Source organism: Colossoma macropomum, unplaced genomic scaffold (genome assembly GCF_904425465.1).
Source record: "Colossoma macropomum unplaced genomic scaffold, Colossoma_macropomum, whole genome shotgun sequence".
NCBI lineage: Eukaryota > Metazoa > Chordata > Actinopteri > Characiformes > Serrasalmidae > Colossoma > Colossoma macropomum.
The window spans coordinates 1,587,968-1,831,760 of NW_023494806.1; the positions used below are offsets into that span (position 1 = coordinate 1,587,968).

The 243,793-nt window shown below is 40.7% G+C and overlaps 4 protein-coding genes across 4 annotated transcripts; 2 read left to right on the forward strand and 2 right to left on the reverse strand.

Moving 5' to 3' along the window:
- The first annotated feature begins 12,622 nt into the window (after positions 1-12,622).
- On the forward strand, positions 12,623-39,228 carry chfr (checkpoint with forkhead and ring finger domains, E3 ubiquitin protein ligase). The gene is made up of 18 exons (XM_036598902.1): positions 12,623-12,733; positions 14,036-14,193; positions 18,486-18,585; positions 19,026-19,135; positions 20,688-20,747; positions 22,135-22,332; positions 24,056-24,208; positions 25,827-25,965; positions 26,675-26,829; positions 28,319-28,481; positions 28,715-28,857; positions 29,221-29,337; positions 30,888-30,971; positions 31,191-31,261; positions 33,379-33,466; positions 34,010-34,117; positions 35,950-36,022; positions 38,757-39,228. Exons 2-18 carry the CDS (start codon positions 14,076-14,078, stop codon positions 38,797-38,799), a joined length of 1,923 nt encoding a protein of 640 aa, XP_036454795.1. The 5' UTR covers positions 12,623-12,733; positions 14,036-14,075; the 3' UTR covers positions 38,800-39,228.
- Positions 39,229-60,514: 21,286 nt separating this feature from the next.
- Positions 60,515-117,048, reverse strand: si:dkey-112e17.1. Its single transcript, XM_036598625.1, has 8 exons — positions 116,926-117,048; positions 82,772-83,721; positions 76,924-76,975; positions 75,340-75,460; positions 70,490-70,635; positions 65,345-65,587; positions 63,302-63,650; positions 60,515-61,052 (listed from the first exon to the last, which is right to left on the reverse strand). Exons 1-8 carry the CDS (start codon positions 116,995-116,997, stop codon positions 60,748-60,750), a joined length of 2,238 nt encoding a protein of 745 aa, XP_036454518.1. The 5' UTR covers positions 116,998-117,048; the 3' UTR covers positions 60,515-60,747.
- A 9,223-nt stretch (positions 117,049-126,271) lies between these two features.
- zdhhc8b (zinc finger DHHC-type palmitoyltransferase 8b) lies at positions 126,272-218,142 on the reverse strand. Its single transcript, XM_036598738.1, has 11 exons — positions 217,900-218,142; positions 146,525-146,646; positions 145,041-145,198; positions 142,217-142,389; positions 140,426-140,528; positions 138,451-138,542; positions 133,748-133,880; positions 132,265-132,376; positions 130,902-131,026; positions 128,252-129,282; positions 126,272-126,875 (listed from the first exon to the last, which is right to left on the reverse strand). The coding sequence occupies exons 1-11, from the start codon at positions 218,001-218,003 to the stop codon at positions 126,716-126,718; spliced, it is 2,313 nt and encodes a 770-aa protein (XP_036454631.1). The 5' UTR covers positions 218,004-218,142; the 3' UTR covers positions 126,272-126,715.
- A 1,676-nt stretch (positions 218,143-219,818) lies between these two features.
- ascc2 (activating signal cointegrator 1 complex subunit 2) lies at positions 219,819-242,624 on the forward strand. The gene is made up of 19 exons (XM_036598689.1): positions 219,819-219,932; positions 220,753-220,839; positions 222,069-222,227; positions 223,592-223,765; positions 225,259-225,388; positions 225,675-225,742; positions 226,528-226,641; positions 228,499-228,611; positions 228,693-228,764; positions 230,285-230,389; positions 231,141-231,209; positions 231,798-231,872; positions 233,594-233,825; positions 234,204-234,400; positions 235,182-235,301; positions 235,592-235,828; positions 237,615-237,696; positions 238,675-238,769; positions 242,074-242,624. Exons 2-19 carry the CDS (start codon positions 220,759-220,761, stop codon positions 242,243-242,245), a joined length of 2,295 nt encoding a protein of 764 aa, XP_036454582.1. The 5' UTR covers positions 219,819-219,932; positions 220,753-220,758; the 3' UTR covers positions 242,246-242,624.
- Positions 242,625-243,793: the final 1,169 nt, after the last annotated feature.

Below are 243,793 nucleotides of genomic sequence, written 5' to 3' on the forward strand. Positions count from 1 at the left end.
ATAACTGCAGAAAATCAGATTGTGTCAGTAACTGGTTCAGTGTGTTCACATGTACTCAATAATCTGATAACTGCAGAAAATCAGATTGTGTCAGTAACTGGTTCAGTGTGTTCACACCTTATAATCCGATAACTGCAGAAAATCAGATTGTGTCAGTAACTGGTTCAGTGTGTTCACACTTAATAATCTGTTAACTGCAGAAAATCAGATTGCGTCTGTAACTGGTTCAGTGTGTTCACACCTTATAATCCGATAACTGCAGAAAATCAGATTGTGTCAGTAACTGGTTCAGTGTGTTCACACTTAATAATCTGATAACTGCAGAAAATCAGATTGTGTCTGTAACTGGTTCAGTGTGTTCACACTTAATAATCTGTTAACTGCAGAAAATCAGATTGCGTCTGTAACTGGTTCAGTGTGTTCACACTTAATAATCTGTTAACTGCAGAAAATCAGATTGCGTCTGTAACTGGTTCAGTGTGTTCACACTTTATAATCCGATAACTGCAGAAAATCGGATTGCGTCAGTACCTGATTCAGTGTGTTTACACTTAATAATCCGATAACTGTAGAAAATCGGATTGCGTCAGTACCTGATTCAGTGTGTTTACACTTAATAATCCGATAACTGCCGAAAATCAGATTGTGTCTGTAACTGGTTCAGTGTGTTCACACTTAATAATCTGTTAACTGCAGAAAATCAGATTGCGTCTGTAACTGGTTCAGTGTGTTCACACTTAATAATCTGTTAACTGCAGAAAATCAGATTGCGTCTGTAACTGGTTCAGTGTGTTCACACTTTATAATCCGATAACTGCAGAAAATCAGATTGCGTCAGTACCTGGTTCAGTGTGTTTACACTTAATAATCTGATAACTGTAGAAAATCGGATTGCGTCAGTACCTGATTCAGTGTGTTTACACTTAATAATCCGATAACTGCCGAAAATCAGATTGTGTCTGTAACTGGTTCAGTGTGTTCACACTTAATAATCTGTTAACTGCAGAAAATCAGATTGCGTCTGTAACTGGTTCAGTGTGTTCACACTTAATAATCTGTTAACTGCAGAAAATCAGATTGCGTCTGTAACTGGTTCAGTGTGTTCACACTTTATAATCCGATAACTGCAGAAAATCGGATTGCGTCAGTACCTGATTCAGTGTGTTTACACTTAATAATCCGATAACTGCAGAAAATCGGATTGTGTCAGTACCTGATTCAGTGTGTTTACACTTAATAATCCGATAACTGCAGAAAATCAGATTGCGTCAGTAACTGAAATTCTTCATTTCATCAAGCATGTATTTGGTTTCTCCAAAAGTGTTTTGCTGCGTCCCGTGGCAACGCTGCTCACTTATTTCCGGTACCGCCGTCTGTTTCCGCACATGCTCAGACAGAGAAATCCGAAAGAAATCAGAGTAAGAGTTTACACGCACTGAGAAATCTGATTACTGAGCTAAAATCCAGCCTCTTTATCAGATTTCTTAATCAGATTTCTAGACCTTAGTTTAATCTAAGAAATCAGAGTGTGCTGATTACACGCAGAAATCGATTAACTGCAGAAATCCGATTATGATCGGATTGTTGAGTGCACACTCAATGCCACCCTGTCAAAACTACCTGCCATCCCCGGTGAAATGTTCTACATCCGCCACCTGCTAACACCCAGCCGGCCCACCGCAATGTGATTTCTGATTAGTCACACAGTTAATTAACTGCGTTCTTTCACTTCTCTCCTTTTTTCCTCCCGTTTCTGCGGTTCTTCCACTCCCCCTCCACCCCTCCCTTCATCATTACGCTCCTTCCTGGTGAAACAGGCCTCATTCAAGCTGACTGCAATCACAACCTGCTCACTAAACTACATAATGTCCCTTTTTGTTGTCGCCGAATGTGTTTTTTTCCAAGTGAAAAGTATAAGAATGGCCTATAATTACCTCTCTGAGGGAATTACGAAGGCCAGCGTCACAATGAAAGTAATTTTATTTGCTTGTAATCTCGCCTCACCCGGCCTAATAGGCGCTTTCAGGAGGGCAGGCAGGCTGTGAATATTGAAGCATTTCTAAATGAAATGGCGCGGCGCTGCCTCCGCTCTCCCTCCCCCTCCCCCTCTCCCCCTCCACCCCCCCCTCCCCCCTCCAGCTCTGTTCTTTTTTTCCCTTCCTTTCTGTCTTTGATTTGGCGGCGCTGGAGCCTGTCAGCGAGGCCTGGGGGATTTGTTAGCCTGTGATCACGGAGAGTCTCTGACAAATGAGTGAATTTGGCAGAAACGGTGGAGGTAGGGCTGCGAGCGAGCGCTGATGAGAGACTCAAACCCAATAAAATGAACTCGGAGTCAAAGAGAACTCCCACACACGCACACTAGTGCGCAGTAGTGCACACACAATGAGGCGTGCAAAGGCTGGAATTTTCCACAGAAGTTCATTTTTATTCTTTATCGTTCTTTTCCGATTTCTCCTTCGTTCTTTCATCAGAATTGTTTTGTGTGCCAAGCACGAGATGTTCAAGGTGCAGGTGTCTCCTAATGCAGGTGTCCTACACTCTTAAAAAAGGTTCTTCAAGGGTTCTTTAGTAAAGAGAAGGCATGGTTCAGTGGTTCTCTGCATGGTGAAATTGTTCTTCAGATTGATGGAGAATGTGTCGTGTATGCACTTCACTCGTAACAATAGCAGAACCCATTTTGGTGCTATATAGAACCATACAACATATTCTCCATCAATCTGAAGATGTATCTTCACCATGCAAGGAACGCCTTCATCAAGCAAAGTGTTTTTAAATGTTAATAATTCTGTATAGAACCACTGAAGAACCATTGTTTTTAAAGGTGTAATATAAGCAATGGTTCTATTTAGAGCCATGAGCTCTGTAAAGAACCATTTGCATGCTTAAATGGATAGAGAATGTGTTATTTCTATACAGCACCAAAAATGGTTCGGCTATTGTCAAAAGCTTGACATCGTAACAATAGCAGAACCTTTTTTGGTGCTATATAGAGCCATACAACATGTTCTCCATCAATCTGAAGAACCACTTCATCATGCAAAGTGTTTTTAAATGTTCATAATTCTATATAGAACCATTTTCTTACTAAAGAACCCTTGAAGAACCATTGTTTTTAAGGGTATAATAAAGGCAATGGTTCTATGTTGAGCCATGAGCTCTACATAGAACCATTTGCATGCTTAAATAGTTTCCTTCATGCAAAGAAACCAAGCATACAAATGGTTCTTTGAGTGTTTATGGTTCTATATAGAACCATTGTCTTTACTAAAAAACCCTTGAAAGAACCATCATTTTTAAGAGTGTATAGTACACAGTTAATACCAGCAATGATAATAATAATAATATAATAATAATAATAATAGGGTGAATTGAGTTAAATGTGGTCAAATTATTCTAAAATCCATTAAAAATAACAGCACATAATGCACAACAGTGTTTTCTCATTCAGACGGTTCTCCTCTTTCATCCTGTGTTGAAAATATGTCATGAAAAAATTTGTTTGTGTCAGACATCCGCCTCCAACGCAGCACTGTAATCAGGTAAAACGAGCCAGTCTTTACTGCAAAATCAACATTTCCAACAAAGAAACATTCTTTATTTCATTTCAGTGTAAAAATCAAGAAAAAAATAAATCTGTGTGTTCAGGAATGAAGTGAATTTAGGTGTTAAGATCAAAACAGTCCAACAAATATACACACCGATCAGGCATAACATTCTGACCACCTCCTCGTTTCTACGCTCATTGTCCATTTTATCAGCTCCACTTACTATATAGGTGCACTTATAGGTGTAGTTCTACAGTTACAGACTGTAGTCCATCTGTTTCTCTGATACTTTGTTAGCCCCCTTTTACCCTGTTCTTCAGACCCCCATGGACCCTCACAGAGCAGGTACTATTTGGGTGGTGGGTCATTCTCAGCACTGCAGTAACACTGACGTGGTGGTGGTGTGTTAGTGTGTGTTGCACTGGTGTGAGTGGATCAGACACAGCAGTGCTGCTGGAGTTTTTAAACACTGTGTCCACTCACTGTCCACTCTATTAGACACTCCTACCTTGTCGGTCCACCTTGTAGATATAAAGTCAGAGACGATAGCTCATCTGCTGCTGCACAGTTTGTGTTGGTCATCCTCTAGACCTTCATCAGTGGTCACAGGACGCTGCCCACAGGACGCTGTTGGCTGGATATTTTTGGTTGGTGGACTATTCTCAGTCCAGCAGTGACACTGAGGTGTTTAAAAACTCCAGCAGCACTGCTGTGTCTGATCCACTCAGACCAGCACAACACACACTAACACACCACCACCACATCAGTGTTACTGCAGTGCTGAGAATGATCCCACCACCCAAATAGTACCTGCTCTGTGAGGGTCCATGGGGGTCCTGACCACTGAAGAACAGGGTAAAAGGGGGCTAACAAAGTATCAGAGAAACAGATGGACTACAGTCTGTAACTGTAGAACTACAAAGTGCACCTATATAGTAAGTGGAGCTGATAAAATGGACAATGAGCGTAGAAACAAGGAGGTGGTCATAATGTTATCCCTGATCGGTGTATATCGTCTGTACTGAACAGCAATATCACTGAACTGTTGAAATACAACAGTGATAACGTAATAAAACAAAACTAAACTCATTTCCTGAATGTGAATGTGCACAGTTATGGATACCCAGTATGAATATGACATATCCAGGCCTTTTCAATGATATTTGAATGTTTATCATCAATAAGAAACACACAAACACCTGCTTTCTTCCATAGAGAATGTAATAATTTCACCATTTTATAATAGAAGACAAAGTTATTGAATATGAAACACAATGTCTCGATGTTCATTTGTTTTTTTATTGATATAAAATCTTATTTTGTCAAAAATGTTCCACAGCTCATATTCATAAATGTTTACACACCCATCACTAGCTCCACAGCCCAGTGCTGGGAGGCTTTATACCCCTCTAGCCCACACTTGGCATTGGACACGTAGACCTTATGCTCATGTATAGCTCCTCCAGAGTGTCCCATTCTATTGGTCAGTGCCTTTCTGTGGAGATTATACAAGCTGTGTGAGTAATGAATGACCTTAAAGTAGCTGAACTCACTTAGAAGAGCTGTCCAGATACTTTTGGATAGATTGTGTACTGCCAACGTAATCTGATTTGTCCTTTCCCGCACAGTGTTAGAGGGTTTAGGGTTTATTTTTCTAAAGAACAACAGCTACCCCTAGTGGTCAGGATGGGATAATGCATTACTTACTTTCTGCATAGTTTGTGTTCTGATGACTGATGAGTGATTTTAGTGTACAATATAGTATAACAGTAAATAGTACTAACTTACTACTATGATAGATAGATAGATAGATAGATAGATAGATAGATAGATAGATAGGTTAAAAATCCAGACAGTTATTATACAGGATAAATGTTTTATAGATAACTAAAATACACACTAAAGATGGTTCTTCAAGGATTCTTTGGTAAAGAAAATGGTTCTATATAGAACCATGAACACTTTCCATGTGAGCCTTTGCATGACTAAGGAGTTCTTCAGATTGATGGAGAACGTGCTGTAGATGGTTCTATGGCACCAAAAAGGATTCTACTATTGTTACAAGCTTGACACCGTAACAAAAGCAGAAGCTTTTTAGCTCAATTATTTTAGTTAATTCAGTTAATTCAGTTAGCTTAGTTAGCTCAGATAGCTCAGTTCAGTTATTCAGTTAGCTCAGTTCAGTTAGCTCAGTTCAGTTAGTTCAGTTCAGTTATTCAGTTAGCTCAGTTAGCTCAGTTCAGTTATTCAGTTAGCTCAGTTCAGTTATTCAGTTAGCTCAGTTCAGTTAGTTCAGTTCAGTTATTCAGTTAGCTCAGTTCAGTTATTCAGTTAGCTCATTTCAGTTATTCAGTTAGCTCATTTAGCTCAGTTCAGCTATTCAGTTAGCTCAGTTCAGTTATTCAGTTAGCTCAGTTCAGTTATTCAGTTAGCTCAGTTCAGTTAGTTCAGTTCAGTTATTCAGTTAGCTCAGTTCAGTTAGCTCAGTTCAGTTATTCAGTTAGCTCATTTAGCTCAGTTCAGTTATTCAGTTAGTTCAGTTCAGTTATTCAGTTAGCTCAGTTCATTCAGTTAGCTCAGTTCATTCAGTTAGCTCAGTTCAGTCATTCAGTTAGCTCATTTAGCTCAGTTCAGTTATTCAGTTAGCTCAGTTCAGTTAGCTCAGTTCAGTTAGTTCAGTTCAGTTATTCAGTTAGCTTAGTTAGTTCAGTTCAGTTATTCAGTTAGCTCAGTTCAGTTATTCAGTTAGCTCAGTTAAGTTATTCAGTTAGCTCAGTTAGCTCAGTTAGCTCAGTTCAGTTATTCAGTTAGCTCATTTAGCTCAGTTCAGTTATTCAGTTAGCTTAGTTAGTTCAGTTATTCAGTTAGCTCATTTAGCTCAGTTCAGTTATTCAGTTAGCTCAGTTAGTTCAGTTCAGTTAGTTCAGTTCGGTTATTCAGTTAGATCAGTTCAGTTATTCAGTTAGCTCATTTAGCTCAGTTCAGTTATTCAGTTAGCTCATTTAGCTCAGTTCAGTTATTCAGTTAGCTCAGTTAGCTCAGTTCAGTTAGCTCAGTTCAGTTATTCAGTTAGCTCATTTAGCTCAGTTCAGTTATTCAGTTAGCTTAGTTAGTTCAGTTATTCAGTTAGCTCATTTAGCTCAGTTCAGTTATTCAGTTAGCTTAGTTAGTTCAGTTCAGTTAGTTCAGTTCAGTTATTCAGTTAGATCAGTTCAGTTATTCAGTTAGCTCATTTAGCTCAGTTCAGTTATTCAGTTAGCTCATTTAGCTCAGTTCAGTTATTCAGTTAGCTCAGTTAGCTCAGTTCAGTTAGCTCAGTTCAGTTAGTTCAGTTCAGTTATTCAGTTAGCTTAGTTAGTTCAGTTCAGTTATTCAGTTAGCTCATTTAGCTCAGTTCAGTTTTTCAGTTAGCTTAGTTAGCTCAGTTCATTTAGCTCAGTTCAGTTATTCAGTTAGCTCATTTAGCTCAGTTCAGTTATTCAGTTAGCTTAGTTAGTTCAGTTATTCAGTTAGCTCATTTAGCTCAGTTCAGTTATTCAGTTAGCTCAGTTAGCTCAGTTCAGTTAGTTCAGTTCAGTTATTCAGTTAGCTCAGTTCAGTTATTCAGTTAGCTTAGTTAGTTCAGTTCAGTTATTCAGTTAGCTCAGTTCAGTTATTCACTTAGCTCAGTTCAGTTATTCAGTTAGCTCAATTAGCTCAGTTCAGTTATTCAGTTAGCTCAGTTCAGTTATTCAGTTAGCTCAATTAGCTCAGTTCAGTTATTCAGTTAGCTCATTTAGCTCAGTTCAGTTAATTCACTTTACTCATTTAGTGCAGTTATTCTCTCCATAATGCACACCTGACTCAACATAATTATCTTGACTCGATTAAGTAGAACAGGATTGTATATTTTACAGAAATGACAGATGTGAAAGCAGCGTGATGTGATGTTTGAGACAGACCTCACCTTACACCAGTATCTAGAACCTATTATTGTAAGCAGCAGTACATTTTTTAGCTCCCGCTAGTATCTTTTAATTCTTACTCTATAGAAAGAAGGAAATAATTTTCTTAATTTCAATACACATTAATGTGACAAGATTTCAATAATTAATAATTAATAAATTAATTAATTAATTGATGAGCGAATATGCCTTGATGTGACACTAATAATATGTGTGTGATTTGCTCCATTCTTTGTGCTGCCGCTGTAACTGTGCGACTACCCTCAGGCTATCTGTCTGTCTGTCTGTCTGTCTGTAGTGGGCTGGGAATTGGTGCACCAGTTTTAGTCCCTGATGAGAGGATAGAAATAAAACGAACAGAACAGCCCACCTGCTGTGTGAGTGTCAGGCCCACCCGCAGTGCTGACATGGCAGAGCCTGCAGCGGAGATAGACAGACAGACAGACAGACAGACAGCCCTGTGGTTTTAAACTTCAGAGACAGATACTGACCCACTGCTGAGCCCAATCACTGCTCACACAGAAACTTTATTAACTCCAACGATAAATTGTGTAGATGTAAATGTATTGGGGGAAAAAAGAACTGTAAACATATTCAGTGCTGGAGTTCAAAACCTGAAATGTGGCTTCTAACAACCACCTGGAAGACCCGGCAGACACCAACACTGCCCCCATCAGATATTAAAGCAATAAGCCACAAGAGGCTGTGGGTTACTGTGATTTTATCACGGGGAAGGGTGTTGTTAGGCACGACACGAAGCGGAGTAAAACTCCCTCCCCGTGATAAAATCACTGTAACCCTCTGCCTCGAGTGGCTTATTGCTTTTATAAAACAGCCAACATAAAATATATTAAAATTCACAATGTTTTAGATTTTATTTAAGTTATTATTAATAATAATCGCCATAAACAAGTATTCCACCAAGAAATGTAGTTCCTTTAGAGTACAGTATCATTGCTAAGCAACCATGGACCGCTGAATGAGGAGAAGAACGTTCGGTCACTAATCACTGTAAACTGCAGACATTTCATGATTTTTAAAACTTTTTCTCATATAACAGTGAACATATGATAACTCAGCACTGTTTAATGCAGAAACTTTCAGTTTATAAGTACTTTTTGGTCCAAATCACAACCGCGAGTCTCTGCCAGTCTGACGACTCCACTTTTCTCACACTGGGGCTGAATCTCAAACGGCTCCCTGCTCCCTACATAGTGCACTACGTAGGAGTTTAAATACTGACTCCTGCAGCCAAACAGAGCAAAATATCACTAAAAATGGTCATTTGGGATTCATCCACATTCATACTGGACAGACAGTGCAGTATCTGACAGCAGAAGCTAGAATTTCTAAACTTAATGTTACACAGCTCAGTATTTATCTAGGGAGTACAGAGCCGTTTGGGACTCAGCCTGGGTTTGATGCTACTTCTGACTGAAACAGGAACATTTGAAGCGTGTGAGCCATTCAGGTGACGTTCTTTAGTCTTTTAAATTGCTGTTTAACAGTGAATCATTTTGTAAGTACTTTAATTCAAGCCTGTGATATTAATGATGGGGTTGTTTAGCATGTTTGTTATCTTTTAGTCTTACCAGCCCAGTTTTAGATAAGAAAATACGTTTTCAGCCCCTCAGTTTAATCAAAAACGGGTCCCAGATAGCACATTTGATACGGCCCAACCCTGGGACACATCTGGCATTTAGATGTTGCCCACCTACCACTCGAAATGATGGCACAGAAGATGTGGTTGCCAGAACCCAGCCTGTTTACTGTGATTACAAGGCCACATCTCAGCCACCTTTAAACCACCAGTGCCAGAACTAACCCACAACCCAAAAACCATTACTACAAAAACCAGGTCATTACAAAACCTGCCCTGTTGGGTGGGAATGCTGCACGGTGCCATGAGGCTCAGGGGGAGGTGGTGTTTAACACTCTTGGATAACCAGCTGCAGACGGCTGTGGTGTTGATCAGTGGTGGACGATGCACACAAACCATGTACTTGAGTTAAAGTAGAGATGCCCAATTCAAATATTACTCCAGTAAAAGTAGAAGTTCCTCCCTTTAGACCTCCACTTGAGTAAAAGTACAAAAGTATTTACCTTCAAATGTACTTAAGTATCAAAAGTAAAAGTACTAAAATATTAATTATTAGGCTCTGATGTCCTATTTTCATTTTTATAACAAGACTTGCTTCATTAACTCAGTTTAGGTGAAAATACTCCAGTGTCTCTCTTGGTAAACCAGTCTTTTAATAGAATGTCATTAATTAGTGACGCTGATCTATTAAAATTATCATAAGCACAAAACACTGAAGGCGAACAGTTTCCATCAGGCAGAACTGAGTGGCTCTGAAATCACTTTTTACAAACAAGCAAAGTTTCAGTTTAAGATTTATTTACAAGTTTAAGTTTAATAAAAACGTTAAACTCAGATTCACAAATGAGTTTCCTTTACTAAACTGCATCTGTAGGTCTCTGTTCATAAACATAAACTAGACAAAACTAATTTACTATAAAATGAAATGTGTTTGTATAAATTCAGAAAAAAGACACGTCAGTCTCAACTGCATATGAGTACATATTTCTATACTGTGGTCTGTTTACACAAAGTTAGGTTAGTTCATCATTTATGTTGAATAGACTCTCCCAAAGTTTTACGCTGCTGCACTGATGTTGAACCGTGTGCTGCACTGGGTCGGTATGACCAACAGGTCAAAACAAGCTCAAAACAAAGTGACCGCTGTGCCCTGATTGGTGTTCTTGCTTTGCTCTTCTTTAGTTTTGACATGTTACGTTTTTATACACACATAAACCAAAAGGAACAACAGATTTCTCATAATGTAGTGGAGTGAAAGTAAAAAGTCACCCAAAATGGAAACACTTCAGTAAAGTACAGATACACGAAAAAACTACTTAAGTACAGAAACGAATTACATTTACTGAGTTACTGTCCACCACTGCTGTTGGTAGGATTTGGTCTGATCCTCTCAGACCAGCGCAACACACACTAACACACCACCACCACGTCAGTGTTACTGCAGTGCTGAGAATGATCCACCACCCAAATAGTACCTGCTCTGTGGGGGTCCATGGGGGTCCTGACCACTGAAGAACAGGGTAAAAGGGGGCTAACAAAGTATCAGAGAAACAGATGGACTACAGTCTGTAACTGTAGAACTACAAAGTGCACCTATATAGTAAGTGGAGCTGATAAAATGGACAATGAGCGTAGAAACAAGGAGGTGGTCAGAATGTTAGGCCTGATTGGTGTATGTATGCAATTAAGAAAACTATAAAAATGTACATAATTTGTAGTGATATAGTAAACTTACAAAACACTGTGGGTAGGCCTGGCACAATTATTACTCATTAATTAATTCATTATTATATAAATCATTTGTTCGTCTTTAGCATTAAACATTGCAACATTGCATCATATATAACGAAAATTAATCTATATTTTTTGATATTTGGCCACATTATTGCTAAATAATGTTCAAGATTATTTACAGACTTTGTAACGCAAGCTTTGAAAATTCAAATATACCATTATTTGTTCTGAATTGAATTAATTTAAATTGAACTGACCTGAAATGAGAGAAATGTGGAGTATCGCATCACGTCGGACCAACAGTGCGACATTTCTGTTCTTCACCATTTTACCTTCTTAATATAACTTGTGATTATCTTATACAATGAGAATCATTCATAGTGTATTATCTTAAAGGGGAATTCCACCAATTTTATAAAATTTCTACATAGAAATTGCAATAAAAGTGCATTGAAACAGTATGGCCTATTATACCTGTACCAGCATTGCAACAATATAACTCAGCATTTTTTGTACTGAAAATGCATTAAAATGCCACAGTCTGCCTTTACTTTACTTGCACCAATATTGCATTAAAACAGTATAACTCACTGTTTCTTATCTTAATATTATATATATTAAGTTATTACACAAAATGGTTATAAATACTGATGTCTAAGACACTGTTTTACGATAGTTTTGTGATAATGTTTTAATCCATTCATGGTGGAGGGATACATGCAGGGCGCTGTGAGGCAAAATAGTCCCCAAAGAAAACTTATTATTTCAGATTTTCCACTATTTTCCATCATCAACATTCCATATAAACTCAGAAGACTCGTGTAGGTTCACTGGTGGTTCTGGATAGTAAATAAAATGGCTACATTCTGAAACTTTGAGAAATTGGTGGAATTCCCCTTTAAGACAGCCATGCCAATAAAGAAACTTGAATTTGAATAGAGAGAGAGAGAGAGAGAGAGAGAGAGAGAGAGAGAGAGAGAGAGAGAGAGAGAGAGAGAGAAAGAGAGAGACACTCTGGTTTAGTTAGAGAATGAGTGAGTGAGAGAGAAAGAGAGAGTCTGGCTGAGTGAGAGAGAGAGTGAGAGAGTGGCTGAGTGAGAGAGGGAGAGAGGGAGAGAGAGAAACTCTGGCTGAGTGAGTGAGAGAGAAAGAGAGAGTCTGGCTGAGTGAGAGAGAGAGTGAGAGAGTGGCTGAGTGAGTGAGAGAGAGAGGGAGAGAAACTCTGGCTGAGTGAGTGAGAGAGAAAGAGAGAGTCTGGCTGAGTGAGAGAGAGAGTGAGAGAGTGGCTGAGTGAGTGAGAGAGAGAGGGAGAGAGACTCTGGCTGAGTGAGAAACACACACACACGTGCGCAAGATATCTAAAACTGCCCTGTTTTTTATTATTTATTTTTCCTCTTAATTTTTCTTTACAACTCAATTCCAAAGCACTATTTTTGCTATTATTTTATGTGATTCTTATCATAATTATTCTTATATCAAATGAAATTAAGAGTTCTTATGCTCTTGTTCTAAAGCTCTATGTTCTAAATGTTAATTCTTCTGGTTCTTTTTGATGATGCTTTGGCAAAACTGTAAATGAATATGGTCATGCCAATAAAGCTTATTGAATTGAATTGAATTGAGAGAGAGACTGGCTGAGAGAGAGAGAGAGAGAGGAGAGAGAGACTCTGGCTGAGTGAGAAACAGAGAGAGAGAGAGAGAGAGAGAGAGAGAGAGAGACTCTGGCTGAGTGAGAAACAGAGAGAGAGAGAGAGAGAGAGAGAGAGAGAGAGAGAGAGAGACTGGCTGAGAGAGAGAGAGAGAGAGAGAGAGAGAGAGTATAAGTAAGTAAACAGGACTCTGCCTCTGCTTTGGCAGGAAGTGCTGAAGGAATGAAAACATTGGAGCAGCAGTGCGGATCAAACTGAGAGGTAAAAATGACTCGGATTGACTTCGTGCTTCGTTTTTTTCTGTCTGAATGCAGTTTTTCAGTTTGGTTTAATCGGAGAAGTTTGTTTTAAGGGTAAAGTGTGTGGTTAAGGTTGCTGAGCTAGCAGAGCTAACGCTGCTGTTTAAAGCGCTGTTCCTAGGCTAGCTACGCTAACTAAGCTAACTCCCTCTGAGCGCCGTTTTATTCGTTCACTGTAGTTTTAAACAAGCTTAATAAACTCTGACTGACAACACAAATCAGCTGCACTGACTGTTTGTCCAGCACACTGTTGTTTTACTGCTCCGGGGTTAGCGGGCTGGCTAACGCTGTTAGCCGGCTAACGCTGGATGTAGTTTTTGGCTGGAGCAGACTTTAAACCAAATTCAGCGGTTTTAGACTTGTTTGTTGTCTCACATCGTCACAAACAGATAAAGACCTAATTAACAATGCAGATTTAATGCAGTTCAGCTTCCTATTCTTATTCGCCAGCTTTGTTTTCACATCATCCCGTTCCAACTTAAATGGTGCAGCAAGTATATGTAACTGCTGCACCATTTAAGGTGGAACGGGGAAACAAGAAGCTGGCAAATAGGAAAACCAGCTCAGTAAAAAGACCAATATAATTAAAGCTTATTTCCCTATGTCAGTAAGATATTAAAGGAGCTCATTTAAAACTCTACCTTAAGATAATCAGCGAGAAAACTAGTTTATTTAGTTTATTTCAAACCTGTAAAATGAGTAGTTTAGGTTTAAAACCAGCCCGGTTTGTTTGAAACTGTAACAGTGATTTATTTGTGCTCCTAATAGTTGAAAATACTTTTAAGTAGTTGAAAATGTAAGGAAATATCAGTAAGAATGAGTCCATTGGTCAGTAGTGCTAGTCATTATTAATAGAAGCATTTGAAACTGCTGAACTCATCACTGTGTAGTTCCTCTTGAACACATGACCATAAATTCTTATGAATTTTGAGCACACTTTAAAAAAAAAAGATGGTTCTTCAAGGGTTCTTTAATAAAGGGGGTGCTTTGCATGGTGAAATAGTTCCTCAGATCGATGGAGAATCTTGGATATGGTTCTAGATGGCACTAGAAAGGGTCGTAAAAATAGAAGAGTCCTTTTTGTGCTGCTATATAGAACCATATACAGCACGTTCTCCATCAGTCTGAAGAGCTGTTTCACCATGCAAAGAGCCGTTTGAGCATGCACATGGTTCCATATAGAACTCATGGTTCTAAATAGAACCTACTAAAGAAGCCTTGAAGGATCATCTTTTTAAGAGTGCAGATGTTGTGCTCTGTTTAGATGTGTGTGACCTGAAGTCTGACCGGCTGAGACGAGGAAGATGGATCCGGAGAGCAGAGGGCGGCCGTGGGGGAAGCTAGTCAGGGTGGGAGCGTCTCCACAGACTGAACTAACACTACTGCTGACCAACCGAGAATGCACTATCGGCAGGAGGAAAGGTGGGTTGCGCTGTTTTACTGTGATATTGGCACAAATATTGGTAAAAATCATGGTAGACTGTACCATTTTAATACACTCTCAGATAAAAAAAACAGCGAGTTAAACTGCTTTAATGCAATATTAAGACAATAAACGAACAGTTATACTGTTTTAATCCAATATCAAGACAATAAACGGACAGGTATACTGTTTTAATCCAATATCAAGACAATAAACGGACAGGTATACTGTTTTAATCCAATATCAAGACAATAAACGAACAGTTATACTGTTTTAATCCAATATCAAGACAATAAACGGACAGGTATACTGTTTTAATCCAGTATCAAGACAATAAACGGATAGGTGTACTGTTTTAATCCAATATCAAGCCAATAAACGAACAGTTATACTGTTTTAATCCAATATCAAGACAATAAACGAACAGTTATACTGTTTTAATCCAATATCAAGACAATAAACGGAGAGTTATACTGATTTAATCCAATATCAAGACAATAAACGGTTAGTTATACTGCTTTAATGCAGTATTAAGACAATAAACGGCGAGTTATACTGTTTTAATCCAATATTAGGACAAGAAATTGTGGGTTATACTGCTTTAATGCAGTATTAAGACAATAAACGGCGAGTTATACTGTTTTAATCCAATATTAGGACAAGAAATTGTGGGTTATACTGCTTTAATGCAATATTAAGACAATAAACGGCGAGTAATACTGTTTTAATCCAATATTAGGACAAGAAATTGTGGGTTATACTGCTTTAATGCAGTATTAAGACAATAAACGGCGAGTTATACTGTTTTAATCCAATATTAGGACAAGAAATTGTGGGTTATACTGCTTTAATGCAATATTAAGACAATAAACGGTGAGTTATACTGTTTTAATGCAATACTGGTTAAACTGTTGGTAAAAGTAAAGGTAGTTTGTGCCATTTTATTGTGATTTCTGGGCAAGAAATGGTGGGCTATGCTGGTTTAGTGCAGTACATCAGGCCAAGGAAATGTGGGTTATATTGTTTTAGTGCAATATTGAAACAAGTAAATGTGACTTACACTGTTTTAATGCAACATTGGTGCAAGTATTGGTAATGTTAATGTAGACTGTGCTATTTTAATACATCTTCAGAGCAAGAAACAGTGGGTTTTACTGTTTTAATGCAATATCAAGACGAGAAACAAGTAAGGTAGACTATACGATTTAAACACTGAGTGTGTTTACATACACTTAATACCATCATAATCTGAATTCTGCAGTTATCTGATTATTAAGTGGCCGTTTAAACAGCACACAACGATTTCTTATCGATTAAGGTCTATAAATCTGATTAAGAAATCTGGTAAAGAGGCTGGATTTGAGCTCAGTTTTGGAGTTAAACTCTCACTCTGATTTCTTTCGTTTCTCTCAGCCTGAGCATGTTTGAAAATAGAGCGCTGTCCCAGAAACAGCGAGCAGCGTTTAACACAGCACAACACTTTTGGAGCGACGCTGAAACCAAATACATCCTTGACGAAATGAAGGATTTAAATGTTCTTCATCTTCTAGATGATGTATGTTCATATTTTTAGCTAAAAAAAAGGCACAGGCTGACATTTGAGTTTTACGTTAACATCACGTCTTCCTCTGTGAGTTTATTGGCTGCTTGTAAAGCAGAAATCCGATTACTGTCTGACTCATGTAAACCGGGATTTTCCCCATTATCTGTTTACCCAAGAGCATGAAAACACACTGAACCAGTTACTGACACGATCTGATTTTCTGCAGTTATCAGATTATTAAGTGTAAACACACTGAACCAGTTACTGACACAATCTGATTTTCTGCAGTTATCAGATTATTAAGTGTAAACACACTGAACCAGTTACTGACACAATCTGATTTTCTGCAGTTATCAGATTATTAAGTGTAAACACACTGAACCAGTTACTGACGCAGTCAGAGTTTCTGCAGTTATCGGATTATTAAGTGTAAACACACTGAACCGGTTACTGACACCATCTGATTTTCTGCAGTTATCAGATTAAGTGTAAACACGCAATCAGTTACAGACACAATCCGATTTTCTGCAGTTATCAGATTATTGAGTACATGTAAACACACTCTAAGTTTGTAGTTTATACTAATTTTAATATCAGTGGAAAAAATCTGATAATACTGTTTTTATGCAATATTGCTACAAGTACTTTACTGACTTAATGCACGACGATCTTTAAACATGGATTCTTAAATGGTTCTTGTGTCAGAAAAACGCTTAAATGCTGTAGAACATATACATTATTGCACATCTTGTTTATGCAAATAGTTCTTTAAAGAATTGCTTAGAAAGTGTATGTAAAGAAGCAACTGATACTTATACTGTAATGCTACAATAGGACAAAAAAAAACTGGGATTTACATTTTTTTTGCACTTTTCGAGCACGTAGAGGTGGGTTTTAATGCACAATTTGGGTAAATTAAGGTGGGTCATACTGTTTTAATTTAATATTAGGATAAGGGAAGGTGAGCTATACCATTTGAATGCATTATTTCTACAAGAAATGGTGAGTTATCCCACCTTAATGCAATATTGGGGCAATTAAAATTGGTTTATACTGTTAATTGTAATATTTGTATAAGAAAAGTTGAGTCACAATGTATTTTTATGCATGTTTAGACTGAGGAAAAGGTAGGGGATATTTTTTTAAAGCACTTTTGGGACAAATAAATGTGGTTAATGTTCTTTTAATGCAATATTGAGGCAATTAAAATTGGTTTGTACTACTTTATTGCGATGTCTCTATAAAAAAATTGAGTCACAATGGTTTTTATCCAGTTTTAAACCAAGGAAAGGTTGGGGGTGTTTTTCTTAATGCACTGTTGCAACAAATAATTGTGGTTTATACTGTTTTAATGCAGCATAGTGAGAAGGAAAGTTGGGTTATGTTGTGCGAATGCAATGTCAGGACACACAAACGTGGGCTGTAGTGTCTTAATGCAGTGTGTTTATGCAGATAAGTTTTAGAAAAAGAAAGGAATTTTGTAACTAAAGGAATTCTGACGCTTTCCAGGACACTTTTGGCATTTTTGACGAATGCTTGGAAATCAGCCTCTTTAGTTCCACTCTTTTCCAACCCTTTGTCAGAACTGTTCTGTGGGAGACGTTCTAGTCACCCTTCAGGAGTGTCTGGACTTTATTCAGTGAGTTCATGCCGTGCACAATACCCTCTTTAGTTCAGCAAACTCAGGCAACCCCCTCCCCACCAATAATAACAAAGGCGTCTATTGAGCCCATGCGTGCGGAATATTAAGTAGGTTTTTGTGTGGGACGGTTCTGTCTCCGTGACTCCGTCTACGTCTGTCTCGTTTTGTGCACTTTAATGTCTGCTTCCCAACTTAAAATGAAGTGATATAAATTCATACGTCTGGCTGAGCTGTGTTAACCCGACGCTGAGGTCTCACGTGTTTGGGTATCAGACGTAAGCGTACATTTTAGTGTTATTAAATCATTATTTCTCCAGATGGAAGGTGAACAGAAGGCACAATAAGGAAGTTTCACACCAAAATAAAGTGGGGGGGGGAGAGTGGAACCACTTTTGGATGCCTAATGAGTAACGATTAATCGTTTTTATATCGAAATCACAATTTTTAAATCTGCAATTTTAAAGCCTGCGTTATCAAAAGTTTTAAGTGTGGAAATTTAACCTAATAACACAGCTTGTGAACTGCCTGTGGATGATTTAGACCAATCAGAGGCAACCAAACTGAATGAACCCAACACCATTCGCCAAACTAAATGGGCTGTAAGATGCTTTACAGACTGGCTGGAACAAAACAACATTAATACTGATCTGGCAAAAACTGACAAAACTGAGCTGAACTTGATATTGCGGCAGTTTTATGGCTCAGTCTGATTTGGTCAGACTCTGAAGATCAGACTACACGTTTGGCGAATGGTGTTGGTTCATTTCTGGCTGATTCCAGGTTGGTTAGCTGTTCTTCTGTCACAGCTGCCGACTGAAAAGCTGCTCAGTGGTGATGACAGTTTGGGAATTTAGTGTAAGGAACTATACACTAACTATACACAACTATAACTTGGTGAAGGAACTGCGAACATTAAAACATATTAAACGCCGCGTTCACGGCCCAGTTTATTAATTTATTACTGTATTTATTTAACTGTTGTATTAAAGCAATAGAACACTCGAGGAGTGTGTTATCGCCAATTTCGCGATCACACACTCCCTCTCAGGTCCTACTGCTTAAATATGTTTTTAATTAATGTTTATAATTATGTGTTTGTTTTCCAGGTTGTGATCTTTCCTTTCCTGCTAATAAGCTGGTCTCAGGAGATCATTGCAAAATCACACAAGATCAGACCTCAGGGCAGGTGTGGCTCGAGGACATGAGGTGAGAGAGCACCTGCGTACCTGATTCAGGGTGGTTTGGTGTGAAATGGTTCAGATGTCTTTACAGTGGTGGTGATAGGAACCAGGGGTCGCCATGACTACAACACAAATATAGACATTTTATTTACTATCCAGACCCACCAGTGAACCTACACGAGTCTTCTGAGTTTATATGGAATGTTGATGATGGAAAATAGTGGAAAATCTGAAATAATAAGTTTTCTTTGGGGACTATTTTGCCTCACAGCGCCCTACGTATTATGTATCCCTCCACCATGAATGGATTTTAAGGCCAAAATCTTCTCAAAACTACCTTAAAACAAAGTGTCCGATATCAGGCAGTGAATTCATAACCGTCTCATGTAGTAGCTTTGTGTTTAAGTAGTGAACCAATACCGCTGTACTTATTTGGTAATTCGCTCTCCTGTTTGTTTCCTCCAGCACTAACGGCACAGTAATAAACATGTCCAAACTGGTGAAGAAACAGAGCCACCTGCTGCAGAACGGAGACGTCATCTACTTTGTGTACAGGAAGAGTGAACCAGAGCAGAGTACGACACGCACTGACCGGGTCTTTCTCTCTCTCTGTCTTTCTGTCTTTATTTCTCTTTTTCTCTCTCTCTCTTTCTTGCTTTCTTTTTTTTCTTTCTTTCTCTTTCTGTCTTTTTCTTTCTCTCTTTCTTCTCTCTCTCTCTCTTTCTCTTTTTCTTTCTCTGTCCTTTCTTTTTTCTCTGTCTGTCTGTCTGTCTGTCTTTTTCTTTCTTTCTTTTTCTTTACCTGTCTCTCTCTCCTTTTCTTTCTTTACCTGTCTCTATTTCTCTCTCATTTTCTTTCTCTTTCTTTCTTTGTTTCTTTCTCTCTTTCTCTTTCTTTCTTTCTGTCTTTCTTTTTCTTTACCTGTCTCTTTTTCTCTCTCCTTTTCTTTGTCTTTTTTTCTCTTTTTGTTTTTGTCTCTCTTTCTCTATTTCTCTTTTTCTTTCTCTCTTTCTTTCTTTACTTTTCTTTCTCTGTCCTTCTTTCTTTCTTTTTTCTGTCTGTCTGTCTTTCTTTTTCTTTCTTTCTTTTTTCTTTACCTGTCACTCTTTCTCTCACCTTTTCTTTCTCTCTTTGTTTGTTTTTCTTTCTCTCTGTCTTTCTTTCTTTACCTGTCTCTGTTTCTCTCTCCTTTTCTTTCTATTTCTTTCTCTCTTTTTTTCTTTGCCTGTCTCTCTCTCTCTCCTTTTCTTTCTCTTTTTTTCTCTTTCTTTCTTTCTGTCTCTCTTTCTCTATTTCTCCTTTTCTTTCTCTTTCTTTCTTTACCTGTCTCTCTTTCTCTCTTCTTTTCTTTCTCTCTTTCTTTCTCTTTTTCTTTTTTTCTTTCTTTCTTTCTTTCTTTCTTTGTCTGTCTTTCTTTCTTTGTCTTTTCTCTTTTTAAATAGGTGTTTTGCATGCTGTGCTATAAATACTAGGTTTTAACTCTGAGTTTGCTAAATGCTGATCTTGTTTAAGTTGAGTTAAAACAGTGCACATTAAAAAGATGGTCCTTCAAGGGTTCTTTACTAAAGGCAATGGTTCTATATAGAACCATGATATCTATATAGATCCATTTCTTGCTTAAATTGTTCTCTGCACAGTGGTTCTTCAGATTCATGATTCTGTATAATACCTTTTTGAAAATGGTTCTATATAGCACCAAGAAAAGTGTTCTGCTGTTGTTACAACGTCAAACTTGTAGCAGTAGAAGAACCCTAGTTTCTGAAAGGCCTAGTCCATACAAGCAACATTTTGTGAAAATCTCCACAGATATTAGTGTCAAGATATTAGTAATTAATAATCCTTCCAACCAGTTAAACACCGATCACTGTTGGATGAATGTCATTAATCTCTCATATACAGTCAGTCGCCATCTCTGTAGATTTGTTGATATTAAGCTATAAAAATGAACCTTTCTTCACTGCACAAACTCGGAAACGGATCATGTTTTTTTTTAACTGTATAATAATAATAATCGGTAAGGTAGCTAATTATTTTACTTGAAGCTGATTGTTCTGCATGCCCTGCTCTATAATGTTCAGTAGGTGCTGGTAGAGAATCTTAGTAAAAGCAGATGTTGTTGTTTTACAGATATTGCTTATGTGTATCAGGCCATCAGTCCCAAGCAGACGGACTCTCAGGATACTGAAGGTGAGTGAATTTATTTATCTGCTTCATTACATCTTATCATGGTTCTAACCTGATTACAGGATTCACTTCCTGCCAAAAGTTCACTTATTTTTAAATTTTCTGAGTAATGTTTGATTTATTTTTTTTCCTCTAAAGCAGGGTTGGGCGATAGTCTGTATTGCTTTTTGATTTTAGTGCTACACAATGAGCACTATAATGGGTGTGTGTGTGTATGTACATATTTATGTATGTATATACACTGTAAAAAGTGGCTCATCAGATCTACCTAAAAGATCCTTGTTTCTATGCTCATTGTCCATTTTATCAGCTCCACTTACTATATAGGTGCACTTTGTAGTTCTACAGTTACAGACTGTAGTCCATCTGTTTCTCTGATACTTTGTTAGCCCCCTTTTACCCTGTTCTTCAGTGGTCAGGACCCCCATGGACCCTCACAAAGCAGGTACTATTTGGGTGGTGGATCATTCTCAGCACTGCAGTAACACTGATGTGGTGGTGGTGTGTTAGTGTGTGTTGCGCTGGTCTGAGTGGATCAGACACAGCAGTGCTGTTGGAGTTTTTAAACACTGTGTCCACTCACTGTCCACTCTATTAGACACTCCTACCTTGTTGGTCCACCTTGTAGATGTAAAGTCAGAGACGATAGCTCATCTGCTGCTGCACAGTTTGTGTTGGTCATCCTCTAGTCCTTCATCAGAGGTCACAGGACGCTGCCCACAGGACACTGCTGGCTGGATATTTTTGGTTGGTGGACTATTCTCAGTCCAGCAGCGACACTGAGGTGTTTAAAAACTCCAGCAGCACTGCTGTGTCTGATCCACTCAGACCAGCGCAACACACACTAACACACCACCACCACATCAGTGTTACTGCAGTGCTGAGAATGATCCACCACCCAAATAGTACCTGCTCTGTGAGGGTCCATGGGGGTCCTGACCACTGAAGAACAGGGTAAAAGGGGGCTAACAAAGTAGGCAGAGCAACATCTTTCAGTAAGTACTTTAAAATCTGAAAGATCCAATTTGCATATGGTTCCATATGGTACATTTTAGAAAATGATTCTGTATAGCACCAAAATGGTTCTGCTACAGTTACAGTATTACGCTTGTAACAGTAGAAGAACCCTTTTTGGTGCTGTATAGAACCATATACAACACATTCTCCAATATGAAGAACCATTTCACCATGCAAAGAACCATTTAAGCATCAAATGGTTCTAATATAAAACTTGTGGTTCTAAATATGACCCTTGAAGAACCATCTTTTTTTTAGGTAGATTAGTTGATTACCGATATAATGGACAGTGGCCGCACTGGTTTAGACAGAATGTTGTTGGACTGTGTTTGGGTTCTCAGGACTGATTAAAGCTGTTGTGTTTGTGTTTTAGACGCTGTGAGGAACAGCTGCTCTGCTGTGATGGATCTCATTGATCCGGATGTGGATCCTGCTCCGGTGGAGCCCGTTACTCTCCCCAGTTTTCCTCTGGAGAAGCAGCTTCTTCCGGGATACGAGGACCAGCCAAGCACCTCCGGCTCCGGCGCCCATCTCTACCCAACGCTGTACACGCACACCGTCGCTGCCACAAGTAGGAGTTCACACTGTCAGTGAATGCTGACAAACCTCAGACACTAAGCATACACCATATAGACAAAAGTATTGGGACACCTCCAAATTACACCCACAGAAGCTTATATGAGTCCCATTCTAAATCCATAGGCACTAATATGGAGTTGGTCCCCCTTTTCAGCTATAACAGCTTCCACACTGATGTTGGACGAGAGGGCCTGGCTCACGGTCTCCATTCAGGTTCATCCCAAAGGTGTTCTGAAGGAGATTTTTAATAAATATACCCTTAATCAGTAATCAAATAGATTAGATATTGTAATCAATAATGAAATAGGTAGTATTGGCTAACAGAGAATATTAATTTTCTCACAAAGGGTCGACCTTAGACTGTCTGCATAGGAGATTCTAGACACTGGAAAGCAGCTGGGTTCACAGAGAGGCCTGTGTGTACCTACTGACCCAGTGAAGAGAGGGGCAAGTTGATCTTGAAAGGTAGAGCAGGCTGGTAAAAACCTGTTGAAGCCAGTTTTTAGGAGTGAGCTCAACATGTGGTGGCCAAATCGATGGATGAAGAGATGCACCTATTAGAGAATAAGCTAATTTCAAAATATGAGCAGTTAGGCGGGGGGATATCAAACTACCCCAGATAAGTAGTATATAAACTGTTGTTTGGAACACTGTATTTGCACAGTTGGGTCTCTTGAGACTCTGTGCCACTTGATGCTGAAATAAAGAAGAAGACTTTTCCCTCTTTCACAAACTCAGCATCTGAAGACTCTTTCATTTTTGACATCTTTTGAGAACCTACACTAATGACTGTTCTAAGTGTTAAGCCGGTATTAAAAGATTTCTTTTTGTTTATTCATAGTATTATGTTGGAGGCCTGGGGTTGAAGGGGACAGCCCTTGGTCCCAGTAGTTTGATGGGGTTGAGGTCAGGGCTCTGTGAGGGCCAGTCAAGTTCTTCCACGCCAAACTCACCCAGTCAGGCCTTTATGGAGCTGCTTTGTGCACTGGGGCTCAGTCATGCTGGAACAGAAAAGGTTCTTCCCCAGACTGTTCCCGCAAAGTTGGAAGCGTACAGCTGTCCAGAATGTCTTGGTGCTGAGGCATTAAGATTCCCTTCACTGGAACTGAGGGTTCTAGATCAACCCCTGAAAAACAGCCCCATATCATCATCCCTCCTCCACCAAACTCTACAGCTGCCACAGTGCAGTCAGGCAGGTAACGTTCTCCTGGCATTCGCCAAACCCAGACTCGTCCATCAGACTGACAGATAGAGAAGCTGATTCGTCACTCCAGAGAACACGTTTCCACTGCTCCAGAGTCCAGTGGCGGCGCTTTACTCCACTCCAGCCGACACTTGGCATTGCGCATTTTGATGGCTTGTGTGCAGCTGCTCAGCCATGGAAACCCATTTCGTGAAGCTCCTAACATGCAGTTCTTTTGCTGATGTTGCTTCCAGAGGCAGTTTGGAACTCTTTAATGAGTGATTCAGTAGCGGATAGACACTGTGCTCTTCAGTACTCCCCCCACTCTGAGAGTTTACGTGGTCTACAGCTACAGCACGACAGAAATTTCACAAACTGACTTGTGTATTCTGTCTAATTAAGTGAAAGAACTCTTTGTCAGTGAACATTTTCATCAGTGATAATGTTGATGTGGATGGTTAGCAAATTGTTTTTGTTTTTGTTTTGTTTTCCTGTAAATACGACTGTGATCTAAGGTCGGTGTGTTTTGCAGGTTACGGTGATGTGACTCTAACAGAGCCGTCAGCGATCCGGCAGAAAGTTCCAGAGTGCAGCACCGGAGTCTCCACCCCAAAAAGCCTCACGCTGAAGCAGACGAGAGAGATGGACGAGGGGGCGGGGCCAGACAAGAAGAGACAGAGAACAGGTGGGAGTTAAATCAGTGTCACCAGAACCTGAACCTGAATTCCTGATGCTTTTTCAGGTTAAGAAATTCAGATTGTAAAATTCAGGTCTGGAAATTCAGGTTGTAAAATTCAGGTCTGGAAATTCAGGTTGTAAAATTGAGGTCTGGAAATTCAGATTGTAAAATTTAGGTCTGGAAATTCAGGTTGTAAAATTCAGGTCTGGAAATTCAGGTTGTAAAATTCAGGTATGGAAATTCAGGTTGTGAAATTCAGGTCTGGAAATTCAGGTTGTAAAATTCAGGTATGGAAATTCAGGTTGTGAAATTTAGGTCTGGAAATTCAGGTTGTAAAATTCAGGTATGGAAATTCAGATTGTAAAATTCAGGTCTGGAAATTCAGGTTGTAAAATTTAGGTCTGGAAATTCAGGTTGTAAAATTTAGGTCTGGAAATTCAGATTGTAAAATTCAGGTCTGGACATTCAGGTTGTAAAATTCAGGTCTGGACATTCAGGTTGTAAAATTTAGGTCTGGACATTCAGGTTGTAAAATTCAGGTCTGGAAGTTCAGTTTGTAAAATTTAGGTCAGGAAATTCAGGTTGTAAAATTCAGGTTGTAAAATTTAGGTCTGGAAATTCAGATTGTAAAATTCAGGTCTGGAAATTCAGATTGTAAAATTCAGGTCTGGAAATTCAGGTTGTAAAATTTAGGTCTGGAAATTCAGATTGTAAAATGTAGGTCTGGAAATTCAGATTGTAAAATTCAGGTCTGGAAATTCAGGTTGTAAAAATTTTAGGTCTGGAAATTCATAGAAATAACACGTGGCGTTGTGTCAGAAAGCTCTGAATCTATAGTTTAAGGTGGAATTTGAAGTTTTTTAATATTGCTAATGATTGTAAAGTTGTTCAAGGTCAAACACAGTTTGTCCTAAACGTTTCACCGGTGCAATGTTGATCCTTAAAGGGTTAGTAAAGTTTAAAACACTGTTTTTCCAGCCCCTTTTCCTCTGTAATGGCACTTTTTTTTATCCTAATCTAACTTTTACTTTTTAATTTGATCTATCCTAGTTTTATTTTATTTTTAACTTTTTAATTCTTGACAATTTTACTAATTCATAACTTTTCATTTTAACTATCCTAATTTAATTTCTAGTTTGATTTTTAATTCAGTGATTTTCTCTTTCAAATCTATTGTTTTAATTATGTTTTTAATTTCTCTTCTCATTTATTTTTTAAACAACTCTATTTTCTGACTGTATTTTCTCATTCGTAAAGCACTTGGAATGACAGCAGTGTATGAAAAGGTGCTATATTAATAAACCTGCCTTGCCTTTAAGTTGGCACTAATTAAGCTTACAAGTAAGCACTAATGCAGTAACACATTAGTACTAATGCAGTCATCATTAATAAAGCTGGGTCTGCATTATTAAGGTAAATAACACAGCTGCTTTGTGTTAACAGCATCTTTGGAGTGATTTTTTTAAAATTTAGTTATTTTTTGAAAAGCAACGGTGAAAATCAAACATTGCTTATTATAGTGCCTGTTTATGATGGTGAAATAGACAAAAATAAATACTTTTTCTTTTTATAAATAACATTTTATAAATAATTTTCTTTCTCTTTCTATTTATCTCCTCCTCAGATGACCCACACGAGTTGGGCTCCTCCATCAGCGACTCTGCAGCTCCTGCTAAAACAGGGAAGGACGGAGAGAAAACTGACAAGATGGAGGAGTCACTCACCTGCATCATCTGCCAGGACCTGCTATACGACTGCGTCAGGTGAGGCAGCATGTTTAATGCACACATTTAATGCTTAGCTTTTTGGAGGTTCATACAGATATACTGAGGGATATCGTTAGAGTACACTAATAATAATATAACAAATACCAGCAACGTTATTACCAGAGGTCTCTATTAGGGTGAGCAGTATGTCAAATACAGTTGTGTGCAAAATATGCACACCTACTGTTTTATTTACTGAATTTGAGGCAGTGGGAAGAAAAATGAAACATAAAATGTTGTAAAATGACGACACATTTTATGGCATTATTTTGTTTTTTTACAATTTGTTAAACTCTTCAAAAACTAGAAATTGTGCTCTAAAATTAGGGTTTTAACCTCACAACATTTTAAGACATTTTCTCTATACACTACGCCTAACATTCTGACCACCTCCTTGTTTCTACACTCATTGTCCATTTTATCAGCTCCACTTACTATATAGGTGCACTTTGTAGTACTACAGTTACAGACTGTAGTCCATCTGTTTCTCTGATACTTTGTTAGCCCCCTTTCACCCTGTTCTTCAGTGGTCAGGACCCCCTTGGCCCCTTACAGAGCAGGTACTATTTGGGTGGTGGATCATTCTCAGCACTGCAGTAACACTGTGTTAGTGTGTGTTGTGCTGGTGCGAGTGGATCAGACACAGCAGTGCTGAGGTTCTTTTTAAAAGCGTTAGCAGTGCCGTTTTAAGTCTCTGTGTTTGTAGTCTGCAGCCCTGCATGCACACCTTCTGTGCAGCGTGTTATTCTGGCTGGATGGAGCGATCCTCTCTCTGCCCCACCTGTCGCTGTCCTGTGGAGAGAATCCGAAAAAACCACATCCTCAACAACCTGGTGGAGGCGTACCTGCAGCAGCACCCAGGTGAACACCACACTTGTTCTCTCAGCCTTTATGTACCACACCTCGGCTTTTCCCACACGTCCCTCGCCTTTATACACACCTGTCCTCAGCCTTTATACACACCTGTTCCCTCGGCCTTTATACACCACACCTGTTCCCTCGGCCTTTATATGCCACACCTGTTCCCTCGGCCTGTATACGCCACACCTGTTCCCTCGAACTTTATACACCACACCCATTTCCTTCTGTCTTTAAACCCTATGCCTGCACCCACGACCTGTAAACTCCACGACCTGTAAACTCCACGCCTGTTCCCTCAGCCTGTATACGCCACACCCGTTCCATCGGCCTTTGTACACCATGCCTGTTCCCTCGGCCTTTAAACACCACGCCTGTTCCCTCGGCCTTTGAAACACCACGCCTGTTCCCTCAGCCTGTATACGCCACAGCCCGTTCCCTCGGCCTTTAAACACCACGCCTGTTCCCTCGGCCTGTATACGCCACACCCTTTCCTTCGGCCTTTAAACACCACGCCTGTTCCCTCGGCCTTTAAACACCACGCCTGTTCCCTCAGCCTTTATACACCACACCTGTTCCCTCGGCCTTTATACACCACACCTGTTCCCTCGGCCTTTATACACCACACCTGTTCCCTCGGCCTGTATACGCCACACCTGTTCCCATCGAACTTTATACACCACACCCATTTCCTCTGTCTTTAAACCCTGCCTGCACCCACGCCTGTAAACTCACGACCTGTGAACTCCACGCCTGTTCCCTCAGCCTGTATACGCCACACCCGTTCCATCGGCCTTTATACACCACGCCTGTTCCCTCGGCCTTTAAACACCACGCCTGTTCCCTCAGCCTGTATACGCCACACCCGTTCCATCGGCCTTTATACACCACGCCTGTTCCCTCGGCCTTTGAACACCACGCCTGTTCCCTCAGCCTGTATACGCCACACCCGTTCCATCGGCCTTTATACACCACGCCTGTTCCCTCGGCCTTTAAACACCACACCCATTTCCTTCTGCCTTTAAACACCACGCCTGTTCCCTCGGCCTTTAAACACCACGCCTGTTCCCTCGGCCTTTAAACACCACGCCTGTTCCCTCAGCCTGTATACGCCACACCTGTTCCATCGGCCTTTATACACCATATCCATTTCCTTCTGCCTTTAAACACCACGCCTGTTCCCCCGGCCTTTAAACACCATGCCTGTTCCCCCGGCCTTTAAACACCACGCCTGTTCCCCCGGCCTTTAAACACCACGCCTGCTCCCCCGGCCTTTAAACACCACACCTGTTCCCTCAGCCTGTATACACCACACCTGTTCCCTCAGCCTATATACGCCACACCTGTTCCATCGGCCTTTATACACCATATCCATTTCCTTCTGCCTGTAAACACCACGCCTGCACCCGCGACCTGTAAACACCACACCTCAACTGCCCATGGCCTTGAATCTATCTATCTCACTCTCTCTCTCTCTCTCTCTCTCTAATAGAGAAGTGTCGTAGTGAGGAGGATCTGCGCGGTATGGACGCTCGTAATAAGATCACTCAGGACATGCTGCAGCCGAAGGTGGAGCGCTCCTTCTCTGATGAAGAAGGGAGCTCCGATTACCTGTTCGAACTTTCCGACAACGACAGTGACACGTCAGACATGAGGTCAGACACACTTTACGCACTTCTGCTTAGTTTATTTATGCCTTTTTTACTTTTAAACAGTAGCTAGAAAACTGATTGTGCAGCTGATTTGCTCATTTAAATTGTTAATAATTTTATTTTTGGGCTCTACTGGAATAGATTTACCTCCCGAAGAGCCCAGTGTGCTGGAAATGGTCAGCCGCCCACTCTGTTCTGATTGAAACTGTAAAAAATTTTTTCACTTTTATCCACAGCCAACCCTACATGACGTGTAGGCAGTGCCCAGGGTACCGAAAAGACTTTAGCCCTGCCCCCTGGATCTGTAGCTCCTCCCAGGAGGAGGGGTCAGTGAAAGCACCAGGAGACGGCCCCTCAACATCCACTGATACCTGCACAGGTAAGGCACATCTGCACATATTGAAATTCAACAGTGAAAAAAGAGTGATTTTGTCTTTGATGTATGTGCGCCTTTAATACCAATATATGTAAATGATCTCTGTTCTGATTGGCTGCCCTGTACTTTAATACCAATATATGTAAATGATCTCTGTTCTGATTGGCTGCCCTGTACTGTGCCTCATTCAAAAAGCATTTGGAGCTGAAACTCTGCTTAGAACTCAGTGTGAGTGGGCGGGGCTAAACGGCTGTAAGCTGAATAGGTATGTAAATGAGTTGGTTCTTCTTTTATTAATCTCTCTCTCTGTCTGTCTGTCTCTCTCTCTCTCTCTCTCTCTCTCTCTCTCTCTCTCTCTCTCTGCAGCCTCTCAGGAGTTTAGGTGTCCTCCTCAGGGTGGTCACCTGATCTGTACCTGCTGCCTGCAGCCCATGCCGGACCGCCGCTCCGAACATGTCGGCCCTCAGGGTTCCCCTCAGCACTGTGAGTGTCTGTCACACAACACACAACTCCCACCCACACCCACTTAAAATAATGGCTCTTTAAGGGTTCTTTAGTAAAATAATAGTTATATATAGAACCAGGAACACTCATAGAACCCTTTGCATGATTAAAGCGGTCCTTTACATCGTGAAAGCGTTCTTCAGATTGATGCTGATGGTGCTGTATATGGTTCTATATAGAACCTTTTTGAAAAGGGTTCGTCTGTTGTTACAAGCTTGACATCATAACTATAGAAGAAACCTTTTTGGTGCTACATAGAACCCTTTGCAAAAGGTTCTATATAGAACCATCTACAGCACAACCTGCATTAATCTGAAGAACCTTTTCACAGTGCAAAGAACACTTTAATCATGCAAACATATACGAAACAATTAACAGTAGCTGCTCTGCTGTGTGCTGTTGTAAGGGAATGGCTAGACTTCCTCTCTTCCTCTCCTGCACCGGATATAGCAACTGTTCAACGTTCAAGCTTTTTCTGCTGATACTGGTTTGAGGACCAGGAACCGTAATACAGAACCGTTCTATCATTCCTCCTAAGTTAAGATCTGACAAAGTCAAGATAAGATTTTTCACAGGTTTGTTTAACAGAAGCAAAGCTTAACTTAATTTAGGAATATCTTGTCTTATTGAATCATATCTAAAGTTAGGAAATCTTAAACTACTCTATCAAAGTCAATAATTCACTGTTATGTCTGTTGCCTAGCAACCGACCATACATACACAGCTGAAACGTAAACACGTCATCAAAATAATGTTAAAAATGTGAGTCACAGCTGCCTTTACTGATGTAAAAAAGGTCAAACTAAACAAAAGTGTGATAAACTGTAAGTCTTGAATGCTGTGAGAGCGCCCCCTGCTGTTTATCAGAGCGTCGCCGCTCCCCAGTTTCAGTCTCCATTTCCCAAACGCTTTAGCCGAGCGCGCTAACGTTACTCCTCCTCATAAACAGACACACGTTCAGCTCCGTCTCCTCATTATTCACCACCATCACTGTAATATTTCATCATCAACATTAACACACGAAGGTGATCAGAGGGGCGGTGGAGATCGAGTCTGCAGCGTCTGAGATCTTTAAAACGCAGAGTTAGAAAAGAAAATCATCTCACAGTGAAAGCAGCGTTTTACAGTAGGAATAAATGGAGCTCATTATGCTGGTAGTGAACTATGCTGCTGACACAGCTGCCTAAAAACCATAGAAACGGACCTTAAACAGAAGTGAGGACCCTGTTGGGGTTCATCCTAAAGTTAGGACAGGATTTAGGAGGTTTAGTCTAGTTAGGATGTTTGTGTGATGCTGTTTTCTTATCTGGAGTTCATGATGAGATTATGAAGGTAGGAACTGTTATTATGGAATAGATACTGTCCGAAATTCAGTCCGTACTGAAGTCGTCATGGAGACTAAACAGATAAGATTTCAGAGTTAGGATGTTTCTGTAATACAGCATCTTAATTTGATCAAAAATGGTTTATTTTTATCTTATTGCGTATGTAATTTTAAATTTATTTGTTTTTTGTCTCCTCTTTCTCAGGTATGGTGTGCCAGAGGCCGTTCTGTCACCTGTACTGGGGCTGCCAGCGAATCGGCTGTCAGGGTTGTCTGGCACGTTTCAGTGGTAAGTCCCTGATTGGTTGAAGTGTGGTGAAGTCCTAGAATGCTAATTTTGTAACTGGTTTTGTTTAGTTTTGTTGTTATACCCTGAGTGTTCACCTACCTTATAGCTGGAGTTGCTCCAGTAAGGAAATCCCCTTCCACCCCTCTGCTTACAATCATGGTTCTCCAGCATCCACAGCTCAGTTCGCCTGATTTAAAGCGTCTGCGTTTCTGTCCACAGATCTGAACCTCACGGCTAAATGTCTGGATGGAGTCCTCAACAACAATAACTATGAGTCTGAAATCCTGCAGGTAAGAATCCTTTAGTTAAACTTTAAATTTAGATGTTTTTAATTTATCATGCATTTAGTCTAAATTACAGAGCCCATGAGAGGACATGGGGATTTTTGTAACCTTCTGATAATTATCTCATTTTCACAGGATAATTATGTTGAGATTTATAGAGAAAACTCATGAGAGAATGGTGGATTTTTTTTAATAGTAATAACAATAATGATAATAACGTTAATAATGATAATGATAATGAATAATAATGATAATTTTAATAGCACCTTTCATACATTAAAAATGCAGTTCAAAGTGTTTCACAATACAAAGTAGAAACAACAGAGGAAGAAGAGAAAAAAGATAATCAAAAATAAAAACTAAAATACCATAAAAAAGAATATATAGCAGAAAAGGGATATATTAATAATTACAATTAAGAAGCACAATATAAGAAAAAGAAATATATATATAAATATATATATATATATATATATATTATATATATATATATATATATTATGCAACTAACAAAAACATAAGTTATAGTAATATTTCACTAGAAACAAAGGAAACAATAAACTGTTTAAAAGCTAAAGTACAGAAATATGTTTTGACTGTTTTTAAAAACATTTACAGGGTGGGTGACTTAAAAACATCAATATTTGATTTTAATTTATTTATTTATTTTTTTCTTTTTTACTTTGTTATTATTATCTCAAGATCATTTTCTTAGGATAATTAATTTAAGACACATAGAGAAAACTTGAGTATTACCCACTCTGCCCTCTAGATGGCATCAATGCGCCGTTCAGGCAGCATTGCTTTATCTCCCCAAGTCTGGTGTCCATTTTTCAGGGCTGCTTCCATTGGAAGCATTAGAACAGTTCCATTGGTGTCCATTGGAACTGTTCTAATGGAAATTAAGCACGACACACTTAAAAAAGATTCTTCTAGGGTTCTTTAGTAAAGAAAATGGTTCTACATAGAGCCATGGACCCCTTAAAGAACCCATTGCATGATTGAAGGGTTTCTTTGCATAGTCCAGTTGTGCTTCACATTGATGGAGAATGTGCTGTAGATGGTTCTATATTGGACCTTTTTAAAAAGGGTTCTATATAGCACAAAAAAAGGGTTCTTCTATTGTAACAAGCTTGACATCGTAACAATAGAAGAACCGTTTTTGGTGCTCAATAGAACCCTCTATATGGAACCATTTACAGCATGTTTTCCATCAGTCAGAACCCTTTTGCGATGCAAAGAACGCTTTAATCATGGAAGTTTTATTTGAGTGTATTATTAATCATAATAATAATAATATATTTTGTTACCTATTATAGAAAACTTGTTTATTTTTATTTTTATTTGTTTGTTTGTTTGTTTATTTTAAATCCTTGTCCTTTTGTGGGCTCCGTACTAATTTGATTTAATTTGTTTTTCATTATTACTTTTAATTTTAGGTCTTCATATAAACTACAGTGTTATAGTTTTCGAGTGTATTGCTTATTATGCTGTGTAAAACTCTGGAATATGATATTCAACTTTAAATTAAAAGTATTATATTTATGTCTGCATGTACAGTTGTATGCAAAAGTTTGGGCACCCCTGGTCAAGTTATGTTACATGTTTTGTTGAATTGTGAAAATAGCCGATCCTCTACAGAGACACACTTCTGCTCATTTTAACACACAATTACTGTTTATTTGCAGAATTTAACATAGAAAAACGCAGTCTGTGTAAACGTAATGACACGTTTTGCATTTTATGTTTTATTTTTTCCAGTATGTTAAACTCAGCGAATAGAAATTGCAGCTAGAATTTGCAGGAAAATGCCATATTTAAGTTCACTGTAGAGGATGTGTTCATTTACTTTCACTTAGAAAAACAACAAGTCAGTAATAGTAGTATGAGTACTAGAAGACGGAGTAACTGGATGGGGATAGTAGAAGTAGGAGTCGTAATTCAGTTAATGAAGCCCTCGTTATATTTCTTAATAATTGTTGTTAATTGTTTTGACTGCAGTTTTCTAGGATGTGACCGTAAAATGTAATTTGCCTAGATTTTGTTTATGATCTTTTATGTTTTGGTCTTTTTACTGTCATTGTGTGGTTTATAATTGCTCTTTTTTTTCCCCTGTGTGTCAGAACTATTTGACTTCCAGAGGAAAGACTTGGCGAGAGATGCTACAGGAAGCTCTTCAGGCCATACAGCAAGGCCTCTACCATCTCACTGGTAAAATACACAGTGATGGTGCTGCTGTAGGGATTTACAAAGAAAAAGAATTATTTGCTTTTATATTTTAATATCACCTTTCGGTTCAATTTGCAAAATCATTATGCTTAAATCATTATGCTTGAAATCTGTTAAAGAACTAATGTTTTCATTTTTAAATTACAACCCCATTGGGACGCTGTGCAGAATGTAAATAAAAATAGGATGCACTCATATGCAAATTATGTAAACCATATTTTTAAAGGAACATACTACAAAGACAACATATCAAAATACTTGTTATTGTATATCAAATACAAATTGTTAATATGAGAAGTGATTCCAAACTTTTGAGCTGAGTGTAGTAACAATGAGCTACAGGCTGCAGTTAATTTATGACTTGTATTTGAAACTCATGAACTTCTGTAAAGTCTGAATTTCCATAGGAATTTAGATTATACTCCAAATTGCGCTGTTTGAATTGTAATGGATTTTATCCCTGACCTTGTTACAGATCTCCTTTTAAAGCGTTCTTTGTGTGTGTTTTGTGTTTTTCTTTTTCAGATTATCGTATCAATGCCAGCTCCCTGCTGTGTTACTGCTGCGGGCTTCGTTTCTTTAAAGAACTCGCCTACAAATACAGAGAGAACATTCCTGCTTCTGAACTCCCAGGTAAAAACACAGTGACCTGATCTCCACTGCCTTTCAGTCCAGAGAAAAACAGCTGCATGCATTATGAGTGAGCCAACGTGGAAATTATGATTTTTGAAGAGTATGTGAAGCGGCCGCTCTCGCTCCCACTCCGCTCCCACTCCGCTCCGGGTTTTGCTTGCCCACTCACCACTCGCACATCAGAGAAAACCCGCTCCACATCCGCTCTGTAGTCTTCATTCTTAACTTTTATTACATTTAATTTTTCATAAATGTCTGGAGAAGACACTGAGTTCAACAGACCTACAGTGAGACGCTTCTGACTTTGTACACTCCTGCATTTTGTGCTTTCGTTTTTTTTTGTTTTTTTTTGAGAGAACCATAACGTGTTATACATCCCCAGATTCAGCACAACCACAGCTAATAAAATGTCATTCAACAAATATTTCTCCACACTGTATTTGTGAAATAGACCATAAAACCATTTAAACCAGCTTATTTTTTTACAGTTTTGTTGAAAAAAAATTTAAACCAAGATTTCAAAAGAAAATTTTTAACACAGAGAACTGGATAAAACTCTTTGACCTAAATTACAAGTTATTCAAAGCTTATTTACAAGTTTTCCACTTTGTTTTCATGTTCTGCCCTTTTTTTTTTAGCAGTGTCCCTCTGTGTTTATGGGGCACAGCTTGTTTATGAAAGTCCTCTGGGCAGTTTCTGTCCACAGTTACTGAAGAGCACTCAAACTTCACACTGCAAAAAATAGTATCTTGTCAAGTGAAATTATCTTTATTCTGTTTCGTATTTTGAGATCCTTGAGCACTGATTATAAGATGATTGAGCTTATTTTTAGGCATATTTTAGTTTTATTTTATTAAGTTTTATTAAGTAATGTTATCTCACTATACTGGAAGGTAATGTAGCTTATTTCAGCTCGTTTCTTAAAACAAGCAAAATTACCTGCCAATATAGTGAGAATTTTGCTTAATAAAATTACTTGGATCTAGTAAAAATGTTTGGAAATAAGTTAAATAATCTTTAAATAAGCTTACAACAATCTAAACAGGAGAAATATTGGATTTATTAACTAGATTTAAGATGAAGGAGGGCAGTTTTTATCATCTGCCTCGTGATGTTAGAGCTCCTGTGTCTTTAAGCCCTGCCTCCTGATGAGGCCAGTGCGCTCTGATTGGTCAACTCGCCCCCTCTGTTCTGATTGGTCGACCACCAGAGCGTTTCCGCCCCTTCACGTTCCGCCCCTGTCCTGCAGTCTGCAGACAGACCCTTCTCTCCTGAGCAGCTGTAACTCCACTGTGGCTGTTTTTCCAGCAGCGTCGGTTCTGTCGGTTCTCAGTTTGATCCAGAGTTAATCCTGAATGTCCGGTCAGCGTCTCTCCACACGCTACAGCACTGAACACTCTCTTCCTCTTCCAGTAGCCGCTGTGCGCTGTGTGAGGGGGCCGAGCTCGCCGGTAGGCGGGCAGTAAGGACTGTGTTCCGAGATGATGTCATCTTGTAACAAAGGAAAAGGCTGGAATTCCAATGAGACGTTTCAGGCAGCTGACAAAAGTGGGTTCTGTCGGGGAGAGTTTCTCCCTCTGGAGGGAACACTGAGCTTTGTGACTTTGCAGAACATTTACATGCACAAAAAGCTCCATAACTAAAGCAGAGAGAAAAACCTGAAAAGCTCAGTAGGTCCCCTTTAAACAGTAAGCGCTATGCAGGTATTCTCCTGTAGGGATGTAGATCCATTCATTGGCCAGAAATCTGCAGCAGGTGTACATGAGTGGCAGCATTCTTCATCTTGTCTGATGTTTGCATGCTTGAAGCTGAAAGTCTTTTTGTCTTCTCAGCTGCTGTGACCTCCAGACCGGACTGCTACTGGGGACGCAACTGCCGCACGCAGGTCAAAGCTCACCATGCAATGTAAGAGCCTCATAACTACTGACAGTGCATTCTCAGCATTAGGCCTGGAACCAATGATTAGTTCTACGTTGATTTCTGTATTTATATAGATTAATCGGCTTTTAATTTTATGGTGCAGTGAAACAGAAGCCATATCGCCCCATGCTGTGTTACAGACTGTCACATTACTGTTTCAACTCTGTTGTAGCACAGTTCACTTAAACATACAATATAATACACATACACTAAACAATATACAGTACAATCCACAATATCGCTGCCGTCGGATCAAAGCCTCGTATCTCCAAAATAGTAACTTTACAGGAGAAGGAAAAAACATACTTTACTTTTAACGCAAGTCAATGGAACCGGACTTTTTCCACGTCATTTTGGGCCGTTTCTTTTGGTCCGTTCGTCATGAAATTTACACACAACCTAAAAGACAAAAGGCACTGTGAATTATGTCAAAAACTGAAAAATGACAAAAATGGATATACAAGGTTTTTCTTCCGACAGGAACGATATACAAGATTTAATACACAAGAATCATGAATTGCACAATAATTTCATCTGTGTGCCCTCACAAGTCTGGAAATCTTAGTCGGACTCTGTTTACATTACTCAGAGTTTAGTAACCTTACAGCAGGAGGGAAAAAGCTGTTCTTGAAGCGGATTGTTTTAAGCCGGGGTTACACTACACGACTTTTACCCCCGATTCTCAGTCTGGCTGAGTCTGAGCTGGTCGGCTCTAGTCTGCAGATGTTTGGGTTAGTCGGAGTCGACAGTTGGAGAGAGAGTCGAGTCGTGTGTGAGGGACACAGATTTAGTTTTACAGCCTCCTGATCGCGTTTCAGACGAGTCAGAGTTTATCAAACGTTTGATATTTTTTTTTTAACCTGACTCTGATTGTAATCTAGTGTAAACTGGTCAACGACTCAATCTGACTGGATTCCACCAACAGTCAATGAAAACTGAGAGCGCGAAAGAAGAAAATACAGCTAAACAAAGAAAAATGGTGAAAAGTCTCTCACGTGTGGAGCGAAGCTTTTTAATGAGCTGAGTTTAAGGCACAATCGAGTTTATGTACGTTTAAAACTCTAAAAAACACCGAACTGATCACATTTTTTTAATCCATGATCCACTTAAACATGTTTACCTGCTTTACTGTTTCAGCACAAACAGCAGAGAAAACAGCAGCAGCAGCTCATGTTTGTTTATTTGCGTCACCTAGTAACGGGAGAACGCAAGAGTTTGTGAGAGTTCGCGTGAGTTCAGTGAGTTCCATTCAGTTCAGCAATAGCATAAAAGTTGAGTAGTATGTGATTCCTAATCGCTTAGTGTGGATCCCGAATATTTCAGTCACCCAAAAAAATCTGCAAAATTCGGTCAGATAGTGCGAGACACCCAGTCTGTTATAATCTGCTACGACTTCAAAATTTGTGTAGTGAACCCAAGGCTTTAGTTTTTATGGATCTGTAGCTCCTCCCAGAAAGAAGAGTTTGGAAAAGATGAGAAGAATCTTTAATTATTCTCTTTGCTCACTTCAGGTTGTGCTGAATGTAAACAGAATCAATGGAAGGAAGTGATATTCCAGTTGTCTTTGAAGCTTTACTCACCTTGCATTTTTAATAAGTACATTACAATACAATAGTACAATATACAGCAGAATCCAAAAGTCTGAGACCACATTGAAAACCAGATTTTTTTCATTTAAACCTTAAAATAAACAGCAGAACATTTTAGAATAAAAAAAAAGCAACAAAGAAAAGCTTTGAGAAGTCAATGAATGAAGAATAAGCGAGGGAGGGTGAATCCTCTCCGTCAAAGAAGAGGAAACATGAAGAGGCAAAACGAAATCAGACGCCGTAGGTTCTGCTACACGCTTGGAAAGGGAGGGGTGAGGGAGCGGAATTCAGCAGGTTGCAATCTGCAATCTCACCACTAGAGGCCACTGAATTTTACACATTGCACCTTTAAAGAGTAACTACACCCCACGATTTCCAGCTAACTCCACCCTTGGCTCAACATTGAAAAATGCTGAAAAAATGGGAGGGGCACTGCAGTGATCTAAGGGTTTAGAGGTGGGGCTGCGAGGGAAGCCGGGTGGGCTGGGCGGCTGGACTGCTGTGGTTTTAGAGCTAGCGTACGTTAGCTACCAGAAAATATGGAGAGTGACAGAATCAAACAGCACTTTACCAACTGAGGGGGCGCTGCAGAGGTGGAATTGACCACGATAAAAATGATCTTTCCAAACTGTAAAAATATGTGTTCACATTTTAAACAAGGCTGGTGTAATTTCTCATCGCAGAGCATTTCAGCTGTTAATGGGAGGAAAAAAAAGGTCTGGGTGGAGTTACTCTTTAAGAAGTCAGAATCTGCTTTTTACTCGGATTGTTATGTTGATAATACAGTTTGTAAGGAAACACTGTGTTAAATTAGAAAAGAGTGCAAAACAGAATAATTTCCACTAGTGGTCTCAGACCTTTGGGCCTCGCTGTACCTACACACTGTATAAAATTTTTACTTTATTGGATAATAAATAAATAATAAGCAACTTTTTAATAGTGAACATTTATTTTGACTTTGTCCACTAATCCTTGTAGTCGTTTGGTCGTGACATTTTGTGTAATTCATTCTTCTGCCAGCAGAGGGAGACTTTTCCACATGTTAAACATTTTCTCATTGTTTTCCTCTCAAGTCAGTTTGGAAGAGCCACACAAATATTATTAACATTTTGTTCTTTCTGTTTTTTTAGGAAATTCAACCACATATGTGAGCAGACCCGTTTTAAAAACTGAGGCAGCGGAGGATTCGTTGTGGATCCTGTTCACTTCCCAACAACACAGACTATCAAAGTTATATTCCTGGGTTTATTTCTTTACTCCTGTAGCTGGTAGTAATCTAGATGTTTTTTCATATGCAAAATCAATCACGTGGGTATTGAATGGCTCATATTTGGCCAGACGGACAGACGTCAGTACGTATGGATACGTTATCTGAAGCTGCACTTTCCTCATTCCATTGTTCGTTCAGGTCGTTGCTGGTAGAATCTCTAGTTTAAAGATTTCATAGTAAAATCGGATGAAACAGGCAATCAGAACAGACTTCTGTACTGTGAATACGTGGCTCGATGGAGCCCTGTGCATAATAAGTGACTCAGCAGTGCCGGTTAATATCCAGATGTGACTCAGCTAAACCTTGTGCCTAATAATAATAATCTAAAAACACAGTGAGTGAGTATGATATTGCTTAGCGTGAATCTAGTGCTTCCACCTGTAATCTCACCTGTACAGCGTAATCGTTCAAACTTAACACCTTTCCTGCTTGCCATGTACAAATCCTGAGGCTGTGACACAGAGTTTTATGGTCATATCTCTCCTATGCATAAGTAAACGTGAAAATTGATCTTAGTGAACCGTGGCAATGCACTAAGCTACTACTGCACATTATTGATGAAACTCAATCAGCTGCTGCTCTCACTTTTTAACTGCTTTTCTGAGAGAGAGAAACATTTTTTGCTGAATTCTATTGAATTCTATCTTGTTCTCCACTTATTTTCTCTCCACTATGGACAACAAGGGGGGTGTGTATAGACAAATGCACAGAACGGCTCTAAAGGGACAGAAATGTGGATTTAAAGGGGAATTCCACCCATTTTTCAGTGTGTCTGCATAATACATTGAAGTCACTGGGAGTGGTTTGGAGTGAAAGGGTTCAGATGTCTTTACAGTGGTGGTGATAGGAACCAGGGGTCGCCATGACTACAACACAAATATAGACATTTTATTTACTATCCAGAACCCACCAGTGAACCTACACGAGTCTTCTGAGTCTATATGGAATGTTGATGAGTCAATACAGAGAAAATAGAGGAAAATCTGAAATAGTACGTTTTCTTTGGGGACTGTTTTGCCTCACAGCACCCTGCATGTTATGTATCCCTCCACCATGAATAGATTCAAATCTTAAAATACACTTAAGAGCAAATCTTTATCATTAAACTATCATAAAACAGTGTCTCAGTCATCAGGCAGTGAATTCATAACCATTTCATGTAGGAACTTTCTGTGAGGGAGCTTTTAGAGGTGGACGTCTGGTTCCTATCACCACCACTGTGAACAGTTCTGACTCGGTAAGTTTCTGTAGAACAGAGCGTTTCACACCAAACCACTCTGAACCGCTCTGTTTACATCGTAACCATCTAATTATGCAGAGATTTTTAAAAATCGTCATCGTCCCCTTTTAAACAACAGCTGCATGTTGACTTGCCGAAGATAATCAACACAAATGATTTAAAATTGAGAATCACGTCTGCTCACTAAGTGCTTACATTTGGAATTAGCAGAGATAAAGGAATATTCCAGCCTATTTCAGTGTTTTACTGAGTATATATTAGCATATCATTGTTGTTGGAAGAAAACCTCCAAATGACCTTCTCCAAAATGGTAACTTTACAGGAGAAGGAAAAAAACCTACTTTACTTTTTAATGTAAGTCAATGGAACCAGACTTTTTTCCAAGTCATTTTGGGTCATTTCTCTTTGTCCATTCATCATGAAATTTACGCACAGTGTAAAGGACAACGGGTATTTTCGAATCATGTCAAAAACTGAAAAACGTCAAAAATGGAAATGGTTTTCTCCCAACAACAGCGATACGCTTTACATAGAAAAGAAGTACAAGGACAGAAAGCGGCTCAATGCACACTTATAATAGAAGCCACTGCCCTCTGTTATAAGTGAATTTAATGCAAAATGGTTTTCCAAGTTCAGGGAAATGTGTTGAAATTATTGTCTGTAGTTGTCAATTGTACACTGCAGATCCAGTGGATGGAGATCAGGCTAAAAGATGTTGAAATTGTTCATTTATTGGTGTAAAACCACCAATTTGTGGACGAGCCATACTGTTTACACATACTCAGCTGAGCTGGCTTGTCAAAATTTGACGATTCAGTCAGTATTGCTAATGTTGCTAACAATAGCTGTGTTTTCACCGACGTTCTGCGCAAGCAATAGAACAGCTCGTTTCCATCAAACTGCGTTTTAGCAAATGAAAATGCTTTTTTACGTGCATTTCCTGCCATAAAAAACTAAGTTTTGGCTTCTTGCTAAAAAAAGTTATATGTCTCCACTTGTGTACCTTCGGCGTACCCATAACGTACTGATTAAGCTGAATTTACACGTAAGTGCATTATTTTCCTTGAACATTTTAGATATTGATGAACAGTTTTTCTGCTGAAGTTGAATAGTAAACAGAAGCTAAAAGTTTGTTGTCATTAGAAAAATGTTACCAGCACTGTAATCAAGTTTCCATAGTCCCAGCACCCCTTTGAAACTGCTAAAACACTTGGTTTGGATGGAAACTAATGAATGAAGTCACTAATTTATTCAAACTCATGCTAAACAGTGACTACTAGCTTCCATTCATACGGCCTCATTCGCCGATATCTTCCTAAGTTTGTTCTTAAATGTATTCTTGAGAAAAGGTCTACGTCGGATTCATGACGTGTTCTTAAAGCGCAGAACTGTCCTCACCTTTGTGCTGTAGATTCTGTTTTTTTACCTAAGAACAAAAACAGAGCGGTTGGTGAACGAGGCCCATTGTTAGCAACATTATCATGTGTCCTTTAAATTGAGAGCCAGTCATTTCTCTGTATTGAGCTGTAGGCTCAAGTACTCCACGTTATATTATTATAAGTTTCTTTTTTAATTTTAATACGGACGGTGGGGGTGCCAGTAGTTTTATGTGGGCTCGTGGCAGTTTTGGATAGTTGGGTAGTCTAGCTCATGTCAGAGTAAGAGTATTTTGCTCTGATGGCCACTTTAAATGACCACATATGATGAACCTGACAAGAGAAATTGATAAACGACTGCCTCAGTATCACGATACAACCAGTCAGTGTGGAATTTGGGTTGAAGCCGTGATCCTGGTGTGGTCCTTTTCAGCCTTGTGCTTCGTTTTCTGCTGAAAATATTGTGCACTTCTGAAGCCGTGGCAGTTAAATCGGTCAGTATTATAGACTTTTGAGAGTAGAAAAAGTAGCCTGTAGCGTTAGCCTGTTTATATCAACAGTGGCGTAACTACAGGCAGTGCAGGTGGGGTAGTTGCATGGTGACTGGACTTAATTGCTTAATTAATGTCTTAATTGGACCCCTCGTATCACCACTACTGAGCTCATGATTAGCTATAGTAACGTAATAATACCATGTCAGGTATTAGTAAACAGTTGCTTACTCGCTATTGCTGTGTTAGTTAATTTTAGTTAGCGGAAGGTCGTCTTTGAATGAGGGGCATTAACTGCACTGGGCCCATTGGATGGTAGTTACGCCGCTGTATATTACCCTATATATCCTAGTGTATTTGTTTTATCATATGCAGAGATTTATTTTGATGCTGCCGTGGTTATGATAATTAAACACCCCCAGTTTTGTTCATTGTGCAAATGTATTGCTACGTACCGTGATTGCGATTATGCCTTGAAATATAATTAAAGCGCACTGATAAGTCAATAATTAAAAAAAAAGTAAAGGATGCTCACAGCACACTATACAACATATAGAGTTAGCATGGTGCTGACTGCACTCCTGAATCATCACGCTCGCCTCAAACTGTGTGGAGTTGTTCAGTAATTTGTAATAGACTGATATGGTATTTATGGAAGCCTATTCCTGCCAGATAGAGGAGAAAAGAATATCTACGCTGCTGTATGCCAAAATATTGACTTATTCGAAATACTAAGTCAATTTTTGAGAGATTAAGGCATCAAAAGAGTGCGTTTATTATTGCCTTCATTATTGAAACATTTTAGCAAGTTGTGAGTGAGAGATTTAACCCATTAGTACAAAGCATGTAGACGAGTTAGACCATTCAGATGCAATCAAACGCCCACGTGCTGTGACATCACAACCACAACTGTTGCAGCTTGGCACAGTACTTTAAAACTTCAGTGGGTGTTCTGGTCTTTGTGGGCAAAAAACAGGCCTCAATTTACATAAAAATGATCACGATTTAAATTCACATTTGCAATGTTGGTCAGAAAAATCACTGTTAAATATTTTCCCCAAATCATTCAGCCCTAATAAGTCAGTGTTATGAGACAGTGTTGTTATTTCAAGATAGCAAGACAGTATTTAGAAAAAAGGGACCATTTTGAGATACTAAGGCCCAATTTCATTTCTTGTTTCTACCCCTTGTTTTTGAGTGTCACCCCTTGGAGCTGAGTTACAGGGTAGTGGCTGAAATCTTCCCTCTGAAATGGGACCCTCAAATAAAAAGAGCATCACTTCATTAACAGCTACCAGCGCTGCTCTGTAGGCGACCCTGCCAGTCTGCAGTGACAGCAGAGGAGGGTAAAGTTCAGCTCCTCACTGCTGGGCTTTAGTTACATTTAGGGCATCATATGCCTTCAAAGAGGGGGGCAATTATTTACTATCGCCTACCCCTAATTCGTCAGTGATATGAAGCTGAAGTCAGATATTCACCAGATTCTTGTTTGAATTTTCCTGTTCCACCTTAAATAGAGCAGCAGTTCTGATGCCTGAGGCGCCAGAATGTAACTGCTGCACCATTTAAGGTGGAACTGGAAATTTAGTGCAAAACGGGGGTATGGCTGAGTGGTAGGGGCGAGGGGTGAAATGGGATTGGGCTAAAGTGAACATTTTGATAGACTGAAAGGAGAAACCTGGCCACAGTGGGCTTCAGACGCTGTAATGCACAGTTTGAGGCAGTGATTCAGCCAAGCAGCTGTCACCGAGCTAACTGGGGGGGCTTCCTTTACTTGTTAGCTACGTAGCTCAAGTGTAAAAGTAAATAAGCAAACGTCAGACACCAAACACGTCTCTGTGCACGACTGTATTTGGGACCAGGGGGACTTTAAATTTGATATTTTGCTGATTGGCTTTAGTGTGTAGAGTTTTAATAGCTGTGATTGCTGCAGATTATTGATAATTATTGATACTGAACTAATTTCTGTGGACTTGTGCTGAGGCTGGCGTGGCATAGGACTCTCAGCCCGTTTCACTGAACCTGTGTTGTGTGTGTGTGTGTGTGTGTGTGTGTGTGTGTGTGTGTGTGTGTGTGTGTGTCCGTTCTTGGTTAGTTGTCTAACACACTGCTGCATTCCTCTGAGGCTCAGATTAGACTCCAACTGCAACCCCCCCCCCCCCCCCCGCTCTCTCCCTTTTTTTTACCCTCTCTCTTTTCTGTCTTTCTCCTTTTTTATTACTCCACTGTTTTCTTTCCTTTTTCTTTCCCTCTCTTTCCTCTCTCCCCTCTTTTCCTCTTTTTCTCTCCCTTTCTCTCTTCAGCATGCTCTCTCTACCCCTCCCATTGCACTGTAATTACAGTCAGCAGGAGCACCAGCCTTATTAACCCAGCATTATCCAGCACAGGCCAACAGTCACCCACTTTTATACATCCAAAATGATCAAACCATCTATTGATCTGTTCAGGCTCCGCCTACTAGTGTATTCATAGCTACTGTTGTGAGGCTGGACAAACTTTAAAAAAAAATGCTCATAGAAATCCCATTAAATCTAATGAGAAACTGTAGAACAGACTCAGTTTATATCACAATACCTACATTTAGAGTCGGTTATTCATTCAGCCTAATGAGAAACTGTAGAACAGACTCGGTTTATATCACAATACCTACATTTAGAGTCAGTTATTCATTCAGCCTAATGAGAAACTGTAGAACAGACTCAGTTTATATCACAATACCTACATTTAGAGTCAGTTATTCATTCAGCCTAATGAGAAACTTAAGTGATGTTTGAGTCGCTGCGTAACTTTCCAGTTTAAAATGCTACTCTTCCAGGCTGGGCTGTGGTAGCCAAAAATTTACCACCATGTTTTTTTGTCATGTAATCAAGCTAAACCCACCTGATCTGTCCTAACAGTGTGACTTTTCACACATATACAGAATATCATTAGACATTCTGCTAGGATGATGTGCTGAGAGCATCCTGACCGGTCAGCCTCAGACGAGTTCCTGTGAAGTTATTGAAAGTATTCTCATCATTAATGTAAGTAATCAAAGGGGAATTCCACCAGTTTTTCAAAGTTTCTGCATAATCCAGTGTGTGAGATGTAATCAGAGTGATTCAGAGTGGTTTGGTGTGAAATGGTTCAGATGTCTTTACAGTGGTGGTGATAGGAACCAGGGGTCGCCATGACTACAACACAAATATAGACATTTTATTTACTATCCAGAACCACCAGTGAACCAACACGAGTCTTCTGAGTTTATATGGAATGTTGATGATGGAAAATAGTGGAAAATCTGGAATAATAAGTTTTCTTTGGGGACTATTTTGCCTCACAACACCCTGCATATTACGTATCCCTCCACCATGAATGGATTTTAAGGCCAAAATCTTCTCAAAACTATCATAAAACAGTGTCTCAGTCATCAGGCAGTGAATTCATAACCATTTACTGTAGTAACTTTCTGTGAGGGAGCTTTTAGAGGTGGACGTCTGGTTCCTATCACCACCACTGTGAACAAACCACTCTGAGTGACACTGTTTACATCTCAACTGTTTAATTATGCAGAATTTTTGAAAAATGAGTGGAGTTCTCCTTTAAGTAATCATTGATTACTCAGTAAAGTGTTGCTAGCATATCACAAGGCATACTGCAATCACAATATGTACCAGTATAATCACAGTAATGGTGTTTTATCCAGCCCTAATTATGACGCATTCATGTTACATAGGTGGCCCCCATACAGCGTCGACTTTTAATCCTTTGCCCCTGTGTGGTCAAACGACTGCGGTGGTCAGACGTCAGCCACTCAGTCCTAAATATAATGACCTCTAATGAGTTGTGTGTGGGTCAGGCTGTGACCTCGGGGTTGTTTTGGGGTCAGTCAGCAGTCAGAGGGCAGCGTGGAGTTAAAGCTGTACTCATTTACACCATCACTAAAACAGCACGTCAGCAGATCTGCAGTGGGGGGGCTGTGGGAAGGAGTGGGGGAGTTTATTGGGAGTTATTGGGAGATTAAGCAGGATTGTGGAGGCTGCTTTGCATCTTCTGACAGGGAATATTTACATTTGGCTGCTGTCGGAACTAAACCTGTCTCCAAAATGGTAACTTTACAGGAGAAGCAAAAACCATACTTTACTTTTAATGTAAGTCAATGGAACCAGACGTCTTTCCAAGTCGTTTCGGGTCGTTTCTTTTGGTCCATTCATCATGAAATTTACACACAATGTAAAGAGCAACAGGCGTTTTCAAGTTGTCAAAAACTGAAAATGACAAAAATGGTAATGTTTTGTTCCGACAGCAGCGATTTACTTTGAGTAGGGGAGGAACGAAACTGAGATGGATTTTTGTTTCTCTTTCTTCATCTATTTTCCAGTTCTTTATATCACTCTTTCTGCATCTTTCTGTCTCTCAGCTGTCTGTAATTGTCTTCCACCTGTGTTGCTTTCTCTTCTTCTACACTTTCTTCCTCTCTGTCCTCTTTTGCTTTATCCTTCTGCTCTTCGCTGCTGTCAGAAGAAAACCTTGTATCTCCAAAATGGTAACTTTACAGGAGAAGGAAAAAACCTGCTTTACTTTTAATGTAAGTCAATGGAACCAGACGTTTATCCAAGTCATTCTGGGCCGTTTATTTTGGTCCAATCATCATGAAATTTACGTACAATGTAAAGAGCAACAGGGGTTTTGAAACTATTTCAGAAACGCTAAATATGGAGATTTAATTTTTCCTCCTGTCTCGATGTTGCTCTCTCTCTCCCCCAACTTTTTCTCTTCTCTTTCTCTTCAACATCTCTCATGCTTTTCCTCCCCCTTGTCTCCCCCAGCTTTCTTTTTCTACCCCTTTTTCTCTCTTCTCCTTTTCTCATTTGCTTTCTCTTTACGCTCTTGCTTCTCCCTCGCTCGTCTCCCCAACTTTCTTTTCTCCCACCTGTCTCGCTGTTGCTGTCTTCACCAGCTTTCTTTTTCCCTCCTTTCTTTCTCTTCCTCTGCAGTACTTGTGCTTTCCCTCTTTAACTTTCTTCTTTCACTCTGTCTGCATCTTTCTTTCTTTCTCTCACCGTCTGTAATTGTCTTCCACCTGTGTTGCTTTTTTTATCTCCCTGAACTTTCTCTTCTACACTTTCTTTCTCTCTGCCCTCTTTTGCTTTCTCCTTATGCTCTTGCCTCTCTCTCTCTCTCGCTCGTCTCCCTTTTTTCCTCCTCCATCAGTCTCACTTCGTATCTCTCACCCTCATCTTCTCTCCTCTCTTTCTCCCCCACCTCTCGTGCTCTTTCTGTTCTCCCCATTTCTTCCTTTCATCTGTCCCTTTTCATCTCTCTCTCTGGGCCTGTCTGGTTCTACCTCATCAAAGCTCCATGCAGGGGGTTCTAAGAGAGACGGGTTCTGTAGGGTTTAAGGGGAGGTGTGTAGATGAGCACTGTTTGAGTCTGAATGCCTTTAGAGCTTGTAGTGCCTCTCCTTGTTAGCAGTGCGGAAAGAAAACTAATGTTCTGTAGAAAATGAATAATAATAATAGTTTACTGCACTAATAAAGCATCGAATGAACAACAGATGGGTGTTTTTAGACTTTGTGAAAAGGTGCATTCTTAGATAGTTCTTCAGGGTTTTTTTTTTAAGTAAAGACAAAGGTTCTATATAGATCCATAAACACTCAAAGAACCATTTGCATGATTAAAGTGTTTTATATAGCACCAAACAGGGTTCTTCTATTGTAGACATCATAATTACCCTTTTTGGTGCTTGCACATTCTCCATCAACCTGAAGAACCACGTCACCATGCAGAGGACCATTTAAGCATGCGAATGGTTCTTTGAGTGTTCACGGTTCTACACAGAACCACTGTCTTTACTAAAGAACCATCTTTAAGCGTGTACAGTGTAATGAATAAAGATCTGGATTGACAACACTGTTGAAAGGTAAACATTTGAAGGGATAATGTTCTGCATAATTCAGTGATGTAATCAGAGTAGTGGTTTGGTGTGAACTGGTTCAGATGTCTTTACAGTGGTGGTGATGGGAACCAGGGGTCGCCATGACTACAACACAAATATAGACATTTTATTTACTATCCAGAACCACCAGTGAACCTACACGAGTCTTTTGAGTTTATATGGAATGTTGATGATGGAAAACAGTGGAAAATCTGAAATAATACGTTTTCTTTGGGGACTATTTTGCCTCACAACACCCTGCGTATTACGTATCCCTCCACCGAGAATGGAGTTTAAGGCCAAAATCTTCTCTAAACTATCATAAAACAGTGTCTCAGTCATCAGGCAGTGAATTCATAACCATTTCATGTAGGAACTTTCTGTGAGGGAGCTTTTAGAGGTGGACGTCTGGTTCTTATCACCACCACTGTGAACAGTTCTGACTTGGTAAGTTTATCTAGAACAGAACGTTTCACACCAAACCACTCTGAACCGCTCTGTTTACATCTTAATTGTTTAAATAGGTGGAATTTTAAGGCAGTGTGCTAAAAAAAAAATGAATTTACTAACAATACAGAAACACACACATTTACCACTGACAGTGGTAAACTTTATTTGAATTGACTTGTTAGTTACTGCATTTTATTTGTAACACATTTATATACAGAAAATAGTTCCCTTTATAAACCAGCATCAGCAGGATTACACACAGTCATCTCAACTCACACAGTCAAACGAACAGACAAGTCACCGTTACTGAAGTGTCTACGAAAACATTGCATATGTAATAAACACGACTGTGTAACACTATATAACACTTTCCACAGCCAGACATGAATGATGTAGCAGCAGTAATCATCGCCACAAGGCACAGAAACGTCCAAAAGGTCAAAGGAGGTCAGGCCAGTCCAAAAACAAGGCTAAGCCTCTGCTTCAAAACAGCTCTGATAGGACGATGTACTCTTTTTTTAATCGAATAGTTTGGCCAAAAACGACATGTTTGGATTCGGTAGCTTTAGCACTGGAGCTACGAGGCTAATGTAGTTAACAAGATTTCGAAACTCATGTATAAGAACAACAACTACGTTTCACTGGTTGTTATTACCGTTTAATAGGACAGTCACCAGTTTAAAAGTGTTCATGAATGGTTTAAATTTATTAATGGTTATTAATCGTTATTACTTAGGTCATAAACACTGCAAATATCATTAATAAACAGTTATACCTATACAAAGGGCTAAAGTGAGCTGTGATATGTGATAAATGAAAACGTGATGAAGCTAGCAGGTTTAAATCTGGTCAGCAAGCATCAAAATCCGAACTGTAACAGTGTAAAAGATGATAAACTTTTATATGATCAACATTTTAAAGCATTCATCAGTGCTTTATAAGGGTAGCCTTAATATGTTTATTCAAATAAAAAATAAAGATGTGCAACGATTAAAATATTTTTAATTAAAACTGCATATACTTAAGAAGATGCTGATGAAGGTAAGCGCCTGAAGTCTTAGATGTTTTGCCAGTTATGGGTCAGAAGTGGAGGATTATTTTTGTGATTCATTCAGAAGATAAAATGTACAGACTGTGCCGAGACGTTTTCCAATGAACTCAAATACATTAAAGCTGCATTTTCAGAAAGATCAGACTGTAACTGACCCTTTCAGTGAACCAACAAAACAGCATTTTGGGAGGTTTTCTGATGTTTTTTGATGAAAATGAAGCTGTATTTTATAAAACGGTAAGTTTTTGACCTTCAGCGATGACGGGTCTGGTGTAGTTATGAAATGTTATTTTGAAGAAAAATTACAAAAAATTAGACATAATCCTTCATATGGAGACATTTTCCAACTAATTTAAGTCATTATTAATGAAAATTAAGTGAATTTAAGAACGGTCCAAAAACACTGATGAAGCTAAGACTATAGTCTTATATGTTTCGGTAATTTTAGGGTAAAAATTGAAGATGATATTTATGTTTAATTTGGAAGCTCAGAGCTTCTCCAGACTGTTCTGGGATGTTTTCTGATGTTTTTTTGATGAAAATGAAGCTGTATTTTATAAAAAGCTAAGTTTTTGACCTTCAGCGATGACGGGTCTGGTGTAGTTATGAAATGTTATTTTGAAGAATAAATGAAAAATTAGACATAATCCTTCATATGGAGACATTTTCCAACTGATTTAAGTCATTTTTCATGAAAATCATGAGAATTTAAGAACGGTCCAAAACACTGATGAAGCTAAGACTATAGTCTTATATGTTTTCGGTAATTTTAGGGTAAAAATTGAAGATGATATTTATGTTTAATTTGGAAGCTCAGAGCTTCTCCAGACGGTTCTGGGACGTTTTCTGATGTTTTTTTGATGAAAATGAAGCTGTATTTTATAAAACGGTAAGTTTTTGACCTTCAGCGATGACGGGTCTGGAGTAGTTATGAAATGTTATTTTGAAGAAAAATTACAAAAATTAGACATAATCCTTCATATGGAGACATTTTCCAACTAATTTAAGTCATTATTAATGAAAATTAAGTGAATTTAAGAACGGTCCAAAAACACTGATGAAGCTAAGACTATAGTCTTATATGTTTCGGTAATTTTAGGGTAAAAATTGAAGATGATATTTATGTTTAATTTGGAAGCTCAGAGCTTCTCCAGACTGTTCTGGGACGTTTTCTGATGTTTTTTTGATGAAAATGAAGCTGTATTTTATAAAACGGTAAGTTTTTGACATTCAGCGATGACGGGTCTGGAGTAGTTATGAAATGTTATTTTGAAGAAAAATTACAAAAAATTAGACATAATCCTTCATATGGAGACATTTTCCAACTAATTTAAGTCATTATTAATGAAAATTAATGAATTTAAGAACGGTCCAAAAACACTGATGAAGCTAAGACTATAGTCTTATATGTTTCGGTAATTTTAGGGTAAAAATTGAAGATGATATTTGTGTTTAATTTGGAAGCTCAGAGCTTCTCCAGACGGTTCTGGGACGTTTTCTGATGATTGTTGATGAAAATGAAGCTGTATTTTATAAAAACGGTAAGTTTTTGACCTTCAGCGATGACGGGTCTGGTGTAGTTATGAAATGTTATTTTGAAGAAAAATTACAAAAAATTAGACATAATCCTTCATATGGAGACATTTTCCAACTGATTTAAGTCATTATTAATGAAAATTAAGTGAATTTAAGAACGGTCCAAAAACACTGATGAAGCTAAGACTATAGTCTTATATGTTTCGGTAATTTTAGGGTAAAAATTGAAGATGATATTTGTGTTTAATTTGGAAGCTCAGAGCTTCTCCAGACGGTTCTGGGACGTTTTCTGATGTTTGTTGATGAAAATGAAGCTGTATTTTATAAAACGGTAAGTTTTGAACCTTCAGCGATGACGGGTCTGGTGTAGTTCTGAAATGTTAATTTGAAGAAAAATTACAAAAAATTTGACATAATCCTTCATATGGAGACATTTTCCAACTGATTTAAGTCATTTTTCATGAAAATCATGAGAATTTAAGAACGGTCCAAAAACACTGATGAAGCTAAGACTATAGTCTTATATGTTTTGGTACTTTTAGGGTAAAAATTGAAGATGATATTTATGTTTAATTTGGAAGCTCAGAGCTTCTCCAGACTGTTCTGGGATGTTTTCTGATGTTTTTTTGATGAAAATGAAGCTGTATTTTATAAAACGGTAAGTTTTTGACATTCAGCGATGACGGGTCTGGAGTAGTTATGAAATGTTATTTTGAAGAAAAATTACAAAAAATTAGACATAATCCTTCATATGGAGACATTTTCCAACTAATTTAAGTCATTATTAATGAAAATTAAATGAATTTAAGAACGGTCCAAAAACACTGATGAAGCTAAGACTATAGTCTTATATGTTTTGGTAATTTTAGGGTTAAAAATTGAAGATGATATTTATGTTTAATTTGGAAGCTCAGAGCTTCTCCAGATGGTTCTGGGACGTTTTCTGATGACTATTGATGAAAATGAAGCTGTATTTTATAAAACGGTAAGTTTTGAACCTTCAGCGATGACGGGTCTGGTGAAGTTATGAAATGTTATTTTGAAGAATAAATAAAAAATTAGACATAATCCTTCATATGGAGACATTTTCCAACTGATTTAAGTCATTTTTCATGAAAATCATGAGAATTTAAGAACGGTCCAAAAACACTGATGAAGCTAAGACTATAGTCTTATATGTTTCGGTAATTTTAGGGTAAAAATTGAAGATGATATTTATGTTTAATTTGGAAGCTCAGAGCTTCTCCAGACTGTTCTGGGACGTTTTCTGATGTTTGTTGATGAAAATGAAGCTGTATTTTATAAAAAGCTAAGTTTTGAACCTTCAGCGATGACGGGTCTGGTGTAGTTATGAAATGTTATTTTGAAGAATAAATAAAAAATTAGACATAATCCTTCATATGGAGACATTTTCCAACTGATTTAAGTCATTATTAATGAAAATTAAGTGAATTTAAGAACGGTCCAAAAACACTGATGAAGCTAAGACTATAGTCTTATATGTTTTGGTAATTTTAGGGTAAAAATTGAAGATGATATTTGTGTTTAATTTGGAAGCTCAGAGCTTCTCCAGACTGTTCTGGGACGTTTTCTGATGATTGTTGATGAAAATGAAGCTGTATTTTATAAAAAGCTAAGTTTTTGACCTTCAGCGATGACGGGTCTGGTGTAGTTATGAAATGTTATTTTGAAGAAAAATTACAAAAAATTAGACATAATCCTTCACATGGAGACATTTTCCAACTAATTTAAGTCATTATTAATGAAAATTAAGTGAATTTAAGAACGGTCCAAAAACACTGATGAAGCTAAGACTATAGTCTTATATGTTTCGGTAATTTTAGGGTAAAAATTGAAGATGATATTTATGTTTAATTTGGAAGCTCAGAGCTTCTCCAGACTGTTCTGGGATGTTTTCTGATGTTTGTTGATGAAAATGAAGCTGTATTTTATAAAAAGCTAAGTTTTGACCTTCAGCGATGACGGGTCTGGAGTAGTTATGAAATGTTATTTTGAAGAAAAATTACAAAAAATTAGACATAATCCTTCACATGGAGACATTTTCCAACTGATTTAAGTCATTTTTCATGAAAATCATGAGAATTTAAGAACGGTCCAAAAACACTGATGAAGCTAAGACTATAGTCTTATATGTTTCGGTAATTTTAGGGTAAAAATTGAAGATGATATTTATGTTTAATTTGGAAGCTCAGAGCTTCTCCAGACTGTTCTGGGATGTTTTCTGATGTTTTTTTGATGAAAATGAAGCTGTATTTTATAAAAAGCTAAGTTTTGACCTTCAGCGATGACGGGTCTGGTGAAGTTATGAAATGTTATTTTGAAGAATAAATAAAAAATTAGACATAATCCTTCATATGGAGACATTTTCCAACTGATTTAAGTCATTATTAATGAAAATTAAGTGAATTTAAGAACGGTCCAAAAACACTGATGAAGCTAAGACTATAGTCTTATATGTTTTGGTAATTTTAGGGTAAAAATTGAAGATGATATTTATGTTTAATTTGGAAGCTCAGAGCTTCTCCAGACTGTTCTGGGACGTTTTCTGATGATTTTTTGATGAAAATGAAGCTGTATTTTATAAAAAGCTAAGTTTTTGACCTTCAGCGATGACGGGTCTGGTGTAGTTATGAAATGTTATTTTGAAGAATAAATAAAAAATTAGACATAATCCTTCATATGGAGACATTTTCCAACTGATTTAAGTCATTATTAATGAAAATTAAGTGAATTTAAGAACGGTCCAAAAACACTGATGAAGCTAAGACTATAGTCTTATATGTTTCGGTAATTTTAGGGTAAAAATTGAAGATGATATTTGTGTTTAATTTGGAAGCTCAGAGCTTCTCCAGACTGTTCTGGGACGTTTTCTGATGATTGTTGATGAAAATGAAGCTGTATTTTATAAAAAGCTAAGTTTTTGACCTTCAGCGATGACGGGTCTGGAGTAGTTATGAAATGTTATTTTGAAGAAAAATTACAAAAAATTAGACATAATCCTTCACATGGAGACATTTTCCAACTAATTTAAGTCATTATTAATGAAAATTAAGTGAATTTAAGAACGGTCCAAAAACACTGATGAAGCTAAGACTATAGTCTTATATGTTTCGGTAATTTTAGGGTAAAAATTGAAGATGATATTTATGTTTAATTTGGAAGCTCAGAGCTTCTCCAGACGGTTCTGGGATGTTTTCTGATGTTTGTTGATGAAAATGAAGCTGTATTTTATAAAACGGTAAGTTTTGAACCTTCAGCGATGACGGGTCTGGTGTAGTTATGAAATGTTATTTTGAAGAAAAATACAAAAAATTAGACATAATCCTTCATATGGAGACATTTTCCAACTGATTTAAGTCATTATTAATGAAAATTAATGAATTTAAGAACGGTCCAAAAACACTGATGAAGCTAAGACTATAGTCTTATATGTTTTGGTAATTTTAGGGTAAAAATTGAAGATGATATTTATGTTTAATTTGGAAGCTCAGAGCTTCTCCAGACTGTTCTGGGATGTTTTCTGATGTTTTTTTGATGAAAATGAAGCTGTATTTTATAAAAAGCTAAGTTTTGAACCTTCAGCGATGACGGGTCTGGAGTAGTTATGAAATGTTATTTTGAAGAATAAATGAAAAATTAGACATAATCCTTCATATGGAGACATTTTCCAACTGATTTAAGTCATTATTAATGAAAATTAAGTGAATTTAAGAACGGTCCAAAAACACTGATGAAGCTAAGACTATATAGTCTTATATGTTTTGGTAATTTTAGGGTAAAAATTGAAGATGATATTTGTGTTTAATTTGGAAGCTCAGAGCTTCTCCAGACTGTTCTGGGACGTTTTCTGATGATTGTTGATGAAAATGAAGCTGTATTTTATAAAAACGCTAAGTTTTTGACCTTCAGCGATGACGGGTCTGGTGTAGTTATGAAATGTTATTTTGAAGAAAAATTACAAAAAATTAGACATAATCCTTCACATGGAGACATTTTCCAACTAATTTAAGTCATTATTAATGAAAATCATGAGAATTTAAGAACGGTCCAAAAACACTGATGAAGCTAAGACTATAGTCTTATATGTTTCGGTAATTTTAGGGTAAAAATTGAAGATGATATTTATGTTTAATTTGGAAGCTCAGAGCTTCTCCAGACGGTTCTGGGACGTTTTCTGATGTTTGTTGATGAAAATGAAGCTGTATTTTATAAAACGGTAAGTTTTGAACCTTCAGCGATGACGGGTCTGGTGTAGTTATGAAATGTTAATTTGAAGAAAAATTACAAAAAATTAGACATAATCCTTCATATGGAGACATTTTCCAACTGATTTAAGTCATTTTTCATGAAAATCATGAGAATTTAAGAACGGTCCAAAAACACTGATGAAGCTAAGACTATAGTCTTATATGTTTTGGTAATTTTAGGGTAAAAATTGAAGATGATATTTGTGTTTAATTTGGAAGCTCAGAGCTTCTCCAGACTGTTCTGGGACGTTTTCTGATGATTGTTGATGAAAATGAAGCTGTATTTTATAAAAAGCTAAGTTTTTGACCTTCAGCGATGACGGGTCTGGTGTAGTTATGAAATGTTATTTTGAAGAATAAATGAAAAATTAGACATAATCCTTCACATGGAGACATTTTCCAACTAATTTAAGTCATTATTAATGAAAATCATGAGAATTTAAGAACGGTCCAAAAACACTGATGAAGCTAAGACTATAGTCTTATATGTTTCGGTAATTTTAGGGTAAAAATTGAAGATGATATTTATGTTTAATTTGGAAGCTCAGAGCTTCTCCAGACGGTTCTGGGACGTTTTCTGATGTTTGTTGATGAAAATGAAGCTGTATTTTATAAAACGGTAAGTTTTGAACCTTCAGCGATGACGGGTCTGGTGTAGTTATGAAATGTTATTTTGAAGAAAAATTACAAAAAATTAGACATAATCCTTCATATGGAGACATTTTCCAACTGATTTAAGTCATTATTAATGAAAATCATGAGAATTTAAGAACGGTCCAAAAACACTGATGAAGCTAAGACTATAGTCTTATATGTTTTGGTAATTTTAGGGTAAAAATTGAAGATGATATTTATGTTTAATTTGGAAGCTCAGAGCTTCTCCAGACTGTTCTGGGATGTTTTCTGATGTTTTTTTGATGAAAATGAAGCTGTATTTTATAAAAAGCTAAGTTTTGAACCTTCAGCGATGACGGGTCTGGAGTAGTTATGAAATGTTATTTTGAAGAATAAATGAAAAATTAGACATAATCCTTCATATGGAGACATTTTCCAACTGATTTAAGTCATTTTTCATGAAAATCATGAGAATTTAAGAACGGTCCAAAAACACTGATGAAGCTAAGACTACATAGTCTTATATGTTTTGGTAATTTTAGGGTAAAAATTGAAGATGATATTTATGTTTAATTTGGAAGCTCAGAGCTTCTCCAGACTGTTCTGGGACGTTTTCTGATGTTTGTTGATGAAAATGAAGCTGTATTTTATAAAAAGCTAAGTTTTGAACCTTCAGCGATGACGGGTCTGGTGTAGTTATGAAATGTTATTTGAAGAAAAATTACAAAAAATTAGACATAATCCTTCATATGGAGACATTTTCCAACTGATTTAAGTCATTATTAATGAAAATCATGAGAATTTAAGAACGGTCCAAAAACACTGATGAAGCTAAGACTATAGTCTTATATGTTTCGGTAATTTTAGGGTAAAAATTGAAGATGATATTTGTGTTTAATTTGGAAGCTCAGAGCTTCTCCAGACTGTTCTGGGACGTTTTCTGATGTTTTTTTGATGAAAATGAAGCTGTATTTTATAAAAAGCTAAGTTTTGACCTTCAGCAATGACGGGTCTGGTGTAGTTATGAAATGTTACTTTGAAGAAAAATTTACAATAAGTTATAAGATATTATCCTTCACATGGAGATATTTCAAATTTGATTCAAGTGCTTTTTTAATAAAAAAATTGAGGAATTTAAGAATAGACCAAAAATCCTGCTGAAAGTGAGACTATAATCTTACATACTTTCCAGTTTTGGGTTAAAATGGAAAGTGACGTATGTTTCATTTGGAAGCTGAGTGCTGTACCGACTGAGCCGCAATATTTTCTAATGATTAAAATGAAGCTATATTTTCTGGAAGGCTTTAACGTCACACTGAGATCATGTTGGTTTATCAATAAAATTTGTTTCCAAGAAGAATTCAAAAACGATCCGATATAATCCACCATGCACTTAACTGATCAGGCATAACATTCTGACCACCTCCTTGTTTCTACGCTCATTGTCCATTTTATCAGCTCCACTTACTATATAGGTGCACTTTGTAGTTCTACAGTTACAGACTGTAGTCCATCTGTTTCTCTGATACTTTGCACTGCTGTGTCTGATCCACTCAGACCAGTGCAACACACACTAACACACCACCACCACGTCAGTGTTACTGCAGTGCTGAGAATGATCCACCACCCAAATAGTACCTGCTCTGTGAGGGTCCATGGGGGTCCTGACCACTGAAGAACAGGGTAAAAGGGGGCTAACAAAGTATCAGAGAAACAGATGGACTACAGTCTGTAACTGTAGAACTACAAACTGCACCTATATAGTAAGGGAGCTGATAAAATGGTGGTCATAACGTTATGCCGGATTGGTGTACATCCACTATTCCATAAGGTTTGAGATCAGTGATTATTTATTAATCATGCTGATTACCTTATAAGCTTCCAGCTAATTAGCCTCAAAGCTCCAGCACTAAACTGGAAAACCAGAAACGTTTTACAAATCGACTGCGTTTCTATTGAGGGCGTTAACCGTGTACATTTGATTTTTGTCAAACTATCACTTAAAGGCCTGCTGACCCTCTGATGGCGTTCATAAATTATCAGAAGAAAAGAGGCACGTTGGGCCCCAAATGAAGGAACACATGGAAGGCAAGCAGCCCACTAACTGGTCTTATAGGTCATGCGGACAGATTAGACGCAAGCTGTTTTAAAAAAATAAGTGCAGATATTTGGAATTTCATTATGAAAAAAATGTCAACCTGTCAATCTCTTGAGTCGTACACGCACACACTAATAAACGGAGTACTGATTAAGTGTTCTCGTTAAGGTTTACCATATATAAATGTGAGTAGTATCAAAACCATTACAAAAAAAACAAAGTTAAACATTAATACTCTGACTGCAGATGGATAAGGTTACAAAATGACAGCAAACATTCAAATATTTTCAGATATTAATACAGACATTTCATCAAAAGAGAAACATTTTTGTTCCACCAGAAATTCCTTAAAAATAAATGCACAGAACATTAAAATATCGCTGTTGTCGGAACAAAACCTTGTATCTCCAAAAAGGAAACTTCACAGGAGAAGGAAAAAACCTACTTTACTTTTAATGTAAATCAAAGGAACCAGAGTTTTTTCCAAGTCATTCTGGGTCGTTTCTTTTGGTCCATTCTTTATGAAATTTACACACAATGTAAAGAGCAACAGGCCTTTTCAAATTATGTCAAAAACTGAAAAACGATAACAATGGAGATACGAGATTTTCTTCCAACAACATTGATGTATACAGTCACACGCAGAAATCTGGTCGTTACGTTTTGTTGTTTTTTGAGAAAATAAGGCACCAGCCTCTACACAGAGCGTAAATATGCAGAATTCCTGCATATTTTAGTGCAGAGCCTCCATTTATTTTTTGAATGTTTCATTTTTTACCCCCAATGTGTTCAGTTTAGTGAATAAACCGTCATTGTGTATGAAAATGTGCAGTAGTGTGTCTCTGTAGAGGATGTGGTCACTTACATTCACTCAGAACATCAGCAACCTGGAATTTGACAGGGGCTTCCAAACTTTTGCACACTGTATACGACTGCTGGTTAGTGTTTCGTCTCATTTCTTGTATGGTTTAATTAACATGCATATCACTTATTGACAAAAATATTAATCTGCAGTATCGAAGGAAATAATATTTTGTTAGGTATTTATTTTTTATTTACTATATATTTACATGCATGTTTTAAATACAGTGTGCTTATTTTATTAAATTATCAATGGGACCAAAAAAGATTCACTGTAAAAAACTGATCTCAGCAAGTGAAATCATAAACATAGACAATGTCTAATATTTATTTTGAGAACATTATAAGATTATTCAGCCTATTTCCAGATATGTATTTACTTCACTCTAAAAAAAAAAGCTGGTTCTTCAAGGGTTCTTCAGTAAAGAAAGGGGTTCTGTATAGAACCACAAACACTTAAAGAACCCTTTGCATCATTAAAGGGTTCTTTGCATGGTGAAATTGTTCTTCACATTGATGGAGAATGTGTTGACATCATTACAATAGCAGAACGCTTTTGGTGCTACACTGAAACCTTTTCAAAAAGGTTCAATAAAGAACCATTTACACACATTCTCCATCAATCTGAAGAACCATTTCACCATGCAAGGAACCCTTATTATGCAAAGAGTTCTTTAAGTGTTTGTGGTGCTATACAGAACCAGTCTTTACTAAAGAACCCTTGAAGAACCAGCTTTTTTAAGAGTGTTGTTTTACTTTGTGTTACTTGTTCAATTATGCAGTAACATTTTCTGATTTCATTATTTTATCAGTTTCACTACCTTAAATGACAAATCAAGTAAAAATGTCTAGAACTTGATAATTATGTCTATGAATTCTTATAAACACATTAATAAGTAATGTTAGATATACAGTCTGCAAAATTTTAACCCCCCCCCACCAAATTCCATGTTTTGTAGATTTTCAAAGTGAAAATAAATTAACACATGCTTTTATTTATTTGCTGAGTTTAAAACAGTGGAAAAACATAAAATATAAAATATGCCATAACTTTTGCACGGGCCACATTTTATATTTTATTTTTTTTGCCCAGTTTGTTAAATTCAGAAAATAAACAGTAATTGTGTATTACAATGTGCAGAAGTGTGTCTCTGTAGAGAATGTGTGGACTTAGAAAACGTAGAACTTGACCCAAGGTGCCCAAACTTTCACACAAACCAAACTGTCTTGAATTAAGTGGAATTCCACCACATTTTCAAATTATCTGTATAATTAAACAGATGTAAACAGAGTCATTCAGAGTGGTTTGGTATGAAACGGTCCATTCTAGAGAAACTTACCGAGTCAGAACTGTTCACAGTGGTGGTGATAGGAACCAGACGTCCCCCTCTAAAAGCTCCCTCACAGAAAGTTCCTACAAGAAATGGTTATGAATTCACTGCCTGATGACTGAGACACTGTTTTATGATAGTTTTGAGAACTTAAACTCCATTCATGGTGGAGGGATACATGCAGGGCGCTGTGAGGCAAAATAGTCCCCAAAGAAAACTTATTATTCCAGATTTTCCACTATTTTCCATCATCAACATTCCATATAAACTCAGAAGACTCGTGTAGGTTCACTGGTGGTTCTGGATAGTAAATAAAATGTCTATATTTGTGTTGTAGTCATGGCGACCCCTGGTTCCTATCACCACCACTGTAAAGACATCTGAACCATTTCACACCAAACCTCTCTGAATCTCTCTGTTTATCTCACACACTGAGTTATGGAGGAATTTTGAAAAGTTGGTGGAATTTCATCTTTAAGATGATTTCACTCTCCAAGGTACTTTGCAGTGCTCTACTGATGGAAATCAATGTGCATCGTTTTTCCCGCCTCCCCATCAAAATTACCTATAGAGGCCCAAGCGTGTGCTTTAAGTCACTTCATATATCACCGTCTTGGTCACATGTCCTTCCCCATCAAGCTGCACTGGACGGTCGCCTGGCTGAGGGAGGGAAGCTGAATATTGCTGTTTTTCAAAACGGCCAGCTTCGACTCCTCCATCGTCAGGGGCGTGGCAGAGTGGGCAGAGCCGAACGGCCTTTTGGGACTTTCGTAGCCCCGCCCGTTCACCATGGATGGCCGCGCTAAGTCCTCCGCTAACACCAGGGGCTGCCGGTCATCCTCCTCGGAGATGGCAAACACTGGCACTGACACATGATCATTCTCGGAAGGGTGACTTCTGACACTGTATGACATACTGCTGTCTGTGAAAGAGGACAAAAGCGTGGAGTAAATTCAGGCTACGAGACGGCCGCTTCTGTTTTAATGATGTTTATACAACTTTTTTTTTCCAAAAAAGTAGGGATGCTGTGAAAAGTGTAAATAAAAACAAAATGCAATGATGTGCAAATCATTTAAACCTATATTCAATTTAAAATAATACAAAGACAACATATGAAATGTTGAAACTGAGAAATTTTATTGTTTTTTGAAAAATATTTGCCTGTTTTGAAATTGATGCCAACAACACGTTCCAAAGAAGTTGGGACGGGGGAACAAAAGACTGGTAAAGTTGTGTGATGCTTGATTGGCAACGGGTCAGTAACATGATTGGGTATAAAAGAGCCTCTCAGAAGTAAAGATGAGGAGGGGTTCACCACTCTGTGAAAGACTGCACCATCAAATAGTGCAACAATTCAAGAATAACGTTTAACAACGTAAAATAGCAAAGAACTTTTGCTTCCATCATCTACGGTACATAATGTCATTAAAGGACTCTGGAATCTGGAGAAATCTCTGTATGTAAGGGACAAGGCCAAAAACCAGTATTTGCGGGCCGTGATCTTTGGGCCCTCAGACAGCACTGCATTAAAAACAGACATGATTCTGTAGTGGAAATCACTGCATGGGCTCAGAAACACTTCTGAAAACCACTGTCTGTGAAAACAGTTCATCACTGCATCCACAAATGCAAGTTAAAACTCAAAGAAGAAACCAAGTATAAACAGGATCCAGAAACACTGCCACCTTCTCTGGGCCTGAGCTCATTTAAAATGGACTGAGGGAAGCGGAAAAGTGTTCTGTGGTCCTACTGACCAACATTTGAAATTCTTTTTGGAAATCATGGACACTGTGTCCTCCAGGCTAAAGACCACTCAGCTTGTTATCAGTGCACAGTTCAAAAGCCAGTATTCATGATGGTATAGGGGGGCATTAGTGCACATGGCATGGGTGACCTGCACATCTTTGAAGCGAACAAATCTTTTGGAAATGGGGTTGTAGACAGAAGTGTGTCATATAGTGCCAAAAATGACAATCAAGTGTACTACAGATACTGAACAACACCACAGTGGTAGAGGTTTGTGTGTAATGATTTGGGCATGATTAGGACAAGATAAGACAATCCTTTATTAGTCGCACAGGAAATTCACAGTGCAGCAGCAGCAAAGGGAGAGCAGAGCACTCAAGCAAAGAAGTAAACAACCTTAATTATTATTATTACCTTATAAATTACTTAACAAGGTTACAGTTTGTTACTTATAAGTGTATAAACAATATACATAATACTAAAGATAAACCAGCAGTGCTGGTTGTGCGGCCTAACAGCAGCAGGAAGGAAGGACCTTATTTGTGAGTATATACAGTTGTATGCAAAAGTTTGCTCTCTGCAGAGGACGTGTTTACTTATTCACACTTAGAAAATCAACAAAACTGTTGATTTACTGTACAAAAATGTAGTTTGACCAGGGGTGTTCAAACTTCGGTCACATTACACTGTAAAAATTGCTGTAAATTTACAGTATTGTTACAGTAAAATACTGGTCTGTTATTTTACAGGATCATACTGTATTGGGCAAATATTAAATGTGCCATAATTTGTGCTGTTTTTCCCCCAAAAAGGTGTTAAATTTAAAAAAAAATTAAAAAACAGTAATTAAATAGTGCCGAAGTGTGTCTCTGTAGAACATCAAAAAGGGTTGTTCTACTGTAACAAACCGGACATTGTAACAACAGAAGAACCCTTTTCGGTGCTATACAGAACCCTTTTTCAAAAAGGTTCTATATAAAACCATCTACAGCACATTCTCCATCAATGTGAAGAATGCTTTCACAATGCTGAGAACGCTGTAATCATGCAAAGGTTTCTTTGAGTGTTCATGGTTCTATTTAGAACCATTTTCTTTACTAAAGAACCCTTGAAGAGCCATAATTTTTAAGTGTGATCTGTGCTAAGTTTGGTAAATCAGATTGATCACCGAACTATTCCTTTAATCTTGGTCAAAAAACCAAGTTTGCCTCTTATTTTCCACACGACTATTATGAGAACAGGCTACTCAAAACTATGCATTTGAGTTTACTTATCAGCTTTAAGATCATTTAGCAGTATGCAGTTAGCACTATGCTAATTGGTGGGATATAAGTTTCCATTACTTCTTAGCTACATTAGCTTTATAGCTCCAGGGCTAAATCTACATAAGCAGATTCTGGACACCAAACGCGACGTGGCTCTTACCTCCTGCTGTTTCTCCCAGCTTCTGCTGCTGCTGTTGGCCAGAGGGGGCGCCACCGGGGTCTGGAAGCTGGTGAGATGCGGCAGCGCTCCCGTTAGCACCCCCTTGTGGTTTGGAGGACTCGGGGGATGCGGAGAGCAGGCCGAAGCAGGGGGCGTTAAAGCGGGCACGGCGCAGGTTGCTGGTAGAGTTGAGGCGGCGCTGTCTGTGGGCCGAATGCGACAGCGGGTAGGAGGCCGTGCTCATGGACGATTCGGACTTACAGCTGGTGCCTCGGTGCTGGAGATGACCATCGGATAAAACCTTCGTCCTCACGTCATCACGACCATCTGACGGAGAGCTGGGAGAACCCTTGAGGATGAAAGAGTGAATCACTTTAACCCCTTAAACATCCAGGAAACCTAAAACTGTGTTTTCTTTCTAATTAGGTTAATCTTGTTGTTACAGGCAAAAAGTAAACGTACTAAGTTCATGTTGATTAATGTTCCAATGACCAATAAATGACCAATAATATTTCACCAGATTTCTCTCCTCTCAATGTAAACTGGGAGGTCCTAATCTTGGGTGACACTTCTGTAATCATTCTCCTGACCAATCACAAGGCTGCATCTCTGGTCCCGCCCACACAGAACAGTTTCAGAGTCAGAGAAGCTTAGCGAGCTAAAGCTAACCCAGTATAACTAAAAGCTACCAAGCTAGACCACCTGTCTGTAGCTGCCTGTCGCCCGTTCACTCGTTTATCCAACACCAACATCTTTAGTTCGTCTTGACCAGCATTTTAAAGCCGTGTTTTATCATATTTATATCTTAGATTTTTTCATTTATGTTTTGCTGGATGTTTAATATAACACAAATTTAGTGTCACCAAATTTTCTCTCGAATCTCCAGCAACATGAATTAGCACTAAAAAAAAAATGTCTTTTATTTCTTTTAAAAATATGTAGCTTTTAGACTTAAAGTAAGTAAAAAGCTAAAAATGCAAAACACAAATTATTCCTCTGTTAATATTACAAATTTTACAAGCTGCATATATATATATATATTTTTTTTTACAGTGTAGCTATCACCACCGTGCACTGATACACACTCTGGCAACCCAAAACCAAATCATTGTATGTTCATGCTTAATTCAGCCAATTGGCACTGGGGGGCTTCACTCAGCAGGAACTGAACATCTTTTGTACTTTTGTTATGTTTATATTAATTCCTGATATCAAAACAAATGGGAAAGTGTCAGAAGCGCAGACTCTAATCAGTTAATACAGAATATGAACAATGAATGCAGAATATATATTCAATGCAAACAGGGCGATATGGCCTCTTTTGTACAAGAGGCCATAAAGAGCTCTATAATGTTCATATGATTCACACACGAGTCACTCTGACAGACTGTAATACACTACAGGAAGTGTAGGGGGCGATATGGCTTCTACTGTTTCATTTAAAAAGCTCTATAATATTCATATGATCCACACAGTCATTCTGACAGACTGTAATACACTATAGGAGGCGTAGGGGGCGATATGGCTTCTACTGTTTCATTTAAAAACCCTCTATAATGTTCATATGATCCACACAGTCATTCTGACAGACTGTAATACACTACAGGAGGCGTAGGGGGCGATATGGCTTCTACTGTTTCATTTAAAAAGCCTCTATAATGTTCATATGATCCACACAGTCATTCTGACAGACTGTAATACACTACAGGAAGTGTAGGGGGCGATATGGCTTCTACTGTTTCATTTAAAAAGCCTCTATAATGTTCATATGATCCACACAGTCATTCTGACAGACTGTAATACACTACAGGAAGTGTAGGGGGCGATATGGCTTCTACTGTTTCATTTAAAAAGCTCTATAATGTTCATATGATCCACACAGTCATTCTGACAGACTGTAATACACTATAGGAGGCGTAGGGGGCGATATGGCTTCTACTGTTTCATTTAAAAACCCTCTATAATGTTCATATGATCCACACAGTCATTCTGACAGACTGTAATACACTACAGGAAGTGTAGGGGGCGATATATTATACTCACACTGTCCACCAGTTTGGTGAAGGGGCTGGTTGAGTTCCAGCTGCACCATTTCTTGTGCAGTTGAGGGAGAGGCGGCAGGAAGTCGTGGAAGGTTCGGACGCTCCAGGCCCGAGGACGCGCGCTGACCACCGATCCAACATGCCCACCTCTGCTGGACGTGGACAGGGCTGAAGAGTCCGGAGTTGGCCAATCAGAGGGCTGGGCGGGTCCCGTGTCACTGTGTCGCAGAAACCTTTCACGTTGCTGTGCAAACAAACAAAAATCACCGCATCATCATTCGACTCAGACAGACAGCCAGTATATTTAAGTACACAGAGAAAATCTACACACTCAATAAGAACTTTAATGACCTCTTTTTCTTTTGACTGACTGAAGACAAATTATCCACGACGGACTCGAGACTCACACCTCAGAGACTCGACTCAGACTCGCACCTCAGAGACTCGACTCAGACTCGCACCTCAGAGACTCAACTCAGGGAATCAAGACTCAACTCTGACTCAGACCTCAAAGACTCGAGACTCGACTCAACTTGCACGTCAGAGACTCGGGACTCGACTCAGACTCTCACCTCAGAGACTTAAGACTCAGACTCGCACCTCAGAGACTGAGACTCCCTCACCTCAGAGACTTGAGACTCAGACTCGCACCTCAAAGACTTGAGACTCAGACTCGCACCTCAGAGACTCGACTCAGACTCGCATCTCAGAGACTGAGACTCTCTCACCTCAGAGACTCGACCTCACCTCAGAGACTCGACTCAGACTCGCACCTCAGAGACTTGAGACTCTCCCACCTCAGAGACTTAAGACTCTCACCTCAGAGACTTGAGACTCAGACTCGCACCTCAGAGACTTGAGACTCAGACTCGCACCTCAGAGACTTGAGACTCAGACTCGCACCTCAGAGACTGAGACTCAGACTCGCACCTCAGAGACTTGAGACTCTCTCACCTCAGAGACTCGACTCAGACTCGCACCTCAGAGACTGAGACTCAGACTCGCACCTCAGAGACTTGAGACTCTCTCACCTCAGAGACTCGACTCAGACTCGCACCTCAGAGACTTGAGACTCTCTCACCTCAGACACTCGACTCTGACTCGCACCTCAGAGACTTGAGACTCTCTCACCTCAGAGACTCTGACACGCACCTCAGAGACTCGAGACTCTGACACGCACCTCAGACTTGAGATTCTGACATGCACCTCAGACTTGAGGCTCTGACATGCACCTCAGAGACTCGAGACTGGACTCAGACTCGCACCTCAGAGACTTGACTCAGACTCGCACCTCAGACTTGACTCAGACTCGCACCTCAGAGACTCAAGACTGGACTCAGACTCGCACCTCAGAGACTCAAGACTGGACTCAGACTCGCACCTCAGAGACTCGAGACTGGACTCGACTTCCACGTCAGAGACTCCAGACTGGACTCAGACTCGCACCTCAGAGACTTGAGACTCTCTCGCCTCAGAGACTCTGACACGCACCTCAGAGACTCAAGACTCTGACATGCACCTCAGACTTAAGGCTCTGACATGCACCTCAGAGACTCGAGACTCGACTCAGACCCGCACCTCAGAGACTTGACTCAGACTCGCACCTCAGAGACTTAAGACTGGACTCAGACCCGCACATCAGAGACTCGAGACTGACACGCACCTCAGAGACTCGACTCAGACTCGCACTTCAGAGACTCGATGCTCAACTCTGACTCACACCTCCGTGACTCAGAGACTCTAGACTTGACTTGGATTTGCACAAAGCGACTTGCAGAGAGTCTAGAACTGATTTTTTAAGCTTCTTTATTAATGTCTTCGTGGTTTAGACCTTTAGATCGCTGGGGTCAATGTGCTGGTCACCCCAGCAGAAACCATTAATTAGAACTTCTTCATTTCGTGCTGTTTGTTTATGTGAACATGCAAGTTAACATATGTATTAGTTCTGTTCTTTACATAAATCAGGTGATGAACTGTGACGCGAAGATCATTATTAAAAACACAGTCCAACTGGAGACGAATTTGGGGAGAAAATTGGGTAAAAAAAAAACAGTCCCAGATTCAAAAGCTTTCAACTAAATTATTGGAGGAATATCTGAAATAAATAAATAAATAAATAAATAAATAAGGAAGGGTGTTTGGCTGAGGCACAGCAGCCAGAACATGAACGTGCTGGGATACGTGAGTAAAGAGATTACCGTGTACAATTTTAATGGATTAGCGGGACGGCGTCCAGCTAGCGCGCTAATACATCTGCGCCATGAAGTGGCTTATTAGGTTCTCAGTCAATACGACACACTGGACTCATTCAGAAACCCAGCCGCAGTCGGCACCAGCGCGCTCAGCCATGCCGGCTTTATATAACGCTGCAGAAGAGTTTGTACAGGGGCTAGAAATAACGATTAAAATGAATATATCTGTACAAATCTAATAAATCCATATTCATTATTAACGGCTTTTTATAGTACAGTTCAGTGACGGGGTGCATAAGTGCAGGATGACAAACATTCCAACTAATTACGGGCTGAATTACACAGTTAAGCAGGAGATGTCGTGCAAAAGTTTTAACGCCCCTAGTCAGATGGCATGTTTTGTTGATTTGAGTTAGTGAGTGAACACGTCCTCCAGAGGGAACGCATTTTACAAATGTTAGCATAACTTCTGTGCCATAACTTTTGCACAGTCCACGTTTTTTTTGTTTTATTTGTCCAGTATGCTATATTCAGCAAATAAACAGTACAGTTGTGCATCAAAAGTGTGCTCTCTGTAGAGGACGTGCTAAATTATTTTCACTTAGAAAACCAAAGCATGGAATGGACTCGACCAGGGGTGCCCAAACTTTTGCACACGACTGTGTTTGTACATACCAGACTGTGTTGGTACATACCAGATATATATACACACACGCATCTGTATGTACCAACATACAATATATATATGTATATAAATGGATAGTTCCCGTCCCAAAATCTGATTGGCTGAGTCGCGTTCGAAGCTGTTCCACGATATACGCACACCTCTGACCATCTCACAGCAACTGAACTCTGTATCACTGCACTACGTCAGGGAAAACCCTTCTGCTGTTAATGAATAATCTTTGACTCTAATGCTGCTCACATGGAGAACCGAGTGTACTGATGAAGTAAGAACCCATTTTTTGTTTAAACTGAGGGGCTGATAACTTATGTTCTTAACTAGAACTGGGCTGGTCAGCTAGCTAACAGGCTAAAAGATAGCAAACATGCTAAACAACTCCATCATTAAAATCACAGTACTTACAGTCTGATTAACTGAAAAACTGCAGTATAAAAGTCTAAAAATGTCACTTGAATGTTTTACACACTTCAAATGTCCGTGATTCAGTCAGAAGTCGTGTCAAACCCAGACTGAATCCCAAACGGCTCTGTACTCCCTAAATAGTGTTCTAGCTATAAAGGTTTAGAAATTCTAGCCTCTACAGTCAAACAGTGCCTCATTTATCGAGTGTGGATGTGTCTGAGTCCCAAATGACTGTTTCTTAGCTGTATTTTGCTCTGTTGGGCTGCAGGATCCAGTATTTAAACTCCTATTTAGTGCACTATGTAGGGAGCAGGGAGCCGTTTGAGATTCAGCCCCAGCGTGAGAAGAGGGCGCCGCTGGATTGGTGCTAAATAAGACTCACACACTGTAGTGACTGTAGTGAACAGCGATGGGCAACTGAACATTTTCATTCAGTGGGTGGTTGCTTGGCAACGATACCACACATCATACAAAGGAACTACATTTCTTGGCGGAATACTTGTCTATTATTATTTTTATCCGATTATTCAAATGGTCATGTAAATACCATACTCCGATCTAGAAATCTGATTAAGAAATCTGATAAAGAGGCTGGATTTTAGCTCAGTAATCAGATTTCTCAGTGCATGTAAACTCTTACTCTGATTTCTTTCGGATTTCTCAGTCTGCGCATGCGCGAGATCAGACGGTGGATGTCACGAGACGCAGCAAAACCCTGTTGGAGCGGTGATTACTGTCTGAATCTGATTACTGTCTGACTCATGTAGACCCGGAGTTTCCCGTTATCTGATTACTAAAGTGCATGTGTTGATCGGGACAAAATCTGATTTTCTGCAAATATCGGATTATTGAGTGCATGTAAACACACTCAGTGGGAATAAAACATCTTTAAATTAACTTAAATAAAAAGTTAAGACTGTTTTTGCTTCTCCTGTAAAGGGAGCATTTTAGGAATACTTGGTTTTTATAGACAGTGATTACACACACACACACACACACACACACAGACACACACACACACACACACACACACACACACAGATGATCCCATGTCCTAATAAGGTATGAAAGCAAGCGTGTGTGTGTGTGTGTGTGTGTGTGTGTCTGTGTGTGTGTGTGTGTGTGTGTCTGTGTGTGTGTGTGTGTGTGTGTGTGTGTAATCGTTGTCTATAAAAACCAAGTATTCCTAAAATGCTCCCTTTACAGGGGTTGAAGGGGTTTTCTCTTTAGTAAGAGTCTGATAATCCTCCACTCAGGATCTTTAGCGGTTCTCCTCGTCTAGACGCGTCTTAATCAGGCTTTAAACCAGGATAAAAGCTTAACGAAGCCCAAAGAGCTCCGGAGACACAATACTCAATACACAATACAGGAGTGAAATCCTCAGAAAGCACAGGAAATACTCAAATACGCAAACCAAAAAACAATAAAATAAGGAATGAGATGCAGATTCCTGATTGTTCTACAAAAGCTTTAGCTGGACAAACAGAGTTAGGTACGTTTTTAATACCACACTCGAGCGCCGGACACAAACATACAGCCAGAGGAGAACCGGCTGCAGGAACAAGCCTTCACTACTCACTACTCACTGGGCCAAACTGTCAAATGCCTAAACGAAAAATCAGTCGTCTATTTTAATAACATGAATCTAATTAAGTGCTCCATGTAACGTAAGAGACGAGCGGCGATCACAGTGAGAGGAGTACGATGAACTACGCTGTGATGTGGTTCAGGTGAAGCAGCAGCGCTCAAACACAGAGCGAGAGCTCGAAAACACAGTCGTAATAAATCAGACACAATAATTATTTATTAATTTATTACTGATTAAATCTGCTGATTCTGACTGAACGTGATGGCGTGTGTGCCGTACTGTGTGAGGCGAGAAGGGCGGTCCGGCTGCGTTTGGCCCGGAGGAAATCACAAACACCTCATCCGTCCCCAACTCCAACTCGGTCAGTCCATCAGAACACTGCAGCTCGGCATTCTGGGAAATGTCACACCCACCGCTCACTGAGCCTGGACCCACAAGAGAGAGAGAGAGAGAGAGAGAGAGAGAGAGAGAGAGAGAGAGAAAGACTGTCACGATATGTTCACATTATAATAACTACTATTGATGATGATTACAATAATAATAATTGATAACACTGATAATAAAAAGTACTGACCATTGTGGTAAGTTGGGTGTAGTTATAGACCTTAATACTGACCCCAATACTGGTCCCCCTCACCCTAATCCTAACCTTAGCATAGATCCCAACACCGACTCTGAACCTGCTGACTGTAACACCGACTGTGACCCAGCTGACCGTAACACAGACTCTGACCCATCCGACTGTAACACTGACCGTAACACTGACTCTGACTCTGCTGACCGTAACACTGACTCTGCTGACCGTAACACCGACTCTGACCCTGCTGACTGTAACACCGACTGTGACCCAGCTGACCGTAACACAGACTCTGACCCTGCTGACCGTAACACCGACTGTGACCCAGCTAACCGTAACACAGACTCTGACCCTGCTGACCGTAACACCGACTGTGACCCAGCTGACCGTAACAGACTCTGACTCTGCTGACCGTAACACCGACTGTGGCCCAGCTGACTGTAACACCGACTGTGACCCAGCTGACCGTAACACAGACTCTGACCCTTCCGACTGTAACACTGACCGTAACACTGACTCTGACTCTACTGACTGTAACACTGACTGTGACCCTGCTGACCGTAACACCAACTGTGACCCTGCTGACTGTAACACCGACTGTGACCCTGCTGACCGTAACACCAACTCTGACCCTGCTGACCGTAACACCGACTGTGACCCTGCTGACCGTAACACCAATTCTGACCCTGCTGACCGTAACACCAACTCTCACCCTGCTGACTGTAACAGTGACCGTAACACTTACCATAGCACTGATTCTGGCCCTAACACTGACCATAACACTGCTTCCAAACTCTGTCCTCATAACAGACTCTGACCCTGCTGACAAACACCGACTCTGAATCAGCTGACCATAACACCGACTCTGACTCTGCTGACTGTAACACTGACTCTGACTCTGCTGACCATATCACTCTGACCCTGCTGACTGTAACACTGACCGTAACACTTACCATAGCACTGATTCTGGCCCCAACACCGACCATAAAACTGCTCCCAAACTCTGACCATATAACACCGACTCTAACCAACGGTAACACTGACCATAACACTTACCATAGCACTGATTATGGCCCTAAAACTGACCATACTCTGACCGTGTAACCCCGACTCTGACTCTGCTGACTGTAACACTGACTCTGACCCTGCTGACTGTAACACTGACTCTGACCCTGCTGACTGTAACACTGACTCTAACCCTGCTGACTGCAACACTGACTCTAACCCTGCTGACTGCAACACTGACTCTAACCCTGCTGACTGCAACACTGACTCTGACTCTGCTGACTGCAACACTGACTCTGACTCTGCTGACTGCAACACTGACTCTGACTCTGCTGACTGCAACACTGACTCTGCTAACTGTTATGCTGACAGTAACACTGACTCAGACCATGACACATAACCTAACACACAACCTAACCTTGCTGACCCCAACTCTGGCCGTCATTTAACCTAAGCAGCTGAACAGCCGGTCCAGGGTGAGTGTGAGGTGAAGCTGGTGCTCAGCCAGAGAAAGTTTAGAGGACTTTAGACTTTACAAATGAATTCCAAAGCCTCAACCACCCCCTCATTCAGAAAAACAGCCTGGCTACTACAACCTCCGGTCAGTGAAATTACAGAGTGAGATCTGACAAATTTGATTTTATTTGAAATTATCTGACAGAGCTCATCGAGAGCTTCAACTGTGACAAAGTCAGAAGTGCAGACTCAAACCCGTCCACACAGAATATAAACATTTACAGGACCGAGTCATTATTACACAATCACATTTAAACAGTGCAGCAAAGCGCTAATAACTGTAGAGGGTTTATGGGTTAAGTGTGACTCGGCCTCGCTGCAGAAGTGAATTTGTCCTGCTCTCCATAATTTGGTCCAAAACCAGGACAACACAGCCGTTTCTGCGTAAATAGCTGCGACAACGCCAGCACTAAACGCTGGAATGACAGAAAGTGGATTGTTGAGGACAGAACATAATGTTTCTATTCATAATAGATTACATAAGAGCCAGTCCAACTATTCCAAGCAGTTTATCAATAATCAAGAAATCACACATCCTGCTGTGGTCTGCACAGCGGAGCAGAGCCGACTGCTGCCCGCTCCCAGCGTGGGACAAAACCTGCTGTTCATTTTAACCATAGAGGTTTTAATAAGAGCCTTAAAAGGAGATTTTCTGTAGTTCTTTGTTGTTTTCTGTTCCCGATCAGTACAGACTCATTAACACGAACGTATAGGTTCAGTTTAGGGACAAACAAAGTCATTAACAACTCAACTGGAAACGAAGCAGAGACCCTTCAATTACAGAGAGGGAGAGAGAGGGAGAGAGAGGGAGAGAGAGAGAGAGAAAGAGAGAGAGAGAGAGAGGGGGAGAGAGAGAGAGAGAGAGGGGGAGAGGGGAAGAGAGAGAGAGAGAGAGAGAGAGAGAGAGAGAGAGAGAGAGAGAGAGAGAGAGGGTGTGAAGAGAGAGAGTAGAGAGAGAGAGAGAGAGAGAGGGGAGAGAGAGAGAGAGAGAGAGAGAGAGGAGGGAGAGAGAAGAGAGAGAGAGGGGGAGAGGGGAAGAGAGAGAGAGAGAGGGGGAGAGGGGAAGATAGAGAGAGAGAGGGGGTGGGTGAGAGAGAGAGAGGGGGGAGAGAGAGAGAGGGAGGGGTGGGGGAGGGAGAAAGACAGAAAAAGAGGGAGAGAGAGAGAGGGAGAGAGAGGTGGGGTGGAGGGAGAGAGAAAGAGAGAGAGAAGAGAGAGAGAGAGAGAGAGAGAGAGAGAGAGAGAGAGAGAGAGAGAGAGAGAGAGAGAGAGAGAGAGAAGGACCAAGACAGAGAGAGCAAGAGAAAGAAAGGGGAACAGAAAAAAGAAATAAAGTCAGTGGCAGAGAGAGAGAAAAAAGAACAAGAAAAAGGGGGAAAGGGAGGGAGAGAGAGAGAGAGAGAGAGAGAGAGAGAGAGAGAGAGAGAGAGAGAGAGAGAGAATAAGAAAAGGAGAGAAAGAGAGGGAGAGGAAGAAGAGGAGGAGAGAAAGGGAGCAAGCAAGAGAGAACAAGCGAAAGAAAGGGGGACAGAAAAAAGAAATAAAGTCAGCGGCAGAGAAATAGAAGAGAGAGAGAGAGCAAGAAAAAGGGGGCAAGGAAGAAGGAGAGAACAAGGGAAAAGTAATAGAGGAAAATGAGGATGAGAGAAGGGAAAGGAACAAAGAGAAAGAGAAAAAAAGAAAAAAGCGAGGGAAGGAAAGACAAAAAAGAAAAATGAGATGTCGGAAAAAGAAAAAGGAGAGATAGATAGATAGAGAGAGAGAGAGAGAGAGGAGAGAGAGAGAGAGAGAGAGAGAGAGACAGACAGAGAGAGGGGGGTGGGGGTGGGGGAGGGAGAAAGAGAGAGATTTTGATCTGATCTGATTTCATTCCGACTGTTTAGGAAACGTTTCAGGGCATCAGGTGAATCTCAAATCTGACCCCAATTCAGAGACTGTTTACATAACACAGACAAGAATCACAGTCTAATCTTCTGATGACGGGACGAAAGCTCAGACAGCGACATGCTTCATCAGCTGACCTGCAGAACGACAACTCACACAACTGTACACTGTAAAATTTACTAGGCTGACATGTTCAGCTCTGATTAGACGCAACCATTTGGCCTAGCATGAGATGCAACATCACACAAAGAACCACTTAACAGTGCAAACTGTTTTTGAGTCTTCATGGTTCTATATAGAACCACTGTCTTTAATAAAGAACCCCTGAAGCAGCACTTTAAGAGTGTACACTAAGATTTGGGGATTTGGAGACCTCTCTGGTGGAAACATGTAACTGCATGCAGCGTGCAGAAGAACACTATAGCTGTGTCCCAATTCAGGGGCTGCATCTGAAGGCCGACTATGTCACCGTGGTGTGACTAGGCTGTCCCATTTCAACGGTTCCTTCATATGCGGCCGAGAAATGAGTCCTTCTTTTCCATGGCAACGAAGGATCCGACGGGTGGATCCTTCTCCAGCCAACATATCCCGAGGTTCACTGTGTGTCGGCGAGGATTCGAGAACATGACGGCATTAGCAGAGGAGCGAACGGCGGCTGAGGAGACACTTTAAATGTGAGTATTGGGTCGATTGGCTGAAGATACAGATGTTTAAAAAGCCAAATATGGTCTGAAGCACAACTTATGCTCACGTGCAGGCGTTGGCGGTGAAACGTCTCCAGCTCTAATAAATAATAATAACGTGACAGGAGTGGCGTTTCGTGATGCACCGATAAGCAAGGAAATCCGCCGTAGAGCAGACCGTCTCATTTCGGTTCAGCCTTCACGGGTCTACACAGCCTTCGAAGGACACGCCTTCATAGACCACGTCCTTCGAAGGATGCAGCGCCTGAATTGGGACACAGCTTTAGTAACGTGGGTTGAGCTCAGTATAACGTTGATTCTGAGATGATCTGAGGCTGAAAATCTAATTTAAGACTCTAAGACCATATTTTAGCCTGTTTTTATAACTCTATAATACTAAAACAAACATCTTACATAGTGCAGCTTTAAACTTATAAAAATATTAGATGCAGTTATATCAGTACCTGTGTGAGGCAGACTGACGCTGTTGTCTTTTTCAGGAACAAGTTGTGGCTCAGCGTGATTTGCAGCCACTAGCTGCAGTTCACTGCCATCAGCGCCTGAGTTTGGCGCCCCCTCTGGAACCTGGAACACATTACAACATCAAAAAAAAACACAGTCAGATTTACATAGACGTCCCGGTGTCTGATGTTTGCTTCTTTAGTTGCAGCACTGGAGCTAAAAGGCTAATGTAGCTAATGGAAGCTTAAGCACACTAATTAGCATGGCGCTAACAGCATGCAGAAATCATCATGCTTGTTCAGCATCTCTGATAGACTTGATTATGTGGTTACGCTGTTCCGACTCACTGATATCCACACAGACTAACATGCGGATGAAGCTTCTATACGGCTGCTGCTACTGTTTTAGCTATGCTGACATGCTTTAGTCCATCTCTAAGCATATTTATATTCCCTCCACTCTTTATGATATTTTATATATATATATATATAAACCTATAAAAGGACTCCTACAGTTATGGTTAGGATCATAGGTCAACAAAGGAAATGCACTGGACAGGAAGCAGAGAATTTCTGTGAAAGGACGCACTCAGTCAGAGCACAGCATACATTAACTTTGGGAACTACTGCGCTGCGTGAGTAGTGAGTGAGTGAGTGACAGGCAGAAAGACACCTGGACAGGCAGACAGATACAAAGAGAGACAGATATCTAGATACCCAGAAAGACAGACAGATAGATACCTAGACAGACAGACATATCGACAGACAGATAGATATACAGACAGAGTAAGAAAGAGAGATAGACACAGATAGAGAGAGACAGAAATAGGCAGAAAGACACACATTCAGACAGAGAGACATGCAGATAGATGAAGACAGACAGAGAGACAGAAAAACACATACACCGGCAGAGAGACAGAGAGACACATACACAGAGAGAGAGACAGAAAGACACATACACAGACAGAGAGACAGGAAAAAACACATACACCGGCAGAGAGACACATACAGAGAGAGAGAGAGAGACAGAAAGACACATACACCGGCAGAGAGACAGGAAAAAACACATACACCGGCAGAGAGACAGACAGAAAGAGACAGAAAGACACATACAGAGAGAGAGAGAGAGACAGAAAAAAACATACACAGACACACAGAGAGAGAAAGGCACACAGACAGACAGACAGACACAGAGACAGACAGACATAAAGACAAGCAGACAGATAGAGAGACAGAAAGACACAGACAGAGAGACAGGAAAAACCACATACACCGGCAGAGAGACAGAGACAGAAAGAGACAGAAAGACACACAGAGAGAGAGAGACAGAAAGACACATACAGAGAGAGAGAGAGACAGAAAGACACATACAGAGACAGAAAGGCACACAGAAAGACAGACAAAGACAAGCAGACAGATAGAGAGACAGACAGAAACACAGAGAGACAGAGACACACAGGGAAAGAAACACAGAGAGACAGAGACACACAGACAGTCAGTCAGACAGACGAGTAAAGTAGGCCTGTCTTGTGTTGTCTGCTCTGTAAAGCTCAGTAGCGTCTGTCTCTAATCTAGATGATAATTTACCTCAGAGTTGATGGACGACGTGCTGTTGGATCCTTTAGCACATAGTTTCGGTCTGTGGAGAGAAATAAGAACAGCGCTCGGTTTTGCTCATTTTCATTAGTTCACCGAGTTCATGTCCCTTATTGCCATGTCGACCGCGGTTGCTAGGACTCCGGCGCTCCTTTAAACGCTGCATTACTTCCAGCCAAATCACTTCCCCAAGTCAGGTGGGCACACAGAACCAGACCAGCCTCATTAGGAGTGGGTTTTTACTAGGGGCACAGTAAAGCGGGCAGGACGACTGCAGGACGGAGCGGATATTTCACAGAACACCCCGGTGAAAATCAGACATAACTGCATGACCTCGTGCCTGTGGGTCTCTGCCTGCAAAGGAGCATTATTTCATTTTCAAACTCGACCCTGAACGAGCCTTTATTGACACTGGCACTCTGCTCAGAACATCCAATGACGTCAAAAGGCACACAGCCCTCATAAACATCTCATTTTAAAAGGTAATGATTGGGTTTTTGTCTCTGCAGTTCTGACTCGGTGATGGAGAAGTCAGCGTCTCGGAGGTACAGTTAAACCCCGCAAACTGGGTCTGACTCGCAGCAACATGCCGGCTCCCTGCGGAGCTTAACGTCCGCGCTGTTCCCAGTAATTGGGCCTCAGTTTTAGGGAAAAGGTCTGTTTCAGATTGTACTCCAGTGAAAAAGTAAACAGCACAGAAAGTCTCTTTGGCAACGGCCATGAAATAAGACCAAAATGTTCCTTATAAAAACAACAAGTAAATCAGAGAAATAAATTCTGTTGTGGTTCAAGCTTGAATGTGACTCTTACATTTTAACCCCTAAAACTGACCCGAAATTACAAAGAGAGACAGTAAATACAAAGTTATACATATTTTGCATCTACACTCGCTGTCCATTTTATTAGCTCCACTGACCATATAGTTTCACTGCATAATTTGTTGCCCCGTTCTTCAGTGGTCAGGACCCCCATGGACCCTCACAGAGCAGGTACTATTTGGGTGGTGGATCATTCTCAGCACTGCAGTAACACTGACGTGGTGGTGGTGTGTTAGTGTGTGTTGTGCTGGTGCGAGTGGATCAGACACAGCAGTGCTGCTGGAGTTTTTAAACACCGCAGCGTCCTTGTGGGCAGCGTCCTGTGACCACTGATGAAGGACTAGAGGATGACCAACACAAACTGTGCAGCAGCAGATGAGCTATCGTCTCTGACTTTACATCTACAAGGTGGACTGACAAGGTAGGAGTGTCTAATAGAGTGGACAGTGAGTGGACACAGTGTTTAAAACTCCAGCAGCACTGCTGTGTCTGATCCACTCGCACCAGCGCAACACACACTAACACACCACCACCACCACGTCAGTGTTACTGCTGAGAATGACCCACCACCCAAATAATACCTGCTCTGTGAGGGTCCATGGGGGTCCTGACCACTGAAGAACAGGGTAACAAAGAATGCAGAGAAACAGATGGACTACAGTCTGTAACTGTAGAACTACAGAGTGAAATTATATGGTCAGTAACAAAAGTTCATGCTTCTGAAATATTTGAGGATTATAGGTTTTAGGAGGATGTAAATTACTGTAATTTAATTCAGGGTAATTTTGGACCGTTTCTATTGGTCCAGTCATCACAGCTGCTCACGCAACGCAACTTTTCACCATTCATTTTTTACATCATTTGAAAAAAAAACAGCCACATTCAAATGTGTAAAAAATAAAAATAATAACACCTGTAAAAAAGTGAATTCACAAGATTTTGGCATGAAAGTGACGACACAGAGGTAAAATTCAAAGTGAGTGTGAAACTGATTGGGAAATGAACGCAACACTGAACCTCAACAAAGGAAATGTAACGGATATCTCTTATCTGGGGCTTAACAGCAGCGAAAGATTCGATTACAATCCGATTACAGCTCCTACAAGCCTGACAAAGAAAAATCTTGTGAATCCGGCTCTTTGAATTGCTGTGTTTGATCCATTTAAACAGGTCCATCCACAGACCCCCTCTTTTCCTCCTACCAGTCCTCTCGCTTTGCGTCTCTCTATTATGTACCTGCTTTTCCTCTTTTGTGGCCTACAGTTACTGCCACAGGCGGCGTCATGAACAAGTCCAGGTATGAATAGCGGGTTCTGACATCAAAGCAGCGCCGCCAAGGGAGAAGAAAGATGATCTAATTTGCCTACAACACAAGACAAAGAGTCCAGCTGAACAAACACGAACTGAAGAGACAAACGGAGTTTTGGTTATAATGTTGGGTTGCAATGAGGTGGTGATGTCACCTGATGTCCCTCTAGGTCAGGGGTCGCAACCCAAATATTAAGAAGAGCCATTGTTTCATTTCAACAAAAGGCAAACCGCCTTGGGAGCCACAACATTTAATGTCAATTTATTCAAGTACTGTTTTATCGTCTTGGCTGTATGTCTCAGTATGTGCTGATGTACTAATACAGGCTAAAAAATGTAATATAAATGAAAACACAGACAGCTTTAATCTTTAGCTCAGCTACAGCTGCTTTTCTCACATCTCCGGCAGGAAACTTTTCCTCAAAAGTAGAACAGCTTCTTGTAAAATGTCTCTCAACGTTTAATTTTTTGCGAGGCTGAAGTCGCTTCTCATTCGCCGGCTTCTTGTTCAGATTTTCCTGTTCCGACTTAAATGCTGCCTGAGGTGCCAGAAATGCAACTGCTGCACCATTTAAGGTGGAACGGGATAATTCGAACAAGAAGCCGGCGAATGAGAAACTGACTACAGCTTTGCGACTTTTTCAGTGTTTGTCAGTTCCTCACTGCAGATTAAACGTATCAGGAAACCAGCTGGAGTGATTATAAACACAAATAAGTCCATTCGTCTCCAAATTATCGTTGATCATCTTAAATCTCTCTCTTTGCCGTTTCGTTAGGTACTAGCTAGGCGAGATTGTCGTCTGTGTTGCTATGGTGACCAGCAGTCTGTGCTGATCTTCAGGGTTAAAGGGTGAATCAGCAGTTCTACATAAACTCCAGAGTTTAAGACCATTTATTGTTAAACTGTGTTGAACGATCAGCAGAGCTTTATTTTACTGTAAAGGAGGATTATTTTATTTTTACCTACTAATCTAATTCAGCTGTGGAGCCACAACAGGGCAGTAAAAGAGCCGCATGTTGCCGACCCCTGCTCTAGGTCTTCAGGGAAGGCCTAATGATTTCCTGGGAATTAAACATACATGTCTATAACTTTAAGCATTTTTATTCAATAGAATGACTCTGCAAGTGCTGTAATAATATGCTTGAAACTCCCAACTAGCCAATCAGGATTGTTTTCTCTGTGGCATCTAGGCAGATTCGGCTAAGTGAGTTCTCCCATTGGGTCGGACTTCAGGAGCTGGACTGAAGGCCTTACATGTTAGATTAACTACCAACACAATTAGGAAGTGACAGAGGAACCAACCAATCATGATTTGATTTACAATGGAACCAACTTAGAGAGAGAAAATATCACTCAAGGCCTTCTGGAAGTTCTAGATACATCACTGACTGTAAATATGAGCCGTAGTCTAAGCAGTGCTCCGGTTAGTTGTTAGGAATGGAAAACAGAGGTGGCAGCTCTTTGCCAGAACTCTTTACTGAGTCACTGTAAAACTGTAAAAACACACGTTACAAGTTTCAGAAAAAACATAACGTATTTAATCTAGAAGGCCCAAAAAGGTTCAAGTGTCTGTTACCTTAGTGCTAACACACTTTAATAAATCAGCATCATCAAAGAAGCAGTTTTTTCTTTTTTTTTTTAAACACGTTTTGATATTTATGGCCTGAATTGAAGGCCTATACTCTTAAAAAAAAAGATGGTTCTTCAAGGGTTCTTTAGTAAAGAAAATGGTTCTATAGAGATCCATGAACACTAAAGGGAGCACTTTGCATGATTAAAGGGTTCTTTGCATTATGACAACATTTTTCAGATTGATGAAGAATCTGTTGTACGTTTCGAAATAGAGCATTCTTGAAAAAGGTTCTATATAGCACTAAAAAGGGTTCTTGTATTGTCACAATGTCTAGCTTTAGAACCCTTTTGGTGCTAAAGAGAACCCTTCATCAATCTATAGAACCATTTCATGATGCAAAGAACCCTTCAATCATGCAAAGGGCTCTTTTAGTGTACATGGTTCTCTGTAGAACCATTTTCATTACTAAAGAACCCTTGAAGAACCATCTTTTTTAAGTGTGCACCAATAGTGATGGTTTGTCCCTGAAAATGATCTTTTTAAAAGGTCCGGGTGACGACACAATTACCACAATCAGCGAAATCAAAAATCTGATATTTTCAATAAAATAATTTTGCCGTTCTGTTCTTCAAGCCCATTTTAGCAATACAGGCTTGAACTTTGAACAGCTGCCACTTCAGTTCACTAGATGGCACTGTGTACCTTTTACTCTCTAGATGGGAAGGGAGAAGTCTAGCCGTTTACTCACAACAGCACAAATTAGGTATTGTCATATATATTCTATTACACACAAGACTACATTACATTCTAATATTTAAACGACAGAACTCGAAAGAGAGTGTATTATCATGGGTAACATCATGGCTGTGATTTGGTTGAGTACAGAGGATCATCACAGTCGCGATGTAAATCAGGAAAAGACACAACCTTAAGTGTCCGAATGCTTTTATACAATAGTTCTGCAAAAAAAGAAAGAAAGAAAAGAAAGAAAGCGAAGTAGCCCTGAACACAGTATTGAAAGTGCTTGAATATTGGCTTGAATCCGGGCAGAGTTACAGTTTCTAGGCTATGAAGGACCAACTGGGTGAACCAGTCTGCTACAGCGCCACCCTGAGGCAGAGCAGTGCTGCAGCTCTAGTTAGCTAAGAACACCAGAGACAGAAGCTGACTGTGAGTGAAGCAGATAAACAGTGAGCTTCACTGAATCTGGATATGAGCGTTCTTAGCATAACCGCATAATAAATTTATTTTCAGTGACCCTTCCCCTCCAATTTTTATCGAGACATTCAGGGCGCTCCAAGAGGTTAATTAGGGTGTCCCAGAGCCCTCAGGACCTCCCTGTATTTCACACAGTGCAAAAATCTATGTGAATATCAGGTTGAGCTCAGCTTTTTCAAATGTTTTCTGACGCTGACCACGGTTTAATTCACACAGTCTGTAAAACGTTACACAACTCATCTTGTTTGCTGTGTTGTATTCTGTTGGTTTCTGGCTGATTCAAGTTTGTTTGGTTGCTCTATCGCAGCTACCAACCAAAAAGCTTGCTAAGGAACAAGAAGAGGTTCTGAATTCGATGCTGCCCTGCTGTCCCACTCTTCAGAAGCTGACCAAATTGGTAGGCGGCTGAAAAATTATCTTATAGATGTACATTAATTTTTTGCTTTAAAGTAGAAAATTAGTGATGCTCAACTGCAGCCTAAAGCAATCTATTACTTATCGAACGGAGCTCAGCGGATACAATTACTGTAAATAACGCTTCTCAACCAATACGACTGTGCCATTGGAGTGAACAGTTGTATCGCTGCTGTCGGAACAAAACCTTGTTTCTCCAAAATGATAACTTTACAGCAGCTTTTAATGTAAGTCAATGGAATCAGACGTTTTTGCAAGTAATTTTGGGCCATTTCTTCTTTTCCATTCATTGTGAAATGTACACACAACATAAAGGGCGACTGGCATTTTCAAATTATGTTAAAAACATAATTTACATGTAATAATGTCAAAAAATTGAGATAAGTTTTTGTTCTGACAGCAGTGATATGTATATAAACATATCAATATCAGATGCTAAATAAATGATGGTAATACTTTGACCTTTTATCTGTGCTTGGTGACAACATTTCCAACGTTCACTCCTACCTCAATATCATGCAGAGAACGCTGGCAAGGGCCATGACGAAGAAAGCAGCTCCGCTAATGACAGCTAGCAGCACATCCACCGTGCCACTAGAGGGTGCTAACGACCTTTGTCCTCCAGTTGTGGCCACCTGGGTGTGGTTGTGGTAGCGGAAGAGCAGGGCGAACCCCCGGCCCCAATGGGTGGTGGTGATTAGCTCCATGATCACTTCCACCATCTCTACATCTGACCCGAAAACGAGCTGATTGCTGGACGGACGGTTGGAGCCGCAGAAGCGTGAGGAGAAGGAGATCAGGTCTGAAATATAGAGGACATCATGGGGGCAAGCATCCATTATCGGCTGCTGGGTCTCTGGACTCGTGGCTTCGTCAGTGCCGATGGCTGTGGGAGTCGTAAGAAGCAAACCGGCCATTTTATCTTTGGGTTCACTGGCGGATCTTGACGATTGAGGGGATACCGAGTTCTGGGCTTTATTTCCAGGTGGTTGAGGGCCAGAGAGCAGCTGAGAAGGTGGAGGATCCGGAGGTGCGGCAGAAGGGGACTCATTAGAACGCTTGGCTGAGTTGGAGACTTTCGCCATCTCCATTTTATTGGACTCCACTTGGACGACTACCTGCTTGACCTCCTCGTTCTGCATGGACCGCTGATTTTCCTTCGCCACGTTCTGATTATTGGCTAGGTTAGTTTTGGAAAGCAATACGCCGACAGAAGAGCTGAGACTTTCCTCTTCCTCCTCCAGAGTTGACGCAGACGTGGTTGGACTTCTTGCTGGACTGCCGTTATTCTCGAAAACATCAAAATCGAACATCTCCATGGTGAGCTGGTGGCCGACAGGCACAAAGAACTGCCAGACGCAGTGGGTGCCGGAGGAATAATTGTAGGGAAAACCAGGAGACAGAACGAGGCCCTGGACATCCACAACGTCCACCTTGGCTCCACATTCAAAGTACACCTAAAAAATGAAAACACAAAAGAATAAGGTTGTGGTCAGCCCTCAGAAGTCTCAAGCCCATTTCACACCAGACATGGTAACCACGCCACGTGATGTGCCACGCAGTGCCACGCCTATATTAATCAGTGTAGCCTTCCACATCAGCCGCTCACGTCACAGCGGCGGTAATGTGAGTCAGCTTTGGGTCTATTTCTGATGCGTGCTGTGGTTTAGCCAGCAGGTTCTATACAGAAACAGTAAAGAAATGCAACGTCTATGCTATAATATACAATCTAGACTAATAAACAACAACAGATCCACTTTAAACTCCTTGACAGGTTACACCAATTGATGACAAAGCCAGCAACAGTGAGGCTGTGAATCAATCACAGTTATATTTCATGATATAAAATGTGTGACAGCAGAAATGGTTTCTATCATTCTATTTAACTCTACAACATTCCTAAAAGTGATAACGACAGAACCGGGAAAAGATCCATGTTTTTTAATAGTATTAAAAAACAAACCTAAGAACACTTTTGGTGCTATACAGAACCATTTTCAAAACAATTCTCTATAGAACCATATACAACACATTCTCCATCAATCTGAAGGACCATTTAATCATGCAAAGGGTTCTTTGAGTATTCATGGTTATGAACAGAACCATTTTCTTTACTAAAGAACCTGTGAAGAACCATCATTTTAAGAGTGTAAGTACACTTCGCTGTACTTCTATGTAATCGTTTTGTGTTAAAAATTCTCTGACGAAAATCTTCAGTGGCTGAAATTTCGACGCATCCTTTGTTTTATATTAATGGAGAAATTGTGTGAAAAGCACAGATTGTTTGAATTTGATGAAAAGGTATTGTTGTGCGTTAGACTCTGAAAAACAAAATGCAGACTGTAAACGTGATTCACTACTCAAATAACTTCACATTTCAAAAGATAAACTGATCCAAACACTAAGAACTCGTTTTACAGTAAAAATGAGGCCTCCAGTTTTTAAATACTGCATGTGTAAATGAACAATGTAGATCTACAACTCAAGCTGGACAGTAACGGCTCGTCACTAAACGTGTTTAGGGTTCAGAAAGAGCTGTGTGTTGGAATAACTCACCACAGCTCAGCTCCGCTTTTCTAAGGATGGCGTTTTTTTTTTTTTTGCAAATGAAATACATTGCATATATTGTCATATCAGTATGACCTGACCATTTTATATCGCCCCCTACACTTCCTGTAGTGTATTGCAGTCTGTCAGAGTGACTGTGTGGATCATATGAACATTATAGAGGCTTTTCAAATGAAACAGTAGAAGCCATATCGCCCCCTACACTTCCTGTAGTGTATTACAGTCTGTCAGAATGACTGTGTGGATCATATGAACATTATAGAGCTTTTTAAATGAAACAGTAGAAGCCATATCGCCCCCTACACTTCCTGTAGTGTATTACAGTCTGTCAGAGTGACTGTGTGGATCATATGAACATTATAGAGCCTTTTTAAATGAAACAGTAGAAGCCATATCGCCCCCTACACGTCTTGTAGTGAATTACAGCCCTTTATACTGCTGCTGTAGTTAACATGACATTACATTAACTACAATAAACAGTCTGGCAGCCGTTTCTGGGTTTACTGTAAATTCATGTAAGCAAGAAAACTGCATGAAATTGACATCAATTTGCCCAAAATGACAGCAGACAGCGTTAAGGCGACTTGAACAACCTTACAGGCCAAACATTTCTGTTATTTGGAGAATCATCTTCAGTTTACCGCTCCCAAACCTGAACTATTCAACCCTCCTGCTTCGGCCGCCGCGTATCAAAGCCGTTCGCTCCGTCTGCCTCGCTAACCGCAGGGAGGTATTTCTTCAAACACATGGCTAGTAATATTTCCCAGGTGTGCAGGATGGAGGGGACGTCGAGATAATTGGAGGCAGATGGGAATTGGGAGAGGAACGCTCTGATCCAGACCTTCGCAGGGGCCTGCTTGTTTATTGGGTTTCCTTTTAGCCGCAGTTCTGGACATAAAAAAAAAAAGACGATGCGAGACCCACACGCTGCTAGACAGGTAACAAGCCTCGCCCCAGGCAACTCCATCAATCTGGAATGAAATTATAAATCTACTGAGACGGGAGAGCAAAAAAACCCGAAGAAATGCTCTCTGGTTCGAGGAAAAACTGGAGAAGCTCTACTCTCCTCCATCTGTGTCCCATCATCAAAGGCATTCCGCAGACAATACATTTTAAGTGGCAAAAATCAAGACGTCCTTGTTATTCACGGCTGTATGAAAGGCAGGGGATAATGCAGCTCTCCCAAAACAAAGAGCTGCGTTGCTGTTTCAGCTGGCTGAGAAATGCAGTTACTGAGAGCGAGAGGCAGAAACTGCAGCCCAAACTATATGAAAACTCTAACCCGATACCTACAGGTGGGCAATATGACGATATGTTATCACTATTGTGATAAAATGACAGATTTAAACTAATATCAGTGGTGAGACAACTAGAACAGAAATGCTGTTGTCTAGCGCACCTATGGGACTACTAATAGTATGTTAGCGCTAAGCTTTGGTCATTCTAGAATAAAATAAGACATTCTGAGGGTTCCCCACTGACGTACTGGCACCCTGAAAACAACATCAGCCGGGGTATATTAACTTGTTCACAAATTTAAATAAAAACTAAATATCGTGACACATCGTGTACCACAAAAGTGTCATTTTTTGGCAAATCTACCACCAATTTCTGTTAATTAGCTCTTATTTTTCATCAGGTTTGGATGCATATCACGTTATTTTAAATCATTTTTTTTTATTCATTTACCAGTTTGGCCTGTTTTGCTGTAATAAAGGTCGGCAACTGAAGACTGTTAGCTTTGCATTCCCTGGCCAGCGTTAATGCATGGAACCGTTACTATCCTCAAAAATCAGCCAGTCCTCACATTAGACGTTCATTATAATATAAAATAAATCTAAACCTTAATATTACATAATATTTTATTAGCCAACTGATATACACTATATGGACAAAAGTATTGGGACACCATCTCATCACACCTACAGGAGCTTTTATGACTCCCATTCTAAACCCTTAGGCATTAATATGGAGTTGGTCCCTCTTTGCAGCTCTAACAGCTTCCACTCTTCTGGGAATCTTTCTACAAGATGTTGGAGAGTCTGTGGGAATTTGTGTCCATTTATCCAGAAGAGCGTTTGTGAGGTCAGACACTGATGTTGGACGAGAGGGTCTGGCTCACAATCTCTGTTCTAGTTCATCCCAAAGGCGTTGGATGGGGTTGAGGTCAGGACTCTGTGAGGGCCAGTCAAGTTCTTCCACACCAAACTCACCCAGTCAGGCCTTTATGGAGCTGCTTTGTGCACTGGGGCTCAGTCATGCTGGAACAGGAAAGGTTCTTCCCCAAACTGTTCCCACAAAGTTGGAAGCTACACCTGTCCAAAATGTCTTGGTGCTGAAGCATTAAGATTTCCCTTCACTGGAACTGAGGGTTCTAGACCAACCCCTGAAAAACAGCCCCAGATCATCATCCCTCCTCCACCAAACTTTACAGCTGGCACAATTTTTTTTAGGGTAAGTTCTCTGCATTTGCATATGTTTAGAAGAACACAATGCTTATGAATCACATTCATGCCTGCAGCACACTGGTGCTGGGGTTCGTACATCAGGTTGGAAACTTGCATTAAATTTTACATCAAATTCACATACTTTAACTTGAATTTCCACCTTTTTTTAGACTATTTAAAGATCAGATCTGTGTGGGTAAAATGATTATAAATTAGGCCTCCGAATTATTGTACATACTTTTATCTTTTTTTTTAGAGAACTGCATGCAGCCATGCTTCTATGACTCAGCCAAATTAGCCTTGTAGCTCCAACACTAAAACTACTAAAAAGACACTAATATCTTGGTTGACCAACAACATTTAGGAGGGTAAATTTCAGTCTTTTAAAGCCAAAAAATGAAGACTGTCCAGCAGGAATTCAAATCTCCGGCTTGACTTGTTGCTCAAGTTGTTGAGCTAACTGAGCAGAACCACCCTGTGAAACATGTCCCAGGTGGTACAAGGCACGTTTACCGTGAGTTCATGTGATACGGCAGCAGTAATCGCGGGAACGACACATGAGCCGGCCGAACGGCGCGAGAGCGAGTAAAGCTGATTTCAGGTCTGCACGAGAGCTGTTGAGCAATCCACTACAGCGGGAGAGAGCCTCAGCAACACCACGGCTCAAGAGGCGAGAAAAGGGTTTAAATACACAGTGCGGCTCAAAACACGAGGTTTACAGAGGAGCCTTCCTTACTTTACTACACTGAACACACTCCTACTGCACTCAACACACTCCTACTGCACTCAACACACTCCTACTGCGCTGAACACACTCCTACTGGACTCAACACACTCCTACTGCACTCAACACACTCCTACTGCACTCAACACACTCCTACTACACTCCTACTACGCTGAACACACTCCTACTACGCTCAACACACTCCTACTGCACTGAACACACTCCTACTACACTCCTACTGCACTGAACACACTCCTACTACACTCCTACTGCACTGAACACACTCCTACTACACTCCTACCGCGCTGAACACACTCCTACTGCGCTCAACACACTCCTACTGCACTGAACACACTCCTACTACACTCCTACTGCGCTCAACACACTCCTACTACACTCCTACTGCACTGAACACACTCCTACTGCGCTGAACACACTCCTACTGCACTTAACACACTCCTACTGCACTTAACACACTCCTACTGCACTCCTACTGCGCTCAACACACTCCTACTGCACTGAACACACTCCTACTACACTCCTACTGCACTGAACACACTCCTACTGCACTGAACACACTCCTACTGCACTGAACACACTCCTACTACACTCCACACACTCCTACTGCACTCAACACACTCCTACTGCACTCAACACACTCCTACTACACTCAACACACTCCTACTACACTCCTACTGCACTGAACACACTCCTACTGCGCTCAACACACTCCTACTGCGCTCAACACACTCCTACTACACTCCTACTGCGCTCAACACACTCCTACTACACTCCTACTGCGCTCAACACACTCCTACTACACTCCTACTGCGCTGAACTCACTCCTACTACACTCCTACTGCGCTCAACACACTCCTACTACACTCCTACTGCGCTCAACACACTCCTACTACACTCCTACTGCGCTCAACACACTCCTACTACGCTGAACACACTCCTATTACGCTGAACACACTCCTACTACGCTGAACACACTCCTACTACGCTGAACACACTCCTACTACGCTGCATGTCCAGAACTCCGTAAACTCCAGAGTTTCCTCTGAAATGAAGGTGTTAATAGTGAGTCTGTGCTGCAGTAACAGCCTCGACTCTTCTGGGAAGGCTTTACACTAGATGTTGAACATTGCTGTGAGGATTTGATTGAGCATTAGTGAGGTCAGGTACTGATGTTGGATGGTCAGTTCTGGATCACTAACTCATCCCAAAGGTACTGGATGGAGCTCCATCACTCCAGAGAACCCAGTTCCACTGCTCCACAGCCCAATGCTGGGGGCTCAATAGCAAAGTTGGATGTGTTTGGGGATCAATAAGGTCTAATTCTGGTCACTTCCTGTCTGTCCAGTTCCATCATGAGGAGTGTTGTGAATTAGTGATGTACACTCTTAAAAAAAGATGGTTCTTCAAGGGTTCTTTAGTAAAGAAAAGGGTTCTATATAGAACCATGAACACTCAAAGAACCTTTTGCATGATTTAAGGGTTCTTTGAATCATGAAATTGTTCTTCAAATTGATGGAGAATGTGCTGTAGCAGGTTCTATATAAAACTTTTTGAAAAGGGTTCTATGTAGCGCCAAAAAGGGTTCTGTTACTGTTACGATGTCAAGCCTGTAACAAAAGATGAACCCTTTTTTAGTGCTACATAGAGCCCTTTTAAAAAAGCCTCTATATAGGCCCCTTTTCAAAAAGGTTCTAAATAGAACCACTGGCTTTACTAAAGAACCAGTGAAGAACCACCTTTAAGTGTGTATTTTTGCTATTTATTTTTAATCATGTCATAACTTCTCGTTTTTCCCAAAATATTCTAAATTGTGAATAAGCTACTTTGGGAATAACGTGAAGTTACGACGTGAACAAAAATAGCAAATGTTATTAAATACACACTTACAAAAGATGGTTCTTTAAGGGTTCTTTACTAAAGACCATGCATTCTACATAGAACCATGAACACTCAAAGAACCGTTCGCATGCTTAAATGGTTCCTTGCATCATAAATGGTTCTTCAGATTGATGAAGTTGTATATGGTTCTACACAGCACCAAAAAGGTTCTGCTATTGTTACGATGTCAAGCTGGTAAAAATAGATGAACCCTTTTTTTAATGCTACATAGAACCCTTTTCAAAAAGGATCTGTATTGAACCATATACAGCACATTCTCCTTCAATCTGAAGAATGATTTCAACATTTAATCATGCAAAAGGTTCTCTGAGTGTTTAGGGTCCTATATAGGACCATTTTCTTTACTAAAGAACCCTTGAAGAACCTTCTTTTTTAAGCGTGTATTTAATAACATTCGTTATTTATTTTTAATCTTGTCACAATTTCTCATTTACATTTTGGTGATTCGCCAACACTCTTAAAAAGATGCTTCTTCAAAGGTTCTTTAGTAAAGACAGTGGTTCTACCTAGAACCATGAACACTTAAAGAACCACTTGCGTGTTTAAATGGTTATCTGCGTGGTGAAATGTTTTTTTATAATGATGGAGAATGTGTTGGTTCTATACAGAACCAAAAAGGGTTCCGCTATTGTTTCAAGGCTGACGTCGTAACTATAGCAGAACCAGTTTTCCAAAGGTTTCCACATAGAACAACATACAACACATTCCCCATCAATCTGAAGAACAATTTCACCATGCAAAGAACCCCCGGTTCTTTGAGTGTTCATGGGTCCATAGAGACCCACCGTCTTTGCTAAAGAACCCTTGAAGAACCATCTTTTGCAAGAGTCTGTAACATTTCAATCTTCACTGTTTAAGTTTATTAATGTGACAAGTGACTCTGAACTTTCGAACAGTAGTGTTAAAGTGAAGATGGTTGTGACATCACAACCATCACGAATTTAAAGCAGCCTGTTTTTGCAGCTTAGTAAAGACAGAGTGCTGAAACAAAGTTTACGTAATACATTCATCTTTATTATTTAAAATCAAGGACAATTGTTTTCCTGATGGTGTGCAAAAGTTATGGCACCCCGATCATATTTTGCAGTGAATAAGTTAAACGCAACACAGTCCTGCACACTTTTATGCACAACTATTGTTCATTTGCTGAGTTTCACCTTTTTTCCAAAACACACTTCATCATATTCTTCACTTCATAACTTTCATATTTCATAAGCTACATTCTAAAGGTGGGGGTCGTATGAGAGCTGTAACTGTCTTCTTTCCAGTCAAATAGATGGGTGATGTCATTTTAAACCCTTATAATAAAAGAAGCTGAACTCAATTTTTTTTCTACTGAAAGTCGACCCATTTTTCCACAAATCTGGGCTATAAACTATAAACAGATGGCGTCTCTTCAGTGATCTGCTCTGTAAACATTACTTTTATAAAATAATACAAAGAGCGTCTAAGATTTTTGGCTTTCAGCAGTAAATTGTAAGCATACAGCAATATGTGTATCATAAAACACATGCTCTGTTAATTTAAGTGGAACTTCTACCAATTACATTTATTTCATGCAGTTACTGAATAATTTACCTTATGATTTGGGCATGTAAATTCCAAAACATAAAAAAACCAAAATACACCCCAAAGAATAAATAAATAAATAAAATGTGGTTTGTGCAAAAATAATGGCACATTTTATATTCATCCAAAACATTAAACTCAGCAAATAAACAGAAATCGTGCACTAAAATTTGCAGAAAAGCATATTACAGCGTGTTCTCAGTCGAGGACGTTCCTATTTTCACAATAAAGCAACTCATTTGTTCAACTTTTGCACACAACTGCATACGTCCTTCAAAAAACAGCACTATTCTATATCTTTAGGAATAAATGTGCCGAGTTCACCAGCACCCCCCCCTCCAAACGGGCAGAACTGGGTCATTACGGTGGCTCTGCCATAGGAGCGGCCGATCTGGTTGGCACGGTGTAATGTGCATGGTAGACTTCACATGAATGCCGGCCCGAGTGCCACTGTGCAGGGTAGGAAATGGGGGCATTCTTACAACGCCAAACATCCAGGCTGCGTTACATCACCGCCCCGCGCTGGCACACACTAATGACTAAAGATGCCTCGTCTCTCTCTCTCAGGGAAACAAAGGCAGGCTGTGGCGTTTGGTGAAATAGCGCTTTAATGAAGAGCGGAGCTGGAGCAGTTTATATAAGGACCCGCTGGCCATCGCGCCCCAGTTGGAGCTAAAGGCTGGACGATATGGGGAAATTACATCACGATACTTAGACACATTTCCACAGCAGTGCTGCTGGAGTTTTTAAACACCTCAGTGTCACTGCTGGACTGAGAATAGTCCACCAACCAAAAATATCCAGCCAACAGCGTCCTGTGGGCAGCGTCCTGTGACCACTGATGAAGGACTAGAGGATGACCAACACAAACTGTGCAGCAGCAGATGAGCTATCGTCTCTGACTTTACATCTACAAGGTGGACCGACAAGGTAGGAGTGTCTAATAGAGTGGACAGTGAGTGGACACAGTGTTTAAAACTCCAGCAGCACTGCTGTGTCTGATCCACTCGTACCAGCACAACACACACTAACACACCACCACCACCACCACGTCAGTGTTACTGCAGTGCGGAGAATGACCCACCACCCAAATAGTACCTGCTCTGTGAGGGTCCATGGGGGTCCTGACCACTTAAGAACAGGGTAAAAGGGGGCTAACAAAGTATCAGAGAAACAGATGGACTACAGTCTGTAACTGTAGAACTACAAAGTGCACCTATATAGTAAGTGGAGCTAAAAAAAAGGACAATGAGTGTAGAAACAAGGAGGTGGTCAGAATGTTATGCCTGACCGGTGTATGAACCATTAAAATAGTAAACAAAATAAACAGTAAAAAATATTTACATTGATTGTTTTAAACTCAAGGCATCGCAACTGCATTTCTTTTAAAGTTGAAAGATTTACAAGAAGAACCATAAACAACACATTCTCCATCAATCTGAAGAACCATGTCACCATGCAAAGAACCATTTAAGTACGCAAACGGTTATATATACACATTTTAAAAAGATGGTTCTTCAAGAGTTCTTTAGTAAAGAAACTGGTTCTATATAGAGCCATGAACGCTCAAAGAATCCCTTGCATGATTAAACGGTTCTTTGCATGGTGAAGATTGATGGAGAAAAGGGTTCTTCTATTGTAACAAGCCTGACATCATAACAACAGAAGAACCTTTTTTGGTGCTATATTGAACCCTTTTCAAAAAGGTTCCACATAGAATCATCCACAGCACATTCTCCATCAGTCTGAAGAACAACTTCACCATGCAAAGAACCATTTAATCACGCAAAGCGTTCTTTGTGCGCTAATGGTTCTATATAGAACCAGGTTTTCACTAAAGAACCCATTTCAATCATATTTGTTTACGTTTATGAACTTTTTTGTTGAATACTGAATTTTTTAACACTGTTTTTAATGAATACTTTCTTTTTTTGAAGAAAAGTGTCTCTCATATCTGTTATGGCAGCCTGAAAACGAGCAGCTGCAGAACCGAGCGGAAGAACAAGAGCGAGTGAGCTAATGTCCCGTTAAGGCAGGCTGAGTCAGTCAGAGAGTTTCAGGAAATAAGGCCAGACGGACACACAGCTGCTGCTGAGAGCAAAGACCAACACACAAGAGCAGAAACAGCAGACAAATACAGCTCTGTGTCCTGCAGGTTACGCATGTATGACCCATAAGTACAGGGTAGCACAGGGCACTGCGGTCAGCAGCCCAGTCTACAACTTCACTCTTCATGTCTGAGTGCCTTTTTAGTCCAAAGATAACCTGAAAAACCAGAGAAGAACACAGCAAATATACACAAAGTGCTTTTTACACAAAGTCAGCATTTCATTCTGAAACCGAAAGCACAAACCCGTTTACGTCTGGCTCCTGGGGGTTTAGGATTAGGCTTAGAAAGCTCTGATTACATATACATACTTACACACACCGATCACTCTACTGAACTGGTTCAGAGTCAGAGCTGAAACACATTTTAACTGAACTTGGGCTTTAGACTAAAATCCTTTTGAGTGACTCTAAAGCTTAATTATGTTTACTTTATTAAAACTAATGATTGATCATTCCATTCTGTCTCTATCAAAACAATCATAACTCTACCAAACTGTACCAAATGTGTCAGTAGTGACAATTTTAGCTCATTCTGAGCTCAGAAACTCAGCAAACACAGCTTTGAACAGCTGTTCACACAGAAAATGATCATATTTTACATTAAAACACTAAAAAGTGCTGAACTGCAGAAAATATGACGATTCTTAATGTTCCACACTGATTTTCAGACTTTGGGACTCATTTACTTCAAAACAATGGGATCTAACTGCTCACCATGTGGCCATGAGGGACAGGGATGCAGCCTCACTTCCTGCTCTAAAATGCAGGGGTGGGGCTAAAATTTGGCTCTGCCCACAGACTAAAACTGACAAGAAAATATGGGACAGCATTTTTAATTTTTTAAATTTTTTTCTTCTTTAAATAAATTCTGATAAATGTAAATCTTTCAATAAATAGTTTTTTTTTAATAAAAAGAAAATTGACAAAAAAATACACAGATTTTCAAAAGTATAAATTTAGGGGTTAGGGTTTGGGACAGAACCCTATAAATGATGATTTTGCACATACTTAGCTTATTACTATGTCTATTATTGAAATGCCTTGGGTTTAAATAGATAACAATCAATGTAAATATTTTTACCGCTACTATTTTAAGGGTTCATACACCGGTCAGACATAACATCATGACCATGATATGTATATGATATGTTTCTACGCTCATTGTCCATTTTATCAGCTCCACTTACTATATAGGTGCACTTTGTAGTTCTACAGTTACAGACTGTAGTCCATCTGTTTCTCTGATACTTTGTTAGCCCCCTTTTACCCTGTTCTTCAGTGGTCAGGACCCCCATGGACCCTCACAGAGCAGGTACTATTTGGGTGGTGGATCATTCTCAGCACTGCAGTAACACTGACGTGGTGGTGGTGTGTTAGTGTGTGTTGCGCTGGTACGAGTGGATCAGACACAGCAGTGCTGCTGGAGTTTTTAAACACCTCAGTGTCACTGCTGGACTGAGAATAGTCCACCAACCAAAAATATCACAGCCAACAGTGTCCTGTGGGCAGCGTCCTGTGACCACTGATGAAGGACTAGAAGATGACCAACACAAACTGTGCAGCAGCAGATGAGCTATCGTCTCTGACTTTACATCTACAAGGTGGAAAGACAATGTAGGAGTGTCTAATAGAGTGGACAGTGAGTGGACACAGTGATTAAAAACCCCAGCAATAGTAGGTGGTCATGATGTTATGCCTGATCGGTGTATTTATTTTATTACATATTTTTTTAGAGGTACTTATATACATATAGATAAAGTACTGATACATAACCCTACATCCTGACACGGTATAGAAACAAGTATGAGAGAGAGAGAGAGAGAGAGAGAGATAGATAGATATCTGGATTGCTGATCCAACACCACCTGCTCAGGAAGGTTTTTAATGACAATTCCTGGCAACCCTGATTAAATGAGAAAACAGGTTAGGAACGCTTCCCTGTAGATTTAGCCTCTCTTTCTCTCTCTCTCTCTCTCTCTCTCTTCCTCTCTTCTCTGTCTCTCTCTCTCCCTCTCCTGTCTTATTTTTCCTCTCTTGTGGCCACCGTGACTTTTTCACAACAACAGGTTCAGAGATGTTATATGAGCTGATGACACCACTTGGAGGCAGCGTTCCAGCCTGCGAGGCATTACTCATTCTCACACCCACCCCTGCGAGTCCCCCATAAACAGGCTCTGGGCCCCTGTAAGGGGGCAGCGGTGCAGGCTGTTTATTGGAGGTGGAAAGTGAGCCTGCTCCGCTCCGCTCTGCTCTCAGCACTGCGGGATCTGAAACTAATCCCAGCCTGCGATGATCCTCTACAGAAGCAGCGGCCGACTCACTGCTGAGCGTTTCACAACACAAACAAACGAGGAAATCTCATTTACGCAGTTATCCCGCCTTAACCTCAAATGTAGTCAATCACACAGCACTGTGCAGAGGTCAGAGACCACCCCTCCGTTATTTAACCCTAAATTAGTTCAGGGGGCATTTCTCTTAGCAAGCTCGGAGCTGCAGAAATCGAGCTCTGATCAGAGCAGAGCATGGAGACCGTCAGGAGAGGCGACTGCAGAAGCACAGACTTTCACTTCTCACTGGTTATGCTGTGAAGTACAGTGCGTGCATCCAGGGTTGCCAGGTCTGCAGTTTTCCCTTCAAACTGAACTAGCTGAGCAATGTGATCGAGACTGAACATTATTAAAGTTTCAGCACCTGTTAAGCAAACTTCGGACTGGGGAATTTTGCTGAACCTGGCAACCCTGCCTGTCAGAGAGTGCGAAACATACAGCAGGATCTGTGGATTCAAGATAATCAGCATCAGCCATATAGTCTCTACACTCACTGTCCACTTTACCAGCTCCACTGACCATACAGTCTCACTCTGCAGTTGTACAGTTACAGACTGTAGTCCATCTGTTTCTCTGCATACTTTGTCACCCTGTTCTTCAATGGTCAGGACCCCCAGCTGAACCCACCAACCACCCCGAAATCTTCAGATCCATATGGGGAATCAGGCTGCATGTAATCAATATCAGCTTTTTTCCAGCTGTTTTATGCACACGTTTTTGTAAAGTGGTGCCACTTCTTGACTTCTGACTACTCCTTTCACTTGAACTGACAAACATAAAAAGAGGATTTTAAAACACCTTTAAAAGATATAAACACAAAAAGCCAACAGCAGCCATGTTTGTTTACCCCTGTAGTGAATCACTGCACTCTGAATATGATCGCAGAAACGTTCTACTAACATTACGCCTCTTTAAATATATAATTCCTAATGAGGCAGCATTAAAATATTCATCAATATATTCACTATGAGGCCGAAGACTCATTAATGCTCAACGTTAAACATGGATACGGATACGGACGGAGCCTTCTGTCCGCACTCTGCGTTCATTTTATCTGTATTTGTTCCCGTCCTCTGGAAGCTGACTGACACGGATAAAACGGAGCAGTACCACCAGGAGCTACGGGGGGCGCTGTAGCCAACAGTTCACGCCAAACACAATGTCAGTTTCTCTCATTGGTACGGAAGTCCAGAGAGGCCATGAGGTAGATATAATTTTTTGGATTGTTATTTTGAGATAACGAGTTAATTATCTTGTTATCTCAAGATGACAAAATTGTTATCTTGAAATAACAAGTTACTTACCTTGTTATCTTGAGATAAAAGTTGCTATCTTGAGATAATGAGATAATTAATTATCTTGTTATCTCAAAATAACAAAACTTATCTTGAGACAGTAACTTATTTATCTTGCTATCTCAAGATAAAATTGTTATTTTGAAATAATGAGCTACTTACCTTGTTATCTTGAGAGAACAAAAGTTGCTATCTTCAGATAACGAGTTACTTATCTTGTGATCAAGATAAAGTTATTATCTTGAGATAATGAGTTATTTATTTTGCTATCTCAAGATAAAACTTATCTTAAACTAACGAGTTATCTTCTCAAGATAAAATTATCTTGAAATAATGTGTTATCTTGAGATAATGAGTTACTTATCTTGTGGTCTCAAGATAACAGTTGTAACAGTAATAACTCATTATCGCAAGATAACAATTTTTATCTTGAAATAACGCGTTACTTATCTTGTTATCCCAGGATAACAATCCAGAAAATTACAGCAACAGCTCATGGCCTCTCCGGACTTCTTACATTGGCAATATAAGTGATAAGAATTCTCCACACGTCACAAAGTATTTAAAACCCCCACAGACACCATCGTCTTCCACGCCGCCTCTTTCGACTCTTTCGTAGTTGGTACGTTATTTTCACCCTCATCCTCCATCACGTTTGTTGCTGTCAAACTTTAGACTCTCCACTGCCCTTCATAGCCTTTCATATCGTGTCTGATTCTGACGGACTGCAACGCCGCGTGAACGTTTTAATTTTCTGTGCTGTATGGCTGACCAATCAGAGCTCCACTGCCATGGCTGCAGCCCAAACAAAAGAGCACCAAGCTTAGGGTTAAAGGATCAATCACAATTTGAAAGTGTGCAATTTTCAAATCGCAGGACCCGCTAGTTTGATCAGGGCTGTCTTAACAAGTTTTAAATGGAGAGAATTTAATCTAATAACACAGAGCCTGTGAACTGCCTGTAGATGAGTTGGACCAATCAGAAGCAACAAAACACCCACGTTCTGTGTTTGTGACATCACAACCATCACAACTAACAGGCAGCCTGACGCACTCAGCGCTCAAGATTCATCCTGGAAAAAGGGGATATTCTGGTCCTCTTGGCCAAAAATCAGGCTTGGAAATAAATTTATAGAAGAGAATTGCATTTGAACTGCAAACAGCAATACTGGTCAGAAAAATCACCAAAATCACCAAATCATTCCACCCTAATCAAGATGGTGGCAGATCAGATCAGCAGAGTGCAAAAGTTCATACAACAAGCGACATGCTAACTATAAAAAGCTGAAAGACTGGGAATGATGATGAGAACATTACAGCGACGGTACACAGGTTTTTTTGTTTATCTAGTTCAGTCACAACCCAAATGTTAAGAAGAGCCATTCTGTGCTTTCAACAAAAATCAAACCACTTTGGGAGCCACAACATTTTATGTCCATTTTACTATCTTGGCTACAAATATGTCTCAGTATGTGCTGATGTAATATTATAGGCTAAAAGGTTTAACGTAAACAAAAACACAGACTCACTTTGCTCTGCTTTAATCTTTAGCTCAGCTACAGCTGCTTTTCTCGCATCTCCAGCAGGAAACTTTTCCTCAAAAGTAGAACAGTTTCTTGTAAAATGTCTCTCAACGTTCGACTTTTTACGAGGCTGAAGTCGCTTCTCATTCGTCAGCTTCTTGTTCTAATTGTCCTGTTCCGCCTTAAATGTTGCCTGAGGCGCCAGAATGTAACTGCTGCACCATTTAAGGTGGTTTGGGCTAATTCGAATAAGAAACTGACTTCAGCTTTGCGACTCTTTATTGTTTGTTTCTCGTTGCAGATTAAATGTATCAGGAAACCAGCTGGAGTGATTATAAACACAAATAAGTCTGCGTTGCTATGGTAACCAGCGGTCTGCGCTGATCTTCAGGGTTAAAGGGTGAATTAGCAGTTCTACATTAACTCCAGAGTTTAAGAGTTTTAGTTGTAGCACCTTTTCATACCAGTGGCAGCTCAGAGTGCTTTACAGCCAGCTGACAAAGTTAAACAGTTAAATAAGGAACTCTGAGTATTTATTTAAACTCATTTAAGTCAATAACACAGATCAGATTATAGACAAACACCAAAGAGTCGTAGAGTTTAATGACGCGCTGAGTTAAAGAGCTGCGTTTTCAGATGCTTATTAAAAGTGAGCTCTGGACTCCCGAGTGGCGCAACCGTCTAAGCGTTGGCCCTGTAATCAGGAGATCGCGAGTTCGATCCCTGGTGATGCTACAGCTGACCGTGGCTGGGCCTCGCTCTCTCTGGGTGGGTGGGATGGCCCCCCCTTCTCCCCCCATCACTTAATGCGATGTTAGTCAGCGCAGGCGTCTGTTAGCTGACGTAACCAATCTGGCGGTTGCCGCTTTCCTCCGAGCACGTTCAGCTGTCCAATGACGTTGCGTAAGAGGCAGCTCTAAAAGAAGCGGTGGATCTTCACAGGTCTCGGAGGAAGCCTGTGTTAGTCTTCACCCTCCTAGCGTTGATGGTATCGTGTGATTGGGGGAGTCCTAACTAGCGGGTGGAACTGGCAACGTCTAAATTGGGGAGATAATTGGGTTAAAAAAAAAAGTGAGCTCTGAGCTCGACTGTCTAATAAAAGCTGAACTGAGCTCCACAGTTTAGAAGCAGAATAACAGAAAGAGTCTCTCCACGTCAGAATCTGCAGTACGTATTCTTGTTTCTATTATAGTCAGGTTAGTGTTGTAGTGATCCGTTGTTCTGCTGTTATTTTGATGTATGTTTATCCCCAAAGTCATCCAGATTCCAGTTTAGCCGCCTGCAACTGAGACTTTTAAGATAATCTAAATAAACCAGAGTTGTTTTGTGGTTTAAGCAGTGTCCGGTGTTTGGTCTGGCAGCTGGTCTGGGGAGAGAGCCCACTCTCATTTTCTGTTGCGGCGTGACCCTAGACCGGGTCATAACACTATCATCAGCTACAGTTTCACGATCGTGACGGCCGTATATTTGAGATTAACAACTCCACACAGTTTGAGGCCAGCATGCAGTTAGCACCAAGTGTCAATTACCTGCCAGCTACATTAGACTCGTAGCTCTAGTGCTAAAAGTAAAGGAGCTTTAGACACTGGACATGTCTTGGCTACTACCACTACCACTTTAAGGGCAAAGCACAGTGATGTGATGAGTTTACTCCTGGGGGTTGCAGTATCTTTCACAATGCCATCCCATAATAGGCTGCATTCATAACGCAGTACAGCGGTGGGTGAAATTGAGTCTGACCCAGTTATTATTGCATAATAATACTGTTACTTCCTGCAGCTTTAGGGCCGTGAGAACCACAAGCTTTTGACTCACCAAGTACGAGACAAAGAGGGAATTTCTCTTGGTGCAGGTGTCAACATATAAACAAAAATTAATATTTATAAAACAAAATGCCCCTCCCTTCAGTGTTCCCCCCAAAGCTCCACCCCAAACAAATACAGACCCTCCCTTCAGTGTTCCCCCCAAAGCTCCACCCCCAAACAAATACAGCCCCTCCCTTCAGTGTTCCCCCCAAAGCTCCACCCCAAACAAATATAGACCCTCCCTTCAGTGTTCCCCCCAAAGCTCCACCCCCAAACAAATACAGCCCCTCCCTTCAGTGTTCCCCCAAAGCTCCACCCCCAAACAAATACAGACCCTCCCTTCAATGTTCCCCCCAAAGCTCCACCCGAAACAAATACAGACCCTCCCTTCAGTGTTCCCCCCAAAAGCTCCACTCCCAAACAAATACAGCCCCTCCCTTCAGTGTTCCCTCCAAAGCTCCACCCCCAAACAAATACAGCCCCTCCCTTCAATGCTCCCTCCAAAGCTCCACCCCAAACAAATACAGCCCCTCCCTTCAATGTTCCCTCCAAAGCTCCACCCCCAAACAAATACAGCCCCTCCCTTCAGTGTTCCCCCCAAAGCTCCACCCCCAAACAAATACAGCCCCTCCCTTCAGTGTTCCCCCAAAGCTCCACCCCCAAACAAATACAGCCCCTCCCTTCAATGTTCCCCCCAAAGCTCCCCCCCAAACAAATACAGCCCCTCCCTTCAATGTTCCCTCCAAAGCTCCACCCCAAACAAATACAGCCCCTCCCTTCAATGTTCCCCCCAAAGCTCCACCCCAAACAAATACAGCCCCTCCCTTCAGTGTTCCCCCAAAAGCTCCACCCCAAATACAGCCCCTCCCTTCAGTGTTCCCCCAAAAGCTCCACCCCAAATACAGCCCCTCCCTTCAGTGTTCCCTCCAAAGCTCTACCCGAAACAAATACAGCCCCTCCCTTCAGTGTTCCCTCCAAAGCTCCACCCCCCAAAAATACAGCCCCTCCCTTCAGTGTTCCCCCCAAAGCTCCACCCCAAATACAGCCCCTCCCTTCAGTGTTCCCTCCAAAGCTCTACCCGAAACAAATACAGCCCCTCCCTTCAGTGTTCCCTCCAAAGCTCCACCCCCCAAAAATACAGCCCCTCCCTTCAGTGTTCCCTCCAAAGCTCCACCCCCCAAAAATACAGCCCCTCCCTTCAGTGTTCCCTCCAAAGCTCCACCCCAAACAAATACAGCCCCTCCCCTCAGTGTTCCCTCCAAAGCTCCACCCCAAATACAGCCCCTCCCTTCAGTGTTCACCAAAAGACCCACCCCAAACAAATGCAGCCCCTACAGTAGGGAGTCCTGATTCTTGTTGAGATAGAGGGGGAGGGTGAAGTGTTGGGGCTACATGACCCTCCAAACGGAGGTTTTTCAGAGACTCCAAACAGAGAGTTATGGGAAAAAAAGAAAACAGTCAAGAAACACACAAATGTGAGAATGAGCTTAGTTTAATGCTGTTTCAGTGTATTATGGTCCTTTTCTTCATAACAAGCATAAAACAAATCTCTAGTAGAAGCAGCCAACGTCTCGGTAGCTAGCCAAGTTTCGATCCAGAAGCTGGTGAATATCTGACTTCAGCCTCATATCACTGAAGAATTAGGGGTGGGTGATAAATAATTGCCCCCCTCTTTAAAGATCATATGATGCCCTAAATGTAACTAAAGCCCAGCAGTGAGGAGCTGAACTTTACCCTCCTCTGCTGTCACTGCAGACTGGCAGGGTCGCCTACAGAGCAGCGCTGGTAGCTGTTAATGAAGTGATGCTCTTTTTATTTGAGGGTCCCATTTCAGAGGGAGGATTTCAACCACTACCCTGTAACTCAGGTCTAAGGGACAAGGAGACACTCGAAAACAGGGGGTAGGGGTAGAAACAAGAAATGGGACTGGGCCTTAGAGTCCAGATTTGACCAACTGCAGCATTTCTTAAGAAGAAGAATATATACAAAAACCTATTTACAGGCACACGCAACTAAAAATATACAAAAAACATCCACAGATCTATCCTGAGATGGAAAAGGCAGCGATAATGAATCTACAAGGAGGCGCAGGTAACAGCATATAATGACAATACAGGTCTTCTATTGTTACGATGTCAAGCCTATAACAAAAGAACAACCTTTTTTGGTGCTATATAGAACCCTTTTCAAGAAACGTTCTATATAGAACCATGAACATTCACAGAAGCCTTTGCAAGATTAAATGGTTCTTTGTATCGTTAAACAGTTCTTCATACGGCTGGAGAATGTGCTGTACACGGCTCTATACAGCACCAATAAGACTTCTTTTGCAGTGACGACGTCAAGCCTGTAACGGAAGAACCCTTTCTTGGAGTTATACAGAACCCTTTTCAAAAAGGTTCTATATAATCAAACAAAACAAGTTCTCCATCAATCTGAGGTACTCTGAGGATGGAAGGAAGCCTTTAGTGTTCATGGTTCCATACAGAACCAGTTTCTTTACTAAAGAAGGCCCTTTTTTAGGTGTGTACACCTGGAATGTACATTGCAAAGGGTGCACTAAACCGCGAGATCACAGCAGAGGACGGAGGGAGCAGCGGCAGCCGCAGAGGGAAAAGAGGTGATGGCTCTTTAAGAGAAATGGAGAAGTGGAGCGGAGGAAGCCTTGAACCTCATCCACACAGCTGCAAAACGCTCCAGTACACGCCACCTCCACTTATCACATATCTTCTCTGTGATGTCAAATACACACTCACTCCTTCCTTCCTCTCTCTCTCTCTCTCTCTGTCTCTCTCTCTCTCTCTCTGTCTCTGTCTCGCTCTCTCAGTCTCTCTCTCTCTCACTCACTCCTCTCTCTCTCTCTCTCACTCCTCTCTCTCTCTCCAGACAAAGAATGACTTCAGAAACAATTCAACGGCTGCGTATGAATTTTCCGGCTGGACACCTCCACACTGCTCCGCAGAGTCCAAGGTGGAAAACTCAAAACGTGGTGATATGCAAATATTTACCGCATAAAGTTCATATTTACCCTGCATTAGAAGGAGGGGGGCGCTGTGCTCCACTTTTCTGAGGTTATAATACACCGATCATAACATTCTGACCACCTCCTTGTTTCTACACTCATTGTCCATTTTATCAGCTCCACTTACTATATAGGTGCACTTTGTAGTTCTACAGTTACAGACTGTAGTCCATCTGTTTCTCTGATACTTTGTTAGCCCCCTTTTACCCTGTTCTTCAGTGGTCAGGACCCCCATGGACCCTCACAGAGCAGGTACTATTTGGGTGGTGGATCATTCTCAGCACTGCAGTAACACTGATGGTGTGTTAGCGTGTGTTGTGCTGGTCTGAGTTGATCAGACACAGCAGTGCTGCTGGAGTTTTAAACACTGTGTCCACTCACTGTCCACTCTATTAGACACTCCTACCTTGTAGATGTAAAGTCAGAGACGATAGCTCATCTGCTGCTGCGCAGTTTGTGTTGGTCATCCTCTAGTCCTTCATCAGTGGTCACAGGACGCTGCCCACAGGACGCTGTTGGCTGGATATTTTTGGTTGGTGGACTATTCTCAGTCCAGCAGCGACACTGAGGTGTTTAAAAACTCCAGCAGCACTGCTGTGTCTGATCCACTCAGACCAGCACAACACACACTAACACTCCAGCCGAGCGCGCTAACGTTACTCCTCCTAATAAACAGACGAACGTTCAGCTCCGTCTCCTCATTATTCACCACCTTCACTGTAATATTTCATCATCAACATTAACACACGAAGGTGATCAGAGGGGCGGTGGAGATCGAGTCTGCAGCGTCTGAGGAGGTTTAGTCTAGTTAGGATGTTTGTGTGATGCTGTTTTCTTATCTGGAGTTGATGATGAGATTATGAAGTTAGGAACTGTTATTCTGGAATAGATACTGTCCGAAATTCAGTCCGCACTGAAGTCGTCATGGAGACGCATCAGATAGGGCTGAAAGATTAATAGGTTTTATATAACAATCGCAATTTGAAGGAGTGCATTTTCAAATCGCAGGAGCTACAATTTTTATTAGCCTTACAGTCGATTATCAACAACAACGCTGACCTAATGCAAGTCTAAGTAGGGAAATTTTACCTAATAACATGGAGCTTGTGAACTGCTGTGATATCACAGCCACGAATAACTGTGTGTGCGCTGTGTTAACACTTCAAGTCTCAAACCAGAAAATATACACGCTGGTCTTCTTAGCCAAAAATAAAGGCCCATACCTCAATTCATACCTCAAATATAAACCACCATAATCGCAACATTAGTCAGAAAAATCGCATTATTAAAAAAATCAGCCCTATTTCAGAGTTTAAAAGTTTCTGTAATACGGCCTCAGAACTCTACACTTCAGAAAGCTGTATGGGACATCAGAGCAAACAGATATCGGAGCGGATATCCTAAATCGGAATAGAACACGTCCATGTAAACACCTCAATCGGAATAGGCTAGTCTGATTGAGCCCATTCTGAATACAGCGTCTATCCGACTGATCGAGGTGGGTAATCCTGTAAATAATCAGTTAAACAGAAGAATAATATCCGTGTAAACGCCTGTATCTGATTACATTCCCTATCGGAAAGTTTAAGTCCGTTCTGATCATGTTCGTCGCGTCACAGTGAAAGTTTACACCGTTCAACATGGCGGAGCAGAAACTGGTCTGCAGAGGAGACGAAGTTTATGCTCTGGTCTTTAAAAGACGGCGGTGGGACGGACGTCCAGCTTATGTGTCTCAGAACGCGACGTCTTCCTCTCGGCCTTCTTTAATAAGGACATGTGAAGGACGTTTTCCTGAGTCTGACATCATTTTAAAGCAATTAAAAACACAAGCACTGCTCACTGCTGCTCATCTCACTCTGACTGGACTCACGCGATGCTGGTTGTCATGGTAACGTCTACACTAAGCAGTTTTCTACGCATGCATGTAATTTTGGATCAGACTACTTGTAGTGAGCATGTAAACGGAGATTTTCATCAGATTGTTGAGCAGAGTGAGAATAAACACCTCAGTTTATTAAGAATGCGTTCAACCTCGTTAGCAAAAATCTTTGCTTGTAAAACACAGCCAGTTAAAAAAAGCTCACTTTAAACTTTAAACTCATGAACGCAGGAATTTATTAACCAGTTCATTTTAAACTTTGTTTGATTTATACCTTTGGGATGAGTTAGTGATCCAGAACCGACCATCCAACATCAGTACTGACCTCACTAATGCTCAATCAAATCCTCACAGCAAATGTTCAACATCTAGTGTAAAGCCTTCCTAGAAGAGTAGAGGCTGTTACTGCAGCACAAATGGAGATACAGAGCCTAAAATATTGCACACTGTCTACTGAGATGGTGAGTCAATAATATTTTTTTTAAGAGTTCAAAAAATGATTAAGAGCTACAGAGAAAACAGGGCTCCTAACAACCACCCGCAAGACCTGGCAGACACCAAACCTGCCCCCATCTTTGATTCTGTGTTAAGTATGTTTAAATATGTTTAAATATGTTTTTTGCTTGTTTCCTTTTGATAACTTGAACTTATTAACCATTATGACTAGAATAAAATAAAATAAATGAAGGCTGTGCTCAGCACAGTCCGAACACAACTATTTTCAAACGTAATAAGTTTACAGGAGAACAAAAATACACATTCTTAACCTAAAATGTGAGCTAATATAGGAATATGTTCTTCCACCAATTTTAGACCATTTCTGATGGCCCATTCTTAAAAAAAAGGACCTTGATCTTTCAAAATAGCAGTTATTTCTAAAATTTAATTCTTCCCTCCAGACCTCAATGCTGTTTAGAAAGAGTTATTTGTTTAATTAGAGTGTTTGTCTCAGATATGTGATGTTAAAACGCGATGTGAACCATCACATTCCCAAACGTACTCAAAAATGTGTCTCACTGGCCAGTACAGTTTTGAGGTCCACACTGGTGGTTTTGCACCAATTAACATAGTTCAGAGTGCAATTTCCCCCACATGCGTGTGAACGCCCGGACTGTGGACTGAAGCGTGTGTGTGAGTGTGAGAACGCTATCAATGGTCGGTTACTGACTCATTTACAGAAATTATTCACAGATTTGGTATGTGATTCAACCAGTAGAGCCAACACAATTAAACCTCACACAGGCAAGAAACAAAGCACGGGAAGAACACAGTGGTTAGAATGGCACACAGGAATCTCAAACCCACACAGTTCTCTCCACACTAATTCAGTAGTGAGTGCCAAAACATCATCAACCGTGCCATGCAGTCTGAAACCACACACGCACACTACGGGTGGTAGGCCTGGGCGATTAATCAAAAAGTAATCAAAACTGACATTCAGAACCTCTAACTGACGTAAACTTGCCCACGTCGGTTATTTAGATTTTTAAAAAATTCTGTTAATCCTTTCCTGACTCTGTCCAGTCCGCGACGTGGAAGCTAAGGCTGCGTTCACACAGCAGGTAAAAGTGGCCCAAATCTGATTTTCTCACCAAATCTGATTTTTTTTGTTTGGCTGTTCGGATTATCTTTTAAATGTGATCTGTATGCTGCATCAGTCTGAACAGATCAGCTCCTAAACTGACCAAAAGAACAGAGCGTCACGCTGCTTCACGGCTCATCCAGAGGTAAACAATCACGACCGCCAACGAACGCCAGTCGCTCCCGGAGGATCAGCTTCATCTTCACCAGCATCACAGGAGCCATCATGAAGCTTCACTGACTGACCGCTGGGCTCATCACCCAGAATGTGTTCGAGCCGTAAAAAGGGCGTGGTCACTTCTTTGGTTCGCGTCCTCGGATTCTTTAAACTTCGCTTTCAGTCTTTTAACTGTTCTTTGACGCCGCAGCCTCGTTCTCCTGCGGCCGCGTTCGGACATTTAGTTCGAAATCTCTTTAAACATGGAGAGTTTTGGATGAGTCTCTTCTAATTTTTGTATAGAAATATCAGCCCCAAATGTTTTTGAGGTCTCAGCAGCGCGAAATTATGATGAATGACGAGTTGGATTGACTTAAAAGTCGCGGGAATTCCGATCTGGCTGTTGAGACGATTTACATTTACATAGATATGCAGAGCATATTTACAGTACAAACCTTTTCAGTGAACTATGAGGGCAAAAAAACAAAAACAAACAAAAAAACCAAAACAAAAAAATAGTCGTTCATTAATCGTAATCGAGGTACAACATTAACAGGTGGGCGATATGATGATATATTCTCGTTATCAGGGGTAGGGTTGGGTGGTGTAACGGTAATAAGGCATAACGACGGCATTTCAAGATTATGGCCCATCAAATTTCTGTTCCACATCTAAACAGCTAAATATTCACGTTCTGTTCATTTACACTCACTGAGCACTTTATTAGGAACTACACTAATACTGGGTCCCTTCGCTCTCAAATCAGCCTCAGGTCTTCGCAGCATGGATTCCACAAGACGTTGGAAACATTCCTTTGAGATTCTGCTCCATATTGACATGACTGCATCATGCCATTCCTTCACACACTCACGCTCCTGTTCTACCACATCCCAAAATCGTTCTATTGGAGGCAGATCTGGTGGCTGAGCCACTAAAGAACACTGACCTCACTGTCATGTTCAGGAAACCAGTTTGAGACTTTTGCTTTGTGACATGGTGCATTATCATGCTGGAAGTAGCCATTAAATTGTGGTCATGAAGGGATGAACATGGTCAGCAACAAGACTCAAACAGACTGTGGCATTTAAGTGATGATTGATTGGTATTAATGAGCCTAAAGTGTGCCAAGAAGACATTCCCCACCACATTACACCACCTCCACCAGCCTGGACTGCTGACACAAGGCAGGTTGGGTCCATGAATTCATGCTGTGGGCAACAAATTCTGACCCTACCACCTGTGTGTCTCAGCAGAACTTGAGATTCATCAGATCAGGCTACATTTTTCCACCTTCAGCTGTCCACTTTTGGTGCCCACTGCAGTCTCAGCTTTCTGTTCTTGGCTGACAGAAGCAGAACCCGATGTGGTCTTCTGCTGTTGTAGCCCATCCACCTCAAGGTTGGACGTGTTGTGGATTCTGAGATGCTTTTCTGCTCAGCACAATTGTAGAGAGAGGTTATCTGAGTTACTGTGGCCTTTCTGTCAGCCTGAACAAGTCTGGCCATTCTCCACTGACTTCTCTCATCAACAAGGCATTTCCATCCACAGAACTGCTGCTTATTGGATGTTTTTTCTTTATTTCTACATTCTGAGTAACTCTAGAGACGCTGTTTGTGAAAATCCCAGGAGATCAGCAGTTATAGAAACACTCAAACCAGCTTGTCTGACACCAACAATCATGTCACGCTCAAAATCACTGAGATCACGTTCCCCCCCCCCTTTCTGGTGGTTGATGTGAACATTACCTGAACCTGCTGCTTATATCTACATGCTTTTATACACTGCACTACTGCCACACGATTGGCTGATAATCGTATAAACGAGTAGAGGTGGTCATAATACAGTGCTTGGTGAACATATATTTTAGAGGGGTCACTGATTGGTGTGGGAGCTCACTGATAGGTGGCGCTGATAGAAAGAGAGGAAAATCAGAAGCAGGCAAAACCTGAGAAAAATGAAGCATGACAGCGGCTCAGAGTTACACTCACCACAGAACACACTTCAGCTTTCACTCCAACTCCAGTCACTCGACTCTACGCTCTCTGATAGCCTCTAAACAGTCATCACTTTAGCTTCAGTTAGTTAGAACCAAGCCTGTGCTGTGCAGTGCGGCATGTTTGGCCCAAACACCACAGAACTGGTTCGATTTTGGCTTTCTATCACTTCACCTCTGCTCTCTCAGATATTAGTTTTGTCATCCACGTTTGTTCCAGCAGAGCACAGGGATGCACGACTCTGGGTTTTTTTGGACTCCGACTCTCAAGAGGCAGCGAAAATAAGAGCATCCTAAATGTAGTTCACCCATATATATGCCAATGAGTTAAAAAAAGGTTAAAAGCTTGGCTGACAGGCTAATGTTACTGTGCATTCACAAACTTATTCCGCTTCGGAATTGCTTTGGATTAGGCATAAAAGATTTGGGCAAAACACGAAATTGCAATTTTTCAGGCTAATATCGCGACTGCAATTTAAATTGCGATTTTTTTTTTTTTTAATAAATTGAGATTCAGGCCTGATTTATTTTGGCCAAGAAGACCAGAATATCCACCGTTTTTAACTTGAGGCTTGATCACTGAACGTACTGTGCCAAACTGCCAGTAAGTTATAGGTGTGATGTCACAACTCATGGATGTTTTGTTGCCTCTGATTGGTCTAACTCATCTACAGGCATTTCACAAACTCTGACTAGGTTTAATTTCCCCTCTTAAAACTTAAAACAACGTTTTTGCAAATGTACACCCTTAAAAAAAAGATGGTTCTTCAAGAGTTTTTTAGTAAAGACAAAGGTTCTATATAGAACCATGAACGCTCAACGGCTCCTTTGCATGCTTAAAAAGTTCTCTGCATGGTGAAATGGTTCTTCGGATTGCTTGAGAAGGATCCTATACAGAACCAAAATGTTCTTCTACTGTTACAAGCTGGACATCGTAATAATAGCAGAACCCATTCTGGTGCTACAAAACCATACACAACACATTCTCTATCAATATGAAGAACAATTCCACCATGCAAGGAACCATTTAAGCATGCAGATGGGTCTTTGAGTGTTCAAGGTTCTATGCAGAATGATTGTCTTTACTAAAGAACCATCTTTTTTTTAAGAGTGCAGGCTATAATTTAAAATAAAATGGCATCTTTTTGCTTCTTAAACTGTGATTTCAATATAAAAATAGTTCATCTTTCAGTCTAGCCAACATCATAATGACACTCCCTGGGTAGCAGACAGTTTTGGGCCGATTCTGGCTTTCGTACATGAGTGCTGGTAGACTACCGGGCAGCTGTTAGGTATGCAGGCCAAAATTGGCCCAGATGGCGTATAGCTTCACATGGTATTGCCTCATGTTTATATCTGTGGGCCAATTCTGGTATGAATGTAGTTGGGCCAAATTTGGGCCACATCCATTAGTTCTACTCACTTCACAGTGTGTGGGCTAGATCTGGGCCAAGGACCCAGTCGTATACTGGGCCAGAACGAATCTATGTATGTGGCCCACAAGTGGGCCAGACAATTTTTGCTAACCGGGTCACAGAGCGGCCATGCAGAAGGAAGACAGCAGTGGAGAGCAACTGGGGCAAATGCACTGAGAATGCACTAATGTAGACATAGTTTTCTGAAAATTAACCAGAATAAAATACAGTCATTTACCAGCTAAACACGTTTAACGCTTTCATTCCAGAATTTTTTTTTTGAAGTTTTCTACAGGGTTCTATGAAAAATAGTTTTTGGTCCGTTTCTATTCACTGCTTAATGCAGCTCTAATATGAAGAGTATCCGTAAAGAGCTTAGTTTTCCGTACCATGAGCTGCGTATGCATATGCTTAAGGTGAACTGCAGATATCGAACACATTTTGTGACCAGAGTTTGCATTTACAGCAGCTGGTAAGCACTGTTAGCATGGAATAGGCAGAAAAACTCGGTTATTCTAGCAGGGTTGTGTTCGCCAAGCTTGAAAACTAAGCAAAGAAATGCTAAGCACATCCAATCAGTTTACTGCGTGCAACATGCCGTCAAAACGGTCAGGCTTCGCTGGTAAACTAAACGCTTTGGGAATACGGTTTTCTCCCTTAAGCCGACCACAACATGATTTTTAAATTAACATGGAGTCGATTCATTGGCCAAGAGCCGACCCTAACTCCCAGACCCGTCTTAGTCAAAGAACACTTTTGGAGTCGACTCCCCATCACTACAGAGCAGCGGCTGGTCGGACTCAGAGCTGTACTGGGGTGTGTGGCTCCGTTTGGGTCCGCAGCCTCTTTGCTAAGATGAGGCTGAGTCAGCTGAACAGATCCAAACACCACGGAACATGTTTAACTTCTCAGTTCTGTCCCTTCAGTGCCAGCTGCTCTGAGAACAGTCCGACTGCAGAACCGCAGAGCTGCAGATTTACATTCGCAGTTTTACTGCAGCGGTTTCAGGCCAGTGGAGCTCATGCGCAGCAGGACAGCACGACTGTGTCATGTAAACAAAGTCCTTATAGGAAAGTAAAGCGTTACGAGCGTACTGATTTTTTTTCAGCAAGGATACGTTCAAAAACTAAAGTTTGTTTTAGCCTAAAACTTCATATTATACTCAGTTTAAGGTAAAGTTTTATTCCTGTACATGTGAGTGTAAGTGTTCACATAAAGCCCTGTATTAAGGGTAAGTTAATCGAGCTTTATGTCTACATAATCCAGTAGTTTACCCAGAGCCACATCAGAAGTAGTTCATGTAATATTAAGCTGGTGAATCTGTGTATGTGTTCAAACCAGAGTGTGTTTTAGCCTAAAGCTTAAAATATAACATTAGCTCAAAGCAAATTAATCACAGATTTGACTGCAATGTTGATCAGCCTAAAACTCATAGAGGAAAACCAAAACAAGTGTTGGCGCATGTGCTGAACGGCGCTGGCGTGAACCTGCGGCTCTGCGGCTCTGCAGACAGATATTATTGGCTGCTTCAATTAGCCAGAATCCAGCATGTTCTGTGGTGAGCAGAGCTGTTAGCATGCTAACTAAGCTAATGCTAACCAGCTCTCTCCTAGGCTACGTTCACATTACAAGCCTTGTTGCTCAAATCCGATCTTTTGCTCAAATCCGATCTTTCTGACAGGATGGTTCACACTCGTTTAGGTAAGTGATTCAAATCTGTCATTAATGTGACGAACCAGTGTCCTGAAATGACCCTCATGAACTCATCCTACTCAGTAACGTCACGTGAATGAATCACGTTCATCATCAGCACAAACTAACGAGCAGAACGAGCTTCGCTGAGAAGATCATTAACTCTGATCAGCTCACAGCTTCATTATTAGAGCGAGACGAAGGAGAAAAAGGTGAGATGAGCTGCTTTTCCACCGTTTACAGGCTTTAACGTCTGTTCGGCGCTGTTGCCATGGTAATGCTCAATGAGGGCGCACGAGCAGAGGGAAAATGCACATGAATTCTGCTCTGAGAGTCACGTTAAGGTCACACGGCCGCGAATCGGATACACAGAGTAAGAGTTCACATGCACTGAGAAATCTGATTACTGAGCTAAAATCCAGGAGTATGGTGTTTACATGACCATTTGAATAATCAGATAACCGCAGAAATCTGATTATGATCGGATTATTGAGTGCATGTAAACACACTCAGTTTTATCTCTCAGGAGCCGAATTTCAGAAACAGGAGAAAGTGGCTTAAATCTCACTCTGATTTCAAACTGTGTCGAGGAGAAGAACCTGAGATTCAGAGTATCTCTTTCCCCTGGGTTCTTCTGTCCAAAGACAAGCTGGTTTGTTTTTTCATTTCTCTATATTCAATGTTTTAGTTAATATAATTAGTTAGTATATTAGTTGTAAAATCTTATTCTCTGTTCATTTTGCTCGTGTTATTATCCGGTGTGGACCAGAGGACCTTCTGAGTCTTGGTTCCTCTCAGTGGTTCTTCCTCTTTGCTCTTAGGGAGTTTTTCCTTGCCACTGTCTCCACTGGCGACGCTCATGGGGGCTCGGACCCGGATTTTTCTGTAAAGCTGCTTTGTGACAACACCTGTTGTAAAAAGCGCTAAATAAATAAACGTGAATTTGACTTAGTTTCCCAGTGTTAGGTAGATTTTCTCACAGTTTCATGTAGCTGTGCAATGATTTAGGCACACAGTTAGCACCATGCTAATTGGTTTACATCAACTTCCATTACTTGTTAGCTACATCAGCCTTGTAGCTCCAATGCTAAAACTAAAGAAGCAAACTTCAGACACCAAACACGTCTTGACTGGTTGACTACATTTAGGGGGGAAAAGGGAAATTTGGGTATATTTGGTCACCGTTTTCAATAACAAGGTGCTCCATATGTTCATATTACTGCCAAGTTTCATATTATTCACTGTACCAAAGATCTAAATAACACCGTATACAGCCTGACTACAACCTCTGAACAAACAACGCTGACACTTGCAGCCGATTTGGTTGTTAAATGTTGTGTTTTGAAGCAATCCATTTTATTTTAAACACAGAATTAACATTAAATCAATTGCTGATTCGGCATTTTATCCAAGGTTTGTCCAGGAAGTTAACAAAGTAAACAGGGTAAGGGTCAGCTCAGGTAAACTCAAATTCTGACCGCATGGCCAGAGCTGGCAGCCGAACAAGCCGGACCATTAAAAGCACCTTCTTGGGAATCGGCTAATCACCTTTCAAACATGCTAATCCCTTCCTCAACAACAAATGATCAAACCTCCAGTGTTACCACACATGGGCGGAATTAAGCCACGCCAAACCACAACCCACCAGCATCTCTGTTCCTGACTGGACGATGAGACTGACTGTAACACGTCCATTTCACACTTACAGAGGCAGAACTGTTCACAGTGGTGCTGATAGGAACCAGACGTCCACCTCTAAAAGCTCCCTCACAGAAAGTTCCTACATGAAATGGTTATGAATTCACTGCCTGATGACTGAGACACTGTTTTATGATAGTTTTGAGAACTTAAACTCCATTCATGGTGGAGGGATACATGCAGGGCGCTGTGAGGCAAAATAGTCCCCAAAGAAAACTTATTATTCCAGATTTTCCATCATCAACATTCCATATAAACTCAGAAGACTCGTGTAGGTTCACTGGTGGTTCTGGATAGTAAATAAAATGTCTATTTGTGTTGTCGTCATGGCGACGCCTGGTTCCTATCACCACCACCACTGTAAAGACATCTGAACCATTTCACACCAAACCACTCTGAATCTCTCTGCTTACATCTCGTTCTGAGGAATTCCCCTTAAGTATAGGTATTGATTTCCCATAGACAGGAAATATATTCAACAGAAAATCCTCCAACACTAAATATTAATTCGATTTTTATTTAATTTGTCCATTTTTACTTTTGTGCACCTTAAGACCACTTTAACTTTACCATCCTTCCAATATTAAACCAGTTCAAAGAATGATTAAAAACTACATTCTTACAAAACATGGTTCTTCACAGGTTCTTCAGTAAAGAAAATGGTTAGAACCATGAACACCCCAAGAACTCTTTGTTTAAAGGGTTCTTTGCATCATGAAAGGGTTCTTCAGATTGATGGAGAATGTGCATGAATGTGCTACAGGTGGTTCTATATAGAATCTTTGGTAAAGGGTTCTTCTATTGTGACAAACTTGACATCAAAACAACAGAAGAACCATTGTGGGGGCTATACAGATCCATTTTTTAAAAAGGTTCTATATAGAACTGTCTACAGCACATTCTCCATCCATCTGAAGAACGCTTTCACAACGCAATGCAATTCTGCCTGAACTCGACCCACAACAGGTTTTGAGCGTGAAACTGACCCAAGCCCGACAAAATTCTGCCTGAACTCGACCCACAAGGGCGAATCTGACCCGAGCCTGACAAAATTCTGCCTGAACCTCAACCCACATCATGTTCTGAGGGCAAACCTGACCCAAGCTGGAAAAAATTCTGCCCAAACCCGATTCAAATCATCATGTTTTGAGTGTGAAACTGACCCAAACCTGATGAAATTATGCCCAAACCCAAATCACATCCTGTCCTGAGTGCAAAACTGACCTGAGCCTGACAAAATACTGATAGAACCCAACCCAAACTACATCCTCATGTTTTGGGTCTGAAACTGACCCGAGCTGGCCAAAATTCCTGAATCTGACCTAAAACACTTCATGTTTCGAGTCTGAAACTGACATGAGCCCAACAAAACTCTGCCTGAACCCGACCCAAACCTTATCATCATGTTCTGAGTCTGAAACTGACCCAAACCAGAAAAAAACTCCAAAAACCCAACCCAAACTACAAAATCATGTCTTCAGTCCGAAACTGACCAGAATACAACAAAATTCTGCCTGAGCCTGACCCGAACCACATGACCCAAAGTGCTGAATAAACTGCAGGACAGTGCTGGTTACCCTGAAGTGACAATAACAGCCGTCATTACATCACAGATAAAAATAATAATACACTGTTAGAAATAAAGGTTCTGTTACATTTTTCGTTCATCGATGTACAAACAGTGTAAATGTTCCCTCAAAGCTCCAACAGTGGTTCTAAGGTCTGATTGTGAACCTTAAATAAGTTTTTCCAGGTGAAAAGTTCGTATTTGTTCCTTTTCATAACCGAATGTTTTAAACAGAACAGTAAAATAAAAGTCCTGGAGACGAGACGGGGTGTGTGGAGTCAGTACAGCTTAGAACATATCATTTCAGTGGATTATGGTTCAGTTATGTTCCCTGACTAAAGGTACTGAGATGGACCCTTGAGGGTTCCACCCCAGTGACAGGAGGGGAACTGACCCAGTGACAGTTTAGTACCTTTATTTCTGAGAGCGTCTGTTCTCACGCTGTGCACTGCTGATATAACATTCTTTTGGCTGCACTCAGCACTGCTGTGTCTGATCCACTCGCACCAGCACAACACACACTAACACACCACCACCACGTCAGTGTCACTGCAGTGCTGAGAATGATCCACCACCCAAATAATACTTGCTCTGTGGGGGTCCTGACCATTGAAGAACAGGGTAAAAGAGTATGCAGAGAAGCAGATGGACCACAGTCTGTAACTGTAGAACTAGAGTGAAGCTATATGGTCAGTGGAGCTAAGAAATGGACAGTGAGCATGTCCAGTAGGGAACTGTGCACGTGGCTGAATCCCAAATAGCTATTTGTTGCTGTTTAGATGCAACAAGCATTATTTTAAGAAGTGTAGTGCACTATTTAGGGAGCAGGGAGCTCTCTGAGGTCCAGCCAGAGCTCGTGAACTGCATATCGATAATATAGACCAATCAGAGGCAACCAAACAGCCATGTGGTGTGACATCACAACCACTCACTAACTGGCAGCCTGGAGTTCAAGCCTCCAGTGGTCATGTAGGTTTTGCTGGCACGGAAAAACACAGGCCTGGAGCTTAATTAACAGAAAATAATTGCAATTATTGGCCAATTAAATTTGATATTTCCCACCAAATTGTTCTGCCCCAGTTTTACAGCCTCCACTGCACGAGCTCCTTCGTACCATCAACAGAGGAGCGTTTGAGAACATTCACAAACACACACTCACGAGAAGACCACACACACTCTCACACACTCCCGAACAGTGCCTCTTGCCGCGCACGCGCAGAGAGTGCAGCAGGTCCAAAAGCAACACTCAGCTCAATAATAATGCCTTTACACGCGCGCGAGGCTGAAGGCACCAAAAAAGTAGCTCGAGCGGACACAACTTTGCTAGAACAGCAAAACAAAACTCGCGCGAGCGCGCGCGCTGTTACTCACTCGTTTAGCTCCGCACGCGCTGAGCCGCAGCAGCAGCAGCAAACAAGCGGCCACGAGCTTCACCTTCATCATCCTGCAGCCGCGCGACAACTCACTCGCGCGCGCACACACTCACTTTCATACACACACCCACTTCTCTCTCTCTCTCTCTCTCTCTCTCTCTCTCACCTGGGGCAGCGGGGGCGCGCACGTACTGCGTTACTGCGGGCGGCCACGCGCTCTACGCCCACAGCGAGGCGCGTTTACGCGCGCGCATGCACTCCATTTCTCACGCATTGTTTTGTAGTGTTTGTTTGCGTTCATTTACTTTCATGCATTTTTCTGTGCATGTAATTTTATTTTATTCCTTTTATGTTCTATATGCATTTATTTTCTTAATTTTTTATGCTTTATTTGCATGCATTTATTTATTTTATTTTCTGGACACCCACACAATCAGTCCACTATACCATCTCACTTTATTCGTTTAACTTTACCACTTGTTTGATTTTTCCTTCTGTTTCTTCTTAAATAGTTTATTATTTCTTTTATAAAAGTTTCCAGTTCTTCAGATTGATGGAGAATGTGTTGTTCTATATAGAACCTTTTTGAAAAGGGTTCTATAGAGCACCAAAAGGGTTCTGCTAGTGTTTCAATGTCGAGCTTGTGACAATAGAAGCTTTTCGGTGCTATACAGAACTCTATATAGAACCATATACAGCACATTCTCCATCAATCTGAAGAACACTTTCATGATGCAAAGAACCCTTTAATAATGCAAAGGGTTCTTTAAGTGTCCATGATTCTACATAGAACCATTTTCATTACTAAAGAACCCTTGAAGAACCATCTTTTTAAGTGTGCACAGCAACAACCAGTATTCAGTAATTAAACAAGTTCTAAATTAAGTTCTAGTGGGAATTATGTTCTCTCCTCCTTCATGTGGTTCTTGTACTACTGCAGTTGTGGTTCCATTAGGTTGGGGTCCTAAAGCAGAGAGAAGCTTTTTGAACATTCCAAAAACCAAAACAAATGTGTGTAAAATTTTGATATTTCTTATGTTTTATGCAGCTAAAACAGCCAAACTGACCCCAAAGAACCCTGGTGATGCATACAAAATGTGAACAGGACACTGAAAACACACTATCATGATACTTTTGTGTTTATCCAGTTGTTAGAATTAGGAAAAGTAATTCAATATGAAGTCAATCGTTAACTTAGACACATTAAACACTGAATAGAGTAAAGATAATAGGAGGAATTAACAGTGACTGAAGTTTTTAATGGAGTTACTTCCACAGGAACAGTGTGTAGTTCTGACTGATTACTCTTGATTCTCATAGCAGCTGTCAGCCAATTGAATGTGGTAAACAAGTTGTTAGGGGGCCCTCTGGTGGCCGTGGGCCCCTAAGCAACCGCTTATGTGGCTTAATAGGCAGAGCCGGCCTTGCTCAGATGGGAGAAGCGTCCGAAAGTATCCGGACAGTCCAATGTAGCGGTTCAGCAGTGCAGCTCTGGATTAGACATATAAACTCATTTTAAACTTTAGATTAAAGCCTGACTAACTCCATTTAAACTGCAGCTGAGCGTGAAGGTCTGGCTGTTAGCATTAAAGAGCCCATATCATACAGGGTTTTGTTACTGTGCCTTTAAGTCTGCTGTTAGATAGATAGATAGATAGATAGATAGACAAACAGACCGATACACAGATAGATAGACAGAGAGGTAGACAGATAGGTAGATAGATAGATAGATAGATAGATAGACAGACAGATAAATACATAGATAGATAGATAGATAGACAGACAGACAGACAGACAGATAGATAGATAGATAGATAGATAGATAGATAGATAGATAGACAACAGACAGATACACAGATAGACAGAGAGGTAGACAGATAGGTAGATAGACAGACAGATAAATACATAGATAGATAGACAGACAGACAGACAGATAGATAGATAGATAGATAGACAGACAGACAGACAGATAGATAGACGGACAGATAGACAGACAGATAGATAGATAGATAGATTGATAGATAGATAGACAGACAGACAGATAGATAGACAGACAGATAGAGCGACCGACAGACAGACTGTCTGTAGTGTACTGTCTGTCTGTCGCTCTATCTATCTGTCTGCCATGGAAATGAGTGTAGCAAAACCAAGGGAATAGTTATCAACAATGGAAATGGGTGTAGCGTAACCGTGGAAACAGTTGTGGGGTAACCATGGAAATGGATGTACTGTAACCATGGAAACAGTTGTATGTCAACCATGGAAATGTGTGTTGCATAACCATGGGAATGTTTGTAGGTCAACCATTGAAATGGGTGTAACGTAGTCATAGGAACAGTTCTAGGTTAACCATTGAAATTAGTGTAGTGTAACCATGGAAACAGTTGTAGGTTAACCATTGAAATGGGTGTGGTGTAACCATGGAAATGGAAGTTGCGTAACCATGGAAACAGTCGTCAACCATGGAAATGGGTGTTGTGCAGTGGTCACCAGCCCTGGTCGTTGAGATCTACTTTCCTGCAGAGTTTAGTTTGAACCTGTATCCAATAAGCTGCCCCGCCCCTTATTTAACTCTAATACATCTGATCCAGCCAATCAGGGACTTGGGAAGAGGTTGATTGGCTGGAGCAGATGTGGCAAATTGTGACTGGAACTGCTCTGCAGGAAGGTAGGTCTCAGCACCAGGGTTGGAGACCACTGGTGTAGCGTAACCATGGGAACAGTTGTTAACCATGGAAATGGGTGTAGCATAACCAAGGCAACAGGCGTAGGGTAGCCATGGTAATAGGTGTTCTTGAGAGTTTCAGCATTTCATTTTAGACCAAAAGAAGCCAAAAAGAGAAGAGCAGTAGAGCCTGACTAACATGGTGTCTGGAATAACCATGTAAACGAGTGTAGCGTAACCATGGGAACGGATGTAGTGTAACCATGGAAACAGGTGTGGCATAAATAGAGGAGTGTAGTTTAAATATATAAATGTGTGTAGCTCAGTCATGAGAACACTGATTGGCTGATCTGTATTGTGCCTCTTTCAGAGCAGTCTGCATTGAAACACTATTCATTGTGAGTGGGCGGGGCTAAACTGCTGTGGGCTGAATAGGACAATATATGCAAATATGCTAGTTTTTGTGACATCACAGGCTGTTTTGAAGAGGGACAAAATGAGGAACTTTAAACTCAGTGGGGACACGTCCACATCACCCCCATCCCATAAACCATATGCATGAATGGGTTCCCTGTGGAACTGCAGTGGAACGTCCTAGTACATCCAACATCTATCAGAACACCTGTTCTCATGACTGAGCTACACACATTTATATATTTAAACTACACTCCTCTATTTATGCCACACCTGTTTCCATGGTTACACTACACTCGTTTACACTCATTTATTTTTATTTCTATTTTTTATTTTCTGCACAATTTATGTAAGTTTGAATCAATAAAGTTCTTTCTATCTATCTATCTATCTATCTATCTATCTATCTATCTATCTGTCTATCTATCTATCTATCTGTCTATCTATTTGTCTGTCTGTCTGTCTGACCATCTATCTGTCTATCTATCTATCTATCTGTCTGTCTATCTATTTGTCTGTCTGACCATCTATCTGTCTATCTATCTATCTATCTAAGTGAAGTGAAGTGAAGTGAAGTGAGGTGAAGTGAAGTGAGGTGAAGTGAAGTGAAGTGAGTGGTAGATGAGCAAACGCAGTTAGTTTGCATCACCAACACAATCATAACAGAAAGAAAGGCACAGAAACACACAGTAACTTTCAAGCTATATTTATTCCGATATTTTTTTTTTCTTGGATGAACAAAAAAATAATAGATGTACCTTGATATCAAACTATAATATTTTCTTTTCTTTAGAACACAATTCTTTATTTAAACTGAAAAGAGTCCCATAGTTACTCTGCTTGTTATCTATAATTGTACACACTTCATTTTCTTTTCTTTTCCTCCAGAATGGCTTGCTGTGCCAGACAGCGAGGGAGAAAAAGCCAGACCACGAGTTTACTTTATCCTCAAAAAGGGCAAAAACTGACCTCATATGACACGATGACATCAAACAGACATGTTCAGATTTGTGGAGCTTTCTGAACTGAGGAGTCATATAAAAGTTTCATATATATATATATATATACACATATATATATATATATATATATATATTATATATATATATATATATATATATATATACACACACACACAAATCTGGCATAACATTCTGACCACCTCCTTGTTTCTACGCTCATTGTCCATTTTATCAGCTCCACTTACTATATAGGTGCACTTTGTAGTTCTACAGTTACAGACTGTAGTCCATCTGTTTCTCTGATACTTTGTTAGCCCCCTTTTACCCTGTTCTTCAGTGGTCAGGACCCCCATGGACCCTCACAGAGCAGGTACTATTTGGGTGGTGGATCATTCTCAGCACTGCAGTAACACTGACGTGGTGGTGGTGTGTTAGTGTGTGTTGTGCTGGTCTGAGTGGATCAGACACAGCAGTGCTGCTGGTGTTTTTAAACACTGTGTCCACTCACTGTCCACTCTATTAGACACTCCTACCTTGTCGGTCCACCTTGTAGATGTGAAGTCAGAGACGATAGCTCATCTGCTGCTGCACAGTTTGTGTTGGTCATCCTCTAGTCCTTCATCAGTGGTCACAGGACGCTGCCCACAGGACGCTGTTGGCTGGATATTTTGGTTGGTGGACTATTCTCAGTCCAGCAGTGACACTGAGGTGTTTAAAAACTCCAGCAGCACTGCTGTGTCTGATCCACTCAGACCAGCACAACACACACTAACACACCACCACCACGTCAGTGTTACTGCAGTGCTGAGAATGATCCACCACCCAAATAGTACCTGCTCTGTGAGGGTCCATGGGGGTCCTGACCACTGAAGAACAGGGTAAAAGGGGGCTAACAAAGTATCAGAGAAACAGATGGACTACAGTCTGTAACTGTAGAACTACAAAGTGCACCTATATAGTAAGTGGAGCTGATAAAATGGACAATGAGCATAGAAACAAGGAGGTGGTCAGTATGTTATGACTGATCGGTGTATATATATATATATGTGAAAGTATTATTAAATAAATGTTATACAAGATCAAATATGACCTAAGCCCCCTGATGGTTTTCGTAAGTAACTACAGTAAAGCACAGTAACTTAAACGCTGAGTTTTATCTATTATATATAAAAAGTTTGCACCAAAATGCATGAAACAATAAGCAGAAAAACAAACAATAAGAAAGGCTGATGTGCTCCAATTTGACAGCAGATTAATTCCTCTGTACAAATCCAGCATTACACTAAACAAGGCAGTTTTCATTCACTCTGATGGCTCCTCTTAAAGGGCAATTCCACCTATATTTTTCAAAATTTCCTTACAATTCAGTGTAAACAGAGTGATTCAAAGTGGTTTGGTGTGAAATGGTTCAGATCTTTACAGTGGTGGTGATAGGAACCAGCGGTCGCCATGACTACAACACAAATATAGACATTTTACTTACTATCCAAAACCACCAGTGAACCTACACGAGTCTTCAGAGTTTATATGGAATGTTGATGATGGAAAATAGCGGAAATTATGAAATAAGAAGTGACTATTTTGCCTCACAGCGCCCTGCATATTATGTATCCCTCCACCATGAATGAATAAAAAAGTCCATCTTCTCAAAACTATTATCTCAGGCAGCATATTCATAACCATTTCATGGGAGGGAGCTTTCAGAGGAGGACATCTGGTTCCTATCACCATCCCTATAAACAGTTCTGACTAAGTTTTTCTAGAATGGAGCGTTTCACACCAAACCACTCTGAACGACTTTGTTTACATCTAAACCGTTTAATTATGCAGAAATTTTTCAAATTTGGTGAAACTGTCCTTTAAAGCAAGGCTTGCGAAAAACATTCTTCTTCCCACATTCTGTCCTCATGCTGAAATAACCAGATGCAAACTACAAAAGACAAAAAAATGGCAACGAATGCTAATTAATTTAGATGTATAAATTATAAATTATGACAAAATCCACTCAAAATACAAACATCCACCCCAGATTTGAATACCTGTATAAAAAAGTGAAATGTATCAAACAACTCAAATATTGGGTATAAAAAAGGAGTCAAAGATAAGAAAAAAAAGATAACGATTCGTTTATGTGGTGAAGCCGTGAACCGCCTGTCCGAGCTTGTTTGTGGGCGGAGCCTAGACAGGCCAAATATACAGTAGATGTGTCAGTTTCACTGTGATAAATAGAAAAAAAAACAACAAGCAGAAACCTGGATGTTTCTGAGAGTTGGCTGCAATCATTCTGACTGTGAGGTGGAGACCCGGCACCTGCTGATACAGGTGCGCTTCACCTGCCACAGGTGCTTCAGCCTGCACCACATATCGTTTATATATAGCTATCACATAATTAGCTTCTGCAATACTAATATCAGTTATGCAAATGAGCACTCCTGACCAATCACAGATGTGTAGGTAATCCAATATGAGGAAATTATCTTGGTCAAAATAAAGCTGACTCAATTCATTATTATCATTATTATTATTATTATTATATTTTTAATATATTGTAAGGCATATTACATTTGCAATATGCAGCAATATATTCACAATACTGATATTTCTGTCCGTATCACGCAGCCCTGCACTTATTGGTCATAACGGCTTTATCTGGATAAACTGTTTGATCTGGATACAGTAAACTTTGTAGCTGCTGCTGAAGTAAATCTCACTTAATCAGACTCAGAAAACTACTGCAACCTTAGAATTGCTGGAATTTTAATATTCATATTAATTGTAGTAATAATAATAATAATAGTAAGAAGAGGAGGACGAATTACTCAATAAATATATAACAAATACGTATAAAATATTAATATTTGTTATATATTTACAATCGAGGCTGCAGTCAAACTATAATTGATGTTTATTATTATTATTATTATTATTACTACTATTATTAAGATTACAATCATAACAGTACAGCCTTAATTTTTAATAATGACAATAATACTACTAATAATATGAAGAAGTAATGTATAACAAATTTTAATGTTAGTATTAGTTATAAATTCATGGTAATTGTGGCTATAGTCATATTTTGTTGAAGTTTATTATAATTATGGTTAATATTAGTTAATAGTGTGCAGTCAATTCTCAATTTAATTGAGAGTAATAATAATAATAATAATAGTAAAAATAATAACAATAATAATAATTGTAAATAATAAATGTGTATCAAATATTAAATATTTGGAATTATTTTAGTGAAACAAAATTCCAGCCATTTTTAAGTCATTTTGTTAGACTTTAGATTTACAGCAGCACCACCTACAGGCTAAAAAACAGAAGTGCAGAAAGAAGAAGGACTGTGACAGTTGTTGACGGTTATGTTGATACTGGAAGGTAGTTTTTACACATTCATGATGGCAGAGAAATCAGTTACACACAGAGCATAACTGAGCACCTTTTCAGTGGATTAGAGATATTAATACACTGACACTAGGAATATTCAGCCCTTTTCATTTAAACTTGATGCTTTATAGTTTTTTTTAACCCATAATGTTGTGTTATGATATCTGAATAAAGGGACACAGTAAGGCCAGCTGGCAATCCTCTTCTGACCGACACATAAAGGACAACGTCACAGTTTTTCAACCTGATCTCTGTCTGCTGCATCTCTACCACAGGCTTGATCACCACAGACGATGATCTCCAAACGTTTCCCTGAACTTAGAACAGAACAGAAAACCCGACTCTGAACTCACTTATAAGAGACCTCAATGGGCAGATGCTGAATTCTGTTAGTGACTGGTTTGTAAATGAAGCTGTAAATCGGTATAACTGGTTCTTTCAGTGGTGGAACTGGTTTTCCAGAGGGAAGAATTTCTCCAGCGCTGTGTTGTGAGCAGAATTACCACAGGTTCTCCATGATCGACACGGATACCAGAACTACGACGGCGGTTTAGGGCCACTGTGAATAAAACTAAAAATAGCAGATTTCGAGAATAAAGACGAAATATTTCCAGAAAAAAGTCGTAATATTTAGAGAATAAATTCGTAATATTTCAAGAAAAGAGTCGTAATATTTCGCAAATAAACTCGTAATATTTTGAGGAAAAAAGATGTAATATTTAGTGAAAAAAGTCACAATATTTCGAGAAAAAAAGTTTCACAGACAGTGAGAATGATGATCTAAATGATCCACAGAGAGACAGGAGTGAGTGGAACTCCGGTGCCAGTACAGCAACCGAGACCCCAACGCGTTATGGCAGCCCCCTACAGTACAGCAACCGAGACCCCAACGCGTTATGGCAGCCCCCCTACAGTACAGCAACCGAGACCCCAATGCGTTATGGCAGCCCCCCTACAGTTAGCCCCCCTACAGTTAGCCCACTTTATCCTCCAAATATTACGACTTACTATAAGTAATAATTGTTACAGTTCACCACTGGTTTGTGAAGAATTAAATAAATACAAAAATGATGTTTAAAGTTTTATTCCATTAAATTTATACAAGTAAAACTGTACTTGATCGTGATGTTTATCGCTGCTCTCACTGAGACAAAGTGGTGTTCAGATGACGCTTCATTATTGGTCTCCAGGGAGCAATGCTTTTTTTGTGTTAAAAAAGGTCCTGTCCAATCAGAATTGATATCTCTGTGGTTTCTAGGTAAATACAGCCAAGCTGATCTCCTATTGGTCAGCACTAAGAGATGGACTAAAGGCCTTACATGTTAGATTAACTACCAGCACCATTAGGAAGCAGAGTAATCAACCAATCACACTTTGGGACCTATTTCAAGAGGAAATGTGAAGGTTCTAGATACGTCACTGACTGTGAATGCGAAACATAGTCTAACAAGATTTAGTCCGTTGTTGAAATGGAAAGATAAAACATACAATGTTTGTAAGCTTTACATCAAACGTCTGTGTTAAATCTAGAACGGCCAAAAGAATTACTGTAAATTACTGTTAGCGTTAACATAGAACTAGAACTCCCATAGGGGAGCCAGCAGAACTTATTATTGTTTTTGACCAGGTTTTGACATTTATGGTCCAAACTAAAACTGTAATTATTAATTATTAGAGATCGACACTGGTTTGTGAAGAGTTACCAAATGTGATAGTCATAAATGAAGTTTAAATCATGTTTTATTTCAATAAATTCATGCAAGTAAAACTGTACTTGATCTAGATGTGCATCGTTGCTCTCACTGAGACGCATTTGTACTGTATCTGCCAGCTGTACTGTAGAGGAGAATGACTGGAGTCATTGAGTCACACATTTCAAACGTTTACTCACATAATTCAGAGCTGCCCTTTGACTTCTACTGTCACCGAGTTTCAACTCAGTGTTTTTTCTTTTCGTTTATGAATTCAGGGAAATGTATTAAGATTATTATTGACTAATCGTCCATCCGCTTACAGACGAAGCAGACAGAGATCAGGTCGGAAAGCGATTAAGTTTCCCTTTAAAACTCCTGATCATAAACATTTGACACACAAACACACACAAACATACACGCAGTAACGTTTCCACCCATCCCTTCAGTCACCAAAAGGGCAGAGACAGGCACAGTGAAAAAACCTTCTCTGATTGGACCAGCAGTCCCGCGTGAGAAAGGCTGTGATTGGTCGGTTACAGTGTTCTTTAACATCAGCGTAAAAAGAGAAGTTTTCACTTTTTGCACAGACATTGTTGTTGTTGCTGTCGCTGTCGTCGGTCGCCATGGCAGTGCTTCTTCACACAGGGATTGGTTACTCCATCACACTGAAATCTCATAGGTAGTCCCGCCCACTCCCGTCACCTTTTTGACGTTGGTATGTCTGCTGGGGCTGAGCGCAGTTCCGGAGGGCGCCCCGAGGTGGCAGTCTCGCGTCTGGCCTTTGGGCTGCCCGTTGACTTTACCGTGACTCAGGTCCTCTCTACAAAACAGGAAACAAATGACGGAGAAATGTGAAAGGTTATTGTTCATATGATGATAAGTAATATCAAGATTAATATCTACTCTGACTCGAACCTCAGAGACTCGAGATTCGACTCAGATTCACATCTCAGAGACTCGAGACACGACACAGACTCACAACACAGACTTGAGGCTTGCCTGAGACTCGCACCTCAAAGACTCGGTGCTCGATACTCGCCTCAGGCTCGCACCACAGAGACTTGAGACACAGACTTGAACTCGCACCTCAGAGACTTGAGATTTGGCTCTGACTCAAATCTCAGAGACTTCAGGCTCAACTCAGACTCGCACCTGAGAGATTTGAGATGTGACTCACAACGCACAGACTCAAGACTTGACTCTGACTCACACCTCAGAGACTCAAATCAGGTTTGCGCCTCAGAGACTCGAGACATGACTCGGACTCACCTCAGAAATTTGAGACTAGACTCAGAATCACACCTCAGAGACTTGAGACCCGACCCAGACTTGTAACTCAGAGACTTCAGACTTGACTCAAACTCACACTTAAGAGACTTGACTCAGACTCGCACCTCAGAGACTCGATACTCGACTCAGGCTCACACTTCAGACACTTGAGACTCGACTCAGACTTGCACATCAAAGACTCAATAATTGACTTAGACTCGCTACTCAGAGACTTGAGACTCAACTCAGACTTGTACCTCAGAGACTTGAGACTCGACTCAGACTTGTACCTCAGAGACTCGAGATTCGACTCAGACTTGCAACCCAGAGACTCGATACTCGACTCAGACTCGCAACTCAGGGACTTGAGATTTGACTCGGACTCAAATCTTAGAGACTAGAGACTCAACTCAGACTCTGACCTGAGACACTTGAGACTTGACTCAGACTTGCACCTCAGAGACTCAATATTTGACTCAGACTCGCAACTCAGAGACTTGAGACTCGCCTCGGACTCACACCTCAGAGAGTCTAGACTCAACTTGGACTCACACCTCAGAGACTCGAATCACACCTCAGACATTTTGATACTCGACTCACACTCACAATCAAGAGACTCAAGATTTGACTCTGACTCACACCGCAGAGACTCGAGACTCGATTTGGATTCGCACCTCAGAGACCAGGTCAGTATCAGTGCTGTGCTGAACTGACCACCACCCAAATAATATCTGGTCAGCAGTGGTTCTCTGGTGGTCTCTGTTCACTGATGCTAGATGGGGCTGATACAGTAACAGATGGCCTACAGTCTATAGCTGTAAACAAACTGCACCTATACTGGGTGTTTCTGATAAAATGGCCAGTGCATATACATATAAGGTAGGTACATATGAGTTACTCAGACACTGAGGCTTCTGTCTTTCGTACCTCGTTCCTAAGTGTGGAGACTCGGCTCTTTCCCGGGAGCTGATGAAGGAGACCTTCTGGTGGGAGTAGGATGGAGATCTGGGTACAGCCGTTGGAGAATGGTGGGGTTGGTGGGCCGGAGAGCGATACTGGTGGTTCCCCCCTCCCCCTGCGTCCGTGTGGAGGGAGGTAGTGGAAGTCCTGGGGGCTCGGACTAATGAGGACGCTGAGGAACGCAGCACGGGGGTCCGGGGGGTGTACCCCACCAATCCGGCCCCTATTAGGTTGTCACGGGAGCCGTACCCTCTGGACCCGGGCCCCCTTTGCCCGTCAGGGTAACATGGTCCAGGTGGGACTCGGCTACACCCGTCGAAAACGCCCGAATCGTTAGCGTAGTTAGCCTGGGCGTGGCGGCTTATGAGCTTTTCTCTTGCTTCCAATTCCTTCCTCTCTTGGATGGACGCCATGATGGTTTTGGAGAGATTGTCGTAGCGGACGGGTGACGGATCTCTCTCTCTCTCTCTCTCTTGCTCTCTTTCTCTCAGGTGAGGCGAATGGCGCCCGTATATTAGCCCGGTGCGAACGGGGCTATAAGGGGACACTATGGATTGGCCTTGCAGTTCAGGCCCACGCACATGGCACATTTTCGTGGGCAAAAAAGGTGAATGGAAACCCATGGTTGGCACACCTGGATGTGCCGTGCACTCGCCAGCAGAGGGCGCTATACTGGGAGTCAGCAGGCTGTCATAGGATAAGCTCCCATTGCGGTTTGAAAGAGTCCCAGGTGAAAACACGCCCCTGTGTGGCGTGGAGATGACCGGGTCGGGTTTGCTGCCCCCTAGTGGCGAGTGCTCAGGTCTACGGCCGCCCTGTTTGAGGCTGAGGGAGCGCGGGGTGGTGCTGATCGAATCCAGCTGGAACGGAGATGACTGGAAGGTGCGGTGAAGCGGAGCGGCGCCGTAATCCGGCAGGTCCAGGTTGGGCTCAGAGCGGTAGTCGTGACCTCTTTCCTCCAAGATCGCAGACGATTTGGAGTTGTCTGACATCATAATCTGAGGAGGAGCAACGAGAAAAGAGACGAGAAGATTCACAATCAGATTCACTTTACAGGTAAATGTGACTGCATGTATTAATAATTTGTCTGAAATTGGAAGAGAAGAGAAGAGAAGAGAAGAGAAGAGAAGAGAAGAGAAGAGAAGAGGAGAAGGGGACAGCTAAGAAGAGACAAGAAAAAGAGAGAAAAAGGGAAGAGAAGAGAAGAGAGAAGACAAGAAGAGAAAAGATGATAGAAAAGAAGAAAAAGAAGGAGAGAGAGAATGACTGAAGAGAAGGGAAGAGTGTAATGGAAGAGAAGAGAAGAGAAGAGAAGAGAGTTAGGGAGGAAAAGAGAAGTGAAGACAAGCGGAGACAAGGGAGAAGAAAGAGAAGAGAAGAGAGGTGAAGAGAAAAGAAGAGGAGAAAAGAAGAAGAGAGAAAGGACGATCAAAAAGAAGGGAGGACAGCAAGGGAGGAAAAGAGAAGTGAAGACAAGAGGAGATGAGAGAGAAGATGATTGAAAAGAAGAGAAGAGATCACCGACAAGAAAAGAAGAGAAGAGATTACCAACAAAAAGAGAAGAGAAGAGATCACCGATGAGAAAGGAAGAGAAAAGAAGAGAAGAGAAGAGAGGAGAAGAGAGGAGAAGAGAAGAGATCACCAACGAGAAGAGAAGAGAAGAGAGGAGAAGAGAGGAGAGGAGAAGAGAAGAGAAGAGAAGAGAGGAGAAGAGAGGAGAAGAGAAGAGATCACCAACGAGAAGAGAAGAGAAGAGAAGAGAGGAGAAGAGAGGAGAAGAGAAGAGATCACCAACGAGAAGAGAAGAGAAGAGAAGAGAAGAGAGGAGAAGAGAGGAGAGGAGAAGAGATCACCAACGAGAAGAGAGGAGAAGAGAAGAGAGGAGAAGAGAGGAGAAGAGAAGAGATCACCAACGAGAAGAGAGGAGAAGAGAAGAGAGGAGAAGAGAGGAGAAGAGAGGAGAAGAGAAGAGAGGAGAAGAGAGGAGAAGAGAAGAGAGGAGAAGAGAGGAGAAGAGAAGAGAAGAGAAGAGAAGAGAAGAGAAGAGAGTAAGGGAGGAGAGGAGAAGTGAAGAGCGAAAGGAGGAGAAGAGAATAAAAAGCAGAGTGAACAGGATAGAAGACAAGAAGAGAAAAAGGAGGAGAAGAGAACTGAGACAAGAACTTTTTGTACCTGATATATTAATATAAACATATTAAATTAATATTTATGGGACAATGCTCATAATTTTCATAAACCATTCAAAATAAACAAAATATTAGCAGTTCACATACATAAAAACAAACATGATGGACAATATATATGATAAAATTAGTAAACAAGTACAACATATGGACAACATGCATCAGATATCGCTTATAAAGTAAAGACACTTCAGAATATTGTTATTGTTTCATACCAAAAGCTTGTATGCATATATACACATTCATAGATATAATGAAAAACAATATTAACAAATTCAGTGCATATTATTGTAACAACACACAGCACTTTATTCATATTAATACTGGACGGTTTCTATTGGTCCATCTGTGATGAAACGTAAAGGTAACTGGTTCTAAAAAGAAGGAGCTGTTTTTAAACGTGAGCAACCTGAGCCGCATTCAGGGTTAATTACAGCGCCGCTCTCACCTTCTCTCCCTGTCGCGTGGTAATGCACTTTCGGTATGGTGCCGAAGGAGGGTCTGTATCTGTACATGGCCGGGGTGGGGGGGTTGGTGGGCTTGCTGGAGAGAGAACTCTCTGGAAAGCGTGAAAAGGACATGAATCAGGTTGAATAGTGAAAGGATGCTGCATCATAACTCACCACCAGAGGGCAGCAGCAGAACGGATTTAAAAGAGGAATAACAATATGACTCATGATTCTGCAGTGAAACGAAGGAAAGTCACAATCTAACGGCGAATCATGAGCAATATGGGTTTTACTACATATTCAGATCAGACTGCATGATAATAATAATAATAATAATAATAATAATAATAATAACAGCAACACACGAAAGATGAGCTGCATAACAACAAACAATCTTTGACGTTGCGACTGCTGCTCAACATCTCAGCGCTCCTCCAGCGTTTCCTCTGAAATGAAGGTGTTAATAGTGAGTCAGTGCCTCAGTAACAGCCTCTACTCTTCTGGGAAGGCTCTAGATATTGGAACATTGCTGTAAGGATTTGATTGAGCATTAGTGAGGTCAGGTACTGATGTTGTGGACCACTAACTCATCCCAAAGGTATTGGATGGAGCTCCATCACTCCAGAGAACCCAGTTCCACTGCTCCACAGCCCAATGCTGGGGGCTCAATAATTAAGTTGGATGTCTTTTGGGGATCAATAAGGTCTAATTCTGGTCACTTCCTGTCTGTCCAGTTCCATCATGAGGAGCTCTGTGAATCAGGTGATTCACACTCTTAAAGGGTTCCATTAACACTCAAAGAAGCTTTGGCATGATTAAAAGGTTCTTTGTATCATGAAACGGTTCTCCAGACTGATGGAGAGTGTGTCGTAGATGGTTCTATATAAAACCTTTTTAAAAAGGGTTCTATATAGTACCATAAGGGTTCTGCTATTGCTACGACGTCAAGCTCGTAACAACAGATGAACCCTTTTTAGTGCTTCATAGAACCCATTTCAAAAAGGCTCTATATAGAATCATTTTCTTTACTAAAGAACCCGTGAAGAACCATCTTTAGGTGTGTATTTGAGTCAGATCATGACCGTAGGCCGAAGTAGGTGGGAACAGCGCCCCCTTTTACCTTGGCTACGCTGTTACAGGTACAAATGGGGAGGCAGTTAAAAGGTTAACTGATAAAAGGGTTTCAGAACCGTTATGGACGACTATGTTTACGGTTGTTGTTCTGACCAAAGAACTCTCCAGGGCCAGTTTGAGTGGAGCTCTGAGTGTAACGCTATGATGTCTGCATGTGTTATTTTTGTGTGACGTTAATAATAACGGTAACTGAGGCCGTGTTGGAGCTGCTTGCCTTCGCTGGATGTGAGCTGGCTCTGAAGCTGGTTATGGCGCTCAGCTTTGGGAGGAAGAGGCGGCTGGGTGTCCGTATTCTTCTCCCCGAGGCCGTCCAGACTGATCTTAGACTGAAAGAGAAACACAGTCACTGCGTTCACATTCAATCAATCGCTTTTATTACATCACTACAACTAAACTACACTGAAACAAAAAACTACACACACTGCAGATTCATACTGGATTAAAATCACTCCACAATTATTACTGTCAGACTGTAAAAACTACACACACTGCAGATTCATACTGGATTAAAATCACTCCACAATTATTACTGTCAGACTGTAAAACTACACACACTGCAGATTCATACTGGATTAAAATCGCTCCACAATTATTACTGTAAAACTACACACACTGCAGATTCATACTGGATTAAAATCACTCCACAATTATTACTGTCAGACTGTAAAAACTACACACTGCAGATTCATACTGGATTAAAATCACTCCACAATTATTACTGTCAGACTGTAAAAACTACACACTGCAGATTCATACTGGATTAAAATCACTCCACAATTATTACTGTAAAACTACACACACTGCAGATTCATACTGGATTAAAATCGCTCCACAATTATTACAGTCAGACTGTAAAAACTACACACACTGCAGATTCATACTGGATTAAAATCACTCCACAATTATTACTGTCAGACTGTAAAAACTACACACTGCAGATTCATACTGGATTAAAATCACTCCACAATTATTACTGTAAAACTACACACACTGCAGATTCATACTGGATTAAAATCGCTCCACAATTATTACAGTCAGACTGTAAAAACTACACACACTGCAGATTCATACTGGATTAAAATCGCTCCACAATTATTACTGTCAGACTGTAAAACTACACACACTGCAGATTCATACTGGATTAAAATCGCTCCACAATTATTACTGTCAGGCTGTAAAACTACACACACTGCAGATTCATACTGGATTAAAATCACTCCACAATTATTACTGTCAGACTGTAAAAACTACACACACTGCAGATTCATACTGGATTAAAATCACTCCACAATTATTACAGTCAGACTGTAAAAACTACACACACTGCAGATTCATACTGGATTAAAATCGCTCCACAATTATTACCGTCAGACTGTAAAACTACACACACTGCAGATCCATACTGGATTAAAATCGCTCCACAATTATTACTGTCAGACTGTAAAACTACACACTGCAGATTCATACTGGATTAAAATCGCTCCACAATTATTACTGTAAAACTACACACACTGCAGATTCATACTGGATTAAAATCGCTCCACAATTATTACTGTAAAACTACACACACTGCAGATTCATACTGGATTAAAATCACTCCACAATTATTACTGTCAGACTGTAAAAACTACACACTGCAGATTCATACTGGATTAAAATCGCTCCACAATTATTACCGTCAGACTGTAAATACTCACTTTTGTTCTTAGGATGCTGCCGTGGACTCCGTTGTCACTGAGTTTGACGGTGACGTTCCGGTCGGACAGTGCAGGTCGGAGGAATGGAGGTTTGATGGGAATAGCTGGTTTCTTCCTGGGGTCGACCATATACCTACAAAAACACAGCAGGGCATTAGAGCTACGTACACGTCTACTAACTTCTGATTAAAATTAATTTTATTTTATTTTATACGTGCTTCACAAACGAACACCCGAAATACGCTCATTTTGACAACATTCACAACAGGCACTGAAGAGAAGCTCAACATTTAAAGAGCCCATAGAGCACATTTTTCATGCATTTTGATATTTTCCTTCCTCTTTTGAAGCTTTTGTAGTTTTATGCACCCAAAACAACAGTCAGAGTTTATTTTAACATGATCATTTGAACAGGCTGATTTTATCACTGTGCCTTTAAGAAGTGGGGCTAAACTGCTGTAGCTGAATGGTGGAGCTAAACTGCTGTAGCTGAATGGTGGAGCTAAACTGCTGTAGCTGAATGGTGGGGCTAAACTGCTGTAGCTGAATGGTGGAGCTAAACTGCTGTAGCTGAATGGTGGAGCTAAACTGCTGTAGACTGAATGGGTGGAGCTAAACTGCTGTAGCTGAATGGTGGAGCTAAACTGCTGTAGACTGAATGGTGGGGCTAAACTGCTGTAGACTGAATGGTGGGGCTAAACTGCTGTAGACTGAATGGTGGAGCTAAACTGCTGTAGACTGAATGGGTGGGGCTAAACTGCTGTAGACTGAATGGTGGAGCTAAACTGCTGTAGACTGAATGGTGGAGCTAAACTGCTGTAGCTGAATGGTGGGGCTAAACTGCTGTAGACTGAATGGTGGGGCTAAACTGCTGTAGCTGAATGGTGGAGCTAAACTGCTGTAGACTGAATGGTGGGAGCTAAACTGCTGTAGACTGAATGGTGGGGCTAAACTGCTGTAGACTGAATGGTGGAGCTAAACTGCTGTAGCTGAATGGTGGGGCTAAACTGCTGTAGCTGAATGGTGGAGCTAAACTGCTGTAGCTGAATGGTGGGGCTAAACTGCTGTAGCTGAATGGTGGAGCTAAACTGCTGTAGCTGAATGGTGGAGCTAAACTGCTGTAGACTGAATGGTGGGGCTAAACTGCTGTAGACTGAATGGTGGAGCTAAACTGCTGTAGACTGAATGGTGGGGCTAAACTGCTGTAGCTGAATGGTGGAGCTAAACTGCTGTAGACTGAATGGTGGAGCTAAACTGCTGTAGCTGAATGGTGGAGCTAAACTGCTGTAGCTGAATGGTGGAGCTAAACTGCTGTAGCTGAATGGTGGGGCTAAACTGCTGTAGCTGAATGGTGGGGCTAAACTGCTGTAGCTGAATGGTGGAGCTAAACTGCTGTAGACTGAGTGGGTGGGGCTAAACTAGTGTAGGCTGAATGGGTGGGGCTAAACTAGTGTAGGCTGAATGGGTGGGGCTAAACTAGTGTAGGCTGAGTGGGTGGGGCTAAACTGCTACATTAGCCTCAAAGCTGCAGTGCTAAAATTAAGGAAGCAAACTTCAGACACCAAACATGTCTCTGCTGATCGACTACATTTGGTTTAAGGGGGGAAACTGAGTATATGAGATTTTTGACTGAACTGTCGCTTTAAAAGAGCCCATTCTGCTTTTACACGGTGCTAAAAGGAAACCCTCACAGCTCCGAGTGCATTTAGAGCATAATTTCTCTCTCTCTCTCTCTCTCCCTCTCTGTCTGTCTCTCTGTCTCTCTCCCCCTCCATTGTTCTACCCGACAATTAAAACCCTTCAACACATCTGTTTTCCATTCTAGAGGGCGTGTGTGTGAAAGGGAGAGTGTTCTCAGGTTGAGGCCGGGCAAAACAGGACACGCAAACAGTCCCAACAGACGTCCATTGTTTTCCTAAATCCTCCCATTAGGAGCCTCTACAGACCAAACAGGGCTTTTCATCTGCCATTCATACTCAAAATACATACGACCCCTTAAAGGGCCCTTATCACGGAACAACCTGGAACGCTCCTCTTTCCTCGGAATAAGAGAGTTTGATACAGTATGTAAACATCGTTAAAGGGCCCATATCAAGGAAAACTGCCTGCTTTTTCAAACTGTACATTCACTCTCCAGTCCACACAGTTCATACATGGAATATAAGCCTGTTCTGCTTTTATGATGTCACGAATATTAACACATTTACATATGTCCACCTATTCAGACCACAGCGGTTTAGACCCACCCACTCACAGCTGAAGTTATAAGGAGTGTTTTGGTCTGGACTGCTTTTTGAATGAGTCAGCCAACCTCATTTACATATATCAGTCTTAAAGGCACAGTAGCACAAACAGCCTGTTTAGTTCTAAGGCAGGGGTCGACAAGATGTGGCTCCCGAGCCGCATGCGGCTCTTTTACTGCCCTGTTGTGGCTCCACAGCTGAATCAGATTAGTAGGTAAAAATAAAATAATCCTCCTTTACAGTAAAATAAAGCTCTGCTGATCGTTCAACACAGTTTAACAATAAATGGTCTTAAACTCTGGAGTTAATGTAGAACTGCTGATTCACCCTTTAACCCTGAAGATCAGCGCAGACTGCTGGTCACCATAGCAACACAGACGACAATCTCGCCTAGCTAGTAGCTAACGAAATGGCAAAGAGAGAGATTTAAGATGATCATCGATAATTTAGAGACTAATGGACTTATTTGTGTTTATAATCACTCCAGCTGGTTTCCTGATACGTTTAATCTGCAGTGAGAAACTGAAACACTAAAAAGCTGTGAAGCTGAAATCAGTCTCTTGTTTGAATTGTCCCATCCCACCTTAAATGGGAAAATTTGAACAAGAAGCTGGCGAATGAGAAGCGGCTTCAGCCTCATAAAAAGTCGAACGGTAAGGGGCCTTTTTTCAAAGAACCTGTTTTACTTTTGGAAAAGTTTCCTGCTGGAGATGTGAGAAAAGCAGCTATGGCTGAGCTAAAGCTTAAAGCAGAGCGAAGTAAGTCTGCGTTTTCGTTTATATTCCATTTTTTTAATCGTATACTGGAACATCAGCACATACTGAGACATATTTACAGTCAAGAAGGTAAATGTACATAAAACATTTTGTGGCTCCCAAGGTGATTTGATTTTTGCCGACCCCTGACCTAAGGGATAAGGAGAGGTTGGGAAACAAGCCTGCAGAAATGTATTGTGATGTTTTAGGTGCATAAAATCACATACATTATAAGTGGGAGGATCTGAAGAGGAAGAAAAAGCTATGGGCTCCTTAAAGTTTCAAAATATCCCGTTCGCTCATCAGGTCCATTTGGTTTATACCGGAAAAATTAAGCTCTTTTAAATTCTCAGGTACCGAAATATATACGCCCACCCCCCTTTTCAGTCTACAGGTTTCAGCCCAGATTGCTTAAAAAATCAACAATACAGATTTCAGCTGGTGTTTGTGGTCATATGTGTATATATTTATTATTTATTTATTTATTAACATGGGTCAGCCAATCAGATTTCAGCCCTACTAACCAATGACATTCAAATAAACTCTACATTTCACCACATACTAGTTAGATAACATTACACACATCTGAAAACACAGTGTAGAAATGTACAGTAATGTACAGTAAAATATAGAAATGAATAGTAATATAATGTGCACGCTTAAAAAAGGCAGTTATTTGAGTTCTCTTTAGTAAAGGCAATGGTTCTAAATAGAACCCTGACTGGTCCTATATAGCACCAAAAAGGCTCTTCTACCGTTATGATATCAAGCCTGTACCCAACAGCAGAACCCTTTTTGGTGCTATATGAAACCATTTTCAAAAAAGGTTCTATATAGAACCATACACAACACCACCTTCGTCAATCTTAAGGACCATTTCACCATACAGAGAACCACTTTAAGCATCTTTGAGTATTCATGGTTCTATAGAGAACCCCTGTCCTTAGCACAGAACCCTAGAAGAACCATCTTTTTTTTTAAGAGTGTACATTTCTGTTGTGCTCAGTACTTTTTATGTACCAAAAACAGTCATAATTTATTTTTACGTGACATTTTTTCTCTTTATTCTTCTATATAGAAATTATGATTACACATAGGATTATTAAAGGACCCTTGAAGAACGGTCTTTTTTGTATATTTGTATATTTTAATATAGTATGTATGGTATGCAGCTATGTATGGTAATGCACAGTAATGCACAGTAATGCACAGGAATGCACAGGAATGTAATGTATAATAATACATGTAAAGTATGAATAATAATGCACCGTAACATACAGTAAGGGTTAATAATGTATAGTAAAGCAAGGTAATGTGTAGGAATGTATAGTTATGTACAGTGTATAATGCATGTCTAGTAACAGTACAGTAAACTGCAGTAATGTATAATAATGTATGGTGGTTTATTCAGTTAAAGTGTAAAAGACAGAAAATAAAGGCAGCTGTCTGCGGTAGAATGACTCATAGAAGGTGTGGTCAGAGAGAGAGAGAGAGAGAGAGAGAGAGAGAGCGAGAGAGAGAGAGAGAGAGAGAGAGAGAGAGAGATAGAGAGAGAGAGAGAGAGAGAGAGAGATAGAGAGATCGAGAGAGAGAGAGAGAGAGAGAGAGAGAGAGAGAGCGAGAGAGAGTGTGTGTGAGTGAGTGAGTGAGTGAGTGAGTGAGTGTGTGTGTGTGTGTGTGTGTGTGTGTGTGTGTGTGTCTCTACCTCGGAGCTAAAGGACTGCAGAGAACGTGCTTCACGTTGCCACAGCAACCTCGAGTGAAAGGGTTCACTCCCCCACGGAACTTCCCCGTCACCTGAGAGAGAGAGAGAGTAGAGAGAAAGGATGACAGAGTGAGTGAGAGACACAGAGAGAGTGAGAGAGATAAAAGAGACGTGAGAGAGAGAGGAGAGAGAGATGAGTGAGAGGGAGAGAATGAGGAAGAAGAGATGTCACAATTTCACACCACACAGATATTAACCAGCTGCAGGAATTAGATTTACATTCAGATTCTTATTTGAATTCCGATTCAGATTTCAATTCTGATTCTGATTCTGATTTGGTTTGAACTGCTGTAGTTCACCAAAGCAAGCAGTGATGGTTTAATATTAATAGAGAATCATGTTAGAGAAACCGAAAACAACATTGTATAAAAATGGGTTTAAATTATGAAGTGAAAGTGAGGAGTTTATCAGAGTTGCTCCAGAGTTGGTTTTGGGGTGTTTGACTGATGTTAAAAGGGCCACTTAAAAAAAACTCCTATATTTTTAGTTCATTTTTAAATAAATATAATCCAAACTGGCCGTTATTTTATTCAAAATCCATCAAAGTTTCAACAGCACAGGCACTTGTAGTAGACCTTGACATATTACGAGTACTTAAAACATTAAAATTATATATATATATATATATATATCTATATATATATATATATATATTATACACACACACACACATAAACTTTTTAATATTTCAGGTATTCCTGTAATATTTCAAGGTCTACAACTTCATACCTATATGCCTATATATATATATATAAAACAATAGGTACAAAAAATTTGTTAAAACTCTTTAAATGTCCCCAGGAGAATGTAGGTCTTTTAAACTGACCTGTGTGTTTGATCTGGACACCTGCTATCTGCTGCAAGTTCATTCATTCTTTGGTTCGGTTTCTGAACCGCTGAGTTTTTGTGTTTACAGTGTTTATGCTGGTTGAACTGCAGCTGAAACACAGCCAGTGTGTTTGGTGATGTGACTGGTGTGGAACTGTGTAGAACTGAGGTGTAGCCGCTGTCCCATAGATTGTTGTTGGGGGTGTGGGAGCACACATTACGTTGCAGTGCATGCTGGGGAGTGTAGTGCAGTGCACTGTGAAACGTGCTAATCATAAGAAAATCAAAACCGTTTTGCGGGCCGGACAGGACTGTACTGGGGGCCTGATCACATCCAGCCTTATGTCTGATAGAATGGACATAGTATTCAATTATTGTTTATGTTTTAAGAATGTCCACGTCCGTCCATACAGTCCATATATGGAAACTAAACCGAAAACACAACCTGTTCAAAGGTCATTGTTTTTGTGATGTCACAGATTTACATATATCCAGCAACTCAGCCTACAGCAGTTTAGCCCCGCCCACTCATGCCGAAGTTATAAGGAGTGTTTCATCCCGAACTGCTTTCTTTAATGAGACTCAACACAGGACAGCCAATCAGACCAGAACTCATTTGCATATATGAGTCTTAAAGGCACAGCCTATTTAATTCTAAGGTATAAAGGCAGGTTGAAAAATGATCAGGTAAACGTGAATCATGACTTTTGGCACGTAAAATCACACCTGGACCTCAGGGGAAAGAAAAAATATTAATAAATGTAAGAAAATGTAGGATATGAGCCCTTTAATCATTATATTTGCTTGTTCTGATCATCTTTTTTGTTTTAAAATTGTATTTTAATCACATTCTTATTCATTTTACTTTGTTAAACTGTTATTATAACAGATTAAACCAGAATAAACCAGCTTTTCATTTTGTTCTCGCTGGTTTATGAACGCTATGTTGGGATCAGAACACAAGAACGGAGGGGTCAGAGTATCGGTTCTGCTCAGAGTAACTGATTGGTTGTTTATTCGGTTTCTGAGCCCTGGTGTGTTAATGATTGCCGAGGATGTGAGGGGGTAACTCACATCGGGTTCTCACCTGTTCATTAGTAGTGCGCCCTCTGGCCACCAGCACCATGTGGAACCCCGTGAGACCCATAACGGGGATGAAGAACAGACCGGCTATACACATCACCACCAGTCTGGAGAGAGAGAGTTAAAGAACACAGGCAGACTCCACCGCCTCTCTCAACACAAATCTGCTGTACTTCATTCCTGCCTCATAACATTTATTCTGGTTTGATTTTCTGAAAAACCTTCATGTCCAAAGGTTTGTGTGTCTATCTGTTCATCTGTCTACCTATCTGTCTGTCTGTCTGTCTGTCTATTACTCTATTTGTCTGGCTGTCTATCTATCTGTCTGTCTATTACTATATATATATATATATATATATATATCTGGCTATCTATCTATCTATCTATCTATCTATCTATCTGTCTGTCTGTCTGTCTGTCTGTCTATTGATTTATCTCTGTCTGTCTGTCTGCCTATCTGTCTATCTACCTATTCATCTGTCTACCTATCTATTTGTCTGTCTGTCTATTACTCTATTTATCTAGCTGTCTATCTATCTATCAGTCTGTCTGTCATGGTGAAATATATCAGTCACTTATTGGTCACTGTAACAAAATTAGTACATGTTTACTGTTTGTCTGCGAGAACAAGCTGAACCTCATTAGAAGGAAAACAGACTTAGGTTCTCTGAGTCTTTAAGACGGCAGAATGACCTGATTATTTTCCTAAAATAACATATTTGAACACTGTATTATTACTCTGTATGACACTAGCTGCGTTCTGTAGTGTTTATTTTGTGGGTGGAATCAGTAGTATACAGTACAATCAAAACCCCTCCCAGTACAACCGAAACCCCTCCCAATACAAATAAAACTCCTCCCAGTACAACCAAAACCCATCCCAATACAGACAAAACTCCTCCAGTATAACTGAAACCCCTCCCACTACAACCAAAACCCCTCCCAATACAAACAAAACTCCTCACAGCACAACCAAAACCCCTCCCAACACAAATAAAACTCCTCCCACTACAACCAAAACCCATCCCAACACAAATAAAACTCCTCCCACTACAACCAAAACCCATCCCAATACAAACAAAACCCCTCCCAGTACAACCGACCCCCCCAATACAAACAAATCTCCTCACAGCACAACCAAAACCCCTCCCAATACAGCCGAAACCCCTCCTGGTTCAGCAGAAACTCCTCCAAGTACAACCAAAGCCCCTCCCAATACAAATGAAACTCCCCCCAGTATAAATGAAACCCCTCCCAGTACAACCGAAACCCCTTCCACTACAACCGAAACCCCTCCTAATACAAACAAAACCCCTCCGAGTACAACCAAAACCCCTCCCAATACACACAAACCTCCTCCCAGTACAACCGAAACCCCTCCCAGTACAACCGAAACCCCGTCCCCATGCAGTGCGTCACTGGGCTCATGATCCGTGTTTGAGAGGAAGATAATCACGGAGGATGCTGGTCATTGGTTGCCTCGTGATGAGTAAATTTGCATATTCCGTCCCACACAGCAATCAGATTTCAGTCCGACTAACTGAAGACGCATTTGACCACCAAGTGTAAATGCATGTGGCTAAAATCTTATCAGGATACAATCCAGATACCAGACACAGGAAGTGACCAGGTGCAAACAGAGAGTATGAGTGTAAATGTGAACATGTGCACTGGAAGTTTATTAAATAACAAAAACAAGTGTCTGAATATTCCTTTCCTCTCACTGTATCTATCTACTGTTTTGTTTGTATGTATGTGTGAGGGACTACTTTCGCGCTCAGCAGTGGAAGGATACGTGACGGTGGTGTGCAGAGCGCTGAGTGTTTCCAGGTGGTGTAAAACGAAGAGCAGGCCGAAGGAGAACACCCCGACCATGTGGACGCTCAGAGACAGCAGGAACAGGAAGAAGTAGCGGTAGTTTCTGCGGCCGATACAGTTATTCACCCACGGACAGTGATGGTCAAAATCCTGCAAAGAGAAAGAACATATAAAAGAGTGAAACAGGTGTAGGAGGTATAATAACATTGTATTAACATACAAATAAATATTAGAGTGTTTAGGAAAAGCAAACAAAAACAACAACTAAACACAAACAGGGTTTTTCACAGAACGTAAATTGAGCGTCATCTTTTTCAGTGGTTCCATGCAGAACGTGAAGAGCTAACCTTCACCACATTCACCTTCCAAATCTTGTTCATTAAAAACAAACTGGATGTGTCTAAGATGTACAATAATAATATGTATGACAACAATCAGGGATGGTGGAAGACAGAAGAAACCTCGTATCTCCAAAACGGTAACTTTACAGGAGAAGGAAAAAACATACCTTACTTTTAATGTAAGTCAGTGGAACCAGACGTCTTTCCAAGTAATTTTGGGTCGTTTCTTTTAGTCCATTCTTTATGAAATTTACACACAATGTAAAGAGCAACAGGTATTTTCAGATTATGTCAAAAACTGAAAAACAAAAAAATGGAGATACGAGGTTTTCTTCCGACAACAGCGTCATACTTAAGTCACAGAGCTGCCCTGAGGTGAGTGTTGAAAAGCTTAATGGTTTGCATATTATTTGGCACTTAAAAAAAACATGGGCACCTGATTTTTTTCTTTCACTGAGCCACTGGTTCATTAAGCTTTTCAACATTATTTTTATTTGTGGGTCTACGCAGATACAGGATTACAGACACTTGTATATGTTCCACATTTTACATCATAACCAGAACTAAAACAATATTAGAGAAGGAAAAAAACAAACTTAAATATATATTCACATAGTAATGATTAGGTCAGTAAGTATTTGTACCTTATACATAATTTGACTATTAAATTAGGAAGAAACCAAACATAAACAAAATACAAATAGGGTCATATCACTGTACATGCAGATATTGGGACTGTAGATTGTTTTAAGCTAAAGAGTAATCTTTAAATAGTAGGGGGGGGGGGATGCTAGTTAGTGGGGAGACATTTAAGCTTCTCGAAATACACAATCATGGGATCCCAAGTTCTATGGAATTTTACAGAAGCCTTTCTAGATAAAAACTTAATCTTTTCTAATTTAAGGAAAAGCATAAGAGCGCAGAGCCACTGTGAGGTCTCCGGCGGACACTGGATTTCCAATTAATCAATATCCTCCTCCTTGCCAGACGGGAAGCGAAGGCCAAGGCCTCCTTAAGGTTTAATTTTTAAGAATCTATAATACAAATTCTTGAAATTAAACCTTTATTTATCTGGGGTACTTAAAGAATATCTTCTAGGGGAGTTTTTGGTGTCAGGGAAGGAAAATAAAGGCACTGATTACGCATAAAATTCTCAATTTGAAGGTATCTGTAAAACAAAGAAGGTGATAATTGAAACTTGACTGAAAGATCAGAAAAAGAAGCAAAGACTCCATCAATGTATAGATCTGCAAATCTACCGATGCTCTTTTCATGCCAATCATTAAAGACCCGATCCATAGCAGAAGCTAATTTTTTGTCTGGAAAACTGTTGTGGCAGTCTAAAAAACAAAATAACAACATCATGAATACTGGCTTTTGAACTGTGTACTGATAACAAGCTGAATGGTCTTTATCCCGGAGGACATAGTGTCCATGATTTCCAAAAGGAATTTCAGATTTTGATTCTCTGGTCCACAGTACACTTTTACACTTCCCCTCAGTCCAACTTAAATGAGCTCGGGCCCAGAGAAGGCGGCAGCGTTTCTGGATCCTGTTTATATGTGGTTTCTTCTTTGCGTTTTAGAGTTTTAACTTGCATTTGTGGATGCAGTGATGAACTGTGTTCACAGACTGTGGTTTTCAGAATGGTTTCTGAGCCCATGCAGTGTTTAATGCTGCCTTAGGGCCTGAAAATCACCACCAGCCAGTACTGGTTTTTGGCCTTGTCCTTTGCATACAGAGATTTCTCTGAATTCTCTGAATCTTTTAATCATATTATGCACCGTAGATGATGAAAATGTCTATTTTATGTTGAGAAACGTTATTCTTGCGTTGATGTATTTGCCCGTGCAGTCACAGAGTGGTGAACCCCTCCACAACTTTACTTCTGAAAGACTCCGCCTCTCTGGGAATCTCTTTTTATACCCAATCATGTTACTGACCTGTTGCCAATTAACCTAATTAGTTGTGACATATCATTGCATCAGATCTGCTGCTCCATTTAAGGTGTAACAGGAAAAAAAGAACAAGAATCTGGTGAATATCTGACTTCAGCTCATATCACTGAAGAATTAGGGGTGGGTGATAATAAATAATTCCCCCCCCCCGTTCTGTGCTCAGGATATCAATGAATTCTTTTACATTAAAAATGTTTAAACATTTATAAACTATGATTTCGGACTGCTCGGGAGCGCCCTCTAGCGTTTGAGAAACCCGGAAGGCATTACAGAGCGGACATTCTCCTCTCTACAAGCTCTCTGGCACAGCATGTTGCTCACTGGTCAACGGCTTACAGCTTAAGGTCTCCGGGTGGAACTCGTGCTTTTGAAATATGGTTCCGCATTACGTTCACTGATCGTCGCACGGAGGCCACAGGTATTCTCCGCACGACTGCATGCAGATGAAGAACATGAAGATCATGTGATTTCCACTGATGTGAGAAACCAGCGAGCGTCTCACCTCGACACAGTTGTCACACACGCTGCAGTGGGAGCAGCGCGGTGGTCTGTAGAAGTGACAGGTGGAGCACCACTTCATCCGCACCTGGACCCCCTTCACCTCCACGTTCTTATAGAGAGGAGCTCTGAAATCATCATCCTTATCTTCATCCTCACTCGCTGAGAGAGAGAGAGAGAGAGAGAGAGAGAGAGTGAGACAGAGAGAGAGAAAGAAAAGAGAATGTGAGACAAAGAGGGGGAAGAGAGAGAGGGAGAGAGAGGAGAGAAAGTGTGAGAATGAGAGTGACAGAGACAGAAAGAAAATTTGACAATTTGAGAATGAAAAAGTGCAAGATAGAGAGAACGAGAAAGCAAGAGAGAAGAGAAAGAGAGAGAAAAGAGCAAGTGAGAGAAAGAGAGAGTGCGAGACAGAGACAGAGAGAGAGAGAGAAAGAGAGAGAGAAAGAGAGCGAGAGACAGAGAGAAAGAGAAAGAGAGCGAGAGAAGCGAGAGACAGAGAGAGAGAAAGAGAGAGTGCGAGAAAGAGAGAGTGCGAGACAGAGACAGAGAGAGAGAAAGAGAGCGAGAGAAGCGAGAGACAGAGAGAGAGAAAGAGCGAGAGACAGAGAGAGAGAAAGAAAGAGTGAGAGACAGAGACAGAGAGACAGAGAGAGAAAGAATTAGGGGTGGGTGAGACAGAGACAGAGAGAGAGAGAAAGAGTGAGAGAAAGAGAGAGTGCGAGACAGAGACAGAGAGAGAAAGAGAGCGAGAGACAGAGAGAGAAAGAGAGAGAGACAGAGACAGAGAGAGAAAGAAAGAGAGAGAGAAAGAGAGTGAGACAGAGAGAGAAAGAGAGAGCGAGAGAAGCGAGAGACAGAGAGAGAAAGAGAGTGAGAGACAAAGACAGAGAGAGAGAGAGAAAGAGAAAGTGAGAGACAGAGACAGAGAGAGAGAGAAAGAAAGAGAGTGAGAGAAAGAGAGTGTGCGAGACAGAGACAGAGAGAGAGAGAGAGAGAAAGAGAGCGAGAGACAGAGAGAAAGAGAGAGAGAGACAGAGACAGAGAAAGAGAGCGAGAGACAGAGAGAAAGACAGAGAAAGAAAGAGCGAGAGAAAGAGAGAGTGAGAGACAGAGACAGAGAGAGTGAGAGACAGAGACAGAGAGAGAGTGAGAGACAGAGACAGAGAGAGAGAGAGAAAGAAAGAGAGAGAGAGAGTCAGAGACAGAGAGCGAGAGAGAGAGAGAAAGAAAGAGAGATAGAGAGAGAGAGACAGAGACAGAGAGAGACAGAGAGAGAGAGAGAGAAAGAGAGAGAGTGAGAGACAGAGACAGGAGAGAGAGAGAGAAAGAAAGAGAGAAAGAGAGTCAGGGACAGAGAGAGAGAGAGAGAGAGAGAGAAAGAAAGAGAGAGAGAGAGAGAGAGAGAGATAAGGAAGATGCAGGAAATGTGGACCCTTTACATGTAAAGCCGAAGGAAGATTTGAACTGTAGGGAAAAGTGACTGACCTCTGGGGAAAACTCCGGGGTCCATGAAGGTGGCCATGCTGAAGTTGGCCAGAACGAAGAGGAAAACCACGCCATGATAGAGAGGAACAGCAGGAGAGATAGCATTAGATAACCACGGACACCTGGAGAGAGAGAGAGAGAGAGAGAGAGAGAGAGAGAGAGAGAGAGAGAGAGAGAGAGAGAGAGAGGCCAATGTTAATAAAAGTAATCTGTCACTTTATATTAACCATTTCTGACTCATACACTCTTAAAAAAGATGGTTCTTCAAGGGTTCTATTGTACAGAAAATGGTTCTATATACCATAAGCATTCAAAGAACCCTTTGCATGATTACAGGTTCTTTGCATCATGAAAGAGTTCTTTAGACTGATGAAAAATGTGCTGTAGATGGTTCTACATCAAACCTTTTTCAAAAGGGTTCTATATAGCATCCCGAACGGCTCTTCTACTGTTACAGTGTCTGTGGTAATTCCAATTTCTGCTACACACTCAAAAAAGATGGTTCTTCAAGGGTTCTTTAGTAAAAAAAAAATGGTTCTATATAGACCCATGAACACTCAATGATTAAAGGGTTCTTTGCATCACAAGAGTTGGACACTGGCCCTTTAATAGACCAACTCATGAGACGACTCCAGCGTCCAGCATCACTCTGATTAGCTCCAGTGTTAGCTTTAGCATTAGCATTTAGCATTTAGCTTATCTGAAGGGGCAGCTTTTGCTGCTAAAATCTCTTCCTTATTAGACGTCAAAACCTGCCGCTTCAACATCCGGTGACTGAATCAACTCCCTGCACACTTAAAAAGACGGTTCTTTAACGGTTCTTCAGTAACGACATTGGTTCTGTTTAGAACCATAAGCTCATTTCATGCTCAAATGGTTCTTTCCATGGTGAAATGGCCCTTAGATTGTTAGAGAATGTGTTATATATGGTTCCACACAGAACCTATTTTGAATTTGAGTTCAATCTAGCACCCAAAAGGGTTCTGCTATTGTTACGATGTCATGCTTGTAACAGCAGAACCCTTTTTGGTGCTATATAGAACCATATACAAACCATTCTCCATCAATCAGAAAAACCATTTTGCCATTAAGCTTGCAAATGGTTCTATATAGAACCATTGCCTTTACTAAAGAACACTTGAAGAACCATCTTTTTGTTGCTGCACTCGTCAGACTTTCAGTTCAGGCTGCCTGGAAACATCTGTGATGCTTTTACTAACAGACTAAAAGCTCAGTAGCACAAAGGAACATAGAGCACCAAAAAGGGTTCTGCTATAGTTACAATGTCAAGCTTGTATGAAATAGAGGAACCCTTTTTGGTGCTATAAAGAACAGTTTTCAAAAAAGTTCTACATACAGCATCTGAAGAACAATTTTACCATGCAAAGAGCCATTTAAGCATGCAAATGGTTCTTTGAGTGTTCATGGTTCTATATAGAACCATTGCCTTTATTTAAGAACACGACTTATTCAAAGCACAAAAGTAGCCAAGCAGACCATAAACACTGCATTAATCCAATAACGACAAACAGTCCAACTCTGAGTATGTATGAAGTATAAAGCGCTCTTAGCCAGTGCTGTGGATGTGAGTTATGAGGCTAAGCCACAATTAGCTCTCCTTCCCCAGCTTCATCTATAATAATAACACCACCAGTGCAGGTCAGGAGCTATTTAGGCTGGGCTTAAATGGAGCTGCTATAACTGAGGCTGAGACAGGCCTGAATTACAGTGTATTATATTACCTACAGGTCATATTCTGACCAGCAGCGCGTCCGAGGGTGACACAGTGCTGCATAATATATCATTTGTTTACTGTTATGAATTTCGATATTGGCCTTCACAACACTGCAATATGCAAATGAGCCTCTACCAGCCCAACCAATCACAGGTCCAAATGAGTTTCTGTGGGTACTGTGATGAATCGAGGTGACCAACAGTAGTGTAACCATGGAAATGGGCTTAGTGCAATCTTGGAAATGGGTGTAGTGCAACTATGAAAACAGGTGTAGTGTCACTATGAAAATGGGTGTAGTGTGACTATGGTAATGTGTGTAGCATAACTAGGAAATGAGTGTAGTATAGCTATGGAAACAGGAGTAGTGTAGCTATGGAAACAGGTGTAGTGTAACTATGGAAACAGATGTGTAACTAGGGAAATGGGTGTAGTATAACTATAGAAATCGGTGTAGTGTAACAGTGGAAATGGGTGTAGTGTAACTATGTAAACGTGTGTTGTGTAACTATGGAAACAGGTGTAGTGTAAGTGTAAACAGTTTAGAGGGGAATGCTGCGTGTTGTGTTTATCAAGTACATTTGCCTCAAACCTCAGGTCAAAAGATCAGATCTCTCTGCTTTTCTCTCCATTATAGCTTCTATTTGGTTTACAGCAAAGTGGATTTGACCCCCTCTAGTGCAATTATAGAGATGTGTAGCGTAACTATGGAAATGAGTGTTGTGTAACTATTGAAAAGGGGTGTAGAGTAATTATGGAAACGTGTAGTGTAACGATGCAAATGGGTGTAGTGTAACTGTAAATGGGTGTAGTGTAACTGTAAATGGGTGTAGTGTAACTGTGTAAATGGGTGTAGTGTAACTGTGTAAATGGGTGTAGTGTAACTGTAGATATAGGTGTAGTGTACCTGTGTAAATGGGTGTAGTGTAACTGTAGATATAGGTGTAGTGTAACTGTAAATGGGTGTAGTGTAACTGTAAATGGGTGTAGTGTAACTGTGTAAATGGGTGTAGTGTAACTGTGTAAGTGAGTGTAGTGTAACTGTAGATATAGGTGTAGTGTAACTGTGTAAATGGGTGTAGTGTAACTGTAAATGGGTGTAGTGTAACTGTGTAAATGGGTGTAGTGTAACTGTAGATATAGGTGTAGTGTACCTGTGTAAATGGGTGTAATGTAACTGTATATGGGTGAAATCCACTCTGCTGTAAACCAAATAGAAGCTATAATGGAGAGAAAAGCAGAGAGATCTGATCTTTTGACCTGAGGTTTGAGGCAAATGTACTTGATAAACACAACACGCAGCATTCCCCTCTAAACTCCTGTTGCCATGGTAATAATCAGCAGCGGATAGGCAGGAGACGGATACGTTCTCTGTCAAAGATGGGAACGATGTTCAGATACGGGAACATGATTCATTACCAACACAATACGGCACAGAACCCAGAACACAGAACACAGACCACAGCGCAGACTCACTGATTCACTGTCACTCTTTCACAGTGAAGACCGGAAATAATCAGGCTGTAGCCGTATATTGATGTTTCTGACTCATAGTTCCCTGAAACGAGTGGACAAACTGTGCAGATTCTAAACTTTCAATCCGTCACATCTGAGGAGGAGAGGAGATTTTATTATGATATGAATTTGATGAGTTATTGCTGTGCCCAGTGTAGTTTTGCAGAAAGAAAAAACATTATATTTGTCATCGAAACAAACATAAAAAGGTCAGAATCAAACATTGCAATTATGTAAAAGCAGCAAAAGTAATTATGTCATTTGAACTGAAAAACAGGTAATAACTGCTGAGTTCTAAGGCCGAATCTTTCCTTCTATTTCTATATTTCAAAGAGAGAGAAAAAGGTTGTGGGTTGAATAATTCAGCTCGCAGGCAGTAGGTCAGGATGAAACATCCCCTGTCAAGTGGGGGGGGGGGCACTAACGCACCCACACACTCCTCCAGACTAACACACACTGACCACACCAATCATACACTCAGTGTTCACTTTATTTTGTCCACCTACCTTGTGACTACACTCAGTGGCCACTTTATCAGAAACACCCACCATAAAGGTGCGCTGTTTACAGTTTCAGACTATACCTCATCAGTTACTGTACAGTTTTTAGCCCCCCCCCACACTATCAATAAAAAGAGACCACCACTGACCACACATTGTTAACTCCAGCAACACTGATACACACACAACCATGTCAGCTTAATGGTTCCCACTACCTGCTAGGTTGCTAGGTGGTTGCTAAGGTATCCAAGGTGGTTGCTAAGGTGTTGCTAAGGTAGAATAGGTGGTTGCTATGGTGGTGCTAGGAGTTTGGCATTGTATCCCAGGTGGTTGCTACAGTGTTGCTAGGCGGTTGCTATGGTATCCTAGGTGGTTTCGAGGGGACTGCTAGGTGGTATTTATGGTATCCCAGATGGTTGCTAAGGTGTTTCTAGGCAGTTGCCGTGGTGTCTGGGGTGTTTACTTAGTTGCTTATAGGGTGTTGTCAAGTTTTAGCTGCATGTTAGTGAAAATCAATGAGAGTGTAGTGAGGGAGTTGTTGTTGCTGCATTTGTCAGACTTTCAGTTCAGGCTGTCTGGAAGCATCTGTGACTCTTTTACTAACAGACTAAATACTCAGCAGCACAAAGGAACACAGAGCACCGAAAAGGGTTCTACTACAGATACAATGTCATATTTGTATACAATAAAAGAACACCTTTTTGGTGCTATATAGAACCATTTTCTAATAGGTTCTATACAGAATCATATACGACCCATTTTCCATCAATCTGAAGAATGATTTCACCATGCAAATGGTCCTTGGAGTGTTCATGGTTCTCTACAGAACCACTGACTTGACCTGAGCACCTTTGAAGAACCATCTCTCTTTAAACTCCAACTTTTTCCTTCCAAAAAAAACTAAATATGCAATCTGAAATGATTCTCTAGGTCAGGTGCACAATCTGTTGGTTTGAGATGAGAACATGAACTAATGGTTCTATATAGAAGCATTGCCTTTACTAAAGAACCCTCGAAGAACCATCTTCTAAGAGTGTAGTTGTTGTTGCTGCATTTGTCAGACTTTTAGTTCAGGCTGTCTGGAAGCATCTGTGACTCTTTTACTAACAGACTAAAAGTTCAGTAGCACAAAGAAACACAGAGCACCAAAAAGGGTTCTGCTATAGTTACAGTGTTAATCTTGTATACAATAAAAGAACACCTTTTTGGTGCTATATAGAACCATTTTCTAACAGGTTCTATGTAGAATCATATACAACACATTCTCCATCAATCTGAAGAACGATCTCACCATGCAAATGGTTCTTTGAGTGTTCGTGGTTCTATACAGAAGCACTGTCTTTACTAAAGAACCCTTGAAGAACCATCTTTTTTAACAGCGTATGGCAAGGAGAGCACAAAAATCAATCCACACAGCAGTGGAAAACAAAAAACAATACAGTGTTTTATTGTCCACCTGAACACGGCCGGGGGAGGGGGGTAAACAAACAAACAAACAAACAAACAAACATGGGAGAGACAACAAAACAACGATGCTGCTCCAGCACTCAGCTGTAAACATCTCACTGCACTGAAGTGTGAAGAACCCTAAACCTGCAGGAACTCGATCCAACGAGAAACACTAAGGTCTCCATGTCCAACGCCCAGCGTGGGCTAGAGGGGTATAAAGCCCCCCAGCATTGGGCTGTGGAGCAGTGGAACTGGGTTCTCTGGAGTGATGGAGCTCCACCCAGTTCCTTTGGGATGAGTTAGTGATCCAGAACTGACCATCCAACATCAGTACCTGACCTCAATAATGCTCAATCAAATCCTCACAGCAATGTTCAACATCTAGTGTAAAGCCTTCCCAGAAGAGCAGAGGCTGTTACTGCAGCACAAAGGGAGAGAGAGAGAGAGAGAGAGAGAGAGAGAGAGAGAGAGAGAGACAAATATATATAGAGAGAAAGAGATAAAGAGGGAGATAAGAAAAAGATAAAGAGAGAGATAAGAGAAAGGGAAAACAAGAAGACAGATCATTATCTGAGAGAGAGAAAGAGAGATAAAGACAGAGAAAGACAAAGAGATAAAGAGAAAGAAAAGATAAACATGTGGTGAGAAAGAGATAGAGAGACATAGAGAGAGAAAGAAGAGAGATAAAGATAGAGAGAGAGATAAAGAGAGATATAAGAAAGGGAGAACGAGAAGGGATAGAGAATGAGAGAAAGAAAGATAAAGAGGGATAAGAGAAGACAAATATAGAGCGAGAGAGTTAAAGAAAGAGGAAAGAAAGATAAACAGAGAAAAAGAACAGAGATAAAGAGAGAAAGAGAAGACAGATTAAGATTGAGAGAGAGAAAGAACAACATAAAGAAAGAGAATGACAAAAAAGTGTGAGAGAGACAGAGATAGAGAAATAAAGAGATGAAAGAGAAAGGGGGAGAAGATAGATAGAGAACAAGAGAGAGTGGAGATAGAAATAGAGAGAGAGGAAGAGTGAGAGAGAGGGAGACAGAGAGAAGAAAAAGGAGAGAGAGAGGACGAGTGAGAGAGAGGGAGACAGAGAAAAAGGAGAGAGAGAGGGTGAGTGAGAGAGAGGGAGACAGAGAGAAGAAAAAGGAGAGAGAGAGGGTGAGTGAGAGAGAGTGAGAGAGAGGGAGACAGAAGAAAAAGGAGAGAGAGAGGGTGAGTGAGAGAGAGTGAGAGAGAGGGAGACAGAAGAAAAGGAGAGAGAGAGGGTGAGTGAGAGAGAGTGAGAGAGAGGGAGACAGAAGAAAAAGGAGAGAGAGAGGGTGAGTGAGAGAGAGTGAGAGAGAGGGAGACAGAAGAAAAAGGAGAGAGAGAGGGTGAGTGAGAGAGAGAGATATTTAAACTGAAGGTTGAAGCGCTCAATTAGTGTTACAGAGAGCAATACATAATAAAAGTCCCATCAATGGGGTAAATATTAATAAACAAACAAATAAATAAATAAAAACAGAAATTCTTTAATGTAAGAAAATATGACTGATACTGAATATGATTGACAGCTGAAAGGTCTGAATGCTGACATCACAACAAGATAAATTAGAGTCTGGATTCCTCCCCACAGTAAACGGGCTCATTAGTGCTGAAAAGCTCCGTGCTCAGTCTTTTGATGTTCAGCAGTTTTAATCACATTCCCGAACACCTGAGCCCATTTACCTGCACAGACGACTGCAGCCGAACACAAACACACATCCAAAGCCCTGCTGCTCTTATCTGAGGATGATTCCGCACCGGAAAAACAGCTACAAGGCCAAGACAGAAATACCATCAAAAACACGCCACGGGAACGACAGAGTGTGCGTAAGTAACACGCTTTTATCTGAAACGAAAGCAGGCAAGAGACCGGGACTGTGCTGCGTTCTGCTCTTTTCTGCCATGATGATACTGTCACAGACAAAAATCACAAATCATGAATCAGACTAAGACATTTTGGACCTTATAACAACAATAATAACAGTAATGATAAAGCAAAAATGTAGATTCAGTTTAAAAATCCACCAATAAGAAAACAGAATGGCTAAAATCTTCCAATAAGAGAACAGAATGGCTAAAAGCTCACCAATAAGAGAACAGAATGGCTAAAAATGCACTAAAAGGATAATGGAATGGTTAAAGATCCACCAATAAGGAAACGGAATGGCTAAAAGCTCACCAATAAGAAAACAGAATGGCTAAAAGCTCACCAATAAGAGAACAGAATGGCTAAAGGCTCACCAATAAGAGAACAGAATGGCTAAAGGCTCACCAATAAGAAAACAGAATGGCTAAAATCCACCAATAAAAGAACAGAATGACTAAAACTCCACCAATAAGTGAACCAAATGGCTAAAAATCCACCAATGAGAAAATGGGATGGCTAAAAATCCACCAATACGAAAACAGAATGGCTAAAATCCACGAATAAAAGAACAGAATGACTAAAAATCCACCAATAAGAGAACCAAATGGCTAAAAATCCACCAATAAGAGAACTGAATGGCTAAAAATGCACTAAAAGGATAATGGAATGGTTAAAGATCCACCAATAAGGAAACGGAACACCTAAAAATCTACCAATAAGAGAACAGAATTGCTGCGGCTGAGTTTGAAGTGCACTGCAAAATGCTTTACATTATGAAACTCCAATGCGGTTTAGTTTCATGTAGGTTTCAAGCAACTTGTATGAAAGTTTCAGCGTGTAAAGCCTAAGAGCGCCGATTCTGCACAGTTAGCAGTGGGATTTAGTGTATCCTCCTCATTATTATCCTGAGTGAGACACACGCAGAGGTGCAGAGGTGCAGATGTGCTGGGAGTGCAGTAAGAGCCGTATGATGGCAGAGATGTAGATCAGTCATTAATCACTGTGGCAGGAATTCAGCATCAGGCAGCAGCGTTTGATCTTAATGAGGCTAAAAGCTCAGGGGAAACAGGCTGGATCATCATTAGGAGGCTATTTACAGCCTGTACACCGCAATAAAGAAAACATACCACACAATTCCTTACATCACAGTTTTATTAGAATAAATTAATGCTACTGTTTATGCTGACCTACTTTAGTCCATGTTTATAGATGACAGTGTGTCTCACAGTGTCAGAAACCACAGAATCAAGTCTGGGGGATCAGCATGTAGGTGACAGTAATATTTCACATATATATTTATATAAAATTGCTGCTGTCCGAAGAAAACCTCGTATCCCCAAAATGGTAACTTTACAGGAAAAGGAAAAAACATACTTTACTTTTAATGTAAGTCAATGGAACCAGACATTTTGGGCTGTTTCTGTTGGTCTATTCATCATGAAATTTACATACAATGTAAAGGACAACAAACACTTTTAAGTCAACATAAAAACTAAAAAACGACAAAAATGGAGATACAAGGTTTTAATGAATCTTTTAGCCAACTGTGTCTGAACACATCGGAATTAGACCTCCGCATTTAACACATCCGTGCAGTGAAACACCACATACACACTAGTGAACACACACACTAGGGGGCAGTGAGCACACTTGCCCGGAGCGGTGGGCAGCCCTATCCACGGCGCCCGGGGAGCAGTTTGGGGGTTAGGTGCCTTGCACTTCAGTCACTTCAGTCACGTACTGTCAGCCGAGGGGGATCGAACCAGCGACCTTCCGGTCACAAGGCTGGTTCCCTAACCTCCAGCCCACGACTGTCCCCCAACAGCAACGAAAGAGTGGACACACAGCAGCCCACTGTGTGTCCAATCTTTCCCTTCATTCCAGCTTCCATTCTTTTCAGGAGACTCACTTTCAGCTCCTCAAAGAATCTGCAGACACACCTCCAAAGTCCAGTCTTCGAAGCTGGTTGATCATTTTCTGAAGTAATCAAACACATTCAGTGGTGTTGAGGTCTGGACTCTGGGGTGGTCAGTCCATTGCTCAGCTTCTTTGTTTGATGTGTCCGTCTCCTTTTCTCAGTGAGGTTCTTCTTGATCAGCTACACATCCTTTCAGACCCACAGCGCTGAGTCGTCTTCTCACAGTGGAAGGATGGACAGAAACACCTGTGGATGTTTTCAGATCTGAAGTAGCTTGATTTTCTCCTCTCTCTCAGAGATGAAAGCTTTAAGTGCTGTTTATCTGATGGGGGCAGTTTTGGGGTCGACCAGGCACATTTGAACCTGTGTTTTTTCCACTTATTTTATTTTGCCTTTCCTTTTGCAAGTGGATTGTCTTTTATCTAATCTCCTCGCAAAAAAATTCACTTCAACTTTCACTTAACAGGCTTTTTTTGATTGTGTGCTGAGCTGCTGGAAATGTATGTTATGTACGCATGCACACATGTGTACACACCCCTACATTAATGTACAGCGTTCCTGGCAGCGGCAGAGTTGGTCCTGCCCTCCGCTGCATTCCTGACTCTTATTTTAGGAGAAGGCTGCAGCTGCTCCGGCTGTGGTGGTGGGGGAAATATATCAGATGGCCAGAAACGTTCAGAACGTCCACCATAAGGAACACTCTGGTCCAGAGCGCTTCTGGAAGAACTAAACATGTCCAGCAGCCTTTTTCACGGTTGAGACGTAAACAGAGTGATTCAGAGTGGTTTGGTGTGAAATGGTTCAGATGTCTTTACAGTGGTGGTGATGGGAACCAGGGGTCGCCATGACTACAACACAAATATAGACATTTTTATTTACTATCCAGAACCACCAGTGAACCTACACGAGTCTTCTGAGTTTATATGGAATGTTGATGATGGAAAATAGTGGAAAATCTGGAATAATAAGTTTTCTTTGGGGACTATTTTGCCTCACAGCGCCCTCCATGTATCCCTCCACCATGAATGGAGTTTAAGTTCTCTAAACTATCATAAAACAGTGTCTCAGTCATCAGGCAGTGAATTCATAACCATTTCATGTAGGAACTTTCTGTGAGGGAGCTTTTAGAGGTGGACGTCTGGTTCCTATCACCACCACTGTGAACAGTTCTGACTCTGTAAGTTTCTCTAGAACAGAGCGTTTCACACCAAACCACTCTGAACCACTCTGTTTACATCTTAACCAGTTAATTATGCAGAAATTTAGAAAAATCATTGGTTCAATTAGAGATAAATCTCAAACAGACTTGATTATGTGGATTCTGACACTTATCTATAAACATGTATTTTTAGTCCTTTGTTTTGGTTTGGATTTTTTAGTATTAGTAATTTATTTTGGTTAAAATAACGTAGGCCAATCTTCGACCCTTAATTGTGTCACATTGTTCATTCACTACCACATTATATGGACAAAAGTATTGGGACACCTACACATCACACCTACAGGAGCTTTTATGAATCCCATTCTAAATCCACAGGCATTAATATGGAGCTGGTCCCCCTTTGCAGCTCTAACAGCTTCCACTCTTCTGGGAATCTTCTACAAGATGTTGGAGAGAGTCTGTGGGAATTTCTGCCCATTCATCCAGAAGAGCATTTGTGAGGTCAGACACTGATGTTGGACGAGAGGGCCTGGCTCACAATCTCCGTTCTAGTTCATCCCAAAGGTGTTGGATGGGGTTGAGGTCAGGGCTCTGTGAGGGCCAGTCAAGTTCTTCCACACCAAACTCCCCCAGTCAGGCCTTTATGGAGCTGCTTTGGTCACTGGGGCTCAGTCATGCTGGAACAGGAAAGGTTCTTCCCCAAACTGTTCCTACAAAGTTGGAAGCTACAGTTGTCCAAAATGTCTTGGTGCTGAAGCATTAAGATTTCCCTTCACTGGAACTAAGGGTTCTAGACCAACCCCTGAAAAACAGCCCTATATCATCATCCCTCCTCCACCAAACTCTACAGCTGGCACAGTGCAGTCAGGCAGGTAACGTTCTCCTGGCATTCGCCAAACCCAGACTCGTCCATCAGACTGACCGATAGAGAAACGTGCTTTACATCACTCCCCTCCTCTACAAACTGAGGTCCAGCTCTGCTTTTTTTGCCCAAGATGAGCAGCATATCCACTTTCTCTAGCTTCAGACTCCAGCACTGAACATAATGTGTTAGTTTGCAGGTTGGTTTTGTTGTTTGTGTTGTCAAGTAGGCACCACACGGGTGTTTGGCTGCTTCTGATTGGTCTAACTCATCTACAAGCAGTTCACAAGCTCTGTGTTATTAGGTTAAAAATTTTTCACTTAAAACTTGTAAGCTATAGTTAAAATTGCAGCTCTTGTAAATTTAAAAATGCGCTCATTGATATCGCAATTCTGATATAAAAATGATGACTGTCTCACCCGTTTCACGCAGTCTAACACACACACACACCCTGCATGAACACACACACAAGAATGTCAGGACTTTTATCTCGGAGTGGCATCTGTGCACCATTCCGAGATTTTATACCGGGGTTACAGCCATTTTCCAGCCACTTCCTGTCCGGAAGTCCAGCCGAAGTGTGGCTCAGAGAAGGAAAATAAAAAAAAGAACATTCTCCACTCAGAGTCATTTCCTTCACTACATCACACAAAACACCCCCAAACACACGATGAACTGATTTATGTGTTTAAATGAGGAAGAACAGAGCCACGAGTGTTCATTTAGACCAGCTTTTAAAGGGGAACTCCATCATTTTTTCAAATTTCCCTGCATAATTAAGTGGTTAAGATGTAAACAGAGTCGTTCAGAGTGGTTTGGTGTGAAACGCTCTGTTCTAGATAAACGTACTGAGTCAGAATGATTCACAGTGGTGGTGATAGGAACCAGACGTCCACCTCTAAAAGCTCCCTCACAGAAAGTTACTACAGTAAATGGTTATGAATTCACTGCCTGATGACTGAGACACTGTTTTACCATCATTAACATTCCATACAGAAACTTGGAATAATGTTCTACATTATTGTTCTATATTCTATATTATTATTGTGTATTATATAATACTATTATCTAATATTATTGTCATTTTTTTGTTATTATTGTATGTAACCTTCTAATTTTTTATATCATTATTATCTATCATTAATATATAGGCAAAATAGTCCCCAAAGAAAACGTATTATTCCAGATTTTCCACTATTTTCCATCATCAACATTCCATATAAACTCAGAAGACTCGTGTAGGTTCACTGGTGGTTCTGGATAGTAAATAAAATGTCTATATTTGTGTTGTAGTCATGGCGACCCCTGGTTCCTATCACCACCACTGTAAAGACATCTGAACCGTTTCACACCAAACCACTCCGAATCTCTTCTCAGAAATTGGTGGAATTCTTCCTTTTGATGTCTTGGATGACCAAAAGTCCTCAGAGGTCAGTCTGTTCTAATAAAAACGCCTGGCCTTGACGTACATCTGCGCCACATACACGCACACACAAGGTGCTAAAACAATCAACATGGAGAAGAATGCAGAGTGACACAGTGTGAAGTGTGACATCATCCGTCAGGGCCGGTCAGCGAGTGTCCGTGTGGAGTGCTAAAGGGGGGCTGGGCTGCAGGACAATGGGTCCTTTCAGTCAGTGAAGCTCCAGAATGGTGGGAAAAACCAGCAGCGCTGTGAAAACGGTTAGAGGAGGTAATATACAGTCTATACGGTAAAACCGGCGTGATCACTGACGTGTCAGAGACGTGTTTGGCTGTTATATGATAAACAGTAAGATATAGTGGCGCTGTACAAGTACAATGAGATGCCGTTTGAAGCAGTTTCATGCCTATAGATGCATAATTAAACGTAAAACTAAAGTTTAAAAGTATAAACACAAAAATATAGAATAAATAAAATGTAAACGAAGCAAATATATGCACAGCATAAAATAATAAAGTGTAGGGCTGTAAGATTAATGATATTTAGATGTGGTGGAGCTTCACAGGTCTCGGAGCGATGGTAGTATCATGTGATTGGGGGAGTCCTAACTAGCAGGTGGAACTGGAAACGACTGAATTTGGGAGAAAATAATAAAAAATTTTGTTTAAGCCCAGCTTAAAATGAACCACCCTTCAGATTCATGGTGTCCCCCTATTATATAACAAATAAACACTGTTTACCACTCTGTACCTTTAGGTTCACTACAAATAGCTATTTTAACTACCCCACACCTTTTAGATTGCAACTAAATGTATAATGAACATTAATAGAAAATGAAGTCAGCATACTTGACATTAGAGACGTCACAGAGTACTAAATAAAACACATCCAGGGTTACATCTGAGGCACACAGCGTCAGTGTTTATCCTACTGCACCATCCACACATCTGTCCATCATATCCATAGATGCCTCAATCAAATCCAACCATAGATCACTCCATCATATCCATAAATCCCGTCATCATATCCATAAATCCTGTCATTATATCCATCATATCCATAAATCCCATCATTATATCCATCCATCACACAATCATATGCATCGATCCCTCCATTATATCCATCCATCCTTCCATCATATCCATCCATTGATCATATCCTCCCACCCAGCTATTCAACATACCCATCCATTCATCTACCCATTGATCATCCATCTCTCTGTCATACCATCCATTAAAGACCACACCCATCCATCCATCCATCCTTTCATCCACCCCGTTTTTTGTTGGACGAATTACAAATTCCTGAGCATGAGAGCTAAAATAAACCCTCACACTCAGATCAGCACGACATGATTTCTATTCAGGAGCTTCAGATGAGCAGCAGACCTCACACACACACACACACACACACACACAGTATGCTCGAGATGCCTTTTAGCACCCTGCCGTTAGCATCATGTCAGCGTGCTGTTCAGCGTGACTTGGCCTGCAGGTTCAGGCTCCGGACGCCAAAAACAACCAAAACAACCAAAACAGTAAACACAGTAAACACGGTTACGGCAGTGAGAACCAATGACGCTCAAAGAAATCAGCATCGCTTCATACAGGCAGGTACTTTCACTGTTAGCTGCTCTAACTTTATTACGGAATATAAAATCAGCCACAAACATCTGCACCCATGTTTAGGGCCATGTTGCCATGTTCTGAGCGTTTCTGCACATTTTGGAGATCTTCCCAAGTTTTTGCACAATGTTCGCACATTTTTGGTGATTCTGACTCGTTTTGTTCAACAGACTCTCGCTGTTCTTGTTTCGGCTGTTTGTTCACAGGTTTTCAGTGGCGAGGACACATTTTGGACATGTTTTCTGATTCTGATTCTGTTTTGGTTGATAATCTGTGTTTTGGGCGATCTGGCTACATTTTGTGTGAGTTTTGTTCCACATTTTTGTGCAATCTCGCCCTGTTTTGGTTGATTTTCTTACATTTTTTCTGCAATCCAGCCATGTGTTGCTGGATTTTTTTCTAGATTTTTAGCAATCCAGCCATGTTTTCGTGGATTGTCCCATGTTTTTGCACAATCCTGCCACATTTTGGATGATTTTCCTAAGATTTTAGAAATCCTACCATGTTTTAGTTGATTTTCTTACATTTTTGTGCAATCCTGCAACATTTTGATTGATTTCCCAACATTTTTGTTAAATCCCGCCACACTGTGGTTAAACCGTGGTTAAACCGTGCGTTTAAATTCCATACATAACGTGCGGGCAGAGCGTGTCCTACTGGCGTCTGGTACCGTCCGGTACCGTCCCGGAGGGGCTCACGCACAACTGCTCTCTAATCAAAACCTTTGACCAAAGTCAACAAAGTTCAACAAAGACACTCAGTCAGTCCTGGAGCTGTTATTCCTCCTTCACCACAGAGCCGCTCGTCATTATGACCAGCAGCTGGGACGGATCTTTCTGACCCAACTGCAGCTCAAAGTTCTGACCCTTTAATCTTTTGTAACTGAGTTGTAACCGAGCCGAATGCTGAATTCTGAGCTATTTTCCAGGTGACCTCTCGATTACAGCTCTGCTGTTTGACTGCATATTTCACTGCTGTGATTGAGCTGAGCTATTTACAGGCACATTTCTCACGGTGGTTAGTGCTGCTTTAGATGCTGTTCCACCACTAAAATTTACAATCCTTGTTTTTCCACTCATCTCAGCTTTTCTTTGTTTATTTTCCTTTTCAGGAAAACGGCATTCAGCCATTCTTCGGAGGCAGATAAGACTCACTAATGGAGGTAGGTGGAAACTTCAGGTCCAGCGGTGGGCAGTCAGGAAATGGCAGAAAATAACCAAAAACATGATTTTTGGCCAAAAGAGTAAAAGTGCAGAACATTCTGAAAGAAAAAGTTGCACTGGTTTTACGGTTTAATGTTTAATAGGCCTAAAATGTATTCTTTGCTCTTCTGCACTGATTTCTAAAACAAAACAAACAAAAAGATATCATTTATGCAATAAGAGTACAGTCTGAATGTGGATCCTGAGAAAGCAAATTTAGGCATATTTACACAATATTCCTGTTTCTACAGTAATCCTGGTGTGTCTGGATGATTCTACTGAACTGGTTCAGAGTCAGAGCTGAAACACATCAGGGACTTTTAACTGATCTTGGACTTTCAGACTAAAGTCCTTTTGCTCTGAGTGACTCTAAACCTTAATTATGATTATTTAATCAAACTAATGACTGATCATTCCATTCTGTCTCTACCAAAACAATCATAACTACCCAAACTGTACCAAATGTTTTAGCAGTGACTGTTTCAGTGACAATTTTAGCTCATTTTGAGCTCAGAAACTCAGCAAACACAGCTTTGAACAGCTGTTCACACAGAAAATCATCATATTTTACATTAAAACACTAAAAAGTGCTGAACTGCAGAAAATATGACGATTCTTAATGTTCCACATATGTATTTTTATGTTTAACCGACTCTAAATGTAGGTATTGTGATATAAACTGAGTCTGTTCTACAGTTTCTCATTAGGCTGAATGAATAACCGACTCTAAATGTAGGTATTGTGATATAAACTGAGTCTGTTCTACAGTTTCTCATTAGCTGATGATAACCGACTCTAAATGTAGGTATTGTGATATAAACTGAGTCTGTTCTACAGTTTCCATTAGGCTGAATGAATAACCGACTCTAAATGTAGGTATTGTGATATAAACTGAGTCTGTTCTACAGTTTCTCATTAGGCTGAATGAATAACCGACTCTAAATGTAGGTATTGTGATATAAACTGAGTCTGTTCTACAGTTTCTCATTAGGCTGAATGAACAGTGGAGGTAAATAGTAATAGTGTCATCTCTCTCTCTTCTGTTCTCTCTTTGTTCTATTCTCTCTCTTTCTCTCTATGTCTCTCTCACTCTCGCTGCCTCTATTTCTTTTTTCATTCACTCTTATTTCTCTCTCTCTTTTCTCTCTCCCGCTCTTTTTTTCTGTTCCCACTGTTTCTGTCTCCCTCTCTTTCTCTCTTCTGTTTCCTTTCTTGCTCTCCCTCTTTTTCCCCTTTTTCTCCAGTCTCTCTCTCTCTCTGTTCAGTCACTCAGCCAAACTTCCCGCCGTGAGTGGCACAATGTTCCTACACAAGGACAGAACACACATACACACACACACACACACACACACACACACACACACACACACACACACGAGAGAGAGAGAGGGCAGCAGAAATAAACTCGTCCACTTCCTGCTAATCCCCCCTGAACAGGTGCTGCTATTTACAGCAATAAATCCAACCAATCAGAGAGAGAGAGAGAGAGAGAGAGAGAGAGAGAGAGAGAGAGAGAAAAGAGAAAAGAGAAACAGTGAAAGGAGAGAGACAGAGAGGAGATAGTGAGAGAGAGAGAACGAGGGAGAAAGAAAGAGAGAGAGAGAAAAGAAAAACAATGAGAGGATAGAGAAGTAGAAGAAGGAGCGGTAGAGAGGAGGAGGAGAGAGAGGGGAGAGATAGGAAAGAGAAACAGCCAGAGAGAGAGAGAGGAGAGAGAGAGTGAAAGTGAGTGAGTGAGTGAGAGTGAGAGGAGAGAGAGAGAGAGAGAGAGAGAGAGAGAGAGAGAGGAGGAGAGAATAAGAGTTTGCTATTACAGTTATTTTACTGCACTATTTAAATGTAAATAATTGTTCAGCATAATTAATTAGCGAATCGTCTCACTTTCGACATTATTCAGTTTGTTTTAACATAAAACACGAAATAAAGACGAAGTTATGAATCAGACTGATCAATAACAGGTAGATCAATTCATTACTAATAGACCTTTCACTGACAGCCCTGCTGCCCCACAGCTCCTTAAGCGTTACTCTAATTAGCTGTCTAACTGGCACTCACAGTACAACATCTGCAGCAGCTGTTAAGCTCAATAAACAGCCGCCATACTCGTGAACAGGGTGTCAAACTCCAGACTCCAGACGGGACTTGAGGGAATTTTAGTTTTCACCGACTGTCACTTTAAAGTTTAGTACTGACATTTCTGCAGGAGCTGGAGAGAAAATGAAGGATTGGTTTTTATCTGAAAGATGACTCACAGCCCTCAGAGAGAGAGAGAGAGAGAGAGAAGAGAGAGAGAGAGAGAGAGAGAGAGGAAAGAAAGAAACAGTGAGAGGTAGAGAGAAGAAGGAGCAGTAGAGAGGAGGAGGAGAGAGTGGGGGGATAAGAAAGAGAGAGGAAAAAGAAACAGCTAGAGAGAGAGAAAGAGGAGAGAAACAGTAAAAGGAGACAGAGATGAGGGGAGAGCGAGAGAGATAGAAGGAGGAGAAAGAGAGAGGAGAGACAGAGAGAGAGAGGTAGAAGGAGGAGAGAGACAGAAAGAGATGAGGAGAGAGTATGACAGGGAGAGAGGAGAGAGAGAGAGAAAGAGGAGAGAGAGAGGGGGAGAGAGAGAGGAGAGAGAGAGAGGAGAGAGAGAGGGAAACAGTGAAAGGAGAGAGAGAAAGAGGAGAGAGAGAGGGGGAGAGAGAGAGGAGAGAGAGAGGGAAACAGTGAAAGGAGAGAGAGAAAGAGGAGAGAGAGAGGAGAGAGAGAGGGAAACAGTGAAAGGAGAGAGAGAGAAAGAGGAGAGAGAGAGAGGAGAGAGAGAGAGGGAAACAGTAAAAGGAGAGAGAGAGAGAGAAAGAGGAGAGAGAGAGGGGGAGAGAGAAAGAGAGAGAGGGGGAGAGAAAGAGAGATAGAGGGAGAGAAACAGAGAGAAGTCGTCGTCTGGAGCTGAGAGAGGAGACGATGTGACAGTAAAGACATCAAGCGCTCAGAAACAGAGCCTCAAACTCTAAAGAGCAGAAATAGGTCACAACAATCTGCACGACTCCTTCATTCCACCACGTTCACTTTCTCAAAGCACTGAGAGACTGAGTGACACCGCAGTGACACCGCAGTGACACCGCAGTGACACCACACTGCCTTACGGTTTCAGACAGTATGGCCCGATCCCATTCCACCCCTCGCCCCTACCACTCAGCCCTACCCCTCTGTTTGTGTGTTCTCGTGTAGGGGAAGGGTGAGAACTGGGAGAAAGCTGAGAACTGGGATCACATTATGTCAGGATCACAATATAGCCGAGGAGACCTGAGCAACCAAGCAGAATTACTGAGTACATTGTGCGTATTTTTCAAATGTACGACTTGTTTCTGAGGACAATAATAACATTAATAAACCCTGTTTATGTATCAGTATTCATGTCGCTGTTGTTGGAACAAAACCTCGTAACTTTACAGGAGAAGAAAAAAACCTACTTCACTTCTAATGTCGGTCAATGGAACCAGAATTTTTACAGAGTGATTTTGGGCCGTTTGTTTTGGTCCATTCATCATGAACTTCACCCATAATGTAAAGAACAACAGGTATTTTCAGATTTTGTCAAAACCTGAAAACCGACAAAAACGGAGATACGAGGTTTTGTTATCGATATATTGACATTCTATATTGAAGTGCTTTACATAGAAATGTAAGGGGACGACAGAAAGTTGAGGAAAAATTGAGCAAAAAGAAGCAAGAATAAAAAAGTCGATTCTAAAAAAAAATCAAAAAAATGCAGATAAATAATTCACATAAAAAATGAAATAGGAGATAAAATAGATGTTTAAATAAATAAATAAATGAAAATAAATACCATAATAGGACTAATAAAACAATATAAACCCACACACTTCTTCTTCAGTTCACCAAATCTCTTTGAACGACTCTCAATTATTTAATTTGGCAGAAATTTTGAAAAACTGGTGGAATTCCCCTTCGAAGACATTTAAGTTTTGAAGTGTAAACGGTAGTTTGTGTTTGTCACATAACCCCCTGTAATACAGCAGAAGCAGTGACCTTTCGACCTCCCCCTCCTGCAGACGCCGCAGCAGCGCCACACGCCTCTACGCGCTATAACGGGCTCTTTCATCAGAGGCTGAACGTCTGCAGTCGGGCTGAAGGGCTGGGATGAGTAAGCTCTTCTGAGCGCGCTCCGTGGGACTGAAGGGTCGGAGAACCGGACTGATTCAGGAGAAAATCAAACAATTCACCCAGAACATCCACACGGACATCTTAGCACCTGCCAAAGGAACGTGTGGGCACATGTTGATGGTCCGTTATACCAAAGAGCTAAACCACACGGTTCTTCAAGGTTCTTTAGTAAAGAAAATGGTTGTATATAACCCAAAAAGGGTTCTGCTATGGTTGTCAAGCTTCTCACGACGTCAAGCTTCTAACAACAGAAGAACCATTTTTGGTGCTATGTAGAACCATCTACGGCACATTCTCCATCAATCTGAAGAGCCATTTCACAATGCTAAGAACCCTTTAATCATGCAAAGCGTTCTTTGAGTGTTTCTCTACTAAAGAACCCTTGAAGAACCATCTTTTTCCAGTGTGTTCAGCACAGCGCAAAAGTTTTAGGCACCTAAAAAGTAACTGAAAAGTACAAATCTGTAATTTTTAGTTCATTTTAATTCATTTTTAACAGAATCTTTGCTTTTTGTATTTATTTTCTGAAAAATTGTAATAGTTCTCTTATTTCTTATTACGTTTTGATTGGAAACAAAAGGGTTAAATTCTTGAAACGCCCAACAGAAAATTGTCCAATCAGGATTGTTTTCCCTGTGATATGTAGGTAGGTACAGCCAAGCTGCTCTCCCATTGGTTAGGACTTCAGAAGCTGGACTGAAGGACTTACACGGTAGATTAGCTACCAACATAGTCAGGAAGTGACAGAGGAACCAACCAATTGATTATAAATGAACATCTGGAAGTTCTAGATACGTCACCGACTGTGAGTACATCGTAGTCTAAGGAGGTTTTGGTCAGAAAAAAGCGGCCTTTTGCATCGCAAAATGGTTCTTCAGATTTATGGAGAACGTGCTGTAGATGGTTTGATATAGAACCTTTTTGAAAAGAGTTCTGTATAGCACAAAAAAGAAATAGTTCTTTAGTTTTCGTAACTAAAGAACCCTTGAAGAACCATCTTTAAAGCGTCTAGCAGAAATGAACATACACACATAAAAATAATGGTTCTTCAAAGGTTTTTCAATAAATAAAATGGCTCTATATAGAACCATGAACATGGAGAACATGAAAAAAATGCTGCAGATGGTTCTATACAGAACCTATTTGAAGGAACACTCTTTGAGTGTTCATGGTTCTATATAGAACCATTTTCTTTCCTAAAGAACCCTTGAAGAACCATCTTTTTTAAGTGTGTAGCAGAAAATAGCATTACCATACACACTTAAAAATTATGGTTCTTCAAGGGTTCTTCAGTAAAGAAAATGGTTCTAAATAGAACCCTTTGAGTTCTTCTATTGTTACAATGTCAATATAATATTACAATAGAACCAACCTTTTTGGTGCTATATAAAACCATTTTTAAAAAGGGTTCTTTGCATCATGAAAAGGTTCTTTAGATTGATGGAGAATGTGCATGAACGTGCTGTAGATGGTTCTATATAGAACCTTTTTGGAAAGCGTTCTATACAGCACCCAAAGGGTTCTTCTACTGTTAAAAGCTTGACATCATAACAATAGAATAACTCTTTTGGGTACTATATAGAACCCTTTCCAAAAAGGTTCTATAAAAAGGTTCTACATAGAACCATCTATATTCTCCAGCAATCTGAAGAACCCTTTCACTATGCAAAGACCCTTTTAATCATGCAAAGGGTTCTTAAGGGGTTAGAAGCATTCTCCTTACTAAAGAACCCTTAAAGAACCATCATTTTTAAAGTGTAGAGGTGGTTTTTTCATCTTCTGACTGAAGGTTGAGATTTGTGAGCTGTGAGTTCTATCAGTCGTGGTTCTTGGTACGTGACCGAGTGTCATTCAGCGTCAGAAACCACTGAATGAGCTGCAGTGCTTCAGTAAATAAAATGACTCTATATAGAACCACGAACACTGAGAGAACCCGTTGCATGAATAAAGCGTTCTTTGCATTGTGAAAGGGACCTTCACATTGACTGAAAATGTGCTGTAGATAGTTCTATCTAGAACCTAGTGGAAGGAACACTTTGATGTGATCGGAGGAATGTACATTTCATCGAGTCTTTCTGCTCGCCGGATTTGGAATTTCTCATCGTGTTTTGCCGGCCGGCGTGGCTGCCCCGTGAGATAATGGGACTCTGTCTGGCCGCGGTGTACATCCCCCCGCAGGCGGACTCGGACCTCGCGCTCGGGAAGCTACACGAGGCTATCAGCATGCAGATGACCGCGCGCCCGGAGGCTGCACTTATTGTTGCGGGGGACTTTAATCGGAATAACCTGCGAACCTACTGTCCGACATTATTCCAGCACGTAACATGTTTCACTCGGAAAGACAGGATTTTAGACCATGTTTACTCCAGCATCCGGAACTGTTACAAATCCCTCCCCCGACCCCCGTTCGGCAAATCAGATCACTCCTCCATCCTGCTCCTGCCCACCTATAGGCAGAAGCTGAAACGGGGGCCGGTCACTACCAGGGAGGTGCGCCGCTGGTCTGACCATTCAGATGCTATGCTGCAGGATTGTTTTGATCATGTGGACTGGGAAATGTTCCGTGATTCGTCGGGCAGCGTGGACGAGTACGCAGACACAGTCACCGCCTTCATACGCAAGTGTGTGGATGACGTAGTGCCCTGCAGACAAGTCCGCGTTTACCCCAATCAGAAGCCCTGGCTGAACTGTAAGGTTCGCTCCGCCCTCAGCGCACGCAGCGCTGCATTCAGAGCGGGAAATACGGAGGAGTACAAGCAATCCAACTACGCTCTCCGTAAATCCATCAGAGCAGCTAAACGTGCGTACAGAATGAAAGTGGAAGCACAGTTCAACACAGCCAACACACGAAGCTTATGGCAGGGGTTAAATACAATCTCTGACTATAAAACTGCCTCTCGCACTCTGCCCAGTACCAGCGCTGATCTGCCGGACGAGCTTAATAACTTCTACGCTCGCTTCGACGGAATTCCCGCAGCACCACTGGAGAGCGCCCCGCCCACCGCTGATCCCAACCCCCCCTCCGTCTCCGTAGCTGATGTGTGCAAAGCCTTCAAGAGGGTGAACCCACGCAAGTCAGCAGGACCAGATGGCATTCCCGGGAGAGTGCTTAAAGCCTGCTACAGGGAACTAGCAGGAGTTTTTGCAGACATCTATAACACCTCACTGTCTCTCTCGGTCGTGCCAGCTAGTTTCAAACTAGCCACCGTTGTGCCAGTTCCAAAGACAGCTAGTATTACCTGTCTGAACGACTGGCGACCTGTTGCCCTGACCTCCATCGTAAGCAAATGCTTTGAGAGGCTGGTCAGGGATATCATCTGTTCCTCACTGCCTGCCACCCTGGACCCACTGCAATTTGCATATAGGCGGAATAGATCCACCGCCGATGCAATCGCCCTGACCCTGCACACTGCCCTCTCCCACCTGGAAAAGAAGGACACGTATGTGAGAATGCTGTTTGTAGACTACAGTTCAGCATTCAACACAATCGTTCCTTCGAGGCTCGACTGCAAGCTCCGGGATCTGGGTCTGAACAGCACACTGTGCAGCTGGATCCTGAACTTCCTGACGGACCGACGGCAGGTGGTAAGGATGGGAAGTATCACATCCTCCTCTTTGACCCTCAACATCGGAGCCCCCCAGGGTTGTGTGCTCAGCCCGCTCCTGTACTCCCTGTACACCCATGACTGCACTGCTAGACACAGCTCCAACGTCATCATAAAGTTTGCTGACGACACAACAGTTGTGGGCCTGATCTCCAACAGCGATGAATCGGCCTACAGAGAGGAGGTTAAAATCCTGGAAAACTGGTGCCAGGAGAATAACCTCTCTCTAAACGTCAGTAAGACCAAGGAGCTGATCGTGGACTTCAGGAAGCAGGAGAGAGTACACCCATCGATTTCCATCAATGGGACTGCGGTAGAGAGGGTCAGCAGCTTTAAGTTTCTCGGTGTTCACATCAGCGAGGACCTGACATGGGCAGTGCACACCTCACAGGTGGTGAAGAAGGCCCACCAGCGCCTCTACTTCCTCAGAAGGCTGAGGAGGTTTGGCCTGAACCCCAGCATCCTTAAGACCTTCTACACCTGCACTGTGGAAAGCATCCTGACGGGCAGCATCACCACCTGGTACGGGAACTGTACTGTTCGTGAGAGGAAATCTCTGCAGAGGGTGGTGCGGACAGCACAGTCCATCACCGGGGTTCAGCTCCCTAACCTATTGGATTTATACACCAGTCGTTGCCTGAGGAAATCCAGAAGGATTATGAAGGACCCCTCCCATCCTAGTCACTGTCTGTTCTCTCAGCTGCCGAGTGGTAGGAGGCTCAGAAGCTTAAAAGCCAGAACCAGTCGGCTCAAAGACAGCTTCTTCCCCCATGCAACCAGGCTATTGAACAGCCAGTAATCACTGCTCTGCCCAGCCCAACCCTTCCCATTACACGTACGTGCACCCACTGTACTCCCGCACTTTACTTGCATAGCTGGACTTTGAATACCTATCCAAAGACAATACTCTCCCCCTGCGCTTCCACTTAACTTCCTGTACCTTGCACTTTACTAAATACTCTGCCACCTACTGTACCATCTTCTACCTCCACACCTAGTGTGATTATTTGCACATCCACATAGCATTGTAATATCCATTACTATATATAGTATATAGTTCATTACACCCACCCTACATTCCCAGTGCAATATTATATGTCTCGGTGCAATATTATTATTTTTAAGTTATTGTGTAAGATTATATGTATATATTTTAGTTAAATTGGTTTTATCTATTCTTCTATCCTATCTATAGTTTTGTTTATCTATGTGTAAATACTGTTCTCTGCATAATTTGTGGAACTCGCACTCAAGTTTTTCACTCACCTGTGTCCCTGTACTCTTGTGATGTGACAATAAATCTGATTTGATTTGATTTGATTTGAGTGTTCAGGGTTCTATATAGAACCATTTTCTTTACTAAAAACCCTTGAAGAACCATCAGACTTAAAAATTCTTTAGTAAAAAAATGGTTCTACATAGAACCCTTTGAGTTCTTCTATCATTACAATGTCAATATAATATTACAATAGAACCAACCTTTTTGGTGCTATATAGAACCATTTTTAAAAAAGGTGATTGCATGATTAAAGGGTTTTTGCATCATGAAAAGGTTCTTCAGATTGATGAAGAACGCGCATGAACGTGCTGTAGACCGTTCTATCTAGAACCTTTTTGGAAAGGGTTCTATACAGCACCCAAAAGGTTCTTCCATTGTTAAAAAGCTTGACAACATTGCAATAGAAGAACTCTTTTTATTGCTTGCTTTATAGAACCCTTTCCAGAAAAGGTTCTAGATAGAACCATCTACAACATATTCTCCAGTAATCTGAAGAACGCTTTCACTATGCAAAGACTCCTTTGATCATGCAAAAGGTTCTTTGAATGTTTAAGGTTCTATACAGAATCGTTTTCTTTCCTAAAGAACCCTTGAAGAACCATCATTTGTTCTTCATTCTTGATACGTGACCTTGTGGCATACAGTGTCAGAAACCACATGATCACTGAACGAGCTGGAGATGTAAACGTTCCTCGTTACGTATTAATTTAGCATTTTCATAATTACGTTTTAATGACAGTAATAACTCCAGACGTCTCGCTCTCTGAGCCGAGGCCGCCTGTTGCTGGTGTGACACACTGTGTTTCATGATTCGGAGGGTGGATCAGGCGTTTGGGATCAGCATTAATTACCGTCCCGCGGGTTCCGGAGCAGAAGAGCAGTGTAAATGTTCCTCAGCGTGGGCGGATGAAGCTCTGCTCACTGCTATTATCTCACTGCTCCCTCGGAGAAACACTGTTTAACTGTGTTACGGATGAGAATCGACTGTCGGAGGGAGATTCAGAGCATTTTTAGTGCCGCCAGAACGAGACACACCTTAATGAGAACAAAACTGCTCCCTGCAGCTTATTAACGACGTTCTAGACTCGTTCTGCCTTTCAACGAACGGGAAAAATGTTCAGTAATCATAGCAGACACACACTAATTAGGGAGGAACCGAAAACGTTCCGATTTTAAACTGTATTTGTCGCACGAAAATTTTTGATGATCCAGTCATAGAGTGTGTTTACATTCAATCAATAATCCGATCGTAATCTGATTTCTGCAGTTATCTGATTATTCAAATGGTCGTGTGAACAGCACACTCTGATATCTTAGATAGGAGTAAGGTTTAGAAATCTGATAAAGAGGATTAATCTGATAAAGAGGCTGGATTTTAGCTCAGTAATCAGATTTCTCAGTGCTGTAAACTCTTACTCGGATTTCTTTCAGCTTTCTCAGTCTGAGCATGTGTGAAAACAGACGGCGGTACCGGAAATAAGCGAGCAGCGTTGCCACGAGACGCAGCAAAACACTTTTGGAGCGACGCTGAAACCAAATACGTGCTTGATAAAATGAAGGATTTAAATATTCTTCATCTTCTAGACGATGTTTGTTCATATTTTCAGGTAAAGTGGTGAGATGTTTTTTAACAAAAGTCATAGAGTGAAGTTTGAGTTTTACACTGCGTTTACGCCGCGTCTTCTCCTGTAATTTTATTGGCTGGTTGTAAAGCAGAAATCTGATTACTGTGTGACTCATGTAGACCCGGAGTTTCCCCTTTATCTGATTACTCAAGTGCGTGTAAACATGTTGATTAGATCGCTGAAAAAATCTGATTTTCTGCAGGTACTGGATTATGATGTACATGTAAACGCACTCATATATGGACTGTTGTTTGCTATCTGGTGTCGACCAGAGGAGGATGGGTTCCCCTTTAGACTCTTGTCTAATCTTTTTGATTTATTATAAAGTGAAGCTGATTTAGATTCATGAGCTTAATTAACTGTCCCGTGTTCTCATGTCAGTTTTAGTCTGTAGGAGCCTAATTTTAGCCACGCCCCTGCGTTTTAGAGCAGGTAGTGAGGCTGCATCCCTGTCCCTCATGGCCACATGGTGAGCAGTTAGATCCTATTGTTTTGAAGTAAATGTGTCCCAAAGTCTGAAAATCAGTGTGGAACATTAAGAATCATCATATTTTCTGCAGTTCAGCACTTTTTAGTGTTTTAATGTAAAATATGATGATTTTCTGTGTGAACAGCTGTTCAAAGCTGTGTTTGCTGAGTTTCTGAGCTCAAAATGAGCTAAAATTGTCACTGAAACAGTCACTACTGACACATTTGGTACAGTTTGGTGGAGTTATGATTGTTTTGGTAGAGACAGAATGGAATGATCAATCATTAGTTTAATTAAATAATCATAATTAAGGTCTAGAGTCACTTTAGTCTAAAGTCCGAAACCAGGTAAAAGTCCCAGATGTGTTTCAGCTCTGACTCTGAACCAGTTCAGTAGATTCATCCATATCTACCTGTTTTTCTCCACTTAATCACCCCATCAGCCTCATCGTCCCTGACCACTGGAGTCCGAGCTTGACCCAGTGTGAGTCATAGCCCAGCGGGGCCATGCGACCAGCCAAAGTGACCCCTCTGTACCCACCGAGGCAAAAAGCCCAGTGACCAGGGTCGTATTACAGAACCATCCTAACTCTGAAATCTGATCTGTTTGGTCTCCATGACGACTGAATTTCGGACAGTATCTATTCCAGAATAACAGCTCCTAACTTCATAATCTCATCATCAACTCCAGACAAGAAAACAGCATCACACAAACATCCTAACTGGACTCTTAAAAAGATGGTTCTTCAAGGGTTCTTTAGTAAAGTAAAAGGCTCTATATAGAACCATGATAACTCAAAGAACCCTTTGCATGATTAAAGGGTTCTTTGCATCATGAAAAGGTTCTTCAGATTGACGGAAAATGTGCATGAACGTGCTGTAGATGGTTCTATATGGAACCTGTTTGGAAAGGGTTCTATACAGCACCCAAAGAGTTCTTCTTTTGTTAAAAGCTTGGCGCTATAATAATAGAAGAACCCTTTTTGGTGCTATATAGATCCTTTCCCAAAAAGGTTTATATAGAACCATACACAGCACATTCTCAGTCAGTCTGAAGAACCATTTCACCATGCAAAGAACCCTTTAGGCATGCAAGTCATTTTTTGAGCGTTCATGGTTCTACATAGAACCTTTTGTCTTTACTAAAGAACCCTTAAAGAGCCATCTTTTTTAAGAGTGTACAGTTACAATGTCAAGCTTGTATGAACGGAAGAACCCTTTTTGGTGCTGTATAGAACCATTTTCAAAAACATTCTACACAGCACCCAAAAACGTTCTTCTGTTGTTAAAAGCTTGACACCCTTTTGTTCTATAAAGAACAAAACCATCTACAGCACATTCTCCATCAGTTTGAAGGACCACTTTATGATGCAGAGAACCTTCTAATCATGCAAAGGGTTCTTTGAGTGATCACGGTTCTATACAGAACCATTTTCATTAGTAAAGAACCCTTGAAGAACCATCATTTTAAGCCATTTTAAGTACGTAGGTTTGTATTGCATTATTTGTCTTATTGTGACTTCTTATTCACTTATTTATTTAAACATTTATTTTATCTTGTCTTTCATTAATTTTTGTCATTTTTATTTGCATTTTTTTAATTTTCATTTTTAGAGTTTATTTTTCATTCTTTCTCCTATTTACTCAATATTCTCAAATTTCTGTCTCTAATTTAAGTTTTTTGAGCTGCATTTTAATATATGAATATTTCTACATAAAGTTTAATAATTTTATCATTTTCCTTATAAAAATTGCTACATTTGAAAAATATGTACGTGACATAACGTAATATTAGTTTTCAGCTTTAGTAACATTATTAGTCATATATTTGATAATATTTGATCATTAAGAACTTCATCCATGACCCATAAAACAGCAGCGTTTCAGTAATTTTTTATTGTGCTGTTTACTCGTGATACACACACACATGCACACACACTCACACACACACACAGACACACACACACTCACTCACACACACACACACACTCACACACACACTCACACACACACACACTCACACACACACTCACACACACACTCACACACACACTCACACACACACACACTCACACACACACACAGACACACACACAGACACACACACACTCACACTCACACACACACACACACTCACACACACTCACACACTCACACACACACACACACACACACTCACACACACACACACTCACTCACACACACACTCACTCACACACACACTCACACACACGTCTGTTTTTGTGAATTGTGGAGACACTGCATAGACTTCCATTCATTTCTTGGACACTTACCCAAACCTTACCCAGAACTACTACTACTACTCTAACCCTAAAACATGACTTCAACTTAAAATAAAACAAATTAAAACAAGCTGGTCCCCACAATGTGGCATAAACCTGGTACACATACACACACACACACTCTCACACACACACACACACACACACACACACACACATACACACTTGCGCACACCAGTCCTGAGCAGTCAGCCTGTAATTTAGAGCCTTTGAAATGGAAACAGTCCTCCAGAGGCATCAGATAATACATAATCAGCAACCCTCTCTCTCTCTCTCGCTCTCTCTCTCTTACTTTTAAACAAGAGAGAAGACGAGAAGAAAAAGAGAAGAGAAGAAAAAAGAAAAAGCCAAAAGATGAGAAGAGAACGAGAAAAGAAAAGAGAAAAGAATGAGAGAAGAGATTAAATTGAAGAGAGTAAATGAGAGAAGAGAAGAGAAGGGAAAAGGTCAGAGAAGAAAATAAGAGAAGAGAAGAGAAAAAGAGAAGAGAAGAGAAAAAGAAGAGAAGAGAAAAGGTCAGAGAAGAGACGAGACGAGAGGAGAAGAGAAAAAGAACAGATGAGCGTTTCAGTGAAACAGTCCGTTCTGACTCATTAATCACGGGGCGAGAGGCGAACAGCGGCCGCTGTCACCATTAGATATTCATCAGGGACGTAGCTGAAAAATAACACTGTAGAACAGAGAGAGAGAGAGAGAGAGAGAGAGAGAGAGAGTTAAACAAACAGATCAGCGGAGGAGAGAGAAGACGCCTTCACAGCCCACACGCTGCTCTCCGTGAGGACAGAGCTGCTGTAGAACCAACACAAAACACTGCATAATAAAACAGCTACGCCTGCCGCGTCAGACGCTGAGCCTCCGCAGCAACACAGTGCTAAACCCGTCCATGGTGGACGGAAACATGAAAGGCGTTTCATGCACTTTCCATCATCAACATTCCATATAGACTCAGAAGACTCGTGTAGGTTCACTGGTGGTTCTGGATAGGAAATAAAATGTCTATATGTGTGTTGTAGTCATGGTGACCCCTGGTTCCTATCACCACCACTGTAAAGACATTTTTCCAGGGCTGTTCTATTAATAACAGTTGTTTATGTCTATATATGTAACTTTTTTAATACATATTTGAGTTTTTAGTCTGATCTCTGTTTAAAGCCTTTGAAAATGAATGTTTACGTAGCATTAAAGTTGTTCTTGACGTCTCTCTGCGAGTTCATCGCATCAGCCTCAGTCTCTTATAATCGTGTTCATCCTTTCATCAAGAGAAAAAGAACAGTCTAATTACGCAGATCATAATAACTATGACGGCGTTTTAGGGCCGCTGTTAATAAAAATAAAAATAGCAGATTTGAGAACAAAATCGTAATATTTCAGTGTCTGAATCTCCCCACAGAGAGACAGGAGTGAGTGGAGCTCCGGCGCCAGGACAGCAACCGAGACCCCAACGCGTTATGGCAGCCCCCCTACAGTACAGCAACCGAGACCCCAACGCGTTATGGCAGCCCCCCTACAGTACAGCAACCGGGACCCCAACGCGTTATGACAGCCCCCCTACAGTACAGCAACCGGGACCCCAACGCGTTATGGCAGCCCCCTACAGTACAGCAACCGGGACCCCAACGCGTTATGGCAGCACCCCTACTGTTAGCCCCCCTACAGTTAGCCCACTTTATCCTCCAAATATTACCACTTTATTCTCGACAAATTATGATTTTATTCTCGAAATATTACGACTTTTTTAGCAGTAATGCTAACCAGTCAGCTCTCAGTAGCAGTAACGCTAACCAATCAGCGCTCAGTAGCAGTAACGCTAACCAATCAGCACTCAGTAGCAGTAACGCTAACCAATAAGCTCTCGGTAGCAGTAATGCTAACCAATCAGCTCTCGGTAGCAGTAATGCTAACCAATCAGCGCTCAGTAGCAGTAACGCTAACCAATAAGCTCTCAGTAGCAGTAACGCTAACCAATAAGCTCTCGGTAGCAGTAATGCTAACCAATCAGCTCTCGGTAGCAGTAATGCTAACCAATCAGCGCTCAGTAGCAGTAACACTAACCAATAAGCTCTCAGTAGCAGTAACACTAACCAATCAGCGCTCAGTAGCAGTAACGCTAACCAATAAGCTCTCAGTAGCAGTAACACTAACCAATCAGCACTCAGTAGCAGTAACACTAACCAATCAGCGCTCAGTAGCAGTAACGCTAACCAATCAGCGCTCAGTAGCAGTAACACTAACCAATAAGCTCTCAGTAGCAGTAACGCTAACCAATAAGCTCTCAGTAGCAGTAACACTAACCAATCAGCGCTCAGTAGCAGTAACGCTAACTAATAAGCTCTCAGTAGCAGTAACGCTAACCAATCAGCGTTCAGTAGCAGTAACACTAACCAATCAGCGCTCAGTAGCAGTAACGCTAACCAATCAGCTCTCAGTAGCAGTAACGCTAACCAATAAGCTCTCAGTAGCAGTAACGCTAACCAATCAGCGCTCAGTAGCAGTAACGCTAACCAATAAGCGCTCAGTAGCAGTAACACTAACCAATCAGCGCTCAGTAGCAGTAACGCTAACCAATCAGCTCTCAGTAGCAGTAACGCTAACCAATCAGCGCTCAGTAGCAGTAACACTAACCAATCAGCACTCAGTAGCCGTAATGTTAGCATCTTTCTGCCCAAAACCTGTTTGCTGTAGAAAAAGGAAACATACAGGTGAGTTTTCTTAGCTTTTTTAGTGAGACTCATCCTCCTACTTCCTAAAATTAAATTAAAGTTCTGGTTCAGTGATTAAAAACTACTGATCTGTTCATTTTTAGCCACCGAGCTTCATTCACTCCCTTTCATTGAGGACTCGTTCGTGGGCGCCCTCTGCTGTTTAGCAGTCCTGTTTTTGATATAACGGGGGAAATAGGAAGTGGCCAGGCTCCTCATAACCTGGCTCTGGCCACGTTGAGTGTTAAAAGCTTTCCCATTCATCTTATCTATAAATATGGGCTAAAGTTTGTTAGCATGGCTAAAAAACAGTAACAGCAGCCAAACTGAAGAGTGAATTTTGCCAGATGTGTGTCCATTTTTATAGGTAACAGTACAGGGTGTCCCAAAAGAATTGACATCATTTTGTGGTCTAATAACAGCCAATTCTCCCTCAAATGATCTCAAATTTTAACAAAATGTGTAAAAACTACCCAAATTTAATTTTTAATGTGTTTTTCAGGGTGAAGAACGGCGTTCACTAGAAATGAAAAGGCGTATTGTGTGTTAGAATATCCTCGAACACAGTCAAACGAGAGCACAGCGGCATTTTAGAGAAAATTCAATAAAAATGCACCAACTGGAAAGCAGATTTGGACACGACACAAAAAGTTCAAAGAGGAAGGCTGTCTGTGCAGGACAAAGGGACCTGGACGACCACCAGTATCGGAAGATATCGTCAATCAGGTTCGAGAAACATTTGTGCGAAGGCCCAGAAAGTCTGTAAGAAGAGCATCTCTGGAAACCCGGATTCCTCGTGCGACACTTCGGCGCGTCGTAAGGAAACACTTGTGAATGACGCCCTGTAAGCTGCAGCTCGTTCGGCGCGTATTGAACATTTGTGAAGCTGTGAAATCGGTTATTAAATCTACATCCCTCTGAATTTCTTGTTCGAATTTTGATAAATAAATCTTGTATTGTTCAACATGAGGCCTGTTTAATTTCGTTTACCTGGACATGTAGTTACTCAGACACTCACATCTCAAATGAGGTCAGTTTTTTTGGGACCCCCTGTATTTTACCAGTTGCGACAAAACCAAACACACTTCCAGCAGAGAAGGCAGCGAAAAAATCTGCTCTCTTTGGAAAATCTACACATCTGCGCCCTCAAAACAGGTAGCATCACAGCTAACAGGCTTCCTCTGAGTCTCCCGCTGGAGGTTGAGCATGAATGGGGCTCTATTGGGCGCAGACAGTTAACTGCTTCAGCCCACGGTGGAAACTATGACATGCTAGCAGAAGCAGCAGCAGGTTGGAGGTGGGCCGGCTGTGTCTGGCCTAGCATGGGATTCGGGATTTGGGCCTTGGGTGGGGGAGCAGTATCACCATCACCGTTACGGAGCTTAGAATAAACCCATCAGCGTGTTTTCACACCAAACAGGACCTGCAGTGAGGAGACGGAGGAGAGGCCAGGCTGGAAAATGATTGTGTGTAAAAGAAAACAAAACAACGCTGTGCTAAGAAGTCGGAGCTCAGAATGACCTCATTTTCAGCCTCTGACATGTTTGGGGTTCGTACGCCAAACATGTCTTGACTGATCCACTCCACTCTTATACTGTTGGTTCTTCAAGGGTTCTTTAGTAAAGGGAATGGTACCATTTAAAACCACCCATTCTATATTCAATCATTTCATGCATGCTTCTTTGCATGGCAAAATGGTTCTTCAGATTGATGGAGAATGTGTTGTATATGGTTCTAAAAGAACCTTTTTGAAAATGGTTCTATAGAGTACCAAAGAATGTTCTTCGTATATAACCATGACCACTCAAAGAACCCTTTGCAAGATCAAAAGGTTCTTTGCATTATGAAAGCATTCTTTAAACTGATGGAGAATATGTTGTCCATGGTTCTTCATAGCACCAAAAAGGGTTCTTCTGTTGTTCCAAGCTTGACACTGTAATACTAGAAGAACCCGTTTTGGTGCTATGCAGAACTCTTTTGGAAAAAGGTTCTATAAAGAACCATCTACAGCACATTCTCCGTCAATCTGAAAAACGCTTTCATGATGAAAAGAATCTTGCAAATGGTTCTTTGAGTGTTCATGGCTCTACACAGAACCGTTTTCTTTACTAAAGAACCCTTGAAGCACCATCTTTTTTAACAATGTATATAACCATCTGTAACACATTCTCCATCAATCTGAAGAACCCAGCGGCTAATATTTAGCTCACTCAGCTTAGCAGGGAATCTGTCTGTTCATAAGGCCATACGACACCTACATAAGCTTGTCATGACAGCTGACATAGATGTTTATAAATGCTTATTCCAACAGGTTTAATTTGCCATAAAGGTTACATTTGCCAGTTTTAATCAAAGTTAGCTAAAGTGGCCTTTATGACAGATGATGCTTATTTGAACAAGCATTTATAAACATTTATGTAGGGTTATGTCAGTTGTCATGACAAGCTTATGTAGGTGTCATTTCGCCTTATGAACAGCACCCTACATTAAAGTGTTACTGAGAAAACAATGCTGTGCTAAGAGGTTGGAGCTCAGAATGACGTCTTTTTCAACCTCTGTGTGTTCGAGCCATAGATATACCTAGACACCTAGATGCCGCGTTGGGTCCTGCCAGGCACGTCAACGGCGCCGCCATCTTGGGGAGGTCAACATCGCTGCTGGACTGCATTCAGTACCATTACAGAGCGGCAGTTTAAGAAAGATACTGTCCAAAATTTCAAGAATACTGTATCTCTCTCTATTCAGGGGTCTTAACTTTATGTAGTAGTTATTTATTTACAGTGATGGTTAAAGCTTTGTAGCTGGGTAAGTTATAGCATCACTTAATCCATGTAGATATTCATAATAGATTAACGTCAGAACCTTCTTACATGAAACTGAAGTGAGATTCTGTTTGCCAGCTTCTTGTTCGAATTTCCTGTTCCACCTTAAATGGTGCAGCTTCAGGCACCAGAAAGTGACTGCTGCACCATTTAAGGTGGAACAGGAAAACTCAAACAAGAAGCTGGAGAATAGGAAGTCAACTTCAGCTTCGTCCTTCTGTGTATTAAGATTAGAAGTGATTCACACATTGATGATTTGCTGATGTGTCTGATCGTGTTTCTCGCGCTAAACTCGGTTTTTAATGTCAGGTGCAGACTGAATACTTTCCTGCTGGTCCGGACAGCTAATTATCACGATCGGTTATTAAAGTAATAAAAGCTACCGAGAGCAGATCCGTGCAGCCTGGATTAATCTGTGTCTGAGGATTATAACTAAACAGATTTGGTGAAAATCGGTTGAGTAATAAGGAAGTTGTGGCTGATTTAATCCTGAGACTCATCGTCTCTCAGTACAAGTGAATCTGTTCACAAGCGGATCTTGACCTCTCCAACATGGCGGCCGCGCAGACGTGTCGCCTCAGATAGAGAACAACAGACAACGCGGCATCTCGGTATGGATATCTATGGTTGGAGCTACAGAAGTGTGGGGGGTGGGCATGGACGCCTCCATGACAACAAGTACTGTTAGCAACAAGCTAGCCAGCTAATTAGCGATAGGGGTGATAACTTTAAAGCTTTAATGTCGACGATTTGCCATTTACCATGATTTATGGTCAACGTTTTAACCAGCTACACTGTCTGTCCTGCTGAAAAAAATCATAGACACCATTAAACATTTCTACTGGTTCCTGATGGTCTCCACTAGCCTCTAATGCTATTCCGTGTTTTTTCTGTTGGGGTTGATGTCACAGTGTGATGGATTCTAATGGTTTGACATGCCTTCTGGGACTGATTCCAGATGCATTTGACGGTTAACTGACCTAAAGATAGCACTACGCACTTTGGCTCTTCAAGGGTTCTTTAGTAAAGAAAATGGTTCTATTTTAGAACCATGAGTTCTATATAAAACCATTTCATGCTTAAATGGTTCTCTGGGGCAAAAATCCCATAAACAGATAATTACAGTATATTATTTATTTATTATTATTTCTCGCTGTTTCCAAAATATCTGAACACTTCGCCTAAACCTAAAACTCTCTTTTGCCGTCTAGTTTAAACTATTTTAATTTACATGAATTTGTTAGTGTGTAGAAAATAATAACAATTAATATGAAAAGTGACTCCAACTATTGAACTCAGGGGATCAAACCAGCGACCTTCCAGTCACAAGGCTGGTTCCCTAACCTCCAGCCCACGACTACCCCTGGTAACCGCTGCAAACAACAATGCACCAATGACACTGAGCTGCATCATAAATCCTAAATAAATATATAATACAGATTGAATAAAATATTAAAAAATATATAATTAATGTAACATATAATACAATTTATAGTATACAAAAAAGATCAGATTTACCTACATTTTTTAGCTAAATAAATCTAAAACAATACAATCGCTGTTATGGCAAAGTACATTATGTACAACAAGATTTTATTCCAAGTAGTTTTATATATTTCTGCTGGTCCACTCATCATGAAATATGCCCACAGTGTAAAGAACTGCTGGTATTTACACAGTGTACAAAATTCACTGTTAACATAATGACTAAATCTACACTTATAAACAAAAGAGCATTAATATTTATAGACTTAATTCTAGTGCAGTTCCTGCGACAGTGTACAGTATAACAGGCTGTAAGCGAAGCTACAGAGTATTTATTCTGAATAAAGCCACTATGGAGAAGTTCATAAGCGGCTCCTTGTGTCTGAGGCCGGAGCGGGAGGCTTGATTTATTTGAAAAACGTTTTCTGAGATCGACTGAGGCAAATCCTCCACTAAAAAGGCTCCGATTTACACTGGAGCACACTGGAGAGGTCTGTTCGGAGTGTGTGTGGGCACCAGCCTGAGAAAAAAAACAGCGAAATTTCAGTGTTTCAGAGTGCACAGCTGCGCTGAGCGGGTGGGGCTGATTTAGGCCTTCACCCTGTAATAGTGGCATCTGTTTAGCAAATAAAAACAAGCCGTCTACGGGAGGGAGATAAAATAAATTAAATAAAAACTGTAAAAAATCCACACGTTTTAATTAAGCCTGTTTCTGAGCTGATAACACGGCAATACGAACAAATGACCACCGAAATTAAGTCTTATAAAAGAACAGTTCAATAAAAAAATCTAATTAAATTCCTCCTTGGCCTAAATGTTCTCCTCCAGCCGAGACATGCTTGGTGTAATGTGTAGTTTTAGCTTCTCAAAGCGTGTGGAGGTGTTCAGCTTCTCTAATAGACCTGATTATGTGGTTTCTGACTGTATGACCCACTGAGTGTGTTTACATGCACTTAATAATCCGATAACTGCAGAAAATCTGATTTTGTCAGTAATCTGATCTTCCCGTTTACGCACACCTGAGTAATCAGATAATGGAGAAACTCCGGGTCTACATGAGTCAGACAGTAATCAGATTTCTGCTTTACAACCAGCCAATACACTCACAGAAGAAGACGTGACAAACATAACGTAAAACCCAAACTTCATACTGCAGCTTTTTTTAAAAAACACTCCACCACTGATGAACAAACATCGTCTAGAAGATGAAGAATATTTAAATCCTTCATTTTGTCAAGAAGGTATTTGTTTTCAGCGTCACTCCAAAACTGTTTAGTTGCGTCTCGTGGCGACGTTGCTGCCGATGCCGTCTGTTTTCGCACATGCTCAGACTGAGAAATCCGAAAGAAATCAGAGTAAGAGTTTACATGAACCGAGGAATCTGGTTACTGAGCTAAAATCCAGCCTCTTTATCAGATTTCTTAATAGGATTTCTGTTGCTAGGCCATTGCTATGGTATTCCAGGAGGTTGCTAAGGTGCTGTTATCCCAGGTAGTTGCTAAGATGTTGCTAGGCCATTGCTATGATATCACAAGTGGTTGCAAAGGTGTTCCTGGGTCATTGCACTGGTATCCCAGGAGGTTGCTAAGGTGTTATTATCCCAGGTGGGTGCTAAGATGTTGATAGGACATTGCCATGATATCACAAGTGGCTGCAAAATGTGTTCCTAGATTGTTGCTATGGTATATCCCAGGTAGTTGCTAAGATGTTGCTAGGCCATTGCTATGATATCACAAGTGGTTGTAAAAGTGTTACTATGTCGTTGCTATGGTATCCCAGGTGGTTGCTAAGGTATTGTTATCCCAGGTGATTGCTAGGATGTTGCCAGGCTATTGCTATGGTGTCACAGGTGGGTGCTAAGGTGTTGCTAGGCTGTTGCTGTGGTATCCCAGGTGGTTGCTAAGGTGCTGTTATCCCAAGTGGTTGCTAAGATGTTGCTAGGCCATTGCTATGATATCACAAGTGGTTGTAAAAGTGTTACTAGGTCATTGCACTGGTATCCCCTGTTGCTAGGCTGTTGCTGTGGTATCCTATGCTGAGAATTTGCTTGGCTGTTCACTGTCAAAAAATATGCAGATTTTAATTTTTAAAAATATGAAAAAAGTATACAGTTATCTACTGGTTATTGGATGACATAAGAATAACTGAATAATTACTGCAAGGCTTACAGAGTTTAAATACAACTAGTGTGAAGATTATATTAAACAAAAATCAACTAAAAATGACAGACTTGTATTTTTATTGCCCTCTATGGAGGCAGTGAAGGGCCTAAAGGTCCCCCAGTGCATTTTATTACTATTACTTTCGGCATAATAGAACAATAAACCCACTGCTGTAGCAGGACGTGTGGTAAGTAAGCTCTTTCCGTGGGCCGGGTCTGATTTCATGTATCGGCCGAGGGAGGAACGCATCTGCAGAAATCTATAAAGAGCTTTCCCTCAGCCTGCTGCTAAAACCTGCTCCCAAAACAGAGCACTTTCAAAGCATTACGGCACTTATATATTTAATTCTGGTTATATATTTAATTCCAGTGAGTCACTGCACACCCACTGAGAACAAAAACGCTCCATTTTCTGGGATGACGAGCGCGGAGAGCTGAGGAATTCATGTTCTATTTAAATACGCTAAAAGCCCTCATAATGCACGGCCTATTAATAATCTCGGCTTTGTTGTCCTTGCATTGTGCGCAGCATTGTTGGAGCCCAGGCTAGAGGCCCAGTTTAAAAACAGAAAGAAACTCACAAAGACGTGGAGGAGTCTGAGCGAGGGAGGAACCAGTCTAGCGCTTAGTGTTAAAGGAATCGTTTGGGGCTAAAAAAATTAAATTTACACAATTTTAAAAGTTTGTACAAAACAGACACTAAATTCAGGCTCCAGTGTGGCCTCAAGCTCGATGAAAACATTTAATCATGCATAGGGTTCTGTGAGTGTTCATGGTTCTACATACAACCATTTTCTTTACTACATTTTTAAAAACGATGGTTCTTTAGGGGTTCTTCAGTAAAGAAAATGGCTCTTTATAGAAACTCAAAGAACCCTTTGGATGATTAAATCATGAAAGTGTTCTTCAGAATGACCTTTAGATGGTGCTATATAGAACCTTTTCGAAAAGCGTTCTATGTAGCACCCAAAAGGGTTCTTCTATTGATATGATGTCAAGCTTGTAACATTAGAAGAGCCCTTTTGGGAGCTTTTCAAAAAGGCTCTACATAAAATTATCTACAGCACATTCTCCATCAATCTGAAGAACACTTTCATGATGCAAAGGGTTCTTTGAGTGGTCATGGTTCTTTATAGAAACATTTTTTTTTACTAAAGAACCCTTGAAGAAGAGCGGTTCAGAGTGGTTTGGTGTGAAACGCTCTGTTCTAGATAAACTTACTGAGTCAGAACTGTTCACAGTGGTGGTGATAGGAACCAGACGTCCACCTCTAAAAGCTCCCTCACAGAAAGTTCCTACATGAAATGGTTATGAATTCACTGCCTGATGACTGAGACACTGTTTTATGATAGTTTAGAGAACTTAAACTCCATTCATGGTGGAGGGATACATGATATGCAGGGCACTGTGAGGCAAAATAGTCCCCAAAGAAAACTTATTATTTCAGATTTTCCACTATTTTCCATCATCAACATTCATATAAACTCAGAAGACTCGTGTAGGTTCACTGGCGGTTTTGGATAGTAAATAAAATGTCTATATCTGTGTTGTAGTCATGGCGACCCCTGGTTCCTATCACCACCACTGTAAAGACATCTGAACCATTTCACACCAAACCACTCTGAATCACTCTGTTTACATCTCACACACTGAATTATGCAGAAACTTGGTGGACTTCCCCTTAGTCCATTATCATGCATGAGGGATTTGTATGGCATTGAAACTTCACACACTGCATACGTCTGAGTATTTTTAGTCGGGCCGATGGTTCGAGGCGGGTGTGCTAAGCTGTTAGCTGCATTTGCTACATTGCGGTCATGCTAAGGGGCCTGAATGAGCCTGTTCTATTTTAGTGACTCCTATAGGGTCATTTAACACAGGCCTACTGTGACACACACGTTCAGACAAAGGTTCCTCTGCTGCTCTCCTGAACCGTCAGCACGGTGTATCTCAGTTCCCTACTCATTTACAGCAAAGCCAAAGCATCACTGAAATAACAGGAGTTTATATTGCTAATGCCAACATGCTTATGTGGCTTCTGACACTGTGTTACATACTATTATCTAAACAATTATTACCCCTTTTACCCTGCTCTTCAGTGGTCAGGACCCCCATGGACCCTCACAGAGCAGGTACTATTTGGGTGGTGGGTCATTCTCAGCACTGCAGTAACACTGACGTGGTGGTGGTGTGTTAGTGTGTGTTGCGCTGGTCTGAGTGGATCAGACACAGCAGTGCTGCTGGAGTTTTTAAACACCTCAGTGTCACTGCTGGACTGAGAATAGTCCACCAACCAAAAATATCCAGCCGACAGTGTCCTGTGGGCAGCGTCCTGTGACCACTGATGAAGGACTAGAGGATGACCAACACAAACTGTGCAGCAGCAGATGAGCTATCGTCTCTGACTTCACATCTACAAGGTGGACTGACAAGGTAGGAGTGTCTAATAGAGTGGACAGTGAGTGGACACAGTGTTTAAAACTCCAGCACTGTGGGTGTTTTGTAGTTAACTCTGTGGTGTGTATGAGGTCATATATGTGTACGTCTGGTATTTAGAACCACAACTGTGATTGGTCAGGATGATCACAGCACACGGTAAACAGTACTGTGACTGGACAGAGGCTCATTTGCATTTTGCAGCCATCTGTGAAAGAGATGTGAGAAAGGAAGAAGGAAAGACCAAGAGAAATGTGAGAAATAGTGAAAGTGTGAAAAAGACGTGAAAAAGAAACAGTAAAAGATGTGAGAAAGAGAAAGACCTGAAAAAGAAAAAAAACATTAAAACGAGAAAAGTCGTAAGAAAGAAAGAGAATAAGATATGAGAAAGAGTGAAAGTGAAAGAGATACGAGAGTGACAGATGTGAGAAAGAGCGAAAGTGAAAGAGACGTGAGAAAGAGTGAAAGAATGAAAGAGACTTGAGAAAGTGCGAAACTGAGACGGGAGAGATTAAAAGAGCGAAAGACATGAGAAAGAGTGAAGCAGCAAAAACGATTTGAGAAAGAGTGAAAGACAAACATGATAAAAAAATGAGTGCAAGAGTGAGAAAGTGAAAAAGTGAGAGCGAAAGAGATGTGAGAAAAGAGAAAGACGTATTAAAGAGCGAAAGAGACGTACGAAAGAGCAAAGGAGACGTGAGACAGAAAGAAAGAGCAAAAGGTGTCAAAGTGACAGAGCAAGAGGCGAGAGATATGAGAGAGTGAAAAAGAGAAAGAGTGAAAGAAAAGTGAGAAAGTGAGAAAGAGTGAAAAAAAGAGTGAAAGAAGTGAGAAGGTGAGAAAGAGTGAAAGAAAAGTGAAAAGGAGGGAAAGACTGAGAGTGAAAGAGAAGTGAGAAGAAGAGAAAGAGTGAAACAGAGAAAGAGTGAAACAAAGAAAGTGAAAAAGAGTAAAAGAGAAGTGAGAAGGAGGGAAAGAGTGAAAGAGAGAGTGAAAGAGAAGTGAGAAGGAGAGAACGACTGAAAGAGAAGTGACCAGGAGAAAAAGAGTGAAAGAAAAGTGAAAAGGAGAGAAAGTGAGAGCGAAAGAGTGAAAGTGAGAAGAAGAGACAGAGTGAAAGAGAAGTGAGAAGGAAGGAAAGAGTAAAAGAGAGAGAGTGAAAGAGAAGTGAGAAGGAGAGAAAGAGTGAAAGAGAAATTCAAAGAAGAGAAAGAGTGAAAGAGAAATTCAAAGAAGAGAAAGAGTGAAAGAGAAATGAAATGGAGAGAAAGAGAAATGAAAAGGAGAGAAAGAGTGAAAGAGACTGAAAGTAGCAGAGGTCAGTGTTCTGCTCTTTAACCTCTGAAAGAGAAGTGAGAGGGAGAGAAAGAGTGAAAGAGAGAGAGAGAAAGAGAGAGAAAGAGAAGTGAGAACGAGAGAAAGAGTGAAAGAGTGAAAGAGAGAGAGAGAGAAAGAGAAGTGAGAAGGAGAGAAAGAGTGAAAGAGAGAGAGAAAGAGAAGTGAGAACGAGAGAGAGTGAAAGAGAGTGAAAGAGAAGTGAGAACAAGAGAGTGAAAGAGAGAGAGAAAGAAAGAGAAGTGAGAAGGAGAGAAAGAGTGAAAGAGACTGAAAGTAGCAGAGGTCAGTGTTCTGCTCTTTAACCTCTGAAACGCTGCGCAGCCTTTTCTCACTGCATGTTAACCTCTGACCCCTAACAGCAGGTCAGAGCGCTGTTACAGCGACGCTGCAGAGTCAGAACTGTTCACAGTGGTGGTGATAGGAACCAGACGTCCCCCTCTAAAAGCTCCCTCACAGAAAGTTCCTACATGAAATGGTTATGAATTCACTGCCTGATGACTGAGACACTGTTTTATGGTAGTTTAGAGAACTTAAACTCCATTCATGGTGGAGGGATACATGCAAGGGCGCTGTGAGGCAAAATAGTCCCCAAAGAAAACTTATTATTTCAGATTTTCCACTATTTTCCATCATCAACATTCCATATAGAGAAAGAGATGTGAGGAAGAGACGTGAGACAGAGACGTGAGAAGGGAAGAGACGTGAGACAGAGACGTGAGAAGGGAAGAGACGTGAGACAGAGACGTGAGTGAGAAAGAGACGTGAGAAAGGAAGAGATGTGAGGAAGAGATTTGAGAAAGAGACAAGAGAAAGAGGTGTGAGGAAGAGATGTAAGAAAGAGATGTGAGAGAGATATGAGAAAGGAAGAGACGTGAGGAAGAGATGTGAGAAAAACATGTAAGAAAGAGGGAGAAAGAGATTTGAGAAAGAGGGAAAAAGATGTGAAAAAGAGACGTGAAAAAGAGATATGAAAGACAAAGACAGAAGAAAGAGAAATACTTTAAGAAAGAGAGGGAAAGAGATAAAAGAGATAAAAAAGAGAAAGAGACTAAAAAGAGAAAAGAACCAGATGTGAGAAACACACTAGAAAGAGAAAGACTGAGAGAGAGAGAAAGAGACATGAGAAAGATTGAGAAACAGATGTGAGAAAGAGAGTGAAGGAGATTAGAGACAGAGAGAGATATCAGAAAGAGAAAGAAAGAGACGACAGAGAGAAAGACACGAGAAACAGACACTAGAAAGAAAGACAGAGAAAGAGACATGAAACCGACAGAGAAAGGGAGAATTTTGGTATTTTCTGATCCTGCACTGAGAGGCTGCGGCCTTTCCTGCGTGCCGCTGTGCTGAGTGTGGAAGCAGCTGTAGAGAATCAGGTGGAGCAGATTGTTCAGCCTGACTGCATCTGTCACCCACCTGCTGTCAGCACCACCTTCATCAACACCTCTCAGCCTCGCAGCCTGAGGAGCGGAGCAGATGGGAGCGGATTTGAGCTCCTCCTCCGGGAGCACACCTGTCGCCCCGGCCCGGCTGACTCGGCTGAAACTGACCACGCAGTTCTGCACCACAACAGGTTACATAAAGAGGATTTAGGGGACGTCCAGACGACGCCTGCTCAATCTCCCTCAACCTCGCTTTTCACTGTCGTCCATGGAGCAACACGAACGGTGACCGAAAACCGCTTCTCTGGCCTGACATATGCAAATGAGCTCTGTTCTGATTGGCCGCCTTGTATTGTGCCTCATTCAAAAAGCAGTCTGAACTAAAAAAAAACTCCTTGTAACTTCACTGTGAGTGGGCGGGACTATCTTTTGTTTTTTTGTGACATCACAGAAACAATGTGTTCAGAAAACGTGTTTACACTCTCTGTCAAAAATAGTCTTCTGTCATATGGGCCCTTTAAAAAAAGCAGAAACACAACAGAAATAGTAAAAATAAATAAATAAATAAATAAAATTAGGTAAAATAAAGCTGAAGGTAAAATGAAAAGATAATTTAAAACACAGTCATATGAAAAGTGTTTGTGTTCCTAGTCAAAGTACATTTTTTTGTTTTGCTTAATTTTATATAATGGGGGGAAAAAATAAAATGTGAAGTGTGCAAAAAATATGACATTATTCTGCTAATTTAGTGCTATATGTAAAGGGGAATTCCACCAATGTTTTTAAAATTCCTGCATACTTAAACAGTTAAGATGTAAACAGAGTCGTTCAGAGTGGTTTGGTGTGAAAGGTCTGGTAAGTTTCTAGATAAATGTACTGAGTCAGAATGATTCACAGTGGTGGTGATAGGAACCAGACGTCCACCTCTAAAAGCTCCCTCACAGAAAGTTCCTACATGAAATGGTTATGAATTCACTGCCTGATGACTGAGACACTGTTTTATGATAGTTTAGAGAACTTAAACTCCATTCATGGTGGAGGGATACATGCAGGGTGCTGTGAGGCAAAATAGTCCCCAAAGAAAACTTATTATTTCAGATTTTCCACTATTTTCCATCATCAACATTCCATATAAACTCAGAAGACTCGTGTAGGTTCACTGGTGGTTCTGGATAGTAAATAAAATGTCTATATTTGTGTTGTAGTCATGGCGACCCCTGGTTCCTATCACCACCACTGTAAAGACATCTGAACCATTTCACACCAAACCCACTCTGGATCACTCTGTTTACATCTCACACACTGTATAATATGCTTAAAATTTGAAAAATTGGTGGAGTTCCCCTTTAAGTATGTTCTCTGTAGAGGATATGTTTCAACAAAACATGCAACATTACATGTTACAGACGTGCTAAAGCATCAGATCTACTGCAGTTGACTGATTGTGCTGAGGGAGAAAAAGAGAAAAGTGAGTGAATTACATTTTTGGCTGGACTATCCCTTTAAGGCTTCATGAGGAAAACAGATAAATGAGTGAAAATAAGGACCCAAACAAAACTAAACTGTGAATCTGAGTTGAAGTCAGACGGTCGATGTTAATAATCAGCAGATGGAGCTTAGAGCTGAGCGTGTCTCGTGCTGGTTGGTGCCGGTGGGCGGGGCTGGGATATTTTTAAATGAAAGGTTGCTGTGCTCCAGTTACGCACGGCCTAAAAATAGAGCCTCCTCACCCCGCCAACACACGGCTACCACACTGTCCCAAAAGGAAACGCTACGAGGACGCAGGGGGGGTGAATGACCGGCCTCGTCACTGCACAGAAGGATCACTTAGGTCCAACGCCTGGACCGAATCCCTGGACCAACAGGAACTACTCAAGCATGCTGACTGTCTATAAGGCCTCTGTATTAAAGGGCTCATATCCTACACTTCTCATGCTTCATTTTTGTCCCTCTTGAGTTCCACTTGTTACATTTATGTGCTGTTATGTACCAAAAACATTCGTTACTGTGCCTTTAAGACTGACATATGCAAATGAGTTCTGTTCTGTTCTTACTGGCAGCCTTATTACTGTAAATCAGTGTAAATGGGTGGATCTAAACATCACAGGCTAAATAGGTGGATGTACGGAAATTTGTTGGTATTTGTGACATCACAAACACAAAAAATTAAAAAGTGCACATTTATGCTGCTTATTTGCCGTTTATGGACTGTACGGACTGGAAACCTCTACAATGTTTACACACTACATCAAATTCTTAAAATTTAGCTTCATCCTTTTAGATGTGAACCAAATCATTCAGAGCGGTTTGGTGTGAAATGCGCCTTTCTAGAGAAACTTAAGAGTCAGAACTGTTCACCATTATAGTGCTAGGAACCAGACGTCTGTATGTCAAATACAAATATCACCATGTTATCTGCTGTCCAAAATGACCAGTGAAAATAACATTATGACCACCTCCTTGTTTCTACGCTCATTGTCCATTTTATCAGCTCCACTTACTATATAGGTGCACTTTGTAGTTCTACAGTTACAGACTGTAGTCCATCTGTTTCTCTGATACTTTGTTAGCCCCCTTTTACCCTGTTCTTCAGTGGTCAGGACCCCCATGGACCCTCACAGTTGCAGGTACTATTTGGGTGGTGGGTCATTCTCAGCACTGCAGCAACACTGACGTGGTGGTGGTGTGTTAGTGTGTGTTGTGCTGGTCTGAGTGGATCAGACACAGCAGTGCTGCTGGAGTATCTAAACACCTCAGTGTCACTGCTGGACTGAGAATAGTCCACCAACCAAAAATATCCAGACAACTGTGGGCAGCGTCCTGTGACCACTGATGAAGGACTAGAGGATGACCAACACAAACTGTGCAGCAGCAGATGAGCTATCGTCTCTGACTTTACATCTACAAGGTGGACCGACAAGGTAGGAGTGTCTAATAGAGTGGACAGTGAGTGGACACAGTGTTTAAAAACTCCAGCAGCACTGCTGTGTCTGATCCACTCCGACCAGCACAACACACACTAACACAACACCACCACGTCAGTGTTACTCCAGTGCTGAGAACGATCCACCACCCAAATAGTACCTGCTCTGTGAGGGTCCATGGGGGTCCTGACCACTGAAGAACAGGGTAAAAGGGGGCTAACAAAGTATCAGAGAAACAGATGGACTACAGTCTGTAACTGTAGAACTACAAAGTGCACCTATATAGTAAGTGGAGCTGATAAAATGGACAATGAGCGTAGAAACAAGGAGGTGGTCAGAATGTTGTGCCTGATCGGTGTATATATATATATACACATATATAATAGATAATTGATGGATAATTGGTGAAAAATGAGATTATCGCTCAGCTCTGGTGAACGGAGCTCCAGTGTTTCCAGTGAAGAATGAATTCTTGGCGAGTGTGAAGTGTGAGTGTAAACTGCGATGCTGTCTGACACATTTCCCGTCCGTCAGGCGTTGTGGGGCGAGCTGCGCGCTAAATGAGGCAGTCATTATGAATGTGTTTATGGCTGTGGATGGAGTGTAAAAAGCTTCAGCTAATTGAATTCAGACACTGTGGAGAGACTCGGCGTCTTTATTCGCTCTGTTAGTGACTGATGATGGAGTTTGTTCTGCATTCAGAGATAATAACCCAGTTTAAACTGAATCAGACTCCCACTGCACCTCAGTAAACACTAACACACCTCTGATCAATCCCACATGAGTGTGTGTTATATATTATGCTAAAAGCGCGTCTTGCAGTTCAACACGCTCAGCTCAGCCGAGGCACAGAGCGGCTTCTTCTGCTGTGCAGTGTTCTCTTCTCCATTAATGAGGCGAGCGGCTGTGTTTATTTTTATAGATGATGAATCTAACAAAGCTGAAAACTCAGATTTATCATAGATTAAACAAGCAAACACACAAACAGGAACACACTTCACACCTCGGTGGCCTTTTCTTGCTCGAGGTTTGAAGAGCCCGTATCATCAAAACCTGAATTTCCCTCACTTTCTTTGATGTTAAAGGGGAACTCCACCAGTTTTGTACAATTTTATATTTATATACATGGAATATATGAATTAAATGATGCAAAGAAAAAAAAGCCAAATAAACATCACTCGACTTCCTTTTACCTGTTTTCTGAGGATCTATGAAGAAAAGCTCATGGTGAGTCCACTGTGTCTTTCAGTTATCAGAGATTTCCTCATTTAGCTCATGATTTCATATGAAGCTTTTAGCTGAAGTCACTGGTGTGACCGACTTTATTCTGAGCTAACTGTGAAAAATTAGAACACAAATGGATTAAATTCCATATTTTAGTGGATATTCCATGATGGACAACATGTGGTTTGATGCTCTGTAGCAGTTATTCTGTAAAATGCATTGTTTATTAAAAATGTCTCTGGTGTTTCCTTTATTATGTGTAACACCAGTGATGATCAGTAACACCAGTGACTCCTATGGAGAGACAGAAAAGTGGACGTTTCTGTAGAATGACCACTAAAATCAGCCACAAAATCTGCTGTCCCATCTGTTGCTCCGTAATATATCAGCCCCCTGCGAAAGCAGTCAAAGGTATTTTTCCCTTTTACTCTTAGTTACTGTGCTTAACTGTCAAGAGATTTTATTGCTAAGACTTTTTCCATGTCGCTCAGCTCCACTCCGCCACGCCGCTGTTCTCCAGCCTCGCTGCGTCTCTTTAACCCCGGCAGCGTCCCACCATCAGCGCAGCCAGGGCCTCGTCCCACTAATCAGCGTGAACAGGGTTTAATTGTGCTGAAAAGATCACCACTGATCACATTTTCCCCCTCAGGAACGAGGAAAACAGCTGCTGACGCAAACACGCGGCCTTCAGCGCCGTAACGGCGTCTAAAAGCAGAAGAATGGAGAATAAAGACGAGAGCCCTGCAGCTCAACCTTCACTGTGTAGCGAAAAAAAGCCATTAGAGCTTCATTTAGCAGCTGAACGCGCGACGCTGCGGAGCAGCAGAGGCCCAGCTTTCACACAGAAAGCCCTTAATTAAACTAATCTACAGCCAATCACCGCAACAAAGAATCGACTGGAAATGAAAAGCTAAACGGTTTTTACGAGTAAGAAATATTTCTACTTCATGCCAAAGACACAGTGCAGAGAAGAAAGAGGGCTGTAAATCTGTCACAACGTCATATGATCAATATTCTCTTACTTATTGTTTTATTTTTAAGTCTTTATTAGTCGTTGTTTTCCTTTCCAGTCTTGTTTCTGTTGTAATCTTCCTGCAAGAACTTTGTAAACGTGTCATTCAACTTAACAAAACATGGTTTTATACTAAAATGAACTATTATTACTATTATTCTGTTGTGAGGGGACAAATATCTGATTGACAGGCCATGTAGAAAGAGCGCCTCTTCAACTGGTTTAGCACAGGTTTTAGCTAACTAGCTAACTTAGCACCATAGCCTGCACTGATAGCTACGGTAGCGCGAAAGGCATCACTCTAAGCTAGGGGTGGGAATCTCTAGGCACCTCACGATTTGATTCGATTGCGATTCAGAGGCTGCGATGCGATTATAAAACGATTATCGATGCATCTTTTTTTTTCCATAAATCATGTCTATTTTATCACTGTGTGAGGACTTGGTGGGTTTAAAGCAAAGTATTTGTAATGATCCATAATGCATTTACATCCAATATCTTTTATTAATAAGTCAAATGGGAGTGATGTGGCAAGAGAACTGGAAGGCTCTCCTTCAGAGACGCTGCTGCCACTCATCTGCGATTAAATGCTCTGTTACGGTGAAATGAGGTCCAGTGGTGATGGATGACCACGTAGCACATTATATATTCTTTAGTGATTTCATAACTTCGGTTTTGGTCTCGTGATAGTAGCAACGAGGTTTCGCCTGGCCAGTAGCGAACGATTCGCATTTATAAGCAGCGCAGTTGGTTTCCTGGTACGTTAAATCTGCAACGAGAGACTGTCAAACACTAAACAGTTACGAAGATGAAGTCGCTTCTCTTTAAAATTCTCCCGTTCCACCTTAAATGGTGCCTCCGTCAGAATTTAAGGTGGAACAGGGAAAGTTCAGCAAGAAGCCGGAGAATGAGAAGCGACTTCAGCCTCATAAAACAGCCGAAAGCTGAGAGACATTTTACAAGAAACTCTTCTAGTTTTGAAGAAAAGTTTCCTGGCGGAGTTGGGAGGAAAGCGGCTGTAGCTGAAGCTTAAAGCAGAGCAGAGTAAGTCTGTGTTTTTGTTTATATTGTTTAGTCTCTACTGGGACATTATCACATACTGGACATTAAATGTTGTGGCTCCCAAGCTGGTTTGACTTTGTTGAAAGGTCAAAATGTCTCTTCTTATCATTTGTGTTGTGACTCCTGATCTAACTTGGCTTTAATGCAGAGGGAGCCGGTCGGATTTCTCACTCATCCAGTTGTGTTTTTGTTATGTGCCGCCACAGACTGTCCGGGCGCTGCACTTACCCCACTTCCAGTTCCGTCTTTTGCGTTCCGCCAACATTACATTATAAATTAAATATTTAGAAAATCAATTTTTGACATTTGTGAATCGATTCAGAATCGTTCACGCCTGCATCGCGATGCGTCTAAGAATCGATTTTTTGCCGCACCCCTACTCTAAGCCATTTGCTAATGTTGTTAGTGAGCAAGGTTAGCATTCTAGCCCACCATCACCAGCTGACCACAGCATATATTCATTTTCTACCCTTATCATTTCACACCGAACCACTCTGAATGATTCTGTTTACATCTAAACCATTGAATGATTGAGTGATTTTGCAAAACTGGTGGAGTTCCCCTTTAACATCAAAGAAAGTGAGGGAAATTCAGGTTTTGATGATACGGGCTCTTTAAACCTCGAGCAAGAAAAGGCCACCGAGGTGTGAAGTGTATCCCTGTTTGTGTGTTTGCTTGTTTAATCTATGATAAATCTGAGTTTTCAGCTTTGTTAGATTCATCATCTATCAAAAATAAACACAGCCGCTCGCCTCATTAATGGAGAAGAGAACACTGCACAGCAGAAGAAGCCGCTCTGTGCCTCGGCTGAGCTGAGCGTGTTGAACTGCGAGACGTGATGCAAAATATTTAACACACACTCATGTGGGATTGATCAGAGGTGTGTTAGTGTTTACTGAGGTGCAGTGGGAGTCTGATTCAGTTTAAACTAGCTAAGTGTGCATCATAGCCTACAGCACTACTGTAGCTTTCTCTAAATGATTTGCTGCTGATAGCTCGCTGTGCTAACCACTAACCGCCAGGCCTAAACACTGACTATTACAGAATAGCTGAAGTCACTCTAAAGTATTTTTGAACATTTTTTGTCATATTGCTACACCATTACGACAAAAAACAAAGAATATATGACAAAAACATAAAATGAGAAACACATAAAGTGACAGTGACTGAAAAACAAACAGCATTTTTAGATTTAAATGAAAAAAAATGATAAAAGTCAAATTAGTTTATGCAATATTGTGATATAAACTGAGTCTGTTCTACAGTTTCTCATTAGGCTGAGTGAATAACCGACTCTAAATGTAGGTATTGTGATATAAACTGAGTCTGTTCTACAGTTTCTCATTAGGCTGAATGAATAACCGACTCTAAATGTAGGTATTGTGATATAAACTGAGTCTGTTCTACAGTTTCTCATTAGGCTGAATGAATAACCGACTCTAAATGTAGGTATTGTGATATAAACTGAGTCTGTTCTACAGTTTCTCATTAGGCTGAATGAATAACCGGCTCTAAATGTAGGTATTGTGATATAAACTGAGTCTGTTCTACAGTTTCTCATTTAAATTTAATGGGATTTTTACCAGGGTCCTGTGAAGCTATCAAAGAACAGAGTTCTGTGTGTGAAGCATATATAAGGTAATTGATTTGTTTATATAGAAAGTGGAGGCAGCAGCTTGACTCTGACACTCTGTTTGCAAACATATGGTTTTGTTTAAATAGACAGAATAAAAGAAACTGCTGCTGAGGTCTGCCGGTCTTTCAGCTGCTGCTTCTGCTCATTCAGGACACTTCACACAAACACAACACGGTCAGCTGTCCATGTCATCCCGTTCCCGGCCTGCCAGGCTTTGGATCTGACCTTTGACCCCCACCTGCCTACCAAACACCCAGCATGCGCACACAGGCCAACACAAAATACTGACTAAAGAACACACTAACAAAGAGAACGCCTATCGTTCAAGAGCAAATAACACACACAAAGCCGTAAATCCCAAATATTCGGCTCCAACAAACTCAAATCCACTGTTTACTCTTCAGACTCCGCCCCCCTGTGTCTGCGAGTCCAGTGAGTCCAGATTAATAAACCTCTCTCAGATCAGCTTAAGCTTAACAATTCAACTCCACACTAGGGGCTTTAAAATTAGGGGTGGGAGAAACAAGATACCATCATTTTGGACTAAACACCGTCATTCTCCACCAAACATCATCATTTCTCCATCAAACACTTTGATTCTCCACCAGATACAAGTATACTCTAACAAAGACCATCATTCTCTACCAAACACCACCATTCTCTAATAAACACCATTATTCTCCACCAAACACCACAGTTCAGTAATACGCACCATCATTCTCTACAAAAGCACCATCACGTCTCCAGCATACACCATCATTCTGAAATAAGCAACATCACTCTCCACCAAACACCACCATTCTCTAATAAACACCATTATTCTCCACCAAACACCACCATTCTCTAATAAACACCATCACTCTCCACCAAACACCACCATTCTCTCATAAACACCATTATTCTCCACAAAACACCAACATACTCCACAAAAATGTGTCTCCACCAGTAAACACCATCATTCCTCAAACACGCTCATTCTCCACCAAACACATTTCTCCACTAAACACCATCATTCTCCACCAAATACTTTGATTCTCCACCAGATACAAGCATACTCTAAAAAAGACCATCATTCTCCACCAAACACCACCATTCTCTAATAAACACCATTATTCTCCACCAAACACCACCATTCTGTAATAAGCACAACCATTCTGTAATAAGCACCATCATTCTCCACCAAACAGCATCTTACTCAACCACACACAAACATTCTCTGATAAACACTGCAATTCTCCAACAAACACCATCATTCTCTAAAAAGCACCATCATTCACCACTAAACATTATCATTCTCTGATAAACACCAATATTTGCCACCAAACAAAATAATTCTCCACCAGACACTGACATTCTCTAATAAACACCATCACTGTTCACCAAACACCGTCATTCTCCACCAAACACTGTCATTCTCCAGCAAACACCACCATTCTCCACCACCCCTTCTCCCCACACACCTGCCACCAAACACCATCATTCTCTGCCAAACACCATCATTTTTCAAACATTCTTTGCAGGCAATAAAAACTCAATAAGAAGTTGAGCTGGAAAAGACGGCTTTAAAGACCCCGGTGGAGAAACAAAGCAGAGTCTCCGCTCTGTGGAGTGATTGTGAATTATTTTATGCACCGTTCTTCCAGGAAACGAATAGAAGAAGTGAAGATGGGCTCATAAACGAGGTTTCACTTCCATGGTTCCTCCAGCAGGGCGGGGGAAACACAGTCTGTCAAAATAAGTGAAGGGTGGGTCGTCCACATCAAAGCAGTTGTCAAGGCAATAAAACACACATCAGCTGTAGTTGTGTTAGACGCCTGCAGAACACATGACTAACGACACGTTACACACCAGCACAGAAAAGCTGAGAAAGGAAATACAGAGTGGTGGGCAAGAAAAGACCCCCTGAGCTGGAGAAACACACCAACAAGCAACACTGAGGTTAAGGGTCACTGGGAGACCATCATCAGGACTTCAAGCCAAAACCACAAAAGTAGAGGAAGCGCAGGTTTCTGTTAGAGACGCACCGAAAAGTCAAAACAGAAACTAAAATTCAGAAAAAAAGGCCAAAAAATGAAACTGAATTTTTATGGCTGCAACAAATATTCGCTAAAATTTGATAAATTCAATAATTAAAATTATTAAAAAATAAAAAAGCCATGAAAAATGATTTCACTTGTTTTTAAGAAACCACTATGTGGAAACCATAAAACTGTATGATAAAAGAAGGTTCCTCAAGGGTTCTTCAGTAAAGACAATCATTCTTGATAGAACCATGAATGTTCAAAGAACCCTTTGCATGATTAAATGGTTCTTCCACTGGATGGAAAATGTATTATATAAGGGTCCTACATAGAACCTTTTTTGAAAATGGCACCAAAAAAGGTTCTTCTATTCTTATAAGCTTGACATCGTAACTATGGTGGAACTCTTTTTGGTGCTGTATAGAACCAGCACATTCCCCATCAATCTGAAGAACCATTTCACCATGCAAAGAACCACTAAGGCATGCAAATGGTTCTTTGGTTGTTAATGGTTCTAGACAGAACCACTGTCTTTACTAAGGAACACGTGTGTGTTAGTGTACTGATAAAAATGGATGTATGTTGTTTGGTTTGTGTTCAGAAAAATTCCACAATGCAAAGAGTTTAATATCATAACTAATAATGTTTTATAATTATAAATAATTTAATGTTATTTTTACAAAACATATTACAAAAGATGATACTAATTATTCATATTTCTCATGTATAATGAATGATAATGTACAACGAAACACAAATAATCTTCAGTTTCCCTCGTTCTCTACCATCACTCTCCAACAAATACCATCACTCTACTAAACACCATCATTCTCTAATGAACACCATTGTTCTCCACCAAAAACAACCATTCTCCATTAACAAACACCACCATTCTCCACTAACAAACACCACCAATCTGCACCAACAAACACCACCATTCTCTACCAGTCATTCTCCACTAACAAACACAACTATTCTCCACTAACAAACACCACCATTCTCCATGAACAAACACCACCATTCTCCACTAACAAACACCACCATTCTCCACTAACGAACACGACCATTCTCCACCAAACACCATCATTCTCCACCAAACACCATCATTCACTAATAAACACCACTATTCTCCACCAAACACCATCATTATAAACACCACTATTCTCCAGTAAACACCATCATTCTCCACTAACGAACACCACCATTCCCCACCAAACACCATCATTCTCCACCAAACACCACTATTCTCCACCAAACACCATTGTTCTCCGCCAAACACAGCCATTCTCCACTAACAAACACTTCCATTCTTCACTAACAAACACCACCATTCTCCACTAACAAACACAACCATTCTCCACTAACAAACACCACCATTCTCCACCAACAAACACCACCATTCTCCACTAACAAACACCACCATTCTCCACTAACAAACACCACCATTCTGCACCAACAAACACCACCATTCTGCACCAACAAACACCACCATTCTCCACTAACAAACACCACCATTCTCCACTAACAAACACCACCATTCTGCACTAACAAACACCACCATTCTCCACTAACAAACACCACCATTCTGCACCAACAAACACCATCATTCTCCACTAACAAACACCACCATTCTGCACCAACAAACACCATCATTCTCCACTAACAAACACCACCATTCTCCACTAACAAACACCACCATTCTGCACCAACAAACACCACCATTCTCCACTAACAAACTTGCATTATGTGCCATATACTGTTCACTGAAGGAGCCTAGTAGGTATATCAACATCTTATACAGTCAACAACTGAATGTCAGATCAAATAAAGTACAGTTCAGTCATATTTCAACAACATTTATTGTCAGTTTTCTCTTTTTAGATCACGACATGTGAAATAACTTCCCTCCGACTGCTGTGTCTCGCCTCGTCCCTCCTGTGTGTGCGTCACTCACTCGAGTCTCAGAGCTCATCGTAATGCACAGATCTGATTGGCTGAGTAGCGTCACGTGTGATATTTACAAAGCATGCGATTGGTCTGAGAGTCTCCCGGGACCCTAAAGCTACCGTAAAGGCTAGAAAAGTTACGGCAAATAAAAAAAGGACCACCCCATTGAAATTTAATAATTCTACATAGTTTATCGATTATAGGTCCAGGTCCGCATAGGACAGCGCCTGGGTCCGGACTCGGACCGCGGTCCGCCTATTAGTGACCTCTGATATAAGACATAATAAAAAAAAAAATGCAGCTCTTGCGATCTAAAAATTGCGCTCTCTTACATCGCGATTTCGATTTAAAAACGATTAATCGTTCAGCCCGACGGCAATCTGATCTACAGCGTCCAGAGACGAAACGATGACGTAAAAACAGTGTTTCTCTCAAACCGCATAAAGGAGAAAGAAAGCGAGAACAAAGAAAAAAGAAAGGAAGTGTTCCTCAGCCTCAGCTCCCAGCAGAGTGTTCCTTCACCGATATCACAGAAAAGAAAATAAACAGAGCGGAGATAAGGCCGGATTCACCCTCATCTGGCCTCTACAGACGGCCAATCAGAGCCTGATGTGGGCTGGAAAAACACTCTTCAGCAAAAACAGTGTGTAAAGCCGAAAGCAGCTCTCAGTAAACAGCACACTGTACATCCAACGTCTGTCGACTCCAGAGCTTCCTCTGAAATGAAGGTGTTAATAGTGAGTCTGTGCCTGCAGTAACAGCCTCGACTCTTCTGGGAAGGCTTTACACTAGATGTTGAACATTGCTGTGAGGATTTGATTGAGCATTAGTGAGGTCAGGTACTGATGTTGGATGGTCAGTTCTGGATCACTAACTCATCCCAAAGGTACTGGATGGAGCTCCATCACTCCAGAGAACCCAGTTCCACTGCTCCACAGCCCAATGCTGGGGGGCTTTATACCCCTCTAGCCCAAGCTGGGCATTGGACATGGAGACCTTAGGATCATGTCCAGAGCTCCATTCTATTGGTCAGTGCTTTTCTGTAGAGATTACACAGGCTGGCGCACCTTAAAGGGGAATTCCTTTTTTCCTTTCTCCATAACTCAGTGTGTGAGATGTAAACAGAGAGATTCAGAGTGGTTTGGTGTGAAATGGTTCAGATGTCTTTACAGTGGTGGTGATAGGAACCAGGGGTCGCCATGACTACAACACAAATATAGACATTTTATTTACTATCCAGAACCACCAGTGAACCTACACGAGTCTTCTGAGTTTATATGAATGTTGATGATGGAAAATAGTGGAAAATCTGTAATAATAAGTTTTCTTTGGGGACTATTTTGCCTCACAGCGCCCTGCATGTATCCCTCCAGCATGAATGGAGTTTAAGTTCTCTAAACTATCATAAAACAGTGTCTCAGTCATCAGGCAGTGAATTCATAACCATTTACTGTAGGAACTTTCTGTGAGGGAGCTTTTAGAGGTGGACGTCTGGTTCCTATCACCACCACTGTGAACAGTTCTGACTAAGTTTATCCAGAATGGAAAGGTTCACAGCAAACCACTCTGAACGACTTTATTTACACCTTAACCAGAAATGTTTAAAAACACTGGGGGGAATTTTCCTTTAAATATGACACAGTTCTGCTCATTTTAGTGCAAAATTTGATTTAGCATGTAAAAAAGTAAAACATAAAATAAAAAGTGTCATAATTTTGCACACTTCACATTTTATATTATTTATTTTTTTACCTTCAGCTTTATTTTACTTGATTTTATTTAGTTTTATTTTCTAAATGTGTTATTAATTCTACTGCATGTCTGCTTTTGTTTTTAAAGGTGCCCATATGACAGAAAACATCATACGATTCTGTCTTAACCATTTAACTATGCACAAATTTTGAAAAATTGGTGGAATTCCCCTTTAAAATAGCTGTATTTGCTAATGAGAAGGGCCGTCTGGACACTTTTGGACACATATGCATAGGAAACCACTCCAGCTGTAAAGCTGTGGCTGAGGGATAATGAGGACTGTATGCAGTTGACCTCAGTGGGATTGAACTGGACCCTCAATAAGCTGAGCGGTCAGCGGCAATCTGTCCTCTCCATCCTCCTGAGGGATGTGTGTGTGGTTCTTTATGAATGGTGGGCTCCTCAGACTGTAGGAATTCTTCTGCCGTGTGTGTGTGTGTGTGTGTGTGTGTGTGTGTGTGTGTGTGTGTGTGTTCTTGTATTGCTATACTTGTGAGGACCCCATGTCCTCGCTATGATAGGACTATATGAAATTTCTGAGGACATTTCACCGGTCCTCACTTGAGCATGTGTTGTTTTCACCACAATTACTTTTTTATTTGTAAACTAAAAGTGCAGAAAAACTGCCTTTTGGATACTGAGGTTAAGGTTAGGGTTAGGTTTGGGTTTAGGTGTAGTATTACACCGATCAGACATAACATTCTGACCACCTCCTTGGTTCTACACTCATTGTCCATTTTATCAGCTCCACTTACTATATAGGTGCACTTTGTAGTTCTACAGTTACAGACTGTAGTCCATCTGTTTCTCTGATACTTTGTTAGCCCCCTTTTACCCTGTCTCTTCAGTGGTCAGGACCCCCATGGACCCTCACAGAGCAGGTACTATTTGGGTGGTGGATCATTCTCAGCACTGCAGTAACACTGACATGGTGGTGGTGTGTTAGTGTGTGTTGCACTGGTCTGAGGGGATCAGTCACAGCAGTGCTGCTGGAGTTTTTAAACACCTCAGTTTTAAACACTCTCACTGCTGGACTGAGAATAGTCCACCAACCAAAAACATCCAGCCAACAGCGTCCTGTGGGCAGCGTCCTGTGACCACTGATGAAGGACTAGGAATGACCAACACAAACTGTGCAGCAGCAGATGAGCTATCGTCTCTGACTTTACATCTACAAGGTGGACTGACAAGGTAGGAGTGTCTAATAGAGTGGACAGTGAGTGGACACAGTGTTTAAAAACTCCAGCACAACAGACACTAACACACCACCACCACATCAGTTGTGGTTACTGTCCATGGGGGTCCTGACCACTGAAGAACAGGGTAAAAGGGGGCTAACAAAGTATCAGAGAAACAGATGGACTACAGTCTGTAACTGTAGAACTACAGAGTGCACCTATATAGTAAGTGGAGCTGATAAAATGGACAATGAGCATAGAAACAAGGAGGTGGTCAGAATGTTATGCCTGATCAGTGTATTTAGCTACAGTAACAAAAATCAATAGAAACCTATGGATGTCCTCATATGTATAGCAAGACAAACATGTGTGTGTGTGTGTGTGTGTGTGTGTGTGTGTGTGTGTGTGTGTGTGTGTGTTCATTTGTATTCATTACCTCACATGCTGTCACTGGCTTTTCAATCTCAGCAGCTTAAAATAACAATAAAAGGTGGATTTCTGCGCCTGCAGTGGATCTGAAGCTTTTCGCTTTAACTCCCGGCGGCAGAACGGGATGAAATCACCAATGCAAATAGTTTCCATTTGCCTGGAGAACTTTGAAAGACAAATTCACATTGTAATGAGACTCGCCCTCAAACCGCTGGAGCCGAGGAGACACTTTACAGAGATTTCAGCCTCCTCTTTCTATTAAAAACAGCTTTAAAGCTTTAAACAGCTTTAAATTCATCTAACCTCCTCCCCCCTTTATCCCAATCACAGTCCATCAGCCAAGACTTCTTCAGTGTTAGCATTTTAGCACTGGAGCTACGAGGCTAATGTAGCCAAGAAGTGATAGACGCTAATAGCCACTTCCGATTTGTGAGAAATTATGTCAAATTGCCACCATAGTGCTGGTCGATATTGATCAATATCACAGAATCATCAAATGATACTTAAGTTAGCATTAATTAAGCACAAATTAAGCTAGCATAATTTAAGTAAAGCAGAAGTTGGCAATAAAAAAGATAATAACCTATTAACAAAGCGAAGTTTGCATTAATAAATAATTTAGGGACAATAAAGCGGTTAATAACTTAGCATTAATAAAGCCAATAAGCTAGTATTAAAAGTTAATAAGTTAGTATTAGTAAAGCCAATAAGTTATCATCAATAAACTTGTCAATAAGTTAACATTAATAAAGTTATCAATAATTTAGCATAGGTAAAGCCATTTATTTGGCATTAAAAGTTAATGAATTAGCATCAGTAAAACAATTAAGTTAGCATTAACAAACCTGTCAATAAGTTAACAATAATAAAGTGTCAATAAATTAGAATAAAGCCAATAAGTTAGCATTAGAAGTTAATTCATCTGTATTAATAAAGTCAACTTTTTATGAATTTTTAATTTTTAAAGGTAATAAGTGAGCACTTCAGGTTAATATGGTTATCTTAATTAAGCAATACTTAGGTTAGTGTTAAAGCTGTCAGTAAATTACCCTTAATCATGTTGTTAATAAGTTAACATCAAAGGTTAATGAGTTAGCATTAATAAAGCTGTTAATAAGTTAGTATTAATAAAGTCGTTAATAAGTTAGCATTAATGAAGTCGAGTTAATAAAGTCGTTAGCATTATATCAAAGTCGTTAATAAGTTAGTATTAACAAAGTCGTTAATAAGTTGGCATTAATAAAGTCGTTAATAGTTAGTATTAATAAAGTCGTTAATAAGTTAGTATTAATAAAGTCATTAATAAGTGAGTATTAATAAAGTTGTTAATAAGTTAGCATTAATAAAGTCATTAATAAGTGAGTATTAATAAAGTCGTTAATAAGTTAGTATTAATAAAGTCGTTAATAAGTTAGTATTAATAAAGTCATTAATAAGTGAGTATTAATAAAGTCGTTAATAAGTTAGCATTAATAAAGTCGTTAATAAGTTAGTATTAACAAAGTCGTTAATAAGTGAGTATTAATAAAGTCGTTAATAAGTTAGCATTAATAAAGTCTGACACTGCGATATGCTGAATGCTATCAGTGCTGCGCAGCACTAAAGGATGTCGGCGCTATGGCGACGCGCTGACAGACGTATCCTCCTTCGCTACAGCGCAGAACCCTCGGCGCCGTGTTTACACAGACAGGATGCTGCTGGCCGTGAGGAGTTCGGGGGAGGGTTCTGCAATCAGAGCGTCGCGTGACATCATTGTTTATTTTTCTTCTCCTCCTTTTCAGTGGAAGAACCAGAGAGGAAGTTTAATCACAGCCCGAGGACAGAAGGAGCGCCGGAGTGACTTCACTGCCTCACCGGAACCAAAACAGCAGCACTGTGTAAAACCCGGACCACCAAAACCAGGACCACCAGGACCACCAGATTCACTGTGTATGAGCCACATTACCGTCTACTCTAATCTGTACACATCTGTCCTGTCTGCACTCAGGGGTGAAATAATTAGACCTCAGTCGTAGATAAACATCCAGAAATGCTTCTGCATGACATTTATAACTATTATTATTATTATTATTATTATTATTATAGTTATTATTATTACCAGCCTGAAAACATTAACCCTCAAACAAACAAAAAAGCACAGAGAAAATATATATGCAAGAGAGAGAGAGAGGAGGAGTTAAATCAGCTCCACATGTCCTCTGAGAGTAAAAGAGTTTTTACTCTGGTGGATGAATGGACAGAAAAAAAAAGCTTCTTTAACTCCCCTCCTCCTCCTCCTCCTCCTCCTCCTTCCTTCCTTCTCTCTCTCTCTCTCTCTCTCTTTCTGTTTTCCTCTCTCTCTCTCTCTTTTTTTTCTCTCTTTCTCTCTCTCTTTTCCAAAACCAAACAGCTCTACAGCTACAGTCCCTCTTACACACAAAGGCGCAGAGCACAGCCACAGCAGGAGACACATCCACGGGCTACACCCTTTTCCATAGTTACACTACCCCCATTTCCATGGCTACGCTGCTCACATTTCCATAGTTACACCACACCTACTTCTGTTCTTGCAATACACTTATTTCCAGTTACACTACACTCATTTCCAGTGTTGCTATGCACCCATTTCCATAGTTACATTGCACCCATTTCCATGGGTACACTACCCCCATTTCCATAGTTACACTACATTCATTTCCATAGCAACACTACACCATTTCCAGTGTTGCTATACACCCATTTTTGCAAAGTTACAGTAGATTAATTTCCATAGTTATACTACACCAATTTCCATAAGTACACTAGGTCCATTAGTTACACTACATCTATTTCTATAGTTACATTACACCCATTTCCATGGTTACACTGCTCTCATTTGCACAGTTACGCCTGTAATGATTTGGTCCCCAATGAAGTGAGTAGCAGTGTGTGAGAGAGAGAGAGAGAGAGAGAGAGAGAGAGAGAGAGAGAGAGAGAGAGAGAGAGAGAGAGAGCGCTAATCCAAATCCTGTTTAGCATGCCTGCCGCAGACAGCCGGCCGATCCATCAGCGTTACCCTAACCTGGCTGCAGTGCAGCGACAGCCCAGCTGGAGCCCAATGAGATTAAATGACCTGGCCTTCATTAGTCCAGCTCATTCACACACCATCAGTACCCAGAGACGCAGCAGAGCCTGAACACCGCTGACCGAACGGTCGGTCGCGCTGGCTGGACCTAATAGCTTCGAAAGCAAAAAGGTCCAACTATCCATTCACTCACAGTGAGTCTGCCTGAATACGCCAGTCAAACCAAAGAGGAAACGTTCAGAGGCTGTCTGGCTCACTGTCCTCTGCCTCTGACTGAGCTGTCGAGCCTGCAGGCTGGACCTAGTGGCTCTAAAAGGCAAAAAGGTCCAACTATTTATACATCAGGACTGATGTACACTAGGGGTGGTGACAATATGTCATCTTAACAATATTATAAATAAATAATTGTACATTTTGTCACCATGGATCATATAAATACAGCCTGTAAACAACGACAACAACAACAACAACAACAACAACAACAACAACAACCACCACCATTGTACAGTAACTACATAAATGGGACAGTCATCTAAGCAGCTAAGCAGCTGATTGGATGGCAGCCCTTTTTATGACCTCATCTTATTATATTCCTTTATTTTGTTTTCCTCCAGTTCCTGCTTTTGTTTATCATATTTATAAACCTCATCAATGCTGAATATGTGACCCGTCAAAAATGATATAGTATGTTCTATTTGTACCAGATTGACCACACGTACTACAGACTAGGCAAGTGCTGGTATTAAAAATGATCACGATGATTATCTAACTGATAACTATCTATATCTAACCATACAAACGGTTCACGGTATTATCAGAATATTGCGTTCAAAAAAGATGAAAACAAGATACGTTCTGAATGTAGTTTGTTTTAAACAGCGTATATATGTGCAGTATTTAATATAAAATAACTCAACGTGCACCTTTATGACTGTATGCTTCGACACACCTGCAAATTCAGCTACCTCCTTCACAATGACAGCCCAAATGCAATCACTCCTTTTTAAGGTGGAAATGCAATTAACATAGCACTAAATTTAAGGTGGCACAGAATTCAAGGTGCAACTCCATTTATGGTAGCACTAAAATTAAGGTGGCACTGAATTTAAGGTGGACCATCATTTAAGGTGGAACTCCATTTAAGGTGACACAGAATTAAGGGTGGAACTACATTTAAGGTGGCGGACTTTCTCTTTCTGGTTAACATCTACTATGCGACCCATTTTCCACATATCGAACGAGACATTCACTGCACTGTACCACCTCTTCTCAATCTATGAATCCTGTCGCACACCTCGCAGGTATTTATAGGCCAGTCATCCTCATGCAGCGCCATCTGCAGAAACCTGAAGTTACTACCACCTAAAACACACAAGATGACTAATTTTGTGTGTGTTTTAGGTGGAGTGTGTGTGTATATATATATATATATATATATATATTATATATATATATATATATATCATTGCTGTTGAAAGAAAACCTTGTATCGCAACATTTTTGTTGTTTTTCATTTTTTTTTACATAATTTGAAAATACCTGTTGCTCTTTACATTGTGTGTAAATTTTATGATGAATGGACTAAAAGAAACGGCTCAAAATGACTTGGAAAAGCATCTGGTGCCATTGACTTACATTAAAACTATATTTATATATATACACACACACACATAACACAGCACCAACACAGAGAGCTCATATCACCCCGTCACACGCTGCACTGACCGCCTGGATCTGTTAGAGAGAGTTTAAGGCTCTGCTGCTGGTTTTTAAAGCTCTAAATGACCTTAAAGCTCCTGAACGTCTGTTTATGATCTCAGATCTGCAGATTCTGACCTTCTGAACTCCTTCAGTAAAACACAGAAAACGTGGAGAGACTCTTTCAGTTATTCTGCTTCTAAACTGTGGAGCTCAGTTCAGCTTTTATTAGACAGTCGAGCTCAGAGCTCACTTTTAATAAACATCTGAAAACGCAGCTCTTTAACTCAGAGCTTCATTAAAGCTCTATGGCTCTTTGGTGTTTATCTATAATCTGATCTGTGTTATTGACTTATACGAGTTTAAATTAATACTCATAGTTTCTACTGTCACTGTTAATCTTTATCTCCTGTCTATAAAGCACTCTGAGCTGCCACCGCTATGAAAAGTGCTGTGTAAATAAAGACATTTAAAGACAACAGTAATAAAACATAAAGCTAATTGTCAGTTTTCAACAGGAACAAAAGCGAAAGCTCTTTTTTGAACAAACTCATTCTGAAGCAGCCGAAGTGTTTGGGCTAAACCGTGTGTTAAACTGAGCCTCTCCTCCTTTTCCAGCTGTGGAGGCCAGAAGAGCGATGATGTTTACGATCTGACGGATGCTGCAGCTGCTGGTTATAATGAACCTCCTCATTAAGGCAGAGGAGCACTGAGGGACTGTGGGAATTGTAGTTTTGACAGATTTCCTCTCTGATCTTAACGGCTGCCATAATTACAGTGCAGATTCATGGACGAGCTCCAAAAAGCTGCAGCTTTCTGTGGAAACTCCAAACAGCCGGAGGGAAAACAGACCTACATAGAGACAGAAATATATATATATATATAAAAAAAATAAAATATACATTTTTTATTTTTTAAAAAAGTGCACAGTCAGTTATTCATTCAGCCTAATGAGAAACTGTAGAACAGACTCGGTTTATATCACAATACCTACATTTAGAGTCAGTTATTCATTCAGCCTAATGAGAAACTGTAGAACAGACTCGGTTTATATCACAATACCTACATTTAGAGTCAGTTATTCATTCAGCCTAATGAGAAACTGTAGAACAGACTCAGTTTATATCACAATACCTACATTTAGAGTCAGTTATTCATTCAGCCTAATGAGAAACTGTAGAACAGACTCAGTTTATATCACAATACCTACATTTAGAGTCAGTTATTCATTCAGCCTAATGAGAAACTGTAGAACAGACTTAGTTTATATCACAATACCTACATTTAGAGTCACTTATTCATTCAGCCTAATGAGAAACTGTAGAACAGACTCAGTTTATATCACAATACCTACATTTAGAGTCAGTTATTCATTCAGCCTAATGAGAAACTGTAGAACAGACTCAGTTTATATCACAATACCTACATTTAGAGTCACTTATTCATTCAGCCTAATGAGAAACTGTAGAACTCTCTCTGTCTCTCTCTCTCTGTCTCCCTCTCTCTCTCTCTCTCTCTCTCTCCCTCTGTCTCTGTCTCCCTGTCTCCCTCTCTCTCTCTCCTCTCTCTCTCTCTCCCTCTGTCTCTGTCTCCCTGTCTCCCTCTCTCTCTCCTCTCTCTCTCTCTCTCTCCCTCTGTCTCTGTCTCCCTGTCTCCCTCTCTCTCTCTCCTCTCTCTCTCTCTCTCTGTCTCGCTCTCTCTCTCTATCTCTCTCTCTCTCACTTCTCTTTTTATCACCAAGTTCCCACAGCTGAAGCCCCGTTGGCAGGAAATCTCACCGCGCTGGACACGGCTTCATAATTTATCATGCAAACTCCATCTGAAAGCATTTCCTGCCATAGTGATCGATTTAGATCCTCCACAGATCAATATCTGTCCTGCGTTCATTTACTAAAGAAGTATGACTGTGCAACTATGTGAGGTTTCTAAAATGAGCTGCCCTCAATATTCAGTGGGAAACAAACTCGAGCTCTGCCTGAACAATAGACACGTTCACAGGGACTCAGGGGGACTCAGGGGTGGGCGATTTGGGGAAAATATCCTTTTGCAATTTTTCTGACTGATATTGCAACTGCGATTTAAACTGCGATTATTGTCTATAAATTAAGGTTCAGGCTGGGTTTCTTTTGCGGTTGTAATTTTATTTGTTGAACGTTTTAAAAAACTTGCCTTTGTACAGTCGATTTCTTTAAACATTAAATAGAATTTAACTGAAAAACAAACCAAAAAAAGGTGCGCTGGATTTATAATACAGACAAAAAGAGAACATCATTGCAAAATGGAATGCAGCACAAATCTCGATTATGTAGCTTGATTATGTTGTTTTCATAATCGTTGGAAGCCAAAATCGTAATTAAAAATAAAAGTTGATCAATCGGCCAGCACTATGTGAAACTGCGCTAAATTCAGCACATAAACAGATTAAAACGTGCAGAAGTTTGTTCTCTGTAGAGGATCTGTTAACTTATTTACATGTAAAGTCAACAACAACAACAACAACAACAACAACAAGGAATTAAACCAGGGGTGTGAAAACTTTTGCACACAACTGCAAATTCAATGCTAATGAAAATGTAAATGAGAAACAGTGAAAATGTCAGCCACGTGTGATTATTACAGGTTCTACGAGGAACTTTACAGGAGGAGACGCGACCAGACGAGAACAATCTGGTTTACTTATCTGCAGCGAAGAACATCAGGAGGCCAATCTTAATCCACTCACTGTCCATCTGTTGATGGAGCTCCTAATTTCTGCCCTTAATAAGATTCAACGAGAGGTTCCTCAGCATTGCTTTCATTATTATAGTGCTGTGCGATGTCGATCACTATAAGATGTACATAAATACAGTTCAAACAGCTCATTTCTGATCATATTAAAGAAACATTCAAATTTCCACATAATTAAACAGCTAAGATGTTCTAGAGAAACTTACCGAGTCAGAACTGTTCACAGAGGTGGTGATAGGAACCAGACGTCCACCTCTAAAAGCTCCCTCACAGAAAGTTACTACAACCCCATTTTCAAAAAAGTTGGGACACTGTGCAAAACGTAAAATAGCAAAGAACTGTTGCTTTTCATCATCTACGGCACATAATAACATTAAAAGATTCAGAGAATCTGGAGAAATCTCTGTATGTAAGGCACAAGACCAAAAACCAGTATTAGCTGGCCGTGATTTCTGGGCCCTCAGGCAGCTCTGCATCAAAAACAGACATGATTCTGTAGTGGAAATCACTGCATGGGCTCAGAAACACTTCTGAAAACCACTGTCTGTGAAAACAGTTCATCACTGCATCCACAAATGCAAGTTAAAACTCTAAAATGCAAAGAGGAAACCAGATATAAACAGGATTCAGAAACGCTGCCACCTTTTCTGGGCCCGAGCTCATTTAAAATGGACTGAGGGGAAGTGAAAAAGTGTCCAAACCATGAGCGAAAAAAAAAAAAAGATAAAATCTGTGGTATTGCCCTTTAAGCATAATTTGTCATTTCATACCATTTGAATGCACCACATTCTTATTTTACTTTAGTCTTCCATCAAAATGAACCCATGTGGCCATGTTTGGTGTCATGGACCACAATCTGCACCATAACTCTAAAACTGAAAACTAAAACCTGCTCGTCCTCAATAAGTGTATACAGTGCTGTGCGTTGTACCTTATTACATACATTCACTGCATATTATTCACTCTTACGTGCGTATTTTATACCGTTATACTCAGTGTAGCTCCTATATGTACCAGAGAGCAAAGAACACCACAGAAAGACGCGTTATATATCTACAAATCACAATAATTACAATACAATCAAGAAAACAATCGATGTAAGAAAATACGAGCCATAAAATCTCATCTTCACTCGGCAGTGAAGGCTGTAAAGTTGTAAAAGTCCCATTAACACAAGCTAATAAAACAAACGAAGCAAGAAACCACACAAGTGAAGCTGTTTCATGTCCACAGAACCCATTTATAGCTGAGGAAACCACAAAAGAACTGCGTAACCATGCAAATCCAAAGGTTTCATCATTTCAAATATAACTGCAGTAAATTTCCTCAGTTAAGACACTATGATTACATAATGAAACCAATATAGCCAATAAACTCAGCACATAAATAGAATGTATGACCTGCAACGAATGCAGTTTCAACACATTTACGCCTCAAAACTGAAACCAAAACGTACCTAAAGCCCAAAACCCAGTCCACAGGCCCACACGTCATCACACAAACACACCCTTGTATGGAGTCAGTGCTGTAGACGCGTCACACCCAAATATCACCAAACAAGAACCACAGCAAGACCAAAAGCTGGTCAAATCTGACCTAAACACAACCTGATCTGTGCAAGTCCTGCTTTAAAGGGCCCATATCTTAGAAAAAACTGAATTTCCCTGATTTTTTTAAATAAAAACCTTTGGTTTAGTGTGTAAACATGGTAAAGGTTCGCTCCCCAGTCCAAACAGTCCATACTGTTTTATTGATACCACAAAAACCTTTTACATACATCCGCCTATTCAGCCCACAGCGGTTTAGCCCCGCCTCCTCACGCTGAAGTTATACGGAGTGTTTCAGCTCAGACTGCCTGGTCAAAGAGGCACAATAAAGGTCAGCCAATCAGAAAAGAGCTAATTTGCATATATCAGTCTTAAAGGCACAGTCAAAATTTTTTAATCTTTTCAACTCCTTGGGACCACCAGTGGTTCCAAAACGCACTTCGTCATATTCTACATAACTTTCATATTTCATAAGCTACATTCTAAAGGTGGGGGTCGTATGAGAGCTGTAACTGTCTTCTTTCCAGTCAAATAGATGGTGATGTCATTTTAAACCCTTATAATAAAAGAAGCTGAACTCACAGTTTTTTTTTCTACTGAAAGTCGACCCATTTTTCCACAAATCTGGGCTATAAACTATAAACAGATGGCGTCTCGTCAGTGATCTGCTCTGTAAACATTACTTTTATAAAATAATACAAAGAGCGTCTGAGATTTTTGGCTTTCAGCAGTAAATTGTAAGCATATAGCAATATGTGTATTATAAAACACATGTTCGGTTAATTTGAGGGGAACTTTCACAAAAATAAATAAATAAATAAAAAATTTACATTTATTTCATGCAGTTACTAAATAATTTGCCTCACGATTTGGTCAAATTCAGATGGACAAACCAAAATCTACCCTGGAGAATAAGAGGTTAAACAAACTGTTTAAGGCATAAAGAATCAAGTAAAAATGAATTATGACTGATTTGGATATGGGGGGGATTTAAATACAAACGAAAAGTGTAGGATATGGGCCCTTTAAACCGACTAAAACAAACAGCAGACCAAAATAAAAGTCATTTACTCAGCTCCTTTATTGACCAGGATAAACAGCCACTCATAAACACTCGACACAGCACTGAAACTGAAAACATGAACCACATTTATAGCGTCTGGACTATTTCAGCAGTGATGAACGACTGCAGTGAGCAGGCAGACGGTCCAGAAGATGGTGAGAAGATGGTGAGAGGATGGTGAGAGGATGGTGAGAAGATGGTTAGAAGATGGTGAGAAGATGGTGAGAAGGGGAAAAGCACCCTGACAGGCTATAAGAGTGAAGAGGGCTAAACAGGCAGGAGGCTGTGATCAGAGACACAGCGGAGAGCTAACAGTGCAGACAGACGCAGAGCGACTCAACACAACTGTGCAGATTAATGAACTGAGTGTAAATTAATGCAAGTAGTGCAATTAATACAGCAGTGCAGGCTAATGTAGTTTAATACAGCAGTGCAGGCTAATGTAGTTTAATACAGCAGTCTAGGCTAATGTAGTTTAATACAGCAGTGCAGGCTAATGTAGTTTAATACAGCAGTCTAGGCTAATGTAGTTTAATACAGCAGTCTAGGCTAATGTAGTTTAATACAGCAGCGCAGGCTAATGTAGTTTAATACAGCAGTCTAGGCTAATGTAGTTTAATACAGCAGTCTAGGCTAATGTAGTTTAATACAGCAGTCTAGGCTAATGTAGTTTAATACAGCAGTGCAGGCTAATGTAGTTTAATACAGCAGTGCAGGCTAATGTAGTTTAATACAGCAGTGCAGGCTAATGTAGTTTAATACAGCAGTGCAGGCTAATGTAGTTTAATACAGCAGTCTAGGCTAATGTAGTTTAATACAGCAGTCTAGGCTAATGTAGTTTAATACAGCAGTCTAGGCTAATGTAGTTTAATACAGCAGCGCAGGCTAATGTAGTTTAATACAGCAGTCTAGGCTAATGTAGTTTAATACAGCAGTCTAGGCTAATGTAGTTTAATACAGCAGCGCAGGCTAATGTAGTTTAATACAGCAGTCTAGGCTAATGTAGTTTAATACAGCAGCGCAGGCTAATGTAGTTTAATACAGCAGTCTAGGCTAATGTAGTTTAATACAGCAGTCTAGGCTAATGTAGTTTAATACAGCAGTGCAGGCTAATGTAGTTTAATACAGCAGTGCAGGCTAATGTAGTTTAATACAGCAGTCTAGGCTAATGTAGTTTAATACAGCAGCGCAGGCTAATGTAGTTTAATACAGCAGCGCAGGCTAATGTAGTTTAATACAGCAGTCTAGGCTAATGTAGTTTAATACAGCAGTCTAGGCTAATGTAGTTTAATACAGCAGTGCAGGCTAATGTAGTTTAATACAGCAGTGCAGGCTAATGTAGTTTAATACAGCAGTCTAGGCTAATGTAGTTTAATACAGCAGTGCAGGCTAATGTAGTTTAATACAGCAGTGCAGGCTAATGTAGTTTAATACAGCAGTGCAGGCTAATGTAGTTTAATACAGCAGCGCAGGCTAATGTTGTTTAATACAGCAGTCTAGGCTAATGTAGTTTAATACAGCAGCGTAGGCTAATGTAGTTTAATACAGCAGCGCAGGCTAATGTAGTTTAATACAGCAGTCTAGGCTAATGTAGTTTAATACAGCAGTGCAGGCTAATGTAGTTTAATACAGCAGTGCAGGCTAATGTTGTTTAATACAGCAGTACAGGCTAATGTAGTTTAATACAGCAGTCTAGGCTAATGTAGTTTAATACAGCAGTCTAGGCTAATGTAGTTTAATACAGCAGTGCAGGCTAATGTAGTTTAATACAGCAGTGCAGGCTAATGTAGTTTAATACAGCAGTCTAGGCTAATGTAGTTTAATACAGCAGTGCAGGCTAATGTAGTTTAATACAGCAGTGCAGGCTAATGTAGTTTAATACAGCAGCGCAGGCTAATGTAGTTTAATACAGCAGCGCAGGCTAATGTTGTTTAATACAGCAGTCTAGGCTAATGTAGTTTAATACAGCAGCGTAGGCTAATGTAGTTTAATACAGCAGCGCAGGCTAATGTAGTTTAATACAGCAGTCTAGGCTAATGTAGTTTAATACAGCAGTGCAGGCTAATGTAGTTTAATACAGCAGTGCAGGCTAATGTTGTTTAATACAGCAGTACAGGCTAATGTAGTTTAATACAGCAGTGCAGGCTAATGTTGTTTAATACAGCAGTACAGGCTAATGTAGTTTAATACAGCAGTACAGGCTAATGTAGTTTAATACAGCAGTCTAGGCTAATGTAGTTTAATACAGCAGCGCAGGCTAATGTAGTTTAATACAGCAGTACAGGCTAATGTAGTTTAATACAGCAGTGCAGGCTAATGTAGTTTAATACAGCAGTACAGGCTAATGTAGTTTAATACAGCAGTGCAGGCTAATGTAGTTTAATACAGCAGTCTAGGCTAATGTAGTTTAATACAGCAGTCTAGGCTAATGTAAGCTGTGTAGTTTATAAGATGCACTGCAAGGTAATAAGGCAGTGTAGAGTAAAGGGGAACACCACCAATTTTTCAAAATTTATCCCTAATTAAATGGTTCAGATGTAAACAGAGTCATTCAGAGTGGTTTGGTGTGAAACGCTCTGTTCTAGATAAACTTACTGAGTCAGAACTGTTCACAGTGGTGGTGATAGGAACCAGACGTCCACCTCTAAAAGCTCCCTCACAGAAAGTTACTACATGAAAGGGTGATTCCATATAAACTCAGAAGACTCGTGTAGGTTCACTGGTGGTTCTGGATAGTAAATAAAATGTCTATATTTGTGTTGTAGTCATGGCGACTCCTGGTTCCCATCACCACCACTGTAAAGACATCTGAACCATTTCACACCAAACCGCTCTGAGTCACTCTGTTTACATCTCAGCCACTGACTTATGGAGGAATTCTGAAACACGGGTGCAGTTGCCCTTTCTCATGTAGATCAATGCAGGTTAAGGTAACGCATGCAGTGCAGCGCAGATGAGCGCGGTTCGTGAATAAACAGTGCAGTGGAAGGATAAGGAGGGTAAGGCAGCGCAGCCCCACTCCTCCTCCAGCCCGGCAGAGGGTAAAAAAAGCTCCTCCAAACTCACGTAAAGGCGAAGAACAGAGTGGAGGATCCTACGAGCAGAGAGGCAGCGGTGGACACCGGGATGAATTTGGTGGGTTTAAATGTGTTTCCGACGCTGCTGGGCATTCTGTAAACTCCACATTCCTCCAGGTCCTTCTAAACAGCAGCCAGGATCCTACAAAACCCAGAAATCCAGCGAAGATACGGAGATCCACAGGGAAACACGCCGACACACGCCGATACACTCCAGCACGGTCCAACTCAGTCCAGCCCTCAGAGCGCTGCAGCACCGTTAGACCACGCCCAGTGGTCACAGGCCACGCCCACAAGCTGACGGGGCCTCAATGAGGAGGAGGAGGATGAAGATCACCCCGGTCCTACAGACCAGGCTGGCCGACACATTAGAAGTGAATATGGAAACACATCATAGATGCACGGATTAAATCTCTGTACTGTCTGAGTTTTCTTGGCTTTCTTGGGACTTTTATTATGTATTTGCTCGTTATTTATTTACAGAAATGCATTCGTGAATTGTGAGCCAAGTTGGCAGTGTTTTAGCTGAAGTGTATGCAAAAATACTAACCTATAAAAATGCAAATATATAAAAACGCACAGAAAAAAAACAAAGCAAAGCTCGTCAATTCAATATTGTGGACTCAGGGCGCCCCCTGGTGCCCGCTTTTATATATATAATTTTTTAATTCTGAAGATGCAAAGAATTAAAAAAATGTTTGTTCAAACAATAAAATAGATTTGCACTTATTCTGCTATTTTCTTAGTTTATATTTACATATATTCTTCTTTTTCTTTAATATTTTGTGCTTTTTTAATGTTTATTATATATATAGTGCTTGTATAATAACTGGTGTAATAATAAGAATTTCACTGTACAGTGTAACCGTCTGTTTCCCTGTGCATATGACGAACTCTTGAAACTTGAATACTTTGGTTCAGTGGGGAAAAAAATAATTTTAAGTGGTAAAATGTGCAAATTCAGCTTTTGGTTTGAAAGTCACAGATTGCTGTTATTAGAAAGTACGTGTACAAGATAAAACAAGATTAAATATAAGACAATTCTTTCTGTTTTAAACTATAAACCAATTCCGATTCCTTCATAATATACACTGATCAGGCCTAACATTAAGACCACCTCCTTGTTTCTACAGTCATTGTCCATTTTATCAGCTCCACTTACTATATAGGTGCACTCTGTAGTTCTACAGTTACAGACTGTAGTCCATCTGTTTCTCTGATACTTTGTTAGCCCCCTTTTACCCTGTTCTTCAGTGGGCAGGACCCCCATGGACCCTCACAGAGCAGGCACTATTTGGGTGGTGGATCATCCTCAGCACTGCAGTAACACTGACGTGGTGGTGGTGTGTTGCGCTGGTACGAGTGGATCAGACACAGCAGTGCTGCTGGAGTTTGTCCACTCACTGTCCAATCTATTAGACACTCCTACCTTGTCGGTCCACCCTGTAGATGTAAAGTCAGAGACGATAGCTCATCTGCTGCTGCACAGTTTGTGCTGGTCACCCTCCAGTCCTTCATCAGTGGTCAAGGACGCTGCCCACAGGACGCTGTTGGCTGGATATTTTTGGTTGGTGGACTATTCTCAGTCCAGCAGTGACACTGAGGTGTTCAGAAACTCTGATCCAGTCAGACCAGCGCAACATACACTAACACACCACCACCACGTCAGTGTTACTGCAGTGCTGAGAATGACTCGCCACCCAAATAGTACCTGCTCTGTGAGGGTCCATGGGGGTCCTGACTACAGTCTGTAACTGTAGAACTACAAAGTGCACCTATATAGTAAGTGGAGCTGATTAAAACGGACAATGAGCGTAGAAACAAGGAGGTGCTGATAATGTTGCGCCAATCGGAACGCAGCCTCTCCGCCTTCGCCCCGCCCACCACTCCCTGGGCCCCGTCCATGAAGTGCACTAGGTGCAGTGGTGCACTCGGTCTGCTCCCTTGTAGCACTGATTCGGCTCATGGCTTCAGAATCAAAGACTCACACAACTAATCCGGAGCGCAAACAGTCTTAATGAGGTATGTTATACAGTTACAGTCCTCTTGAATGGCTGAAGTGTAAGACTGACAGCTTATGAACGCTTTATGACAGTTTAGAAAGCGTTCTTAATCCTGTCACCTCACTTTAGCGACCAAGCTAGCCGGCCGGCTAACTGAGTCCCTGCAGTTTCAATCGTGGAGTTAGCTAAGCTAAGCTAAGCTAAGCTAAGCTAACTGCGCTAACAGGCTTCTGATGAGCGTTTATCTCAGTCGTGCTTTCAGTAGGACTCAGATTTGGGGTTATAAACAGCCGATTAAACTCGTTTACTGGTTAAGATGTGATGTTTTTCTAGAATAATGATGTATTTTCAGTGCTGCCGATGCTAACCTAAGCTCAGCTACAGTTTTTGATCGAGAAACTTTATTGCTCGCAGTTGTCAGATGTCAGATCACTCCGTCATCATCACCAAGTTTCTTCATTAAAAGGCTGATTCGTTTCAGTTTCGATTAGTATTATATTTTACACTATGATGCGGCTGATATTACGATTGTCATCGTTCTGGGTTTCCATATGTGCTTTGCTGGCCCATCTGGGTGCACCTGTAAACCCACCCACAGTGGATGTAAATGATGGGTTAGTTAGCGTTATCTAATAGATTTAGAGGGGAACTCCATCGGTTTTTCAAAGTTTATGCATAATTCAGAGTGTCTGAGGTGTAAACAGAGTGATTCAGAGTGGTTTGGTGTGAAATGGTTCGCAGTTTATATCTCAACAACTGACCTATGGAGAAATTTAGAACTGTGCTTATGTGTCTGTCCATCTTCTAATAGAGTTCATCTCCATGTTCTTCTGTTTCAGAAGGAGATGGCCTGCGCCAGAGTTCCCCTAGACGAGCAGCAGGTGACGGAGGGTCCGCAGGGTAGAGAGCGGACCCTTCCAGCTCTGGTAAGACCAATTTAATACAGTATTTTGGAGAAAAAAAAACATACAGTGACTGTTGTGTTCAGCTTTACGCTGGACTGTGGGTCAGAATAGCGGCTGTAAGGGCGAAAATGGCCAAACTGTAACATCACAGTGCTTGAAGACACGTTCATGATGTACTATACAGACTATGAGTGCATTGTTTTTATTAATTGTTGGTAAAAACAAAGCATTTTAGAAGCTTCAGGAGAAAAATCAAACATTTGAGTAAAAATATAAATAAATAAAATAAGATGACCTCGTAATTTGTGCGCTCCACCTAGTGAAGAGGCTCACCAAATATTTCTTGGATGACATCTTGCAGTCTTTACTGTGTAATCAGTATTGCTTAAACAGAGCACTGTAAGAGGAACCTTTGCACACATTTTATACTGTGAAACTGTACATGTGAACACTTTTATACTGATGCACACCACAGTAGAGAATAGCCTTGATACTGTACCCAAGGCTGGGAGCGATATTGCAAACACGATACTCGAAGACATTTTCACGATACGTAATATACCACCGGAATACTGGTGAACCTCTGTACCATTGAGAGCATACTCACAACCTGCGTTTCGGTGTGGTACAGCAGCTGCTCAGCATTTGACCGCAAAGCGCTCCAGCGGGTGGTGAAAACTGCCCTGCGCATCACAGGTGCCCAGTTACCCTCCACTGAGAACATTTTCCATAAGCGCTGCTTGGGCAGAGCGAGGAACATCATCAGGGACGTTTCTCATCCTAACCACGGACTTTTTATCCTCCTCCCGTGTGGCAGGCGTTACAGGAGCCTCCACTCCCACACCTGCAGGCTCAGGAAGAGCTTCTTCCCTGAGGCTGTGACCCTGCTGACCTCCTCACCGCCACTTTCACCATGTCTTTGCACTCACTGCACTGTGTTGTACTTTATATCCTATATATGTAAATGACTGTAACGACTATTGAATTTTGGGCTGCTATCAGATACTTGTTACAGTGCAGTTTATACAGTTACTGAACACTGTAATTGGTCTAAATCTGCCGTTTTTATGGTCCTTGCAGTTTTGGAAGTACTGATCATACCCATCATGTACCCTGAAAAGAGTATCGTGGTGGAATTTATCACGATAACAGTAACACATCGTTGTATTGCCGAGTCCTAAGCCTTTGTTTCCACACCTTTATGAGGCTTGTGGATATACTTAAGTTATGACATTGTTGTATCTCCTCAGCACCCGGAGCGTAAAGAGGACAGGGGTTTCCTGCCCTACCAACCGCCACCTGAGGACGGCTCACCTGCACAGGTAGAGGAATTCCTGGAGCAGGCCCAGTTCATTTCGGAGGACCTGGAGTGGCTGCTGGCGTTACCTCATGACAAGTTCTGGTGCCAGGTTAGAAAACCAGATAGCTTTCAGAAAGACTCCTCAATGCACTGTAACAGGTTAAGAACAGTACCTGAACTATCAGGCCAAGCTCCGCCCACAGGCTGTGTGTACAAAGGTATCCAGACGTTCCTTAAAATGAGTGAATTCAGTATCTTTAAGTCACCCATTGCTGATACAGCTTATATAATCTTTAAGAAAAGCACTGACCAGTAGAATGGGACACTCTGGATCAGCTACACATGAGCCTAAGGTCACCATGTCCAATGCCAAGCGTGGGCTAGGGGGGTATAAAGCCCCCCAGCATTGGGCTGTGGAGCAGTCGAACTGGGTTCTCTGGAGTGATGGAGCTCCATCCAGTACCTTTGGGATGAGTTAGTGATCCAGAACTGACCATCCAACATCAGTACCTGACCTCACTAATGCTCAATCAAATCCTCACAGCAATGTTTCAACATCTAGTGTAAAGCCTTCCCAGAAGAGTCGAGGCTGTTACTGCAGCACAGACTCACTATTACCACCTTCATTTCAGAGGAAACTCTGGAGTCGACAGACTTTTAGGGTGTTTTCGCACCTGAAAGTCTGAACCAAGGGTCAGGTTTTTGTTTACATTCATCTGATCCGGTTAGTTTTGGTTTCATAGTGCAGTTTAGCGAGTGCACTAGAGAGCTTTGCATGACACATCTGCATCCTTTCTCTCTCTCTCTTCCTCTCTCTCTATCTCTCTCTCTCTTCCTCTCTCTCTCTCTTCCTCTCTCTCTCTCTTCCTCTCTCTCTCTATCTCTCTATCTCTCTCTCTCTCTTTCTCTCTCCTCTCCCTCTCTTTCTCTCTCGCTTTCTCTCCTCTCTCTCTCCCTCTCTCCCTTTCTCCTCTCCCTCTCTCTCTCTCTTTCTCTCTCCTTTCCCTCTTTCTTCTCTCTCTCGCTCTCTCTTCCTCTTTTCCCTCTCTTTCTCTATCTCCCTCTTTCTCTATCTCTTTCTGTCTCTCTTTCTCGCTCGTCTATCTCTATCTCTCTGTCTCTCTTTCTATCTTTTTCTCTTTCTCTCTCTCCTGTCTCTTTTTCTCCCCTCTCTCTCTCTCTCTCTCCCCTCTATCTCTATCTTTTTCTCTCTTTCTCCTCTATCTCTTTCTCTTTATCTCTCCTCTCTCTCTTTCTCTCTCCTCTTTCTCTCTCCCCTCTCTCTCTCTCTCTCGCTCTCCCCCCCTCTCTTTCTCTATCTCCCTCTTTCTCTATCTCTTTCTCGCTCCTCTATCTCTATCTTTTTCTTTTTTCTCTCTCTCTGTTTCTCCTCTATCTCTCTCTCTCTCTTTCTCTCCCCTCTCTTCCTCCCTCTCTCTCTGTCTCTCTCTCTCTCTCTCTCTCCTTAATCAGGTGGTGTTTGATGAGTCTCTACAGAAGTGTCTGGACTCGTATCTGAGGAACGCTCCACGTGGTATAGACTCTGCCAGCCTCTCTTCCTCTCCGGCCGTGGCAGAAATGCAGCGCAGCCTTCATCGCTCCGTCTTCATGGTCTTCCTCAGGATGGCCACGCACAAGGAGTCCAAGGTTCGCTCACCATAGACACTCCATACAGCCCACATTCGGAAACGAAACTGCAAAAAGAGCCAATTTCAGATTCACTGTTTTGATGTCATGGAAAACACTCCACTTACAAACATTCGCCCTTCAGCCAGCACCAGCTTAGCCCTGCTTAATTCACGCTGACGTTACAAAGGGAATTTCAGCCCCGACTGCTTTGTGAATGAGGCACAATAGAGGACAGCCAGTCAGATCAGAGCTCATTTACATATGTCAGTAATAGAAGTAATGTAAGGTGCAGTAACAAAAACAGCTTGTTAAATTCTGAGGAATAAAGAGAGGTTGGAAAATGGTCATATGTGGTAAATGGTCAAATGGTCATGTTGGAAAATGGTCAAATGGTATAAATAATTTATGGCTGTTTTCTTTACAGTGGTGGTGATAGGAACCAGAGGTCGCCATGACTACAACACAAATATAGACATTTTACTTGCTATCAAAAACCACCAGTGAACCAACACGAGTCTTCTGAGTTTATATGGAATGTTGATGATGGAAAATAGTGGAAAATCTGAAATGATAAGTTTTCTTTGGGGACTATTTTGCCTCACAGTGCCCTGCGTATTATGTATCCCTCCACCATGAATGGATTTTAAGGCCGAAATCTTCTCAAAACTATCATAAAACAGTGTCTCAGTCATCAGGCAGTGAATTCATAACCATTTACATGTAGTAACTTTCTGTGAGGGAGCTTTTAGAGGTGGACGTCTGGTTCCTATCAGCACCACTGTGAACAGTTCTGCCTCGGCAAGTTTCTCTAGAACGGAGCGTTTCACACCAAACCACTCTGAATGACTCTGTTTGCATCTTACCCATTTAATTATGCAGAAATTTAGAAAAATGGTGGATTTCCCCTTGAATACTGTGAGTTTCTGTGGTTTAGTTGAGTTTAAGAAGTGTAAGCATTAAGATCTGAGCATCATATTACTCAGTAAAGCCCTGTTTAAACTACACTTACTAGAATATAGCATTAAAATAAAAAAATACAAAATTATAGGGGCTGATGTCTGAAATATTAGCCTCCTAAAGTCAGTATCCGTCACAATTTTCCTCTGTCAGGCCCCTAATATTTTAATATTTAGCCTAATATTAGTGATGCACTCATAATACGTGATGCACTCATCTAATGTGAATAAGGATCAGTTTAGTTTTGACCAAGATGAATAAATATAGATTTATGTACAATATTTATTTACCACATTTATATACTGTAATTAATGTACAGTGTGAAAGAAAATGCTGTTTTCTTTCCTATTAATAATGCAATAAAACTGTTGTTCCTGAATTAATAATCGTGATTTCTGTATTGAGCCAAAAATCTGGTATCATTTCTCACGATTTTGTATTGTTTTAGGCTGAAATTATTGAAAAAATTTAAATGAAGTTCCGTTTGTTCTGATGCACTGGTGCATTCCTCCAGCCTCTAAATGTCCTTGTTGAATCTGTTTTTCACTATTCAGGACAACTTCATCACACCTGCTGTGTTTGGAGAAATTATTTATGACAACTTCCTGTTCGACATTCCGAAAATCCTGGACCTGTGTGTGCTGTTTGGTAGAGGGAATACTCAACTGCTGCACAAAATGATCGGTATTCCCACCAAAATTCGAATGAATTGCCCTGTTTGAGCTCCGCCCACATATGTGTTCTCAGTTTATATCACAATACCTACATTTAGAGTCAGTTATTCATTCAGCCTAATGAGAAACTGTAGAACAGACTCAGTTTATATCACAATACCTACATTTAGAGTCGGGTATTCATTGAACCTGATGAGAAACATGATTACATTTCTGTATTTGTGGGCGGAGCTTTGTACTTCAGTCATTTTTAATACATTAATCAATCAGTGAATCAACAGTTTTCACTTTTTCAGAGAACATCTTCAATCAGCAGCCCAGTTACTATGGCGACCTGAACGAGACTGTGCCCTCGATCATTCAGGTGAGTCTCCTGCTCATGTGATGTCATCAGCAGTGACTGCTTCTGATTTGCTGAAAGACACAGTTAGATTTGTCTATGGATGATTCTACTGAACTGGTTCAGAGACATTTGGGGCTTTTAACTGATTTTAGACTTTAGACTAAAGTCCTTTTGCTCTGAGTGACTCTAAACCCTAATTATGTTTATTTTATTAAAACTAATGATTGAACGTTACATTTTGTCACTACTAAAACAATCATAACTCTGCCAAACTTACCAAATGTTTTAGCAGTGACTGTTTCAGTCACAATTTTAGTTCATTTTGAGCTCAGAAACTCAGCAAACACAGCTTTGAACAGCTGTTCACACAGAAAATCATCATATTTTACATTAAAACACTAAAAAGTGCTGAACTGCAGAAAATATGACGATTCTTAATGTTCAGCATTTTTTAGTTAAAAATTAAACCTATAATAAATCCCAATGTTTTAACTTCATTTTAAAAGAAATGAAAAAGATCTTTAGAAAATAAGTATTTTATAAGTGTAAATTTAGGGGGGTAGGGTTTGGGACAGACCCCTCCCAATAGAACGAACCCTATAAATAATGATTTTAGTATATATTTAGCATGTTACTGTCTTTATTAATGCATTGGGTTTAAATAGATCAGAACAAAATCCTTGTAAATATTGTAGATTTGAATACTTTTTAACTGTTTTTTAAATAGTTCTTATTAACCTTGCGAGTGCAGTTTGAACTAATTCAGTCGAATGGTGTAAATAATGAATGTGTATGTTTTTGTTTAGGTGTTTGATACGATTCTGGAGAAGTGCGGACTGCAGTCTGAGGAGACAGGAGCCAGTGAGCCGGTCAAACTGAACACACAACCCCGCCGCACCACCATGACCATGACAGAGGAGGTAAAACACACACACACACAAAGATACGCTGACGCTTAGTCACCAGAGTTACGTGCAAGTGAGCGCACGTGAGCGAATGATGTAAAAAAACTACTCCATTCTCGAGTCATTGTCGAAACAATGCTTGGTGCTTGTTTCCACACAGCTGATGTAGATTCATTAACTGTGTGGAAACAAGCACCGCCCACTAGTACTTTGTTTACATCTAATTTGTAAAAGACATATCCAATTAACCCTCATTTACATGAAACACTCTAATTCATGCACACATTTATTTATTTATTTATTTATTTATTTATTTATAACTAACATAGATCGATAGATCACTTTATTGATCCCAGTACAAAACACAGTAAAGAGCAAAACAGGAGCAAAGTATTGCAGTACACTATTTACAGATATATAAAAAGAGATAAATAATAAAATAAAATGAACTGGTTCAAAGTCAGAGACATTTGGGACTTTTAACTGATTTTACACTTTAGACTGTGACTCTAAACCTTAATTATGTTTATTTTATTAAAACTAATGATTGAACGTTACATTCTGTCTCTACCAAAACAACCATAACTCTACCAAACTGTACCAAATGTGTCAGTAGTGACTGTTTCAGTGACAATTTTAGCTCATTTTGAGCTCGAAAACTCAGCAAACACAGCTCTGAACAGCTGTTCACACAGAAAATCATCATATTTTACATTAAAACACTAAAAAGTGCTGAACTGCAGAAAATATGATGATTCTTAATGTTCCACACTGATTTTCAGACTTTGGGACTCATTTACTTCAAAACAATGGGATCTAACTGCTCACCATGTGGCCATGAGGGAAGCATTAGAGAATTCATGCATATATATATATATTATATATATATATATATATATATATATATATATATATATAACTGACATAGATCGATAGATCACTTTATTGATCCCAGTACAAAACACAGTAAAGAGCAAAACAGGAGCAAAGTATTGCAGTACACTATTTACAGATATATAAAAAGAAAGTGAAAAAGAGATAAATAATAAAATTAAATATACTAAAATGTAACGTTAAAAAAAAAGAAATTGCATTAATACAATGCAGTTGACAATGCAGTGGTGCCTGTCCCTCCAGTGAATGAACTACTGACTATGGACTGCAGCAATAAATGTTACGCAATATGACATTTATGGATGCATAAACAAAGTGGCAGTACGGTATGAAATATGACTAAATGTACAACCCTTGAAACTGAGAAATTTTATCAGACGGCACTGCATTAAAAACACATGATTCCGTAGTGGAAATCACTGCATGGGCACTGAGAAATGAAATAGTAAAAACATTTAAAACACTAAAAAAGTAGTAATAATCATAGTAGTAAATTAAAAAAATGAAATCAATAAACTATTAAAATTACAACAATATTGTAACTTAATAAGATAAAATAAGTATAAATAATAAATATAATTGATGAAATATAAAGAAATAAAAGATGTAAAACAATAGCTTGGCCATATTAAAATAAATTAAAAACAGAATAATAAACATTAAATAATAACTAAAACATACCAAAAATCACTTTAAAACTAAGATCAAGTAAAACAGTTGCAGGCTGATCGGAGGTGGCTGACCTACCCCAGACATCAGGCAAGACACGTTTGGAGACCAAATTCTGCGTCTTTACTTTAGAACAGGAGCACCAAGGCTAACGTTGCTAACAGACACTAGAACTCAATAGTCACCCAAATAGCCCCTGTAAAAAAACATCACCAAAACTTTCCTCAACCTGCTCGAACAGCATCCAGGTGTTCATTAAGGCGGTGCAGACTTGCAGTCGTCAGTGTTCCCTTTGATCTGTGTGTGTAGGATCTTGCTGACCTGGTGTTGTACCTGTGCGACACCTGCACCACCATACACTCTTTTCTGGACATCTTCCCTGGAGCCTGCTCCACCTTTCACCAACACGGCTTCCTCAACAGGTAACACACATCCTGATTCATTTGAATAGGCTTGTCAACCAGTGATGTTTTAAACCCGTTTTTCCTTTTAATTGTTTGCAGATTGTCCTCGTTCTACGAGACAGCAGTGCCCGATCTGGAGAAAGCGCTGACAAAGAGAAACTTCGATAAATGGTTAGTACTGTAAAGAGAAATCCTCAAGATAGTTCTCCAAATACTGTCTGGTGAAAAAATCAGGGTCACTGTCACTGTACGCCCCCAAGTGGAAAATGTTTAGAGTTTTCCTCAAACAGTATGATGGGTAAATTCAGTCTACTGTAGCTTAACTGCTTATTAATTAATGTCCTGTAATGGTCAACTGATATAATAATCCTTCACCAAATAAGACTAAAAGAAATAAACCAGTACATGTAAGCATTATGTAATATTATTTGCCAACCTGTTTGAAAATAATTTAGCCATATCTAGGGGGTCAATGTTGGTCATTCCCGATATCCTAGTGGGGAGCCCTCAGGACGTTCTAGGCCTTGTGTAAAATGGTAGATTTTAGAAACCCTCTAGGAGAAGAGAATAAAGTGTATAAACGTTTACGTAAAAAATCAGAAAACTTAAAGACTTTGAGGTTAATAGCAGTTAGAAGACGTCCAGTGAGAGCTGTGGTGAGGTGGAGTTGTTTTATTAAGACAGGGGTCACAACCCAAAGAGCCGTTTTGTCCTTTCAACAAAAATCAAACCACCTTGGGAGCCACAACATTTTCTGTCTATTTGGCTGTAAATGTGTCTCAGTGTGAGCTGATGTCCAAGTATGGAGTAAAAAATACAATATAAACGAAAACGCAGACTTACTTTGCTCTGCTTTAAGCTTTAGCTCAGCTATAGCTGCTTTTCTCGCATCTCCGGCAGGAAACTTTTCTGCCAAAGTAGAATATTTTCTTGTAAAATGTTTCTCAGCATTCATTATTGTATACTGAGCCACTGACAGGACAGGCTCACTGAGCGTCAGCTGGACATTATATCTCTCTACTCGTTACTGTGCACTGCTAGTTTGGTTATACATCCATAATATTGCATATTGCACTGCCACATGTTTATACACCCAGGCATGTTGCACAACTGTTAAGATTTTATCTTTAGTCAGTCGGTATGTTCACTGGATGTGTCATGCACCACTGCATTGTCACTTGCATAATATTTATGCAATTTTACTTACTTATTTTTGTATTATTTGCATTATATTTTATGGTTGTTTTAGTATATTTTATTATATATCGTTACATCTTTTATTTATGCATCTGTATAATAGTGTACAGCAATACTTTTGCTCTTTACTGTACTTTGTGCTGCTGTAATAGACGACTTTCCCTCTATCTATCTTATCTGTCTGTCTACCTGTCTGTCTGTCTATCTATCTATCTATCTTTCTATCTATCTATCTATCCATCCATCCATCCATCCGTCTATCCGTCTGTCTCACTGAATGACAACTCATTACTGCATGACATGTTTATGCATGTTTGTCAGTGTTGCAGCTTTCAAGTAAAGTGTTTCCCACTTTTATTAAATTTATATATTAAATATTATATATTAAACAGATTTCTGTCTTACCCTTTTCAGTCTCTTGTTTTGAGGGTCTCCCTCAGTGTGTGCTGAGTGTGAATGAAGTCTGATTGGGTGATGTGTCTGTGCTGTCTCAGTCTGCAGGAGGATCTGTGGAGGAGAGTGTGTCACTCCCGCAGGAGAATGGTGGAGATCACACACCTGCTGCTGCAGCACACCTGCCTGCAGCCTATACTGGAGGGGTGAGGACATATACAGTCCAGTATACACACACTGAGGGCTGATTTACTCTTCTCTGAACTCAATACATAAGGGATTTATGGGTAAACGAAGCTTGCAGAGCTTCCCAGATGAAAACCATGGTGTATTAGTGGCTCCTCAGCAGCATCGGGGTGGAAACAACCACACACTTGAATATGATGGTGCTTCAAGGGTCTTTAGTAAAAAAGATTCTATATGCATGATTAAAGGGTTCTTTGCATCGTGAAAGGTTCTTCAGATTAATGGAGAATGTGCTGTAGATGGTTCTATATAGAACCAGCACCAAGAAAGGTTCTTATCACTACAAGCTTGACATCAAAACAATAGGAGAACCCTTTTTGGTGCTTTATAGAACTATATACAACACATTCTCCGTCAATCTGAAGAACAATTTCGCGATGCAAAGAACGCTTTAACCATGCAAATGGTTCTTTGAGTGTACATGGTTCTATATAGAACCATTTTCTTTACTAAAGAACCCTTGAAAACTATCATTTTTAGCAGTGTAGAGCTGAAAGGTTCATCTTTTTTTAAGAATGCAGTTTTCAAATAGCAATATCTGTTTATTATTATATGCTACCTGAGAACAGGTGTAGGGGTCTGAAAGTGTAGCGGCTAAAGTTGCAGTACCAGGATATGACCGGTACCTTTTGGTATTGTAGGCTTTGATGCTGAAGTCTATTTTTTATATGTATTTTATCTTAAACTTAAATATGTTTCTCTTTTACACAGCTCTGAACATACAGCTTCATTTGTAGAGGATTTTCTTCAGACCTTCTCAGCTTTCCTACAAGAGAAAAGGTAAAAATATTAAGCAATAAACATAAAATATTAAACATTTTGAGTATCTTACAGTCTGTCAGAATGACTGTGTGGATCATATGAACATTATAGAGGCTTTTTAAATGAAACAGTAGAAGCCATATCGCCCCCTACACTTCCTGTAGTGTATTACAGTCTGTCAGAATGACTGTGTGGATCATATGAACATTATAGAGCTTTTTAAATGAAACAGTAGAAGCCATATCGCCCCCTACGCTTCCTGTAGTGTATTACAGTCTGTCAGAGTGTCTGTGTGGATCATATGAACATTATAGAGGCTTTTTAAATGAAACAGTAGAAGCCATATCGCCCCCTACACTTCCTGTAGTGTATTACAGTCTGTCAGAGTGACTGTGTGGATCATATGAACATTATAGAGCTTTTTAAATGAAACAGTAGAAGCCATATCACCCCCTACACTTCCTGTAGTGTATTACAGTCTGTCCGAGTGACTGTGTGGATCATATGAACATTATAGAGGCTTTTTAAAGTAAATGGACTTAACGACTGACCTTTGCTCTACTGTGTAATATCTTATGGCTCCTCCTGTTGTGTTTTGATTGGCAGGTTTTTGGCGGATTATGATGAGCAGTTTCCTGTGGCTGATGACATCAGTCTCCTTCAGCAGGCTTTTCCTCACCTGTATCCTCACTGTTTCACAGCTTCATCTAGGAATAAATGGGAGGAGTTACTCAGAGGGTTCAGTCATTACAGTTCCTGTAAATTGGAGCAGGTCTTAGGTTGGCTTGTCTTCTGTTAGCCACTTTTCCTTTAGCAAAATACATCAAATTTACAGTTTCCTTCTTATTTCAAATACAATCAAGACATGTTTGGTGTTTGAAGTTTTAGCACTGGAGCTACGAGACTAGAAATGAAAGAAATTTAAGAAATTAAATACAAAGGGTTATAAAATCAATGTATTAAGGGGGCAGTGCTAAAGGTAAAGAGGACTGTATTGTACTGGCTGTAATGGTATGTTTTGAAACTTTGAGAAACTTAAAGTCGTTCAGGAAATCTGGCTTTAACCGCTGTAACATCCGAATCTCCAGGCTAGCTGCTTTCCTTACAGCGTGGCTTCGCTCCGTCTACCAGCCCGCTAGCCTCTCTTAACCCCTGGGTAACAGCACGGTGCATGTGTGGGTTAACCAGCGCTTCACGGAGGGGGTCTAATTTGAGGTACGAAGGGCAACATCGTGGCCCTAGTAAGGGTCAGTACGACGGGGCACTGTTTGCAGCGGTGCTGGGAATACATGCGGCCTAGCACCGCGATAACATGACTTTCACTGCTGTGAGTGAGCGGGACGTCAGGCGCCCGAGCTGAGATGGTTTATATTTCCACATTTTAATAGAGTGAGTAAAAAATATAAAAACAGTACAAAAATGTGCTGAAAAAATGTACTGTGACGTCGCTACGCTGCGCTGTGCACTCTGTCTCTATTTTAAAGAGAAGAAATGTTTGTGTTGGGCTGTTTTTGGTTAATTCATACGAGGACTGAAGAGTCTGTATGCGGGTGAAGTGACGTTGTTTTCCTCAAATTAAAAATAAAACTGGGTTATGGACCGTAACCTTGAGTCGACTAATTTTCTCCCATGAAAAATGGACATTATGATATTTTGCAGTTTGCCTTTACTGTTAGCCTACATTTAACCAACCCCCACCCCAAAAAAAAAAAAAACTCCCAAAATTAAAACCCAAATACCTACCCAAGGAACTAACAGTCCTAGTTGCATCTGAGATTTTATATCTAATAGACTTGGGCCCAGTCCCATTTCACCCCTCACCCTACCACTGAGCCCTACCTCTGCGCGTTCACGTCTAGTGGTAGGGCGTCACGATTCTTACAGTTACATTCTGGTGTCTTACGTATCAGAACTGCTGCCCCATTTAAGGTGGAACGGGAAAATTCGAACAAGAATCTGATGAATATCTGACTTCAGCTTCATATCACTGAAGAATTAGGGGTGGGTGATGATAAATAATTGCCCCCCTCTTTGAAGATCATATGATGCCCTAAATGTAACTAAAGCCCAGCAGTGAGGAGCTGAACTTTACCCTCCTCTGCTGTCACTGCAGACTGGCAGGGTCGCCTACAGAGCAGCGCTGGTAGCTGTTAATGAAGTGATGCTCTTTTTATTTGAGGGTCCCATTTCAGAGGGAGGATCTCAACCACTGCCCTGTAACTCAGTTAGCAAGATGACAGTCGAAAACAAGGGGTAGGGGTAGAAACAGGAAATGGGACTGAGCCTTGATTTTGTGGTTTCTGACACCATATGACACTGTTATCTATAAACATAGGTTAAAGTATGGACAAATAGCCTTATAGCATTGCGTGTGTTGTCCTCCTTAACCTCCTCTCTCTCAGAGATGACACGCGGACGTCGTACCTGCTGCAGGCTGTAGAGTCCGCGTGGGACAGCATCGGGAAAAAAAGGCCCGTTACGGCCTCGTCAGCCAATCAGAGTGGAGACACTGCGAGCAAGGCATACCCAGATACGAGACCAGCCCTGATGGAGGCAGCGGGAGGTGGAGCTACGATGGGGGAGGAGCTTAGAGGGGCAGAGGCTATGATGGACATCCCTCGCAAAGGAGCCAATGTAAGTTCACTTAGAGCAGTTTGAGTCAATGTTGGCTAAATGCCGAATGATTTACAGACTTTTTTGATGAGTTTGTTTAATTTCCCTTCATTAAATACCTGCTGAGACAAACGCTACCTCTATATTTTGATCCTGTTGTTTATTCGTGCATTTTATTCGTTTTACTGCATTCGTAACCCAACATGCTGATCCATTTATTCCCAATTTTTGATTATAAATGTGTGTATATCAGCAATGCACACGAAAAATATCACCAATCAGTATCTACCCACAATTCCCATATCGCTGCACCCCTAGTGCAAATGTGATTATTTAAAATATCAACAGATTATTTCTGCTTTATCAATGCTGGATTTGTTTTGTCCTCTGCTCCTGTAGGGGGCAGTGTGCACTGTGAGTGCTGGAGAGTTGGAGTCTCTGCTCTCTCATATCCGCGACCTGTTGCCGGATCTGGGCGAGGGTTTCCTGCTGGCCTGCCTGGAAGAATACGGCTACGACAGTGAACTCGTCATCAACAACATTCTGGAGGACAAACTGGCTCCAGAACTCAACAAGCTGGACCGAGCAATGCCCAGGTACACATCCACGGTCAGAGCGACGGGACCTTCAGTAAACATACAAGTCTAGATCAGTCTAGATCAGCGACTCCCAGCACTTCTCTTTAGATCCACCACTGTGTAGAACTTTATAACTTTCCTGATCTTACAGTCATCAAGGCCTTTCTGAGCAACTTAATATAGAAGTATATCCCTAACTAATGTGTGTGTGTGTAAATATTTATATATTTATATATATAAAACCCATAATAAATGATGGCAGGGAATGTTATTTAACCTGCTGTCTGATTATTCAGACTATTCAATGTCTAGCATGAATTATTCAGTAACTACTATAAATTATTCAGTAACTATCATGAATTATTCAGTAACGACTATGCATTATTTAGTATCTTCCATAAATTATTAATGATCTACTATGAATTATTCATGATCTATTATGAATTATTCAGTAACTACTATGAATTATTCAGTAACGACCATGAATTATTTAGTATCTTCCATAAATTGTTCTTTATGTACTATGAATTATTCAGAAATTACTATAAATTATATAAATTATTATTATTAGCAAATTATTTACTCAGTAACTACTATAAATTATTCAGTAATAATCATGACTTCAGTATCCACTATTAATTATTTAGCAATTACCACAAATTATATGAATTATTATAATTAGTAAATTATTTCCTCAGTATCTAATATGAATTGTTTAAAGACTACTATAGATTACTCAGTATCTACTACAAATTATTCAGTATTTACTATCAGTTATTCATTCTGCTGCCCCCTGCAGGCCAGTGAAGGAAGCTCTGCCCTCAGTGATGAGCTCCAGATCCAACGTGTTCGACGACGACGAGTTTGATGTGTTTAATCGTGACCAGCTGGACATGAGCCGCGTGTGGAAGGGCAGGAGGTGAGGCTGCTCTCTCTGACCATTAACACAACTCCTAAAGTCAGGAGGAGCTGACGCCAAGGACTCGAATATTAATATAATATTATTACTTGTATAATATGATATATGATAAAACACACCAATGTTTAATAAATAATCTAATTTATTTTTAGTGATGCACTATGAAAGGGGCTTTATATTGGCATCATTCATGTAATTATTAAAAATAAAAAGATAACTGACTCACTGATGATTGAAGGCGATATGTGATGATGTGTCTGGAAGCTTGTGTTTACGTCTCTGCGTCTCAGGCAGGGGGAGAGCGTCCGCGAGATGCTCGATGATAAACGCCACATTGATGAACAGAGAGAGAGGTATCAGAGCTATCAGACCGTGGTGGAGGAGGTTCCCATAGCAACCGACCAGTCCGGTAACCAAGGCGGCACTTACGCCTTTGATGACTACGATGACGAATATGATGACACGTATGACATCAACCAGGTGGGGGCCAATGACCTGGATGAGGACGACGAGCTGCTGAACCGCAGGTACGAACCGTACGCAGGCAATGAAAATACTATGAAGCTAAATGCTTATGATATTAATATAAATATAGTTTCATATTAATATATAAAGTGAATATATACAGTACTTTTCAAAAAGTTTTAAATTACTATAATATACTATAATATTGCTTAATGTTTATAAACACTAGTACTTAATACAGTGTACATTTAAATATTTTAATAAGACACACTAGATACTGTTTAATAATCTATTTACAACCATCGTCAGTGTACACCGGCGTTTTAGGGCCACTGTTAATAAAAATAAATATAGAGAATAAAGTCATAATACTTTGAGAAAAAAAGACGTACGGTATGATATTTCGTGAATAAAGTCGTAATATTTTGAGAAAAAATTGTAATATTTTGAGAATAAAGTTGCTGAATTCCGACTGGAATTAATATCAGAATTAATACCAGGAAAGGTCAATATTGTGGCCAAAGGCTTTGCGAAGTGAAGCAGCGCCTCCTGGTGTTAAATGAGGGGCGGTGAGTTGGTGGAGTTCTACTTTCATATTGATTCACCCATAAAGAAACACTCAGTCTCCCTGTCTCTCCTGCACATCAGCACCAGCCTGTTATTAGTATAAGAACCGGCTGAAACGGCTGAGCAGGAAACTGTGTTTATCTAGAATAAAGAGCCAGACGGACTCGGAGGAAACTGTCTGTCTGTGTTGTTGAAGGAGAATCTCAGGCAGGGTCGTCTACACGGCTATCGGGGGCTTCATCTCCCCCCATTCAAAGAGGGCATGGAGTTTCACAGACAGTGAGAATGATGATCAAAATGATCCACAGAGAGACAGGAGTGAGTGGAGCTCCAGCGCCAGTACAGCAACCGAGACCCCAACGCGTTATGGCAGCCCCCCTACAGTACAGCAACCGAGACCCCAACGCGTTATGGCAGCCCCCTACAGTTAGCCCCCTACAGTTAGCCCCCTACAGTTAGCCCCCCTACAGTTAGCCCCCTACAGTTAGCCCACTTTATCCTCCAAATATTACGACTTTATTTTCGAAATATTACAACTTTATTCTCGAAATATTACGACTTTATTCTCGAAACACTACGACTTTATTTTCGAAATATTACGACTTTATTTTCGAAATATTACGACTTTATTTTCGAAATATTATGACTTTATTCTCGAAATATTACAACTTTATTCTCGAAACACTACGACTTTATTTTCGAAATATTACGACTTTATTTTTGAAATATTACGACTTTATTTTCGAAATATTACGACTTTATTCTCGAAATATTACGACTTCATTCTCTAAACACTACGACTTTATTCTCGAAATATTACGACTTTATTCTCGAAACACTACGACTTTATTCTCGAAACATTACGACTTTATTCTCGAAACACTACGACTTTATTTTCGAAATACTACGACTTTATTTTTGAAATATTACGACTTTATTTCGAAATATTATGACTTTATTCTCGAAATATTATGACTATGTTCTCGAAGTCTACTATTTCTATTTTTATGAACAGTGGTCCTAAAACGCCGTCGTATCAGTGAGATTTAAGCACTTTTGAAATACGATGCGTTCGGGTGGCTTTTCTTTGGATATTAATCTTAATATTGATTAATATAATCATCTGCACATTCATCTAAATTGTTTCAGACCTGTGAAGTCGTACAGTAGTTGCATCATATTAGAACCATTTTAAACATTTATCAGCTACAAAATTATTTTTATATTATTGAAAATATTGATTGCAAACTTGTTGCGTATGATGACCTTTGCCTTCTGTAGACCCTTCACCACACCGCAGGTGCTCAGGACTGGACGGCAGGAGCAAGAGGAAGAGGAGGGAGAAGAGGAAGAAGAAGAAAAGGTAAAGTTCTTTGATGTCTGTGAACATCTCAGAAGTTCTTACAGCGACTAAAACGCTATTAAAGGGAAAACTGAAGTCTCCTCACTTCTGTTTAAATAAGTCTGATGAATATATGTATATAATGTATATAGACGAGTTTTAAAGCAGACTTACACTCCTCAGTCCTCACAGACTGTTTTTGGAAATAATGCTGCAAAAACAGCTCATTTTTAATGAACTGTATTTGTGATGTCACACAAACACATTTACATATTATATCCACCTATTTAGCCTACAGCAGTTTAGCCCTGCCCACCTATCTGAAGTTATAAGTAATGTTTCAGCCTGATTGCCTTTTGACTGAGATACAATCAGAAGCCAATCAGAACAGAGTTCATTTGCAGTTATATGCAAAAGTTTTGGCACCCCTGGCCAAATGAAATGTTTATTTGTTTTGTTTTTCTAAGTGAAACTAAGTAAACACATTTTCTACAGAAAACAAGTATGCACATTTTTTATGGCACCGTTTCTCTTTATTTTTTGAATTTAATATATGAGGGATGAAAAAATAAAACATAAAATGTGGCCTGTGAAAAAGTTATGGCACATTTTATATGTTTTTATAATATGTCAAACTCAGCAACTAGAAACTGGGCACTAAAACTGACCAGGGCTAACAGGTGGTGTTCAAACGATTGCATGTGACTGTAAATCAGTGTTTAAGGCACAGTAAACAAAAACAGCCTCTTTAATACTGAGAGATAAAGAGAGGTTGGATTTTATAAATGAATTTTAAAAATGAATTTTGAGTGTTTTTGATACATAAAGACACACAAACATCAGAAGTGGAATTTGGGGATGGAAAAAAAACAAGAAAAATGTAGAATATGGTCCTTTAACAGATTGTTCGCATGTCGGAGGCCGAATCTGTGGAACGGTCTGAAGGGTCTCTGACTGAAAGTGAAACTTGGATTGATTTGTTTGTGTGTGTTTCAACAGGAAGACGCAGTGAAGCGAGATCAGTTTGTGCAGGACCCTGCGGTGCTAAGAGAACGAGCAGAAGCCAGACGAATCGCCATGCAGAGCAGGAAAGGGTAAAAGACTGAACATATACACACCTGCAACCATTACAGTATAGTGATGAACAAGAGACGTAATTTTCTGAATGAATAACCGACTCTAAATGTAGGTATTGTGATATAAACTGAGTCTGTTCTACAGTTTCTCATTAGGCTGAATGAATAACTGACTCTAAATGTAGGTATTGTGATATAAACCGAGTCTGTTCTACAGTTTCTCATTAGGCTGAATGAATAACCGACTCTAAATGTAGGTATTGTGATATAAACCGAGTCTGTTCTACAGTTTCTCATTAGGCTAAATGAATAACCGACTCTAAATGTAGGTATTGTGATATAAACCGAGTCTGTTCTGTTAATTGGGATTATTACCAGCTCACAAACAGAAGCTCCGAAAGAATGTGGTTTTGGGCGGAGCCTAGATGGATCAGTTATCTAATTATCAAATAAATTGACTGACAGTAGGTTGGGCCCATAAATATGGATACATAGATGCCACATTGGGTTCAACCAGACGCGTCAATGGCGCTGCCATTTTGGGGAGGTCAACATCGCTGCTGGACTGCATTCAGTACCATTACAGAGCGGCAGTTTAAGAAAGATACTGTCCGAAATTACACTATTTCAGGAATATCACACTCAGAAAGTGGGATAGGATTATATAACGGAGGGAACGCAGTGATCCACACTCATGTCTGTGTGATGTTTGTGTAGATATGGCCGAGTGGTTGGTGAAGCACAGAGAATCTATTCAGGGGGTCTTAACGTTTATGTAGTAGTAATTTATTTATTTACAGTAAGCACTGTAGGTAAGTTACAGCATTCCTTAATCTGTATAGATTTTCACAGTAGATTAGCACCTTATTACACAAACCTGTTAGTTAGCTTCTTATTCGCCAGCTTTTTGTTCCACCTTAAATAGTGCAGCCCCAGGCACCAGTATATAGCTGCTGCACCATTTAAGGTGGAACAGGAAAACTCGAACAAGAAGCTGGCAAATAGGAAGCCGACTTCAGTTTCATCCTTCTTACTGTGTTTTGGGGGTTTATTTTCTTTTTATGTGTATTAAGATTAGAAGTGATTCACACACTGATGGATTTGCTGATGTGTCTGATTGTGTTTCTGGCGCTAAACTCGGTTTTTAACATCAGGTACAGACTGAATACTTTCCTGCTGGTCCGGACGGCTAATTATCATGATCAGTTATTACAGTAATAAAAGCTACCGAGAGCAGATCCGTGCAGCCTGGATTAATCTGTGTCTGAGGATTATAACTAAACAAACGTGGTGAAAATCGGTTGAGTAATAAGGAAGTTGTGGCTGATTTAATCCTGAGACTCATCGTCTCTCAGTACAGGGTGAATCTGTTCACAAGCGGATCTTGACCTCTCCAACATGGCGGCCGTGCAGACGTATCGCCTCAGTTAGAGAACAACAGACAACGTGGCATCGAGGAATGGATATCTATGGGATGGGCCATATAGCAAAAATACAACCCCATTTCCAAGAAAAGTTGGGACACTGCAAAATGTAAATAAAAACAAAATGCAATGTGCAAATCATTTAAACCATATATTTTATTGAAAATTGTACAAAGACAACATATGAAATGTTGAAACTGAGCAATTTTATAGTTTTTGAAACATATTTTGAATTTGATGGCAGCAACACGTTCCCAAAAAGTTGGGACGGGGGAACAAAAGGCTGGTAAAGTTGTGTAATGCTAAAAAACACCTGGTGGTTGATTGGCAACAGGTCAGTAACATGATTGGGTATAAAAGAGCATCTCAGAGAGGCGGAGTCTTTCAGAAGTAAAGATGAGGAGGGGTTCACCACTCTGTGAAAGACTGCACCATCAAATAGTGCAACAATTCAAGAAAAACGTTTCTCAACATAAAACAGGAAAGAACTTCTGCCTTTCATCATCTACGGTACATAATATCATTAAAAGAGTCTCTAAAAGAAATCTCTGTATGTGAGGGACGAGGCCAAAAACCAGTATTTACTGGCCGTGATCTTTGGGCCCTCAGGCAGCACTGCATTAAAAACAGACATGATTCTGTAGTGGAAATCACTGCATGAGCTCAGAAACACTTCTGAAAACCACTGTCTGTGAAAACAGTTCATCACTGCATCCATAAATGCAAGTTAAAACTCTAAAATGCAAAGAAGAAACCAAATATAAACAGGATCCAGAAATGCTGCCACCTTCTCTGGGTCAGAGCTGATTTAAAATGGGCTGAGGGGAAGTGGAAAAGTGTCCACTGGTCAGACGAATCAACATTTGAAATTCTTTTTGGAAATCTCTGAACTAAAGACCACTCAGCTTGTTATCAGTGCACAGTTCAAAAGCCAGTATTCATGATGGTGTAGGGGGGCATTAGTGCACATGGCATGGGTGACGTGCTCATCTGTGAAGGCACCATTAATGCTGAACGATATGTACATGTTTTGGCAACATATGCTGCCATCCAGACGACGTCTTTTTCAGGGAAGGCCTTGATTATTTCAGTAAGACAATATCAAACCACATTCTGCATGTATTACAGCAGCGTTGCTCTGTATTAAAAGAGTCCGGGTGCTAAACTGACCTGCCTGCAGTCCAGATCTGTAACCACTGAGAACATTTGGTACATTATTAAATGAAAAATACAGCAAATGAGCCCCTGAACTGATGAGCAGCTGAAATCCTGTATCAAACAAGAATGGAAAACATTTCACTTTCTAATCTACAGCAGTGTCTCCTCAGTTCCCAAACGCTTACAGAGTGTTGTTAAAGAAGAGGTGATGAAACACAGTGGTAAACAGGCCCCCGTCCCAACTTTTTTGGAACGTGTTGTTGGCATCAAATTCAAAATAGGCGAATATTTTAAAAAAAAACAATACAATTTCTCAGTTAAACATTTGATTTGTTGTCTCTGATTTGCACATCATCGCGTTCTATTTTTATTTACATTCTGCACAGCGTCCCAACTTTTTTTGGAAATGGGGTTGTATAACATCACGATACTTAAAGACATGTTCACGATACACAATGTGCATCACAATAAGTTGGAACAGAAAAAACAGAACTAGTAGTGCCGCATATTAAAGTACCATGAAAAATTATGATTAGTGATGTTTGTTCAAGGTTTCAGACGCCGTTACACTAAATACAGTTAAACAGAACTAATTATATTCTCCTTGTACTGAATCGGTCGATATGCGATACGCAGTATATTGTGGTGTAAAGTATCACGATAATTATAACATATTGTCATATTGCCGACCCCCAATGGGCAGACTGACCTTTTTTTCGTTTGATCTTTTTGTCCAACAGCTACAGACTGCCCCCTCAGAGTCATGTGGTGGGCGGACCTAAGGGGCGGGGCCAGACGCAGGAAACCGTTGTGGATCGGCGCAGGAAGGAAATGAACAAGAGCCGGGGAGCCAATCACAATCGCCGAGCCATGGCGGACAGGAAGAGGAACAAAGGCATGATCCCGTCCTGAGACGGAGAAAAACAATGCTGACTGCGCACCAGACTGGACTGGATACAGTTAATATTATAAATAATCCGAGAGATTTAGAGGAGATGGAGGATGCTCCACGTACTAGATACTGAGTGTAGCACCCATTAAATACGTATGTCGTCGCCGTGGTAACAAAACCTCACATCTTCAAAAGAAAAGGGGAAAAACATCTAAAATATAACACACATTAATTAAAAGACATAATTTTGGAGCATTTCTATTCACCTACTCATCGATATATAAACGATATATATAAATAAATTAATTAATTAATAAATAAATGCAGAGGTTTTGATTCGACAGCGACGATATGATCTAAGGAACATCCAGACGCTCCGTTTACCGGCCTTTACTTTTTTTTTTTTAAGACGTTGTAATACGTTCCATTGATTTATTTCCTGAAGCTGTTCTGATTTGTAACCATTTTGAGTTTAGAACGTTCAGTGCGTCTGAAAGGGAACCAGAATATTTTCTTTCTTTCTTTCTTTCTTCCTTCCAAAATAAACGTCCTGAAAGGACAACATGAACCAAAGTGAAAAGGGCAGCAGAGAGACGCTTTTTATGCCATGAAGTAACGAGTAAGTTTATTTCAACAGAAGCAAAGCTTTGTACAAAGTACTGACAGAAGAAGGAGACAGAAAATGAGTTTGGAGAGATGATGTGCAGAGTGACCGCGAGCTCCACAGCGCCTTACGCCGAGGGGGCGGCGCTGCTAGTGCTAAAGACTCTCCGGGTCAGTTTTATGTCCTGTGTGAGGGATTAAAGGTACAGTTTGGGTTAAATAAGCAGCAACATGTGCTGATCTCAGCAGGTGAAGTGCTGGTTTCTCTCTGCAGCTACAGGCTTCCAGTGTCTGTCCTCTCCACATGCACAGCAGACGCAAGAGAACATGTTGTGATAAACAACAGAAGCGTTTCATCGTTTTTTGAGCTTCAGAAATGAAAAGAATTGAAATTAATAACAATAAATACTGTTTTTAAGACTTTTCCAGGTGGTTCTGATGTGTTTGTGAGAACCTGCAATACTCATTTTAACATGCCTTCATCCATTTCGGCCTCTCCGTTCCGCTGCACTCCTGAAAAAGATGGTTCTTTAAGGGTTCTTTAGTAAAGACAGTGGTTATAGGTAGAACCATGGACACTCAAAGAACCTTTTGCATGATCTTTGCATCATTAAATGGCTCTTCAGATTGATGGAGAATGTGCTGTATATGGTTCTATATAGCACCAATTGTTAGAAGCTTGACATCATAACAATAGTAGAACCCATTTTGGTGCAATACAGAACCATATACAACACATTCTCCATCAATCTGAAGAGCCATTTAACCATGCACAGAACCATTTATGCATGACATGGTTCTAAATAGAACCATTCCCTTTACAAGAACCTTTTTTTTTTAAATGTACTGTATGAGGGATCGAGCGTGCACTAGGGGTGGCACGACTAATCGCCTTTAATTCCTACAATCTTAAAAAAGATGGTTCTTCAAGGGTTCTTTAGTAAAGAAAATAGTTCTATAAATAG

Excerpts from the sequence above, each read along its gene's own strand:
- chfr (XM_036598902.1), top strand. The coding sequence starts at position 14,076 with ATGGATCCGGAGAGCAGAGGGCGGCCGTGGGGGAAGCTAGTCAGGGTG. Across the intron at positions 18,586-19,025 it reads GTGTGGCTCGAGGACATGAG|CACTAACGGCACAGTAATAA; the intron begins GTGAGAGAGCAC and ends TGTTTCCTCCAG. Across the intron at positions 30,972-31,190 it reads TTGTCTGGCACGTTTCAGTG|ATCTGAACCTCACGGCTAAA; the intron begins GTAAGTCCCTGA and ends TTCTGTCCACAG.
- si:dkey-112e17.1 (XM_036598625.1), bottom strand. The coding sequence starts at position 116,997 with ATGATGAAGGTGAAGCTCGTGGCCGCTTGTTTGCTGCTGCTGCTGCGG. Across the intron at positions 76,976-82,771 it reads GTTCTCTGCATGATATTGAG|ACCGAAACTATGTGCTAAAG; the intron begins GTAGGAGTGAAC and ends TTCTCTCCACAG. Across the intron at positions 70,636-75,339 it reads CGTCAGTCTGCCTCACACAG|GCTCAGTGAGCGGTGGGTGT; the intron begins GTACTGATATAA and ends TTGTGGGTCCAG.
- zdhhc8b (XM_036598738.1), bottom strand. The coding sequence starts at position 218,003 with ATGCCCAGCAGCGTCGGAAACACATTTAAACCCACCAAATTCATCCCG. Across the intron at positions 146,647-217,899 it reads ACTCTGTTCTTCGCCTTTAC|GTGTCCGTGGTTATCTAATG; the intron begins GTGAGTTTGGAG and ends CTCTCTCTCCAG. Across the intron at positions 138,543-140,425 it reads GGCGCACTACTAATGAACAG|GTGACGGGGAAGTTCCGTGG; the intron begins GTGAGAACCCGA and ends TCTCTCTCTCAG.
- ascc2 (XM_036598689.1), top strand. The coding sequence starts at position 220,759 with ATGGCCTGCGCCAGAGTTCCCCTAGACGAGCAGCAGGTGACGGAGGGT. Across the intron at positions 228,612-228,692 it reads CAACACGGCTTCCTCAACAG|ATTGTCCTCGTTCTACGAGA; the intron begins GTAACACACATC and ends AATTGTTTGCAG. Across the intron at positions 230,390-231,140 it reads CTGCAGCCTATACTGGAGGG|CTCTGAACATACAGCTTCAT; the intron begins GTGAGGACATAT and ends TCTTTTACACAG.